Below are 284379 nucleotides of genomic sequence, written 5' to 3'. Positions count from 1 at the left end.
GCCTGGCGGCCGTAGCTCTACCCTCTGGTAGAGGGTAGACTAGGAGCCTCCTGCTACTGGAAGGGTCAGTGAGGATGCCTGGCCATTCATAACTAGGGGATGACACTCCCTGAGGCTGGTGGCTGCGGTGGCATCTGAGAGTTATACACCAGGGACTCTGCCCTCTGCACAAGGTCTCCCTGTCTCGTGGGTGGCCTGTGCCAGGAGGATATTGCCTTTTCTTTTCTTTTTTGTTCATTGTCCTCAGATCCTAGGTCATTGTCTTTTTATGTACACAAAGGGTACCTGTAACCCCTGGGTCTATGTGAGGGCCAGGCTAAGTCTCTCAGCTCCTGATTTCCAATGTAACAATGAAGGTCTCATAATTAAAGTACCTGCATAGGAAAAGGCAGAGAAAGTCCTTCTTAAGGTCTGACCATTGTTTCTTTTCTTTTCTTTTCTTTTGGTTGGTCATGGGGCTTGAACTCTGGGCCTGGGTGCTGTTCTTGAGCTCTTCAGCTCAGGATGAGCGCTCTACCACTTGAGCCACAGCCTTGTTTTCTGGTGGTTCATTGGGATTAGAGTCTCATAGACTTTGCTGCCCTGGCTGGCTTTGACCATGATCCTCAGATCTCAGCCTCCTGAGTAGCTAGGATTACAGGGGTGAGCCACGGGTGCCCGGCTATCTGACCAAATATTTCAGGGTGAACTCAAGGGACATTTGGGATCATCACCTAAGCAGGACTAACATCAATGTCAGGAACATGTTTCCTACCAACCAACATGTTTCAGACCAGCCACAGAGAATATACCACAACCCTGGGCTAGAGTCTCCTTCATACAGTGGCTGTCAATTACAAGTTCACCCCTGCTGTGTGTGCCAGAGCTGGCATGTGCCTTTTTGGAGCCAATGGAGTGCATTTGTATGGAGGGACTGTAGATTTAAGATGACAGTTGCTCTTTGCTCAAACAGTAGCATAGTCTAGCTGTGTAATTTGGTGACAGATGTTGGACTCATTGAGGAAGGGCAATTGGATCATACCCATGTGTCACCCCAGTGTAGTAAATCCTGTGTCTGAGCCCTGCATCCAAGTGGACAGGAAAACTGGAGCTCTGAAGATCTGCACTGACAGATAGGTAGAAGGCAGAGGTAGGAGGGTCTTGGTCTGGGCAAAAGCACAAGAAAAAGAACTAATGCAAAAAGAAGGGGCTGGAGGCATGTTTCAAGTGATAGAGCACCTGCTTAGTAAGCATGAGTCTTGAATTCAAAAGCAACTACCTCAAGAAGAAGGAGGAGCTGGGCACTGGTGGCTCATACCTGTACTACTAGCTACTCAGCATGCTGAGATCTGAGGATCACAGTTCAAAGTCAGCCCAGGCAGGAAAGTCTGTGAGATTCTTATCTCCAATTAACCACCAGAAAACCAGAAGTGGTGTTATGGCTCAATGTGGTAGAGTGCTAGCCTTGAGCAAAAAGAGCCCAGGGATAGTGGCCAGGCCCCAAGTTCAAGCCCCACAATGAACAGAAAATTAAAAAAAGGAGAGAAAGAGGGAGAAGGAGATGGAGAAAGAGAAGAAGAAGGAGGAGGAAGAAGGAATTATCCATACCACCTCTCCAGAACTCCATGGACTCCCAGCAAATCATGATAGCTACTGATTGTAAAGCTTTGTTATTAAGATGTGAGCTGGGAAAAGCTTTCCTGTTCACTGAAACAAGACATTAGTAACTCAGGAAAGGCAGGGGGCTGGAAGGGAGGGGGAAATGAGCAGAACAATCCCCAATCCACTTCCCAAAAACCTTCACCTGCTTCCTTTTGGAGGAAAAGCCGGTGGGAGTGGACATGTTCTCCTGAGCAACTCCTTCTAAGGATGAATACTGGCCCAAAATAGAATCTCATGTAGGAAACGATCTGGCTTCGCAGTTATCCCTCGCCACCCCGCCCCCCTACAAATTAACATACAGAAGCCATTTAGAGCAGAGAAAATATTTGTATGTACAAGGAAATACTTTCCGTAGGAGTGAAATGCTAGATGATTCTGGGTCTCAGTGGGGAGTAATGGGGCATGATGACGCCCGATTTTATATGCATGTAATATCAGCCCACGCCTTACAAAGCTTTTAAATCACGGCCACTCCGTTAGAGACCAGCGTACAAAAGAAACCTCCCACTTGGTTTGGGGGAGAGACAGTGCCCGCCTGCCCGCCCGCCCGCCTGCCCCAAGTCCTTGCTCTAGATTGGCAGCTCTGTAAATTCACATGGTGTTGATTTGATGGAGCTAAATTAATAAGACTTGTGCTTTGTGGCAAAATAACGATTACAGTATGTGGTGGGAGGTACTGCCGATCAGGAAATTGCTGCTTTAACAATCCCACTGAAGTTTCATGGAGGATTTCAAAACCGATTTTAATTAAAACAAAAGCCGATGCGTGGCAATAATGTGGGTGTTAAGGAGAGAAAAGGCAAAATGTCTTTTTAAATCCATGTTACTATGTCTTAAGGACTGGATGATGAATGTGCCATGGTTGGTGGCTGCCATCCAAGCTGGGAGCCTGCCTGGGCACCTTGCTTAGGTGGTTTGGGCACCTGGGGCCACCCCGTGCCCACCCAGTGTGCTTCAGGGCTGGGTTGTCTCTAAGCTGGGGTTCAGGTGAAGCACCCCTTCGCTTCTCATGGGCCATCTCTGTCCTAGTGACTTCTTGGGAAGCTAGGCCTGTTTCTCTTGGCCACTTGGGATAGGGTATATTCAGACAGGCCCTAGTGCCCTCTCCTCCACCCCCAGCTAGAAGACCCTCTCTGGCCCCTCAAGGTAGGTCTGGAACACCCCCTCCCACTGTGGGATTTGTACTTGGAAGCACTAATGAGTATGAATCAAAACCGCAAAGACCATGGACCTTTTTTTCCTTTAAGTTGTCGATCTCAGGTATTGTGTTACCGCACCGGAACGCTGACACTTTGGATCTATTCTAAGATATGGAAGTTGGTCATGTAAATAGCACTGGTATTTTGAGACCTTGGGATGTCCCAGTGCTGTCTAAAGGACTTGATCCAAGCTCTGGGCTTTGAGGGGAAGAAGCTGTGGTGCCATAGATATCATAAGGGCTGGGACTGGGCACAGAGGCCTGGTGACTCCCCAACTCTACTCTTCTCCCCCTAAGCAGTGGACTATACACTTCAGTGAAGCTGACGCAGGGTTAAAACACCACCACCACCACCAACAACAAACTTAAGCCAGGCGCCAGTGGCTCATGCCTGTAATCCTAGCTACTCAGGAGGCTGAGGTCTGGGGATGGAGGTTCAAAGCCAACCTAGGCAGGAAAATCATGAGACTCTTATCTCCAGTAAACTACTCAGAAAAAGCTGGAAGTGGTGCTGTGGCTCAAGTGGTAGAGCACTAGCCTTGAGCAAAAGAAGCTTAGAGACAGCACTTAGGCCCAAAGTTCAAGCCTCAGGACCAGCAAAAACAATAACAGTAGCAGCAACAAAAACCCCTTGTTCTGCAAGCCAAGTGTACACACACATATGCATACACACAATGCACACGTACATATGCACAGACATCATGTGTGGACATGATCCTCCCTAAGACTCACTCACATGCACACACATACATATTTTTATGTATGCACGTGCACAGACTCATTCACACATGCACAAATACACACGTGCACATAGCATGCAGCACACACAATAGATGTTGCTATGCATGTGCATAACAAAGATTCATACACATGCACACACATGTGCACACACATAACACAGACAGCCACTCACCTACATGCATGCACACACATGAATACATACTCTCACATGAAACTTAGAGCTAACATAGGAATTCCCCAAAGAATATCTTTATTGGCCTGTAGGTGTAGTTCAAGAGTTAGAGCACCAGGTGTGAGCCAGAATGACAGTATTACAGAGCCCTTATAATATCTTCACTTGATCCCATTTCCTATTGGAAAGAAATGATTTAGTCTCCTCTAAGTTGTAGCTCATAGTTTTTGTGTGTGTGCCAGCACTGGGGCTTGAAAACACGGCCTGGGTGCTGTCCCTGAGATTTTTTTGCTCAAGGCTGGCATCCTACCACTTGAGCCACAGCTCCACTTCTGGTTTTGCTGATTAATTGGAGATATGAGTCGCATAGACTTTCCTGCTTGGGCTGGCTTTGAACTTTGGTCCTCAGATCTCAGCCTCCTGAGTAGGTAGGATTACAGGTGTAAGCCACCTGTGCTTGGTTTTATGATTGATTCTAAATACACAAGTTGCAATGTCTAGGTTAACCATAAAAACAGTAAAAACAGAGACTATAGCTTTCAAACTACTTGAAGGCTCAACTTTGAATGGTCCGAATATTCCACCAGTTTTTTTTTTAAAGGCAAGAAATCAGGATAAGTGGCGTGTGTAGAACATACAAAGTAATGTAGGAAGCTGGGCGCAGGTGGCTCACGCCTGTAATCCTAGCCACTCAGGAGGCTGAGATCTGAGGATCATGGTTCAAAGCCAGCCTGGGCAGGAAAGTCTGTGAGACTCTTATCTCCAACAAACCAGTAGAAAACCAGAAGTGGTGCTGTGGCTCAAGCAGTAGAGCGCTCACCTTGAGCTGAAGAGCTCAGGGACAGCGCCCAGGCCCAGAGTTCAAGCCCCACGACCGACCAAAAAAAAAAAAAAAAAGTAATGTAGGAGAAATACATGTAAAAATTGAGGAGCTACTAAATATACATGGAATAAAGACTCTAATTAAAAAGCTTAAATTGCTGGGTGCTGGTGGCTCATTTCTGTAATCCTAGCTATTCAGGAGACTGAGATTGGAGGATTGTGGTTAGAAGCCAGCTTGGGCAGAAAAGTTTGTGAGATTTTGATTTCCAATTAACTACCAAAAAGCTGGAAGTGGAGTTGTGGCTCAAATGATAGAGTGCTAGCTTTGAGCAAAAAAAAAAGCTCAGGGACAGTGCCCAGGCCCTGAGTTCAAGCCCCAGGATCAGCACACACACACACACACACACACACACACACACACGAATTTGAAGTAACAGAGTGCCTGTCTCACAAGCATGAGGGGATGGGTTCAATACCTACTACTGTTAAAAAAAATTAAAATCAAAACCTCCAACAACCCTTAAGATCAGCAGACTGGAATTCAAACAGCTAGAAAAGCTAGAAAAAGTTGGGCGCGTGTGGCTCACACCTGTAATTCCAGCTACTTGGAGGCTGAGACCTTGAGGATCATAGTTTGAAACTGGATGGGGGGGGGGCAGAGTCTGGGAGATTCTAACTCCAATTAACCATAACCCCCACCCCCTACTCCCCCAAAATGAACTGGAGGCTCATGGCTCACCAGCCATGAGCAATCAAGCTAAGCAAGAGCTCAAGGCCCTGAGTTCAAGCCCTGGTACTAGCATACATGTGGGTGTTTGAAAAAAAAAGTTAAAAAACGTTAGAAAAATAAAATAAGGGCTAGGAAGGTGGCTTGGTGATAGAGTGCTTGCCTAGCATGCATGAAGTCCACAGGTCGATTCCTCAGTACCACATAAACAGAAAAAGCCAGAAGTGGTGCTGTGGTTCAAGTGGTAGAGTGCTAGCCTTGAGCAAAAGAAGCTCAGAGACAATGCTCAGGCCCTGAGTTCAAGCCCCAGGACTGGCAAAAAAGAAAAAAAAAAAGCAAAAAGAAAAAAGGTAGAGCACAAGATACATCCAAATAATTGAGAGAAAGCTAATGTCACTATATTCATATTAAGGGTACTACTCTTCAAGGTAATTAGACTTGTTAGAGAGGGTTACTATAAAATCATGAACAAGAATGACATATAGCCGCATGAAAACCCAGGATGCTGGGTGAGGAACAGGATGCCACTTATGTGATGTACAAAAAGTGGGCAGCCAGGCACTGGTACACACCTGTAATCCCAGCTACTCAGGAAGCTGAGGTCTGGGGATTGTGGTTCAAGGCCAGCTCAGGCAGGAAAGTCCTTGAGACTCTTATCTCTAATTAACCAGCAAAAAGCCAAAAGTGGAGGTGTGGTTCAAGACAGCTATCCTTGAGCGAAAAAGCTAAAGGATAGCACCCAGGCCCTGAGTTCCAAGTCTGAGTACCAGCACACATCACATGTATGTGTACATGCACACACATACACACACACACACACACACACACACAAAGCCCCCCAAAAACCCCAAACAGGAAAACAACTATATTCATTTATTCATTCAACTATTAATTTATATGATTACATATAAATATATCTTCACATATATACTATGTCATTTATATTTAGGTGCTCATTCAACTATATTCATAGTTCTTATGAAGAAAGGCCAGGAACTAGCCCTCACAGAGGTCATGGTGATGTGAAGATGGAGGCTTGGCTCCGTTGGTAGTGTGCTTGGCAATGAGCATAAGTGTCAGGTACTGAGTTTGTGTCCTAGTCTCAGACCAAAAAGGAAGCAAAGACGTCTTGGTGCTGGCTATACCTTGGGTGGGGGGCAGGGGAGGGGGGGCACACAGAAGCGTGTCCAGAGTCCATGTCTGTGAATCTGGTAGTAGTGGCTTGGGCATTCAGGATATGACTGTGCTATTTACACAGTCATCCCTCCCTATCTATGAGGGGAGGTTGGTTCCAGAACCTTCTGCAGACAAGAAAATCCACCAATGTTCAAGTCCCCTAGATGAAATGGTAAAGTATTTGCACGTGGCCCCTCTAATAGCCTTCTTTAACTTTTATTTTCATTTAAGTTTTTGGAAATACTTGAGTATTTATTATGTGTTGGTACTGGGGCTTGAACTCAGGGCCTGGGTGCTGTCACTGGGCTTTCTTGCTCATCTAGACCTCTACCCCTTGAGCCACAACTCCACAATTGGCTTCTTCCTGTTTAGTTGGAGTTAAGAGTCTCACAGACTTTCCTGCCCAGGCTGACTTTGAACCCTGATCCTCAGATCTCAGCCTCCTGAATACCTAAGATGACAGGTATGAGCCATCAGCACCTACTCCCCCCCCCCCCCCCTTTCCTTACCCCTGGTTCTTTCAGACTTGCCAGCCAGAGAATCTTCCTGGGTCTCACTATAACAAACACCTCTGCACACCAGCATTCTCCAAGGCCCAAGAGACCCTCCAAGGGGGTGGGGAGGGGGCCAGGCAGCCAATGAGCCTCTGGCTTCCCTCCTGCAGAGCGCCGCCAGCCCCAGCCCAGCATGGGCCCAAGCTACTGTAGCAATGTACATTCACACAGGTATTGAATTATGAATGGATATTACCCAGAAATAATTGCATACATTATTACCCCCTCCACATGGGTGTCCTCTGTGGGGGCTGCAGCGATAGATTTTGTTGCTTTAACACCACAGGGTCATTATAAATTAGAGTCATCAGACCAACAGCAGGCCAGTGGGTGTGGGGGACGGGAATTCCCATTTGAAAGCTCTGGGAAGGATGAACCCCTCAACTGCCCATGCTGATTCCCCTCAACTTTTCCTTTTGTGTGATCTAATCCACCCATCCCTATTAAATAACTAATTATTTAACATCTTTTAAAGCTTTGTTATATATTAGAACAGGCAGGACACAAATGAGTGCTTTTAATAATATAAAAGCCCATTAGCTTCATTTACTGTTAATGTTAAAATAAACATGAGGCAATTTAGATATACTATTCCAATTTCACGGAAACTTTGATGTTTGTTGTTTTTTTTTTTTTCTTTTCCGGTCACATAATTAAGGGAAAAAACTACTAATGATATTAAGTTTGTACAGTGTTAATGACAGAAACAGGCACAAGCAGAAATTGCAGCCATTAATATGAAAAAAATAAAATATTTAGCAGGAGAGATAGATGAGTGCAATTTTAATAAACCAAAATGAAGAAAATTAATTTTAGAAAGTTCTCCAGTCGTTCACAATGTTACACCATTAACATGAGCTGTCTCATGCATTACTTTTGTGGTCTGGGTTATTTATTGATGGTCTGTAGGAATACCCTGGTTTTTGTGCATTGTTCTGTGGATGGTGAACATTTTCCTTTGATTTGTTTAATTCTTTTCCTGTTCCTTTCCTTCCTGATTGAGAGAGAGAGAGAGAGAGAGAGAGAGAGAGAGAGAGTGTGTGTGTGTGTGTGTGTATGTGTGTGTATGGGCGTGTGCACGCATGTGCATACCAGCCATTATTAAAGCTTGAACTCAGGGTCTCACACTCTTGCTTAGCTTTTTTCACTCAAAGCTAGTGCTCTGCCATTTGAGCCGCACTTCTACTTGCAGCTTTTTTGCTGGTTAATTGGAGATAAGGGTCTTTCAGATTTGCCTGGGCTGGGTTTGAATCACAAGCCTCGGATCTCAGACTCCTAAGTAGCATGGATTACAGGTCACTGATGCCTGGCTGAAATGGATTTATTGACAGGGGACCCTTATGAATGGCTCATAGGTAAAGGAAAGAGTTGAGGATGGGGACTTCCTCAGTGGTCCAGCAATCATGACTGGACACCAGAGTGAGGTGATCCCAGAGGCTGGGAGGTTGGGGTGGCTGCAGAGGTGACAGTTGGCTCCAGAAGGATCTCCTGTGCCTGGTGGTTATTCCTTGCCTTCCCCCATGTAGTCCAGGGGTTTCCCTGGAGGGAAGGTCCTGCTTTCTGGACTGTCTCTTGCAGCACAGGGTCTTTGCAGATGTAATGAAAGGTTTAGACATTATCATACTGGCTGATGATGGGCCCTGATTCCAATCACAGTGAGCTTAAAAGGAGACAGAACATACACGCAGAGAAACTGACACTGCAGCTCAGGCCTATAATCCCAACTCCTCAGGAGCCCGAAATCTGAAGATTGCTTCTCAAAGCTCCCTTTCCTCCCCCCCACCTCAGGCAGGAAAGTTCATGAGACTTTTAACTCCAATGAAATCAGCAAAAAGCTGGAAGTGGAGGCCTGGTTCAAGTGCTAGAGTACCATCATTGAGCAAAAATGTCAAGCAAGAGTGGAAGGCCCTGAGTTCAAATCTCAGTACCAGTACACACACACACACACACACACACACACACACACACACACACACACACACACCTCAAAAATACAGAGAAAAGGATATGAGCAGATTCAGGGAAGATGCTGTCAGGAGCTAAGGAACCCACTCGAAGTCAGTAGAAGCAGGATGAGGCAGGAAAGACCTTTTCCCTTGAGCCATCAATAGTAATGTAGGCCAATCAGCACCTTGATTTCAGATGCTAGCAATGTAAGAGAATACATTTCCATGGTCTCAGCTACCAAGTCTATGCTGATTGGCTATGGAGGCCACACAGGAAGACAGCAAGAAATCGTGAAGAGACAGGTTGAAGAAGCAGAACTAGGCTAGGGAGGAAGGAGATGATGTCCAAGACAGGGTACCTATGGCACATATGGCTATATCCCAGAGCTGTGTAAGAGAAGATTGTTCCAGAAACAAGACAAGATCAACCCATCCAGAGACACAGGAACCCAGTACAAGGCAGGTACTGGCTGGAGATCGGAGCCTGGGCAGGTCAGGCCTGGTGTCTGGCTCTACCTGGGAAGTTCAGGGTGGAACTGGTTATTTTGGGTCTGGGAGGGACTCTGCTCATCACATAACACACAGGCTGATGTGCAATACTAGTAGCTAGAAGAAGAGTGCTTCCTTCACATGAAGCAGGCCCAGAACTCCCCCTCCCCCCATTTTGTAGCTGCAGACGTAGAAACTAAGAGAGTTGTGAGTCTGACAACAGGCTGAACTGGCACATCACTCAAACCTAACATCTAAGAGGGGGTCCCGGCTGTTCACTGCCACGTTGAGCTTACTTTTTTTTTTTTTTGCTTATGTGGTGCTGGGGAATTGAACCCAGGGCCTCATGCATGCAAGGCAAGCGCTCTACCACTGAGCTACCTTCCCAGCCCTCACTGCCACGTTGGCTCCAAGGATTTTGGTCAACTTGATTGATGTATCCATGAGGCAGCCCTGTGCTGGTCCTGGGGGAAAAGATGTGGAGCACATCAGTTATAGATACCGAGTTAGACCGAGACAAGCTAACCTCTAGTGGCTCACAGGTTGGACGCAGCTACTTTTGGAGGCAAGGCAGGCAGTATGGTGGCTTTTAGTCATGCGTAATGATGTCATCTAGGTCCGGACCCACCCCCTCTGTGTAGGTTTGAGGCTGTCTCGGCAGTTCTAAGGCTTCTCTGCTCTGCCGGGTGCTCACCTTATGCACAAACCAAGAGCTCCATTTTGCTCTCTGTTATGCTCTGCCAACAGGGGGCACTGGATCCCTCCAGCAGGATGTGTGGCAGGAGAGGCATTTCCGGTTTCTGGTGTCCTGTTGGCATCCTGCAATATTGCTTGTCCCAGACAGAGGCAGCTCCTCCCTAAGGCCAGGCAAAGAAACCCGTTTGTGGGCAGGGAAGAGTGGTAGAGTGCTTGCCTAGCAAGCATGAAGCCCTGGGTTCAATTCCTCAGTACCACATACACTGAGAAAACTGGAAGTGGCACTGTGGCTCAAGTTGGTAGAGTGCTAGCCTTGAGGAAAACAAGCTCAGGGACATGCCCAGGTCCTGAGTTCAAGCCCTAAGACTGGCAAAAAGGAAGGAAGGAAGGAAGGAAAGAGGGAAGAAAGGAAGGAAGGAAGGAATCCAGTTTGCTTCTTCAGGAATTTTCTGTCATGGTTGACGTAAGCATGGCTATTTTAAAGGTAGCTGCCATCTTACAAAGAGCTCTTTCAGTTACAGCCCTTATTTTCCTAACTAAGTTCCCCCATTGGCCAAGGCGTCTTTGGTTTTTTTTGATAGTTCAGATGGACTTTTAACCCCTTCCAAACGAGCTGGTCGCTCAAGATTGTGCACCTAACTTCTGACCCGTCGGCATGAAGGCAGTAATGTGTTAAGGATGAGACCGTGGCTTTGTTCTAAAAGCCAGCTCCTCTCCAGCTGGCTTGTCTTGCCTTGGACATGTGATGCCCTCTGCCAGTGTATAATGCAAGGCCCTCACCAGATGTGGGTTCTTAGCCTTCCCAACTTTCAGAATCAAGAGCTAAATACGTCTCTACTCTTTATAAACTACTCTGTCTCAAGCATTTTGCTCTAGCAACAGTGACTGTTGGGTTCATCCTTTAAGCTCACACAGCCCAGGATTAAAGAGCTCTGCATTTCTGCTCCACAGCTCCACCTCTCTGTAAGTGGTAATAATTGCAGCTTCCTGTCTTTCCCAGACCTGACATCCATGTCTGCTTTCTTTCTTTTTTATTGGTTATGGGGCTTGAACTCAGGGCCTGGGCACTGTTTCTGAGCTCTTTTGCTCAAGGCTAGCACTCTACCACTTTGGACCACAGCTCCAGTTCTGGTGTGTGAGTAGTTAATTGGAGATAGGAGTCTCAGTAGCTAGGACTACAGGCGTGAGTCACCAGGGCTCGGCATTCCATGTCTGATTTCTGCTTTTGTTGCCTGCTTTGTGTACTTCCAGTGACCTGGTGAACATTCCTGCTGCTTGGCCAACAGTGAATCACACCTCTCCTTGTTAGCATAACCGAATGGCTCCTAATGCTGCCTGCACCCTGCCCTCTTCAAGGTAGCTATGGTAATCCCAACGGACAAAACTGGTGTCCACACCCAGAGACAAGAAGGGACTTCCTTTCCTCTCATTCCTTACTGTTTTAAGCACAAAGGAAACAATCCCATAAGTTCCCTGGACAGATTTCCTTCCCTCCCTCCCTCCCTCCCTCCCTCCCTCCCTCCCTCCCTCCCTTCCTTCCTTCCTTCCTTCCTTCCTTCCTTCTTTCCTCCCTCCCTCCCTCCCTCCCTTCCTTCCTTCCTTCCTTCCTTCCTTCCTTCCTTCCTTCCTTCCTTCCTTCCTTCCTTCCTTCCTTCCTTCCTTCTTTCCTCCCTCCCTCCCTCCCTTCCTTCCTTTTTTGTTCTTTTTTTCTTTTGTCAGTCCTAGGGCTTGAACTCCAGGCCTGAGTGCTGTTTCTGGACTCATTTTGCTCCACACTAGTGTTCTACCACATTGAGCCACAGATCCACCTCTGATTTTCTGATGATTAATCAGAGATAAGCACGGCACAGATTTACCTGCCTGGGCTGGCTTTGAACTGTGATCCTCAGATCGCAGCCTCCTGAGTAGCTAGGATTGCAGGCATGAGCCACCAACACCCAGCATTCCCTTTGCCTTTCATTGGCCATAATTAGAACTCAGGCTCCTCCTCAAGTAAACTCTGGTAGAGACAACTGTACCTGGGACTGGCTCAGACTAATCAGACCCCATCTTCTGTGGCTGGGGCTTTGGTGAACTCTGTGGCCAGGCACTGAGAGCATCAGCTGAACAAAAGTTGGACTCGGAAGAAGAAGGGAAAGGAAATAGGAAGGGTGGGATCAGTGGTGGCCATCTGCCACCCTTCCCTCTAGTGGTAGATGCTGATAACTGCAGGTGTGACAGGCAGATGCTGGGGACTGAGCCCACAGAGCAGGCTTGAAGAATGGGTGGGGCTATTCTAGGATATTTAGTTGGTAAGGCAGGACTGTTCAGACAAAGCTGTGGCCTGGTCTTAAGCCAGGGTTTCCATGGTGCTCACTGCGCTCTGAGACTCATCACTGGCCACCAGAGAGGAAGTCACTTCCTTCATGTATCTTTTGTGCAAATTCTGCCCAATAGCAGTTGCTCAAACCTTCCTACTCTCGCCTCTGGGCCCTGCCTGTCAATGGGAATTCCCAAGCAGGGGTGGGCTGTGATCTCCCCCTTGTCCACCTGTTAGGAGCTCATGCACTGAGTAAATTCCTTTCATTTGTGTGAATCTGCTTGTTTTGGAGGTTGCACGAGCGTATGTGCATGAGGGTGGGCAACAGATAGAATTACCAATGGTGCCTTCCACTCTGCCGTTCATGAGTCAAGCCCAGAACTGGAGAGCAGGACTTGAACTGTAACAAGTCCCTTTGGCTTGGCGCTCTCGAGTTAAAGGGAAATGCACTCAGCAATTTAACCATCCAGAAATGTGGGTTGCTAAGGTGTCTTATTACCAGTTCATGGGCACTGGCACTTAAATGTTAAGTGCTATTAACATTTAACAAAATGATTTTTAGGTGGAAATGTCTCCATGAAATCAGGTGTGGGGAAAAGGCCCAATTTTCCTGAGTTGATTTGAATGGTGTGTGTGTGTGTGTGTGTGTGTGTGTCTGTGTGTGTCTGTGTCTGTGTGTGCTGGTATTGGGGCTTGAACTTGGCTTTGCACTCTCCCTTAACACTTCCACTCAAAGCTGGTGCTCTATGACTTGAGCCATAGCTCCGCATCTAGCTTTTTTAGTTAAATGGAGATAAGAGTCTTATGCTCAGACTTTTCTGTCTGGGCTGGCTTTGAACCTTGATCCTTGAGTAATTAGGACTAAAGGCATGAACTACCTGCACCTGGCTTGTGGTGCTAACTCTTGATGTGGCTTCTCCCTTTTCAGGACGACCCCTTGGGAGCACTATTTCTTCAGTTCTGACTGTTCCCTGATATGTTCCTTTGTTTTGGGGATCATCCTATAAACCAGAGGATTTTAAACAATATCCTTGGCCTCCAAATATCAGCCCCAAGATGTGAAAGCCAAAAATGCCTTCAAAAATGGCCAAGTGTTCCTGGGAACAAAGTTACCTCTCCCCTCATTTTTTGGCAAATGCACCTTACCCGTGTTGGAGTCTGAGAGTGTGGTCTTCTTATGATGCTTCTCATGAACTAAGAGCAAGTGCAGGCAGAGAGGAGACAGGACCAGGGGAGGCGGAGCCAGGGGAGCTGTGGGGAAGGCGGGGCCTGTGGGAGGCGGGGCCAGCGGGAAGTGGGACCTATGGGAGGTGGAGCCTGAGGGAGGCGGGGCCTGCCCCCTGCTTTGTGTTCTGAAGGTCACTGGCTAGAAACTCTTGTCAGCTATTAGCATCTTGGCCAGTGCTTAGGATGATATCTATTGCTGCCATATCTTCTTGAGAGCATTCGTGTTCTTACTCAAAATGGGAACCAACAGAGGCCATGGTGTCTCCGTGGAACTGATAAAAAATACAGTCTCAGGCCCAACACTAGTGCAAGTTGATCAGAACAGTTTTTTTTTTTGTTTTGTTTTCTTTTTCAAGATTCCTGAGGAGTGTTGTGTGTTCTAAGTTTGTGAGGTGCTGTTCTAGAAAGGAAGAGATTTGTGTTTATTCACTGACATCGTTAACATATTTCTCCCACACCAGACACTGGGTATAACCAATTGGAGAAGGAGCCATTGTCTATCTACAGTCTTATAACATTCTCCCCAGTCCACCCACCATGGGAAGGGACCATCACTCAAAGCCCTGGGCTGTCAAAACTTCATCTCCCATAACTGGTGCTGGTGGCTCACACCTGTCATTCTAGCTACTCAGGAGGCTGAGATCTGGGGATCATGGTTCAAAACCCAGGCAGAAAAGTCTGTGAGACTCTTATCTCCAGTTAACCAGCAAAAAGCCAGAAATATAGCTGTGGATCCAGTAATAGAGCACCAACTTTAGGGAGTGGGGGAAGCCAAGAAAGCACGTTAAGCCCTTAGTTCAAGCCCATGTACCAGTCTAAAACAAACAAGCAAACAAAACTTGACATCCTTTTTGGATGTTTCTTCCTGGAGTCCCCTTTGGGTACTGGGGTTCTTGCCAAACGGAACAACAGGCCATTTCCTAGCACACTGCTTGCTTTCTGGCCTCCAATTCCCTGTCCTGTGGTCCACTGTACCTGCTGAAACCTTCTAACTCATGCAACTCCTGCAGCACCCCTTCGAGACCACCTTCACTTGAGTACACATGCATCAAAAGTTTACCATCTTGCACACCTGTGCCTAGCAAGGGACAGGTGGTGGATGCATTTTGCTCGTGACTGCAATGGCCCTGTAGGATTTTTTTTTTTCCTTTGTGTTTTCTAAACCTACACTAAAAGAATTCATTAAATCATCTTGCTTGGCTGCCTCAGGATTCTGTTTCTTTTGCTGATCCTGTGCTCTTGGGTCCTGTAGCATTTCTATAATTATGTTACAAAAATAGTGCTGCACTGTAATCTGTCAGATATATGTATGGAAAGTGTAATCAGATATGTGTATGTGTGTGTGTGTGTGTGTGTGTGTGTGTGTGTGTGTGTGTATACATGCATACCGGTACTGGGTCTTAAACTCTGAACCTTAGTCTCATGCTTAGTTTTGTTGTTCTACGCTGGTGCTCTACCACTTGAGCCACAATTCCAGTTCTTGCCTTTTGGTGGTTAATTGGAGATAGAAGTCTCACAATCTTCCTTGTCTGAGCTGGCTTTGAAAGATCTGCAGAAAGCTCATGGTCTCAGAGGAGAAAGCTTGGCCACTGAGGCTTGCTCTAGAAGGGGACCTTGGACACTGGCCACTTCCGGTCCTCTCTTGGCTTCCTAGTTGCCATGAGAGGAGCATCTTCCTTTGCTATGAGCTCCTACCATGATGTACTACCTCAGCACAGACCCAAAGACAATGGGGCAGATACGCATCTGAAAGTATGACCTCAAACATTTTTTTTCTCTTTTTCAACTGATTTATATCTTGCATTTGTCACAGAGATGGAGAACTGAATGAGCCTTAGTGAGATATTTCTGTGGTGGTTACTGTTTGCACACCAGCTACCGTCAAGGAGATGGGTATGTGGGGAAGTTTGAATGGCTTCCTCCTTCAGGAAACAAGCTAGGGCTGCCAGGGGGAAAGGGTCTTCTCATCTTCAATGCTGCCTACCCCTGCTCTCCTCCCTCTATCTCTCAGCCAAACCAGCAGCAGCAATCAGGCCCACTTTAACCTAACACATTGCCAGTGAAAGCTGGGCTGTGCAGATAATCCATGCAATAGTCATTCATAAACCCTTGCCCAGGCTCCTGTGGGCTTCCCAGTTACTCACATCTACATGAGGATTTCGGGGCCTTCCCCTCTGAATGTTTCCTGTGTATGTTCACAGGTGTGAGCTTGTGAAGTTCAGTCGGTCAGCAGGGCAGGTATGATGCGGCCCCTACAAGCTCCTACCAAGAAAACAGAGGGCAGACCTGATCTCCACTCCACCCTTCACAGGGGAGAGCTGCCCAGAGACTCAGGGCCAAAGGCAGGCAGAGATGGCTAAGCCCACTAGACCTGACTTTTGAGGTAAAAGAACCACAAATGGGCTCACATGGGTAATCCTAGCCACTCAGGAGGCCGAGATCTGCCATCCTGTTTTGAAGCCAGCCTGAGCAAGAAAGTCTATGAGACTCTTCTCTCCAATGAACCATGGAAAAGCCAGAAGTAGAGCTGTGGCTCAAGTGGTAGAGTGCCAGCCTTGAGTAAAAAGCTAAGGGACAGTGCCCAGGCCTTGAGTTCAAGCTCTAGTACTGGGGTGTGCGCACACACACACACACACACACACACACACACACACACACAAGAATCAGCAAATCTGCTCAATCAGCAAGGGTAGTAGTAGCATATAGTTTATTTAAATACCTCCCTCAGGTGATTGAGGTGTCAGGCAGCTTGATTTAGAAACCATACTGCTAAAGCATCTTCTTTTTTATTGATAAAGAGGAGCAGGTGGCACAAAGTTCAAGGTCACTGGGCCTGTGACCCTTTGGATCTATCGTTATGGGGACTGACATCTTTTTAGAGGGAGGCTGCTGCAGGGGGCGGGGGGCTAGAGGGTGGGCAGCTCTCTACAGAGCTGGCTGAGAACAGCCGGGAAAGAGCTTTAACATAAGCCAGGCTGAACGGATAATTAAACAGATAGCAAAATGGAAGGCAGCACCGCCCCGCCCGCTCCGGGGAGCCGGCTGTGGGAAGAGCGAACTCTCTCCCCATCTCCTGCCATCAGGAGGAACAACTGGGCCTGGCCGTTGGCCATTGAACAATATTGCTTTTGTAAACAAGTTGAAAAATCCAATAACTGTAAAACTTATGGCATGGCCTTAAAAAGCCTGTCGCTGTTTCCCCCACAAATGGGTGAACGTTTCCAACTGAAGGTGTTCTAATTAAAACAGGCGCGTGTCCCCAGGGCAATGAGGGCATTTTTCCAGGAGGGTTCATCCCGCCGTGGTGGCCTGGGGACCAGAGCAAGTGTGGCAAGCGTGGGGTGTGGGGCAGCACCCAGACCCTGAATTTAAAGCCCAACGACTGATTAAAAAGCAAAACTAAAAGCCAAACAAACCAATTCAGGTCTGTTGCCATGCCCAGAGGAACTCACAGTCCTGATGTGGAAAAAACACATGTATGCATATTCTCTCTGTCTCTCTCTCACACACACCTGCATGCATATGTACTCATATACATGTACACACACATGGACTCATCCCAGTACCCTGAAAGGGGAAAGCAAAGCCCGGGAGTCAAGCCCCTCATAAGGGGAACAGTGAATGAGAGATGGGTAGTGTAAGGTAAATTAAAGTAGGTAGCTGCGGGGCTGGGAAGGTGGCTCAGTGGTAAAGTGCTTGTCTTGCAAGCCAGAGGCCCTGGGTTCAATTCCTCAGCACCACATAAGCAAAAAGAAAAAAGCCGGAAGTGGCACTATGGCTCAAGTGGTAGAGCGCTAGCCTTGAGCTGAAGAGCTGAGGGACAGTGCCCAGACCCAGAATTCAGGCCCCACAACTGGATCCCCCCAAAAAATAATAAAGTAGATAGCTGATAAATGAGAACACCATGTAGTATTCAGGCAGGAAGAGAAGTTTTCTTTCTTTCTTTCTTTTTTCTTCTTTCTTTCTTTCTTTCTTTCTTTCTTTCTTTCTTTCTTTCTTTCTTTCTTTCTTTCTTTCTTTCTTTCTTTCTTTCTTTCCTTTCTCTCTCTCTCTCTCTCTCTCTCTTTTTTGTCGGTTGTGGGGCCTGATCTCTGGGCTTGGGCACTGTCCCTCAGCTCTTCAGCTCAAGCCTAGCACTCTACCACTTGAGCCACAGCGTCACTTCCGGCTTTTTCTGCTTATGTGGTGCTGAGGAATTGAACCCAAGGTCTCATGCATGCGAGGCAAGCACTGTACCACTGAGCCACCTTCCTAGCCCTGAGAAGTTTTATTTCTGAACTGCTGCCCGGCCATGCATGGTAGACAGCACATGACCAAAAAGGGGCCTGCTACCCCTGGGCCAGGACTTACCTAGGCCAGAGGCTGGGGGAGCAGGAGGCGGGGGCAGAGGGGAGAAGGTGTGGCCAAGTGTGGGAAAGGTGTGGCCACATTGGATTCAGATATGACCTCACGGCCTAGGGCCCTTCCACAGTCCAATGGGAGGCATGACCAGCAGTGGCCCAGGATGTGACCTTGGAGGAGGGGGAGGTGACAGGTACTGGGTGGAAACTTAGCCAAGAGGAAGGAGGAGTCTGCCCTGCCTTCCTGGGGTGGACCTTACAGGTAGGAGCTCAGATGCTCAGAGCTCACAGGATCCCAAAGGCCATTGGTCCAAAGCCAGCTACCACTTCTGCCTCCTGACCCCTAACATCTGCTCTGAGTCTGGGCAACCTTTAGAACTGAGGGCCATCTCTACTCAGGAATCAGCAGCAAGCTCTGGAGCTCCCAGTTGGCCACCAGTTCAGGAGTTCTTAGGATCACTCAGACTTGATAATTTTCTGGAAAGATCCATTGGACTTGGACTAATGATTATGGGAGTGTGTGTGTATGTGTGTGTGTGCACGTGCATGCACGTGTGCCAGTACTCAGGGCCATGTACGTTCACTCAGCGTCTTCTCTCAAGGCTGGCGCACTACCACTTGAGCCCCAGCTCTGCTGCCTGGTTTTGCTGGTTAACTGGAGATAAGAGTCTCACAGACTATTTTGCAAAGAACAAATCTGTGATAAAAAATAGACATAGCAGGAACTTTACCCTCCTGGACACTTTTAGGTGTTAGAACAGTTGAGTAGTGTCAAGCTCACTCTCATGATGGCACTGCCAATCTCCAGAACTCTCTCCACCTCCTCACAGTGAAGCTCCATACCCACTAAGCACCATGTCTGCTTGGCCCGTCCTCAATCCCTGACAACCTCCATCTGCTTTCTGTCTGAGTACATTAGTGCCTTGAATAAATGGATCCTACTGTATTGATCATTGTTGACCTTTGCAAGTTCATGTTATGTTATTTTTGCAAATTAGCATCAAGTGGTTGTACAAGCATGGTACAATGACATGGCCATTTATGGATATAATAATGCATCTTGATCAGAGTCATCTCCTTCATCTTCTTCCCACCTCTCATTCCCAACAAGTCTCAACGAGTTTCCTTGCTCCATTTCTATATACATACATAGATTATTATGACTCTTCTTTCTCAACTTTTCTTTTCTGGTCATGGGCTTGAACTCGGGGCCTGGGTGCTATCCCTGAGCTCTTTTCTTCAAGCCTAGCGATCTACCACTTTGAGCCACAGAACCACTTGCAATTTCCTGGTGGGTAATTGGAGATAAGAGTCTCATAGACTTTCTTGCCTAGGCTGGCTTTGAACCATGATTGTCAGATTTCAGCCTTCTGAGTAGTTAGGATTACAGGCGTGAGCCACCAGCAGCTAGCTTCAACTTATTTTTAATTTTTATTTGCTGGTTATTTGGGAGATAAGGATCTCATGGACTTTTCTGCCTAGGCTGGCTTTGAACTTTGAACCTCAGATTTCAGCCTCTTGGGTGGCTAAGATATCACAAATGTGTCACCAACACCCAGCTAATTTTCATTCCTCTTTATGGCTTAGTAATATTCCGGTGTGTGTGTGTGTGTGTGTGTGTGTGTGTGTGTCATTTTCTGGCTTTTTGCTCATCCCTTCACACTGACCCATCATTCCTTAGGGGCTTCCTGGAGACCTCTGAATATCTGCCATGAAACCCGTAGGACCTGTCTCCATGCCTGGGTCTATGGCTGTGGGGAGCACTTGCCCTTTGCTGTGTTTTGCTCTGTCCGGGCAGGGATATTTATCCTGAATGAATCCCTACGTCCCCAGAGTGCCAACCAGGAAGAGGAAGCAAAGCCAACAGTACGTATGAATGAGTAAATGAATGAATGATTACCTCAGTCATACCACCTGCGCCACGAGGATTGTTACTAGCATCCAAACTTGGAGCCCTTTTCCAGCTAAGGTGAAGTGCAAAAGTACTAGGGCTTGAACTCAGGGCCTTGCATACTCACTCATTATATATCGGAGATAGAATTTTCATGGACTTTTCTGCCAGGCTGGCTTTGAATCATGATCACAGATCTCAGCCTCCCGAGTAGCTGGGATTATAGGCATGAGCTACACGAGTTGCTCTTCTTTCTCTTCCTCCTTTTCCTCCTCCTCATCTTTCTCCTCTTCCTCCTCCTTCTCTTCTTCTTCCTTCTCTTCCTCCTCCTTCTCTTCCTCTTCCTCTTCCTCCTTTGCCTCCTCTTTCTTTTTCTTCCATTTGCATTCATTAGTTTGGTGGTGTGGGTTTCATTGTGACATTTCCACATATTTACAAGGTACACAATCTCCCCCTCTCTTACCAAGGTAGTTTTCTAACAGCTTGCCTGGCCCACACATTTGTTTCTTAAAGAGCCCTTACCTACCAGAGAATAGGTGTAAAAAGCCAGTCCCATATATCCTGGCTGTCTCTGCCTCTCCGAGAGCCAAGGAACTGGGAATGAACAGAGACTTCCAAAGCCATTTGTCTACACTTGAGAGCCTGGGATCTTTGCCTCTGTAATTAAAGCTCCCGAGATCATGCCTGGAGTAAACGGAGCCTTCAATCCAATGCCAAGCTTGTGGTAACATGTTACAGCAGTGTAAGGAAATAAGTTGTAGCCTACCTTCATGCCACACCCACCCATCCACCCAGGGGACTGAAAGGGAAATTGAGGCAGGCATCCAGGAAGAGGGGCTGGTGAAAGTCAGTACAGGGAGAGCCTGTTTTCTCCCTCTTCCTGGAAGAAGAAGCCGGCCCCCTCTTCCCCCCCTCCCCCGGCCTCTTCTGCCCACCCTCCTCTATGCTCCTACACACAGCCTGTCTTCCGGCCTCTCTCACCAGAGATTGGTTAGGAGGTATGCAAATGCAATGTACAGTATGCGTTCTAGTTTCGTGGTGTGTGTGTGTTGGTACTGGGGCTTGGACTCAGGAACTCATGCGTTTTCTTGGCTTTTTCACTCCAGGCTGGCTCTCTACTACTTGAGCTACCCCTCTACTTTCACGTTTTATTTATTTATTTATCTTGGTAGTTAATTAGAGATAAGAGTCTCTTGGATTGGCTCTGAATTGTGATCTTCAGGTCGCAGCCTCCTGAGTAGCTAGGCTGACAAGCGGGAGGCATGGGTACTGGGGTTGCATTCCAACTTCTACGAAGGAGAGGAGGGAAATATAAGGGTCCGTCTCACTCTTCTCTAGACACACTGGGGTGGACAGAATTCCAGTAGCCACCTTGTGACCATGAGGGAAATAAGCTGGCTGAGAAGGGAAGAGGTGGGGAAGAGAGAAGAGTCTAGTGATGATATCTCGCTCAGATGAAGTACCCTGAACTCTGGGCATCTTTTTTTTTCTTCTTTTGCCAGTCCTAGGGCTTGAACTCAGGGCCTGGGCACTGTCTCTGAGCTGCTTTTGTTCAAGGTTAGCACTTTACCACTTGAGCCACAGCGCCACATCTGGCTTTTTCTGTTTATGTGGTACTGAGGAATCGAACCCAGGGCTTCATGCATGCGAGGCAAGGACTCTCCCACTAAGCCACATTCCCAGCCAAACCCAAGGAATCTTATAGCAATGATAATAACTTCCTTCTGCTTGGGCCTGCAGGATCATGCTGGGTCTACTTGCAGCCAAAGAAGGTGCAGCCAGTGGCTTCCAAACACGTTCACCAAACTCATAGTGAGAATATTTTGAGCCGGGCGCCAGTACTTCCCACCTGTAATCCTAGCTACTCAAGATGCCGAGATCTGAGGATCCCAGTACGGATCCAGCCCAAGCAGGAATGTCCATGAGACTCTTGTCTCCAATTAACCATCACAAAGCCAGAAGTGGAGCCCTTGCTCAAGTGGTAGAGCACCAGCCTTGAGGGAAAAAGCTAAAGGACAACACCCAAGTCCTGAGTTTAAGTCCTAGTATTGGCATAAACAAAAGTAAAAACAACTGTATTTCTGGTAGAATTCAGTATTGCATTCACATCAAAAAGTGAAATAATTCACAAGATGTTCTGTGCAACAGGCTTGGGTATTTTCTACTTCTTTCTTCCTCTTTTTCCTTCTATGCTCCTCTACCTCTTCTTCCCTTTCTCTCTCCTTCTTCTACAAACCAATAGTTTTTATTTTTTGCTAGTTCAATTTTGACCTTTTGGTGGTTTATTGGAGATAAGAGTCTCAGAACTTTCCTACCACCTCTTGAATAGCTAGGTTACAGGCATGAGCTGCTGGCACCTAGAACAATTTTTTTTCTGAGCCAGATGGGCATGGCCATGACTAAGGAGCACAGCTTCAAGGTGCTCTGAGTGACATGCTCTGCTCTGAGAAAGGCCATGTGAACTTTCATAGCTACAGAACAGAAAATGTCGTAAGTGAATACATTTACCAATTATGTTGGTAGGAGCTAATTTTATTTTTTATTCACTCACTTTAAAAAAGACTGTTGGCTGGGCATGGTGAGCAGTGCCTGTCATCCCAACTACAGCAGGAACTGAAACACTGAAGGATAATGGTCTAGATACATGCTTGGACAGGACGTGAAACCCTAACTTAAAAATAATCAAGGCCAAAAAACGGACTGGAGGCCTGGTTTAGTGGTGGAGCAACTGCCTAGTAATCTAGAGGCTTTGAGCTCAAACCACAGAACCATTAAAGGAAATGATTAGAAATAGAGGGACAAAGGGTGAACAAATGCAGCAGTGGTATTCACTAGACTGTTGAAAATGAACTCTACAACTTGTGGGTAGAGATGGGAGGGAAAAACTGAGAGAGAGCAAGGGAAGGGGTGACATTGTCCAAAAAGAAATGTATTCATTACCTGACTTACGTAACTGTAACGCCTCTGTCCATCACCTTTATAACAACGACAACAACAACAACAAAACTTGTTAGCCAGGCACTGGTGGCTCACTCCTATAATTCCAGCTACTCAGGAGGCTGAGATCTGAGGATCACACTTTGAAGTCAGCCTAAGTAGAAAATTCTGTAAGACTTTTATCTGTAATTAACTAGCAGAAATCAGGAAGTAGTTATGGCTCAAGTGGTAGAGCACCAGCCATGAGTGAAAAAAGCTAAGGAACAGCACTCAGGATTTGAGTTCAAACCCCAGTACTGACACATACACACACACACACACACACACACACACATACACACACACACACACACATACACTGTTCACACCTAATAATGACTGATTTCTTGACCTACCAGCAGTCATGGAGCACAACTTGAAAAACTATTTTAATATATATTATATCCCACATCCACAAATCAGCCAACGACAAATGCTGGAGGGGATGTGGAGAAAGAGGAACCCTATTACACTGCTGGTGGGAATTTACACTTATACAACCACTTTGGAAAGCAGTCTGGAGGGTCCTTAGAAAGCTAAAGATTGACCTCCCTTACGACCCAGTCATACCACTTCTAGGCATCTACCCTGAACAACAGGAACCAATATACAAGGACACGTGCACCTCCATGTTTATTGCAGCACTGTTCACAATAGCTAGGACATGGAAACAACCCAGATGCCCCACCTCAGATGAATGGATCCAAAAATTGTGGTATCTATACACAATGGAATATTATGCAGCCATTAGAAATGACAAAATAATGGCATTTGCAAGGAAATGGATGGAACTAGAAGGAATCATGTTGAGCGAGGTAAGCCAAGAGCGAAGAGACAAACGGTGCATGGTCTCCCTGATAAGTGGATGCTAAATCCAAAATGTTATGTGATACAACAAAATTAACAGGACTTAAGAAACAAAGAACTCCCACTCATCTGGTTGAACCACTACTAAATATCCCCATGCTGCTGATCACATGTATGGTGTATAACATGTGAACACCGTTATATGTTACAGACTGTGATAGACAATTTGCTCCAGGAAAGTTAGAATGAACTTGTGACTTTAAATGAGCATCATTATTCCACAATACTGTGAAATTCGGGAAATTATGTAATCACTTAATCACAATAAAAAAAAAAAAAGAACCTCGGGGAAGGTAGGGAGGGAAGGGATGGTAGGGGGAAAACAATGGAGGGGGGTAACAATGTTCAATAGGAAATGTACTCATTACCTCACTCATGTAACTGTAACCCTCTGTATAGTATCTTTACAATATAAAAAAATCTTTATATAAAAAAAATAAATAAAAATAAAAACATAAAAAAATATAATATAATATATATATACACAGAAAGTATTATATATAATACATCATGTATATATTATATGTATGTATATATTATATATACACAGAGAAAGTATTATATATATTATATATTATATGATACTTATATATTATATATAATATATGTAATACTTTCTCTCTGTATATATATACATACTTTCTGTATCTATCTATATCTATCTATCTATACAGAGAAAAAGTATTATATATAATATATATGAGAGAGAGAGAGAGAGAAGAAGAAGAGAAATAAATGAGAGAAAGAAGAATAATGGGAGAAGCAGGAGGAGGAGGAAGAAGAGTAATTAAAACAGTAGATCCAGAATCACACAGACCTTATTCTGGTGCCCAGCTGTTACCGAGGGCACTGATTGGTGCTGGAGAAGCAGAGTGGAGGGGGCACAGGACCAGAGAGTTGGACAAGTGAACCTCTCACAGGCAGCTGAGCGATGCAAAGAGGAGGCAGCAGAATACAGGAGGCTCAGGCACTGGGGAGGAGGGGCCAGAGATGGGGGGGGGGGCGTCACAGCAAGGTTGGAACTGCAGGAGCCAAAGACTGGGTCCCAGACAGAGCCAGACAAGAATGAGGGCCAGGCCCAAGCCAAGGCTGGGGAGCCCAGAACCCAGCTCCAGGGCCTTCTCTGTCTCTAGTGAGCTGTGTGGCTCTGGCTGAGTCGCCTCACCCTTGGTCTCTGCTTCCTCCTCAGGCCTGAGATTCTTCCTAATCATGGCCATGGTAGCCCAAGATGTCCAAGTCCTTACGGGCTCCCTTTGTGTACACCAGCTTGGCTCAAACGAATGGAGGGTCTTTAGCAGCCACCCTCACCCACCCACCAGAGCTGCTCAGCGACCCTCCCCTGCAGGCCCCTGCCCTGCTCCTCTGCCAAAGACGCCAAACCCATTCCTCCCGGGAACAGCTGGGTTTCCTCCACAAACAAATGTTGCCTTAAATGGTTCTGAGGAGGAGTGCATGGGAATGAGCAAACATCTGGCTGGGCGGGGCCAAGCCCGCCAAGTGATGGTTTCCACGGCTGGAACCACTCCCAACCAGGCCGGGGCCACCAGGCCCTCCCCAGCATTCCCCTGTGGCTTTATGCCTCATGCCTTGGCCCTCACTGACTCATCCAGCTGTAATCTCATGGGGGACACATGCCTAGGATAGCTTTCCTTCTGGGCACCCCATCTCCTAGACATACTTTCTCTCTGTAGTACATGGCTTGTTCAGCCTCTGCGAAAGGCCAGATTGTATTTGTGGTGTGACAGTGTCATAGATTGTGTGTGTGTGTGTGTGTGTGTGTGTGTGCCAGCACTGGGATTTGAACTCAGAGCCTTTTGCTCTTGCTTGCCTTTTTGTCACAAAGTTGGCACTCGACCACTTGAGTCACACCTTTCACTACTGGCTTTTTTTTTTCTTTTGTTGGCTGTGGGGCTTGAACTCAGGGGCTGGGTACTGCCCTTGAGCTCTTGTTTTGCTCAAGGCTAGCGCTCTACCAGTTTGATCCACAGTGCCACTTCTGGTTTGTGAGTGGTTAATTGGAGAGAAGAGGCTCATGGGGACTTTTCTGCTCAGGCTGGCTTCAAACTGTGATCCTCAGTTCTCAGCCTCCTGAGTAGCTAGAATTACAGGCGTGCATCACTGTTTCCTGGCAGGTGGAGCCTTCATGCATGAGGTCAGTGTCCTCATAAGAGACCTCACCTGATCTACTGTGTGAGGCCCCAGCATGGAGGCCAGGCCTGCTGATCAATGCCTCCATATTGGGTTTCCCGCCTCTAGAACTCAGAGCAAACATCCCCAGAGCCAACAGGAGCTGCCCAGTTCTGGTCCCCAGGCCTTGGTTCTGTCAGCTGAGTGGGAAGAGCCAGGACAGAGGCCCAGTGAAGGGAGGCAGCCGCATCCTGGTACTCTTCTTCTCTGGGCTCCGCTCATCTATGCTTTGGCTGCGGACCCCAAGTTAAAAGTCTCCTCTTCTGTGATGGTGGCTTGAGTTGTTCCTGCTTCTTCTAACCATGTAAGATGTCCTTTCTCTTCTCCCCCAAATTAATTTTTCACTGAACAAAAGAATGGGTTTTATGACTAACGTGTGTGTGTGTGTGTGTGTGTGTGTGTGTGTGTGTGTGTGTGTATACCAGTACTGGGCTTTGAACTCAGGGCCTTGGCATTATCCCTTAGCTTTCTTGCTCAAGGTTGGAGTTCTACCACTTGAACCATGGCTCCACTTGCAGCTTTTAGGTGGTTAATTAGAGATAAGAATCTCATGGACTTTTGTTTTTGCTCAGGCTGGTTTCAAGTCATGATCCTCAGATCTCAGCCTCCTGATTAGCTAGAATTACACATGCATATATAACATACTGTATCATTTTCACCCTCCCTTCCTCTCCCCCTTCCCACTGCTCCCTTTCTTTTTCATAGATAGTCTCCCTTTTACTAACATATCTTTAAAAATTTTTTTTTCTGGTGATAGTGGTGTTTAAACTCAAGGCATTGCACTTGCTAGTTAGGTTCTCTACCACTTGATCCATGCCTCCAGCCCTTTTGGACATTGCCATTATTCAAATAGGGTCTTGAATGCATATATAGGCTAGCCTGGACTTCCACCTACCTATTTACATTTCCCATATAGCTGGGATGATAGGCATGGGCCACTATGTCCAGCTATAGATTGAGAGAGAGTCTTAAGTTTATACTTGAGGTGGTCTTAAACTATAGTCCTCCTGATCTCTGCCTCTCAAGTAGCTAGAATCACACCATTCAGCCATATCTTCTAACTCTAGGTTCCCCATACGAGGTGATGTCCAGTTCTCTGAGTCTGGCTGATGTCACTCAACATGATGATCTCCAGCTCCATCCATTTCCTGCAAATGATATGATTTCATTCTTTTTTTTTGTCAGTTGTGGGGGCTGAACTCAGGGCCTGGGCACTGTCCCTCAGCTCTTCAGCTCAAGGCTAGTGCCTTACCATTTGAGCCACAGCGCCACTTCTGGCTTTTTTCTGCTTATGTGGTGCGGAGGAATCAAACCCAGGGCCTCATGCATGCGAGGCAAGCACTCTACCACTGAGCCATCTTCCCAGCCCAATTTCATTCTTCTTTATGGCCGAATAACAACTGTATGTATATGTATACCATATTAAAAAAAAATCGGTTTCTTGGTTTTGGGGCCCTTAGGCTGGTTCCATTTCTTGGCTATTGTAAATAGTGCTGCTACAAACACAGCTGTGCAGGTATCTCTCTTAGATCTTGATTTACATTCTTTCAGAGAAATGCCCAGGAGTGGTACAACAGAACTGTACAGTGATTTTTATCTGCCATTTTCTGGGGGGAAATCTCCATACTGTTTTCCACAGTGACTGCACTAATTTACATTCCTACCAATATCGGGTAAGAATCTGCCCACCCACTTCCCACTTCATCCTATCAGTGTTTGCTGTTGTATTTCTCTCTCTCTCTCTCTCTCTCTCTCTCTCTCTCTCTCTCTCTCTCTCTCTCTCTCTTTCTCTTTCTCTCTCTCTCTCTCTGCCAGTCCTAGAGCTTGAACTCAGGGCCTGGACACTGTCCCTGAGCTTCTTTGGCTCAAGGCTAGCACTCTACCACTCGAGCCACAGCACCACTTTTGGCTTTTTCTGTTTCTGTGGTACTGAGGAATCGACCCGTGGGCTTCATGCATGCTAGGCAAGCACTCTACCACCAAGTCCCATTCCCAGCCCTGCTGTGTCCTTGGTGATGGCTGTTCTGACTGAGGAACCTCAGTGGTTGGGATTTGTGGTCTCTCACTCCAAGAAAGGCATTGGAAACCACTTACTTGCCCTTGTGCCTGTGTGTAATGCGTTGAGTTTGGTCTGGGGTAGAGACATATGCAAATGAGGTAGGACCTGGCAGCAGACAGTGAATGGAAGCGACCATCATCCTCTTCTTCCAGCACGAAGCTCAATGAATGAACGAGGGCAGGAGGCGTGGAACAGGACGGGAGGCACCATTACTGCCACCAGCCACCACTGCTGTCACTGCAAAGGACTGAAGGGAGATGTGAGCTCAGGGCTTGGGATCAGGCCTGCGAGGACACAGCTCCTCGGGTCGCAGCTTGCCTTTGTTTGGCACTGTCCCAGCCCCAGCCCCTTGGTGGCTCTGGCTTAGGTGGCCATGGGCAGGCGGCTATGATGCACCCCACCCAGCCTGCATGAGCTCCCATGAGTCAATGCTCCCTGTGGAGCCTCAGTTCCCTCATCTGGAAAATGTGGGTGATGTCATTCCCTGTAGGGTGGCTGCAAAGGTTGAGGTGATGCCTGACACAGACAGGAAGCCAGAAGGAGGAGGAGGAGGAGGAGGAAGAGGAGGAGGAGGAGGAGGAGGAGGAGGAGGAGGAGGAGGAGGAGGAGGAGGAGGAGGAGGAGGAAAGAAGAAGAAGAAGGAGAAGAAGGAGAAGAAGGAGAAGAAGGAGAAGGAGGAGGAGGAGGAGGGTGGAGGAGGAGGGTGGAGGAGGAGGAGGAGAAGGAAGAGGAAGAGGAAGATGAAGGAAGAAGAAGAAGAAGAAGGAGAAGAAGAGGAGGAGGAGGAAGAGGGAGGAGGAGGAGGAGGAGAAGGAAGAGGAAGAGGAAGATGAAGGAAGAAGAAGAAGAAGAAGAGGAAGAGGAAGAAAAAGAAGGGGAGGAGGAGGAGGAGCAGCAGCAGCAGCAGCAGCAGCAGCAGCAGCAGCAGCAACAGCAGCTGGGAGCTGGTGGCTCACACCTGTAATCCCAGCTACTGAGGAGGCTGAGATCTGAGAATTGAAGTTTGAAGCCAGTCCAGGCAGGAAAGTCCATGAGACTCATTTCCAATTAACCATCAGAAAACCAGAAGTGGCGTTGTGGCTCAAAGTGGTAGAGCAATAGCCTTGAGTGAAAAAAGCCCAGGGATAGCACCCAGGCCCTGAGTTCAAGCCCCATGACTGACCAAAAAAAAAAAAAAAGCTAGAATGGAAAACCCAGCAGTTGAGCTGTGGCTCAAGTGGTCGAGTTCAAGTCACAGCACTAGCACAAAAACAAAACAAAACAAAACACTGATTGGCAAGCATCAACATGTACTCAGTGCTCCAGTTCAGGCCACATCCAGCTTGGTGAGAGACTATAGGGCCCAGACGTTTTGGGGGAGAAGGGTTTCAAATGTCCTTTAAGTCAGCATGGGAAGTCGGTAGCCACGCTTTGTGGAGGGAAGTTTCTTTCTCTGTGCATCACAGGCTGAGTGAGGTTTTTCTCTGTGCTGCAGACTAGCAGTGGACACCCAAAAGGACACTCAGCTCCTGAAGCAGCAGCCGACAATCTGCATGAAAACTGAAAGTGGCACTGTGGCTCAAGTGGTAGAGCGCTTGCCTTGAGCTGAAGAGCTGAGGGACAGTGCCCAGGCCCTGAGTTCAAGTCCTATGACTGACAGGAAAATAAAAGGCTCAGGGACATCACCCAGGCCCTAAGTTCAAGCCCCACACAACTGACAAACAAACAAACAAAAAAGTGAAATGAAATCCAGAGATCCAATCAGATGCAGAGAATGTGGCTAAGAAAGCACTAAAAGAAACATAGAAATAAAGGGGGCGGGGCTGGGAAGGTGGCTCAGTGGTAGAGCACTTGCCTTGCATACCTGAGGCCCTGGGTTCGATTCCCCAGCACCACATAAGCAAAAAGAACAAAGCTGGAGGTGGCGCTGTGGCTCAAGTGGTAGAGCGCTAGCCTTGAGCTGAAGAGCTGAGGGACGGCGCCCAGGCCCAGAGTTCAGGCCCCACGACCGGACCCCCCCCCCAAAAAAAAAGAAATAAAAGGGAGGGTTCTTCATTTTACTTGTATTTGCTCCATTAATTGTTCTTATCGTTGTATAACTTTTAGCTTCTCACACTTACCTTAAGAATACACCTATGTACATATGATTTCATTGTATTTCATGTTAAAGACAAGTTGTATTTAGGTATCAGTACTTTGTGTAAAAAACTTTTTTTGTGCCAGTCATGGGGCTTGAACGCAGGGCCTGGTTGTTGTCCCTGAGATTCTTTCTCTCAAGGTGAAGCACTCTACCACTTGAGCCACAGTGCCACTTCTGGCTTTTTCTGAGTAGTTTATTAGAGATGAGAGTCTCAAGGACTTTCCTGCCTGGGCTGGCTTGGACTTGTGATCCTCAGATCTCAGCCTCTTGAGTAGCTAGGATGACAGGCATGAGCTCCCAGTGCCCAGCTTGTATAAAAACTTTGTTCAATTATATGACTGATGTATTCTGGCACAATGGAAATGAAAATTGCTTTCTCAAGTCAAAGGGAAAGAAGTCCTTTAAGAAGTAGGCCCAAATGTTGTCAGATACCTTGTGTTCATATACTGTTTTGTAGAATGGGAACCTCTTTGTACAACTACCTAAAGATTTAAAAAAAAAAAAAAAAAGACGTGAGTCCACAACTGAGAGAGAGTCACGTGACCTCCCAACCAGGAGATGACTGACACTTGATGGAGTGACCAGATGATTTTTCCTGGGACACTTAGGAGGGAGGAAGAGGGTCAGTAGTAATCAAGCTGGGATGCAGGTGTGAATTGGGCTGTCCCCAGGCAGCCTTGGACGTGTGACCACTCATTAATTGGAAACTGAGATCTATTGTTTTGTTCAGTCCGGGCAGGTGTCAGGTCTGCAGGGCAGAAATGAAGAAACTGGGTTGAGAGCAGGAAGGTGATGAGCCCCCAGGTCAGCCAGAGGGTTCTGTCTTTTCCTTTCCATCTGGCTGTCTTGTGCGGCCCTGTCATTGGCCTAGTGCCTTCTTGTGTACCCTGCCTTAACTTGTCCATCAAGAATCTCTACAAGGGTTAGTCCTCAGAGCAGCTGTCAGCATCAGGGCAAAAACTGACACTTCTAGAATGGTGGAGGTAGACCTCACCCCAGTTAGAGTGGCTATAATCAAGAACTCTAACAACAACAGATGCTGGAGGGGATGTGGACAGAAGGGAACCTTACTACGTTGTTGGTGGGAGTGTAAACTTGTTCAACCACTTTGGAAAGCAGTATGGAGGTTCCTGAAAAGACTTCACATAGAGCTCCCCTATGACCCAGCAATCCCACTTTTGGGCATTTACCCAAATGTTTACAAACAAGACCACACTAAAGCTACCAGCACAACTATGTTTATTGCAGCATTATTTACCATAGCTAAGATATGGAACCAACCCAGATGCCCCTCAGTAGATGAATGGATCAAAAAAATGTGGTAAATATACACAATGGAATTCTATGCCTCCATCAGAAAGAATGACATTGCCCCATTTGTTAGGAAATGGAAAGGCTTGGAAAAAATTATATTAAGTGAAGTAAGCCAGGCCCAAAGAAACATAGGTCCCATGGTTTCCCTTATTTGCAATATCTAGTATATGTATGAGTCAAGTGGAAAAGGTCAGATAATGTGATGTCAGGAAAATGAACCCTTAGATATGTATTTTAATGTTTTTTTTCTTTCATGCATGTGTTTCTAAGGCATTTATAAGATTATCTCTTTGTAGCTTTGTATGTCCCTCCCCCACAGTATAACCCCTGCTTTCACTATATTTGATGTCAGTATAACTTGTGGAGGAGATGGGGAAAAACAAGATGTTTAAGGATACAGGTGGATCTGTTGCAACAATGAAAGTACAAGGTCATGTCGAAAACTGAGCTTTACAACGTTGGTGGGGAGAGAGGGGGGAGGATTGGGTGGGGAGGGGTAGGGGGGAGGTAGGGAAGGGATGTGAAGGGTAAAAAAAGGAGGAGGCTGCAATGCTTGGTAAGAAATGTACGCATTATCCTGCCCATGTAATTGTAACCCCTCTGTACAGTATGTTCACAAAAAAAATAAAATTTAAAAAAAAAGAAAAAAAAGAATGGTGGAGGTAGGAAATACAGGTACCTGTGTGGTGCAGGGGAAGAGAGGCAGCAGGTGGGCTGAAGTGACCTGAGGGACAAAGTAGAATTAAGACCTAGACTGCCAGGTGGCATGTACCACATTGTGCTCGGATTGCCACAAGAGGGCGCTCTGACACCAACAAAGACAGGCGCTACCTGCAAAAAGTTCTCCAAAGGGGTGCAACCTGGGGTTTGTTTGAAGGCTTAAGTCTTGAAATAGTGTCACACATACATACAAGTTGCAGATACAGCACAAAAATCACCCTCCACTCCTCAGCCCCAGATCATTAGGAGTAAGTTGGAGGAAATGCTTCTCCAAGTCCAAATTCTTCAGTGTGCATTAATGGTGCACAGGGTTACTTATCTCTGCTAGCCTCATCAAGCCATCACAGCCCACCATCCACACAGCCCGACCCACAGCCCGCTTGGGTGTGGCCGAATGTTCCTCTCTGTATCCTGTCTAGAAGTATGCCACATCACAAACACCGTGCATCTGGTCCTCAACTTTCCAGAGTTGTCTCTAGTCTAAAGAGGCCCCTGGCACTTCCTTGGCTTTTCCTCCTACCCCCCACTTTCGGGCTGGGATGTTCCCACCCACTCTGGAATGGATCTAGGTCCTCTGTTGCTGGAAGCAGCCACGGGCTACGCAGTGGTATCTGCCATCCCAGCTCCCAGAGGGTCCGGCTGCCCCTCTTGCTCTTGGCCATGTGCAGTCAAACCCTTGATAGGGCCATGTCTCTGCATGCCACCGCCCTGATTTTCCTCCACCTTCTCTGCTTTTGATGTTCTGTCTACCCAGTTCTATGCAACACCAGTTCAACACCATTTGTAACTCCGTTCTCCAGCACTTTGCCTGAGTTTTGTTTTGTGCTTTTGTTTTTGGCCTGGGACTTGAACTTAGTGCCCAGTCTTTGTCCTTCAGCTTCTTTGCTCAAGGCCAGTGTTCTACCCACTTGAACCACAGATCAACTCCTGGCTTTTTGGTGGTTTATTTAAGAGTCTCACTGGCTTTTCTGCCTCGGCTGGCTTTGAACCATGATCCTCAGATCTCAGCCTGCTAGGATGACAGGCCTGAACTAACTGGTAGTTGTAGATATTTAAGCAAGTAACTAAGAGTAGGGGACTGGGGTGAGTTCTAAGAGGTTCTAGCAGGTTCTTTCATGGTTTACCATCATTCCTGTGTTCTTCCTGGCCCCCAGCTGGATAGTTGCTGCAGATAACAGGGCTCTGGAACTGGGTAGTGAGCTTCCTTCCCCCAGCTAGACTGCCAGCTGCTGAGGCCAGGGCTGGGCTCGGCCTACCTCCCTTTACCCCCCTAACCCCCTTTCTAGGATCTGTACTTGCTCCACCACAACTCATGCCACTCAGGATATGGAGCTCAGGCCTGGGCTTCCTTGGTCTCCAAACATGTATGCGAAATATGTGTGTATGTGTGTGTGTGTGTGTGTGTGTGTGTGCATGCATGCATGTGCACGCATGTATGCATGTGCATGCGTACAGATGCCCCAGCTTCTCCTGGGGCCTCCAGACAGTTCTGACCCACAAATGTCAGAACTACAGCTTTCTCTTCCTGTTCTTTGCCACATTGCATAAGATGATCTTGCTTCTGTCACCCCCCAACCAGACTATGGAGTCTGCTCAACATGCACCCACTGAGCCCTCAGCTGAATAAATGTGCACTCATTTGCATCAAGGAGGCTCATGTCAACCTTGAGTGACCTTTGTCCTTGGTGTCTGGATGAGAACATCTATCTGAGCCACATACTCTGCTCTCTGGTCTCCTGGAGGTCACATTTCCTCCTACAGAGTACCAGACAGGCCTGGTTTACCCCTGTGTCCTAACAACTCTGGGAAGTGTATCTGTCAGCGTAGCTGGGTTCTGCTACTGTAACAAACAGTCCTCACGTTCCCCTGACCTGTACCTTCTCACATATCATTTTATTCAAGTTGGCATTCACAAACTGGCAGAGCAGCCACCATCTGAAACACCACCAATGCCCACCATGGAGAGAGGAAGGCTCTGGAAGGTCTCACATCAGTGACAACATAATCAATTCAGAAATTACACACATCATTTCTACCCCTAAGTCACTGGCCAGAACAAGTCATCTGATTCCATTCCTGGAGAAAAAGCCCCAAAGCAGGGGAGACCAGCATTAATGATCTCCATTGTACTCTTATTTATTTTTTTGGTGCCAGACCTGGCTTGAACTCAGGGCCTGGGCCTGAGCTCATTTGCTCAAGGCAAGTGCTCTACCACTTTGAGCCACAGAGCCACTTCTGGTTTTCTGGTGGTTCATTGGAGATAAGAACATCACAGACTTTCCTGATCCTCAGAGCTCAGCCTCCAGAGGAGCTAGGGTTACAGGCATTCATTGTACATTTGTGATGATGGGTAGGCAACGGGGGTCGCCAGGCTCAGAGCTGTTGCCCAGGGGCAGCTCAGGACCCAGGAGCAGCCTGGGGTCACAGGGCCCCTCTGGGGTTGGCCTTTAGGATGCAGGCCTTGGTGGGGGCCGTGCGGATGGGTGTATGCTGACTGAATGATTGACGGCCAGGTGTCACAGATTCCCCTCCCGGCCAATCCTTTGTAGAAAGGACAATCAGTCCATCAAAGGATGGACTCAGCCCCTCACAGGCATCCAGCCAGCGTCTCTGAGCCCAGCTGGAGGGCGGGATGGACTCAGATGGCAAGAAAAAGCCAATCTGACCCCAGGGCCAGATGGGGGAGGGGCTTAGGCCCGCCTCCACTTCTGCCGTCCGCAAGCTCAGCAAAACACTCAACAGTGACTTCACACACACACACACACACACACACGTGTATGCACACACACACAAACATGCACACTCACCCCTGTGACAGTGAGGAGAACAGAGGAATGGGAAGCAGCAGCTTCTGTAAAAAAAACTCAGGAACACTGATGGTTAATCTAAAGGGGGAAAGGCAAATGAGCCTGGTGTTCATGGGAGAATCTGTGTGTGTGTGTGTGTGTGTGTGTGTGTGTGTGTGTGTGTGTGTGTGTTGGTCCTGGGGCTTGAACTCAGGGCCTGGGCACTGTCCTGGAGCTTCTTTTGTTCAAGGCTAGCACTCTACCACTTGAGCCACAGCTCCACCTCTGGCTTTTTCTGTTTATGTGGTACTGAGGAATCGAACCCAGGGCTTCATGCATGCAAGGCAAGCACTCTACCACTGAGCCACATTCCCAACCCAGACACAAGCTGTTTTCTTGAAGGAAATGGCAGGCTCTACTGACAGGTGGGTACCAGCAGAGGTAGAGGGCAGGGTGCTGTGGCACAGCACCCACAGGAGACCTGAGGGGCTGGATCAGCTTGATCTGCCTGCCACCCAGCATCTGCCCCTTTTGGTCCCGCAGCCCAGCCATTAGCCACCTGATAACCCTGGGAGATTCCCATGCACAGCTCCTGCGGTGGGCCAGGCAGATGGCAGCCCAGGGGCCCCAGAGTCACCATGGCAGAACTGCCATGATCTAGGAGGTGCTTACAGTCAGCTGGGCAGACCTCCATGCCACAGAGCCCATAGCCAGGGGTGCAAGTGCCCTAGAGAGAGCTCTGAATGCAGAAAGTGTCCTGGTATCAAGCAAGGACAATTAAAAAGAATCAGGATTGGGGTGGGATTGCAAAAGAAACAAGCAAAAGCCATCACTTGTACCCTCAGAAACACTCATAAGGAAGTTAAACCAGGAAGCATCCTATTTAAAAGAAAAAAGAAAAGGGGGATGGGAAAGAGCCGGGCGCTGGTGGCTCACGCCCCGTAATCCTAGCTCCTCAGGAGGCTGAGATCTGAGGATCATGGCTTAAATCCAGCCTGGGCAGGAAAGTGCGTGAGACTCTTGTTTTCAATTAACTACTAGAGGGGCTGGGAAGGTGGCTCAGTGGTAGAGCGCTTGCCTTGCATGCCTGAGGCCCTGGGTTCCAACTCCTCAGCACCACATAAGAAAAAAGCCAGAAGTGGCTCAAGTGGTAGAGCGCTAGCCTTGAGCTGAAGAGCTGAGGGACAACACCCAGGCCCAGAGTTCAGGCCCCACGACCAGACCCCCCCCAAAAATAAAAAATAAAAATAAATAAATAATCAATTAACTACTAGAAAACTGGAAGAGGTGCTGTGGCTCAAAGCGGTAGCATGTTAGCCTTGATGGGAAAAGCTCATGGAGAGAACCCGGGTCATGAGTTCAAGCCCCATGACCGACCACCCAAAAAGGAAACAAAATTCCTCCACTTGGGAGCCTCTGGCTCACATCTGTAATCCTAGCTACTCAGGAAGCTGAGATCTGAAGATCAGAGTTTGAAGCCAGTCTCAGGCAGACAAATCTGAGAAACTCTTATCTCCAATTAACCAGCTGGAAGTGGAGGTGTGTTTTCCTATCACACCCCATGAAAATGAGGTCTCTATGGGCTCCATCTTTGTGGAGAGACCTTGTCTAGCTCTCTGGCACCCTCCACATGGGAGGAGCTTCCTCCTTTCTTCCATGACACACTGGAGTTCAGCCATCATAGGGTCCTGAGTTGGGCTGAAGTCTGGTGTCTAAGGAGTGTGACAGAAATAAGTGTGGACAAATGTGGTTGAAACCTGTAATGGTTCCTTCTGATCCTGGCAGTGGTCTTGTCTATGATTCCGTGTGCAGGGAATTTAGGGGTACATGAAGCCTTCAGTTCAGTTATGATATATATACACACACATGTATATACTCACACACACACACACATAATACGTTCCCCCAACATCGCCCTTGCACAGCCACTGGTGACTAAGCTCACCTTAGTCAACAAGCTACTTGATATGCTGGGCACATTTGGTGGGTGAAAGCTGTCAGGGGTGTTGGGGGGCTGTGTGCTTTTCCTGGCACCAAGAGCAGGATGACTAACACAAGCATGCACAGACGTGGGAGCAACCCCTCCTACTTACGCAGCTTTCAAAACACTCGAGTGCGCATGACCTTGCGGATCCTGTTGTCAGTTAGGGAGACAGAACTATTCCCTGGCATACAGAGGCCTGGGAGGCAGCACTCCAGCTACCTTTCCCTATTTGTTTGCCCTGGCAGACATCACTAATCAATCGTCTCCTTCCAGTTCAGGCCTCAGAAATCTTTCTCAAGTTAGCCCCTCTGGCAGCCACAGGGCAGACATCACTAATCAACCGTCTCCTTCCAGTTCAGGCCTCAGAAATCTTTCTCAAGTTAGCCCCTCTGGCAGCCACTACCAATCAATGGAAGAGTTCTACCCAGAGTGTAGTGAGGGTCAATTACCTAATGAATAACCTAATGAGGTTGGTGACCCAGGGGCCTGGCCTGGACCCTATCCTGCCTCTTGGAGCTGGTTCTCTCCTCCAGGAGGAGAATGATGTGAGGGAAAGGGCTCAGAACGCAGTGAACCCTCAACAAGTGGTAGCTGATGTACAGTTATCTTTTCTGAGTGTTTAGGGGTATTTGTGCATGTAGTTTGTTATTTTACTTTAGTGTGTGTGTGTGTGTGTGTGTGTGTGTGTGTTATTAGAATTTGAACTTAGGGCTTCATACTTGTTTAGGCAGATATTCCTCCTCTTGAGCCATGCCTCTGGCTCTCTTTTTCTCTCCCTCCCTCCCTCTCTCCCTTCCTTCCTTCCTTCCTTCCTTCCTTCCTTCTTCCTTCCTCCCTTCCTTCCTTCCTTCCTCCCTCCCTCCCTCCCTTCCTTCCTTCCTTCCTTCCTTCCTTCCTTCCTTCCTTCCTTCCTTCCTTCCTTCCTTCCTCCCTCCCTTCTTTCCTTCCTTCCTCCCTCCCTCCCTTCTTTCCTTCCTTCCTCCCTCCCTCCCTCCCTCCCTCCCTTCCTTCCTTCCTTCCTTCCTTCCTTCCTTCCTTCCTTCCTTCCTCCCTCCCTCCCTGCCTCCCTCCCTCCCTCCCTCCCTTCCTTCCTTCCTTCCTTCCTTCCTTCCTTCCTTCCTTCTCTCCTTCCTTCCTTCCTTCCTCCCTCCCTCCCTCCCTCCCTCCCTTCCTTCCTTCCTTCCTTCCTTCCTTTCTTCCTTCCTTCCTTCCTTCCTTCCTTCCTTCCTTCCTTCTTCCCTCCCTCCCTGCCTCCCTCCCTCCCTCCCTCCCTCCCTTCCTTCCTTCCTTCTTTCCTTCCTTCCTTCCTTCCTTCCTTCCTTCCTTCCTTCCTCCCTCCCTCCCTCCCTTCCTCCCTTCCTTCCTTCCTTCCTTCCTTCCTTCCTTCCTTCCTTCCTTCCTCCCTCCCTCCCTCCCTCCCTCCCTCCCTCCCTCCCTCCCTCCCTTCCTTCCTTCCTTCCTTCCTTCCTTCCTTCCCTCCTTCCTTCCTTCCTCCCTCCCTCCCTCCCTCCCTTCCTTCCTTCCTTCCTTCCTTCCTTCCTTCCTCCCTCCCTCCCTCCCTCCCCCTCTTTCTTTGTTTCTCTGTCTCTGTCTCTCTGTCTCTCTCTTTTCTTTTCTTTCTTTTGTGTCAGTACTGGGGCTTGAACACAGGGCCTTGCTCTCTCACTTGGCTTTTTCACTCAAGCCCGACATTGTACTACTCAAGCCACAGCTCCACCTCTGTCTTTTTGCTAGTTAAATGGAGATATGTGTTCCTTAGATTCATCCAATTTGAATTAGAATCCTCAGATCTCAGCTTCCTTAGTGGCTAGGATTACAGATGTGAGCCACCAGCACCCGGCTCCATTTTTTGTTGTTATTTATTTATTGTTGGATTGATAAATCTCATTATTTTGCCCAGACTGGCCTCACACTATGATCCTCCTACTTAGGGCCTCCCATGTAGCTAAGATCTCAGGGGAAAACCACTGCCCCCAGCTTGTAATGAGAGCGAGTCCAGCTTCCACTTCAGAGAGCTGGCATCTTTCCAGGACTCTGAGCCTTTCAAACACTCTCCCCTACCCCACGGCCACCAACACTGTGCCCTCTTGCTTCAGAGTAGACAGAGCAGAGACAAGAACGCCCAAGCCCAGATCCACAAAGGAGCCCTTACCGTGTTCTCTTGTCTTCCCTCCTTAACGCGTCCCCCACCTCAGGCCCTCAAGCCTTCACCCCTCCCCGCCACGTGGCACATGCTACCGTCAAGCTCGCTTCATTTCTCCCTCTCAACAGAATGGCCTCCAGGCTAGGACGAGCTGGGCGAAGATCAAACCTCAGCTGCTTGTCAGAAGGCGATTTGGAAGTGATAAATTCCCAGGAGTGCTATTGGCAAACACATGGCGGTCTCACCTGGCAGGGGACAGTGAGGCGGGATGGGCTGTCTGCTTCCTCCTGCTGATTCTCTGGCAGGGCCAGGACGCTGAGGCTGAGGAGCTAGGGTTCAAATGAGATCCACCGCCTGGGACCAGTCCCCATAGCCTCCCATTTACAGCAATCACACAATAGCAGATGACTATAATAACAAGAGGGAAGACCTACTGTGTGCAGAAGGAGACCTACTGTGTGCCAGCCCCAGGCCAGTTGTAGCAAGAAGACCTATTGGGTGCTGCCATCAGGATAGTTGTAATAATAAGACCTACTGTGTATGCTGTACTTCCTGTGGGTGGCAATGCTGCCCTAAGATCGTTGACAGATTTCTTTTCAGTCAATGTTTCCTTTGACTGATGAGGGTGTTAAAAATAAAACCACACACAAATTATGTTTAAGTAGTTGTACAAAGGCGTTTCAATTCAACATGTCAGTTTATGAGTACAATGCATCTTGATCACTGTCAATCCATCATCCCCACCCCCATCCCCATTATCTCAACCTTACCCATCCCTCAACTGACCTGGCTCTGTTTTCCTGTAAAGATGTCCTCTGTGTGTGCGTGCGCGCACGTGTGTGTGTGTGTGTGTGTGTGTGTGTGTGTGATTAAACTCAGGGCCTCACCTTACTTGGCTTTTTCACTGCTACCATACCTCTCCTTCTGACCTTTTGCTGATTAATTGTAGACAAGTCTCTTGGATTTGTCTGCCCAGGCTGACTTCTAACCAAGATCCTCAAATCTCAGCCTCCAAAGTGAGTAGTGAGGATTACAGGCATGAGCCACTGACAACCAGTTTTTTTTTTTCTTTCTTTCTTTCTTTCTTTTTTTTTTGTGTGTGTGAAAATACTGTACAGAGGGGTTACAATTACGTGGGCAAGATAATGAGTACATTTCTTATCAAGCATTGTAGCCTCCTCCTTTGTTTCCCCTTCCCATCCCTTCCCATTCTCCCCCCCCCCCCGTCCCCCCACCCAATCCTCCTCCCCTCCCCACCAAAGTTGTAAAGTTCGTTTTCAACATAACAACTTGTACATCTCATTGTTGCAATGGGTCCACCTGTATCCCTATTTAAACAATTTGCTTTTTCCCTTCCCCTCCACAAATTACAACAACATCAAATACAGTAAAAGCAAGGGTTATAACCTGGGGGAGGGACATACAAAGCAACAAAGAAATAATCTTATAAATGTGTTAGAAACAATTGCATGAAAGAAAAAAACATTTGAATACATATCTTAGGGTTCATTTCCTCTAACATCAACTTATCTGACCTTTTCTGCTTGACTCAGACATATACTAGTTATTGCAAATAAGGGAAACCATGGGACCTACGTTTCTTTGGGCCTGGCTTACTTCACTTAATATAATTTTTCCCAAGTTTTTCCATTTCCTAACAAATGGGGCAATGTCATTCTTTCTGATGGAGGCATAGAATTCCATTGTGTATATATACCACATTTTCTTGATCCATTCATCTACTGAGGGGCATCTGGGCTGGTTCCATATCTTAGCTATGGTAAATAAGGCTGCAATAAACATAGTCCTGCTGGTAGCTTTAGTGTGGTCTAAAAATATGGAACGCTTCACGAATTTGCGTGTCATCCTGGTGCAGGGGCCGTGCTAATCTTCTCTGTATCGTTCCAATTTTAGTATATGTGCTGCCGAAGCGAACACTTGTTTTTTGTTTTGTTTTTTGTTTGTGTTTTTTTGTGGGGCTTGGACTCATGATCTGCGTACTGTCCCTGAACTCTTTGGTCTATTACTTTGAGCTACAGCATCTCCTCTGGGTTTCTGACAGTTCATTGGAGATAAGAATGTCATGGGCTTTCCTGCCCGGGCTGGCTTTGAATTGCTATCCTCAGATCTTAGCCTCCTGAGTAACTAGGATTACAAGCACGAGCTACCAGTGCCTGGCTCAAGATGCCATTTTTATGGACATTTTTTCAGAGGACACTGAGACCCAGAGAAAAGAAGCTAAGGCCACATAGCTGAGGAGCTAGGGTCTGAGCCCACATCACAGCTCCTGTAAACAGCAGCTCTCTTCAGGCCCAGAGGGGGAGGGGGCGGGGAGATGATAACCCCTATCTCAGATGCGTGGTACACTGTGACTTCTTCTTAAAACATGGCTCCCTCTCCAGATGGACTTGGAACCTCCTCCCCCCCCCCCCCCATAGATAAGCTGGGTCTTGGGCAGGGCCAGGCTTCCTGGGGGAGGGTGAGGAAGAAGATGGTTGCTCCTCAAATAAACCATTGCTGAAGAGCTCAAAGTCCTGCTTTGATCTGGATAGAGTTGGTTCAATCCACTCAACATTTAGCCAGAGCCAGTTGTATCCAGCTGGGATCTTCTCTTCAAAAAAGAAGTCTACCTTGGTGGGATCTGGTCTGATCACGTGAGAACTATCCACATCCAGTATGCGAGTTCACTGGAAATGGCTTGGTCTGGTTAGATGTTGTTTGAGTCTGTTTTGACTAGCTGGAACCGGCCCAAACCACGATCCGGGTTTGCTTCAATGGCATGATCAGAGGTGTGTGTGGGGGGGGCAGGGGGAGGTGGGCGCCCAAAGGTGAGGTGGTTCGAGCCAGGCTCTGCCCTGCTTCGGGAGGACTTCAAAGGTGAAATACAAGGGGTGCCATGACCACTCGAACCTGCCAGAGCTCTGCACACACATGCTGGAAAGCAGCCTCTGGCCTAGTGATGACCTGGAGGGAAGCTTTCCTTGCTGGTTCTGGGTAAGGGCTTGTACGTGGAAGTACATCTTTGACTTTGTGAGTCCTGGCTGGAGAAAGTCCCTTGAGTCACATGAAGCTCCTCTAGTCCTTGTTCCTCTCTTGATCCCCTCTCCTCCTCCTCTTCCTCACCACCCAGCTTGTGCTCTCCCCCTGGAGCAGGAAGGAAGTGGGGGGCCACTGACACCTTTCGCAGGACGGGAGCCAGGGCCAGCTGTGCCAGTTGTGAGGGAAGTGGGGGCCTGGACACAGAGCAGAGACCAACTTGTCTCTGCTGGGAGCAGATGTAACCCAGACAGTCCACACCAACGGGTTGAGGTCAAGAGTCAGGGAGTGGAGAAGGGCCAGACCACCCTGGGAGCTCAACTCAAGGCCATAGGGACTCTGGAGAAAAATTCATTGTTGGATCCCAGATGGCTGGAGCCCTCGGGAAGCGTCTGCAGGCAGCACAGAGTCCTGATCCTCCTTTTCCTCAGAGGCAAAGACTTGCTCTATGGTGTCTGAGCAGAAGCGGCTGTCTTCATCCAGTCCAGAGTACTGCCTTCTGCAGGAAGTGACGTCTTCTTCCGCAGGAAGTGATGTCTGTCTTCTGCAAGAAGTGATGTCTGTCTTCATGGCTTTTCTGTCACTTCTCCCTTTACCTTGAGGACCAAGCTGATGCTTTTGAAGCCCTTCCTGGAGCTTGTGGCCTTATGATTCTTTTATTTTGTTTTTCCAGCTGTGTGACCTTGAGCAGGAAGCTTCACCATTCTGATCTTCATTTTACTTTTCAGGAAAAAGAAGGGGAGGAGATACTAGAAGGTAGGAAGTTTAAATGAACTAATACGCAAAGCCTCTGGCATTTGCCTAGCCAGTCACCTAATGGTTGAATCAGGAATACTGACCGAGCTCTGTGTAGGGGCTGGAGCTTGTATCCGAGCTACTTGGGAGGTGGCGATTGGGAAGATTAAAGTTCAAGAGCCTCATATCAACCAATTAAAAAGCTGGGTGCAGCAGTGAGTTCCTGTCATCCCAGCGATGCCAGAAACATTAAACAGGAAGATCAAGATTCCAGCTGGCCAGGCAAAGAGCAAGAGCCTGTTTGAAAAATAACAAAAGCAAAAAAGGGTTGGATGTGTGGTTCAAATGGTTGAGCACCTGCTTAACAAGGGCATGGCTGTGAGTTTAGGCCTCAGAGAGGTTTGACTCAGAGGATATGCATTAGAGTCCCTGCTTAACCACGATCACTGGCTGTGTAGCCTCAGTTTCTCCATCTGTCAAGTAGGGGGACGTGGTTTTTTTGTTGTGGTTGCCTGTCCTTTCCCAGTGGGTACAAGAATCAACCAATGTGAAAGAGCATTATTCCCCTCCTCTCAACATCTGGTGGACAAAGATGACTGCCCATCTCCTCCAGTGTACTGAGGGAGTATGGGTGGTGGACAGGCAGCCTCAGCTACATAGAGCAGCCCTGCCCTAGGTCAGGCATTTGACCTTGGCCATTTGTCCTCTGGATCCAATGGATACTTGGGATACTCTGCTGGGCACTGGTCCTTCCTCCAGGCTTAGTTTGTCTTTGCCAATGCTCCTTTTTCTTGCATGTGTTACTGCTTCCCATAGATCTTGCACTCAAACTTCACCTCAGTGAAAAGCTATGTAATACAAGTGTCAACCCCAGCTCACACAGAGAATGCAGCCCTGGAGGCTAAGTTGACTGAAAGGGAGGTTGGGGGGCTTTTTCTTTCTTCTTTCTCTCTTTCCCTTCCTCTCTCCCTCCTTTCTTTCCTTCTTTCTTTCTGTACCAGGGCTTGAACTCAGGGCTTGGGGACTGTCCCTCAGCTTTCTTGTTCAAGGCTAGCACTCTAGCACTCGAGACACAGCACTACTTCTGGCTTTTTCTGTGTATGTGGTACTGAGGAATCGAACCCAGGGCCTTGAGCATGCAAGGCAAGTACTCTACCACTGAGCCACATTCCCAGCCCCTGAAACTATGTTCTTAACAGAATGATATAATGCTGTTACAGGATTCCTTCCTGCCTTTCACTCTTCCTCCCTCCTTCCACTTCTCCCTCCCTCCTTCTTTTCTCTCTCTTCTCTATTCCTTTCCCCTTCCCTACTTTCCCTCCCTCCCTCCCACTTTTCTTCCCTCCCATTTTTCCCTTCCTCCCTTCCTATTTCTCTCTCCCATCCTTCCCTCCTGTCTCTCTCCCTCCTTCCTTCTCTACTTCCATCTTTCCCTCCTGCTTCCTTTCCTTCCTTCCCTCTCCCTCCTTCCTTTCTTTCTCCCTTCATAAAAGAACAAATAAAGCATCCCTGTGGGAGCCCTCCAGCCTGGGAGCCCTGAGCCTTGCTGGGTCACACTGTGCATCCAGCCATGCCCAGGTGAGGTGGAACTCAGGTGGGCTGGCAGGCCGCTGGCCTGGCCTGTGCCAGTGGCTGGGCCCCATGGCCATGGCTGTTTCCAGGGCCTCTGGTGGCCCTGCTGGGTGTCCTTTGTGGTGTGTGTGGGCCTGGGCTGTCTGTAGCCTGGGCTGTGGGCAGAGGTGACCTCAGGTGGCCTTTGCCGGACAGTCAGAGCTGTGTGCTGGGTGAGCCCCTGGCCCTCTGCCCGTTCTTGGGGTTCCCTAGCAAGGGTCACCTGGGCCAAGGTGGGCAAACCACTTCCGCCCCCTTCTCCCCCCGCCCCCCCCAGGAGCTCCCTCTCACCATGACTCCCCAACTAATCCTCCCCCCACCCCTCCACCCCTGCCTCAGCCGCCAGGTGCCCGCCCATGTGTCCCCAGCTCTGGGGGCCGCCATTAACGACATGTTGCAGCAGTTTTATGAAGCGTGGCACCGAACAATTTTACACCTCATTTGATTTATGGTCCAGGATGCGCTCCCGTCTCCACAGCCCCCTCCCCCTGGGGAGACTGGCACTGCCACCCACAGGCTCCCCGGCTCCCCAGAGCTAGGCCTCTGCGGCAGGCAGGCCGGAGGACCAGCTTGCAGGGAGACTCAAGTCTGGGAACACGGCAGCTGTGATCTGACCAGCTCTCCAGGTGTCCCCAAACCAGAACATCCTGCCCGACGCCTCCTTAAGTGGGTCACCAGTGACCAAGAGCAGGGACAAGCTTTGGAGACTGCTTGCTAACCAATTTCCCCACTTCTCTAGTGAGGAATAGAAGGCCCTAGGCTCTTCTGAAGGTCACTTAGCTGGACTCTCCACAGCAGATGGATGCAGAGTGGACAGGTCTGCACTGAGCACTGTGGCCCATTGCAAATGATCTCCAGACAGCAGGGTCCCCTGGACTCTCCAGGGGATAGTGACCTTGCTGAGGTCAACGGAGGGGTAAAGGCCAGAGGAAGGGGGACTCCCAGAGGGGCGCTGACGTGTTTGGCTTACAGAGAGTCAGACCCCTAGCTAGAATGCTCCATCACTTTCCCCTCAGACCCCAGGCCATTTGCACTGCCAGGCCCTCTATAAGCCAGGGTGGTAAGATTGGTGCTATACCACCTGAGCCACACCTCCACTTTCAGCTTTTTACTGTTAATTGGAAATAAGAGTCTCCCAGATTTGTCTGCCCAGTTGGATTTAAACTTTGATCCTCAGATCTCAGCCTCTTGAGTAGCTAGGATTACAGGTGTAAGCTACCAGGGCTTGGCTAGATTGGATGTTTTTCTAGATAAGTAGACTTTAAGTGTCTGGTAGCTATTATTATCACTCTTTACAAACAACTGTACGTGTTCCCAAAGAGACAGTTTCATGAGTGTCCATCATGTGACTATAGCTGTGAAGAATCCCACCTAAATATCTAGTTAACCAAGTATCATCTCAAAAATTAAAATGTAGCAGTTGAATAAAATACTATGTAGCTATGACAAATATTTCAAATGAGCATGTAATGAAATGGGAAGCTTTTCATGATACAATATTGGAGAAGGGAGAAGCAAGTTATAAGATAGTATATACTGAATATTATCTTTGTGTCTTCAAAAAGACAGATAGCAAACAGAGAGCCAGTGCTTAGATTATGTACAATCTAATTATAGTTATTATTCTTTGTGGGAGATGGGAAATTTGGTGATTTTCATTTTCTCCTTTTACTTATCCATATTTCCCAAATTTACTTTTATGATTTTATTATATTTATCATGTAAAAAAAAGAATAGTGCAACCTTCTTCCCAACTCAGGGTGTGTGTGTGTGTGTGTGTGTGTGTGTGTGTGTGTGTGTGTGTACATGTTTGCTGGTACTGGGGCTTGAACTCAGGATCTTACCCTTTTTATTGCTCAAGGCTAGCACCCTACCATTTGAGCTACACTTCTGCTTGTAGCTTTTTTTTTTTTTTTTGGGTCCAGTCGTGGGGCCTGAACTCTGGGCCTGGGCGCTGTCCCTCAGCTCTTCAGCTCAAGGCTAGTGCTCTACCACTTGAGCCACAGCGCCACTTCCGGCTTTTTTCTTTTTGCTTATGTGGTGCTGAGGAATCGAACCCAGGGCCTCAGGCATGCAAGGCAGGCACTCTACCACTGAGCCACCTTCCCAGCCCCTGCTTGTAGCTTTTTGCTGCCTAACTGGAGACACGAGTCTCATGGACTTTCCTGACTGGGTTAGCTTCAAACAGGGATCGTCAGATCTTGGCCTTCTCTGAGTAGCTAGGATGAGGGCATGATCTACCAATGCTGGGCCAAACTAGGGTTTTAAAGACAGTGCAGGAGAGCCGGTGAACTCTGTGCATGCCCTGTCCCCTGGGAGGTTTGTCCAGTAGCTGACAGGAGGCTGGCTACATCATTCTTTACATCCTTTCTGTAACCACCAGGCCTCAGTTACCCCTTGGATTGACCCCCCCCCCCCACCCCCATATTGTCCCCAGGGTGCTGGTCTCATTAGAACAGGAGAGTGTACCCAGGGAGTGCTGCATGTCTGAGCCCAGGATCTCTCCAGCCAGGGCATGCATTAGGACTAGGAGTTGGGGGTGGGGGAGGGATGGAGGAGAGAGAAGTGGGCTATGACCCAACACCCAGGGCCTGTGTGTATTGGCTGAGGTTCACAAAGACGCCGGACTTTGGTCCGGCAGATGGAAAATATAATTTTTTTTTTTTAAAAAGCAGAGCCCCAGTATTTGACTGGTGAAACAATAATATTCCTTCTCTGATGTCAAACATCCGGATAAATAGAAGCTTCTTTTTTCTGCCTCCTCTTTTCCCCCAGGGGTTACAAAGGATGCTCTGACATGGGGCCTTGAACCAGGCTCACCCCACCAGGGTGAGGGCCAACTGCAGCCACAGAGAATGCTTATTTTTCAAAGGAGTGGGAAGTGTGCAGCCCCCGGCAGGCTTACTCAGAGGGCCTGGCTAACTTCGGGAAGGATGCAGGACCTGCCTCACATCTCAGACCACAAAGCCCCTGGGTGTACAGCCATGGACATTTGGGGCTTCAATGCCCAAGTCCTGCTGGCCAGGGGGCTGGGACAGGGCAGCCTGGCAGGGAGAAGCTGCCCTATCCAGGGGCTAGGGCTGTGATTGTGGCTGGAACTCAGAGGGGGTGCTGGGTCACGAATGGAGATGGAGGTGTTCATTGATGAGTTCTCAGTACTTCCATTGAGCTAGAACCCAAGGATAACCAGGCCATGGAGAGGCACGCTCACCCAGCAGCTGGGTAGATCCAGTGGATTTAGCTAAACCTAGAGATTGAAGGGAGGCATTCCCAACTCCTCCAACTCTAGGGCATGAGGTAGGACCATTGGCGAGTTTCTTGAGAAGAAGCTAGAGGAGAGAACGGGTTGGGATTTTTCTTAAGTCTCACAGTGAGCCAGGCATGGGTGGTTCATACCTGTAATCTTAGCTATGCAGGAAGCTGAGATGTGAGGATCTTGAAGCCAGCCCAGGCAGAAAGGGCTGTGAGACTGGTATCTTCAATTAGCCAGCAAAAAGCTGGAACAGGAGGCAGGATACAAGGGTAGAGTATCAGACTTGAGTGGAAAAAAAAGCCAAGAGAAAGCTAGTTCCCATCTGTAATCCCTAGCTACTCAGGAAGCTGAGATCTGAGGATTGAGGTTCAAAGCCAGCCTTGATAAGAAAGTCCATGAGACTCTTCTTTTTTTTTTGTCGGTCATGGGACTTGAACTCTGGGCCTGGGCGCTATCCCTCAGCTCTTCAGCTCAAGGCGAGCGCTCTACCACTTGAGCTACAGCGCCACTTCCGGTTTTCTGGTGGTTTATTGGAGATAGGAGTCTCACGGTCTCTCCTGCCCCGGCTGGCTTTGAACCGCGATCCTCAGATCTCAGCCTCCTGAGTAGCTAGGATTACAGGCGTGAGCCACCAGCGCCTGGCTTCCATGAGACTCTTATCTCCCATGAACCACCAAAAAGCTGGAAATGGAACAATTGCTCAGGTGATAGAGGATTAATCTTGAGCACAAAAGTTCAGGGACAGTGCCCCGGCCCAGAGTTCAAGCCCCAGGACCAGCACACACACACACACACACACACACACAGGAAAAAATTCTTTTGGTCCATGACAGGACAGATACCTATGTTTCTATAGGCTGCTCCTGACAGTCAGCCTGCATTGACAATTTTGTATGGGCATGAATAATGTGATAAATAGCCAAACGGCCATTGGTAGAAAAAAAATGTTTCCCAACCCTGTGTCTTTGCCCTCCTGGGCCAAACCACTTAGAGGCTTTCTCTGACTGCCTGGTCAGGAAAGCCCCTTGTGGCCTCTCTTATTATTATTATTATTTTTTTAGGTATGAGATGAGACTCAAACTCAGTACCTGACACTTTCATTCATTGGCTGGTGCTCTACCAATTGAGCCATGCCTCCAATCCTAGGTTATTTTTTTAGTTTTTAGGTCTAAGATCAGGTTTTGAACTCAGTATCTGATGCGTTTGCTCATTGGCTGGCATGCATACTTGTGTGAATCTAACTAACTGCTCATTTGCTTCATATCCATTTTGAGTCTTGGCCTGGGAACTCCCTATGATGAGGGAGGAGGGGGAGAGTATAGCTCAGCAGGAGGAGGCAGCAAGGATTCATTCTTTTGTTTTGGCACAGTCCCCTGACTGGCACCCTGGTCCCAGCCATGTTCTAGCTGTAACCTTGGGCAAATTCTTAGCATCACTAAGCCTCAGTTTCCTTATCTATTAAGTGATGACTATACTTCTTTCCTTACTGGGCAGTTTTGAAAATTAAAAGGAAATGTATTTAGAGAGTATGACCCAGTGGTTAGTACTAAACTGGTCTATTCATTTATCCTAAAAACACACATCATGTGTGCATACACGCATCACATGTGCACACACACGCACACACACGCACACACACACCCCTGAGCTGGGGTCTGGTGCCAGTGGGCCCTTGAGCACCAAGAAGAGGCCATGTAGAAACTCAAAATTACAGGTATTCATAGCAATAAAAATGCTGCCAATAAGCCGGGCGCTGGTGGCTCACGCCTGTAATCCTAGCTACTCAGGAGGCTGAGATCTGAGGATCGTGGTTCAAAGCCAGCCCGGGCAGGAGAGACCGTGTGACTCCTATCTCCAATAAACCACCAGAAAACCGGAAGTGGCGCTGTAGCTCAAGTGGTAGAGCGCTCGCCTTGAGCTGAAGAGCTGAGGGACAGCGCCCAGGCCCAGAGTTCAAGCCCCACTGCTGACCAAAAAAAAAAAAAAAGAAATCTCACTGGAGACAAGACACTTTCCTGTCACAGGCAGACCTAGGAAGGACTCAGGAGAGGGGCTCTGGGGAGTCAAGGACCAGGCAGGCGGAAGGACACCTGGGGGACAGGAAAGAGAATGAGTCACAATGGGAGAAATATGGACTATGGAGTGGACCACCTCTTTCAAACTCTAGTTGGAGCATGCCTTTAGAAAAGTTACAGTTTCTCTACGCCTCAGTGTTCTTACCCATAAAGTGGGAGTCAGGGGTACATTACCACAGTGCTGTTGTAATTACTTGTTTGTTTGTGTGCCAGGCCAGGACCTGGACTCAGTACCTGGGCTCTATTCCTGACATTTTTGCTCAAGGTGAGCACTCAACCACTTGAGCCAAAGCTCTACTTCCAGATTTCTGGTGGTTCACTGGAGATAAGAGTCTCCTGGCTGGTTTTGAACCACAATCCTCAGATCTCAGCCTCCTGAGTAGCTTGGATTACAGGTGTGAGCCATTGGAGCTCAACTGCAATTATCTTGTATGGTACACACAAAGACAGACACACAGAGTTTTGTTTTGTTTGTTTGTTTTAAACTGCAGGGCCATGGGGCAGAGAAATGCCTTTGATGTTTCTCAGCAAGCCTGGCGTTGCCTGTGACCAGCCCTGTCTCCAGGCCAGGAGGGTAGCTGGTTAAGGGTGGACAGGAGTATGACTGGCCGTGAGCCTTCCTGCCTGGCTCTCAGCTTCACACCCATCTTCTTTCATCCATCCCAGGAAAAAGGACACCTCCCAAAGTCCCAGAACTCTCACGCTCCCGTCAGAGGCTTCCATAACATTGATCCAGGTTAGGCACTGGATCCAGACCCCAAGAATAGATAGGAAGATATTGCCTAGTCGCTTGCCTAACCCCAGCCTCCTCTTCTGAGCACATTTGTGGGTGGCCATTTAACCAAGTTTGAATCACCAAAAAATAGTTAACAGGTAGTCTTCCCAGGCCTGACCAATTTAAGCCTTTAGTTTCCTCCCATTTCACTGAGAAATTGATTCCCAGCATGACTTTGGAAGCCATTTTTAAAGATGATGCACCCCTCAGCTGGGTGCCAGTGGCTTACGCCTGTAATCCTAGCTCCTCAGGAGGCTGAGATCTGAGGATCACGGTTCAAAACCAGCTTGGACAGGAAAGCCCGTGAGACTCTAATCTCCAATAAACCACCAGAAAACTGGAGGTGGCGCTGTGGCTCAAGCGGTAGAGCGCTAGTTTTGAGCTGAAGAGCTGAGGAACAGTGCCCAGCTCCAGAGTTCAAGCACCACGACCAAAATAAATAAATAAATAAATAAAAACATGGTGCCCCCCAACTCTGCCATACTCTTTGGATGTCTTTGTAGAAAGGATGTACCCACATTTGTCACTCTTTTTAAATTTCTTTTTGGTTAGTTGGGGGGCTTGAACTCAAGGCCTGGGGCACTGCCCCTGAGCTCTTTTTTTTTTTGCTCCAGGCTAGTGCTCTTATCACTTTGAGCCACGGCTCCACTTCTGGTTTTCTGGTGGTTAACTGGTGATAAGAGTTCCATGGGCTTTCCTGCCCCAGGCTGGCCTTAAACTGCGATCCTCAGATCTCAGCCTCCTGCATAGCTAGGATTACAGGCATGTGCCACCAGCCCCTGGCTGGCACATTTGCCACATCTAAACCCCAACTAGAACTCCCCTGCAGTATTAGATGAGGCATGAAATCAACGTGCATTGCAATCACCCATGATCTGTTTGGGGCTGTTTGTTATAGCAATAATACCTAACTAATACACCAGCGTAAGGCTCATCTACTTGGAGAGAGCCAACATCAGAAAGGCCAAGAAAAGCTATTGTAAACTGAGAGATGACAAGTGGCCATGGCTACCGTGTCTGAGTGCCAACTTTATTTATACAGGGTACAAATAGAATGGAGAGTTAGGATTCAGGCAAAGGAAGGTCAGCAGAGAAGATGAAAACCCACAGGTTGCTGGTGAAATAGTTCTGTCTGTACAGCTTGTTTCCATGGGTAGGGCCGGTTGACTGGCGGGGAGGGTTCAATACATTGATTGATTGATTGATTGCCAGCCAGGCCCTAGGTGTGGTCCCTGAGCTTTATTTTTGCTCAAGGTTAGTGTTCTCCCACTTGAGCCACAGCACCACTTCTGGCTTTTCCTGAATAGTTTATTGGAGGTAAAGAGTCTCACAGAGTTTCCTGTCTGGGTTGGCTTCAAACTGCGATCCTTAGAGCTCAGCCTCCTGAGGAGCTAGGATGACAGGCGTGAACCATCAGTGTCCGGTAGCTTAAACTCTTGTTGCTGGGTTGGTCTCCCTGTCCTGGGCTTTTACCCTCTGTACGTAGCCCCTGCTTGGTAATAGGGCCCATGCTGTTCCTCTGGGCCTTCACGGACATCCGGTATTTGGTCGGATGGCTCAACCCTGTTTTACAGATGAGGAAAGTTAGACTCAGGGGAAAAAAAAAAAAAATCAAGGGACCAATTCATAAAGCTCAAATTGATCTTTCCACCTGGTTTTGGCTGGGGTTCACAATTTCCAGCAAATTCCGCCTCTTTCATGCCCTGGCCAGAGCTTCCTCCCCCCAACCCCCCAAAGTATCTAATCCTTCCTTCATCCTCCCTCTCTCCTGGCAAGTTGGGTTTCCAAGTCTTGCTATTAAGAACTCAAAGGAGCTGGTTTCTTCTGGTCCCAAAGAAAAACAAACTGGTCAATTTTCTCTTGGTCCCAAGGCAGCTCCACAGTACCCTGGAGCCAGGCAGACACTGGTTAGTCTGTATGGAGGGCTGAGGCCAAGGCACCCTCGGAGCAGGGGTAATGACTTCTCGGAGCGAGCTGGCCTCCACTCAGGCCACTCTGGGTGGGGGGGAGAGGAAGCTGAAGACAAAGCTGTGCTTCTCAAAAGGTCTCCTTCTAAAAATACAGAGAGGGTTAGCAAGCCAGTGTCTACAGGGAGACTGGGTCTGCAAAGGAAGCCAGACTAAGGAAACCCAAGCAGAGCAAACCTCATCATGACAAGATCTTCAGTTCCACAAGACTGTAGCTCCCAACAGCTGCTCAGTCTGTTCAGATAAAGGAGGTGCTAAAGAACGAAAAGTTAGTTTCAAGCCTTCTAATCTGAACTGAACATTTCAGCAAGGTGAGCGTCAGGCAAGGCTTGATCCAGGAGCTCAAGGATGTCCCCAAGAGTCCCCAAGAGTTCTCTCTTTGCATTCTTTGGAAGCATTAAGATGTTATACTTAACAAGGGATGTGGGGGAATCGTTGCAGGATGGCTAGTTAAATTTGAATTTCAAATAAGCAATTTTTTTTTAGTGTAAGGATGTTCTATGAAGTATATGGGATGCGTTGATACCAAAAGCTTGTCATTTAGCTGAATTTCAAATTTCACAGCACAGTCTTGTCTTTTATCTGACATTTTTTTGGTGTGTGTGAAGCAGGCGAATTCTCTTTGTCCCTTGGCGCCCTTTTGTGTTTGGTAGATGAGAAGGGAATAGTTCTTACACTCCTTTGCAGCTTTTTAAAGTCAGAGATGCCTGTACTGGGTCAGTTTCTGGACCTTTTTTTTTTTGTCAGTTGTGGAGCTTGAACTCTGGGCCTGAGTGCTGTCTCTGAGCTCTTCAGCTCAAGGCAAGCACTCTACCACTTGTGAAGAGCCACTGTGCCGCTTCTGGTTTTCTGGTGGTTAAATTGGAGATAAGAGTCTCACGGACTTTCCTTTCCCAGGCTGGCTTTGAACTGTGATCCTCAGATCTCAGCCTGAGTAGCTAGGATTACAGGCATGAGCCACCACCAGTGCCCGGCTCTGGACCTTTTTGATAGTTAAGGAGATCAGGGGCATTCGGGAAAGAAAGAAGCAGGGTCAATGGGTCCCCGAGTCACCCAATAGCAGACTTGAAGCCTCCTGAGATCCGATGGGGACAGCCAGCTCCTGAAGTTCCCACTGATCTCTGTGTACCCCAACCTGTACGTTAATCTCTTCACTGTCAGTGGAAAGTTCTAACTGAACTTCTAACTGAAAGTTCTAATTTCTTCTTGCCTCTTCTGCTCTGGCTGTAGATCTAGCAAGAGGGAGCTACTGACAGAGTAATTTGTGTCCCAGGCCCAGTGAGCGGACGATGGCTGGGTTCTAGGGTATGAACTGTGGTCCTGTCCATCTCTCAGGCTGTAGGATAGTGCCTAAGCCTTTTACAGCATGGGAAGTTGGGAGTTAAGACACCTGCCCTCAGATTCACTGTGATGAGAGGACTGACAGCCTGTCAATGTCTAGTGATGTTGAACATTCTAGAATGTTCTAGAACATTCTGAGGATCCTCCACCTTCAGTTTGGTATCTCAGAAGGAAGAGAGGCTCAGATGTAGTTGGGCAATCTGAGTGGAGCCAGAGCTAGAGAAGCAAGTAACCCAGGGGGCTTTGTACCCCCAAATACTCATCACTTGGCTGCGTTCAGGTTCAGTTGTCTGCCTCTGTTGCACTTTTGGTGTGGACAAATGTTATGCAAAGTGATGGGGGTAGAACAGGAGAAAAACAAGCCTGAAACACAAAGGAAACACAAGGCCTAGAAGGAGAAACAGGTGTAAGATCCCTAAGGGCAGTAAATTGTGAAATGCACATATCAATACATATTTTGTGCCAGTAATGGGGCTTGAGCTCAGAGCCTCTTGCTTAGCTTTTTCTGCTCAAGGCTGGTACTTCACTACTTTGAGCTACACTCCTACTTCCAGATATTAGCTGGGTAACTGAGAGATGAGAGTATCTCAGACTTCTCTGCCCTGACCGGCTTTGAACCCCTGTCTTCAGATCTCAGCCTCCTGAGCAGCTGGCATTATAGATTTAAGCCACCAGCACCCAGTCTTGTCAGTTTTACATGCTCAACACACTTTCCCGAGTGCATCTCTTGTCCATCCGTCTCTACATGGGTCGTCCTTAGGATAAAGACCCAACATAGCCCATAGCTGCGCTGTATTCCCCAGGCTCCCTGGGCTCTTCGTGTCTCCTTTTGTCAATGTAGAACTCCTTGTATTTTACCAAAGGACATTTGCCTATGTGGTTCCTTCTGTCTAGAATTCTGTTCCCATCTCTCATTGGCACGGTTAGCTTCTTATCTTCCTTGAGCCCCAGAGCATTCACATTTTCATTAGGAAGCCCTTCCCTTAACCATTAGTAAATCCTCCCAGAAGCCCATGTCTACCTGTCTGTCTAGTCTGTCTGTTTGGTTGTTTGTTGTTTTTTTTTTGTTGGTTGTGGTGATTGAACTCTGGGCCTGGGCGCTGTCCCTGAGCTCTTCAGCTCAAAGCTAGCACTCAACCACTTGAGCCACAGCGCCACTTCCTGTTTTCTATTGGTTAATTGGAGATAAGAGTCTCACAAACTTTCCTGCCCAGGCTGGCTCTGAACTGTGATCCTCAAATCTCTGCCTCCTGAGTAGCTAGGATTACAGGTGTGAGCCACCAGCCCCCAGCTGTCTGTCTGTTTGATATTGGAGTTTGAACTCAATACTTTGACTTGCTAGGCTTGTACTTTACTAGTTGAGACATATTTCCAGTCCTGTTTATGGGGTGCGCCTGTGTGTGTGTGTGTGTGTGTGTGTGTGTGTGTGTGTGTTATGCACACTGGAGCTCTGAACTCAAGACCTGAGTGCTGTCCCTTAGCTTTTTTACTCCAGGCTGGGGTTCTACCACTTGAGCCACAGCTCCTCTCGTGGCTTTTTTGATGGTTAATTGGAGGTAATAGTCTCGTGGACTGTCCTATCTGAGCTTGCTTTTGAACCACAATTCTCAGCTTCTCACGCTTCTAAGAAGATAGAATCATAGGTGTGAGCCAATGGCATTTGGGGTTTTTGTTTTTTTTTCGTAATTTTTTGTTTGCTTTTTTTTTTATTGTAAAGATGATGTACAGAGGGGTTACAGTTATATAAAATAAGGTAATGAATATGTTTCTTTCTTTTTTTTGGGGGGGGGGGGTCCGGTCATGGGACCTGAACTCTGGGCCTGGGCGCTGTCCCTCAGCTCTTCAGCTCAAGGCTAGCGCTCTACCACTTGAGCCACAGTGCCACTTCCAGCTTTTTTCTTTTTGCTTATGTGTTGCTAAGGAATTGAACCCAGGGCCTCAGGCATGCAAGGCAAGCGCTCTACCACTGAGCCACCTTCCCAGCCCTGAATACGTTTCTTTTTGAACAGTGTTACCCCTCTCTTGTTTTCTCCCACTCTCCTTCCCTCAGACTCCCCTCCCCCACAAGTTGTAAAGTGAATATCACTATTGTACTGGTTCACGCTTTGTCCTCCGTCTCACCATTTTGTGATTTCCAGTGTCTTGGTTTTTTAAGAAGGGGCTCCTTATATAATCCAGGCTGGCCTCAAATTTGCAATCTTTCTATCTCAGGCTCCCAAGTGCTGGGATTAAAGGTATATACCACCATGCCTGGCTTCTAATAACAATTAAAAAAAAAACCCCAGCATATGTATGTCTAGCAGTAAGGGAAATGCTCAGAAATGGTAAATCTTCAAAGTAAATAACAGGGTCATTAAAGATAATTGTAAAGACTAAGTAGCAGTATGGGAAACAGCTTACAATATTACAATGTTTTCCAAAAGCTGAGTGCAAAATTGGATTTTTACAACTATGTAAAAAATGTTTTATGCATACAGACAAGTACCAGATGGGAACAAGGAAAAATTAAATGGGTTGATTTGTCCAAAAAGGAGCTCATGATTGAATTTTCCATTTCATTTTTATTTCTCTTAGTGTTGTTATAATATTGTTTCTGCACAAATGAACTTTAATGTAATCTATGAGTTTCATGTAGCGAGAGATTGAAGAAAGCAGCTGGGTTAAGCTCAGGACTCATCAAAAGAGCTCATTGGAACCAGGTGTTGGTGGCTCATGCCTATAAATAACCCGGGAGGCTGAGATCTAAGGATCGAGGTGCAAAGCTGGCGTGGGCAAGAAAGTCCATGAAACTCTTCTCTCCAATTGACTACAGAAGGAAAGAAATAAAGAAAATAAAGAAAGAAAAAAGGAAGGAAGGAAGGAAGGAAGGAAGGAAGGAAGGAAGGAAGGGAGGGAGGAAGGGAGGGAGGGAGGGAGGAAGAAAGAAGCTGGAAATGGTACTGTGACTCAAAATGGTAGAGTCAAAAGCTCAAGGATAGCACCTGGACTCTGAGTTCAAGTCCCAGGACTGGCAAAAAATAGAAAAAGGAAAATAGAAATAGAAAAAAGAAAAAGAACACATTCCATTTGGTCTAATATTCAGTGGGCCACAATTACCTCCTAAATAATACTAGAATGATCTAATTAACTACTTTAAAGATAGATCTTCTATGGCACACATCTGCACAACATAACAGTTTGGAGGCTGAGGTAGAAGGATTGAGAATTCAAGGCCAGGGCTGGGAAGGTGGCTCAGTGGTAGAGTGCTTGCTTTGCATGCATGAGGCCCTGGGTTTGATTCCTTGGCACCGTATAAGTAGAAAAAGCCGGAAGTGGCACTGTGGCTCAAGTGGTAGTGCGCTCGCCTTGAGCTGAAGAGCTCAGGGACAGCACTCAGGCCCAGAGTTCAGGCCCCATAACCGGCAGAAAAGAGAGAGAGAGAGACAGAGAGAGAGAGACAGAGACAGAGACAGAGAATTCAAGGCCAGATTGGGCTATCTAGCAAGACCCTGTCTCAAAAGTAAATAACTGGGTGTTGGTGGCTCATACCTGTAATCCTAGTAACTCAGGAGCCTGTGATTTGAGGATTGAAGTTGGAAGCCAGCTTGGACAGGAAAGTCTTTGAGACTTTTTATCTCCAATTAAGTGCCAAAAACCCAGAAGTGCATCTGTGGCTTAAGAGATAGAGCACCAACCTTGAATGAAAAAGCTAAAGGACAGTAGCACCCAGTACATGCCCCATGGTACAAAAAATTAATAAGGGCTGGGAATGTGGCTTAATGGTAGAGTGCTTGCATCGCATGCATGAGGCCCTGGGTTCGATTCCTCAGCACCACATAAACAGAAAAAGCCAGAAGTGGCACTGTGGCTCACGTGGTAGAGTGCTAGCCTTGAGCTGAAGAGCTCAGGGACAGCCCCTGGGCCCAGAGTTCAGGCCCCAAGACCGAGAAATAAAAAAAAATAGATGATTAGTTCAAGCAGTTGAAGGCCTTGAAGGTATTGCCAGATTAAAATAAAATACTAAATAAAGAGGAGCTAGTAGGGGCCATCCGCCCAGATGCTTATGTCTCCCAATAGCAAACATGTCAAAGTCAGAGCATTTGAGCAAACACAAACCCAGCTCCTCTAAGGAAACTGTTCTAATGCTGAACCTTGGGTGTGTGTGCTTGTGAAATCCTTAATACAACCTAAGAAAGGCTAGGTTCTGGTGGCTCATGCCTGTAACCCTAGCTACTCAGGAGGCTGAGATTAGAGGATCTCAGTTTGAAGCCAGCAGAAGAGTCTGCAAGACTTTTTGCAATTAACCAGCAAAATGCTGAACTGGAGATGTGGTTGAAATGGAAGAGCGCTTAGCCATGAGTGAGCAAGTTGATCAAGAGTAAACTGCACTGAGTTCAAGTCTGGATATACACACTTGCCAACAAGGTGGTGTCTCTAATTCCAACTCTGTGAAGATATTAAGGCTGGGACTCATGAGAAATGAGTCGGTAAATGTGACCAGATTCTGGGGCCAAATAGCTGGTTGAACAGGTAAGCATTACTAAAGAATGCCAAGAGAAGAGGGCATATGGCCAAGAACATAGACCTTGGTGCAAATCTCAGTTCTGCTGCTTACTGATGGCCACCTTGGGCAAGACCTTTCCTTTGGCTCTTGGTTCCTATAGCAACCAGATGATGATCACAAGAGTTTTCTTGTGGTGGTGTTATGAGGGTTACATGATTTGCTACATGTGGGTGCTTAAAACAATGCCTGAGAAACAGCCTGTGATAAATGAGTGGCGGCTGTGATGTGAAAAAGCCTGCATATGTTAAGTTGGATGTGGGCCTTGGCTGTCTTCATTTGAATAGCAAGAGAAATTTCAGCCCCAATCACTGACATAGACCACTGAAGCTCTCAAGACATAGCAGAGGGGCTGGGAAGATGGCTCAGTGGTAGAGCGCTTGCCTTACATGCTTGAGGTCCTGAGTTCGATTCCTCAGCACCACATAAGCAGAAAAAGCCGGAAGTGGTGCTGTGGCTCAAGTGGTAAAGTGCTAGTGTTGAGCACAAACATTCAGGGAAAACACCCAAGCCACATGCTTGTCCTTGTAGCCGTCCAGGAGTCTTATTGGGTAGTGGGGCCTTTTCACCCAGCTCCAAAAAGGCCTAGAGATGAAATAGGCCATTCTTTGAATTCCAGGTGTGTCATGCTGTTTAGACCCAGGAAAGTTTTGCTAGAGAGCATGCTCATCCCTGAGTATTCATTCCCCTAGATGGAAAGTTTTGCTCCCCCTCTTCCCTAGATAGTTTTTTTTTTTTTTTTTGGTCAGGTGTGGGGCTTGAACTCTGGGCCTGAGTGCTGTTCCTCAGCTCTTCAGCTCAAGGTTAGTGCTCTACCACTTGAGCTACAGCGCTACTTCTGGTTTTCTGATGGTTTATTGGAGATAAGAGTTTCATGGATTTTCCTGCCCGGGCTGGCTTTGAACTTCAATCCTCAGATCTCAGCCTCCTGAGTAGCTAGGATTACAGGCGTGAGCCACCATCCAAACATGTGCGTTTTTTTTTTTGTTTGTTTGTTTTGTTTTTGTTTTTTCCTTTGAAAGCTTTATGGTAACAGCACGCTGGGCTGCAGTTCTTTGGGACAGGAGTTCACCTGCAGTCACCGGCTTTCTAATAAAGACTCCTGATTTGACCTCTCAAAATGTGGCTTCTGTATATCTTGTGATTGAATTCCCATATAACAGAGACCCCAGGACTGTAAAAACAACAACAACAACAACAATAACAACAAACAATCTCAGGGACTTTCCTGCTCAGGCTGGCTTCAAATTGTCATCCTCAGATCTCAGCCTCCTGAATAGCTAGGGCATGAGCCAATGCCACTCTGCTTCTCAATTAGCATTTACAAAGCACGTAACTATGTGTTAATCACAACTCCAAGAGGACAAATGGCTTTGGGCCAATATAAAAAAAATGACAACTTTATATACATCATCTTAATAGACCACATTGATCTAATCAGGATAAACTTATGATGAATATACTCTTAATGATATTTATGGGTGAGAAGATTGAGAAGGCAGAGATTAATGACTCACCTGACTGCACACTCCCGGACCATCCAGGTCCTACAGAAGATGTCTCCTAAGAGGAGAGTCAGTGCTTGTGACCTGCTTGTGTACACAGGGGCGGGGATGGTTGAACTCAGCATGGGTTCCTTGCCTGATCCTAGAGTCTGGCATTCCTCAGAGTCTTAAACTCATGCTGGATAGCCCAGGCTTCAAGACTGACAGACAATGGACTGATCTGCATCAGTTACCGGACTGGAGACAATGTGCTTCCCCAAACACTGTGCCCTTCTCCCCACCCCCACCCAATAATAAACACCTCTGCCATGCCAAAGCCTAAATATTTGAAGTGGAGCATCCCGGCCACCAGCCACTGGCTGCCACAGTCTGGATTCCCCTGGGGAAAGATCTAAGGCAGCTCCTCTCATTCTGCACAAGCCTCTGACTTCTCTCCCCCCAAGACCCCAGCCTGAATGAAAGCTTGTTTGATGTGAGCCAGACTTGGGGATCCCTAACATTCCATTGTGATCCTCACTGTGAGCGTTTTTTCCCTAAAGCCAACCGTCTTCCATTTAAAGAATTCTATTTGTGTGATGCATGGCTTCTTTCTCTTGGCTCCCTTGCTTTTGTATTTATGGCCCTTTCCTCCTTAGCATTAGCTCTTCCTCCTCCACCTACTGTAAAACAAAACCAAAAACAAACATGTGGGCACTGGGCTTGAACTCAGGGTTGCACACTGTCCCTTAGCTTTTTCCACTCAAGGATGGCGCTGTACCACTTGAACCACTGCTCCTCTTCTGGCGTTTTGATGTTTAATTGAAGAGCAGAGTCTCACAGACTTTGCTGCCCAGGTTGGCTTCAAACCATGATCCTCAGATCTCAGCTTCCTGAGTAGTTAGGATTACAGGTGTGAGCCATCAGCACTTGGCTTCAGCTCCTGCTTTTTTGTTTGTTTGTTTCAGGTCCTGGGGCATGAATTCAGGGGTTGGGTACTGTCCCTGAGCTTTTCTGTCCAAGGCTAGTGCTCTACCACTTGAGCCATAGCTCCACTTTTGGCTTTTTTATGTTTAGTGGAGGTAAGCATCTCACCGACTTTCCTGCCTGGGCTGGCTTCTAACCATGATCCTCAGATCTCAACCTCCTGAGTAGCTAGATTACAGGTGGGAGGCCTCAGTGCCTGGCTTCAGCTATTCCTTCTAATGCATCCTCTAGACATTCTAAGAGGAGGACAGTGGCTTCTCAACGTTATCATTTGTACCGTTGGCGAAGCTAATTGCTTCCCTCCTTGATTGCGTTCTCTTCAGAGAACACAATTGACCTAATACACCTTCTTTAACCTAGACCTGGTCATCTGTTGCTGGCCAGCCAGTCAACCAGCTGCCTGTGGGCCTCATGGCTAAGATTGACCCAATCAGCTAGTAAGGCCATCTGGTCCCCCAACTGGGTACCTTTGAACAGGTGGTAAGGGCAGACGAATTCCCCTTGGAAGGGACTTAAAAGGCAGGTGCTGTGATTTAGCATTGCTGGGACCAAAGTCAAGTTCAGAGATTTTTGCATCAAAATTGCATTTATGTTTCTCAGTCCAGAGTGGGATAAGCATCATATCTTAGATCTCTTAGGACTCAGAGAGATGGTAGAGCAGCCTCTGGCCACACCCCCTGCATGGCCCTGTGCCACAGGGCTGACAGTCAAGCCCCTTCACATGGCCCCTCTCTCTTGCAGGACTCTCTCAGGCTCCAGGACCTTCTGCCCTCCCCTTCCTCACTCACTGCCTGCTGCTCAACTCTCCAGGAACTGACCAGACCCCAAGCAGAGGGTCCAGTTTCCAAGTCTTCCTGAGAGTTCCCACTCTAAGGATTTTTGTTTCTTTCCACAATACTAGGGCTTGAGCTCAAGGACTCAAGCTTGTTAGGCGAGGGGTCTTATTACTTGAGCACATTCCCAGCCCATTTTTGGTTTAACTTTTCAAGTAGGGTATCACATATTTGCCCAGTGCAGGCATTAAATGGAGACCATATTATATATATATCTGGATAATAATTATATATAACATATTATACGAATCATATAATATTAATCACACATTGCAATTATAAGAATTATATATTATACAATGTATTATATATAAATATATACTATATATTATTATATGATATATAAATATATTATATGTTATATAAAATATATTTATATAATATAAATATATATTTATATACTATCGAATGTAAAATATAATTGTATGATACATAATATATACACATATAATCTATATGATACATAGATACCACATTATATACTCAGAGATAATCTCTCCAAGTGCCAGTGACCCATATCTCTAATGCTAGCTACTCTGGAGGCTGAGATCTAAGGGATCTTGGTTCAAAGCCAGCCCAGACAGAAACGTTCATGAGAGTTTATCTCCCAAATAATCAGCAAAAAGCAGGTCTGGGGGTGTGGCTCAAAGTGGTATAACATCAGATGAGCAAGCAAGTCAAATGAGCCCAAGGTCTGGAGTTTAAAGCCCACTACTGGCAAAAAAACCCAGTACATCTCTTCTGTACTAAATTTTTTACCAAACATTAATTATATAGTAATTACATTTATGTATATAAATGTATGAAATAATTTATGTATAAATGTATTAAATCCACATATAAATATTAATAGTAAATATTTATATTTATATGTAATTTAAACATATTTTATATAACATATCAAATATATTGTAAATATAATATATTACATTTACACATAAATATTAATAGTTGATATATAAGATTTTATTCATATACAAATTATATATACATATAATTTTCTCCCCCAATTGTAGGGAAAAAAAAGGCATGAACTTTGAAGCCCCAAATACCATTTATTCAGCAAGTCTTTACTGAATGCCAGAGGTAGGAGAAAATTCGAGTTCTATTAATTATTAATGGTACACCTTGTGAAAATTGCTTAGCAATTCTGAGTTGCAGTTTCCTCCATCTATGACAGGGAGTAATAAAGTCTGTTTAATGTCATTTGCAGTGTAATGAGGTGTTATTACCCATGATGCATCAAGGAATGCCTGGCGTGCGAAGTCCCCACAGACTCTTGGCTCCTCGGGAACTTCAGCAAAGTGAGGCCCACACATGTCCTCTGCTGCCCACCATTGCCACCCTACCATGCCCTCGATACTCCAACATACACACATCAAAATAATAACATCACTAACTCATGAAAACTGTTTTTGTTTTGTTCTGTTTCATTTTTGTGAGTGTGTGTGTGTGCCAGCCCTGGAGCCTGGGTGCTATCCCTGAGTTTTTCATTCAAGGCTAGTGCAGTACCACTTGAGCTACCCCTCCAGTTCAGGCTTTTTGCTCATCTGCCTGGGTTGACTTTGAATCCTGATCCTCAGACCTCAGCCTTTTGAGTAGCTAGAATTACAAGCATGGGTCACCAGTGCCCAGCTTGAAAGTTGGGGTTGGATGCATCAGAAAATTGGTAGGTATTGCTAAAAATAAAGCCCTTATTTTTGTATTTTTTTTCTCTTGCTTTTTTTTTTTTTTTCCTGCTGATCTTTGGTGTAGCTTAGCCATCCCAGTGGGTAATTCCAGCCTGCTACTAAATCACCTCCATATCAGAAGTACCATATGATTTTGTTGCTGTTATTGTTGGTTATGAGGCTTGAATTCAGCGCCTGGGCACTATCTCTAAGATCTTTTGCTCAAGACTAATGTTCTACCACTTTGAACCACAACTCCACTTCTGGTTTTCTGGTGGTTAATTGGAGATAAGAGTCTCCTGGACTTTTCTGCCCAGGCTGGTTTTGAGCTGCGATCCTCAGATCTCAGCCTCCTGAGTAGGTAGGATGACAGGCATAAGCCACCAGAGCCTGGCTTGTTGTGCCATATTGACTGCAGATCTTTCCCTTCCTAGGTGCATTTGTATTTTAGGTTGTAAGAACCCACTCTGGTCCATGAGAGGCACTCAAGAACTAAAGAAGGAATGGATACGTGGTATCTCTGAATCGGGGATTTTCAGCTACCTTGGGAGACAGAAGGGAGGATCTCTCTAATGGAGGGACGAAGTAGCCAGCTCTCCTCCAACCCTATTGGGTAAATGCAGGGCTGAGATTTACAGTACTTAACAGGGAAATCAGCATAGGTACTGAATCATCAGAATGTGCCTAGCACTGGACTGGGGACTAAGTGTGGCCCTCTTGCTTGTGGGTGATAGATAGGAGAGATGGGGTACTGGGTCATCCATCAACTGCTTTGAAAGTATTTTGGCAATCCACCAATCAGCCTGGCCAATCAGCCTAGCCATGTCACACATGCACAATACCTTCTTCAGCTTAGGGTAAGTGGTTGTAGGGGACTAAAAGGCCTCTACTAACTTGCCTTCCAAGTCTCAGTTTCTCCTAAAACAACCAAGTGAAACTTGCTCATTTTTGGGGTCTACTCCAGCCCTAACCATTTGTAATTTTCAACTTTTTGTTGTTGTTTTTTCAGTTCTAGGAGATCCAACGTAGGGCCTTAAACATACTCAGCAAACATTCTTCCACTGAACTACATCCTCAGGCCCTGTGCATTAATATAAGACTAATAATAACTTGTCATAGTCAGTAAGGAATAGTAGATCTATTTATTAGTAGATCCAGCACAGATCTGAAGTTGGTAGATCAGTGCAAATTCTGGCTGCTACTCTGTGACTTGTGTCCCAATCAGTTAGCTTCTCAGAACTTCCAGATCTAATCAATTCAACGAAGACTTTCTCAGTCCTTTTTTGGTGTCAGGCCCTGGGACGCACTGGTGGACAGATCTAGTTTTCGCTATCATAGAACTCACTGATCTCCACAGATCTCTTTGGATGCAAGTGACAGATACTGATCCCTCTTCAGACTAGGCAAAACAAGAATGTAGGGGACTCTGGTAGGTCCCAAGTGTGGCCTTACCTAGAGTTCTAATGAAGATGGCACCAACCATTCAGCCCATGTGTACTTTATTTTTTAATTTACATTTTGTTATTTTTTATTTATTTTTATTTTATTTTATTTTTTGTAGAACAAGAACAGGTCATTCCTTTATTGACATGCATAAAATACATCACATTTTCTGTTCTGCTGATGCTATAAATTCAATGCCAATGCTCCAGCCACATCAGTTAGGAGCATAAAGTATATCATGTAACCTCAAATCTCTAACAGTGGAAGGCTTAAACAAGAATGGATGCTGCAAGAATGTCGTTTCCTTTGATGTGACAACTGAGCATCCATGTCCCTCCCTCTCAGATGGCTTCTTCAGCATGTTAGAGCAGTGAGGAATGGTTTAGTCTCATAACCGAGTTAAGAGTGAAGATATTGGCCACATAATACACATGCTCCCTTTTAAAAAAACATTTCTGAATCTTGGGCAACTGTTCTTTTGTAACGACTTTACAGTTTCTAAAAGCAGTTATTGTCGAAAGCTGGAAGAACTTAAGTCTTCTCAGATGATGTGCCAGGCGGTGGTGGCTCACGCCTGTAAACCTAGCTACTCAGGAGGCTGAGATCTGAGGATCACAGCTCAAAGCCAGCCCAGGCAAGAAAGTCTGTGAAACTCTTATCTCCAGTAAACCACCAGAAAACCGGAAGTGGCGTTGTAGCTCAAGTGGTAGAGTGATCGCCTTGAGCTGAAGAGCTGAGGGAAAGCGCTCAGGCCCAGAGCTCAAGCCCCACTACCAAAAAAAAAAAAAAAAAAGTCTTCTCAGATGAGCATGTGAATGAATGGAGGGAGGTAAACAAAAAATAAAATTAAAAAAAAAAAGATGAGGTCTGATAGGGGAGCAGCCGGATAAGAAATCAAAAAAGGAACAGTAATTTAAAGTTTATTCCAGCTATAATGCAGGTTATTCTGACTTTAAGGTAGCATCACATGGCATACTTCTGAGTCCATTCCCGAGATATTCTGTTGTGCTTATCTCTGTCTGTTTTATAGATCCGTGCAATCTCTGGCACTAGGGGGTCATCTGGGTTCGGATTACCTAGCAGTGGACAAATGGATAAAAGAACTTTAGAAATAGTTAAAGCAGGAGACCACTGTGACCTTAGAATATCAAGACAAATGCTGCCATTACTGTTCATATTTGGATGGTAAATTCTTGTTGTAAATGCAACCTTGGGTGGTTTGAAGGGGTAGTCTGTAGGAAAATGAATTGTCAAAAAGAATACACCGCCTTGAGATGGGCTGTCATTAGGTCCCATCATTGTGGCTTGCCAGTGAAACAAGTCATCCCCAACTGGACCTGCAGAGCACTGTGCTGGAGGATCACGGGCCAAATCACCAAGTTCCTTATTAATCCCTTTTAACGCCATAGTCTGTGCTTTTCGCTTGGCTCCTCATTCTATCTCGTTGTGTGCTCAAAGGGTCCGGCCAAAACTCTTGATTATCCGGGTGGCTGGGGAAGGACTGTATCTTTGTCTCACACCGGTGCTGCCAGACACAGGCGCTTGGTGTCGAGGCGAATCTCACGAGAACCTCGTGGCCAGCTCTTATTGTTTTTATTTTGTGTCATTAGTGGAGCTTGATCTGAGAGACTGGACACTGCTGTCCCTTAGTTTTTTCATTCAAGCCCGGCACTCTAGCACTTGAGCCAAAGCTCCACTTCAGGCTTTTTTGATGATTAATTAGAGACAGGAGTCTCATGGACTTTGCTTCTCCAGGCTAGCTTTGAACCGCCGTCCTCAGCATCCAGCCTCCTGAATAGCTAGGATTACAGGTAGGAGCCACTGGTGCTGGACCTACAAGTGCTTTTTTTCTGTCTCTCCCTGACTCTGATTCTCTCCAGCCCTGATGCTGATGATGGTTACAGGACTTATCAGGAAAGGGAATCTGATTGGCTCATCCTGGGTCACATGTCCACTTACCATCCAATCGTCTGTGACCAGGTGGTAGGACCATACAGTACAATATGGCCTCAGGGATTCACCCACATGGATGCAGGATGGGTCCACAGCTTTCTCCTCCAATCCCCCACAAAAAATGTAGGCTCCACAAACATAAATGAAGTCCTGTACTGTGGTGCCATGTGGACAGCTGGTGCTGGATTGAAGAGGGCCCAGCCCAATTAATAATAGTGTCTTCTGTGCATCCAGAAACTCATGTATATTTTCACAGTCACCTTGCTGAGTTGATTTATACAAGTTAGTTGAGCATAGAAGGTGCTCAGGCTAGGTGTCTCCCACATGTTTTGGTGCCTGATGTGCAGAATGAATGAATGAGTCAACGAAGGAATGAATGAATGAGATGGGGGTTGGATGCGAGACTGGAAAAGGGAGTTTTTGCAGTTTCCTATTTCCTTGTCACACAGGTCTTTGTTGACAACTTAGCAACAAAAGAACCAGGAGCTCAGGTTCTTATGAGAACTGGAGGAAGAGGATCAAGGACTGGGTTCAGGTAGTCCCACCCTGACTCTCATTAACTTACAACTCGTGTGTGTGTGTGTGTGTGTGTGTGTGTGTGTGTGTGTGGTGTGTGTGTGTGTGTGTGTGTGTGTGTGTGTATGCTGGTATTGGGACTTGAACTGAGTGTCTTTAACTTCCACACTTACTAATGTATTATTGAGGCACTGACTTTGATTGTCTGGACTCAGTTTCCCAACTAGTAAGAGGGTATGACTGAAGCAGGAAGGAAAGGGTTTTGAGAAGGCCTTGCCTTTCCCAGGTTTACAGGGGGGCCTCCTGGCAGCCCAGAGAGAAGGGAAAGAGCTCCGGTTTTCCTCTGGCTGCATTGTGGTACCCCTGGGAGCCCTGGCTGCCACCAATCCATGACCTCACCATCTGTGTGGTTGAAACCAGAGAATCTCTTGTTAGGGGCTGAGCAGGAAGTTTTTTTTTTTTTTTTTCCTTTCCTGAGGAGGGAGCTTTTGTTCTCCAAGCCTTGATGAGGAGGCAGAGGAATTTCCAGCCAGATGATGTCAGCCCTGGGGGGGAAAAGGGGGGAGCCCGGGGAACCTGCAGAGGGGCAGAAGGAGGGCTGCCCGTAGCAGTGCAGGATTTCAGGCACCAGAGGCCTGGGTCTCTTTCCCCTCCTTCCCATGACCCAGGTCAGCAGCCTGTCCATCTCAAGAGGAAACCCACAGGGAAGCTCATTTGCTTTTTAATTCTACCTGCTTCCTCACCTGACTCACCAAAATGACTTGAGCCTTACTGGGACTCAGTTTCCCCATTTATAACATGAGGCCAGAGTCCAGCTCCAGGGACCCTCACTTTACCACTACAGGGACTGACCAGGCTGTCCTTTTATTTTTATTTTAATTTTTTGGCCAGTCCCCAGGCTTGAACTCAGGACCTGGGCACTGTCCCTGAGCCTCTTTAGCTCAAGGCTAACAATCTACCACTTGAGCCACAGCTCTGCTTCTGGCTTTTTCTGTTTATATGGTACTGAGGAATGGAACCCAGGGCTTCCTGCATGTTAGACAAGCACTCTACCACTAAGCCACATTCCTAGCCCGAGTCTTTTTATTTTATTTTTATTCTTTTTTTTTGCTGGTACTGGGGCTTGAACTCAGGGCTTCAGGATTTCACTCTCTCAGTTGGCTTTTTTTGCTCCAGGCTGGCTCTCTACTACCTCAGTCATACCTTTACTTCTGGTTTTTTGGCAGTTGATTGGAGATGAGTCTCATAGATTTTTTTTGCCTGGGCTGGCTTTGAATCATGATCCTCAGATCTCAGCCTCCTGAATAGCTAGGATTACAGGTATGAGCCACAGGTGCCTGGGGCGGACCACCTTTACCAGTACACAAGCTTTCGAGATGGTTACGTGTCCTAGAGCAGCCTGTGTAACCAACAGAAATGTATTGTTTCTTGTCCTGGAAGGCAGAAGAATCTCCATTTGAGACTGTGAGAGAGGAGCTGTCCCAGGCTTCTGGCCTTGGTTTGTATCTATCACATCCTTATATCTCAGCCTCCTGAGTAGCTAAGATTACAGGCATGAGCCACCACCAGCCCCTGGCTAAGGGTATCATCTTCTGTGCATCTCTGTCCCAGTGATCCCTCCTGTAAAAGCCCTGGCCACATTGGATGTGAACGATCCCCTAATGAACCTCATTTTAACTTGCTTGCCTCTGCCAAAGTACTAGATGCCACTTGTGTCAGGTTCCAAAGTGCTGGAAATAAAGTTTAGGGAGACACAATGATCAAGGGCCATGTACAATTGAAAGGCAGCTTTAAGTCATTAGCATCAGGAGGGAAGATGAATTCAAGCAGAAGAGATAGTAGTATTGTCTTTAAAGCCCTAGAATTCCAGCCTGTTGTAGGTGGCTCACACCTGTAATCTCAAATGCTCAGGAGGCTGAGATTTGAGGCTAGTGATTCGAAGCCAGCCTAAGAAGGAAAATCTGTGAGGCTCTTATCTCCAATTAACCACCAAAAAACTGGAAGTGGAACTGTGGCTCAAATGGCAAAGCTCTAGCCTGAGTGAAAAAGCTAAAGAACAGTGTCCAGGCCCTGAGTTCAAGCCTCAGTACTGGTACAAAAACAAATACAGCATCAGATCCTAGTTAATAAAACCCTATTACCCATTTCCAATTTCACTTGCCAAAATCAAATGTGAAATCCATGAGACCTCTGTAAATGAGACAGTTTGGGGTAGGGGGCACACTGGAGGGAGATTTTGGTTTGTGCACTTGCTGAATGACCTTGGACACAAGGTCTCCTGTTCTAGGCTTCAGTCTCTTTGACTGTCAAGTGCATGTGTGCCCATGCATACAGTTATGAGCATGGTAGAGAGACAGGGTCAGGCTGTTGTTCTGTATGCTGGGCCATGAGTTAAAACCAGTGGTCTCCCTTAAGCATTAGCATCACATGAAGGTGAGCAATCTAGGATAGCATTATAAATCTGTTTGTTTATTTATTTTTGTGCCAGTCCTGGGCCTTGAACTCAGGCCCAGGTGCTGTCCCTGAGCTTTTTAGCTCAAAGCTAGCTCTCTACCACTTGAGCCACAACTCTACTTCTGGCTTTCTTTTTTTTTTTTTTCTGGTTTATTGGAGAGAAAGAATCTCACTGACTTTCTCAGATGGGTTGGCTTTGAACTATAATCCTTACATCTCAGCCACCAACAGCCCCTGGCTTAGGATATCATTTTAAAAGCCCAGAGCACACAATATAGCTCAGGGTAGAGAACAATACCTTAGAGAAACTAGAAAAACACTGGGCTTGTTGAAGATACTCTGCATTCAAACTCGGCCCCACATCCCAGATCTTGCCTCTGCGCTGATAGGGATTCTGGGAATCCTAGAAAGCTAAGAAAGCTGGAGATGCTCAGGAATAGATCTTGATCATGACATGCCTGGTTAGAGAACAGAGAACACTAGGTTTGAATCCCCCCTCCTCCTTGACACACACACACACACACACACACACACACACACACACACACACACTTGAGAATTCCAGGGCTCTTTCATTCATTGCTGCATTCGATGGCCCAACCAGGTGAGACGTTGGCCTCCAATCAGAAGAGCCAGAAGACTTGTGGGTGTGGCAGCAGAGGAAGTGGAATGAACTACTGGAGGAAGCAGTCTCTGGAAGCGGCACTCCTGTGGAAAGAAATAATTTGCGGTTTCTCTATCTTCCAGTTCCTCTGATGGTCACGATGATAGGAATTGGAAAGTGAGACCCTGTTTTTCCTCTTCCCCCACCACAGCAAGGCCTCTCAAGGTACACCCTGGCCTTTTCCTCTCTTCTCTACCTGCTGTATTTGGCTCCTGCCCACTTAACCTTGTTCACCACAAGGTCCTGATCCCACCTCTCGCTTCCCTCCTCCCTATCACTGTACCTAGCCCCTGCTTTTCTGTGCACTTTCTCCCTCTACACCTCACATGACCCCAGCTCAATCTTTCTGATGTCAGGGAAACCAGCACAGATGCCTGCTGTAGTCTCCACACCCCAAGGGCCTGACTTGCTCAGCGAGACTAAAGGGTACCCACAGCGTTTTCATTCCAAAGGATTAAGTCCAATTTAGATGATCTTGTATTTCCTGTAGATTTATAGATCAGCTTCAATTTTATTCCTTAAATAGACCCTAATTTCCCCAAGGTCAGGGTCTGTGAATTTCACTTATCAGCATCCTGCCCAGGGCCTGGCACAGCGGGACACACAGTAGACCCAAATACCTGTAGATGCTTTGATTCTTAGGGGGAGTTGAGGCCTGGATTCTTAGGGGACTTGAGGTTCTGGAGATCTGATTCTTTGAAGAGCCATCAGCTGGGGGTAGAAGGTGGGATCCAGAGGCTGGGCTGTGTGTGTGTGTGTGTGTGTGTGTGTGTGTGTGTGTGTGTGTGTGTGTCTGTCTGTCTGTCTGTCTGTCTGTCTGTCTGTCTGTCTGTCTGTGCCTGTGTGTGTTGTGCAGGTCCTGGAGCTTGAACTCAAGGCTTAGGCACTGTCCTTGAGCTTCTTTGCTCAATGCTAGCACTCTGCCATTTGAGCTACAGCTCCACTTCCAGCTATTTTGTGTGTGTGTGTGTGTGTGTATAATTTTTTAAATTTATTTATTTTTTTGAGATAAGAGTCTCACAGACTTTCCTGCCCTGACTTTGAACCACCAACCTGACATTTCAACCCCCTGAGTAGCTAGGACTCTGGGCAATTTAGCCCTCACTTTTTGACTTATGGGCTCTGACTATGCTCCATCCACAGGTCCTTCAGTTTGGAGGCAGGGAGGCCAGCAGGGCAGCAGGCCAGAGCCTGGCTAGTGCTCTTGAGATACTTCCTCAGCTATGGGCTGAGGTGGTTCAGCTTATTCCAGAGCTGGTCTGGTTCAAAGCCTCTGTGTCCATCTGGAAATAAACCACCCGGCCTCAGCAAACCCAGAAAGCAGGCCTGTGTGAGGACATGAAGGGCACCACCACCATTTGGGGGTGCAGAAGCCCAATTCTGCTTTATTCCCCAGCAAGCTTGGCAGTAGACATGGGGTGGGGGTATGGCAGTAGCTGGCACAGTGGAAGAGAACCTCGGTCTACTCTGGGGTGACCACCCAGTACTCCTAGTGGGCATCAGCTCCCTCTACAGCATCCCTGGGGGCAGGGAGGTCCCTGCCGTGAGGTTTGTGGGGAGGAGGGCAGGCTAGAGTTCTCTGAAAGTCTTTAGTTCTCTCTGGACCATCTCAATGAAAAAGAAAAAAAATTTTTAAAAGACAAAGAGAAATAGAATGAGGAAAAATAAAAAAATAATTGAGACAGAGACAGAGAGAGAGAGAGAGAGAGAGAGAGAGAGAGAGAGAGGCCAAGCCATAAAAATGGAACAAAACCACCCCCAGCAGCTGGGGTGCGGGGAGCGCAGCGCTGGTGAGTGTGGACAGTTTGGCAGCGCTGCGGAAGGTGACTCATGGCTAGGTTCTGGTTGCATAACCCCCCACCCCCACCCCCAAGCTGGCAGGAGCACGAAACTAGGAAACGCTTGCAAAATGACATTTACTAGCACAAAGAAAGCCTACACAACATTTGTGCAAGGCCATCCCCCAACACAGTGGCTCTCCAGGCCTGCCATGTGCAACTGTACCTCCCTCGGAATGCCCACCTGTGCATCCTGTGTGGCCTCTGTCCCCAGACCACCTAGACCTCAGTTCAGCTCCTTTCAAATCAGCCAGCATCCGGTGCAGGCCTACTGTGTGTCAGGCTCTGGGCTAAAGGCAGGGATAGGGGAAAGACAGGATTGGGGAAGAGGAACTTTGAGGAAAGTGCTGTGGGACTGGACCAGTAAGTATACCTGGAGCCCCACAAGGGGTGGGAGATGGGCAGGGAGTTAGATTCCAGTATGGCCCTCAGCTCTTCTGAGTCCCCACACCTCCCTCCCTCTCTCTTTCTCTTCCTCCCTTTCTTCCTTCCCCCCTCCTTCTTCTTCCTCCTCTTCTTCCTTCTCCTCTTCCTCCCTTTCCTCTTCTTCTCTCCTCCCTCCCTCCCTCCCTCCCTCCCTCCCTCCCTCCCTCCCTCCCTCCCTCCCTCCCTCCCTTCCTTCCTTCCTTCCTTCCTTCCTTCCTTCCTTCCTTCCTTCCTTCCTTCCTTCCTTCCTTCCTTCCTTCCTTCCTCTCTTTCTCTCCCCCCCTTCTTTCTTTCTGTTAGACTCTGCCAGAAAACCACACAGACATCCAGGTAGGAAGAACAAATGAAAGGTTTATTGCCAGTAAGGGGACCAGCAAGACCCCTTCTCACCAGGTGAGAGGAAGTGAGAAGTGTGGGCCATTGTCTCAGGTAACTTTTTATAAACTCTAGGATCTGGGGGATATCGCTATTTTATATGGTCATAGCTCTCCCAAAGGGGTGTTCTCTCAGGGAAAGAGGGTAGGGGCTAATCATTTGCTGCCTTTACTACATGGGCCTAGTGTTGCCTAGGGAAAGAATGTGTAAGCTATGAAGGAGGAGACTTCCGGGCTAACCCTTTCCTCTCCTCTCCTCTCCTCTCCTCTCCTCTCCTCTCCTCTGCTCCCCTCCCCTCCCCTCCCCTCCCCTTCCCTTCCCTTCCCTTTCCTTTTTTTGGGTACCAGTTCTGGGGCTTGAACTCAGGGCCTAGAAGCTGTTTCTGAGCTTTTTCTACTCAAGGCTAGCGCTCTATCACTTGAGCCATAGCTCCACTTCTGGCTTTTTGGTGGTTAATTGGAAATAAGACTTTTGGGCTGGCTTTGAACCACAGTTCTCAAATCTCAGCTGCTTGAGTAGCTAGCTCTTCCTCTTCCTCCCTCTCCTCCTCCTCCTCCTCCTCTTCCTCTTCCTCCTCGTGCTCCTCCCTCTTCCTTCTCTTCTTTTTATTCCTCCTCATTCTCCTTCTCCTTTCCCTTTTTCTCCTCCTCTTTCTCCGCCTTCTCTAAACCTGCTGTCTGTAAAGACACAGAGCCTTCTTGTCCCTTTCCTAACATCCTGCCAGCTCAAATGACACAGGCAAGTAGGTCCTGAGCCACTTCTATACAGTAGAGATGCTCACTGGAAGAGTTCTGTGTGCGTGTGTCTATGTATGTATGTGTGTGCATGTGTATGTGAGCGTGTAGGAGCTGGGGTGCGTTATATTTCCTCACCATCACCACCTTCTCCACCATTACGACTGGCACGTTCACAGAAGCGAAGGCTGAGCTGGGAGAGTTAGGATCACTGTGAGGAGTTAGGAACACCCATTTCAAGGTTGACCTTGAAGTGAGTTTTGAGGGCATGTAGGAGTTTACTGGGAGGATTTTGGGAAACAATGGTATTACGGGCAATGGACGTAGGAGATACATCATGAATATGCCGATGAAAGATGTTCAGGAAACAGGAAATGGCTCAGGCAGAGAGCCAGGCTGCGAGTGAACTGAACAGGAGGAGAGGGCAGCAAGAGGGTGCCCAACTCTCTCTTCCCTGGTTTATGGCAAATCCAGTTTGGCACATGTCCAGCAGCCAGGAAGCCCCAGGTCTGGCCCTGACCATTGGTTGTGCTGTTGAGCCATTTCTTTGCTTGGTTTCGTTCCAGAAAATGTGCAACATAGCCATACTAAGAATGCTACAATGACTAGCATCACCTTTATTGAGTATACTTTCCTTAGAGTACACAGAGCTCTTTGTATAAGGCCCCTCAAGATAAATTCATCTTAGAATCCAGCCAGGAGAAAAAAAAAAACCATAGATAAAATAATGTCTGACTTTGATCAGGAGTTACATTGTGCGAAGATGTCTGCGTGCTTTAATATGTATCCTCACATGAAGTCTCATACAAGGCCAATAAAGTAGGCTCTATTTCATTTGTCCTATCTCACAAATAAAAGAATGGAATTACAAACAAAGCACTAATTAGCCAAAGACATATAGTTATTAAGTGGCTGAGCTGGAACCCAGAGCCTTGCATGAGCTCAGAGGATATTTGTGTGTGTGTGTGTGTGTGTGTGTGTGTGTGTGTGTGTGTGTGTGTGTGTGACAGTCCTGGGGCTTGAACTCAGGGCCTGGGAGCTGTCCCTGAACTTTGGTACTCAAGGCTAGCTCTCTACCATTTGAGCCACAGCCCTACTTCTGGCTTTTATTGGTGGTTAATTAGAGATAAGAGTCTCACAGACTTTCCTGCCCCCACTAGATTTGAACTACCATCCTCAGATCTCACCCTCCTGAATAGCTAGGATTACAGGTGTGAGCCACCGATGCCCAGCTTCCATGTTGCTTTTTAAATTTGTGCTCTGCTTACTGCAAGCTCCCCACTTCTTCCAGTCTTGTTTGTAGTGCTATTTCACTATGACTTTGCCTTGCCAGCCCTTTCAATGGTATGGTCGATACCCTTTCCTCCCTTCCCTTCCCCTCCTCTCTTCTCTCCTCTCTACCTTCTCTTCTTTTACCCTTTCATTTATCCTTCTATTTTTCCTTTTAAATATCTTTTTTTTCAGTCATGGGGCTTGAACTCTGGGCCTGGGCGCTGTCCTTCAGCTCTTCAACTCAGGGCTAGCGCTCTACCACTTGAGCCACAGCGCCACTTCTGGTTTTCTAGTGGTTTATTGGAGATAAGAGTCTCACGGGGGGTGAGGGGGGGTGGGGGGAGGCTGGGAAGGGAGGTGAAGGGTAAACAAAGGAGGAGGCTGCAATGCTTGGTAAGAAATGTACGCATTATCTTGCCCATGTAATTGTAACCCCTCTGTACAGTATGTTCACAAATAAATTAAAATTAAAATTAAAAAAAAAAAAAAGAGTCTCACAGACTTTCCTACCCGGGCTGGCTTTGAGCTGCAACCTTCAGGTCTCAGCCTCTTGAGTAGCTAGGATGACAGGTGTAAGCCACCGGTGCCTGGCTATTTTTCCTTTCTCCTTCTTTTTTTCTTTCTCTTTCTTCTCCCAATCCTCTCCTCCCCTACCACCCTTCCTTTCCCCCTCCCCTTCCCTCTCTTCTCTTCCCTTCCTCTTTTCCTTCTTATGTTGTGTGACTTAGTGACATGGAAGTTTATAATTTAATGAATAGAATAAATAAGTTAAAAAAATGTGTAGCCAGGTGCCGGTGGCTCACACCTGTAATCCTATCTACTCAGGAGGCTGAGATCTGAGGATCACGGTTCAAAGCCAGCCTGGACAGGAAAGTCCGTGAGACTCTTATCTCCAATAAACCACTCAGAAAACCAGAAGTGGTGCAGTGGCTCACGTGGTAGAGTGCTAGCCTTGAGCTGAAGAGCTGAGGGACAGCATTCAGACTCAGAGTTCAAGCCCCATGACCGACAAAAAACTAAACAAAACAAAACAAAAAAAACCCCAAAAACCTCATGTGTAACAAGGGCGCTAGTGGTCCACACCTGCAATCCTAGCTACTCAAGAGGTTGAGATCTGAGGATTTAGGTTTGAAGCCAGCCTGAGCAAGAAAGTTGTTACATTCTTATCTCCAATTAACCACTAAAACAAGTTGAAGTAGAGCTATGGCTCAAGTGGTAGAGTGCTAGTGTGGAACAAAAGAGTTCAAGGACAGAGCCCAGGTCCTGAGTTTAAGCCCAGGATTGATGTGTGCAAGTGCACATGCATGCAAGCACACACACATGCACACACATGTAACCCCTCAAAAACCAAATGCCAAAAAAAGTGCAGAAATTCAGTGAGCTCCCCTATTTTGTAAATGATGTTAGAAAGGTATGTACGAAAAACCCAGACTTGTGCATGACCTAACAATATTTGTATCTGAATTGTGGCATAATAAGCCAGTTATCTTTCCCTGGATAATCTATTTCCTGAATGCTCACAGAAAACACGTCTCGGTCTAATAAACCGTGACTGCTCTAATATTAGCTCACATTAGTTATATGAGGTGAGAGAGATTTCCCTGTTACCTTTCCACACGTTACTTTTATGGCACATAATAGGTCTCATTTTAATTTTTTAGTTAAAATGTAAAGTTTGCTTTCCTACACTTTTACACATTTCCCTTTTAAACCATGGGCCTCCCAGGTGGCCAGAGGCTGAGAATACAATAAGGACAGAGAGCAAGATGGGGCTGAGAGGCGAAGGCAGAGGGCAGAGCCGTGGAGAAGACGGAGCAGGTGGTTGGACCCTTTGGAAGTAGCCATTACTTTCTAGATGTCACAGTGGCCCTTCTCTCAGACGCCCTCTCCAGACCTTGACTGTTGCAGCTTTGCTGGTCAGTTGTGGGAAGCTGGTGCCCTGTGAGCCACCCTCTGTACATGCAGCCTGGTGGCCCCTTGCTGTCTGCTTTTCCTCTTGTGGTGGGCTTCGCAGGTTCCCTTCCTGTCCACCCTAGAGCTTTTGGGTCCCCAAAGGAAAGAGGGCTGATCATAAGTAATACAACTCCTTCCAGCATTGTGTGAGCCTTACTGAGCTCCAGAACTGGCCTATTTTCTTAATAGCTGTGATTAGTCATTTTCAGGCAAGGAGTTGCGAGGCTTAGAGCTAAGAACTCGAGGCCAGGCCTCTCTGATCTTAGAACTGTTGCTTTTGAAGCCCCCTGTGGGGGATCAGGCTGGGGCATTCAGACATTGTGTTTATCAGCTTCACCCTAACACCACCCACCTGTGATTTGACCCCATAGTTGTCCCGTACTTTGTCCCATACTCCATGCCCTGGAGATACAGAAACCTTGAAGAAAAGAAGAAGAAGGAGAAGGAGAAGAAGCAGCAGCAGCCGCAGGTGCTAGTGGCTCATGTCTGTAATCCTAGACACTCAGGAGGCTGAGATGTGATTATCGCAGTTTGAAGCCAGCCCCAGCAGTAATTGGAGATTCTTATCTCCAATTAACCACTTGGAAACTGGAAGTGGCACTGTGGCTCAAGTCGTAGAGCACTAGCCTTGAGCAAAAGAGCTCAGGGGCAGCGCTCAGGCCCTGAGTTCAAGCCCTACACTGACCAAAAAAAAAAAAAAAAAAGAATAGAATGCTAAAGAAAGGGCTAAGGTGTTGCCACAGAGACAGGAGTATGCGCAGAAGTGAGGAGGTGAGGGACACAGGGCTCAGAGATAGTGGTCTGAGTAGAGATCTGGAGGTCTTAGCAGAGACCAGGGATGTCCAGGGGGCTGGATATGTGTGGCCCCAGGAGGCCTAGAAGGTTGCAAGGAGTCTCTGCTCTTTGAAGGCACTGGGACTTGGCCCTGAGCTGCTGGAGGACTCTAATGGTGGTACGCTCAGGGCAGATTCCTATGTGAGTTGAGCACTGATCCCTGCTTTTCAGAAAGCCATCTGTGACAGCAGGGACCACACACAGAGCCCTGCCGCTGAGCCCCGCCCGACCATGACCTTCAGCAAGTCACTTCCTCTCTCGGGACTCAGTTTCCTCATCCACAGACCCTGAAGAGGACACCAGATGGCCACTTGGGTCCTTGCCAGCTCTCTGAGTCTAAGGAAGAAACCATGGCCCCAGCAGAGGAAGCAGTGACCCGATCACCTGTGGCTTTCTGACTCCTTGGACAGGAGGAGGTGGACATGAGCAGCTAGCTCAGGACAGGGTGGACTGGAGAGAGAAAATGGAGAGCTTGTGGCATGACATTTAAGGGTCTACATCATCTCATACACTCTCAAGGCTGTGTGTGTGTGTGTGTGTGTGTGTGTAAACTCAGCCTGGACACTGTCCCCTTTTTTTTAATCTGCTTAAAGCTGGTGCTCTGCCATTTGAGCCATACCTCTAACTTCTGGATTTTTGCTGCTTAATGGGAAATTAGAGTCTCATGGACTTTCCTGTGTAGGCTGGCTTTGTACTGTGATGCTCAGACATCTCAGCTTCCTGAGTAGCTCGAGTTACAGGCATGAACTACCAGTGTCTGTCTCTTCATCTTTGTCTTTATCACTTCTGGATGAACATATTTACTTATTGTCTGTCTCCCCAGCTTCAGCGAAGTTCATTACCACAAAGACCTTGTACTGTGTTCACTGTTGAATTTCCAGTGCCAAGAACATTGCCTGGGTGTTGCCAGTGTCTTTCACATGAATTAAAAAAATTAAAAAGTAAACTTAAATTAAAAAAATAACTTTCAGAAGGTCTTATGTGCAGACAGTACAAGGAAGATTTGTAGACAGCTCAATCTGCCTGCTAATGAGCAAGCGGGGCTCCAGGAGCTCCAGGCCCCTCTGTCCCCTGTTTCTGTCCTTAGGGTAAAAGGGGGTGGTGGGAAGTCAGGGAGGGAGGCCTAGCGCTTCCCAGTCCCCCTTCCTTTTTCACGCTCTGTGTGTGTGTGTGTGTGTGTGTGCGTGTCTGTGTGTGTCTGTGTGCGCGATCAATTGGAGATAAGAACCTCACATACTTTCCTGCCCTGGCTGGCTTTGAATTGTGATCCTCAGTTATCAGCCTCCTGAGGAGCCGGGATTATAGGTATGAGCCATCAGACTTTGGTGCTTGGTTTTAGGGGTGTCGGTCATTGGGATCAGAGGGGTGTACTGGGGCCCTTGGGGAGACAGGGCAGGTGGTGATTTGAAGGGACATTGCGTTTTCCCTCAGGCCATGGAACTCACATACACACCTTCTTCCATTTCTCACCTGGGAAACAAATCCACGTTTGGGCCTTGGGCAGCTGACGGAAATTGGGACTCTGGTGGGTGAGTAGCCATAGCGATGGAGAAGGAAGAGCAAATTCAGGCCAGTGAAAAGAGAAGGCCTGCGAAGATGTTTTCCAAGGAGAACACACCTGTGAGAGTTTGGGGACAGTAGTGAGGGGGACGGGGTGGCAGGCAGGCTCTGCGTGGGAGGGGAATGTGCCCCGCCTGGCTGCTATCTGGGAGACCACTTTCACTGTGCTGACACCCTCCGAGCTAAGCACTGGCACCCCTTGACAATTTGAGTCTTGGCACCATAGTCTCCATGGGACACTTGCCCTGCCCTCTGCACCATGACCCTAGCCCCTTATGTGCCCTGAAGGCCTCTGCCCTGGGTGCCAGCCTGGGTTTTGTGATCCTGGCCTGTGGGTTGTTAAGATGCTACCCCCACCCCCACCCCGTAGACTCTGGGGCCCCAGGACAGGCCACATGGATGGCCTTATTGCATAGGACTGAGGCAATCTACTGAGTGGGGATCCTGAGCCCTCTGATCTGAGCGTGACTATCTCCCACCCCCACCCCGTAGACTCTGGGGCCCCAGGACAGGCCACATGGATGGCCTTATTGCATAGGACTGAGGCAATCTACTGAGTGGGGATCCTGAGCCCTCTGATCTGAGCATGACTATCTTCACTAATTGGGAGGGCAGAAGGCCTACTGTCCTGGTCCCTGAATGTGGAGCTGTGGAAAGACTAGTCAGCAAGCTCTGAAGTGGGGCCAAGCTGCCCCACCCTGTGGCTCACTTGCTGTGTGGCCTTAGACCAGTTGCTTACCATCTCAAATCCCCTCACTTGGAAGGCGGTGATGACAATAAGCTGATGTTCCTCCACACAAGGACTGCCGTTTGACTGTGTCTCATTGGAAGGCAGAGAGGACACACCCCTTAGGAATGACGGGACTGCTGCTATTTTCCTAGGCTCCTGTTGGGGGAGGGAGGATCATTGGAACCATATGTTTTGCTGTTGAACATGGGTTCAAAGTCATCAGTGGCTCCAGTGTCCTGCCACTGGGGACACAGAGTAAATGTCACACAGACGTCAGATTCATCTCTGGTCTCTGAAATCTGAAGCTCAAGGGATCAAGCCGCACCCTCTTGGACAACATTTTTCTTACTTTCCCCCAAACCTCCTTGCACCTACCTTTGAGGAAAGGGGAGAGGATGTCCCAGGGTCTTGACTGGTTCCAGACCCTTCAAGGCCCAAGGTGGGGGGGGGAGTATGGGGAGGAGGTGAGAGGTATCTGTGTGGAAGCTAGGACCAACAGGGGAGAGAGACCCCATGTCTAAAGACACCATCTGCTCCTGGCAGGATGGGTGGGGATGAACAGGTTTTCAGGGCTTCCAATGGGAAGAAACTTCTAGAAAATGCTGCAGCTGCATCTGGCATTTGTAAGTACCTCTTCGATGCCAGACACTGAGCAATGGAAGGAGGTACTCTGGAAAGCAACAAGGGTCCTACTCACAACTCCCTGAGGAGACCTAAGATGGCCTCTCAGGTTTGAGTGCAACTGCAGATCAGAGAAGTTAGTCTACCCAAAGACACACAGCTGGTGAGCAAGTCACAGGAGCCCAAGAAACGTGGGAGTCCAGAGCCCATGATTACCTGAACTGCACTGGGACAGGTCTAGGCTCTGGCAGGGGGGATGTTTGGGGCTGTTTCCCCCCCCCCCCCATCTAGCCATGGGAATCCCCACTGGGAGCCTCTAATCTGATTATGGCCACCTCAGTTTGCATCCAGAAGCTCCTGGATTGTCGAGAAATCCCACATAGAAATTTATTTCCCTCATTATGAAGGCTTGACAATTCACAAGATATTTCCAATAGTATTTAATTTCCACCCTGTCATGAGGTAACAGAAAAGCCTTGCCATGCCGGGCGCTGGTGGCTCACACCTGTAATCCTAGCTACTCAGGAGGCTGAGATCTGAGGATCATGGTTCAAAGCCAGCCTGGGCAGGAGAGACTGTGAGACTCCTATCTCCAATAACCACCAGAAAACCGGAAGTGGCGCTGTAGCTCAAGTGGTAGAGCGCTCGCCTTGAGCTGAAGAGCTGAGGGACAGCGCCCAGGCCCAGAGTTCAAGCCCCACGGCCGACCAAAAAAAAAAAGAAAAGCCTTGCCATGACCCAGCATTCCTTGCAAATCATACCCTTCCCACTCTTCTTTATGAAGGCAGATAATGAGGCTCAGAGAGGAAAGAGGCAGTGAGCAGCAGAGACAGGAAATGAACTCTCCTGGTCCCCAAACTTGTGTACTTGCTAATATACCTTTGAGCTGGGCTAGGTAGTGCATGCCTGTAATCCTAGTTACTCAGGAAGTGGAGGAAGGAGGATCTTGTGTTTAAAGGCAGCTGGGGCACAGATAATGAGACCCTGTCTCAAAAACAAAATACCGGGCTGGGAATGTGGCCTAGTGGTAGAGTGCTTGCTTAGCATGCATGAAGCCCCAGGTTCACTTCCTCAGTACCACATATACAGAAAATGCCGGAAGTGGTGCTGTGGCTCAAGTGGTAGAGCGCTAGCCTTGAGCTGAAGAGCTCAGGGACAGTGCCCAGGCCCAGAGTTCAAGCCCCATGACCGACAAAAAACACCCCCAAACCAACCAGTGGGCTAGGAACGTGGCTCAAGTGGTACAGTATTTGGCTAGAAAGCATTCAAACCCTAGTATGAAAGAGAGAGGGTGAGAAGATTAAGGGAGGGGGAGAGAGAGACAGACAGACAGACATAGAGACAGACACAGAGACAGAGAGAGAGAGGATAAAAAGCAAAATACCCAAACTATTTGACCCAGGGTGTTCTGAGCCTCAGGGTCTCTCTTGAAAGTTGCCTTGAAAGTCCCAGAAAGGATTCCTATGAACACTGTCGGTGAGACTCTAAACTAGCGCAACCACTCTGGAAGGCAGTTTGGAGATTCTGCAAAAAGACTAAACATGGAACTACCCTATGATCCATCTGTACCACCCTTGGGCATTTATCCAAGAGATTACAAATCAGGATACCATAAAGACACCTGCACACCCATGTACACTGCAGCACTATTCACAATAGAAACAACCCAAATGTCCTACAAGGTATGAGTGGATCCAGAAAATGTGATGTGTACATATATTTATAGTATGCATAATATAATATATGCATATATTGTGCATATATAATGAACATAAATGATATATAATATTGATATATATGTAATTTTACTCATTCATCAGGAAGAATATTATTCTGTCATTTGCAGAGAAATGGATGGACCTGGAAAAAATTATGTTATGTGAAGTAAATTAGGGTCAGAGAGACAAACAGTTCATGTTTTGTCTCTCTGTGCAAGTTAGATCTAAATTATAAACATGTATGAAAACATATACGGGGCCATATACATATGTACACAACCAAATTGACTGAAGTTGTAGTATATGCAGGGGAGGGTTACAATGGTGTAACTCCTTTAAACAGCTCACACTTTATCAAAACGAGTACCAGGAAGTTGAAATGTGTGTTTGTTGGAAGGGGAAGGGAGGTCAGGGGGAGGAAGAGCAGACAAATGGAGAGAGGAAGGTGGGAAAATGCAGCCATAAGATTCAATGGACATCTGTGACCGTGGAACCATGGGCCTTGAGAGGTCGGGGGGTGGGGGTGGGGGTTGAGTTGGGGTTGATGGGGGCAGCGACAGTGGTCCAGATGCTCTGTACCCATAAACTGACACATTGAATTGTAACCCTTTTGTACAACTAATAAAAGGCAGTAAACATAGGGCTGGGCTATATAGCTCAGTGGCCAAGCACTTGCCTAGCAAATGCAATGTCCTGGGCTTGATTTCTAGCATCAAAAAAGAAAAGACAAAAATCCCCCAACAAAATAAATACATAAATAATCACACAAGTCCTTTTATTTTGTTTTTTTTTTTTATTGTGATTAAGTGATTACATAATTTCCCAAATTTCACAGTATTGTGGAATAATGATGCTCATTTAAAGTCACAAGCTCATTCTAACTTTCCTGGAGTAAATTGTCTATCATGGTCTATAACATATAATGGTGTACATATATACACCATACATGTGATCAGCACCATAGGGATACTTAGTAATGGTTCGACCAGATGAGTGGAAGTTCTTTGTTTCTTAAGTTCTGTTAATATTGTCGTATCACCTAACATTTTGGATTTAACATCCACTTATCAGGGAAACCATGTACCGTTTGTCTCTTTGCTCTTGGCTTACCTCGCTCAACATGATTCCTTCTAGCTCCATCCATTTCCCTGCAAATGCCATTATGTTGTCATTTCTAATGGCTGTATAATATTCCATGGTGTATAGATACCACAATTTTTGGATCCATTCATCTGTGGTGGGGCATCTGGGTTGTTTCCATATCCTAGCTATACACAAGTCCTTTGAACATGTCTCCCAACGTTTGTCTTCAGCAGAAGGTTAGGCAAGCAAGACATGGAGCCATGGCTCTGCCTTGCTTGCTGCTAGCCTACTCCAGGGGAGGGATTGGCGAAAGGGAAGGGGATGTGGTGGCAGCTGGTTCTCTTTTCTGTGGTGCTCTGGTGGCCATGTGGTCAGCCATGGCAGACCCGTGTCCTTTTCCTTTCCTAGCTGGTTTGGCAGCCCTGTGCTTACTGCTATCTACCTGCTGTTCTGTGGTTGGCAAGGACCTTCTTCAGCAACTAAAGGCAGAAAAAGTAGACTTGGACATTGTTTTTATTAGTATTATTTTGTGCCAGTACTGGAGTTTGAACTCAAGACCTGGACTCTATCCCTTAGCTTCATTCCCTCAAGGTTGGTTCTCTACCACTCGAATCACAGCTCCACTTCCAGTTTTTTGGAGATAAGAATCTCATAAACGGGGCTGGGAAGGTGGCTCAGTGGTAGAGTGCTTGCCTTGCACACACGAGGCCCTGGGTTCGATTCCTCAGCACCACATAAGCAGAAAAAGCCAGATGTGGTGCTGTGGCTCAAGTGGTAGAGTGCTGGCCTTGAACTGAAGAGCTGAGGGACAGCGCCCAGGCTCAGAGTTCAGGCCCCATGACTGGCAGAAAACAAACAAACAAAAAATGAAGAAAAAAAAAAGACTCTCATGAACTTTCCTGCCTGGCTGACTTCAACCCTTGATCCTGAGATCTCAGTCTTCAAAGTAGCTTACGATTACAGGTATGTGAACCATCAGTGCTTGCTGACCTGGGCATTCTTAAAGCAGCTACAAAGCAGAAGGAAACAAATTGAGTTGTATCAATGCAATCTTCCATTACCCAGAAAACATTATTACCTTGAGTCCCCTGCTCCCTGAGTTTAATAGACTATTGACTGAAACACACATTTTCAAAGTCTGTTCTCAGAGTAGAAAGGGGAAAACCCCAAATAAACCCAGAAACAAAGACAACTTGCCAGAGTTTTACACCTTCTGATACGTTTTGGGGAAACAAATTACTTAAGTAAGTAACATGGCTGAGATCCATCCTGAAGCAAAAATTTTGTGGCTAGGCTATAAAAAATGTCAAGTATCCAAGGACTTCTTATGGAAAACTCCAAGAAATTTGTTAGCCAGTAACTGAAATGGGTGCTGCTCTAATTCCATGGTTTATGCCAGCCTTGGGCAGCTACTTGGTGTTGCTTCCTAGTAGGCAGTGTCCTGGCTGGCTGTTCCAATCAAGAAATTCCATTCTTTGTGCCTTCACTGGGCATTTTTGCATAAGGCTGGCTCTCTACCACTTGAACCATACCTCTGTGTCAGACATTTTTTTTTGTCAGTCGTGGGGCCTAAACTCTGAGCCTGGGCACTGTCCCTCAGCTCTTCAGCTCAAGGCTAGCACTCTACCATTTGAGCCATAGCACATCTTCCGTTTTTTTCTGCTTATATGGTGCTGAGGAATTGAACCCAGGGCCTCAAGCATGCAAGGCAAGCACTCTACAACTAAGCCACTTTCCCAGCCCTGTATCTGACTTTTTACCGGTTAATTGGAGATAAAAGTCTCTGGGGTTTGTCTGCCTGGACTGGCTTTGAATTGTGTTCCTTCTTAGCCTTCTGAGTAGCTGGGATTACAGGCATCACCCAGCTAACTTCCTGATGGTGACTAGTTGTTGAATGAATGAGTCTGCAGTTAGCCCTTCACAAATAGACAAGGCAGGAAGATAATAATTGGTTTATAAGGCCCTTGGTGTTCGACATTGAGAAAGTCCATCCCTCCTAAGGACAGGTAAATAGACAGAAGAACCAGCTTTATTAGGGCTTATCTCATCAAAGTCTGTTTATTGAACCTGGTAGAGTGACAGGCTATGCCTGGATTGTTCAAACTTTTCCACAGCCAGGTGGTCCCAGCGGATCTCTTTTCAAGAGAAAACATTTCTTTTCTTTCAGCTCACAGTATGTTTAGTCTCTCTGTTGACTAAGATGTCAAGCTGCCTTGAGTTATTTAAAAACACAGAACATGTCTTTGTTCCTGGGTGATGTTTGCCTGGATTCCTATCACCACAGCAAATAGCTCCCCCATTATAAATTTTGTTTGCTTTTTTTTTTTTTTTTTTGGTGTTGGTCCCAGGGCTTGAACTCAGGGCCTGGTTGCTGTTTCTGAGCTTGTTTTGCTCAAGGCTAGTGTTCTACCATTTGAGCCAGAGCTCTGCTTCCAGTTTTTTTTGCTAGTTAATTAGAGAAGTCTCATGGACTTTTCTGCCTAGGCTGGCTTTGAACCACAATCCTCAGATCTCAGTCTCCCAAGTGCCTGGTAAGTTTTGCTTGCTTTTGAAAGGTCATAGTCTTATGTTTCTTCATATTCTGCCTTCTGGTTGTTGTCTCTAAATTGAGTTTCTCTGGCCCCTTAAAGACACTTCTTGGGTATGGCATGTGTATAGTATTGACATGGAAAGACCCATTAGCTTCATGGCTCTGTCCTCTTGTTAAAGGGCTAGCTACTCTGTTCTTCAAACCTACCATCTCAGTCCAGAAAACTGCAATAAGGTAAATGGGGCTGAGTACCCTGGTTACCACAGAGACCAAGTGGTATTCCAGGATAATGAGGGCCACATCTGGAGTCACGGGCCTCTCCCTCCTCCCACCCCTGTGCTGTGGCTTCTTGCTTTCTATGCAAATAGGAATCTGAGCTCAGTGCCATTGGCTCACGGCTCTAATCCTAACTATTCAAGAGGCTGAGATCTGAGGATTATGGTTCAAGGCCAACCCGGGCAGACACATCTGATAGACTCTTATCTCCAGTTAATCAGCTAAAAGCCAAAAGCAGAGGTATGGCTTAAGTGGTACAACACCCAGACTTGAGTCAAAAAGCTAAAGGAGAGAGCTCTGGACCTGAATCAAAGCCTTAGCCCCAGCATTTAAGAGAAAAAAAGAAAAGAGAGAAGAATAGTTTCTGTGTTGGCTTCTGACTTTATGGAACCTCAGTGAGGTTGGGTGACAAACATGGAGAGCACTCGTGTGCGACACTAAGACACTAGGACAAGTCTGGCTTCCAGGGGAAGGTTCAGGATGCAGGCCCAGGATGCAGGCCTGACTCAGTTTGGTGACCACGAGAAATCATCTTTTCCTTTCCAGACCTCAGTTTCCCCAGCCATAAAGTGAGGGTGATTCATGAATTATTTTGGCTTGTGTTTCCCCAGGAGCTGGTCTTGAGTTAAAGATTCAAGTTGAAGTAGTTCTCTTAGAAAGTGATCTCTGGAGAGGACAAAAGCCATCACTAAGTGTGCTGCTGATCCTAAGGGAGAGCGGACGTGGGGCTCAATCCTTTCGGGGGCACTCACTTAGGTGCTGGAGTAGGGCACAGCTTGGTGTTACCCTGCCCTGGGGATTTTTCTCCCAGCATCTCAGTGCCCATTCATCCAGGGCTATTACCCAGACATGGCACCTGCCACATCCCTTGCTGGCTATATTGGGCTTACAGATTTGGGAAGATAAAAGCCCTCTGTGCAGAAGGTGAAGCGGCAGGTATGTTGAGGAGCTGCTCAGGCATCCACACATCTGCTCTAGTAGCTGAATCCTAAACCTTCTCGAGCCCCAAGGAATTGTGAATACACCATAGGGTCTTGAAATGATCCATGAACTAGCAAGACTACATCTTCTACCTCCACAATGTCCCTAAGACACTGAACCTCAAAGTGAGATAGCACTAAAACAGTGAGTGTCTTTCTAATTGTTTAGTGTGAGAAATTCACTTACCAGCCAGAGAAATTATTTATATTGATTGATTGATTGTAAGGCTCTACCTTCTGCTCCCAGCTCCACTCATCTTGATAATGATGGCCACTTCCAAATCATCTCACAATCTGGTTCGGAGACACTTCCTCAACTTCTCCGTAGATCATTCCTGGAGATAGTTCTAGAATAACTGTCACCTGGATGACCCCTGTCAGAATTCCAGACTCTTTTCAAGGCTCAAGCTACATTCATTCTCTCCAGAAAGTACCTCCAGGACATGCTCCAGGTAGAAGTTTCCCTCTTGTCTGACATCTGTTGGTGACACACGACCAGCTGAGACTGCACAGGCCTGGTCACCTCTCAAGAGTCTCCCCGCCCACTGCCAGAAGGGAACAGTTTTTCTCCCACGTGACCACCCCGGTCCTCCTCCCAGTGCAGCAGGTAACCTGGGACAGGAAAACGTTCCATAAAGATGAGCAGTTATGTCTGGGAAACAAGTATTTGTTGAGCACCTGGGTACACAGAGGCTGTCTACAGAACAGTGGGAGTCACCCAGACGTAAACCAGCCCCAGGCTAGCTGGAGAAATAATAGAAGTCAGAATTTATAAAAACAAGCCAGGGGCTGGTGGCTCACACCTGTCATCCTAGCTGATTTGGAAGCTGAGATCTGAGGATTGAGGTTCAAAGCCAGCCAGGGCAGGAAAGTCTATCTTCTCTCCAGTTAACCACACACACACACACACACACACACACACACACACACACAAAGCCAGAAATGGAGTTGTGACTAAAGTGGAAGAGCATTAAGTGGAAGAGCAAAAAAGCTAAGGAAGCCAGGCGTTGGTGAATCATGCCTGTGATCCTAGCGACTCAGGAGGCTGAGATCTGAGGATCAAAGTTTGAAGCCAGCCTCAGCAGGAATGTCCATGAGATTCTTACCTCTGCCAGAAAACCGGAAGTGGAACTGTGGCTCAAAGTGGTAGAGTGCTAGCCTTGAGTGAAAAAGCTCAGGGACAGTGCTTAGGCCCTGAATTCAAGCCCCACGCCTGGTAAAAGTACAAAACAAACAAAAAAACAAACCCAGCAACTAAGGGACACCACCCAGGCCTTGAGTTCAAGTCCGTACTTACACACACACACACACACACACACACACCACATTATTTTAAAGCTACCTTGGAGATCACAAAGTCCTTTCTCTTTCCAACGAAAAATAATTTGCTTGAGAGCACATAATGAATAGCTTTGCATCTATTTGTTCATAAAAGAGGCCCTTAGACTTTCTTCACTTGTGCAAGTGCAGAGATGATCTTCTTTCTTTCTTTTCATTTATCTCTTTTCTCGCCCTTCCTCCCCTCCCCCTTTGAAGGAAGATGGAATGGAACAGCTTCTCTTTCTGAAGAGAAGAGGCAAGGAGCAAAAAAAAATACCAGTTATGTAATCACTGTTTGCCTTAGTCATGCGCTCTGTCGGCGTGCGGCGGGAACAGAAGATGACAGAGTTAAACACTGCATATTTATTTCCTGGCGGCTGTCCTAATTGGTTCAGCCGCTGTAATTGATGTGACAGGTTATTTTTTGCTCAGAGCAAGCTGGGTTCCTCTGCTTGGCGTGTGCATTTGCTGTTGTTCCTGGAGTCTAGGCTAGCTGATCATCCCTATGCCCAGAGATGGGCTGCATGCCACTTGAGGATGAAGGTCCCCAGCCTCACCTGGGGAGCACCGATGGCAGTATGAATGAGTGGGTTGCTCCAAGAAGCTCAATGAAATGCTTTAGAGGAGGAGGAGCTAGGAAATGCTTAACATAATAGCACGAAAGGGTACTCACTGAGCCCCTCAATGAGGAGCCTCCTTGAGCACAGAGCTTACCTTTTGGACAGTGGAAGGCCGAATGGTGGCGTCCTTTGGCCTGTAAAACCTTCTGTACTTTCTATTGCAAGCAGCCACCTCTTCCCACCCCTGTAAACTGCACAAAGCACACACACAAGCAGCAGGCCCGGGAGCCTGGAAGACAAGCCACTTACACAACATCCTCTCCTTCGCTCACAGCTCAGAGCCCTGGAGCGGGGCAGCGTGGGCTGGTACACGCTCAGAAAACTGAAGAGAGGGTTCCACAAGTAGCCGGGACCCTGGAGGGGAGTCCAGGGAATAGAACCACTTCAGTGACCCCAGGTGACCTGGGATATCATCTAACCTTTGAACTTTTAAAGTTCTAAGCATCCATCGCCCCAAGCTAACCATAGTTTCTTCCTGTCCCTTCCCTAGGTTGTGACAAGAGTAATTAGAAGAAATCAGGGACACATGGCCTCTCCACAGCATGGCGCAGAGGTGTATTATTGTTCTTGCCTTCATGGAGAGGAAACCAAGATTCAGAGAAACTAATCAAACCTTTTTTTTTTTTTTTTTGGTGCTGGTCCTGGGGCTTGAACTCAGGGCCTGGGCACTGTCCCTGAGCTCTTTTTGCTCAAGGCTAGTTCTTTACCACTTGAGCCACAGTGCCACTTTAGCTTTTTTCATGGTTAGCTGGAAATAATAGTTTCACAGACTTTCCTACTTGGGGCTGGCTTTGAACTGTGATCCTAAGACCTCAGCTTCTTGAGACCTCAGCTTCCTGAGTAGCTAGGATTGCAGGTATGAACCACCCATACTAGTACCCAGTAAGTCTTTGATGGTCACGCAGCTCATCCATGATAGAAAGGAGTCAGGCCAGCCCCTGTCTTTGTTACTAACACCATCATACTCTAGTCAGCATTGTACGACAGAGAACACAATTTTTTTTTCCTTAAATTTTTGGTATCAGTCCTGGGGCTTGAATTCAGGGCCAGAGTACTGATCCTGAGCTTTTGTGCTCAAGGCTAATGTTCTACCACTTGATCCACAGCTCTACTTCTGGCTTTTTTGGGTAGTTAATTGGAGATAAGAGTCTTGCAGGCTTTTCTGCCCAGGCTGGCTTTGAACCTTGATCCTCAGATTTCAATCTCTTGTGTAGCTAAGATTCTAGACATGAGCCACTGGCTCCCAGCAAGACAAGCTCTGTGTGTGTGTGTGTGTGTGTGTGTGTGTGTGTGTGTGTGTGTGTGTGTGTGTGTGTGTGCTTGAACTCAGGACCTTGTACTTTCACTTGGCTTTTTCACTCAAGGTTGGACCCCTGCCACTTGAGCCATACCTCCACTTCCAGATTTTTGCTGGTTATTTGGATGTTAAGAGTCTCTCAGACTGGCTTCAAATCTTGATCTCAGCCTCCTAAGTAGCTAGAATTATAGGTGTGAACCACTGGCTCCTGGCCCTTTCCTCCCCCTTTCTCCCTTCCTTGATGCTAAACTTTGAGAACATCCCCTTCCCCATCTCCCAGCATGGGAAACTTCCTCTGCACCTCTAACATAAGTCAGGGTGCAGGGTTTGGTTCTGCAAAGCTAAGAACCAGCCTCTCTGAATGGTCCTTCCAGGACTTGGGCCCACGCTCTCACAGGCCCAGGCTGCTGGCTCCCCCCACCCCCAAGGACAAGCACAAGGCACACACTGGAGCAGGCAAGGAAGTAAGGTCACAGGCTCTGACACCGGGCTGGGAAGCTGGGAGGCCTGCCAAGTCCTGGACTTAGACTCCACAAAGGCTTGTGCTTCCTATGGGTGAGCTGGAATTCCAGGCAGCCTGAAGTGGGGCAAGTGTAAATTCCAGAAGCTGAAGCAATATTTTGCAGGGGTTCCCCCCCCCATCCCCCTTTCCCTGTTAGCCCCTGGCCTTCTTGGTTGGGGTGGGGAGGATGGGGTGGAGGAGGGGAGGTACTTCTCAGCTTGGAGCCAGGCCAGCCCAGCCTGGGAAGCAGCCTTTCATAAACCAGGGGAGCGAGAGTTCCATCTCTTATGGCCCCCCCTGTGACACTGAAGAAACACTGGATGGATCCTATAGCTCTCAACCTGCACGCAGTAGCCAGCTTTTCTTTTTCTGTCCTTTTAGCTTCTTCATCTTCTGCCTATCCCTAAATAAAATCTCAGGCAGATCTTACAGATTTTCTTTCCTTCTTTCTTTTTTTTTTTAAATGTGTATTATAACTAGGGCTTGAACTCAGGACCTTGTGCTCTTGCTTTGTTTTTTTCTGCTTAAGGCTAGTGCTCTACCACTTGAGCCACACCTCCACATCCAGCGTTTTGCTGGTTCATTGGAGAGAAATAGAAGTCTCTTGGAAATCCCTGCCTGGGCTGGCTTTGAACCATGATCCTCTGATCTTAGTCTTCTGAGCAGTGATTTTCGGAGCTCTTGAGTGTTCAAAGCAGTCTCACTTCAGTAAAGAGGAAGTCCAGTCTGGTTTCATATCAAAACTCCCAGCTCCTATCAAACTCAAGCTTTCCCACCTGTCGCTCAGGGTTCCTCCAGGCTGAAATATGACCCTGGAAGCTGCAGCTATGGCCTGGTCTGCTTCATTCCACCTTTCTGTCCCTGGGGCTCTTTGGTCCTTACAAGGCTAGGGCTGGAGGAGGTGAGTACAGGAGTGGTCTCTAGTAGCTAGGGTGAGGCCTTTGGGCATCACATATCTATTTTGTGCTTCTGACTATGTTCATAGCCTCTGTCTTATCTCTACATACAATCCCCTGAGCCCTGGGTTCAATTGCTCACTACTTGGGAGTTGGTTTGGGGCTCCTTCTCCCTGCTTTCGGGGGTCTTTGGCAATGGAATCTCTTTAGGAGACCCAGCCAGAATGACAATATGGTATTTCCTCCCAGAGCAACTTCATAACTCTCTTCTCCAGCCTGTCTACAGATTCTCAGACACCTGTCAGACATGCACCCTTGGTGTACCCCCCCTATCTAGCAAACTCTGAGGTCACGTGATAAGCTCTCTGAGTAACCACTTGAAGTGTTCGTTGTTCCCAGGGACCATCTGACACACTTGCAATTTATTTCTCACTGCTACCTTCTTTATATCCCATTCTTTGGGAAAATATTCCATAGCCTCTTAGTTTGTCTATTCAGATGGTCTCACTCTTGCTTTATAATGTGGGTGTGTTGGGGGGGCTCTTGGCATCTATTATGTTATTCTAGGTTTGGGGATTGCCAGCTGGGTGGGGACAGCAATCACTCTATTGTTGGCATCAAATTAGAAGAGTCCCCTAATTTAACTACAATGCTAGGCCCTCAGGTTCCTGGAGTATGGCTTCCAGAAATACATCAGCTACGATCAGGCACTTGAGATGCATGACCAGAACAATTCTTAGTTCACAAAAGGAGAAATTGGCTGGGCACTGGTGGCTCATGCCTGCAACCTAGCTACTTCGAAGGCTGAGATCTTAGGGGATCGTGGTTCAAGGCCAAACTAGGCAGGATAGTTTGTTAGACTCTTAACTCCAATTCACCACCAAAAAGCCAGTAGTGGAGTTGTAGCTCCAGTAGTAGGGTATGGCTTGAGTAAAAAGGCTAAGGGGCAGTGTCCAGACCCTGAGCTCAAGCCTCAGTAATGACATTTTTTTAAAAAGAAGAGCTAAAATAAAGGAAGTGAAATGATTATCCCCAAGGTCATCAGGCTGATTGGTGGCAGAGTTAGGATTGGACCCAAGTCCGGCATTTTCCATCAGGGCCAGCACTGGTCTTTCTCCAATGTTCCGGCCAGATGAGACCCTGTGCTGCAGCCATGCCCCTTTCTCATTACCTTCTGAGTACTCTGTCCACATTCACGCTGCCCCTGGAATGACCTCTCCTGGTCTGTGTTCCTAAGGTTCAGTTGAAAATCCACTTGCAGAAAGCAGAGCCAGGGCTGAGACTGTGGCTTAGTGGTAGAGTGCTTGCCTAGCATGCATGAAGCCTTGGGTTCAATTCTTCAGTTCCACATAAACAGAAAAAGCCAGAAGTGGTGCTGTGGCTCAAGTGGTAGGGTGCTAGCTTTGGGCACAGAATGGCTCAGGGACAATGGGACAATGCCTAAGCCCCAGGACAAGAGAGAGAGAGAGAAAGAGAGAGAGAGAGAGAGAGAGGAAGCAGAGCCAGCAGGACCATATTCAAGGCTAGCCAGGGTAAAATTTGGAGATTCTATCTAAAAAATAATCTATAAGCAAAAAGTGCTAGAATATCATGGCTCGCACCTGTATTCCTAATAACTCAGGAGGCTGAGATCTAGAAATTACAGTTCGAAGCCAGCCCAGGCAGGAAAATCTGTGAGACTCTTATATCTCTAGCCACCAAAAAGTCCTAGTGGAGCTGTGGTTCATGTGGTGGAGCACTTAGCCTTGAGTGAAAAAGCCAACGAGGGGTTGATCTTTAGTTCCAGCCCAAGCACCAGCAGTGTGTGTGCACACACACACACACACATGCATGCACCATCAAAGTTATAAAGATATTCTCCTAGGATTTATTCTAGCTTTATTATTTCCTATTCATCCGGCATAATTATGTATTACCACGCACATACCATGTCTTGTAGATTTGTAGATTTTGCACAAGTGATACAGAATACATATTTTATTACAGCTTCCTTTTTGTACTTACCTCAATGGTTCAACTTTGTTGACTTGTGGCCATCACTGCCATGAAGCAGATGCTGCCTGCCCTGGACCCACATGCTACAGGGAACTCACCTGACTCCAGCTGCACATCTGGGTCATGTCCAGCATCTATCACAGCTGATGCTTCTCAGAACACGCATGCGTGCTTCTGCTTCTGAGAACATTATGTCTGTGGTTTTGGAGCACTGGTGTGTGACCTAAGAACACAGCCTTCACCCCAGATTGTAATTAATAACTAACCCATGCCTTGTCCACTGCAGCTTACAGAGCGCTTTTCCTTACATGCCCTCTTCTAATCTCTGTAACCTTTCTGCCTGGGGAAGTTGCTGTTACCCCAGCCCACTCATGGTCGAAGAGGGGGAAGTTGGTGCTCAGAGGATCTCACTACTGAAGAATGGCAGGGTTGCAACCTATGTCCAGTCCCAGCTTCGCTGCCCTTTGTCTCCTGCTCCTTCTGAGGAATTTCTTCATGTGGTAGGACTCAGAGGTATCTGGGGTCAGGCAGGCTGGCTTTCCAGAAGCTTCCAAGTCTGCCTCTTGGGCAGGCCCAGAAACCAGAGCTGGCTCTACAGGGCTCAGCAGCCCCTCCCGTGAGGCTGAGGTTGTTTGCCTTATCTAAATAAACTCTGCACAAACATGGCTGCATTACTCATGTGTAAATAATTTTCAACAAGCACCACCCGGAGATGGGGCTATCGGTTCACCCTGAAATCATGTCTCAACGTGTAAAAAAATGAATACACAAGGGAGGTTTTTATTTTATGTATGGATTCGTTTGCGGGGCTCCTGATCAAACTCTGGGCCTCAGGACTGAGCTATGCCTCAGCCCAGGAAGTGAAGTGTGAGACGCATGATGGTCAAAATCCAAGAGGTCTTTTCTTTGGTGTCCTGGGGGAAACTTGGCCTCTGGTCACAGACCCAACAAGCCCCACAGAGGGAAAGGTAGAAGCACCTGTGACTAGGGACAGAGGGAGCCTTCCATGAGATCGCTCTCTTCCTGTGACTTTCTTGAGAATACACAAAGACACGGACAATGCAAGAAGACATGGACAACGCAAGCTCCGCTCCCATCACAAGGAGGGCCAGGAGCCCTGTGGTTTTCATTGACTTCCTTCCATTCTAAAGTGAAGACCGTCACAGGATCTTCATGGGGAGGGATCACAGAGCTCCTGTGTCAATGAGGATGTGGGTGGTTCAGCTCAGTGTCCCAGATGGGCAGCCCGAATGGATGGCAGGATACTGCTGTTGAGGAGCATTGATTGAGGTAGGGGGGAAAGAAAGGTAATGCTAAAAGAACCTGGCCTTGGTTGCTATGGGCTGCCTTCCTTGGACTCTGTGTGGAGCTCTCTTCCCTCCCCTCCCCTTTTCTCCCTTTTCCTTCTCTTCTCTCTCCTCCTCTTATCTTCCCCTCCTCCCCTCCCCTCTTCTCCTCTCCTCTTCTCTCCCTTCCTTCCTCTCCCTACTCCTCTCCTCTTTTCCTCTCCTTTCCTCTTGCTCCCCCTTCCCATGTTTGTTTGTTTGGTTTTGCCAGTCCTGGGGCTTGATCTCAGGGCCTGAGTGCTGTCTCTGAGCTTCTTTTTGCTCAAGGCTAGCACTCTACCGCTTGAGCCACAGCACCACTTCTGGTGTTTTCTGTGTATGTGGTATTGAGGAATTGAACCCAAGGCTTCATGCATGCTAGGCAAGCACTCTACCATTAAGCCACATTCCCAGTCCTGTTTGTTTTTATAACCTCATTGTGGAAGTAAGGAGCCAGCTCTCACAAATGCTCTGTGATGCACCCCCAAAACTAGAAGGAGGTCAACCACTAATCATGGAAAGTGAGATGTGTTTGAAAGGACTCAGACATAAGGCCTTGATGGAATTCCTGGAGCCCCCAAAGTACCCTTAGTCCCCGACTCCCTAGATCAGCACAAATTATTCATAAGATGTCCCACGGATTGTGCATCCCCCAGGTGCATGGTGTTACACATGGTGCCTGCCCAGGACTCTGGCACTAGATTCTCAGGACATGTGGCTACAGGCCTCCTTTTCCATTTTGTCCCCTCTTGACCCAGGGACCAGAACTTGGAGAGGCCATGCTCACTGTATCTGTGACTCATCTTTGTGCGCCATCGGACAGGCCATAGAGAGAGCCTGGGAATCCAGGCCTCCTTCAGATGAAGATTCCAGCAGGAACAATTCTAACCCTGAATAGCACCACTATCCATGTGTGCTGAACTTCTGATTGCAAAACCCAGAGTTTATGCAACAAAGCTCAATTCTATTCCCGCCCCCTCCCCCCCCCCCCCGCCGCCCCAATGTGGGCTAGAAGACAAGCAGGAGAGGCAGGGGCCTAGGTACCTTCTTGCATGCTCTCTCTCTCTCTCTCTCCTAGTCACTCAGTCTGCCTGGGGGCCTTGCACTTGATGGGTACCTATCCCATGACTGAAGGGAATTAGATGGAAGCAGTACTGTGTTGGATTATGGGTGCAGTCTGAGCCCTCTGAGCACATGAGAGAGGGAGATAGAGAGCTAGAGAGAGGGGGGAGAAGGAGAGAACGTGTGTGGGTTCAGCAACCTTTCTTAGTCCTAGTTTTGGAATAAAAATGAAAACATGCTGTTCCCGTTCATAATTAATATATGTGCTTAGACTTTCCACATCTGTCCAGGCCTCTCCCCCGCTGCTAACCAACTTTTTATGAAAAAAAGAAAAAGATTCCCACAGAAGGATCAGCATTTAACCCTGAAGCAAAGAGCTGGAGTGCTTTCCCTGGAACCTCTAACTTCACAGATGTGATTTCCCAAAGTTTTTTTTTTTTTTTTTTTAAAGATTTCCTGAGGCGGCTCCATGAAGATGAATGCATTCCTACCTAAACCTATCTTAGATCTGCTTCAAAAATATACTTAAACCATTGCAGGTGTCTCATGCTTGTAATCTTAGTTACTCAGGTGGCTGAGAACTGAGGATCGCGCTTCAAAGACAGCCTGGACAGGAAAGTCCGTGAGACTCTTATCTTCAATTAAGAAGAAGCACAAAGTAAAGCTGTAGAGCGTTAGCCTTGAGAAGTTCAGAGACAGTGCACAGGACCTAAGTTCTAGACCCAGAACTAGCACGCATGCACACACAACACACACACACACACACACACACACACACACACACACACACACATGCCCATTGTAGGTGGCTGATAACTATAATCCTAGCTACTCAGGAGGCTGAGATCTGAGGATCAAAGTTTGCAGCCAACCCAGGAAGAAAATACTGTAAGATTCTTTTTTTTCTTTTTTTTGTGAGTCGTGGGGCTTGAACTCTGGGCCTGGGTGCTTTGTCTCAGCTCTTTCACTCAAGGTGAGCACTCTACCACTTGAGCCACAGTGCCACTTACAGTTTTCTCAGTGGTTTACTGGAGACAAGAATCTCACGGACTTTCCTGCCTGGGCTGGCTTTGAACTGCAATCCTCAGAGCTCAGCCTCCTGAGTAGCTAGGATTACAGGCGTGAGCCACTGGCACCAGGCTTCCGTAAGATTCTTTCTTTTCTTTTTTCTTTTTTTTTGTCAGTCATGGGGCTTGAACTCTGGGCCTGAGCGCTGTCCCTCAGCTCTTCAGCTCAAGGCTAGCACTCTACCACTTGAACTACAATGTCCGGTTTTCTGGTGGTTTATTGAAGATAAGAGTTTCATGGACTTTCCTGCCCAGGCTGGCTTTGAACCGAGATCCTCAGATCTCAGCCTCCTGAGTAGCTAGGATTACAGGCAAGAGCCACTGGCACTGGACTCCATAAGGTTCTTATCTCTAATGAACAGCAAAAAGCTAGAAGTGGAGGTATGGCTCAAATGGTAGAGCATCAACACTAAGGAGAGTAGGAGACCTTGAATTCAGACCCAAGTACTACTATGCCCTCCTCCCACCCCCAAACACACTTAGTGAATATGTTACACACCACAAACCCATAGAAAGTGGGGTCTGAATTTGAGGAGGAGCACAGAATTGTATGTTTTGAATATTAAGTTAGGCTCACATGGCCTCATTGAGTGGGCAGAGGATCCCCTATGAGAATGGGAGTTGCATGCTGTCTGGGAGCTCAACTCTTTCAGCTGAGCTTGGAAGGGGAGGAAGTGTTCCTTTGTAGCGAGTGTGCTTTTTTTATTTTTTTTTTTTCACTCATTCATTCAAATCTTCTGAGAGGCTGTTTTGTGCCAGGTGCTGTGCTGGACACTGGCAGCACAGCCATTAGTTAGATGAATGAGCTCCTGCCCTGTTTCCTGGAGTGAGTGGAAAGAGGACAGCTGGGTTCTGGTTCCTGGATGAAGCAGCAATGCCACCTGAGGGCAGGGAGGCCCTGCTGATCTCTGATGGTGTTTCTGCCACGAAGCACCCAGCATGTGTTCACAATGGTTGCTCAGGTAATGGCCCTGTGTGTGTCAGTGTGGTAGGTGTCAGACTTCCTTTCCTCCTGTCATCTGGGCCTCCTGGGTGGTCTTGGTAGGATCGGCTCAACTGCTGATTAAAACTGACAAGGAGTTGAGGTATTCTTCTCCCACAGTCATTTGTATCTAGTTTAGGGGATTCCCAAAGACCAGAGGAATGTCTCTCTTCTCTACCCATGGAATTAGGTCAGAGCTAGAAGAATCTGGAAGGCAAACAGTTTTCAGCCAGAAGCAGGGCAGCTCCAGGATAAAGTTTAAGAAGGGGCTGGGAAGGTGGCTCAGTGGTAGAGCGCTTGCCTTGCATGCTCAAGGCCCTGGGTTCGATTCCTCAGCACCACATAAGCAAAAAAGAAAAAAGCCAGAAGTGGCGCTGTGGCTCAAGTGGTAGAGCTCTAGCCTTGAGCTGAAGAGCTGAGGGACAGCGCCCAGGCACAGAGTTCAGGCCCCACGACCGGAACCCCCCCCCCAAAAAAAAAAAGTTTAAGAAGGATTTCAAGAGCTAGTCACCAAGGGCACCTGTGGCTCACACCTGTAATTCCAGATGCTCAGGCGGCTGAAACCTGAGGTTTGAGGCTCCTGAGCCGAAATGTCTGAGACTATTATCTCTAATTAGTCACCCAAAAAAGCCAAAAATGGAGGTGTGGCTCAAGTGGTAGAGCTCTAGCCTTGAGTAGAAGAAAGCTAAAGGATAGTGCCCAGGCCCTGAGTTCAAGTCCTAGTTCTAACACGTGTGTACATGCACACGCATGCAAACACATACAGTGGTTTCAAAAGGCAAAGGGTAGCTGGGCGCCGGTGGCTCACACCTGTAATCCTAGCTACTCAGGAGGCTGAGATCTGAGGATAGCGGTTCAAAGCCAGCCCGGGCAGGAAAGTCTGTGGAACTCTTATCTCCAATAAACCACTAGAAAACCGGAAGTGGTGCTGTAGCTCAAGTGGTAGAGCGCTCGCCTTGAGCTGAAGAGCTGAGGGACAGCACTCAGGCCCAGAGTTCAAGCCCCATGACCGACAAAAAAAAAAAAAAAAGAGTCTCAGACTTTCCTTCCTGGGCTGGCTTTGAACTGTGATCCTCAGATCTCAGCCTTTTGACTAGTTAGGATTATAGGTATGAGCCACCATCACCTGGCAAAAATAGACATTCATTTTTTATAGCAATTTTTTTTATTGTGGATAAGTGATTACATAACCTTCACAAATTTCACAGAATTGTGGGATAGTGATACTGTAGACATTCTGAAAATACATGCCACTTGTTCTTCTCTTCCTGATTCTCACATGGCTGAAGAAAAACTTAAATTTACCTACACCACTCTCATTATGTTTCTCTTGGACAGCACTACTGGAAACAGTTGCAATTCACTGAAAGCATTTTTTTTTTTAATAAAAGAGAAAAGATATAAATTCGATTTGTGCTTCGAAATGCTCGCTCTGGCAGCGAGCAGAGAATGGAGGCAATTAGACAAGGGTTGTACTAATTGGTGATGAGCAGTGCTGGGAGCCTGGCTTGCATAGGTGCTGGGTGTTGGAGTGCATTCTATAGTGTTTGGGGATGGCTGGGCTGTGGGGTGGGGAGGGAGCCTGCTGGGCTGGCTGACTCCATAATGGTGATGCCTCTGGACAGAGGAGGAGGCGTCAGGAGAAAGTCCATGAGTTCAGTTCTCAATGCTGATTCTGAGATGACTGGGAGACCCCGAATAGGGAAGTCTAGGGGATAGATGAGAAACTGAGATCAGGGCTTTGGAGAGACGTTTGGGCTGAAAACTTACATTGTGAAGTCAGTTTATGAGGGTTAGACAATAATTTAGGGGTATATAAGATCACCTAGGGAAAGGAAATCAAAGAAAAGAGGCAAGAACGGCTTCTGGAGACATCTATATCTTTGGGAGCGTGGGGAAAGGACTGAAGAGTTCCACCTTAGAGGTCCTATGCTGAGAACAATCACACGAAGCCTCAGAAGGGACTCGCTCTTTTCCTGTGTTGGTATCAGTATGAAACAAAAAGTCACAGTGAGGCGCCGGTGACGCGTGCCTGTCATCCTAGCTTCTCAAAGGGCTGAGATCTGAGGCTCAAAGTTCAAAGCAAGCCTGGGCAGGAAAGCTCATGAAGCTCTTATCTCACTAATCAACCACCAAAAAGCCAGAAGTGGAGCTGTGGCTCAAGTGGTAGAGTGCCAGCCTTGAGCAAAAATGTTCGGGGATAGTGGTCAAGTGTGCGTGTGCATGCGTGCACGCGCGTGCACGCACACACACACACACACACGTGTACATGCACAGCATAGTGCCTAATTAACAGAAAGGTGTTTGTCAGGTGTTCAACAAGAAAGCAAGTGATGATGATGGTTGTTTGTCTTAACTGTGGTTAAGACAAGGACTGTCTTGTGATTTCCTGGATTGTCATCAGAGCTTGACCATTCAACTGACATCACCTGGCCTTGCCTCAGTTTCCTTTTCTGAAAAAAGGGGGTGATAGCACAGGTCATAGTTATGAAAAACTAAAAGAGAATAAACAGGGTCTAGCACTCAGAAGATCTCCATAGAGCCAGACTTTGCTAGTATTTAAAAAATCCCGTTGAAGCTGAGTGCCAGTGGCTCACGCTCGTAATCTTAACTAGTCAGGAGGCTGCGATCTGAGGATCGCAGTTCCAAGATAGCCCAGATGACAGAAAAGCCCTTGCAAGTTGTATCTCTAATTAATCACCAAAAAGACAGAAGTGGAGCTGTGGCTCAAGTGGTAGAGCACTAGCCTTGAATGAAAAAGCCAAGGGAAAGTGAGAAACCCTGAGTTCAAGCCCTGGTACCAGCACACACATACAAAGTACAATTCAGTTATGTTTAGTATATTCAGAGTTGTGAAATCACCACTGCCAATTTCCATCACCCCAGAAAAAAACTTAGTCCTCATTTTAGAAGTCATTCACCATCCTCAAACCCCCAGCCCTTGGCAACCATCCATCTGCTTTCTTTCTGTAAAGGCTGGCTTATTCAGGACATTTCATAGACATGAATCCTACAGTATGTGGTCTCCTGTGACTGGTTCTTTCACTTAGCATAGTTTCCAAGGTATGTCAGCCCTGTTCCCACCCCCTATTCTATTACAGCTACTTTTCATTACTCAAAAAAAAAAAAAAAAAGCCATCGAAGTTTTTGAACATTTCTCTACTTTTACAATAGCATCAATCAAAAACATTCACTTTAAAGCTAGTGTTTCCTTTTGGCTAGTTTGTATATCCTTTGGGAATGTCATAAGGAACAGAGATTTCTAGATGTATATGTGGTTCAGGGAATTCAGGACTCTACTCTTCCCCCCCCCCTCTTTCTCGCACACACACACATGCACACACACAAGCACACACACAGACTCAGTGTCATTTCTGATTAGAAAGCATACACATTGACTCCTCTAAATTACAATCCTCATTGCAGACTCCCAAGTCTGCTTATAATATACACACATTGTTTTCTTTTCCCTCCTTAAAATGTATTTTTTTAATTATGTTTCTTTTCTATAGTATACTGCATTCGGTGTTGGAAACTTAGTTTTTAAACAGTTGGGATCCAATACATGTAACAAAATGTACCACACTAATTTTTTTTTTTTGCCAGTCCTGGGGCTTGAACTCAGGGCCTGGGCACTGTCCCTGAGCTTTATTTGCTCAAGACTAGCAGTTGACCACTTGAGCCACAGCACCACTTCTGGCTTTCTCAGTGCATGTGGTACTGAGGAATCAAACCCAGGGCTTCATGCATGCTAGGCAAGCATTCTATCACTAAGCCACATTCCCAACCCACCACACTAATCATTTTTTAAATGCAGAGTTTGGTGGCATTAAATACTTTCATGTTTTCTGCTGTGACCACCACCACCCATTTCTAGAACTCTTTTCATCTTGGACAACTGGAATTTTGCCCCTATGAAATACTCTCAGGGTAGGGGCATTGCTTAAGTGGTAAAGCATCTGTAAACCAACTAAACAAAAACATCAATGCTTATTGTTTCCCATTCTAGTCCTCTTCTTTCCTTTCCTTTCCTTCCCTCCCTCCCTCCCTTCCCCGGCCCCCCCCCCCCATTTCTGTTCTGGCACTAGGGCTTGAACTCAGGGCCTCATACTCTGGCTTTTAAACTGAGTAACAGTTCCCCTTCTAGCTTTTTAGTGGTTAACCAGAGATAAAAGTCTTAACAGATTTTCCTGCTTGCACTAGTTCAAACTGTGACCCTTAGATCTCAGCCTCCTGAGTAGCTAGGATTACAGGTGTGTGCCACCGGTACCCAGGTATCGCTTTAATAATTTTAAATGTGCAGTTCTGTGGTACCATCCACTTCTGAAGCTTTTTCCCCTACCCACCTGAAACTCCATACCACTAAATAGTAATTCCCATTGTCCCTCATTGTAGCCCCTGGTGACTCTGTCTTTAAGAATCTGACTGCTTTGGGTACCTCTGTAAGTGGAATTATACAATACCAGCCTTTCTGTGGCTGGCTCATTTCACTTCGCTTTGTGTTCTTCAGGTTTAGCAATGTAATTGCATGAGTCAAAATTTCATTTCTTTTTTTAGGCTACATAATATTCCACTGAATGAATATATTACACTGTTTATCTACTCCTCTGTTGGTGGACATTTGAGTGATTTCCACCTGTGGCTACTAAATAATACTGCTATGAACATAGTTGTGGCAAGTATCTGGGCCCTCGCTTTCATTTCTTCTATGCAGAGAAGTAGAATTACTCAGCCCTATGCTAACTAACTCTATCTTTAATGTTCGATTTCTACAGAAGCAGTGCCATTTGCTTTCCTCCCAGCAATAGAGGAGCAATGGTTCAGTTTCTTTACATCCTTTCCAACACTTGTTATTTTCTATTAAAAAACCCACAAAACCAGCCCTTTGATGGCTGAATATGAAGTAGTTCAGTGTGTACTATTTTTATTTGTATGACTTCTTTCAAAATGTATATAGGTGTATAAAGTTTATAGTAGCTCTTTTTACTGGGAACTTTTTCTGCGTCTGTATCTCTATACTAGCTTGGCGTTAAGGTCTGGTACTTTGGCTCAGTGTCCTTGCTCATGGTTGATGCTTTACCATTTGAACCTTGCTTCCAATCTGGCATTTTGCTGGTTATCTGGAGATACAATCTCATGGACTTTCCTGCCTACACCAGTTTTGAATCTTGATTCTTCGTGTCTCAGCCTCCTGACTAGGTAGCATTACAAGAGCGCGCCAGTACTGGGGCTTGAACTCAGGGCCTTAGCTCCCTTAACTATTTTGTTCAAGGGTAAAGCTCTACCACTTGAGTTATAGTTCTACTTTCAGCTTTTTACTGGTTGAGGAGGAGTCTCAGAAATTTTTGCCCTAGATGGCTTTCAACTGTGATCCTTGGCTCTCAGCCTCCTGAGTAGCTGGAATTACAGGTGTGAGCCACAAGAGGCTGGCTGAAATTGTTTTTAAGAGCCATGTATTTGTCTTGTGTCTTTGAAACTCCCGCAGAGGACTCTGCGGATTGCATCAAGCACATCCTTATATTTGAGGACATGTTTTTGTTGTTGTTATTGTTTTTTTCTTGTTTGTTTTGTTGGTCATGGGGCTTGAACTCAGGGCCTGGGCACTAATGCTATACCACTTGGAGCCACAGCTCCACTTCCAACATTCCTGTATTTGAGAACTTACTATCCCCCACTGGGAAGCTCTCTGCATATGTTACATAATTTGAACTCACCCAGCAATTCTAAGAAGCAGGCTTATTGTCATTTTCATTTGATGGTTGAGAAAACTGACCCATAGAGAGCTAAGGATTATTCTCCCAGTGACTCACCTGGAAGTGACGAGCTCCATGTTTAAGCCCAGTCTACCTATGTAGCTACATGCAGTGCTACAAATGGCTCTTGACAGGGATCTTGGCCTTCATGTAGAGAGAGGCCATCTCTCAGGCCAGAGTCTTTCATGAGAGTTATAGTTTTGACTTAGCCACTTTTCCTGACAGGATACATCGGTGTTCTGGCTGTGTGAAATGAAGACAGAACAATTCCAGTGCCTTTTCTCCAGTTATCCCATGTTGATTTTTAGCTAGTGGAAAAAAAAAAAAAACAAACCCTCTCAGCAGTCCCTTTCCTGTCTTTGTGGGAGGTACTCTCTAAGGCTCCTCCTTTCTTCCTGATGGGGCCGCCTACTCCCAGGGAAACAGAGCTCTCCTCCGCCCCATCCTACCTCTCCTGAACTTTGTACTTCCATGATGAAAAATTAACTGAGCTAGTGTTTCCCTACCAGGGACAAATCTCATCTCTCAGAACAGGTCTGGCTGGGCCCCACAAGACCAGGTACCAGCGTGGAGCTGTAAGTATCTGGAAGCTACAACCCAATCACCACCCTAAATGGTGAGGGAACCTTCCTCAGGGGTCTAGGAGACTGGACTATGACAACTCCACTTCAAATCCCCAACTCTTCTCATGGAGAGACAGAGCCCAGAGGAGAAATATCACCCACAAACAGCACTTTTAGACCTGTGTATTAGTCCAGTATTTTATTTCCACATGCCCATGTGGTCCCTGCCACATTGATTTTGCTGGCATGGGAAGGTTTGAGAAAAGGAAAGCATGGTCAATCACTCTAACAAGATGGCTGACGAGTCATCCTGGCCTCTCAAGAAAATGAGAGGGTTGAACAAGTGCCTGTTCCAAGGAAGGCCATGATGCTAGAGGTTAAGTGGCCAGACCCCACTGAACTTTCTATTCTTTCTGGCCACTCCCTCCAAAGTATAAATTGCCTTCCTTTAGACATTTGTGTACCTATATCTGTGTGAGATAAAGGTCTTGCACTGGAGAATAATTATAATGCCTCTTTCTTTCTTTCCTTCCTTCCTTCTTTTCTTCTTCCTCCTCTTCTTCTTTTTGTGCTGTACTGGAGCTTGAACTCAGGTCATGGGCACTCTCTTTTTTTTTTTTTTTTTTTTGCCAGTTGTGGGGCATGAACTCTGGGCCTGGGTACTGTCCCTCAGCTCTTCAGCTCAAGGCTAGTGCTCTACCACTTGAGCCACAGTGCCTCTTCCAGCTTTTTCTGCTATTTGGTGCTGAGGAATTGAACCCAGGGCCTCATGCATGCAAGGCAAGCACTTTACCACTGAGCCACCTTCCCAGCCCCTGGCACTCTCTTTTTGCTTTTTTGATCAAGGCTAGCATTCTACTACTTGAGCCTCACCTCCATTTATTTATTTATTTATTTATGTACTTACTGCTGGTTAATAGGAAATAACTGTCTCTTTCCTGTGTCTGCCTAGACTGGTTTCAAACTTTGATCCTCAAATCTCATGCTCCTACGTAGCTAGAATTACAGGAGTGAGCCACTGGATTCTGGCAGTTTCTAATGCTGTTTCTGGATTTGCCACTCTGAACAAAAAGCATTATTTTGCTCCATCTTTCAACAGATAGAGCAAGATGGAGGCAGAAAGAGCCAGAGTCAAAATCAGGGATGAAGCCAGAGCCTCTTGCACTTGATCTGGCTCTCTCTTAAGAATTAGACTTGATGTTCTGGTTAAAATTCACCTTTTACTGGAAGGTCATAGAAGCGGGGGGCCTCTTCCTGTCTTTCACTGCCCTCTGGGGCTCATCCCAGCCCCCTTTCCTTGAATTTGGGCTCCTTAGGGTTAGGAATGATTACCTTTTCACTTTGGAGTTCCCAGAAATGAGGAGGGCTGCACCACAGAAGTTCTGGTAGATAGATGGCTGTCCAAGTGGGTGGAGCTCCCTTGGCCACACCCCTCTACAGGGCCTCGGCAGGGACCCACATATGGCTGGACTTCTTTCCAGCACTGGGCTATCTTCCAAGCTTTGCATAGTCCTCCAACCACCCACCCTAGGAGGCTTCGAGGAAAGCCATCTGTAGCTCCAATTCACAGGTGAGCAAACATTTGTGCAATGCCACAATAGTGCACCTGTGTAAAGAACTTTTATTTATTTATTTACAAAGAGCTCCCTCATTTAGATCATCCAGCTTTTCAGAACTCTGTAAGGTAGCTGTGTGGAAGGGGTGAGATGACCTACAAAGGCCTCAAGATCACCCAAAAGCCCTGATTCAAGTCCCAGCTCTGCCCCTAGCATGCCTGAGAAGTCCCATTATCTGTAAACCTGAGGGCTAAGGACATTTACCTTTAGGGCCGCTGTGAAGAATGCATCAGAGGAAATTTGGGATGAAGACAGCAATCAGAAGTGTCCATTCACCCCCTCCTGTCTGTCTGTCTGTCTCTCTTCTACTGGGACTTGAATTCAGAGCCTAGGTGCTGTCCTTTAGCTTTTTCGCTCAAGGGGGGTGTTCGACCACTTGAGCCACAGCTCTGCTTCCAGCTTTTTTTTTTTCTGGTTAACTGGAGATAAAGTCTCATGGACTTTCCTGCCTGGGCTGACTTCCAATCATGATCTGATCTCAGCTTCCTGAGTAGCTAAGGATTACAGGTATGAACACCAGACATCTCTTGTCTCTCTTAATCATGGCTCGCAAGGGAAAGGAAGAGGGTCTACCTGGAAGAATTGCTCAGGAATTCTCTTTTCAGAGCCTTTAGGTCAGGAAGCTACAGCCCTTGGGAGGCCCAGCTCAGTTCAGTGGCAGAGCCAGCGAGGCCCCTGCTGCTTGGGGCTCACTTTGTGTATTCACAGCCACTCACAGGTCGTTAACTCGGCACCGGCCCTTGGTTTGCAGATAACTTCTTTCTCACCATGGGGTTTTTCCTGCTGTTAAAAACAAACAAAGCCTCAGCTACTGAGTTAGCCAGATGGGGAGGGAAGGAGAGTGGCCAGGGGCTGCAGTAACTCCCCAAAGTCACCGAGGGGCCTGTGGGCAGGTGCCCCGCATTCTGCTAGCGGGGTGTGGGAGCACCAGAGCTTCTCTGAGTACCAGTGTTTCCCAGCTCTCCACCCAGGCTAACTCTGAATGTTATAAACTTCCCAGTCCCCCCCTCGCCCCCCCCCCACTCCTTCTCCAAGCTTTCACGAAGGCACCGCTTCGAAAACAAAAGATCTGGTTCCTTCTACTTGTTGGGTGTCGATGTCCGCCCCACCCCCACCCCCAGACCCTTTTCTATCAGGAGATTCGGCAACACCCGTAATGTAAGATTTTTCCAAAAGATAGAATTGTAAAGCGCCCCATTCATTCCTTCACGAACTCAACAGATGTGTCTGAGGTCTATTTTCTGCCAGGCGTTTGATTTCACTAGGCCCAAGGGACCCCAGGGCTCCAGCTTATTGTTGGGGGGGGGGTGTCACTGTGTCCCTCCCCCACCAAGTCTTCACTTTTAAGAGCTTACTTCTCCCCCTTCCCAACTCCCTCCTCCGCACGCCGTCCAAGGGCAATGGCCGGGGTGACCTCACCAAAGAGAAGTTACAAACAGCTCCTGAGTCTTTGGCTTCCAGCCAAGGCCCTGACAGGGCATCGGCTCGCCCCGACTTCCTGGGCTTCGAACCTTCCTGCACCCCCTCCTGTCTTGGCCCAGATCCCTTCGGGGGGGGGGGGTGCCCGGACGGTCCCAAGCCGTGCGCTCGACTGCGCTCCGGGTTTCAACCCTCTTCTTCCGCCCACAACTCCCACGGAGCTTCCCAAGTACGGTCTTCCGAGTGCCCCCAAACTGTGCCCTCCTTCCGGGGGGGGCTCCCCCCTTTCCCAGGACTTCCTCCCCGCGCCTAGCCGGCCCGGCCCCGCGGCTCCAGGCCGTGCGCGCGCGCGCGCGCGCGCGCGGGGCGCTTCAGCCGGGGGCAGCCGCCGGGCCGGGTCGCCCACGTGGGCGTGCGCGGCGCGGGGCGGGGATCGGGAGGCGGGCCGGGCGCCCGGGGAGAGTGGGGAGGGGAGAGGGAGGCGGCGGGGCGCAGGGGAGGAGCGGGCAGCCCCGGCGTCGAGGGGGCGGTGACAGCGATGGAAAAGAGGCTGCACGCGGATTTGCATGAAACATAGACTTCGGAGCGGGCGGGAGCGGAGCGGGAGCGCGGCGCACGCCCCGGGGCCGGCCCAGCGAGCGCGCGGGCGAGCTAACCCGAGGAGGAGGAGGAGGAGGTGGAGGAGGAGGAGGAGGAGGTGGAGGAGGAGGTGGTGAAGGGTCCCGGAGGGAGGCGAGGTCGCCGAGGCCGGACGAAGCTGCTCATCAAAGCGATCGAGACGGGCAAAGTTTGGTTGGTTGGGGGGGGGGGGGGCTGGACTTTTCCTTCCCGGAGGCGGCACCCAAAACAGCTTACCCCGTGCGGAAACCCAAACTTTTCTGTGCCACTCACTCGGAGCCTCGCGGCCGCGGCCACCGCCTCCACCCCGCGCTCGGGGCCTCGCCCGCCCCGGCGCCGCTGCCGCCCGCCGGCCGGCTCTCACCCCCCTACCCCGGGTCCTCCGGGCCCCGCGGGCCGCTCGCCCTTCTCTCGCGTGGGAGCCGCTCGGGCGCAGGGCCGCGCGCCCAGCCCCGCAGGGTTGCAGCGCCGCGGCCCGGCCGGGCGTCTCCGACAAGTTCGCCGAAGAGTTGTGGAGAAGAAGTTGGGGGCGGCGCGGGCCCCCCACCCCGAGATCCGCTCTGCGCGCCCCCTTCCTCCCCTCCCGGCCCTCCCCTCCGGGCGTCCCGCCGCGTCCAGCCCCCCTCCTCCCCTCCTCCGAGGGGGGGCGCCCCGCGCGGCCAGCCATGTCGTCCATCCTGCCCTTCACCCCGCCGATCGTGAAGCGCCTGCTGGGCTGGAAGAAGGGCGAGCAGAACGGGCAGGAGGAGAAATGGTGCGAGAAGGCGGTGAAGAGCTTGGTGAAGAAGCTCAAGAAGACCGGGCAGCTGGACGAGCTGGAGAAGGCCATCACCACGCAGAACGTCAACACCAAGTGCATCACCATCCCCAGGTGGGGGGGGGGGGAAGAACGTGTGTGCGTGTGTGCGTGAGTGTGCAAGTGTGCAGAGGGGGCCGCGGAGAGCGCGGGCCCGGGGAGGAGACCAAGGAACTCCACCCTCCACAAAACCTCCTCTGGGGTTTGCCAACATCGAGAGCCTCGGCTTTCCACGCGGCTCCTCTGGCTTTTCTAAGTCTTTGCATTCACTGCCCCCCTCCCCAGCTCCGGGAAAGGGGGTGGTGGTGGGGGTGCCGCTGAGATGGGTTCTCCCCCCCCCCCCGGCTTTCTTCCTCCCTCTCTCCCCGGAGCTGCGGGCTCCCAAGTTGAGGCCCCGCTTTGTTCGGCTGCGCGCGCCCCTCCTCCGCCCCGCGGCCCGCGCTCGTGGAGATGGCCGTGTATGTGTGTGTGTGTGTGTGTGTGTGTGTGTGTGTGTCTCCCCCTTTTCTTTTCCTTCAGCCCGGGGGTTCCTCCCCCCAACACCTCCCCAGTTCTCTCCTTGTCTACAGGAATGCAGTCGGTACAGCTGGGGCTGTGGGTGAGGAGCCCTGGGAGCCTGGGTGATTGACAGATTCCTTCTTCTTCGTTCTTTTCTTTGCCTTCGGGATTAGCATTTTTAATTTTTTTTTCTTATCGAGTATTTTTAGACTCGTGGTGCCAGCCTCCCGCCCCCCTGCGCGCGCGCGCACGCACTTAGTTACTGCGCTCCCCTGACTTTACCCCCGGGAGGGCCCAGCGGTGGACAGTAGGGTCTTCTCCTTTCCATCCCCCACCCTTGACTGATTTTTGCCCTCTTCTTCTTCTTTTTAATTCTAAAAGATTGCGGTCTGTAGAGAACACAGCGAGGCTCCAAACCCATAACAAAACACACCCCAAAGGGGCCTCTCAGGAGCCCTGCATTCCTGTAGAGCCCTCCTTCCCAAAGCGCTTGGGCCATCTGTCCTGACCTCCTTTATCCTTCTCATCGGGCTGGGCTAGGAAGGTTGGGGCGGGGGAGCTCACAGATGGCTGATGGAAGGGGTCAGTGACTCCTTTCCACTCTCAGGGCCTTCTGGTGGTACCCAGCTGGGAATTGGGGTGGAGGCAGACTTGTCCCTCTGTATTCTACTTCTCACCCCCTCCCCCTTTAAAGTCTTGATTCCAAACTAAGAAAGTACATGTTTCTTTGAGGGGGGGGACACAATGATATTCTTGGGGTCCCAGGCTGTAGAGGAATGAGTAGAAGGGTTCCTAAGATCTGAGCTGCCAGGATTGTCATGTACAATTGCAGGCCACCTGCCTGAAGCAGCTGTACAAGGCCACCAGCCGTGTCAGCAGGCACCAAGTAACATCTGCCACCTCAACCCTCTGCTGGCCTTCCCTGAAATAAATGCTACACATGCTGGGAATTGCTTACTTAAAAAGTAGTTTTTTTATTTTTAAATTGTTATTATGTAGGTGATGTCTGGAAGGGTTACTGTTACATAAGTCAGGTAAAGAGTTACCCCTTCCCTCCCTGGCTCCCAGTTTTCCCTCCCATCCCCACCCACAAGTTGTATAGTTCATTTTCAACATAGTGTCTAGTGAGTACCGCTGCTGCATTTAGTAGTTTGCTTAAAAACAAACACAAAACTGGGTGGCTCTCAGTCACTAAGGGGAGATCATTCCCAGATGACACTGGGGATCTGAGGTCCTGAGCCAAAGTAGGTAGACTTTAGGGAGGGGAAGGAGCGCAAAGTTCTAATGGACCTTTTGGTCTCAGCTGTGATTCTTAATTCATTTTACTTTTGGTAGTTTGGGGGAGGTAGGTGGGTGAGGGTCAGGGTTCTCCATCTCAGGAGTGATTTATGTAAACCGTCTTTCCAATCTGCACAGGTGCATCAAGGAGTAGTGCACTGAAATAAACTAAAAGTGATTTCAGTTATTAAAAAAAAAAAAAAACAACCTAAGCAAAACAAAAATCCAGGCAGCTGGGGAAAGTGCCTCACAGTTTACAAAGCATTTTCCTATGGTTTTATGAGGTCCTTGAAGAAAGAAGGAAAGCAGCCCCGGAAAAACAGATAAGGCAGGCCTAAGAGGGCTTTTGTGTTTCAGCTGGAAAACTCTTCAGAGGAGAAAGGCGAACAGGCTGTGTGGGGACTAGAGAGACTCGAGGCTCTGACCCTGTGTGCCCCTGCTCCTTGGGCAGATTTGGGTTGTGCACTCTGAGTGTTCTTTGTTAGTGCTAAGTACCCTCGCCAGGGGTGGGCTGTGGATCTCTGCTCTTGTAGTCCATTCTCGCCTCCTGGGAAGCATGGCTTTGGTCTTCCTTTTCGTCTTCCTTAGCCCTCCATCAGCCTGATGAGGCATGTGAACTCTGGAAATGTTTCTGATTGTTCCTGTTAGCTTGTCACCTGATCTTTTCATGACTTGAGTTAGGACAGGGCAGATTCTGCCCACCTAAAAGGGTCCTGATGCTAAAGCATAGTTGGTGTGTGTTTGTGTGTGTGTGTGTGTGTGTGCGGCACGTGCGCGCGTGTGCGTGCACACGTGCATGTATGTGTGTGTGTGGGAGGGGTGTGTGGCCAGTATTAGAGCTTCAACTCAGGGCTTCACATTGAGGCTGTTGCTCTACTGCCTGAGCCACACCTCCATTCTGTCTTTTTGTGGTTAATTGGAGATAATCTCAGGGACATCTCTGCCCAGGCTGGCTTTGAATCACTGTTCTCAGATTCCAGTCTCCTAAGTAGCTAGGATTACAAGTGTGAGCCACTAGCACCCAGTGAAGTGGAGATTTTATGTTATCATTTTGTTTTCCCATGCTGAGGATTGAACCCAGGACCTTGTCTGTGTTGGGCAAGTGCTTTACCAATTAGCCACATTTCCAGTTCTAAGCAGACAAACCCAGTAGCTTGGGTAGGTCTAAACAAAATAGATGTGTGTCTCTGGATTGTGTGCCCATGCCTTGGGGGGACACCTTGTTTCCCTTGGCAACAGTGGCTGCTGTTTTGGTTGTGGACAGAAAAGTAAAGATGGTGCATGTTTTGGGGAGGTGGCTGGTGGCCTGCTATTGATGCCCACATGTCTGTTCAGCCTTGTAGGCTGCGGTGTTGCTTGTCACACTGTCTGCTGGTTCCTGCTGCCTTTGAGAGCCTTTGCCTCCGGAGACATAGGGCAACATGTAACTTAACTTAGCCAGCCCACTGGGGGCAAGGGAGGCTGGGGTTCAGACTATTCTTGGAGATTTGGACTTTGAGGAGCCTTTAGCCCGAGGAGGTTTAACAAGAGTCCTTTGGTTCATGATCTTCATCAGCAAGTGGCAGCATTTGGCCACCAGAGTCACGTACCAGGGTCTTGCCCAAAGCAGTCTGGCTTCTTTGTGCCCTCATCTCTAGCTTGTTTCAGTGATCGGGAGAGCTGGAGTGATAACAGGTTTTACTGGTGTTGAAGAGATGTCACCCACGTGATTTGAGTTTGACTTACACCACAGAGAGGTTAGTCTTTGATACCAGCAGCCATCCTACATTGCTCACCTGCTTGAGTACCTGAGGGGAGATCAAGCCTAAGAGTGAAGTTGAAGTTGGGAATGGTGGCGCATGCCTGCCACCTCAGCTACTTGGGAGGTAGAGATGAGAAGATGGCAAGTTTGAAGATGGCCAGCATGAACGGAGCAGTGAGATCTTGTCACAAAAACAAATACAGAAACAAGACAGGTTGGAGATGTAGGTCAGTTCTTAACTAGGATGCCTGCATGAGGCCATAGGTTCAGGGGAGCCTACTTGTTCGAAGCCAGACTTACAGCTTTGTTGGAAAGAGAATTTGGGCTTTTTTTTTTCTGGAATCCAGAGGGAAAAATGGGAGACCTGAACCAGGTACAAGGTCTGACACAAATATGCTCTTCCTCTTTGTGTACCTCATTTTTTAGTATGGCCTTCTCCTGGGACATGCACGTGTGTGTGCCCGCATATGTGTGTGTGTGTGTGCATGTGCGTGCCTGTGTGTGTGTGTTTGTGTGCATGTGCACACACAGGGGCTTGATCTGATTGTTCCTTGGCTTTTTCCCTCAAGGCTGGTCCTCTACCACTTGAGCTGTACCTCTACTTCCAGCTTTTGGCTGATTAGTTGGATAAAAGTCTTACAGACTTCCCTACCTGGGCTGGCTTCCAACCTTAATTGTCAGAGTTCAATCTCCTGAATAGCTAGGGTTATAGATGCGACCCATCACACTTGTGTGTGTGTGTGTGTGTGTATGTATGTGTGTGTAGTCATGGGATTTGAACTTAGGGTCTCATTTATCCCCAACCTTCTTCCTAGGACTTTGTCAGGCTACTCTCACCTGGGGAACACAGGGAAAAGATCTTCAAAATTAACTCCCTTATAAGCTTCTGTGTCCATTGTGAGCCATCAGTAGCAAACTGCCCGGGAGACCACCCGCCGTTCGCCTCTTGTTAACCTTGGTTAGGGGTGTCCACACAGAGCCTACCTGACTGGAGTGGCTGATGCAGGCATTCCCAGGGTACTCAGAAGTTGGCTGTTGGGACAGATGCAGGTTGCTGATGGTTCATTCCTTGCAGTTCCATATCATATGTTACAGGTATAGTTTGTTGATTCACTGGTATTGTTGCACCCCTCCCTTAGCTGAGTCAGTGTTAGGGGCCCCAGGGAAGGATGAAGAGATATATTTGAGAAGGGTTCTGCCAATGGGGAACTTGCTTCAGTAAGGGAAACATTAATAGGGCATTATTTTGAGTGTCTACCTGCTGTTTCTTTTGTAGTCCTAGCAATCAGAAGAAATGTGAGTGCTAGTATGGAGGGACTCTTAGTGGAGATGGTCTATGATGCATGCATGCTTGCTTGCTTGCTTGTTTTTTTTTCTTTCTTTCCCTTCCTCCCTCCCTTCCTTTTCATGCTAGTACTGGGGCTTGAACTCAGGGCCTGGGCACTGTCCCTGTCCCTTAGGCTGGTGGTCACCACAGCCATACCTTCGTTTATGGCTTTTTTTTTGGTGGTTCATTAGAGGTAAGAGCCTCATGAGCTTTCCTGCCTGGGCTGGCTTTGAACCATGATCCTCAGATCTTAGCCTCCAGAGTAGCTTACAAAGCCTTTTTAATATGTAGACATCATTGTTGTTAAAAATTAAATAACAACAGCCACTTGTTTTCTTGGGGCGGGGTTGGGGGTGGGGGAGAAGCCCTGAATTGGAGCCCTGCCATTTTTTACTACCTGGATAGGTTTGGGAATTCACTTCCTGTCTATACCTGTGAACTCAGGATGGTTCCACAGGCCTGAGGAAGTGTTTTTGCAAATCATAAAGCTTTGAAGGAAGTGTGTTTTGACTTTTTTCCAAATCCCTCCATGATGGAACGAGAATCTGTTGGATCACACATACAGTCCCTTCCATGATGACTGAGGCAGGGTGCGTCCATGCTGTGTTTTTTCTGATCCCAGTATGCCAGGCATGAGGGGTCTGGGTCTGGAAAAACACCTTGATGCATGGGGTACTGATAATCTGTGGGAGGAGAAGGAGGAAATGAGGGAGGAGGCAAATGAACTGTGTTGGGTCACTGAGGACATTAGCTATGGTCAGAGGCAGTTTCTGGTCTGCAGGATGCTCATGGCAGCTTTCTAGTACCTGAGGAGAGTTGCCTGTAAGAAATGACACCTTTAGCTGGATACCTTTGGTGGCTTTTACCTAGCTACTCAGGAGGCTGAGATCTGAGGATTGAGGTTTGAGGCCATCCTGGGCAGAAAAGACTCTTAGCTCCAATTAATCATCAAAAGAATCAGAAGTGGAGCTGTGGCTCCAGTGGTAGAGCATGAGCCTTGAGTAAAAAAGCTAAGCAGAGTGGGAGGCCCTGAGTCCTAAGTTCAAGCCCTATTGCTGATGTATGTATGCACACACAGAGAATGACACTTTTTTTTTTTTTTTGGTCTGTTGTGGGGCTTGAACTCTGGACCTGGGCGCTGTCCCTCAGCTCTTCAGCTCAAGGTGAGCACTCTACCACTTGAGCCACAGCGCGACTTCTGGTTTTCTAGTGGTTTATTGGCGATAAAAGTCTCATGGACATTCTTGCCCAGGTTGGCTTTGAACCGTGATCTTCAGATCTCAGCCTTCTGAGTAGCTAGGATTACAGGCATGAGCCACCGGCACCTGGCTAGAGAATGACACTTTTATCTCCTGTGTTTTGCTAAACTGAGTGCTGTCCTTAATATTTTTAGCTTGTCACTTAGCTGAAGGACTGTGATGAGGTAGGTGTGGTGTCTTACTCACTGAAATACCTTCTCTGAAGTAAGAAAGATGGGTAGGGTTGGGAAAGATGGGAGAGAATTATGAAAGTGGCGATGTTGCTTAAGATGCATTATACTCATAATCTGACTTGTTGAAGCCTCTTTGTACAATGACTTGAAATGTTAAAAAGATTAAAAAAAAAACCAAAAGTAAGTAAAAAATGAAAAAGAAGGTAGCACTGTGAAGCTGGGAACTTCAGAATATGATAGATAATCAAGGAAAACAAACAACTAGCTATGGGCAGGTGGCTCAGTAGCTATCCTAGCTACTCAGGAAGCTGACATCAGGAGAATCACAGTTTGAAAGTGTACAAGACTCCATTTCCTAAGTAACAGGCAGAAAACTCAGTTGGAAGTATGGCTCAGGTGGTAGAGTACCAGTCTTGCAAGCAAGCAGATCAAGCACAAAGCCCTAGATTCAAATGCCAGTACTGCAAAAAATAAAAAAATTAAAATAAATAAATTAAAAATAAAAACAGTTGGGAAGCTTATAGGTGATTACGGACTTTGAGCATTTGGTTTGGTTCAACCTGGTCTTCCACACTTGCTGAAAGTAAATTTCATTAATCTAAGTGCCTGGATAAGCATAAGAACTTCAGTAATAATATTTTAAAGAAATCATTGCAAAGACATAAACATTTAAATGTCTACTGCTAGAACAAAGTAGGTGACTATAGTAGTCATTTAGTTTGATGAGAAATTCAAGAAATGGATGGATCTAAATTTGGTTTGAGCATATTACATCAGGGATCCAATTAAAACAAATTTTTAAAAAACATTTTGCTTTGATAATGTGAGCTTGTGATGGCTGTAATGTTAAAATGGAAATAAAATTAACACAATTTAATGGACTAAACCACCATTAATTTGTACTCATTCATTGATTAGGGGACTTTAATACTTTGGCACACACTCCAACCATTATTCTGGGTCAGTTACCTTGTGAAATAAGTCAAACTTTATCCTTGCCACCTAACATTAGGACATTAGGCTAAGATGGGAACTTTCTTTACAACGTGTGTGTGCGCGCCCGTGTGTGTGTGTGTGCGTGCGTGCACGCTCGAGTGCGTGTGCACGCACTTACACGCCAGTATTGGGGCCTGAAGTCAGGGTCTGGGCTCTGTCCTTTAGCTTTGTTGTTTAAGGCTGATGCTCCCATTTGAGCCACACCTTCACTTCTGGCTTTTTGGTGGTTAATAGAGTTAGAGTCTCATGGACTCTCCTTTCCCTAAAGCTTTGAACTTTGATCCTTAGATCTCAGCCTCCTGAATAGCTAGGATTACTGGTAGGAGCCACTGATGTCCTGTGGGATGCACCAGGACTCCTGAATAGTTCTGATGAACTTTTATCCTTGGCTCCCTCCCCCTTGTTGTATTAGTTGGTTAAAACAAAAAGGGAACCTCATTCCTTCCCAGGTCTGCATCTGATCTGCTGTATTTGCTGGTGGTGCAAGCAGTCTGCTGAGTGGTGTACTGGAGACTTAACAGCACTTCCAGGATTTTGAAGCTGCAGCTGGGTTGGACCAGATAGGTCCTGCCAAAGGTGTGGCCCCTGAAAGGTTCTTGGGCTGTAGCCTTGGCCTTCCTGTCTTCAAGACAGGTTCCTGGAATCAGTACAGAAATTAACACGATAAGAAAGAACAACCTAAAAAAATTAAGAAGTGGTGTGTGTGTGTGTGTGTGTGTGTGTGTGTGTGTGTGTGTGTGTGTGTGTGTGTGTGTGTGTGCCTTAAGGTTTAAATTCAGGCCCTAGGAGCTATCCTTGAGCAAAAAAGCTCAACCATTTAAGTCACAGCTCCACTTCCTCTCCCCTCCCTTTTTTGTAGTTTAATGGACCTAAGACTCTCACAGACTTTCATGCCTGGGTTGGCATCAAACCTCAATCTTCAGATCTCATCCTCCCGAGTAGCTAGGATTATAGGTGTGAGCCACCATTGCCTACTTCCTTCAGTGACCTGCCAGGTGCTTGCTAGGAAACAAGGATAGAATCATGACCAAGGCCCTCGGTAGCTTCGAGTCCACCAGCTTGCTGAAAACATGGGTTCTTTGGAGTTGTAGGAATGTTTTATACATTCAGGCCTTAGCCAGTTTTTAAATACTGTTTTCTCTGTGCTAAGAAACCAAATCCTCCAAGCCATAACAGTTTTATTGACTCCTGACAAAGATAACTCTGTGTGTGTGTGTGTGTGTATATGCATGCACATGTGACATTATTCGTTGTTTTGACTTCATTTAACGGTTGGAGAAATCTGTAGTCCAGGTCCCATTCTGGGCTGTTAATTATCTGAGACCCTGCTGTAAATCACAGTGCTGCTACACTGGTGTATTGCTGGGCTATGTTTTGACAAATTCAGTTTAAAATGAAAACATTGTGGAAGATTATTCATTAAGAAGTTTAGCTAGTTTGGAATTAGGTTAAAGTTTTTCTAGCAGGTCTTTTCTCCTCATAAATGTGGTCAGAAAAACAAACAAACAAACAATTAAAGAGTCTATGCCTGTAGTCTTAGCTACTCGGGAAGCTGAGATCTGAGGACCAAGGTTCGAAGGTAACATAGATAGGGAAATCATGAGACACTTTATCTCCAGTTAACCACCAAAAAGCTGGAAGTGGAGCTGTGGTTCTAATAGTAGAATGCTATTTCTTGAGCAAAAAAGCTCAGGGACAGCCCCCAGGCCTTTTAAGTCCTAGTCACACACACACACACAAATCACGAATATACAGGTCTTTTCTGAGGTGTGATCTGGGACAAGTCACTTAACTTTTCTGAATCACAGATGCTCTTATTTGGTAAACAGGCTAGATAAGCCTAGAGGACCTTCCTAATTTGGTTTTCCTTCCAGCATTTTAGAAGCTTCCCTTTGCAGACAACCAGTTGGCCAATAAATCATGAAATTTTTTTCCCTCTGACTAGGCTAGCTTCGAACTGTGATCCTTAGTCTCCTGAGTAGCTAGCATGAACCACCAGTGCCCCACTGAAGGACCTCTTTTAACTATTCATCTTCTAAGACCCTTTATCTAAGTGGAAGTAACCAAACTAATATGGCCTTTAGTTTTAATTATTTCTCTCCCTCTGCCCTCCCTACTTCTTCCTTTACCCTGTGAGTCTAAGTTAGTAAAATGTAACTAGGAAGGGACACAGAAAAACATCTAAATGCTAGAATAAAGATGTGGAGGATGTGTGTCCTGAGAGGCAGGGAGCAGTTTTTCTTTCTTTGTTGCTATTTTTGGTTATTCACAGAGCAGGAAGTTTACTTAAACTAATGACCACAGATGCCTAAAATTGGTGGGCATTCTAAGATGGTACCCACATGTAAGAGGTGGGCATTCTAGATGGTACCTGTAGAAGATATTTGGTCCTACATGAGTGTTAACCCAGGAGGTTTCCTTATTTATTTTCAAGTATCTATATAAAGACAGACTGCACCCGGATTGCGTAAGCTAGAGCCAGCCTTTTGTTAGGCAGCGTGGTGGAAGTTACAAGTTTAAACCCCAGCTAGGAAATGAAAAGCAAATTTCCTCCCCAAATACGTCTTTCTTGGCATGTCACGTGACTCTCCTCACTCACATCTGGCTAGTTCTGCTTGCTTTGCTGGGGGACTAGGGACTCACTGTATGTAGCTTTGCCTTGGAAACCTACAGAATTCTCAGTCTGATCATTTTTGTTGCTAAGCCAAGCCGCCTTGTAGCTTGGAGGTAGGGGGAGGGCACTCTCTCTATTTTTTTTTTTTTAATAGTAATGCATTTTGGGTGTGTGGTTTTTAAAAGTCTGTTTTTACGCTGTCACAGCTCAAAAATGCCAGAAGGCATATTTTCCTTAAAAAATCACCTCTGGGCTGAGCCCAAGTGTGGAGTAATGGATCTAGAAAGGACTTTTTGAGTAGCTACAAGTACCCCTGGAGCAGCGTTGAGGAGGGAAATGGCATTTTTCCTTTTGCTACAAATCCTCCTTGTTGTAAACTCTTTGAGCCTCCTCATTGGATTCAGACTCCAGGCACATTTTACTTCTCTGAGGCAGGGCAGATTCCAGTTCTTTCTTTAAAAAATTTGTTTTTGTCGGTCATGGGGCTTGAACGCTGCACCTGGGCACTATCCCTTAGCTCTTCAGCTCAAGGCTAGCACTCTACCACTTGAGCCACAGCACCACTTCCACTTTTCTGAGTGGTTTATTGGAGATAAGAGTCTCACGGACTTTCCTGCCTGGGCTGGCTTTGAACCATGATCCTCAGATCTCAGCCTCCTGAGTAGCTAGGATGACAGGCATGAGCCAACAACACCCAGCAGATTCCAGTTTGTTCTGCTGCCTCTTTAAGTCCTCATTCCCCAAAATGGTTTGTCACATCTGGATGGTGGGGGGCGGTGGGGGAGACAGGAAGTACACACTAAAGCCGAGGGGCTAGAAAGTCATTGAGTGCTTTCTGGATGTTGGCTTCAGGGTCTTTGCTTCTGCTTATTGAGCCCCAAGGTTCCCATTTGCAGAGAGGAAGAGCAAGCCCACCGCCTCACACTAACCAATTACAATGAGCTGAGATCAAGTACACTGCCCATATTAGTAGTTCTCAGCACCTAGTAGATACTCAGGAAATGTCCCTCCCCTCCCTTCCCCTCCCCTCCTCTCCCCTCCCCTCTCCTCCCCTCTCTTTCTTCCTCTCTTATTTCCACCTGGGCACTGTCCCTGAGCTTTTTTGCTCAAGGCTAGTCATCTACCACTTGGGCCACAGCTCCAACTTTGAGCTTTTTGCTGGTTAATTGAAGATTCGAGTCTCACAGCTTTTCCTGCCTGGGCTGGTTTGGAACTGTGATTCTCAGATCTCAGCTTCCTAAGTAGCTAGGATTACAGGCTTGAGCCACAAGCACCTGGCCAACTTGCACCTTTTTTTTTTTTTTTTTAACATTGTTTGGTTGAGTGAAAGCAATAGGACTAAGAACAGACTCTGCTGAATGAGTGTCCCCTGGGGGAGGGGGAGGACGGCTAAGATCCCCAAGCAGGTAGAAGTGACGCACACAGGTCCCATAGCTGCCCTTCTGTGCATGCACCTGTGTGTGGTTGAGCATTGTTCCTCATTTCTTGGATCCAAGTTGGAAGATGGTGCTAGTTCTTCTGCCATTGGCTCAGCTGTGAGAATGGTCAGCCAATAGCTTTCGGTCTGTGCATGTGGGACCTTGGACTTCTCCTTGAGCTATGGAAGATGGGGTTCTTTCTAGATAGTCTCTCTTGACCACTCTCTTGGCTGGCTCTTCATAGGGTGAGGAGCATATAGGCCAACATCGTCTTGAGCCGTATCTCCTCCTTCTAGATCATACACAGCACCCCGATCCTTTCCATTTGTCTTCTGCCCCATGGCTGTTTCCAGTCTTCCTCTGGCTTCTTTCCCAGTCTGTCTGTCTAAGGGCTGTGGATAGTGGGTACACACCTAGGGGCAGGAAGTGCAGGCAGGGAAGAATCAGCTAGAACTTGGGCTTGTGGTCTGAGGAATCTCTTTGGTATGCATGATGCTCCCCAAATTGTAGGGAGGAAGCTGAGACCCAGGGCTTCATGGGTCTCCACATTCCATTGTGAGAGTAAGGAGTCAGAGATTTTTCTACCCGGACTTGTAAATCATATCCAAGTATTTGCCAAAGGAAGATGCTAGGATATATTCTGGCTCAGTGTTTGTCCTTTTGTGCTCTTCCTTGGAAGTTCACCATGCAGTACATAGACCTGCCTGTGTGTGTTCGCTCTGAGACCTGTCCCAGGCCTTTATGGTGTGTGTGTGTGTTTGTGTGTGTGCGCAAATACTGGGCTTGAAATCAAGGCCTGGGTGCCGTCCCTTAGCTTTTATGCTCAAGGCTAGTGTAGCCACAGCTCTACTTCTGGCTTTTTGGTGGTTAATTGGAGATAGGAGTCTCACAGACTTTTCAGCCTGGGTTGGCTTTGATCTCTGATCCTCAGATCTCAGTCTGTTGAGAAGCTAAGATTATAGGCCTGGGCCCCCGGTGTCTGGCTAGAGTCAACGAAAGGACCTTAAGGAAAAGACACTACCTGTCATTGTCATCCCCAAGGTGATATGGAGACCACACCACAGAGTGGAAGCTTGTTGTTGGAGCCACTGACATTGCACTGGGTCTTATGAGACCCAGACATAAAGTCCCCTGTGAACTTCCAGAGGCAGAAGGGGACATAAAAGCCAGCACAGTTGCTAAGAGCTTCTTGGAGAAACAGCCTAGCAAAGGCCAGGCACCAATAGCTCACCCCTGTTTTGGGGGGGAGCTCAGAGGAATCACAGCCATCTTCCTGGTGTCAGAGGGGTTTCATAGGAGATGATGGCAGTGTGAGATGAATAGGAGAATAGAGCATGCGAGTGGGTAGGAGGCTGTCTAGAAGACAGGCCAGATTAAGCATGGAAAGGAAGGCCTGGTGTTTGGAACCACAGGGCAGTACCGGGCAGCCAGAGTGTGGAAGAGGCGTGGGGAAGGATGTTGCCAGACACTTTAGGACGGCCAAGCTTGGTGTCTGGCCCTTGCTGTGCAAGCCTCCAGAAGGTTTTAAAGTCGGGGAGTGGTGTCTAACACCACTGTTGCCTTGTATTTCATTTCCTCCCCTGGCCCCATGGCCAGTCACAGCAGGTTTGCTGCCCATTATCTAGGTCAGAGTCATAATCCCATGGGCCACCCTGGGGACAGCTTTAGGCTATGTCTGGAGCAGGTTGAAAATAGTGTCTTGTTGGCCTTCAGGAGTGAAGAGGAATTGTCGTTCAGCCAGGAGGCTCCGGGACAAGTCTTCAGGTGATCAGTCAGTGACTCATGTCATGAAAGCCTTGGGAAGTGAAGTAGAATGCTTCTGGGCTCCATCGGATGCCTGGCTTGCTGGGATCTGAGCTGCAGTCTGTCTCCTAGAACCTGGTACAGAGCCTTCAGAAGAACCATCTCTATTATTGCCTTACATGTTTCTTCATCGGCGATCTTTATGAATCGGGCTTTCCAGTTCCATCCTTACTGCTAATAGCGAGCATATCTAAACTCCCCGTTGCTACTCTGTTTATGTGGTATTGAGGAATCAAACCCAGGGCTTCATGCATGCTAGGCAAGCACTCTACCACTAAGCCACATTCCTAGCCTCTGTTCCTGAGCTTTTTTGTTCAAGGCTAGCTACTCTACCATTTGAGCCAGAGCTATACCTCCAGCTTTTCAGAAGTTCATTGGAAATAAGACTCTCAAAGACTTTCTTGCCTGGGCTAGCTTTGAATCTTGGTCCTCAGATGTCAGCCTCCTGAGTAACTAGGATTATAGGCCTGAGCCAGTGGGGCCCAGTATTGTAGGATATTCAAAGGTAGGTTTGCATTTGGGGATTATTCTAGGAGCTGGACCACATTTGGAAATGAGGGCAGCAGGTGGCTGCAGAGGGCTGTGAGTTCAAATTCTTGATACCTTCCACTCCCATTTATGGCATTGATGACTATGGGCAGCTAGCTCACTTAGTGACTTGCTTTCTCTGAGTCTCCCTTTCCTTATGGGTGAGATGGAGGAAATCAGACCATTCTGGAAGGACTTAGAGAACTTATCCATTTTACACAGACTCTGCATTAACAGCAACTTGCAAGGTGTCTCATCTTGGGTTATGACACCTGCTACTGCATTCTGAAGCATGACTCTGAATGCCTTCACTGGCTATGTTGAAGTGAGGCTTTTAACTCCACACCCAGTTTTCATGGAGCAAAATGACCAATGATACACAAATTCAACAGGAATCAGAACATGGGCATGCATGTTTATGGTCCCTTGTCCTGGAGCTCAGCTCAGTTGAGCTCCCAGCTTTGTCCAAGCACTGTGGGTGTGTTTGTGTGTGTGTGTGCGCGTGCACACGCGTGTGCCCCAGTACTGACTGAGGCTTGAACTCAGGGCCTGGGCACCATCCCTGAGCTTTTTGGCTCAAGGCTTGCACTCTGTCACTTGAGCCACAGTGCTACTTGGGGCTTTTTGGTGATTCATTGGAGATAAGGGTCTCATGGACTTTCCTGCCTAGGCTGGCTTCAAACCCCAATCCTCAAATCTCAGCCTTCTGATTAGGTAGGATCATAGGCATCATGAGCTACTGATGTCCAGCTCATACTTTTAAAACAGTGTCTGATAGTGAAGTTGGCATTAGAACAGTATAGCTTGGAGGTGGAGTTAGTGAACATTTGGCTATGCTGGTGGCTACTCAGAAGGGAGGGGAGACAAGGGGTAGGGGAGATGGCGTATGGGCTGTGTAGAAATGAGGTGCAGGGTATCTTTATCTTCATCAGGTCTTAGGAATCTGCCAAAGGCCCAGTGCACCCTACGTGATGTTTTTGTTTTGTTTTGGTGTGTGCGTGTGCTGGTCCTGGGGCTTAAACTCAGGGCCTGGGCACAGTCCCTGACCTTTTTTACTAAAGTTTTACAACTTGAGCCACAGCTCCACTTCCACCTTTTTGGTGATTAATTGGAGAGATGAGTCTCATGAACTTTGCTGTGTGGGATGGCTTCCAACTTTCGATCCTCAGATCTCAGCCTCCTTTGTGGCTAGGATTCCAGGCATGAGCCACCAGCACCTGGCCTTGGTGATGTTTAATGGCAGGAACAGGGATTTCTGGGACAGAGCTCCTCTGTCTCACTGCTCCATTATAGCTGAAACTTAGCTGGCAGGGGCTGATGAAAGTTGTGTGGATTATGCTTCTGCTGAAGACTTTTGGAAGACAAGGAAGGAATTAAAAATAACAACAAGCCTGCCTTCTCTTCCTTACCCCACAACTTCTCTGTGGAAGTTGCGTGGTCTGTGCCAGGTCATGGAGTAAAGCACATGGCCCCTAGTAGCCCAGAAACAATGGAGATGTCCTGGGGCTGTTCTTCATCCCAGGCTTCCTCCCTCCCCCCAAACCTTGGCCTTCTTGTCTTGAATAATTGATTGCTGGAGAGGGCCTTGAGTTCTCTCATCTCTCCAAACCAACCGTGTTTGGGCTCGGGGAACAGCAGCTGAGGTTGACGCTGAGGGCCAAGTGACAGGCTGAGTAAAGCAAGCTATTGATGCAGATTGAACTGGAACCTTCTTGGAGACCGTCATCTGATATCGCAATGCCCACCTGAGTGGCTCTACTGGATCTCACCCATTTCCGTTTAGTTCCTCCCAGGCACAGGAAGGCACGCGGGGGTGGGGGGGTGGGGGTGAGTGTGGGCACAAAGGAGCCAGCTCATTGAAAAATTGTCGTGGGAACTGAACCGTGATGTCATGGGCACAACCAGGCCATCCTGTGGGTGAGGTTGGATCCTGTTCTCATGAGATCTGAGTTCCAGGTCTCCCCACCACTGCCTCCTTCTCCTCTGAAGCTGGGATCCTTGTGCCTGGACACTGCAGTCCGCCCTAGGCCTCCCTGTCCATTGTGCATTGTGTGTGCTGGGCTAGGCTTCCCGTGTCAGGATGTGATGGGCTTTTGGTACCCTGAAACCTCCTGGAGCCCGGAGTTATTCTCTCCCCGAAGGGCAGTGATGAGGCTTCAGGCTTCAGATCTGAGGAGCCCTCATCTCTCTGTCTTGCCTTCTTTCAGCTTGGTGGCTTGTGTCTTCAAGCTTGTCCCCTGATGGTCACAGATGGTCATAAAGATTGCCCTTAGCAGCCAGCAGTACAGGGCAGAAAAGAACTGCGTCTCCATGGGGGTCTCTGTCTATTTGGGGGAGGAAACCTTTCCTGGAGTCTGCAGGTGCCATTATCCTGTGTCACTGTCACACACGGGCAATAGAAGATTTTTTTTTTTAATAGAGGAAATTATGAATTGTCACAGGCCTCTTGAGATGACGGACTGGTCCGCTCCTTTGACCCATTAGAGAACTTCATGTGTCACATTAGAGAACTTCGTGTGTTGCTGGCTATCTTATTGTGTATGTGTCTGCATGTGTATACGTGCCAATACTAAGGCCTCCCACTCTTCCTTGGCTTTTTTGTTTACTCAAGGCTGGCGTTCTGCTGTTTCGGCCACAACTCCTATTTCTGGCTTTTTGGTGTCAATTGCAGGTCAGCGTCTCATGGACTTCCCTGCCTGAGCTGGCTTTGAACCTCAGTTTTCAGATCTTAGCCTCCTGAGGTACAGGTGTAAGCTACCAGTGCTTGGCAGCCTGCCCCCCTCCTACAGCCCCCCCACCCCTGTCCCCTTGTATAAACACATAGAGGGCCAGTGGTCTCCCATGTTTACCCTTGCCTGTTGAGAAGCGGGAAGTGTGGTCATAGTCCTCTCTCTTTTGTGGGCCACATGGTCGCCTAACTGGGGTTCATGTGGGAAGTGGTTACTGGGATGGGGGGGAGGATGAAACAGCACTGTTCACAGAAGGGCTTTGTGTGTGTGTGTGTGTGTGTGTGTGTGTGTGTGTGTGTGTGCGCGCGCGCATGCGTGTGTGTATGTATGCCAGTACTGGGGTTTGAACTTAGGGCCTGGACATGTTCTCTTAGCTTTTCCTCTCAAGGCTCTACTACTTGAGCCACAGCTCCACTTCTGTCTTTTTGGTGGTTCATTGGAGCTAAGTACCTTATAGACTCTATTGCCCAGGCTGGCTCTGAACCTTGATGTCAGCCTCCTGATTAGCTGAGATTACAGGTGTGAGCCACTGTCACCCAGCAGTTTTTATTGGGCTGTTAGTAGGGCCTGAACTCATGGCCTCATGTTCTCACTTGACTGTTTTGCTCAAGGCTGGTTTTCTACCACTTGAGCCATACCTCCACTTAAAGTTCTTTTTTTTTCTGGTTAATTGGAGATAAGAGTTTCATACTTTTCTGCCCAGCCTGGCTTTGAAATAGTTCTCAGTTCTCAGCCTCCTAAGTAGCAAGGAATAGAGTTGTGATCTACCAGTGCCTGGTTTGTTGTTGTGGTTGTTGGTTTGTTTTCTTCTGATTATTTTTGAGATGAAGTCTGGATTCCTTATCAGACACAATCTACCTATATTAGTCTGCTGAGTAGCTAGGGTAACAGGTGGATAGGAATGCATTCAGATCTTCATTGACATGTCTTGCTAACTTTTCTGCCTGTGTTTGGCCTCAGACTGTGGTCCTTCTAACCTCAGACTTCCTAGTAGCTAGTGTGGCCACCAGCGTCCAGTGTATTATCATTCAATTCTTTTTTCTTTTTCGTTTTTTGGTTGTGAACCTCAAACTCTGGGCGCTGTCCCTCAGCTCTTCAGCTCAAGGCTAATGCTCTACCGCTTGAGCCACAGCACTACTTTTGGTTTTCTGGTGTTTTATTGGAGATTAGAGTCTCATGGGCTTTCCTGCCAGGGCTGGAAAATGCTTCAGTGAATTGGAAAATGCTACACACTTTGTCTTCCTGGCGTTGCCCCATGGTGAAAGGAGGCTTCACTTGAGGCTTTGTGTCAGGCCAGGGGAAACCAGCCTGAGGGTGAAGCACATTCTCATTTAGCGCCCCTCTTCCCTCCTCCCCTCCCCCCCCCCCCCCCCAGCATAGGCAGTGTGCTTCTAGCTATCAGCTTGGTTGCAACTGCAAGGTGATAAAAATACAGGAAGGAGAGGAGTGGTGTTTGCAGATTGGTTAGAGATCTCGAAAGCCACAGTGAGTTCTCACTGGGGCAGCGCCCCAGAATGCCCTTTCAAAGCAGGGTTAAACTTGCTATCGCTAATGGCTTTTCCCACCAGTTTTTTCAACTGTCTTATCAGTGGGACCAGGAATCTTTAAAGAGAAACACTGGTTTTCCTTTCAGGCTTTTTAAGGCCTCTGGGAGATGGCCTTTCAAAATAGGACAGCCTCAGCATGACCTCTGAAAGATGAGGCATAAGTCAACAACCCATGGGTTGTTTGACCCATGGGTCCTTTGACTCTGTCTGGCTTGGTCAGCAGAGGTACCCCCTGGGTGATGCAGGAGAGCCTTAGCAGCCTGGCTCTAGCTTCATGACCTTGAGTGAGTCACTTTGCTACCCCAGCCCCTGGCTTCCTCTTCTGTAACCTGAAGGCGTTGGTTTCCTAGCAGCTTAAAGTTTCTTTCACTTCATATTCAAATTCTAGCTCATGCACTCAAAGAAATAAACTCACCGTTACTCATTCTGATAGTTTCACAATCATACTACAGTCACTCAGGGACAAGAAATTGGGGCCCTCAAGTTGAGGATGGGATGGAAAGAGGTTTGGGGTTCAAAGAAAGCTGTGATGAGCAGAACTCTCACTTCCCTATCATCTACACTTGGTTGGTGGGGTCACGATGGAAGGGTCTTGACCTTGGCTGCTTATGCAAATGTGGATGCTCAGACTGCATTTCAGAATTTCTGCAGGTGGGGACTGGATTTGAATTTTCCCAAATGATTCTGGTGGGGCCATGGGACCTAGCCCCCAAGTTGTAGATGTTTAGGTAAAGCTGTGGGTCAGGGTCATAGGCAAGTCAGTGTTCTAGATGGAGAGTGACAGAGGCGTAGCTGGAAGGAAAAGCATTAGGTGCTGGCGGCTCATGGTTGCAATCCCAGCTACTCAGGAAGCTGAGATCTGAGGATCTCGGTTCAAAGACAGCCCCCCAAGAAAAGACCATGAGACTCTTATCTCCAATTAACTAGCAGAAAAAGCAGAAGTGGAGCTGTGGCTCAAGTGGTAGAGCAGAAACGCTAAGGGACAGTACCTAGTCCCCGAGTTCAAGCCGCAGTATATATCTCCCCAACCCCCCACTCACACACTTGTATCTGTACACACACACACACACACACACACACACACACACACACGTACACAGAAAGGAAAAGTCCTGAGTTCTGTATGTAGATTGTCAGCAGCTGCCACAGCTGAGCAGTTGCCCTGAGGTTTGGAGTCCCAGTTCTGTCACATCTCTGGGTCAGTGGTTTCTCAATAGCTTTGAAGTAGTGGAACCAGCTGCAGTTGGTTATTTCTGCTCAGGAAATAAGAGTACTAAGTGAGGGTGGAGCCGGGGATGGAGCTGGAGTGGATTAAACCCGCTATTACACACACCCACACTCCTCCCTCCCCTCCCCCCATGGAACTAAGAAACCCTAACCATCACTGGCATTCGCTAGTGCTAGATCCTTGGCAATGCCACTCTGGATCCTAGGGGCTGGGAAGAGGCGTGGGACTGGGTGTTGTCAGCCATGTAGCATTGAAGCTGTTCCTTGGGTGCCTGGTTCTTCCTGGCTGCCTTCAGAGAATCTTGTCTTCCAAGCTAAGAAATCTGATGAGTTTCAGAGCCGTTAGGTCTGAGATAAGCAAAAGGGTTGGCGAGCTGGAATTGCCCCTAGCTCCTGACAGAGAGGGGCAGGCCTGTTTTGGTGGGAAGGGGTGCAAAGGTGAGTTCTCAGTTGGTGTGACCTGAGCCTTCAGAGAGAAGAGAACTTGCTATGATTGACCTTGAGGGGCCTCCCACCCCTGAGGGGCGGGTGGGGGGAGGCTTTGCCAACTTGGAGAGATTGAAGGTGTACTCTGAAGACAGGTTAGGTCGCCATTCTTTAGGAGTCTGTCTTTTAAACATCTAGGAGGCTGAGCAGGGTGCATAGAGAAATGGGCAGTGTGGCCTTGCCCTTGGAGAAGTTGAGTCTCAGGGGTAGGATGGATGCATGGAGGGATGTGGATCTTGGTTAACAACAGAGACATTTTTTTGGCAGCCCCTGCTTGCAGGTTAGTTGTCTTCTCCCTCCTTGTGCCCATGCCAGGTGTCAGTCAGATTCGTGCTGTCATGAAGTCTCCTTCCTTTTAAGGAACCCTCTCCCTCTTCCCTCCTCCCTCCCCCTCCCCTCCTCCTTCCCCTCCTCCTCCTTTCCCTCTCCTCCTCCTCCCCTTTCTCCTCTTCCCTGTCCCTTCTCCCTCCCCTTTCCCCATCCTCATCTCCTCCCCTCCCCCCTTCTCCTTGAGCTGGGGATTGGACCCAGGATGCTGCACTTGCTAGGCAAGTGCTTTGCCATTGAGCTACATCCCAGCCTTTCCTCCCTTCTTCCCTCCCCCCTTTCTTTTCTTTCTTTCTTACCTGTGCTGGGGCTTGAACTCAGGGCACTGTCCTTCAGCTTTTTCACTCAAGGCTGGTGTTTGACCACTTGAGCCACACCCCATGTTCAGCTTTTTGGTGGTTAATTGCAGGTAAGAGTTTCATGGACTTTTCTACCCACGCTGGTTTGAACCACAATCCTCAGAGCTCAGCCTCCTGAGAAGCTAGAATTACAGGCGTGAACCACTAGGGTTCAGCTCATTTCTGTTTTCCTTTTATGCAGGAGACTGAATGAAATCTTTGTCAGATTCCTGTTTTGAGGATTACCGTCTGTACACCTTTATCACCTAGTAGTTTTAGTTGGAAAGTGTTTTCTGCCTGTTCCCAGAAATACCAAGTACCTAATATGTTCTTTTATGGTGGTTGCATTTTAGGTGTGAATGGGAGTAATTCTCCATCATTTAAAAATCCAGTTTGCTCACTCATATAATCCTAGCTACTCAGGAGGCTGAGATCTGAGGATCATGGTTAGAAGCCAGCAAGAAAATCTGCAAGACTCCTACCTCCAGTTTACAAAAAAAACAGTAGTAGAGCTATGATTCAAAGTGGTAGTATACCCTCATGGATCATAAAAACTAAGGGATAGCCCTAGTCCCAGTACAGAAACGAACCAACAAACTCATGTTTGTCCTGTGATCTCCATGATCACAAAGAAAATGCAGGACTGGCTTGGTTAGGCCCTGAAGTGGCCAAGGCTGTCATTTCTCCTTCGTGATTATTCTAGGTTTCCAGCCACAAGCTGAGTATGGCTTCTTATCATGGTAGATAAGAGGCCATATATATAGAGCAAAGTACATACTTTCTTAAGGCGGGCAGCAGAGGCGTTATATGTGTGTGTTTGTATGTGTTTAAAAAAAGCCCTATATTTTCTGGGCAACAGAACGAAGTTTCCAGTAAACATCTCCTCCCTTTTTACTTTACCTTTTAATTTTGTGTTTATGGTCTCTGTGATCCGAGATTGCTTTGCCGAGATGGTAGGGCCTGTCTAAAAGGGGCGAGCCTGCTACCCTTTTGCGGGCTGTGATGTACACAGGCCTTTTTTTTCCCTTAATTTACTTTATTGTTGTTTTAGAGGTGACATACAGCCAGCTTACATTTACATAGTCAGGTAATAAGTACATTTCCTTCCGAATAATGTGATCTGTTCCCCCATTCTCTCTCATTCCCTCCCGTCTCCACCCGTGAGTTGCATACTGTTCCACTGCTACACTTTTTTACCCTTTGTCCTCTGATTTTGTGCCTCTTCCCCCAGATGTGCACATGACTATACCATATATAAGATAAAAAAAAAACCCAGAGTTATCAGAAAAAGGAGAAACAATTTAAGAAAAAGGTCCTTTGTTTCCATATCTTTGTGGAGTTCTTTTCAGCATGTGTGTTATTTTATGTACCTATGAAGAGGCGCTTGGGTATTACATCTTTGTGATTTTCTCCTGAGACTGTCCTCTTTTGGTCTCTCTGTATGTGAGTATCTAGAATTTTGTGTATTTTGTCATGTCCCGTTGGCACACAGGCTTTTGGAGTTGCTGCTGTCCAGCTGATAGACAGCTCAGACCTGATCAGTCCAGCCTCATGGGAAGGAACAAAAATAGAAACGTGTGCCAGTAGCTCACGACTATAATCCTAACTACTCAGGAGGCTGAGAGCTGAGGATCAAGGTTTGAAGCTAGCCTAGGCAGGAGAGTCTGAGAGACTCTTATTTCTAGTTAACCAGCATAAAAGCTGGAAGTGGAGCTGTGGCTCAAGTGATAGAGCACTAGCCTTGAACAAAAACATCTAAGGGACAGAGCCCAGGGTCTAAGTTCAAGTCTTAGTTCTGGCACAAAAAGAAAGGAAGGAAGGAGGGAAAGAAGGAGAGAAGGAAGGAGAGAAAGAAAGATGGAGCTGGAGCTCAGGCATGTGTCAGCTGGCTGCCAAGAGGTTCCTATTGCATGAGGAGCACTAATCTGAGCTTGGATTTCCTGTTTCCCATTTGCCTAGGTTGGTGCCAGGAACCCTAAGCCTAGGGCTGATTGTTTTGGGAGCCTGTGGCTTGCAGGATGGGCACAGGGTTGTTGGCCTGTGCTAAGTGACTCTCTGATGTTCTGTGGCAAGGTGAGCTCACTGCTGCTCTTCCTTAGCTGTCTGGGCTGGATTTCAGGAGGCAGATGGGAGCTAGCCAGGCCTGGTTGAAATACACAGTAGAAATAACCAGGGTAAGCATGAGGTTGAGTCCAGGTGTGTCCAGCAAATGTGAACACAGGTAGAAGAGGGAGAGGTGGGAGTAGAGCTGGGGAGGGGTAACCAGGAAGCAGCACTTGTGGCCCAGGGCCCCAGTAGAGGGATGGAGGTATGAAGTTACTTATGGTGGCAAAGGCTATTTCAGGATGCCCCTTCCCCAGCTAAGGGAACACTTCCTGCAACTGGAAGATGGGACAGGGCTGAACTTTCTTTTCCAGAGAGCAACAAAGATCCAGGAAACCCCTAAATGAATGTTCCACAGCTGGGGATGTGGCTTAGTGGTAGAGTGCTTGCCTAGCATGCATAAAGCCCTGGGTTCCATTCCTCAGCACCACATAAACAGCAAAAGCCAGAAGCAGAGCTGTGGCTCAAGTGGTAGAGTGCTAACCTTGAGCAAAAGAGGCTTAGACATAGTGTCCAGGCCTGAGTTTGAGCCCCAGGACTGGCCCCCTCCCCCCAAAAAAATTGACAGAGAAGTACATAGCACAGAATGTAGAGTTACAACAGATGGGCCTTTTTTTGGGGGGGGTGCAAGTCTTGGGCTTGAACTCAAGGTCTGGAACTGTCTTTGAGCTCAAATCCCCCCCCCAAGGCTAGTACTCTACCACTTGAGCCATAGCTCCATTTCCAGCTTTTTTTGGGGGGGGGGGTGGTAGCTAATTAGAGATAAGAGATCCATGGATTTTCCTTGCGTGGGCTGGTTTTGAATTGAGATTCTCAGATCTCAGCCTCTTGTGTAGGTAGGATTACAGATCTTGGCCACCAATGCCTGGTGAAAGTGGGCTTTTTGAGGGGTTGTGTATAGATGCCTGGGGCTGTTCTGGAGAATCCAGGCTAGGCCACCCCCACCCCTGGGGGTGAGAGGGTCACCCTGGAAACCTAAGCTGTCCCTCTGCCTAGGTGCTGTCTCTGAGACCAATCTTGTGACCTTGTGTGTGTCTTTTTCAATCATCTGTCCTTTTTTTTTTTTTGGCGGGGGAAGGATGGGGTTTGCCAAATCTTCAGACTTGAATTTAGGACCTGTGTACTGTCCCTGATCTCTTTCCGTTCAAGACTAGGGCTTTACCACTTGAGCCAAAGCTCCACTTCTGGCTTTGTGATGGTTAATTCCAGATAAGAGTCTCAAGGGCTTTTCTGCCTGGGCTGGCTTTGAAACACACTCCTCAGATCTCAGCCTCCTGAGTAGTAGGGATTACAGGCAGGCGTGAGCCATTACCACCTGACAAAAGGCAGGATGGAGCCGGGGCTGGTGGCTAAAGTTGGTCACCTGCCCTTCCCCCGCAGCTGATACAGCAAGTAAGTCCCTCACCACAGATAACCACCTAATGCTTTCAGGGGGGAACTGCTACCTACTGTTATTGTGGCTGTGGCCGTGATTTCTACAAAATAAGGTGTTTTGAGAAACAAAAGTATAGAGGTTGGTTTTCTTAGATTTGTTGTCATGCATTCGAAGTTCCATAGCCTTCTTTCCAGGAAGACTCAACGTTTGCTTTTCTTTAAATTGGCACGGTCAGTATCTACTTCTTGAATTAATAATAACAGATAACATACCTTTCGATGTATTTTTGGGAAGTAAAGCCAACATGATTTTACCTCTTGAAATTGTGTGTGTGTGTGTGTGTGTGTGTGTATGTGCGCCAATCCTGGGCTTGAACTCAGGGCTTGGGCGCTGTCCCTGAGCCTCTTTGTGCTGAAGGCTAGTGCTCTACCACTTGAGCCACAGCAACTTCTGGCTTTTTCTGAGTAGTTTATTGGAGGTAAGAATCTCATGGACTTTTCTTGCCTGGGCTGGCTTCAAACTATGATCCTTAGATCTCAGCCTCCTGAGTAGCTAGGATTACAGGAATGAGCCACCAGTGCCCAGTTCCTCTTTTAATTCTTTATGTCACCTTCTAGAAGCGTAATGGTGTAATCAGATTGTGTCAGTTGGAGCCTGACCAGGAAACAGAGATTCACCATTCCTCAGGATTTCCCACAGAGGGAATTTAATAGCGAGAGCTTGGTTACATAGGAACTGAGAATCAACCATGGAAATATGAGGTGACCCAGCGCTCAGCAGGAGGCTACTGCCACCATTAGTCTGGAAGGACCAAGGACCAAGGGAAAGGCAATGTCTCAGCACCCAAGGTCACTGTGGGCCTTTGTGGAGCAGACTCAGCTGCTTCTAGCAGGCTCTACCACAGCAGAAAGGGAGAGGGAAGACCCACCCGGGCTTCTCCCTTTCCCTTTAGCCAAAGTCAGGGGTCAAGCCTAGTACTGTGGTTCATGTCTGTAATCCTAGCTACTCTGGAGGCTGAGATTTGAGGATCATAGTTCAAAGGCAGCCCAGGCAGGAAAGTCTATGAACCTCTGATATCCAATGAACCACCAAAAAGCCAGAAGTGGAGCCGTGGCTCAAGTGGTAGAGCACTAGCCTTGAAGGTAAAAGATAAGGGAAAGTGCCTGGGCCCTGAGTTCAAACCTCAGTACCAACACTAAAACCAACCAACCAACCAACCAAACACCAGGGAATTTAAGTCTCACAGACCTTCCTGCTTGGATCGTATGCATTGACAAGCACAATGTCCTGTATGCACTGGATGGCCAGGAGCTTTGGAGAAGGAAATGTGGCAGTATCAGCTGACCTCCGAGCTGACGGAAGCTGGGTCTCAGCTAGGGCAGGAGACCAGGGGTAGACACTTTGGATGTTGAAGCCTGCTTTGGTTCAGGCGGAATACTGGAGTGATCACACCCCGATCAGTTGTCACTAGTACTCCTAAGTGGAACTTGTGGAGAGCTCTCTCTTAATTACTCCAGCTTGGAGGGGTAGGACCTCAAGCCCCAGAACCAGGCTGCCTGACTTCCGGTGTAGGTGGGTCTTCTAAGTCTCCTTCCTTGATCTCCAGAGCCACGTGACCTTATCTGTCCAGCCTTTGTGTCATCTCCTCTCACTGGACATGGTGCACATCTGGTGGAAAGGTTACACAAAATGGCTTTCAACCTGGTAGCAGGCCTCCGTAGTGTCAGACTCACACCTCTTCCTAGGGCCTGCCTCATCCCTTCTGGAAGCCTCTGTCTCATCCATATGCACCCGGAGATCACTCTGGTTGGCCAGTGAAGGCCGCATGGCTAGTGGAGTGGCGTGCCACAGAGCCAAGGTAGGGGGACCAAGCCAGCCTCCCATCCCCTGCTCTCTTCCAAGCCCCGTTTTGGCTTGAATTCTATCAGGCAGGGATCTGATGAGAAGTAGCCCCGGCTCACTTGATTGAGGAAGAAGGATGTGAGTAAATCTGGTCCTGAGGGAGCCAAGAGAGGCTCACGTGGCGTCTCCATCTATAAAGTTGTTGCTGCTAAGAAGGGAGAGTGGTTGCTGGGTATGGTTGCTCAGGCCTGTCATCCTAGCTACTCAAGAGGCTGAGATCCTGAGGATCACAGTTCAAAGCCAACCCGGGCAAGAAAATTTGCGAGACTCTTTAGTTCCAATTCACCAGCAAAAAGTAAAGGTAGAAGTGTGGCTCAAATGACAGAGTGAAAAAGCCTTGAGTGAAAAAGTTAAGAGACAGTGCCCAGGCCCTGAATTCAAGCCCTAGTACCTGCACCAAAAACAAAACAAAACAACTTAAGTAAAGTTGGTCATATATTGGGCCTGTAAGTATGACAATCTCACTTAGAGGTTGTTCACTTTCAGAGAACCAAGGAGCTACATTGTCCTCTGGTAGCCTTTGGTCCCGACATCCACTTCTGTTTTTTCTTTTTTGGCTGGTTATGGGGCTTGAACTCTGGACCTGGGCACTGTTCCTGGACTAATTTTGCTCCAGCTAATGCTTTACTACTTTGAGCCACAGTGTCACTTCTGGTTTTCTGGTAGTTTATTGGAGGTAAGAGTCTCCAGGACTTGGATGTCTGAGCTGACTTTGAGCCCCGATCCTCAGATCTCAGCCTCTGAGTAGCTAGGATTACAGGCGTGAGCCATCAGCGCCCAGCTCTAACATCCACTTTCTTCAGTGAAGTTGACCAAGTGTTTGTGATCAGGGCTTTCCCTAGTGAATGGCTGAAAAGCCATGGGGCTCAGAGAAGGCTAGGGGTTTACGTGGGGAACTCAGGCAAGGACTCCTCAACCCTTGGTCCAAGAACTTGGTTTGCTTCCCTTCACATTCCAAGGTCTTTCCCAGCCAGCCTGTGGAGGACCTCCCTAGGTGGCCTGTGGTGGTGTGTCTTGTAGGGTTGATGGGCCCCGACTAAGCTAGCTGGAGCCATGGGCAGGCTAGAATACATTGCCATCTTCCAGATAGGGTCACTGTTTGGGTTGCAACTGGAAGTAATCCGATGGGTGGGTGGTGAAGGTTTGGGAGAGAGATTGCTTATCTCAGGGGTCAGTGGGCACGGTGTCCTCCTTCCCCCAGGGGCTCCTGTTGGGGAGGGTGAGGGTGTTTATCTGGCTGCCAGATAGACTCAGCAGGAAACCATGTCAGTGTTCATGCTCTGCTCAAAATTGCTGCCCTCAGGAGAGGTTGTGGCAGGGCGGGCCTGGCCGTGGGATGTGATAACATGAGCCCAGGCCTGCTCCAGCAGGTCCTGATGACTCTAAATAACCCACTTGGAAGCAGGGCTGGGGCCTGGAACTTAATAAATAGATATTACTGCTCACATAGCCCATGACCATCAGAGGGCCATAATTACCTGGGGTGTGCTCAGGTGCCTCCAATAGGCATCTTAAGAAACTTAACCTCCCTGAGCATTAGGGGCTCATGCCTGTAACCCTGCTCCTCAGGAGGCTGAGATGTGAGGATGAAGTACCAAGCCAGCCCAGGCAGACAAATCCCTAAGCCTCTTTTCTTGAGTTAACCACTAAAAAGCTGAAGTGGAGCTGTGGTTCATGTGGTAGAGCTCCAACCTTGAGCCAAAAAAGCCAAAAAGGAGTGTGAAGTTCTGAGTTCAAATCACAACGGTGGTACACACACACATACATGAAGCTTAAACAGTGAGTAATCATAGCTGACTTGGTGTCCTAGTGTTCTGACTTGGCCGAGTTAAGTGCACTTGTAGGGCTTGTGGGTTTCTTTTCTTTCTTTCTTTCCTTTTTTGTGCTGGTCTTGGGGCTTGAACTCAGGGCTTCAGCTTTTTTGCTTAAGGCTAGCCACAGCTCCACTTCCGGCTCTTTTGCTGGTTTATTGGAGTTAAGAATCTCATGTGCTTTCCTGCCTAGGCTGGCTTTGAACCTCAATCCTCAGATCTCTGCTTTGTGAGTAGCTGGGGTTACAGGTGTGAACCACTGGTGCCTGGCTCTGTCTCTTTTTAACTAGCTGCTTATCCTTAGGCAGGTTGGTTAAACTTCTGGATCCTTGATTTCCCCATTTTATAAAATTAGGATAATGGCGATTACCTTTGAGGATGGTCATGAGGATTGAGTGCAGGGTGAGGAGCTACACTGTGACTGGTCCATGGCATGAGATATATGTGCGTCATCGTCAGCATGGTGATGGGCAGGAAGGGGAAGGAACAACTGCTTGAGCTGAGACTAGCCACAGTAATACCATCTGAGAACTCAAGCCTTCCAGTCTAACTCCCATGAATACCATTCAGTGTTCCACTGCCTCAGACTGTCTGTCTGTCTCTCTCTGTCAGTCTGTCTTGTCTATCTTATTTATCTAAATCTATCCTGTGGTACTAGGGTTTGAATCCAAGCTGTGGGTATACACACATACGTGTTTTTCTCATTTACGGTCAAACAGGGAAAAGCAGCTCTGTCAGTGCTACTGTTGATCACTGTTAGATTAAAAACCATTGCTGGATATTTTAGAGGTGGGTTCTTGCGGACTTTTCTGCCTGGTCTGGTTTTGAACCGTGATCCTCCTCCGTCTCTTGAGTAGCTAGCATTACAGGCGTCTCCCATTGGCCCCTGGCTTTGTCCCAGATTTCTTTTCTTTTCTCTTTTCTTTTCTTTTCTTTCTCCCTCCCTCCCTCCCTCCCTTCCTTCCTTCTTTCCTTCCTTCCTTCCTTCCTTCCTTCCTTCCTTCCTTCCTTCCTTCCTTCCTTCCTTCCTTCCTTCCTTCCTTCCTTTTATTGGGTATGGGGCTTGAACTCAGGGCCTAAGTGCTGTCCCTGAGCTCTTTTTTGCTCAACGCTAGTGCTCTTCCACTTTGAACCACAGCTCTGACTTTCAGTTTTCTGGTGGTTAATTGGTGATAAGAGTCTCAGACTTTCCTGCCCAGGCTAGCTTTGAGCTGTGATCCTCAGATCTCAGCTTCTGAATAGCTAAGATTACAGGTGTGAGCCACCGGTGCCCAGCTATCCCACCTTTCTGAGCAGCTCTTCAGGCTGTACTTTACTAGAGTGAGGGCTGGGGGACATGTAGCTCAAGTGGTAGAGCACCTCCTTAGCAAGTGCAGGGCCCCGAGTTCAAACTCCAGTACTAAAAATAACAAAAGCAAGAAAACAAGAAGAGGAAATGGTACTGAAATGAAAGAAAAATGGCAGTGCTTTGAGTTTGAAGATCGGAGTCTGTTGTGTCCCCTCTGTCCTGCTCTGCCATGTGACCTTGGTCCCTTCTCACTTACCCTCAGTTGCTTTATCTGTAAAAAGGAAGGTGACGGGATGAACTTGCCTCATGGGGTATTGGTACCAGGGCTAGGGCTTGCAAAATAGGAGCCTTGTACTCCTCCTTGGCCTGTTCACTCAAGGCTGGAGCTCTACCAGTAGAGCCACACCCCTACTTGTAGCTTTTTGTTGGTTAATTGAACATATCTATTGGGTTTATCTGTTTAGGTTGGTTTGGAACCACTATCCTCAGATCTCAGCCTCCTGAGTAGCTGGAATTACAGGTATAAGCCACTAGAGTCTGGCTTGTATAGAAATCTTTGGGGGCTGGGAAGTGGCTCAGTGGTAGAATGGTTGGGCTGGGAAGGTGGCGCAGTGGTAGAGTGCTTGCCTTGCATGCATGAGGCCCTGGGTTCGATTCCTCAGCACCACATAAGCAGAAAAAGCCGGAAGTGGTGCTGTGGCTCAAGTGGTAGAGCACTAGCCTTGAGCTGAGGAGCTGAGGGACAGCAGTCAGGCCCAGAGTTCAGGCCCCACGACTGACCAAAAAAGAAATCTTTGTAAACTTCAAGACCCTTGTTTAGAAGAACTCTGGTGTTTGATTTCCTTGGAAGCAGTTAATTGTTCTGCTTGACCTCTCTCTATTCATCTTGTGTGGGATGAGATAATAAGACTTCATGCCATCTCACTGAGCAGGTAAAAGGAGAAGGAAGAAAGGAAGGAGCTAGCGGGATTTAGAATGGTCAGCTGACTGTGGCCACACGGCAGGTTTCCAGGACTGTGGCAAGTTCCCAGTGTGGGCCGTGGAGAAGGAGAAACGTACATCTATTTATTTATCTTTTGTTGGTTATAGGGCTTGAATTCAGGGCCTGGGTACTGTCTCAGAGCTCTTTTTTTTTTTTTTTTTTTTCCATCAAGCCTAGCGTTCTACCACTTTGAGCCACTTCTAGTGGTGGATAGTGTTTTTTGCTTGTTTGTTTGTTTGTTTTTGAGAGGTAATAGGAACTGAGAGTCTCATGGAGACTTTTTTGCTTGGGCTGGCTTGGAACTGGGATCTTTAGATCTCAGCCTCCTAAGTAGCTAGGCTTACAGGTGTGCGCCACCAGTGCCTAGCTGAAAAACCTGAATTTTTAAGTAGTAGGGTCTTCCTGCCCTGCCTCAGTCCCAGATCCAGGCCTGGGACTGCCTGGGGAAAGCCTGGCAGCCTAGGCGAACCACAGAGTACATTTGAGGCCCCAGCCGCTCATTTCCAGGGTGGGGCAGCGTTTTTCTCCTACCGCAGTGAGCTAATTAAGGAAAACGAGCATCAGGAGCTGAGAGAGAACTGCAGTGCAGGCCGAGGTGGATGGCCGGCACGCTAGAGGCTTCCTCATCCCTGGGAGGCAGGTGAGAGTAATCAGGGTCCCCAGAGTTCCTCAGCGGAGAGCTTCATGGGAAGCCTGGACAGGACTGTGGAGGACACAGGGAGGAAGAGGATGGACCTGGGTTGTGAATGAAGATGCTCAACCAGTCTATGCTTCTAGAATGCTTTCCAAGTGTCTGGACTCTCCCCCCCCACCTCCGCCCTCAGTTGAGGCTTATGTTTTGAGAGCCAGCTCAGTTGATGATTCCCATCTGTGGTCCTGTTCTTTTTGATTCCCACATTAGCCTTTGAGAGAGAAAGAGAGAGCACTCCCTAAGAGTAAACTGAGGCACAAAAGAAGTGAATGTTTTCATTTAAAATCACAAGATGGAACCAGGCTGAAATTATGCCTGTGGTTTTAGCTACTCAGGAGCCTGAGATCTGAGGATCAAGGTTCCAAGCCAGCCCTGGCAGACAAATCCAAGAGACTGACAAATCCAGTGAACCAGCAAAAAGCTGGATGTGACCCAAGCACTGGTGGCCCATGCCTGTAATCCTAGCTAATCAGGAGGCTGAGATCTGAGGATTCACAGCCAGCCTGTGCAGCAAAGTCGGTGAGACTCTTTATCTCCAATTAACCATAAGGAAAACTAGAAGTGAAGCTGTAGCTCAAAGTGGTGGATCGCTAGCCTCGAGTGCAAAGCTAAACAAGAGTGTGAAGCCCTGTGTTCAAGACACAATCCTGGTACCCACCGCCCTCCCCCAAATGTTTTTTTATTTTATTTTTTTATATTTTTGGGTCCAGTCGTGAGCCTGAACTCTGGGCCTGGGCACTGCCCTCAGCTCTTCAGCTCAGGGCTAGCGCTCTACCACTTGAGCCACAGCGCCACTTCCGGCTTTTTTCTTTTTGCTTATGTGGTGCTGAGGAATCGCACCCAGGGCCTCATACATGTAAGGCAAGCGCTCTACCACTGAGCCATCTTCCCAGCCTCCCCCAAATGTTTTAAGGCAGGCAAAACAGATGAGAACTGAGGACTCTCCAGATGCAGCATGGACATTGGTAGAGGGAAAGCAGAGGACACTTACTAACATCCGTGCTCAGCACAGTCCTGCAGAAGCAAAGCCTGAACATACAGCTATGTGCCATCCTGGGTAGCAGGTTTGCTACTGCAACAGGTCTAGGAAATCTGCTTCAAGGAAACCTGTTGTGAACCATTTTAAAAAGAGTTAAGCTGGGAACCAGTGGCTCACACCTGTAATCCTAGCTACTTAGGAAGCTGAGATAAGAAGATCATGGTTTGAAGTCAGACCAGGCTGGAGACTCTGGGAGATACTTACCTCCCATTAACCAGGAAAAAAATGGAAGCAGAGCTGTGGCTCCAGTGGCAGAACACCAGGCTTAAGAGAAAAAGCTAAGGGGCTACGCCCAGGCCCTGAGTTCTAGTCCTCTTACTGGTGCACATGTGTGTGCACACACCTGCATACGAATTATACCATATCTCCAACAATTTTCTATTGGTAAACATGTAGCAGTGTGGCTCAAAGAGGGGGTACTGCTGTTTTGCTGGCTTAGGCTTGTCACTGCTTAGGAGAGTTCATTCCTGGGGCATACACATCAGAGAATGGGGGGGTTGTATGGTATGTGATCAGGAATGCTTTGATCCGTTTACCCAGAAGTTGGGACCTAGATGGGGCCGTAGGCCAGTGACTGACTCTTAGGTGAGTTGTGACATCACTTGAGCCAATGCTTTGAAGGTAGGTTTTTTTTTTTTTTTGCCAGTCCTGGGGCTTCTTTTGCTCAAGGCTAACACTCTACCACTTGAGCCACAGCACCACTTCTGGCTTTTTCTGTGTATGTGGTACTGAGGAATCAAAATCAAGGCTTCATGCATGCTAGGCAAGCACTGTACCACTAAGCCACATTCCCAACCCAGTTTTTTTTTTAATAGTTATTTTGGAATAGAGCCTCACATTTATACCCTAGCTAGGCTGTATCATGATCTTCCTGTTTACTCTCTGCATAGTTGATATCACAGGGGCATGCCAACATGCTCAGCTGTTTATATTGATGGAGATGGGGGTCTAGGCTGGCCTCAAGTTGCATTGCAACCTATCTGATCTTCACCTCCTGGGTAGATAGGATTATATATGTGAGTCACCATGACCGACTGAGGTGTGTGTGTGTGTGTGTGTGTGTGTGTGTGTGTGTGTGTATGTGTGTGTGTGTGTTTGAGTCCTGGAGCTTGAACACAAGGCCTGACGTACTATCCCTGAGCTCTTTTTCTCAAGGTTCGTGCTCTAGCACTTGAACCACAACAGCTTCACTTCCAGCTTTTTCTTTTTCTTCTTTTTTTTTTTTTGGGTCGGTCGTGGGGCTTGAACTCTGGGCCTGGGCGCTGTCCCTCAGCTCTTCAGCTCAAGGCGAGTGCTCTACCACTTGAGCTACAGCGCCACTTCCACTTCTAGCTTTTTAATAGTTACTTGGAGATAAGAGTCTTAGGGATTTCCCTGCCTGGGCTGGCTTTAAACTTCAATCCTCAGATCTCAGCCTCCTGAATAGCTAGGATTACAGGCATGAGCTATTGGCACTTGGCTTGAGGGTTGTTTTTTTTGTTGTTGTTGTTGTAGTTGTTTGTTTTCTGTTTTTAATGATGATGGTAGAGGTAATGAGCCGATGCCAACTGGGCACTCACCACATTACCCTTATCTTACTCAGTTTTAACTACAAATAGTAACAGGGTTTGTGAATAATGTAGATACTAATTAATTCACATGCACATTCTCTTCTACAGTGGAGTGCTTTTCAGCCAAGACAATGGACACACACTACATTTATGGATGAGCCTTGGCTGCATGCTGAATAAAAGAAGCTGGGCACAGAAAGCTGTGTTCTGGAAGTGAAGATGTGGCTCAAGTGGTAGAGCATCAGACTTGAGTAGAAAAAGTCAAGAGAGTGTAAGGCCCTAAGGTCAAGCCCAGTACTAGGGTGCACGTGTGTGCACATACACACACGTGCACACACACACAGGAAGGAAGGAAGGAAGGAAGAAAATAAGCAAGCTAGCTGTCCTTTGCGGTTCCATGTTTTTGAACATCCAAAGTCGTCAGGGTGATGTGGGTAGAAGACAGTTGAGGGACTCAGGTGCAGAATGGCTCCTTAATGGGTACAGGGTTTCTCTTAGAGAATACTGATGAAATGTTTTAGAACAAGAATGAGCATTCTAAAACAAGACAGTAGTCTTCTAAAACAAGACAGTAGCTCTTGTAGTGTACAGCATGGTGAATGAAGTAAAACACCACTGAGTTGTACACAATGAAATGACCCAAATGAGCCAGGCTTAGTGGTGCACTTCTATAATCCCAGCACTCAGGAGCGGAAGCTGGAGGATTGTGAGTTCGAGTTTGAGATCCTGTCAGAAATGGTAAAGCCAGGAATTGCTGGCTACTCAGGAGGCTGAGATCTGGAGGAACACAGTTTGGGGAGAAACATTTGTGAGAGCCCTTGGTTTCCAGTAGCAGTCCTGCCACGAAAAATGAAAGCTTAAAATGGTAGATTTTTACATTATGTGTGCTGTATCATGCTAAAACACTTGTGCTGGTGACAGACTTGGTTCCTGATGTGAGTGTTGCATAGGAGGAAGAGGGAGAGTTTTGCACTGAGGCTTTAAGGAGTGCATCTTGCCCATTCAGATGGCATCAGGGATCAGGATTTTGATGTTAGCCAGCTTACTTTGCATTGGGAAAATCACAGTGGACAAAGTGGGCATTTAGTGTCCCTCTCTCTCTCTCTCTCTCTCTCTCTCTCTCTCTCTCTCTCTCTCTCTCTCTCTTTCTCCACCCTCACTGTCTCCCTCTTTCCCTCCCTCCCTCTCTCTCTCTGTCACTGTCTCTCTCTCTCCCTCTCTTCCTCCTCCCTTTCTCCCCCCTTCCCCCGTGCTGGCCCTGGGACTTGAACTCAGGATGTAGGCTCTTTCCTTTAGCTTTTTCACTCAAGGTTGGCCCTCTGCTTTACTTGAGCCATACCTTCACTTCCAACGTTTTCCTGGTTAGTTGGAGATCAGAGTTGCATAGGTTTTCTTCCCTGGGCTGGCTTGGAAGGTTGATCTTCAGATTTCAGCCTTCTGAGTAGCTAGGATTACAGGCGTGAGCCACCAGCACCTGGCACGTTTTAGCTATCAGGTTGCTAGGTACATCCTGCTGCAAAGGTCAGCTGTGTATTTTTTTCTCTGTGAGATGCTAGGGATAGTGTCTGGCCCATGCTATAGTGGATCAGGCCTGGGATTAATGCTACAGCCTTCAGGGCTGTTTGGCAGAAAGTAGCCAAGTCTGGACTATGTATCTTTGTGTCTAGAACAGTCAGTGGTGTGTAAATGTATACATGGGGGATATAAGGAGAACCCTTCATCTCTTCCCATTGCTTTTCTCTCTCTCTTTAAAATATTTATTATTAAAAAGGTGATATACAGTTACACAAGTCAGGTAACGACTACATTTCTTTTTTGGACAGTTTGATCCCTTCTGTACCCACGAATTGTATAGTTCATTTCAACACAGTGTCCAGTGAGTGTCTTTCGAATTGGGAATACTGGACACTATGGGAAGGCTGCCTTCCAAGACTTAATTTGTGTTCAGTCTTCTTTCAGAGCCCCCAGCCCCCAGCACTGGGTAAATTAAACCGTAGTTTATGGTAATATTTATGTATAGGAGTCAATGAGCTGTTTCAGTGCTTGGATGTCAGAAAAAGGGTTCAAATTTAGCAGGCCCCTGTGGCTCTTCGTTCTGGCCCCTAGCAGAATGACCCATGTGCGAGTGTCTCGACTGCACCTCCAGCACCCTGTTCTGGAGGATTCATTCTACCTGCATCACCTTGACACACCTGAAGGCTCAGGTGCAAGGAGCTACCACAGTGGCAAAGACAATCAATTGTGCAGGGTATGGCAGCTCACGCCTATAATCCTAGCTTGCTCAGGAGGCTGAGATCTGCGAATCAAGGTTAGAAGCCAGCCTAGGCAGGAAAGGCTATGAGACTCTCATCTGCAGTCAACAAGCAAAAAACTGGATGTTGAGAAGTGGCTCAAGGGGTAGAGCTCCAACCTTGAGCCAAAAAAAAAAAAAAAGTCAAGTGAGAATACAAGGTTCTGAGTTCAAGCTCTAGCATGGGCGCATGCAAGCACACATGAGCACGTGAAAACATGCACATGCACACATACGATGATAGTGATGGTGATAGCATTTTCGGAGACTGAATCATTGTTGAATTAAGTGTATTTAATTATGCCACATAAAATCTCGGAATTTCAGAAAGGAAGATCCAGGGATTGAGGGGTGACAATTCCCCGATTTTATGAGCCCTGTCAAGAAAGTGGCCTCTGTTTTCCAAGCTTGGCTTCCTCATGTATGTGAGTGGCATCACCAGCTGCTGCAGCCCATGAGCTGGCATGAGATGATGGACATTATTTATTAGTTTCCAGGCTCTTTTTTCTGTACCAGTACCAGAGTTTGAACTCAGGGCCTGAGTGTTTTCCCTTAGCTTTTTCCGCTCAAGACTGGTGCTCTACTTCTGGAGTCACATTTTCACTTCTAATTTTTTGCTAGTTAATTACAGATAAGAGTCTCTCAGATTTGTCTTCTCTAGCTGGCTTTGAATGGGGATCCTCAGATCTCATCCTCCTAAGTAGCTAGGATTACAGGTATGAGCCACCAAGGTCCTGATTGCTGGGGCTATTATAGAAAACCAAGGAACGGATGAGATGGCCAGGATAACGAAGACCAATTACTTCCTCTTCCTGTTTGTGTGGAAGCTGTGGATGGTGGAGTAGCATTTGCCTGTGTGTTCTGGGAACTTGGAGTCAGAACAGCTCATGTTTATTCAGCCATCAAATCAGCCGGGCTACGAGGTACCTGCTCCATTTCAGGTAGTTGGAGTAGAAACCTAGTTCTTGCCCTCCAGGAGTACATGGTGTAATTGTGTTTTCACGGGTCACCTAGAAGGTGATCACACCTCCAGTGTAGAAATTGACCTGCTGGATCCTACAGTCCCCAGGCCTTCTGGGTTTAGCTGCTGTGTGTGTGTGTGTGTGTGTGTGTGTGTGTGTGTGTGTGTATGTGTTGAGAAAAGCCACGAGAGTTGGGTGAGTCAGATTTAACCACTGTTTTTTTTCCCCTTTTTGAAACTTGTTATGTTCACACATTCAGCAGTCAGGTGCTGGCTCAGAAATGTGTGAAAACCACTTAAAATGTGCAAAATGCCGCCCTTTTCAAAGGCGATATGCCACTTTCTCTGGAGCAATGGCTGCTGTCAACAGGTGAATTCTGAAGCTGTCGGTGGTCCGCTCACTTAGGAGCAGGAAGACCTGGTGTGGGCTGGTACGAGGGCTTGAACTCAGGGCTTGGGTACTGTTGATTAGCTTTTCCACTCAAAGCCAGTATTCTACCACTTAAATCACAGCTTCACTTCTGTTTTTTTTTTTTTTGTTGTTGTTGCTTTGTTTTTGCTGGTTAATGGGAGAGGAGAGTCTCATGGATTTTCCTGCCCAGGCTGGTTTCAAACTGGGATCTTCAGATCTCAGCCTCCTAAGTGGCTAGAATTACAGGCATGAGCCACCAGCTCCGGGCAGGCTTTATCTTTCATTATAAGTCCATTTGTTCCTTCTTGAGGAGGTCGAATGGCTCCATTCCCAATGCTTTATACACACCTCTCACCACAATAGAGCTTGCCCTGCCCCTTCTGAACCGCTCTGCCTTTTAACCAGAATGGTTCCATGTCCTTTGCCTGTTCCTTCAGCCCATCTCTTCTTTTCTCTGGCTGGTGCTGAGTCACTTCCTGGCCCAGGCACACAGCTTAGGAAATGTTTTTAAAGGTGTTGCTTTGGCCATTATCCATGAAGGTAACTTTGTGGGTGTCATTCATCCACTCAACTCTTTTCCTTTACACGCTTCTGCACAAACGTGGAGGAGTAGGCAGAATTGGGAAGACTATGTACTTACTTGAGCCTGTTCCTCTGGCTTTAAACCTGCGTGCGTGCGTGTGCGCGCGCTGCGTGCGTGCGTGTGGAGGCTGAACTCAGGACCTGTGCTCTCACTTGGCATTTTTGATTGAGGCTGATGCTTTGTCACTTGAAGCACGCCCCTACTTCCTTTCAAGGACATAAGATCACAACAGAGAGACCCACCTGACTGTATCCAGGCTATGGTAATGAGGGAGAGCCTGGGATGGGTTGGTTTTGGAGATGAGCAGAATGCCTCGCAGACCTGAGCTATGAATGTTTGTGTGCAGGCTGTGGGCACCAGTGACCTAACAGTGGTGCTGGTTGTGAGTCAGAGTGAAGAGCTGGGTGTGTTATTGTTCTGGGAACCCCTGATTTCTACCTACCCTCCCCAGCTCCCACACTGGTGGGTCTGGGGTTGTCTGTGGATGGAGCCAGTATGTATACATGCTGTTTCTGGACACCTGGCTCATCAGAGATGAACCGATGAGGAGGGCTTCCTGCTTCTGTCACTACTTCCAGGGCAGTGGGGGTCACCTTGACGTCACTTTGAGTGGATCTCTTCATTGGTGCTGCACTTCCATAAACACTTAGATTGATAGGCAAGCTGTATGTAGCATACAGGGTGGTAGTATATTCACCTTCTCAGAGAAGGCTGATGTTTGCGGGGTGGGGGGTGGGGGGTGGGGGGGGGTGGGGGTGGGGGTGGGGGGGGTGGCTGGAGGCGCTTGTACAACAGGGAGACAGGAAACCTGGAGGAAGAAAGAAAAGAGCCCAAGGTTGACAAGTATGTAACAGGCCCCATTTTTCAAAGCACCCGGCCTGCTGGGTTTGTTGTGGCAGTGTTCAAAGGCAGGAAGACAGATAAGATCAGACTTCAGGATTTTTTACTCCTGCTTTCCCCACCCAGAGCTTTATCCAGGGCAGCAGGGCAGGACATGGGTAGCTTTGCAACTTCTGTAGGCTCTGCGTTTAAGATGATGCTTTGATACTTTCTCATGCTCAGAGTTTGATGAATGACTAGTGGTCCTTATTAACAGCAAGCATGAGGTAAAGACGTGCAAATCCACACGACTGATCAGAGAAGAAAGGGATGGCTGGGTGCCGTGGTTCATGCCTATAATCCTAGTCTATAATCCTGTGATCTGAGGATCACAGTTCAAAGCCAACCTGGGGCAGGCAGATCCACGAGATTAGTCACCAAGAAGCTGGAAGTGGAGGTGTGGCTTGAGTGGTAGAGTGCCAGTCTTACACAAAAGACCAAGTGAAAACTCAAGGCCCTGAGTTCCAGCCCCAGTGCCAGGCCCACCAAAAAGGAGCAAGGTGCTAGAAAGAAAAGCCTGCCCTTCAGGAACGTCAGGGTGAGAGAGGTGTGTGGATGGCAGAGAGGTACCCCTCTCCTCTGTCCCCACGAAGACGCAGCGATGCTCGGCAGTGCATTCTTCCTCCAGCTGATTTCCCACCGATCGTGCCTGTTGTGGCAGGTGGCCCAGGACAGATGACTTTGGCAAGGGGCTTGGTACAAGTGGCCAAGTTTACACTGGATGGCTGCAGGCCTGCTATCTCATTATCTTGTTTCCTTGATGGTCGTCTCAGAAGAAAGTACTTCCTCTGTGGCTCTACCACCTCCTCTGCCTTCTCAGAGGCCTTGGCCTAGATGAACTTACAGTCGGTGTCACGTGGGCTAGTGCCTTTCTCTGAAGAGCTGAGGCTTGCCACATGTCTCCCTGGGACACCTGTGAGGTTGTGGGGTCCCCCAAGAGTCTTTTGGCTTTGTCCTGGGGCCTAGTTCTGTGTGTGTGTGTGTGTGTGTGTGTGTGTGTGTGTGTGTGTGTGTGTGTGTGTGTGTGTGTGTGTGTGTGTGTGTGTGACAGAGAGAGAGAGAGAGAGAGAGAGAGATAGCCTTAGGGGGCTTGAGCCCAGGGCCTAGGCTCTGTACCTGATCATTTTTGCTCAGAGTTAGCACTGTACCACTTAAGCCACAGTAGCATTTTCAGCTTTTTTTTTGGGGGGGGGCTAGTTAATTGGTGATAAGAGTCTCATGGACTTTACTTACTCCCCCGGCTGGCTGTGAATCAGCCTCCTAAATAGCTAGGATTATAGGCATGAACTACTTACTGGCCTTGCTGGGGGCCCCAAAGGACATGTGGTCCCCTGTGCAGACTCTTCTGAGAGTTTGATCTTGAGGGCATCTTGGTAACTACTTTCCTGGTGTTTCCAAACTATCTCGCAGTCTCAAAGCTGCCCAAGCAAGAGGTTTCACTGTCAGGACGACCCATTATGATGAGCTCTTCAACCAAGGCGGCATAGAAACAGCCCTGGCCTACAGTTTTAGTCTCAGCTGTGCTGTGTGACTTTGGGCAAGACATTTGATTTTTTTGGGGGGGGGGGGCTCTATTTCTGCAAAGGATTGGACCATGTGTTCTCTGAATTGGCTGCTGTCCAGGGAAGGGTTCAGGAAGAACCTAACTTTGTTCCATGGGGTGGGGGTGGGGGAGTGTTCTCACAGGTGACAGAAAGTCTGGGACACTGAGAAGTAGCCAGGGTATGGCTGACTTGTGAGGGTAATAGAGAAGCTTATGGGTGTCACTGTGAGCAGAGCTTGTGGCCTGGGAGTGACAATGATGATAACTATTAGTCATGGTGGCATCAGAACATGCTTCCTTTGCTGAATTTCTGTCTATCTGTCTGCCTGTGTCTCTGTGCCAGTACTGGGGCTTGAACTCATGGATTTATGCTCTGGCCTTAATTTTTTTGCTCCAGGCCAGAAGTCTACCACCTGAGTCTCACTTCCATTTCGTACTGGTGGTTAAGTAGAGATAAGACTCTCTTTGAATAGCCTGCCAGGATTGTCAGATCCCAGCCTCCTGACTAGCTTTTTTTTTTTTTTTTGCTCAAGGCTGACATTCTTATCACTTGAGCCACACATCCATTTCCAGCTTTTTGGTGGTTAATTACAGATACGAGTTTCAGGGACTTTCCTGCCCAGGCTCACTTTGGACCATGATCCTCAGATCTCAACCTCTGGAGTAGCTAGGATTATAGGCCAGAGCACCCGGCTACTGTCTACCTTTTGCATCTCTTCTGTATACGCTCTTGTGCCCAGGGCCCAGGACTGAGGAGTGCAGTAAATAGTTGAGGCATGAATCATGTGTGTAGGTGCTGAGATCACTCTGGGTCCAAGTTCCTTCCGGGTCTGTCCCCTCCTCCCCAGTCTCCATTGAGTAGCCAATAAGCCCCGCCTCTTCTTGGCTCAACTCTTCTGGCATTAAGACTTAATCAGTCCCACATCTCAGTATTTGCAAGGTGACACTTGAAGTGATTACCTAATTCACACTAAGGTGTTAATGGTGCTAATGACATAGTGTTTATTACCCCAGGGGATGCAGAATGATGGTATCAGAACTATCATTCCGGGGTGGTTGAAAACTCTTCTAGAACTTCTTCCCAGTGAGTTGCAAGTAGAGTTCCCTCTCCCGGATCTCCCTGTGTGCATGACCTGGCCGCTCACTGATTCCTGCCTTAATCATCTCCTCCCTCCAGCCCAGCATGAATGTTTACTGCGTGGCTTTGAGAAAGGAAGATCCTCAGTGACTCATGAGCTAGCAAATATCTCAGGTTGGAGGGGAGGGGTTGGGGAGGTAGTTGGTGGTCAGTCTTTAGGCCTTGGGTTGCCAGAGGCATGAAGAAGGGTGGAAACCTCATGTCTAGGAGCCATGCTAGCCTGGGAGATCTCTGTCCAGCAGAAGGGCCTGGCAAGTATTTGTACTCAAGGCTAGTGCTCTACCACTTAAGCCACAGCTCCACTTTTGGCTTTTTGGTGGTTCTTTGGAGATCAGAGTCTCACAGTTTCCCGCCTGGGCTGCCTTTGAACTGTGATTGTCAGATCTTAGCCTCCTGAGTAGCTAGGATGACAGGCGTGAGCCCCCAGCCCTGGGCTAAGCCCACATCCTGATGCAGCCTGTGGCTGTGTGCAGGTAGGGGCAGGCAGACCAGCAAGTTGCTTCGAGGGGCAGCTAGCTTCTGCCTTAGCTGCCCAGGGCTTGCTGGTTGTCTAGCCCTGACCTCCACCCTCTCTGAACCCATGCCTCTTCTCTGTCCATTTTGGGAAAAAGACCATTTGGCTTCGTTTGAGAAAACTCTCCTATCTGATTTGTGTGGCATTGGGTGTGGATGGCAACAGCTTGTGGAAAACCAGTGGGTGTTTTTGGCCTAATGTATGTTTTTGGAAGGGTGCAAGGCCCCTGTGACAACCACCTTAGGCCTGGAAGGTTTCATTTTCTCACCTGGGAGGCTCAGCCTCCTTGCTCTCCAGGCCTGCTAGGTCTCCTAGACCTTGTCCCATTTCAGAGATCTGTTTTTGTAAATATTGGTGTCCATTCTGTGGGTTTGTTTTTCACTTTCTTCTTGGTGTCCCTTAAAGCCTGCTCCACTTTTTTTATTTTTTCTGAGACAGAATCTTACTATGTAGGCCAGATTAGCTTCATCAATGCTGGAATTATAGGCATATACTACCATGCTAGCTCAAAGCTAGCACACTCTTATGTAAGCCTTACCTCCATTTTTGGTGATTAATTGGAGGTAAGAGTCTCACAGACTTTCTTGTGCAGGCTGGCTTGTATATTTGGCTATTTTTATTGCTTGGTGATTTGAACACTCTTGGCTTATTAATTTGTAAAACATGATTTCCATTGTAAATTCTTTGTGTGCATGGGAATTATTTTCATGTGGGATCTTTGCCTGGAGTTTAAAAAAAATGCTGGACTGGGAATGTGGCTTAGTGGTAGAGTGCTTGCCTAGCTTGCATGAAGCTGTGGGTTTGATTCCTCAGTACCATATAAACAGAAAAAGCCAGAAGTGGTGCTGTGGCTTACGTGGTAGAGTGCTAGCCTTGAGCAAAAGAAGCTCAGGGACAGTGCCCAGGCCCTGAGTTTAAGCCCCAGGACTGGCAAAAAAAAAAAAAAAAAGGTTTACAAAAGCAGGTTTTGAAACCTAGACTCTGTGTGTGTGTGTATTCAGGGCCTGGGCTCTGTGTGTGTGTGTGTGTGTGTGTGTGTGTGTGTGTGTGTGTGTGTGTACAGGGCTTGTATTCAGGGCATGGGCTCTGCCATTACCTTTTTCTGTTCAGGTATGATACTCTACTACTTGAGCTACGCCTCTAGAATCTGGCTTTTTGCTAGTTACTTAGAGATGAGTCTCATAGACTTTCCTGCCCAGGCTGGCTTTGAATTGAGATCCTCTGATCCCAGCCTCCTAAGTAGCTGGGATTACAGGTGTGAGCCACAGATGCTTGTTAATATTTTGTTGTGATTGAAGCTGGCTGTGTGCAAGTCTCTGGGACCATTGGGCCTCATGTAGAAGTGGGTGGGAGGCAGATGGGCGTTAGTGGCTCCCAAGAGCCTGAGTGTAATCCACACACATCTTCTGGTGACTAGACACCACCCTCTCCCCTAGGAATTGGCATGAAGCTGGATCTCCATGGGGGGCCTCCCTGGTGGCTTGCAGTGGGTGGAATGCTTGCTTTCTCAGTAGCGGGAGAGATGTAAAAGTAGTGTTAGGAAAGCAAACCAAGAGCCCTGTAATGATGAATACGCACGCACACACGCATGCACAAGGGAGGAAAAGCAAGAAGGGGGGGGGGGACCCAGGCTTAATAGACAGGCGATGAGTAGAATCCACTGGGCTGAGAAAGGCCCAGAAGTGAACTTCACATGACCCCTCGTGCTGCTGGCTGTTGCGACACCCCCTGTGTCCTTGTGAGCACTGCCAGCCGTGCAGTGATGTCAGCGGGCCAGCTTCACAGGAAGCAGGCATGCCATCAGCCTGGAGCTGTCAGCCCGCCCCACCCCACCGCCCGGGCCCTGCCGCCCGGGCTCCAGGCTGCGCAAAGCCTCTTCTCAGTGCCTGGGTGGGGAGCAACTAACCAGGGCTTCTGGGAAAATACAACCCAAATCCCTGGCTGATCTGTTAGCCATGGTCCCTGTAGGGTCAAGACTGCCAAGAGGAATTGAGTGGTATCTTTCAGGGTTCTTTGCAACAGCCAAGAGCTTTCTTCTCTCCCTCCTTCCCTGCTTCCCTCCCTGCTTCCCTCCCTCCCTCCCCCCTCCCTCCCTCCTTCCCTGCTTCCCTCCCTGCTTCCCTCCCTCCCTCCCCCCTCCCTCCCTTTCTTCCTTCCTTCCTCCTTCCTTCCTTCCTTCCTTCCTTCCTTCCTTCCTTCCTTCCTTCCTTCCTTCCTCCCTCCCTTCCTTCCTTCCTTCCTTCCTTCCTTCCTCAGGGTTCTTTGCAACAGCCAAGAGCTTTCTTCTCTCCCTCCTTCCCTGCTTCCCTCCCTGCTTCCCTCCCCCTTCCCTCCCTTTCTTCCTTCCTTCCTCCTTCCTTCCTTCCTTCCTTCCTTCCTTCCTTCCTTCTTTCCTTCCTCCTTCCTTCCTTCCTTCCTTCCTTCCTTCCTTCCTTCCTTCCTTCCTTCCTCCCTTCCTTCCTTCCTTCCTTCCTTCCTTCCTCAGGGTTCTTTGCAACAGCCAAGAGCTTTCTTCTCTCCCTCCTTCCCTGCTTCCCTCCCTGCTTCCCTCCCCCTTCCCTCCCTTTCTTCCTTCCTTCCTCCTTCCTTCCTTCCTTCCTTCCTTCCTTCCTTCCTTCCTTCCTTCCTTCCTTCTTTCCTTCCTCCTTCCTTCCTTCCTTCCTTCCTTCCTTCCTTCCTTCCTTCCTTCCTTCCTTCCTTCCTTCCTTCCTTCCTTCCTCCCTTCCTCAGGGTTCTTTGCAACAGCCAAGAGCTTTCTTCCCTCCCTCCCTCCCTCCCTCCCTCCTTCCCTCCTTCCCTCCTTCCCTCCCTCCCTCCCTCCCTCTCTTCCTTCCTTCCTTCCTTCCTTCCTTCCTTCCTTCCTTCCTTCCTTCCTTCCTTCCTTCCTTCCTTCCTCAGGGTTCTTTGCAACAGCCAAGAGCTTTCTTCCCTCCCTCCCTCCCTCCTTCCCTCCCTCCCTCCCTCCCTCCCTCTCTTCCTTCCTTCCTCCTTCCTTCCTTCCTTCCTTCCTTCCTTCCTTCCTTCCTTCCTTCCTTCCTTCCTTCCTTCCTTCCTTCCTTCCTTCCTTCCTTCCGGTTCTTTGCAACAGCCAATAGCTTTCTTCCCTCCCTCCCTCCCTCCCTCCCTCCCTTCCTTCCTTCCTTCTTGGCTAGTACTAGAGCTTGAACTCAAAGGCCTGAGTGTGTTGTCTCTTTAGCTTGTTCAGTCAAAGCTAGTGCTGTACCACTGGAACCATACCTTCACTTTCAACTTTTTGCTGGTTAACTAGAAATAAGAATCTCACAAACTTCACCTGCCCTGGGCTCGTTTCTAACTTCAATTCTTAGATCTCAACCTCCTGAGTAGCGAGGATTACAACTGGATGATGAACATGCATACACACACACACACACACACACACACACACACACACACACACACACACACACACACACACACAATGTACTTGTTTAAGGTGTAAAATACTGGAGCTGTGTTAGTTGTGTAACCATTATCTACATAATTAGAATGATCCGGTTTAATCATCTTATTTATTATCTACTTTTAGAACATCTTTTCCATCACAAAAAGATATTCAAGGCTCCATCCATCCCTTTGGCCCTGTCAGTTTAATCCACTTTCTGTGGCTTTGCCTCTTTGAGATGATTCATTGAACTGGAGGCAAACAATATGTGGCCTTTTGTGGCCACCTTTGGTATAAGGTTTTTGAGATGTATTCGTGGTGTAGATCAGTACTCCATTCTTTTTCTTTTGTTTGTTTGTTTTTTGGTCTGGTCGTGGGGCCTGAACTCTGGGCCTGGGCGCTGTCCCTCAGCTCTTCAGCTCAAGGCTAGTGCTCTACCACTGGAGCCACAGCGCCACTTCCAGCTTTTTTTTTTTTTTTCTGCTTATGTGGTACTGAGGAATCAAACCCAGGGCTTCATGCATGCAAGGCAAGCGCTCTACCACTGAGCCACCTTCCCAGCCCTCCATTCTTTTTTATAGTTAAATAATATTCCACAGTATGGCTCTTGCTTCTTATTTGGCCATTCTTCAGGTTATGGACATTTTGGATTTTTTTTTTTTTTGGGTCCGGTCATGGGGCCTGAACTCTGGGCCTGGGCGCTGGCCCTCAGCTCTTCAGCTCAAGGCTAGCGCTCTACCACTTGAGCCACAGCGCCACTTCTGGCTTTTTTCTTTTTGCTTATGTGGTGCTGGGGAATTGAACCCAGGGCCTCAGGCATGCAAGGCAAGTGCTCTTACCACTGAGCCACCTACCCAGCCCCCTTTTTTTCTTTTTGTGAACAAGTACTGGAGCTTGAGTTCAGGATCTTTTGCTTGGCTTTTTCCTCTTAGGAAGGTTGGTATTCTTTTCACAACTCCACTTCCAAGATGGACATTTTAGGTTGTTTTTTTTTTTTTTTCTTTTTTGGTGTGAATATGTTGCTATGAACATTTGGCTTCTACTTTTTCTGTATAGACATATTTTCATTTATTTTGGGCACCCACCCAGGAGTAGAATTACTTGGTCATTTGGTAAATTCGCATTTAATTTTTTTTTTTTGGGGTCCGGTTGTGGGGCCTGAACTCTGGGCCTGGGCGCTGTCCCTCAGCTCTTCAGCTCAAGGCTAGCACTCTACCACTTGAGCCACAGCGCCACTTCTGGCTTTTTTTTCTTTTTGCTTATGTGGTGCTGAGGAATCGAACCCAGAGCCTCAGGCATGCAAGGCAAGTACTCTACCACTGAGCCACCTTCCCAGCCCTCACATTTAATTTTTTGAGGAGTCATCTATTTCATGTTCCTGTTAGGAATGTTGGGGTGGGGATGGGGGCTCCATTTCTCTCCAGACTTGCTACTGACAGACACTTGTTATTGTCTGCCTTTTGATTGTAGCCAACCTAGTAGGTGTGAAGAGGAGACACATGGTAGTTTTGATTTGCATATTCTTAATGGCTAATGAAATTGAGCATCATTTTGTATTTGCTTTTGGGAAATGTCTACAAATCCTTTGCCCAGTTTCCTTTGTGTCTTTCTGTTGTTGAGTTTTGAGAGTGCTTAGATACAAGGTCCTTTTTTAGATATCTGTTTTTGTAAATATCTGCATCCATTCTGTGGATTTGTTTTTCACTTTCTTCTTGGTGTCCCTTAAGACACTTTTTTTTTTTTTTTTGGAGACAGAATCTTGCTATGTAGCCCAGATTAGCTTCATAAGTGCTGGAATTACAGGAGTATACACCATGCTTGGCTGGGAAAGCATTTTTTTAAATTTTGATAAAATTTATTTTCACTTTTGTTATATCTAAGAAAACCAATACCTAGTCCAAAGTTACAGTGACCTTTTTCCTCCTCTGAGTTTTATAATTTGAGCCCTTACATTAGGTCTTTTGATTTTTTTCTTTAATTTTTATAGAATATAAAGGTAGAGGCCTAAGATCATCCTTTTACCTGTAACAAATATTCTTGATGTCTTGGTTGAAAATTAGCCTCAATGTGAGTTTATTTTCTGGACTCTCAATGCTATTTCATTGATTGTTATGTCTACACTTATGCCATTCTTTTTTTTTTTTTTTTTTGTTGGTCAGTTGTGGGGCTTGAACTCCGGGCTTGGGCGCTGTCCCTGTGCTCTTCAGCTCAAGGCGAGTGCTCTACCACTTGAGCCACAGTGCTACTTCTGGTTTTTTTCAATTGGTTTTATTGGAGATAAGAGTCTCATGGACTTTCCTGCCTGGGCTGGCTTTGAACCACGATCCTCAGATCTCAGCCTCCTGAGTAGCTAGGATTACAGGAGTGAGCCAAGGGCGCCCGGCCTACACTTCAGCCATTCTTAATTAATGTTCCAGTCCTGGGGCTTGATCTCAGTGGCTGGGTGCTGTTCCTGAACTTTTATTTTTTTCTCAAGGCTGGCACCCTACCACTTGAGCCACAGCTCCACTTCCAGCTTTTTGCTGGCTATTTGGAGAATCTCACAGACTTTCCTGCTTCGGCTGGCTGTGAAGCACAACCCTCAGATCTCAGCCTTTTGAGTAGCTAGGATTACAGGTGTGAGCCACTGGTTGTTGGCGCTGCTGTATGGTTTTTATGAGTACTGTTTCTAGCAGGTCTGTGATGTGGACCAATGAAACACAGAAGAGAGGCGCATGTACACATGTATACACACACACATACATGCATGCACAGAGGAAGAAAAATAAAAGCAAGAGGAAGAAATAAAAACCCCACACTTAATAGTCTGTTGAAGGTGTCCTGAGCAGAGGGACACCTAAAGGCAGGGAGAGGAAAGTGCTAAAACAGTAGGAGCCCTTAAGCATCAGGAAACAAAAAAGCCCTGAGTGATGGTGTCTGTACTAGGCATGCGGGACCAGTGGGGTAGATGACTTCTCAGCCCCCAGGAAGATAGCCAGCCAGCCTTCTCTTTCATGGTCATGGTTGTAAGAAAAATCTTGCGACAGGAAGTGATGGCACATCAGGTTTGGAAGTCTTAAGATCAGGAGGTGAGAAATACAGGGCTCATCTTGATAAAACTTGGAACCGGCTTGGAAAACCCCAGGCTCACTTCCTCCAGGAAGCCACTCTGGACTGCTCCACCCTCGAAGCCCAGACTGAAATGGCCGCCCCAGGACTGGCAACAAAAATAACTAAATAAAATAAAATGCACAGGATTGATAGGTGCTAGTGGCTCATACCTGTCATCCTAGCTACTCAGAAGGATGAGATCTGAGGATTGCAATTTGAAGCCAGCTCAGGCAGAAAAATTCTGTGAGATTTTTTTTTTTTATCTCCAATTAACTACCAAATAAATATGCAAGTAAATAAATAAATAAATGCCAGAAGTGGAGCTGTGGCTGAAGTGGTAGAACATTAGCCTTGAGCAATAAAGCTCAGGGATAGGGCTCAGGCCCCGAGTTCAAGCCGCAGCACTGGCATATAAACAGCACAGCCTCCTAAAAGTCTTTAATGTGGAGGTGTGGCTCAAGTGGTAGAGCACCAGCTTCTACCACAAAAAAGTTCAAGGACAGTGTCCAGGCTGTGAATTCAGGCCCCAGTACCAGTATGTGTGCGCACATACACAGCATTTATAGAGGACTCATGGAATAAGACACTGAGCAGGACATGCTCAGGTCTTCTGCACTCAAACCAGCTGTTTCCCTACCACACGGGCCTCATTTGGCCGATGATGACCCTGGAGTGGCCTGGCCCAGCATTGTTCCAGCTGCAGACTGTGAAGGCAGAAAAACCAGCAGGAACTCCAGACCTCGAAAAGTCCATTTTGCAAAGGAAGAAACCACAAGGGCACTCAAAGCAGCGCCTACTCTCTACACAGAGCAACCACTCCGTTTGCTCATTAGGAAGTCACTAGAACCCCACGTGGGGCCAGCCTGACACTCTGTGGGTGTAAAGAATGTCCCTTCCTGCCAGAACCTTCCAAGCTGGTGGGAGAGAACCATGGCTGGTCCAGCTCTTCAAACTTCCTTTAACTTCTTCATCTGTTTTTGGCTTTAAAAGCCTGAAAGCATGATTCAACAATTGCCTGTTGCTTCTGTGATAACATTAAACAAACAAACAAACAAACAAAATAATGAATAGCTGGGTGTCAGTGGCTCTTAATCCTAGCCACTCACGCAGCTGAAATCTGAGGATCCCAGTTGGACCCAGCTTAGGCAGGAAAGTTCATGAGACTCGAATTAACCAGCAAAAAACTGGAAGTGGGGCTGTGGCTCAAGCCTTGAACAGAAAAAGCTAAAGGGAGAGCATGTAGCTCAGAGTTCAAGCCCCTCAGACCAACACACACACACACACACACACACACACACACACACACACACACACACACACACACACACACACACACACACACACACACACACACACACACACACACACACACACACACACACACACACACACACACACACACACACACACACACACCCCAGCACCACATGGAGATAATCATGGAGATGATATTTATAGTCAGGACTCCCCAGTAATTGTCTTGGATCTATTCTCTTAAGTAGCTGGTGCTGGGTGCTGACCACATGCTTGACAGAACCACATGGATGGCAGAATGGTAGCACCAGCTAATTAACACATGGGCTGGAGAGGTAATGGGCACCCACTGAGAAAGCAGATGGGGAGAGAGCCCCAGTAGGGGAGAAGGCTGAGGGGCATAAATGGAACCTCTTCAGAGCATTCCATGTAGTGCCAGGTAGAGTGGGTCAGATGCCCTTTGTCTGCTAATGAGAGACCATTCTCTTTCCATTTGATTTCACCAAAAGCACTGAAAGGAGTCTATTTCAAAAGTGACTTTGTAGCCAGGAATGAATGGCTCATATTCCTAATCCTAGCTACTCAGGAGGCTGTGTGTGTGTGTGTGTGTGTGTGTGTGTGTGTGTGTGTGTGTGTGTGTGTGTGTGTGTGTGTGTGTGTGTGTGTGTGTGTGTGTGTGTGTGTGTGTTGGTGCTGGAGCCTGGGCACTGTCCCTTAAGCTTCTTTGCTCAAGGCTAGTGTTGTACCACTTGAATCACAGCTCCACTTCTGGCTTTTTGCTGGTTAATTGGAAATAAGAGGGTCTTTATAGGCTTTTCTGCCCAGGCTGGCTTTGATCTGCGATCCTCAGATCTCAGCTTCCTGAGTAGTTAGATTACAGGCATGAGCCACAAGCACTGGGTTCCCATTTTTTTTTTTTTTTTTTTGGTTGGTTGTGGGGCCTGAACTCTGGGCCTGGGCGCTGTCCCCGAACTCTTTGTCTCAAGGCTAGCACTCTACCACTTGAGCCACAGCGCTTTTTCTGCTTATTTGGTGCTGAGGAATTGAACTCAGGGCCTCATGCATGCAAGGCAAGCGCTCTACCATTGAGCTACCTTCCCAGCCCCACCGTTGGTATTCTTAAATGAAATGTCCCAGGTCAGATTTCTCTATAATTTCAAAGGATAAAGACTTTGGGTTTAATGGGCCTCTTATATCTCACTTGGAATGAATTTTGAGGACCCCTCCCCCTATTTTGTTTATTGCTTCCATGGAGTGGAGAAAAAGATCACCAGGGAGACTTGGGAACTCTTTCAGGTGACAGAGGGGACTGTCACCCTAGTGGCAGGTTTTCCTGTCCTTATAGAGTTTGGTAGGGTGTTCAGGAGAAGGTTTTCATAGCCTACCGTGTGGTGTCTGTGAAGGATCTGTGAAGGATCTGTGAAGAACTTTGAGGCCCTTTTGTGTAGCAAAGTCTTTGGAGTTGGAGGGTGTGATCTGTGTTCTGAAGACCATCTGAGGAGAGGCCTGGCCCGTGTCTGTGGTTGGGATAGTCTCTGTCCATGGGCAGAGTCAGAAGAGCCACCTGGGTCCAGAAGGGCAGTTGGACTGGCCAAGAGGAAGGGACATGTCTATTCTTGGGGGAGGGGTAGGAAGGCCCCCATTCTGTGGATGGACTTCATGTTGGAGGAGGGGACCTGGGCAGGGTTTGTTCATTTCTCCAGCTATAACCACCTCAGGACACAAGCTCCAGACCTTTCTTTGGAAGGTGTATCTTGCTGTTGCAAAAGGACCTCAGGTTTCCTTTCAGCCGCTGCACTCTGAACCCTTGACTTGGGGCAGGATGGACTGACATGTGTGGACACAATGAACTTGAGCCCCTGCCTCTCTCGGACTCTGTAGTATATGCCCTGCTTCCTGTGTTGCCCCTCATGGGCCACAGCAGTTCGCTGGCCCTGGCCAGCTGAGCTCTGACTCACAGCTCGGCCTGCAGCCCAGCGGGGATTTCCATGTGGCCCAATGCTGTCTTCTCCTGTTTCCTGCCGGCCTGTGATGCAGGCCGGCTGCCAGCCAGTGGCCCAAGTCTCTGCCAGCTTGCCCTTGGATCTCGGGGGCACCTTGGTGTCTACCCCCCATGTATTCCTGGCAAGGTGTGTATGTGGCCGGCCAGGGTAGTCAGCTCTTAGGATAGACTGCTGATGACTGGATGGTGCCCAGGAGGATTTGTGGCAGAGGAGAGTTAGCTTAGGGGCAGTGCTGGGCCTGGAGAGTTAGACAAACCCAGATGGACCTCAAGCTGTCTCTTATCTGCTGATAAAAACATCTGTGAAGCAAAACACAGCAGCTTTTAGCCATTCCATTCCCATACTTCAGGGTATCAGTAGTGTACTTGATTTTTGTAAGTCTTTCTAAAACACCTAAAACCGGGTTTTAAGCTCAAGGTCCAGGAGTCCCAAGTCAGAGCTGGTCACAAACTCTCATATGCCAAGTAAACAGACACGGTGCAGAGCGGAGAGAGGAGATTGATTACCCAGAAGCCAAGGGAAGACATCACTTCAATACATCCTCAGCCAATTTCAGGGGTTTAGGCATTGGCTTTAGGTTAAATGGTGAATTGAGGGCAGGGTTGAGGAAGGTACACAGTGTTAAAAACAAGTCTCAAATCACAGATGAAGCCTTGGCGGACCATTAGCTCAGTCTTTGTTCCTGGAGGAATTCCAGAGAAGTGATCACTTTATTACTGGAACGGACCAGGAACCAAGATGGTCTCCTGAGTTTCTGGCTGTTTCCCTCTTTAAGATGATATGAAGACAGCGCTTGTTTGAGGGGCAATTAGCCTTCCACACAAAATGGTTATCACTGCATCTCTTCTTTCCTTCTGGAAACAAGGTGATCGTAAAGGGACTCTCAGGAGAAAACAAGCTTAGATCAAAGGGCATAGATTCAGAGTTGAGGACTTTTAGTTAATTTATGGGACCCAGCAAAAGCATCTTTTAAGTTACCTCAGCCTCCAATTTTCAACAGGAGAGCGTTTTCATTAAAAGAACTTCCCCCTGCTGGGTATTGGTGGCTCATGCCTGTAATCCAAGTTACTCAGGAGCCTGAGATCTCAGGATTGTAGATTGAAGCCAGTCCAGGCAGCAAAGTCCATTCGACTCTTCTTTTCTTTTTTCTTTTTGGTTGTAGGGCTTAAACTCAGGACCTGGGAACTGTCCTGGAGCTCTTTTGTTCAAGGCTAGTGTTCTATCCCTCTGAGCCATAGCTTCCCTTCTGGTTTTTGAGTAGTTAATTGGAGATAAAAGTCTCATGGGGACTTTTCTGTGCCAGTTGGGAGAACTGTGCTCCTCAGATCTCAGCCTCCTGAGTAGCTAGGATTACAGCTGTGAGCCACCAGCACCCGGCCCATGAAACTCTTACCCTCAATAAATGACCACAGTGCCAGAAGTAGAACTGTTGCTCAAGAGGTCATGAGCAAAAAAAAGCTCGGGGACAGTACCTAGGCCCTAAGTTCATTCTCTAGGACTGTACACCCCACCCCCCCCAAAAAAAAACTCATCTCCCTCCACCCCAAGACCTCTGCCTATTCATGTAACTTCCTTCTAGAACTTTCCATGTCCTAGTACTATACCAGGCAGTCCACGAGTGTTGCCTTATTTAGTTCTTACCACTATATTTCTAGGCTGTGCTGTTTAGTATCAAGTCATTATTCCTCCCACCCCTAGTCTGGCTGTGTAAATTATAGATAATTAAATAATATGATTGTTAAATAAGAATGGTAGTTCAATAAGCTTCTTGGTTACATCAGCCAAATTTCAAGTGCTCCGGCAAGCCTGCGGCTCCCACAGTGCACAGGGCAGAGGAACACTTTGTCCGTAGCTCAGGAAATTCTATTGGCCAGCACTGGTTTGAGGTCTACATATATGTCCCAATTTTATAGATGAAGAAGCTGAGTCTCTGAAAGTTCTGTGGCTTGACCACTTCTAAGAAGGATCCAGTGAAACATATTCAGGTCATTCATCAGAAAAGTGAAGTTATTCTTGCCTTGATAGGAAAGAGAAGTTGATCTGTAGGCACCAGGAACTCTTTTGGTTGACCTGGGGTGCTATAGGTCATCGCTTTTGTTATCCTCCCAACCCCCAGATATGGCGGCTGGATCTTTTTGGTTTCTTCCTGACTTGGGGAGCAGGCAAGCTAGGACTACCTTTCCTGCAGGAATCCCTTGGCCTCTTTCCTATGTGAAGATGTGTGGCTTTTAGTGATCTCTCTCTGTCTCTCTCTGTCTCTGTCTCTCTCTGTCTGTCTCTGTCTCTGTCTCTCTCTTTTGCACCTTTGATTTAAGCCAAAAGAAGTCTCTAGTTTGGGAGCAAAAAATACCAAGGTCCAGAGAGGAGAGGGAGCTTTGAGGTTTATGCAGTTAATGAGGGGCCGAACTGGCTCTTCCGCATTGGTTTTTGGGCTAGTGTTTATCTGACAATGTTAGGGAGAGAGCAGGACTCTGGGCTTGTACACAGCAGGGTTCAGTTTCTAGCTGTGCTGCTAGGACATTAGGGGATGTAAGACAATGGCTGCAACTTTGAGTCTCTTTTGTTCTTCATCTCTAAAACAGGGATATCACATTGCATGAATTGCCTTTCAAGATTAAATTGAGAGTGTTTCTGAGATTTTTGCACAAGTACTCCTTAAGGGTAGCTATTAATATTACTGTGCTATTGTCTGTGTCTCCCAGTCTAGCCACCCAGTGCAGCTTGTGGGACCTGGTAGGTTTGCATAGAGTGCCCCAATGTAGGGGGACTGGAGAAGGATGGACATTGTTAGTGATACTGTGTTTTCACTGCAAGCCTTGGCCTTCTTTCTCAAGTGACGGACTCTAAATTTAAAGCAATGGCTCACCTGAGACAGTATCATAATTGGTACATTCTAGACTCTCCAAAAATTCAGGGAACAGAAGAAAAAAAATCATGTACCATGTTTTCCAACTTTTAGATACATTGTAGAATAAAACTGAAATGAATCACTGAAAATAGGTTCTTGTTGATTTTCCTGTCTGTCTGTCTGGTGCTGGTACAGGGGCTTGGACATAGGGCTTGAGTGCTGTCCCTTAGCTTTTCCACTCAAGGTTAGCTTGGTATCACTTGAACCACAGCTCCCCTTCATGGCTTTTTGCTGGTTAATTTGACATGAGTCTCCCTTTTCTGCTTCAAACTTTGATCCTCAGATCTCAACCTCCTGAGTAGCTAGGATTACAGACCTTAGTCTCCAAACATCTGGCATTGTTGATTTTATTAGAGGACCCGTATTTCTTTGAGAGAGGCCAGCATTGGTAACAGTCCTGGGGTGCCAGGTGACCCTGCAGCATGTGCAGAGATCTCTGCGGTGAGAATTCACTTTATACCTGGGAGCAAAAGGGTCATCAGTCTTCATGAAAGAGCCTGGTGGTTTTAGAGAATATAAACTTACTGAGGTGAGAGACTGGATAGATAATTCGTGGAAGTATTTTCAAAGAGAATAGGAAAAAGAGGAAAGGGTTTTTTGCTAGGCCTGATGCCAGGGGCTCATTCCTATAATCTTGGTTATTCAGAAGGCGCTGAGATCTAAGGATTGTGGTTTGAAGCTAGCCGGAGCAGGAAAGTTTATATGAGACTCTTATCTCTAGTTAGCCACCAAAAAGTGGAAAGTGGAGCTGTGGTTCAAGTGGTAAAGAACCAGCCTTAAGCAAAAGAGCTAAGGGAGAATGCCAAGGCCCTAAGTTTTAGCTTCAGTACTGGTATACACACAAAAATGGGTAGGATTTTGCTTATCGTGGATAAGTGAGAAATTTCATCCCAAAGACTGCTTTACTCAGTTGGACACTGGTAGCTTCCACCTATAATCCTAGCTACTCAGGTTGCTAAGATCTGAAGATCACAGTTTGAAGACAGCCCAGACAGCAAAGTTCATTAGACTCGTATCTCTAATAACCCACTATAAAGCCAGAAGTGGAGCTGTGGCTCAAGTGGTATAAAATCTAGCCATGGGCACAAAAAGCTCAGGAAGAGTACCCAAAAGGATGCCTCAGTCCCCAATAGCACAGTTGACAAGAGCCAGTCTGGTGACAGACTAGAAGTTACACAGAGCTGAAGGTAAAGTGCCCAAGTGAGAGGACATTTGGAGAGCTTGGGAGCAAAGTCTGGTGGCTTAAGGATGACTTTGACTTACAGGTGACTAACTCAGAAACTTCCTTTTGTGTGGTTGAAAGACAGGGCTGCTAGGCTTCCACTAGCAAGCAAGAAGCTGAAGCACAAAACCAATCCACCAGGCTGTTCATCGAGCAGTGTGAGGTCATGGTCATATGCCACACATGATATCTAACTCAACAGCAGGCCACACGCTCCACAATTGTCCTGTAATATAATAATGGAGCTGAAAATATTCCTATGGTCTCATGATGTCATAGACCACTGAAGGCACATTCCTATGGCCTAGTGATGTCATAGCCCACTTAGGGCAAGTTATTCTGGCCTAGTGACGTGATAGCCCACTTAGCAAGGCATGCTACCCACGTGTTTGGGATGATGGTGGTGTAAACAGACCTACTTTGCTGCCAATGGTATAAAAGTATAGCGTGTATAATTAAGTACAAAATATAATAATTATGGTAATAAGGGACTGTTAACTGGTTTATGCATTCACTGCATTGTGCTTTTTCATTGTTATTTTAGAGCTAACTCCTTAACCATTCAGAAACCTCAGCTGGGCACCAGTGGCTCACACCTGTAATCCCAGCTATTCAAGAGGTGAGATCTGAGGACCACAGTTCAAAGCCAGCCTAGGCAGACTCTTATCTTCAATTAACCATCAAAAAAAAGCTAGAAATGAAGGTATGGTTCAAGTGGTAGAGGATCAGCCTTGAATCAACAAAAAAGCTAAAGGACAGTGCCCAGGCCCTTGAGTTCAAACCAGTTCTAGCACCAACAAAAATAAAAATAGGTTAAAAATCCTATTAAACCTCATTTTGTGAAGCTCAGGATGGGTTGCTGGCTCCCACAAGGCTGCAGAAGCTGAAGCTTTAATCAGGCCACAGCCATATTCGTTGAAAAGTACCTAGACTCAAGAAGCTTGCTGTAAAACCATCTGTAGCCTCCCACTTCTGTCATTACCCACACACATTGTCCTGTCTCCGTGTGACTTGAACCACTTCTGCCTTGTTGATGGCTAACTGGAGATAAAAGTCCCTCAGATTTTTGTCTGTGAGCCTCAGTTATCCTCAGATTTCAACCTCTTTAGTAACTAGGATTACAGGGTTGAGCCACCAGCTCCCAGCTATCATTGCGTTGTTTTCTATTGAGCTTCATTTCTTCTTGTGTTAGTTTGCTCATCATGTTCCTCGAGCAATACTTAGTATCATATGTGTATGTATGTGTGTGTACCATCTAGGTGTGTATATGTGCTGTTTACACAATGAGATCACCTAACCACACAGTGTCAGAACTTATCCTCTTAAGTGCCACATTTCTATATAGCTGTGTCCCGTGGGACCCTCCTGGGAATCAGAGTCTGTGGGTAGGATAAATTGAAGCAAATGTAGAGAGTGGCTCTGTCCTGATGGTCACATGTTCCTAATGGGTATACTGAGCCCTGTTCCTGAGCTTCACCATCCCAGTTGGTGGCTGGTACTGTACCAGCTTCTGTAACTCCCTGTGCTTTAGCCTCAAAGCTTCCTCTGCCTGCCACCTAGATCTTCCTGTAGAGGTTAGTTTCTGCTTGGTTCATGTACACAGAGCATGTGTGAGGTAGTATTGGATGTCTCTGCCTAGATCTACTATGTCATATGAGGGAGATGATCCTAAAGGGAGCTTGTTTTCCCCTTCTCCGGTCCTGGTGAATGCAAACACCCGTGTTCTTGTCCCTGGGCTGTGCCAGGCCATCAGCCTACAATCTGGCCTCGCTCCTCTTCTCCTAGTTACTGCAAGATGACAGCTCGTGGACTTAAATTCCCCATTTCTCTGCCTCCTTGGGCTTTTTTTTTTCATCTGTGATGGCTTGCATCCAGAGTGTGTGGTATTTATTTTTGATTTGAAATATGAAAAGCATTTTTTTTTTCACCCAAAGACAACTGACTCTTCTGAGTCATGCCCACAGGGGGGGACAAGCGACCTGAAATGTGAGCCTGTGCTTGCAGGAGGAGGATGGCTGGAGACGCTGCAGTCCTCATCGGCTGGGCTTAGGTCACCATTCCACTCAAGTGCACTGACCAGAAGAGCAACATGTGGGCAAGAGCCGCAGCTGGGGGGAGGGGGGGGTTAATTTATTGCAGCCGCTCTCTTAACCAGGAGCCCCACACACTGGGTTCCCACAGAATGGGACGGCGGCATGGAAGCCCACACATGGGCTGCATTGAGTAATGCGCTTGAGTAAGAGTTATCTTACTTGGCAGGATGGGTATGTGTGGGTGTTCGTCACTGAGAAAGTACCTTTGATGGACAGCCCTGAGTCCCTGGGGGACTGCTCTTTTATTTTTTTTTTTCCTGCTTGTTTTCTTTGGCTAGGTCCACTCAGGCCACCTGTCTGGTGTCAGATGAGTCCTGACTCAACATTAGCCCTTACAGTCCACCTTCATGGCTACTTTTGAGGCTTTTAACCAGGTGGGCCAGGCCAGGTAGGGAGAAGGAGGCATGAGTTACAACTTTTGTCCTTTATTGCTTCCTGAGTGGCAGGTAAAGCCAAGGTTCTGTGCCCAGATTTCCAGGGCTTTGTGAATCTCTGTCTTGTAGCCCATTACCAGGGTTCCTTCCTTCCTTCCTTCCTTCCTTCCTTCCTTCCTTCCTTCCTTCCTTCCTTCCTTCCTTCCTCCTTCCTTCCTTCCTTCCTTCTTCCCTCCCTCCCTGCCTCCCTCCCTCCCTTTCTCCCTCCCTCCCTCCCTCCTTCCTTCCTTCTTTCCTTCCTTCCTTCCTTCCCTACCTTACTCCCTCCTTCCCTCCCTCCCTCCCTCCTTCCCTCCTTCCCTCCCTCCCTCCCTCCTTCCCTCCTTCCCTCCCTCCCTTCCTCCTTCCTTCCTTCCTTCCTTCTTCCCTCCCTCCCTCCCTCCTTCCTTCCTTCCTTCCTTCCCTACCTCACTCCATCCTTCCTTCCTTCCTTCCTTCCTTCCTTCCTTCCTTCCTTCCTTCCTTCCTTCCTTCCTTCCTTCCTTCCTTCCTTCCTCCTTCCTGCCTCCTTCCCTCCCTCCCCCCCTCCCTCCCTCCTTCCTTCCTTCCTTCCTTCCTTCCTTCCTTCCTTCCTTCCTTCCTTCCTTCCTTCCTTCCTTCCTTCCTTCCTTCCTTCCCTACCTCCTTCCTTCCTTCCTTCCAATTCACTCTTGTTTATTTATTTTAGTTTTTTGCTCAAGTCTGGTGCTCTAACACGTTACATCTCCACTTTTGGCTTTTTGTTGATAAATGGAGCTAAGAGTCTTTGGGGGTTGTTGGCCTGGGCTGGCTTCAAACCATGATCCTCAGATCTCAGCTTTGTGAGTAGCTGGGATTACAGATGAGAATGACCAGCACCTGGCAGCCATGCAGTCTTATCCCTACAGTATTTGTATTAGTTCTATAACTAATGAATTGCTTCAGCCTGGAGAGTTGTTCTCATTAAGCAGTTGCACTGGCAGAACAGAAAGGAAGAAAAAAGAGAAAAAGAAATGAAAAAAAAGATATGTCAATGGAATTGGGAATCGGGGGAAAACAATAGGAATATTTATAATGATAATAAACAAGCCAATATTTAAGGCACCTTTTCCAACTGCCAGGCAGAATAAGAAGCACTAAATACTGCTGATATTCCCAGTCACTCCTTTAAAAAAAAACAACAACTAGGACTTGAATTTATGACATTGTATTCTCACTTAACGTATTTTGCTCAAGTCTGGTGCTCTACCATTGAAACTATAGCTTCACTTTTAAGGAGTATCTTTGTGTGTGTGTGCGCGTGCGCGTGCGTGCGTGCGTGTGTGTGTGTGTGTGTGTGTGTGTGTGTGTGCACGCGCGCATGCGAATGCGTGTGCGCCAGTCCCTAGACCTTAAACTCAGAGCCTGGGTGCTGTTTCTAATCTTTTTTGCTCAAGGCTAGCACTCTACCACTTGAACCACAGCTTCACTGAGCGTTTTGCTGGTTAATTGGAGATAAGAGTCTCACAGACTTCGCCCTCTGGGCTGGCTTTGAACTGAGATCTTCAGATCTCAGCCTCCGGAGTAGCTGGGAATTTTAGATGTGTGCCAGCAGCGCCAGCACCAGTAGAGGGGCATCTTTTTCTTGCTTCTCTCTAGATTTCAAGTGAGCTTCTTGGTGTGCAGCCTCGGGGTGTGCATTTGAAATGTACTTTGGTGTGATCTTTCTGGATCCTCATGCTAGAGAGGTCCAGAGGCTTCCCTATCGAAAGCTCTGCATCAAACATCAAACTTGTGTCACCACCAAAAGCATTCTAATGTGGTATTGTGTGGCTAACGCCAGGTCTCTTCAAGTGGAATGCCTGTTCCCCAGGATTGTCCTTGCCACAGGTCTATGATTGCTACCCAGTGACTTGGATGGTGCCTGGCTCAAGGTCTTCAGTCAATATCTACCAAACAGAGTACATCTTTTCCTCAGGTCCATGGATATAGTGGGCGGGGCTTTACCATCATGTGGGAAGTCTGGTTTGTGTATGTGTGACTTGGTATGTTGCATGACCTTGCTGAGTCTCAGGTCCTCATCTGTGGTATAAGGAGGATTGGAGAGAGTCTCCCTCAGTGTCCTGAGCAAGGGAAGACTGAGACTTGCCCACATATACAAGCTCTAGGTAGGCACCCGAGGGCAATCCTGACTGCCACTTCCCCAAGTCTGGGTGTGACCTGCAGGGCTATGGTGGAAGTCAGTTTTTCCACTGCCATCAAGTGGGATTCATTTAGCTCTCAGACAGACAGTAGGGGACTGGTCTCTGTGCCATGGGCTCCACACCGGCCGCCTCAGGCCTCAAAATTAAGACCAGACGCCAGCGTAAACCCAGGTGGCCAAGCCAAGGACACTCCCAGAGCCAAGCTCACGAATGGATGAGTAAATATTTACCCTGTCTGAGGCTGAATGGCTGCCGTCTACCAATGCTTTGTTTTTCTGTCTCCTCCCTCTCTCCTGGCTGCCCATTTTCCCTTTTAAAATGAAAACCAAAGAGTGGGCACTGTGGTGCCTCACACCTGTAATCCTAGCTACTCAGGAGGCTGAGATCTGAGGATCAGGGTTTGAAGCCAGGTGAGGAAGAAAGTCTGTGAGACTCTTGAATGAACTCCAGTGAACTACTGACAAGCCAAAAACGGAATTGTGGTTTAAGCACTAGTCTTGAGAGAAAAAGCTAAGAGACAGTGCCCAGACCCTGAGTTCAAGTACTGGCACAAAAATAAGTAAACAAATATGCAGATAAATAAAGGGAAACCAAGAGGCTGGCAAGGTAAGTAGTTCTGAGTCTTGGCCTTCCTCAGGCATGTGAACCTCTCCAGGTGACTGGTCGCCTGGCATTGCCTTGGTGAACCACAGCCTACAGCGGAGGTCAGGAAGTCCCTCAGTCTCTGCTCACCTGGACCAATGCTCCCCATTTTATGCGTCTTTGCCAGGGTTTTCTCATGTCGATGCCCTGTGTACCTGTTTTGAGAATTCCGGAAGATGAAGGGCAGTACTCTTCTGTACCTTTAAATGGCTCCTGTAAGTCAAGGGTGCTAGTGGCTTACTCCTGTAATCCTAGCTACTCAGGAGGCTGAGATCTGAGGATTGAGGTTCAAAGCCAGCCTAAGCAGGTAAAAAAGCCAGAAGTGGAGCTGTGGCTTCAGTGATAGAGTGCCAACCTTGAGCAAAAAGCTAAGGGACAACTTCCAGGCCTGAGTTTTAGCTTTAGCTCCAGTATTTACACACACACACACACGCACGCACGCACGCACGCACACACACACACACACACACACACACGAATGCACATTAAAAGTAGTTCCTTGGTTGGTTGGTTGTGCATCTATCAACCCCTCTCTCAATCGCATATATGTACAGTCTATATAGATGTGCCAGGCTCTAGGCATTTCTCCAGAGACCACAGATGACATTCACATCCATGGTCAGAATGGACAGCTAGAGTCTAGAGAGTTGTAGATGTGGAAATGATAAGGATACTTTAATTAATTTGTTGTGTCAGTCCTGCAGCTTAAACTCAGGACCTGAGTGCTGTTCCTGAGCTATTTTGCTCAAGGCTGGCACTCTACCACTTGTGTCACATTTCTACTTTCACTTTTTGCTGGTTAATTGGAGACTTAAAGAGTCTCATGGGCTTCCCTGCCCCAGGCTGGCTCTGAACCTGGATCCCTAGATCTCAACCTACTGATTAGCTAGGATTATAGGCATGAGTCACTGGTGCCTAGCCTAGAGACACTATTTTTATCTGAGTCAGATGAACAGACCTTCTGGTAATAGCCTTGCTCATGAATTTTCTTTGGGAAAGTATCTTATCAGGCTCTTTGCTGTTCACTAGTGTCTATTTCCGGGTTCCTGGCCAAGAAGTTCAAAAGCTACCTTCTCTATCACTCCTTTGGAAAAGTGACTAAGTCTGAGTGAGCTGAGGCTTGGTCAGGCGTGGCGTGAATACAGTTCGGCATGAACTCTGTTTTGTGGTTTGTCATTCCTGACCTGCTGGGAAATCCTTTGGCTGAGTGGGGGTGGGGTGAGGAGCATCTCTAGGCTTGGCTTTTCTAGCATGTGTGTGCTTTGGAGAAGATGGGCCTGGACTTGGAGCTGCAATTGGGTTTGGATTTCAGATTTTGCTTCTCACTGCCCATAGTCACTTAGCCTTTACAAGATTGACTCACTTTCCTCTCTCTCTCTCTCTCTCTCTCTCTCTCTCTCTCCCTCTCTCCCCTCTCCTCTCTCTCTCTTTCGTACTGGTCCTGAGGCTTGAACTCAGAGCCCAGGTGCTGTCCCTGAGCATTTTTTGCTCAAGGCTAGAGCTTTACTACTTGAGCTCTATTTCCAGCTTTTTGGTGGTTAATTGGAGATGAGAATCTCGAACCATGATCCTCAGATTTCAGCCTCCTGAGTAGCTCAATTTTTGTTGTTGTTGTTGGTTGTGGGGCCTGAACTCTGGGCCTGGGCACTGTCCCTCAGCTCTTCAGCTCAAGGCTACCACCCTACCACTTGAGCCACACTGCCACTTCCAGCTTTTTCTGCTTATGTGGTGCTGAGGAATCGAACCCAGGGCCTCATGCATGCAAGGCAAGCACTCTACCATGAAGCCACTTTCCCAGCCCCTCAATTTTTTAAAAAGTACATGGAGGGCTGGGAATGTGGCTTCGTGGTAGAGTGCTCGTCTAGCATGCATGAAGCGCTGAGTTCAATTACTCTGTTATCATGTAACAGAAAGCCGGAAGTGGTGCTGTGGCTCAAGTGGTAGAGTACTAGCCTTGAGCAAAAGAAGCTCAGGGACAGTGCCCAGGCCCTGAGTTCAAGTCCCAAAGCTGGAAAGAAAGAGAGAGAGAGAGAGGAAAGAAAGAAAGAAAGAAGGAAGGAAAGAAAGAAAAGAAAGAAAGAAAGAAAGAAAGAAAGAAAGAAAGAAAGAAAGAAAGAGTACACAGAATGAAATTTTCCTTTTAGAGGAGCTCAATCATGGTTCTTGATGCATTATAAGATGCCTAGGCTGCAGGGCACTTGTGGCTCACACCTATAATCTAACTACTCAGGGGGCTAAGGGGGCTAGATCTGAGGACTGAGGTTTGAAACCAGTCTGGGCAGGAAGATCTGTGAGACTTATTGCCAACTAATCAGTAAAAAGCTGGAAGTGAGGATGTAGCTCAAGTGGCAGAGTGCCACCCTTGAGTACAAAAAGAGAGAGAGAGTGCATGAATCTCTGAGTTCAAGCCCCAATACTAGTGGGTGTACACACACACACACACACACACACACACACACATTTAAAAAAGATATCTCGGTGTATCCATGGGTACTTTCAGCACTATGTGCAGACTGCTATGGGGAAAAATAAAATAGGAGCAACCAGAGGTCTTTTCTCAAGAAGGAGTTAGTTTTCTGGGTGAGAGAATAACGCTTAAGCAATAACACAAGTTCTCCCCCCCCCAGCATTCTAGATCTATGCTGTCTAATATATAATATAATGTGAGCTATGGGTGTCATTCACAGTTGTCTTCTCACAGTGTTAAAACGTGAAAGGAAAATTAATTTGGAATAGTAGGTTTTATTTAATACACTGGATCTCAAACCAGTGTCATTGTAGTCATTATAAAAATAAACATCCCTAAGTCTGGCCACATTTGCGGTGCTGGGGGTCTGTGGAGTGCCCAGCAGGCACTCCATAGGGGTGGTGGGTACTGTGTTCAGCAGCACAACACCAGAGTGGCTTGGCCAGATCAGCTGACATTGCCTGCCTTTGGTGAGGAATCCTGGAGCTCCCAGAAGCAGTGGCTTGTTTGCAGGGAGGAGCAGAGGGCAGCCAGAGCTTGGCTTTCTTTATCCTAAGGAGGAAGAGAAACTTGCATTTACTGTCTGCTATGTCCTAGGTGCTGAGCATGTGTGGCACGTATGCGCCAATACTAGGACTTAAACTCAGGGCCTGAGTGTTGTCCCTTAGCCTTTTCTACTCTTAAGTTGCTGCTCTATCATTTGAGCTACAGCTCCACGTTCAGGCTTTTGGATGGGTAATTGGAAGAGTCGCACAGACTTTTCTGCATAGGCAGGCTTTGGAACTCAGCCTCCTGAGTAGCTAGGATGGCAGGCATAAATGGCCGTAGCCATCTGTGCAAATAGAAACAAGGCTAGAGGAGGCCTGGAGAGGTCCAGCAATATTGCCAGAGGGATAGCGGGATTTGAAACTAGAGCTGGGTTGTTTCCATTCTTGTGTTCTTTCTGTACAAAGAGTGAGAGAGAGACAGAGAAGGAAAGAGAGAGAGAGAGAGAGAGACCAATATGGAGAAAGACAGAGAGAGGGAGAGGGAGAGACAGAGAAGGTGCGGGAGAGGGGCAGAATTGATACCTAGCCACTCAGTATTCGAGAAAGCTCTGGGGCACATAGATGAGAAGCACACTGGATCCTGATCCGCAGTGAGTTAGGGGACAGTCACTTCAGGGGCTGTACCTGCTTTGATTGGGGTAGGGTGAAGCCTTCACCGAAGGGTTTGGTGTTGCTGGGGTAGTGGGAGTGGATAGGGTAGGCGGTTATAGAAATCAGATCACTGGGCTGTACTCTTTGTGCACCTAGGAATGCCGGGCACATGTGAAGGCTTCATCCAGCTTGGACTTTCTGCTTGGGGAACCCCCAAGAATGTGGGGAGGCTGAGATTGAGCAAGCGCGTGAATGCATGTGTACATTCCTGCAAGTCACTCTGCAAGTATTTATGGGTTACGTGCATCCTCCATCGCACCCGGATGGAAGCTGGGACTCAGCGTGGCGGTCACTGCAGGGGCAGAGGGTTGCCGTGCCTGGAAGAGGTGGGACATGGGGGTTGGGAGTCTGACTCATTTGGCCATCTCTGGGCCTGTGCAGCCAGCAGCCAGCAGGTAGTCACCAAGCTTTCTTTGCCAGGCATTGAGTTCCAGTCTCAGGATTTTCTGGGTTTTGTTTTTCAATGTGTTTGTTTTGTTTTACTTCCTCCCTGGGTTGGGGGACGGGAGAGGAAGTGAACTCAGCCTGGGTGTTGTCCCTTAACTTTTTCCACTCCAAGGCTGGCACTCTACCACTTGAGCCACAGCTCCACTTCAGGCTTTTTAGTGGTTAATTACACATAAGACTCTCACAGATTTTCTGGCCTGGGCTGGCTTTGAACTGCCATCCTTAGATTGCAGCCTTCTGAGTAGCTAGGATTACAGGTGTGGGCCACTAGCACCTGCTTTATTTTATTTATTTATTTATTTACTTTTTTTTGGGGGGGGGGGTCCGGTCGTGGGGCCTGAACTCTGGGCCTGGGCGCTGTCCCCCACCTCTTCAGCTCAAGGCGAGCGCTCTACCACTTCTAGCTCTAGCCACAGCTCCACTTCCAGCTTTTTTCTTTTTGCTTATGTGGTGCTGAGGAATCGAACCCAGGGCCTCAGGCATGCAAGGCAAGTGCTCTACCACTGAGCCACCTTCCCAGCCCCTATTTTTTTTTTTTTTTTTTTTTTTACTATTTTTTGGCAAGCTTCTGGACTGAGTAATGCGAACTCTGCATGGACATTTTCTCTCATCCTAATAAATCTCCCAGGGTTGAGCAGAAATTGGCCTCTTTATAACTTTGCCACCCCCTGCCCCCTTGTGCCAGTCCTGAGGCTTGACACAGGGCCTGGGTGCTGTCCCTGGGCTTTCCCCCTCACCCACCAAGGCTAGTGCTCTACCACATGAACCTTGCCTCCATTTCCTTCTCTTTAGTGGTTAATTGGAAGTAAGAGTCTCACAGACTTTGCTGCCCCAGCTGGCTCTGAGCCACGATCCTCAGAGCTCAGCCTCATGAGTTGCTAGAATTATAGGTGTGAGCCATCATCAGCTCCTTTAAAACATCCCTAAGCCTCCCTTCCTTTGGGATGTTCTGTCCTGTTCATCCAGGCTTTTCTCTGCATCAGCGTCCTCCTCCTCTGACTATGTTGTCACCTCCCCGCCTTCCCAGTCACTCCCTGTAAATGCTTGTCCAGTTTGTTTATAGCCTGGGCACAGTTATACCCAGGGCGGGATGCAGAAGCCACACCAAAGATCAGAGCCTCTGGGCTGATCATGTTGGTCTAGGGCTTTTCTTCCTGGCAGGTGGATATGATAGTGTGACTTCATTGAAGGGCAAAGTCAGTGACATGAAGCTGGGTGCTGGTGGCTCCCACCTGTAATCCTAGCTACGCAGGAGGCTGAGATCTGAGGATTGCAGTTCAAAGCCAGTCTGTGCAGGAAAGTCCGTGAGACTCTTATCTCTTAAACTACTCAGATGAAGCTGGAGGGGGTACTGTGTGACTCAAGTGGTAGAGTGCTAGCCTTGAGCACTGAGAGGCTCAGGGACAGAGCCCAGGCCTTGAGTTCAAGCCCCAGGACCAACTTAAAAACAACAGCTCAAAACACAACTCAGTGACATTTGCTGAACTCCTAGAAATGAGAAAAGCCTTCCAGACTGCTGCTCTCTCTTCTTGCCAAGGGACAGAGGCATGTCCCATTTTGCCCATTTGGGTCCCTTCCAGTTTATAGCCATAATCTTCCTCACTGTAATCTAACTTTACCCCAGATACCAATATTATATTGCTGGGTTCCCCCACCCCTGAAAAACTTAATTGGAATTTTAATGCATGTTTTAGGGGAGTGTGTTGGGACTGAGCTGTGTTTCCATTTGCCTCTAAAAACAATGAAAAGGAAAACAAAGTATAGTCTTATTGCCAAGAAACGATGGAGTCAAATCTGAAATTAATTTACGAAGTCATTAGTATTTCCATTTGTGAGCCCAACATGAATGTAAGTGCAGCTCCTTGTAATTAACTACAAATTAGAAAGATCAGGACCCGCACACCAAACTGGAGCGAAGCAGATGGGGACGAGGGGAGAGGGGGCAAGAGTTACTTTGGTTTTTTGTCACGTCTGTGGCAGGCTCAGCTATTCCCTAGAATAGACAAATGTGTTCCAATAATTTGGAATCTGGCAGGGATCACCAGAATGATCTCTGAACTCTTCACTTTCTGTGTGGGGTAACTAAGCTTCAGAGAGGACTGCAACTTGGTTAGGGTCACACAGCATACTTTTCTTGGGTCCATAGGCAGACGTGCTAGCCAGCTGCCACTATCTCCTGCCTGTGCACTTGAGATTGGCCCGGCAGATTCCAAATGCCCCTCCATCTGAAGTGGAGGCTGAGATGTGAGGATCGTAGTTCGAAGCTAGCCCAGGCAGAAAAGTCCTTAAGACTTTTATCTCCAGTTAACTAGCAAAAAATGGAAAGTGGAGGTATGGCTCAAGTGGGTAGAGTCGGGATTGGGAATGTGGCTTGGTGGTAGAGTGCTTGCCTAGCATGCATGAAGCCCTGGGTTCGATTCCTCAGTACCACATAAACAGAAAAAGCTGGAAGTGGCTCTGTGGCTCAAGTGGTGTAGAGTACTATCCTCTAGCAAAAGAAGCTCAGGGACAGTGGTCAGGCCCTGAGTTCAAGCCCCAGGACTGGCAAAAAAAAAAAGTGGGTAGAGTACCAGCCTTGTGTTGAAGAAGCTATGCAGGAGGCCCAGAATTCAAGCCTAATACTGACACAATACGAATGAATGAAAACGAATGAATGAATGAATAGCTAAATAAAATGATTCTCCCCTCAGGAGCAGAGGAAGTGCAATGATCTGGTCAATTGCCCTCTTTCTTTTTCTTTTTGCCAGTCATGGGCCTGAACTCTGGGCCTGGGCGCTGTCCCTCAGCTCTTCAGCTCAAGGCTAGCGCTCTACCACTTGAGCCACAGCGCCACTTCCAGCTTTTTTCTTTTTGCTTATGTGGTGCTGAGGAATCGAACCCAGGGCCTCAGGCATGCAAGGCAAGCGCTCTACCACTGAGCCACCTTCCAAGCCCTCTTTCTTGCATGCTGCGTTTCCGATGCACTGGTGCCCACCAAGCATCACACTGGCTCCCACAGAGCAGCGGTCTTCCCTTTCTGCAAGTAGCCTGTTTTTTCCTAGTTAGTTCCAAGGCTGTGCCTTACCTACCTCCCCAAGTAGGTCCTCCCACTGAGCAGGGGGATTGGCTGTTACATCAGTGAACTGGGCCTGGGGTTAGTAAACTTGAGAGCACATCCATGTTTGGAGATTTGGGGTCCCTACGATTCCCTCTGATCTCAGATGGTCTGGGCCTTAGATGTCCTTGAGACCATCATGGGAGGTGGGAGCAGCCTTTAGAGAGCTGTCTCCTGGCTCATTTGGGAAAAGCCTTGAAGTAATTCCTCCCGGTACTGTGCATGTGAGGCAGAGAACGACTCGGGTGGGAAGTCCCAGGCCGTTTTTTTTGCCTAATTCTGCCTTAAAGGACTCAGTGGACCTGCCTGTAAGTTCTCCAACTTTGTTCCTGGGTGAACTTGGCCATATCTCAGCTCCTATGATTCTTTTCTTTTTTTCTTTCCTTCCTTCCCTCCCTTGCTCCCTCTCTTCCTTCCTTCCTGTTTTACTTTCTTTCTTTCCCTCCCTTCATTTTGTGCGGGTGCTAGGGCTTGAACTCAGGGTCTCACACTCTTGCTTGGCTTTTGGCTCAAGTGGTAAAGCCACTTTATACTTTTTCTTTTCCTTTTATTCTTTTTATTCTTCTTCTTATTATTATGAAAATACCGTACAGAAGAGTTACAATTACATGGGCAAGATAATGAGTACATTTCTTATCAAGCATTGTTGCCTCCTCCTTTGTTTCCCCTTCCTATCCCTTCCCATTCCCCCCCTCCCCCCCCCCCCCCACACACTTTATACTTTTTCATTCTATATTTTTGGTTCTAGGGCTTTAAGGGCCTGGACACTTTCCTTGAACTTTTGTGTTCAAGAACTGGTGCTCTACCATTTGAGCCACAGCACTACTTGTGGCTTTTTTAGTGCTTAATTGGAGATAAGAGTCTCACAGCCTTTGCATCCTAGGCTGGTTTCGAACCTCCATTCTTAGATTTCAGCCTCCTGAGTAACTAGGATTACAGGCATGAGCCACCAACTCCTGGCTTGAGCCACTTTTTGAGTGGAAAAAGCTAAGGGAGAAGTGAGGCCCTGAGTTCAAGTCTCGGTACCAGAAAAAGGAGATAGTAGGGAAGGGCTGTATATAGGAAGGCTGTTTATACCAAGGGTTTAGCATTTTAGATTTGGGTACCATGAAGACTAAAAGAGGGCTTACAGGGAGAAGTAATGGCCCCCATAAAGGGAGAGAGGCCCCAACTAAGAGTCCTATCTGCCTATCCAAGAGATCCCTTGTTTGGTGGTGTGATCTTGGCCAGTGTCTTTGCTGTTGGAAATCCAGGCTGCTATCAGGGCTGAGGAGAAGAGGAAGGGAAAGGAGAAGAGAGGGGAGGGGATCATTTTAGCTTCTCTCACTGTTCGATCAGACAAGCTGATGCTAGAAACTTCTTGCAAAGTTTCTGGTATCAATTAGCTCCCCTCTAAATAATTCTTTCACTTTCCCTTCTACTTATTTATTTTCTTGAAAAATAACCCTTTCCCTTTATAATAACAAAAAACTTCAGAAGACAGAGAGACAAGTTAATACATTGCTGTATATACAGTCAACAAGCCAAGAATTTCCTGAGTGTTTACATAGCGAAGTACTTTGAACTGGTTTTCTCAGCTGCCTCTGTTGCTGGTTCCAGGGTGACTGTTGGTGTGTGTAAGTGTGAGTGAACACTCTTGTTTTCATTATGGTTGAAAACCACGGAATAATCAAGTTAGCCTTATACCTAGTTCTACCAGACTTTTTACAAATTTTGCAGAGACCTCCTGTTTTCCACCCTTGAGATTTTTCTCCTCTTTCTGACAGGTTTTTACTCCCTTGAAATTGGTGTGTTTTCCCAGCCAGGCTCTCCTAGCCTGCTGTTTTTGTAAAGTCAAGTAACTGTGGAATGTGTTTGAACCACCAGGCCAAATGGTCAGCATTGAGATTAGTAGCCTAAGTATTTTAAGAGCTGGGGGGCCACCTTACCCCCAACTTCCAGAAAAGAATTCTGTAGTTATAAGTCCTTTGACTTAAAACTTAACACTCTCCCTCCAACTTAATTGCAAGTAAATTTGAGTTTGGCCCTCTTGAGTTCCCAGGGTCCTTTGGATCTTTCATGTGTATAAATATATTCCCGAGTTCCTTATTCGTGTGTGTGTGTGTGTGTGTGTGTGTGTGTGTGTGTGTGTGTGTGTGTGTGTGTGTGTGTGTGTTTGTGCATGTGTTCCCATATTGGGGCTTGAACTCAAGGCCTGGTCACCATCCCTTAGCTTTTCTGCTCAAGGCTGGCATTCTACCACTTGGGCCACAGCTTCACTTCTAGCTTTAGGGTGGTTAATTGGCAATAAGAGTCTCGAGAACTTTCCAGCCTGGGCTGGCATCAAACTGTGATCCTTAGCTTTCAATCTCCTGAGTAAGCTAGGATTACAGTCATGGGCCACTGGTGCCTAGCTAGAGTGCCTAACTCTTAGAGCAGTTGTTTTAGTGTTTTCCTTGATTGTTTTTTTTTCCCTTTGACCACAGCTGCAATATAGGTTTATTGTAGAAACCTTAGAATAAACAGAGTAAAGATTAGAATCACTCATGGTCCTGCTAGGCCCAGTTCCTCCAGGTGGGGATGGGGAGGTTGGGCAGAGGGCATTATTGTGGTCTTTGGGTTTTCTAGCAGGCAGGCCCTACGCTGTGGGGGCCACCTCCATTCACAGTAGCAGATGTATCTCCCAGGTGGTTGCGGGGTGGGGATTAGAATGTTATCTCTTTGGGGTTTGCACAGGAGGTTTGTTGATCAGGTGTGGCCTAACTCCTGGGGGCCTGATCTGGAATTGTGCCACAAAGGTTTCTAGCTCCTTCTCCAAAGACTATAGCATAGACCAGGCTGCTCTTGTGGATTTATATGGGTTGATCTTTTCACCCTCTTTTTGAAAAAGTGTAGGAAAAGCTGGGTGCTGGTGGCTCATGCCTGTAATCTTAGCTACTCTTGGAGACAGATCTGAGGATTGTGGTTCAAGCCTAGCCAGAGCAGACAAATCTGTGAAAGTCTGTATGTCCAATTAACCAGCAAAGGTCAAAAGTGGAGCTGAAGCTCAATTGGTAGAGTCAGCCTTGAGTGGAAAAGACAAGGAGATAGCACCCTCACCATGAGTTCAAGTCCCAGTACTACCACCAGGGATGGGGTGGGGGGATGTGTAGACTATTTTCCTATTGTATTATTTTTACCCAGTAGATGTTCTTTCCTCTTCTGCATCCCCTCTCTCCCTCCCTTCCTCCCTCTCTCTCTCTTCCTTCCTTCTCTCTCTTTCTTGATATTATGCAGCCTAGGTTGACTCTGAACTCAGTGTCTCCCAGGCTGATCTTGACCTTGAGATCCTCCTGACTCAACCTCCTGATTGCTGGCATTGCAGGTGTATGCCACCACACTTGACTCTAGTAGATGTGTCTATTAGGTTCACAATGCTAACACCTTAACCAAAAGACATGGGCTCTCTAAGTTCACTCAATACTTAAGCCATGTTCTGTTCTGGAGTTTGTCTCTTCTCCCACCTCCCTCCGTGGCTTTGAACTTGCCATCTACTGGGATTTTATATATAGTTTTATATATACATATATGTATATATATAAATATATATAACATATAAAAATATAAATATATTATATGTTATATATTATATATAATATATAAGTATATATAAATATATATTACATATAGTATATATTATTACATATATTATATATAAATATATAAAAATACATAAATATATAAATGTATTTGTATCTATATTATATATAAATATATATTTATATATACATATATATTATACATATATACATATAGATGTATATATAACTATATATAAAATCCCAGTAGATGGTGAGTTCAAGGCCGTGCCACCCTCACATTCTCCTCTCTTTGCTCCTCAGGTTGCTAGCCAGAGGCTGTTTAGGTTCTTCTGGCTTTATCTTCCCCTGGGTGGGGTGGTTTGTGGGTTCCACAGGAAGCTACGCTCCTGGGGGAACCCCCTCTGTGAATTAAATTTTATTATATATATATTATTACACACACACACACACACAGTGTCCTTTTTCTCACACACACACACACACACACACACACACACACACACACACAGTGTCCTTTTTCCCTTCCAACCCCCTCTGTGAATTAAATTTTATTATATATATATTATTACACACACACACACACACAGTGTCCTTTTTCACACACACACACACACACACACACACACACACACACACACACACACACACACACACACAGTGTCCTTTTTCCCTTCCAAGTCTGAGGATCATTCTAGGCAAATACTCTACCATTGAGTCCCTTCCGTAGCTGTGGTTCTATCTTGTTTGTTTGTTTGCTCGTGTGTTGATAACTGATTTTAGCTTCTACCATTCTGGAATTTTCTCTCATGTCATTACTTCTACTGTAACTCTTTTTTTCCTGGGTAAAAAAAAAAAAAAAATCTGCATATCAGAGTGATTGGGTTCTCATTGATGTTTAGTCAGTGACTTTCATTCATCTGTAGTTTTAGCTGCTTTTTGTGTTCAGTTGTTTTTGTTCTTTTTCTGTGAGGCTTATTTTCCCCCTCTCCATGCCCCCCCTCCAACCCTCTACCTCCCACTCTGGGTCAAATGTTCAGTTTGTGAATGTTGCCAAGAAATATGCTACTTCAGTCTGTTTCGTATTTTCACCAAATGTTTTAAGAAGTGTAATTTTAGCCCTTGCCAGTTGTGTTGGAGGCTGCTGGTTTCTCTCCGGCCTGATTTCTCTTGGTGATCTGGTCAGAGCATCTGTGGGGTCAGTTGGGGTCAGGATAGGGTTAGAACTGCTTGCTTTCTTCCTTGCGTTTAGGATAAGCTTTCAAAGCATGGGGATTCTTTCCCGGGTTCTCATTTCCCTATGTTTCAAGACTTTCTTCTTAGCAGAGAAAATGGAGGCTGGCTGGCATGATCCTAGAGAAGGCTGTGCTGATTCTGTCATTGGGTTTCCTCCGTCCTGAGCCGTTCACATTCCTCCAGTCCCTGCACACACATCCAGTCCTTGTCCCGGAAGGAATCCCGGTAGATTCTCCTCTCTTTGCTCCTCAGGTTGCAGGCCAGAGGCTGCTGAGGTACTTCCTGCTTTATCTTCCCCTGGGTGGGGTGGTTTGTGGGCTCCACAGGAAGCCACGTTCCTGGGGGAACCCCCTCTGTGAAATGGCAGATGCATTGCTCATGACCCTGGGCTCAGCAGTGATTGCTGGGCTGAGCCTTGGGTGTACGGGGGTCAGCTGTGGGGGTCTGGAAAAAGTGAGAGGGACTCCCTTCATTTCTTCCTGGTCACTGCTGCCTTGGGGCTCTTGGATTGTCACACTTGGGAACTCCGTGTGTGTGTGTGTGTGTGTGTGTGTGTGTGTGTGAGAGAGAGAGAGAGAGAGAGAGACAGACAGACAGACAGACAGACAGGCAGGCAGGCAGGCAGGCAGACAGACAGACCGACCGACAGACAGAGAGGTGGGGAAGAGCGGGAGGGAAGATGAGAATAAAGTGTCTTCCTGAAGGATCAGCCCTAATCAGCCTCAGTGGGCAGATAGGTTTTGTGGGGCTGGGTGTTCTGTTTTCCAGCCTTTCCTCCACCCCAATGTGTTGTTGTTGTGCTAGTGCTGGGGCTTGAACTCAGGTCCTCCTGCTCTTGCTTAAGTGTTTCACTCAAGGCTGATGCTCTTAACCACTTGAACCCCACCTCCACTTTTGACTTTTTGCTGGGTAATTGGACATAAGAGTCTGCCTAGGCTGGCTTTGAACAGTGATCCTCAGATCTCAGCCTCCTGAGTAGCTAGGGTTACAGGCATTGGCCCACAGGTCCCTGGCTAGACGTCAGGCTTCTTGGTGAAGAGTTGATCTCTGGCTTGTCTCGGAGGCCAGGGCCCAGGTGTTCACAGGCCCCGGTGACTGCGAGCCTATGGCCTTGGAGGACGTGTGAGCCCGTGTACTTGGTAATGCTGGGGCTGGAATGTCCTCTACATTTAAAGGAGGAAAGAACTTAGAGTAAGCTTGTGACACTCCTGAAGGTTTGTCGGACCTCAGGTGGTCACCCACGTTGGTCTGGGACACATGAGCCTATCAGCACCCATACACCTGTCTAGCTCACTCCTGGATTTGAACATCCTCTTCTCTGGTGTCACTGTGCTGGATGTATTGTGCCCAGGCAGGCTGCATGTCACAGCTGGACAGGTTTCTGCCATGGGGGACTGTCTTGGGCAAGGTTGCAGCTTGGTGGACTATCTCCATTGAGGAGGGTGTGTGTGTGTGTGTGTGTGTGTGTGTGTGTGTGTGTGTGTGTGTGTGTCTGTCTGTCTGTCTGTCTGTCTGTCTGTCTGTCTGTCCTGGGGCTCGAACCCCCAGTGCTTAGGTGATATCCCTGAGCTTTTTGCTCAAGCTAGCACTCTACTGTTTGAGCCATAGCTCCACTTCTGGCTTTTGGGTGGTTAATTGGAAATAAGAATCTCATAGTCTTTCCTGCTCAGGCTGGCTTCGAACTGTGATCCTCAGATCTCAGCCTCCTGCGTTGCTGGGATTAGAGGCATGAGCCACCAGTGCCTGAGTAAACTATAACTACTCTCTTAGGAAAATCTTGCAGATACACACACACACACTTGTCACACATTTTAAAATGTATCACATACTATAAGGCCACTGGCATTCTGACAGCTTTCAGTCTTTTTCCTGCAGTGAACTAGGGAGGAAGGAGGACACCTGAGATCTCCTATTCATTGCTTTATTTCATTTAAAAGTTTCCAATTGTCTTCCCTTCAGAGTTTTGGGATTTTTTTTTTGGGGGGGGGGTCCGGTTGTGGGGCCTGAACTCTGGGTCTGGGCGCTGTTCCTCAGCTCTTCAGCTCAAGGCTAGCGCTCTACCACTTGAGCCACAGTGCCACTTCTGGCTTTTTTCTTATGTGGTGCTGAGGAATCAAACCCAGGGCCTCAGGCATGCAAGGCAAGTGCTCTACCACTGAGCCACCTTCCCAGCCCGGGATTTTTTTTTTTAAAGAAGTACTTATGTGCATCTGATCATAAAAATAGTATTTATCAAAGTGAACGCCAGGAAATGGAAACAACAATCTTTTCTTCTTTTTTTTCTGTTTCTGTTTTCTTTTATTATTTTTTTTTATTGTGAAAATACAGTATAGAGGGGTTACAGTTACATGGGCAAGATAATGAGTACATTTCTTATTAAGCATTGTTGCCTCCTCCTTTGTTTCCCCTTCCCATCTCCCCCCCCCCCCAACCCCCCTCTGCCTCCCCCACCCCAGCAAAAGTTGTAAAGTTCGTTTTTTGACATAACAACTTGTACATCTCATTGTTGCAATGGGTCCACCTGTATCCCTATTTAAACGATTTGTTTTTTCCCTTCCCCTCTACAAATTATAGCAACATCAAATACTTTAGTGAATGCAGGGGTTACACTGTGGGGGAGGGACATACAAAGCAACTAATTAATAATCTTATAAATGTGTTAGAAATAATCGCATGAAAGAAAAAAAAACATTTGAATACTTATCTTGGGATTCATTTCACCTAGCATCAACTTATCTAACCTTTTCTGCTTGTCTCGGACATACACTACTAATTGCAAATAAGGGAAACCATGGGACCTATGTTTCTTTGGGCCTGGCTTACTTCACTTAATATAATTTTTTCCAAGTCTTTCCATTTCCTAACAAATGGGGGCAACGTCATCCTTTCTGATGGAGGCATAGAATTCCATTGTGTATATATACCACATTTTCTTGATCCATTCATCTACTGAGGGGCATCTTGGTTGGTTCCATATCTTAGCTATGGTAAATAATGCTGCAATAAACATAGTCGTTCTGGTAGCTTTAGTGTGGTCTTGTTTGTGATCATTTGGGTAAATGCCGAAAAGTGGGATTGCTGGGTCATAGGGGAGCTCTATGTGGAGTCTTTTGACTTTGAACCTTCATACTACTTTCCAAAGTGGTTGAACAAGTTTACACTCCCACCAACAATGCAGTAAGGTTCCCTTCTGTCCACATCCCCTCCAGCATCTGTTGTTATTAGAGTTCTTGATTTTAGCCATTCTAACTGGGGTGAGGTAGTATCTCAATGTTGCTTTGATTTGCATTTCTTTTATGGCTAGGGAGGTTGAGCATTTCTTCATGTGTCTATTGGCCATCCTTCTTTCCTCTTCAGAGAAGTTTCTCTTTAAGTCATTAGTCCACTCATTTATTGGACAGTTGTTTCTTTGAGGATTTGTTGTTGGGGGATTTAATTTTTTGAGTTCCAGGTATATTTTAGATATGAGTCCCTTGTCTGTTGTATGGCTAGTGAAGATCTTCTCCGTGGGCTTTCTGTTGATCTTGATAGCTATGTCCTTTGTCATGCAGAAGCTCTGCAATTTCATGCAATCCCATTTGTCCAACCTTTCTTTGATTTGTTGTGTTTCTGGGTCTCTGTAAAGAAAATTTCGGCCTGTGCCGAGTCTTTGGGTTTCTCCTATTCCATCCTGTAATGTTTTCAGTGTGTCTGCTTTGACTCCGAGGTCTTTGATCCATTTGGAGTTGATTCTGGTGCAGGGTGATATATAAGGATCTAGCTTTAGTTTTCTACAAGTAGTTAACCAATAAAAATATGGAACGCTTCACAAATTTGCGTGTCATCCTTGCTCAGGGGCCATGCTAATCTTGTCTGTATTGTTCCAATTTTAGTATATGTGCTGCCGAAGCGAGCACTCTCTGTTTATGTTTTCTTCTCCTTTTATATTGTTTGCTTGTTTATCTGTCTTTGGGAGGGCAAGGAGGGACCAAGGGTGAACAAATGCAGCAGTGGTACTCACTAGACACTATGTTGGAAATGACCTATACAACTTGTTGATGGGGATGGGAGAAAAAAATGAGAAAGAGCAAGGGAAAGAAGAGGTGATATTGTCCAAAAAGAAATGTATTCTTAGGAAATTGTAACACCTATGGACATCACCTTCATAATAACAATAAAAAATGTAAAAAAGAAGCACTTATATCGAGGTATAATTAACATAGTTAACTGCACCTATTTTTGTGTGTGTGTGTGTGTGTGTGTGTGTGTGTGTGTGTTGGTGTGTGTGTTGGTACTCTGGCTTCAACTCTGAGCCCTGCACTCTTCCTTGGCTTGCTTATCCATGGCTGGCACTCTACCACATGAGCCATGCTTCCAGTCTGGCATTTTGCTGGTTTCTTGAAGTTGGAGTCATGTGGACTTTTCTGCCTGGGTTGGCCTTGTAACTTGATCCTCCATGTCTCAACCTCCTGAGTAGCTAGAATTACAAGCTTGGAGCCACCCGTGCTTGCTCACTGGACCCAATTAAAGGCTGTGATTTAATGAGTTTGACATCTTGACATCTGTGTGTTCTCCTGGAGCCATTTGGCATGCCAAGACGGTGAGCATGGCCATCACTCTGAAGTTTCCCTCTGCATTTTTCTTTTTTTTTTGGTCCAGTCATGGGGCCTGAACTCTGGGCCTGGGCGCTGTCCCTCAGCTCTTGAGCTCAAGGCTAGTGCTCTACCACTTGAGCCACAGCGCCACTTCCGGCTTTTTTCTTTTTGCTTATGTGGTGCTGAGGAATCGAACCCAGGGCCTCTGGCATGCAAGGCAAGCATTCTACCACTGAGCCACCTTCCCAGGCCCTCCCTCTGCATTTTTGTGTACCTTTCACATTTGTCTGCTGTCTCCCAGGTGGACACCTCTTTGTCACTGGGCATTAGTTTGGCAGGGGAGGAGTTCAGTGGTGTAACACCTTTGAACAACTAACTTACAGTTTAATGAAATGAATACAGGAAGCCTGAGCGTGTGTTGTCGGGAAGGGGCGGAGGTCAAGGGGAGGAAGGGCAGAATGGAGAGAGGGAGGACGGATGCAGGTCATAATATCCAATGATCTGTGAAAATAGAACCAGAGGACTTGAAGGGATGGGTCTGGGGGTTATTCGGGTCCTTTTCTCTGCCTTTTAAACAAGAAAAAGGCAGGAAAGTGTTTAAGCAGAGTAAGTTTATTTGAAGGTGAAAGCCAGGAAAGAAAGTAGGAAGAATTGGCAGACCCCTGAGTGAACAAGGGACCTCCTTCCCTGTCACCTGGTGAGGGAAAGTCTTCTTTGTCTCTTGCCACTAGATATTTGGTCCTTAGTCCCCTCCCTCTTAGGGGATGGGTCTTTGGTTTGATTTGTTAAGCAGTGGTCACTCACTGTCGAAGGCGTTTTTTTGATTGGATGTATGTGTTTGTCTCGTTAGACCCTGCCCATCCTGGACAGGTGGGAGGAGTTGACTTCTGCTTTTGCTTTAAGTCTAAGCACTGTGCAGTGCCTGGACTTGGAACCTGTTGCCCTGGGCAGAAACAAGGTGATTTATTTCCTTTCTTTGTCTCTCCTCACTATGTGGGCCTTTGTTTCAGTTGCCTTCTGTCCCTAATGGGTCAAATACCTAATCCTCAGGTGGGTTGAAGAAATGGTAGAGAATGACGGAAGGGGTGACACTGATCATGGTGCTTTGTACTCACTAACAGATGTTGAATTGAAACTTCCACCCTTTGTACAACTACTTAACGATAATGAATAAAACAAACATCAGGGCTGGCTGATCAGTGGTGTCAGTAGGCCTTATTGCGAACGGGGTGATAGTGTCACTCATGTCAGTCTGCGTAGCACTTCTCAGTGGTGAAGGGGCGTTATGTGCTCAGTCCATCTTGTGAACCCCTTGATGGTCCTTCTGAGTACCCCTTTTTTTGTTCATGAGGCAGAGTATCTCAGGGGTATAAAATACCTCATCTGTGGTCACTCAGCAATGAGAAGAGGAAGCAGATTTAGAATCCAAGCCCCAATACCCAGGTCAGTTGGCAAGGCAGTGGGGCCTGTAGACTTACAGCCTGACCCAGTAGGTGGTGTTCAGAGTTTCTGTCTTCTATCTACTTGCTATGCAACCTTTTGAAAACAATTAGCCTCTCTGAGCTGTATTTTCTTCTTTTACAAAACCCAGGTGGCTGGCTGTCTTAAAAGACAGACAGAGCCAAGTAGTAGTGGCTCATGCCCATAATCATGGCTATTCAGGAGGCTGAGATGTGAGGATCGAGGTTTGAAGCCAGCCAGGGCCAACAAATCTGAGAGACTCTTATCTCCAATTAACCAGTAAAAAGTCAGAAGTGGAGAGACATGGCTCAAGTAGTAGAACACCAGCCTTGAGTGGAAAAGCCCTAAGTTCAAGCCTCAGTCCTGACAGTTGCTTCAGCACTGTACTTTCCATTTGAGTCCTTCAGTGCTTTTGAGATCCTGGACTCCTGGAGTAGAAAGAGAGCCCACAGTTCACTCCGAAGGACCCTTGGGGAAATGTCCCTTCTGATCCCTCGTTTCCTTATGTAAAAGGGGGTGAGGGTATGAAATGTCCCCTGCATCCAAGTCTGGTGGTTCCTGAGCCAGCAGTTTCCCTCAGGGCTGGTTTGTGTGTCCAGGTTGGATCTCACCAAAGCCAACATGGCTGTGAGCACACCTGAGACCCAGCTCGTACTTTCCTGGTCTTGGTCATGAGGCTCGAGTCTCTGTACAGCCTCCTTCACCATTCCACTAAAAAGCAGGCTCCTCTCCAGGGGGTGTTTGTTTGGTATCTGGCTGAGTGCCAGGGTTTTGCTGATACTGCTGAGCTGTCAAAAGAGCCCAGGTTCTGAACTTTTCACTCTCACTGTCTGTGATTCGATTTGTTTTGCAGGGAGTCTTTTCTGGGGGTGTCCATGTTCTCGTTCCTTATCAATCTGTGAGTATCCCGTTGTGTGTAATCTTAAGGCCCTGGGTACTAGCAGGTAAAAATGGTCCAGGGAGTGTGGTCAGATGCCTATGAGATTTCTTCATACATCCTAGAAACCTGGACTGCTAGAAGGTGCTAGAAGCTGCAGATAGTAGACATCAGTTGAACCTATCACTTATATGTGTGTGTATGTATATATACATATATGTATATATGTGTATATATATGTATATATATGTGTGTGTATGTATATATATATATATGATGGCTCATGCCCATAATCCTAACTGCTCAGGAGGCTGAGATCTGAGGATTGGTATTTGAAGCTAGCCCCAGCAGGAAAGTCTGTGAGACTCTTAACTCCAATTAACCAGCAAAAAAGCCAGAAGTAGAGCTGTGGCTCAAGAAGTAAGAGTGGCTGGGCTGGGAAGGTGGCTCAGTAGTAGAGCACTTGCCTTGCATGTCTAAGGCCCTGGGTTTGATCCCTCAGCACCACATAAGCAAAAAGAAAAAAAGCCAGAAGTGGTGCTGTGGCTCAAGTGGTAGAGTGCTATCCTTGAGCTGAAGAGCTGAGGGACAGCGCCCAGGCCCAGAGTTCAGGCCCAACGACTAGACCCTCCCCCCCTCCCCCCCCCCCCCCCCAAAAAAAAGAAGTAAGAGTGGCAACCTTGAGCGGAAAAAGCTAAGGGGCAGTGCTCAGGCCCTGAGTTCAAGCGCCAGTATTGATGGAGAAAACAAAAACGAAACAAAAACATCTAGACATTTTAACTTCCTGCCCTTCCCTGCCCCTCCTTGAGCCTCTGCTGAGGTCACTCACCTACTGCTTCCGGGCAGTCTCGAGGCCAGCTAATTGTGGAAGGGGCATTCCCAGTGTCTGGCCTTTGGATGCCAGGTGTCTGTGGACCCTTTTGATACCATGCTGAACAGCCAACTGCGCCCCACCCCTATTGAGGGCTTTGTTCTCACGAGGCAAGTGTTCTACCACTTGAGCCACAGTTCCAGTTTTGTTTTTGTTTTGCGTTTAGTCACTCAGGCTGTGATCCTTCCTGTCTCTGTTTCTTGCGTAGCTGGGATTATAATTGTATGATACCATACCAGGCCAGGCTGAACTACTTGAATGGCTTCCTACTGTTGAAGGGTTTTTGTATATTTCCTGCATCTTTTGAGCTATTGTGGGGTTTAGTAAGTTGTTAAAGCACCGTCATCATCCAGCGGGACTTGCCCAGCTTCATGCTCCATCCAGAAGCACAAGCCAAATCCTGCCAGGTCTCCTTGCCCTACAGAAGCCCGTAGTCTGATTGGACAGAGAACCTGAGACACAACAGCAGTTGATTCATCCTACCAAGCCTTTGACACTAAAGGATGGGGACAGAAGGGACATTAGGACTCAGAGAGTCTCAGAGTTTCATAGATTCTGTTTGAGGGGCAGTTTGCTTCCACACAAGATGAGCCTCCCTGAGTCTTCTCTTTTGTTCCGGAAACAAGGAGATTGTAAAAGGACGGTAGGCAGAGAATAGCTAAGATCCAAAAGGCACAGATACAAAGTTGAGGACTTTTAGTTAATTGATGGGGACCCAGCAAAAAGCATCTTCTAAATTGCCTCTCACAGCCTCTCTGGCCAATGACTCATAATGAAGGAAGTAAAAACTGGGCAATTAACACAAAGCCTCCTCATTTGCTCTCTCCCTACTTCCTTCCCCCTTCCCCCAGCTGTCCCAGTCACGGATTGCTCTCCTGACATTTTCCCTAAGTCTTTGGCCAACTTTTAAGATTTTGTTTGGGTAAAGCAAGGCAGTCAGTTCCCATCCCTGCCATTGTCTCCTTACCCTGAAAGTCTGGGAGAAGGGGAGGGGGAAACAACAAAAGAAAACCCCTCCTCCAAGCGTGCAGCCTGCCCCCGGAAGTGATTCATGGGGCCCAGCAAACCTGAGGGCCAGAGGTGGGAGGCTGGGAGTGGAGCTCAGAAAAGAGGGCAGTGAGGAGAGACGCAGCCCTTATGGCTGGTGCTTTGTAGAAGAAAGTGAAAAGCAATGACTAAGTCCTGTTAAAGGATTATTTGTGTTGTGAAGTGAGCTAATAACGTTGTAGTCCCGCTGGCAGATCAAATTTGAGGAATTAACTCTTGCCACACAGGGTAAGAAAACAAAGACTCTTCTCTGCCTTAAGATGTTTATTTATTTGTGTACTGATTTATTTTTTGCTGGTGTGGAGGCATGAACTCAAGGTCTTAGGCTTTCGCTTGGCTTTTTCACTCAAGGCTGGAGCTTTTCCCTCTGGAGTCACAGCTCTCCTTGTGGCTTTTTGCTGCTTAGTAAGAGGTAAGAGCTTCACAGATTTTCTTGCCCAAGCTGGCTTTGAATTTTGGTCCTTAGATCTCAGTCTTCTGTGTAAGCAGGATTACAGGCGAGAGACACTAGTACTTGGCCATAGTTATACTTTCAAGTCTGATAAATTGCTTTTCTGCAAACACTCACTGCAGCTGGTGCTGGTGGCTCCCAGTTACAATCCTAGCTACTCAAGAGGCTGAGATCTAGGATTGTGGTTCGAAGCCAAGCCCAGGCAGGAAAGGCTGTGAGATTCTTACCTCCAATAAACTACCCCCCCCCCCCAAAAAAAGCCAAAAGTGGTGCTGTGACTCAAATAGAGAGCTAGCCTTGAGCACTAAAGCTCAGGAATAGCACCCAGCCCCAAGCCCTAGGACTGGCACAAGGAAAAGAAACAAACAAGCACCCCCTCACTGTATTTCCCTTCAAGGAACATCATACACTCATAGGAAGAAGGAATACTTGCTCCATGGGCTTCAATTTTTTTTTTTTGATCTCCATCAAGTGGATGGTATAAATCAACCATCTCAGGATAGCAGTTTAGAAGCAGAGTCTCCAAGTATTGACTTATGCAAGTTCTGCTGTCAGGAAGGAGGGCTGAATCATGAAGGGTAAGAAGAGCCATCTAAGTTCAATGACTTGGTGACTGTGTCTGACTAGACTGTATGAGTCGCTTGGGGCCTGGGGATGGATAGTATTAAAAGCCAGGGTAAAACTGGGTGCCCGTGGCTCATATCTGTAATTCTAACTACCTAGGAGGCTGAGATCTGAGGGTTGAGTTCAAAGTCAGAAGTGGATCTACGGCTCAAGTGGTAGAATGCTAGCCTTGAGCAAAAAAAGCTAAGGGACAGCATCCAGGCCATGAGATCTAGCCCTGGCACAAAAGAGAAGTCAGAGGGGGATGGGCGGTGGGAGGGAAAGAAAGTCAAAAGCTTTGAAAATAAATGACTGGTGTAATATATATTCAGTGTTAAGCCTGACTTCCTTCTCTAAATCCTCTGTCAAGTATTCTACCACCAAATTACAGCCTCAGCCCCCATTGCTTTTATTTTTGTGCAAGTATGGGGGCTTGAACCTAGGGCCTCATTGTCTTTCTTATTACCTTTTTTTGGGGGGGTAACTTTGTAGCCTAGTGTCATTATAAACTTCAAAAATTAGCAATTATCAACAAGGAGCTATGTTGTATATCCTTTATCCAGAGTTGCCAATTGCTCAGTTCCAAAAAATGAAACACCAAAAAATTAAAAAAAAAAACCCTTTTGTTCTTCTGAACAGTAAGACCTATGGACAATTTAAGATTGAGTAGGACAAACAAAAAATATGACATTGCTCTACTTAGCAGGCAGGAAAGTAGACACACATACATTTTGTAGATGTCATCAGCAGAGACATGGTGACAGGCTGGGTCCAAACCACAACCTTCAGATCGCAGCCTCCTGTGTAGCAAGCATTACAGGCATAAGACATCAGCACTTGGCCATAGTTACACTTTTGAGGCTGATAAATGCTTTCCCACAGGCATTCACTGTAGTCTCCTTGGCTACAATAAATTGCTGAGCGACCTTGAACAAGGTGTTTGCTTAATGCTGCCATCTGTGTCCTCTTGCACAAACAAGGGCTGGGGCTAGATCTGCTAAAAAGCTTCCCACATTCTCCATAATGGGTTCTCTAGCTGTCCCAATTCTCCATGGTAGGGCTGGGAAGGTGGCTCAGTGGTAGAGCGCTTGCCTTGCATGCCTGAGCCCCTGGGTTCGATTCCTCAGCACCACATAAGCAAAAAGAAAAAAGCCGGAAGTGGCGCTGTGGCTCAAGTGGTAGAGTACTAAGTAGCCTTGAGCTCAAGAGCTGAGGGACAGCGCCCAGGCCCAGAGTTCAGGCCCCATGACCGAACCCAAAAAGAAAAAAAAAAGAAACCAATTCTCCATGGTAGATTTTCAGGGGGACATAGAGTCTACTAGAGTGTCACATCACTAGAACGTGTGTGTGTGTGTGTGTGTGTGTGTGTGTGTGTGTGTATGTGTATTCTAATTCTGGGGGTTGAACTCAGGGCCTGGACTCTGTCCCTTAGCTTTTTTTGCTCAAGGCTACCACTTGAGCCACAGCTCCACTTCTGGCTTTTTGCTGGTTTATTATAGATAAGAGTCTCATAGACTTTCCTGCCTAGGCTGACTTTGAACCACAGTACTTAGATCTCAGCTTTCTGATTACCAGCACATGTTCTCTGAACATTGGATCACTGATTTGTTACCTGCAGTTCAGAATCAGCCCATCATCGCTGTCTGCCCAGATCAAAGGATGCTTTGGTGTGAGTGTGTCGCAAAGGGATTGGATGATGGTCCACATCTGTTCCCTTCAGGTTTGACACTTGGTCCTCAAATCAAGCATCCCTCTTGGTGGGTGGTATTCAAGGCTTTCATATTGGTTGCTGATCTTGTCCTAGGGCTGGCCCAAGCATTGGAAAGAGAGATACCCACTGTTCTTGGTACATTAATGAACCACAGCAGGAAAGATCCAGGAATGGAACACATGGTCTATACAAGCCTCATGGAACCAGGGCAGTAGGCCTTTTAATTCTTGCCTTTCTGGAAGGTCTGATGAGTGAGCTTTCAACCCACATGTGAAGCCACTCACACGTTGCTTTTTTTTTTTTTTTTTTGGAGCGGAAAATAAAAGGGAAAAATAAGAAAAACCACATGTAGCTGGGCACGTATGGCTCACGCCTCTAATCCTAACTACTCAGGAGGCTGAGATCTGAGGTTCTCCATTTGAAGCTAGCCAGGGTAAGAAAGTCTGTGAGACTCTAATCTTTTAGCAAAAAGCTAAAAACAGAAATGTGGCCCAAGTGGTAGGGCACTAGCCTTGAGCAAAATATCGCTCAGGGAGAGAGCCTAGGCCCTGAGTTCAAACCCCAGTACCTGCACAAGAAATAACATGAGAAGAATAATTGAGGTTCGTTGACACTTTGTGCATGTATAGAGATGGGGCTCACTGTGAGGTGAGGCCATTGTAAGTTTTAGTTAGTGTCATCTCTACTACAATCAATAAAGTCAGAAAGAAAGTTTACCTAAGATTGGAGGCAATCTCGCTGTGGTTCTGTATAGAGGGAGACAGAGTTAAAATAGACATCATTGGAAATATGTGAATGTTAATATCCTTACCTTTACTGTGCTCAGGTCACTGGCCCTGGGCTATGGTCCGTGGTCCTTAACTTAAAAGTGAGGGGAGGTAACTTTTCCTGATTGTAGACAACCAGAAATCAGACAGAGCACTACTCAGCCCACCTCCCCTACTTCTCTTTCTCTTTTCTTTCTTTCTTTCTTTCTTTCTTTCTTTCTTTCTTTCTTTCTTTCTTTCTTTCTTTCTTTCTTTCTTTCTTTCTTTCTTTCTTTCTTTCTTTCCTCCCTCCCTCCCTCCCTCCCTCCCTCCCTCCCTCCCTCCCTCCCTCTCTCCCTCTCTCCCTCTCTCCCTCTCTCCCTCTCTCTCTCCCTCTCTCTCTCTCTCTTTCTTTCTTTTCTGCTGTGGGGCTTGAACTCTGGGTGTTGTCTCTGAGCTCTTCAGCTCAAGGCATGTGCTCTACCACTTGAGCCACAGCACCACTTCCAGTTTCCTGGTGGTTAATTGGAGAAGAAAATCTCATGGAGTTTTCTTGCCCAGGCTGGCTTTGAACTGAGATCCTCAGATCTCAGCTCCTGAGTAGCTAGGATTACAGGTGTGAGCTACCAGTGCCTGGCTCTCTCTTTCTCTTTACTGGTCCTGAGGCTTAAATTCTGGACCAGGGTACTATTCCTTAGATTTATGTTGCTCAAGGTTGGCATTTGTCTTTATGGCAATTGGATATAAGAATCTCACAGACTTTTCTGCATGGGCTAGTTTCAAACTTTGATCCTCAGATCTCAGCCTCTGAGTAGCTAGGATTACAGGCGTGAGCCACCAGTGCCCAGCTCACCATCCACTTTGGACTTTAGTGTCATTTACTGTGGCTCCACCACCATTGTTATGGGACACTTTAAAGGTCCCACTTGGAGCCAATGGGAGGAAACTTAATTTCCTGTCACAGGAAATTGTTTGGCTAGTGAGGAATATAGTTAAAGATTAAAACCTTCTGTCGGAGATGTGAGAGAGTTACTGGAGAAAGAGGTTTTGAGGGTCTCCCACAAGGATGCTCCTGGGAAGGGAGAGGAGAGGACGTCTAGAGGCGGCCCCTAGGAACTCTGGCAGCAGGGCTGGCCAGAAGAAAAGGCCTTTCTCCACAGCTGAACTTGTTCTGGTAACATCAGCTCAGAATTAGGATTTAATTATTGGATTTACTTTATGGGCCCTGTGCCCTACCAGGCTTGGGGAGAGTGTGTTCTGGACACAGAACACACCCTCTGTATTCAACCCAGCAGCTGGAACTCCCAATTCACTCATCTTATTTCGGGTAACATTGCTGTGTGTTTTAGGGGAAATCGGGGAGGAGCTAGGAACAGTACCAAGGTTCTGGGCAGTCTAGGCTTCAAAGCAGATCCAGAAGATCAGCAAATGAGCTGCCTTGACCCGTCTTTTATTTTTTTTTTCCCCCCTGGTACTAGGGCTTGAACTCAAGGTACACTTCCTTAGCTTTTTTTGCTCAAGGCTGATGCTCTACCACTGAAGCCACACTTCTAGGTTTTGTCTTTTGTTTTTTGTTTTGGTAGTTAATTGGAGTTAAGAGTCTCTCAGATTTTTCTGCTCAGGCTGGTTTTGAATTGCAACTCTTAGATCTCAGCTTCCTGAGTAGCTAGGATTATAGTTGTGACCACTGGCTCCTGGCCACTTTTTTTTTCTTTAATGTAGAGCAGTACTAGGGTTTTGAACTGAGAGCCCATCCTTATTAGGCAGGTGTTCTACCACTTGAACCATGCTTCATCCTCTTTTTGGCTTATTTTTTATTTTAAAGGGGCTTGTGCTTTTTGCCTGGGCTGGCATGGACCATAGGTCTTCCTACCTACGTCCTATCATTAGTTGGACTACAGGCACATGTTACCATACCTGGCTTATTATGTTGTATTGGAGTCTCGATAACTTTTGCTTAGGCTAGCTCTGAGCAGTGATCCTCCTGATCTCTGCCTTTTGAATAGCTTGGATTACAGATGTAAGCCACTATGCTTGGCCCCAGAGTCAGTATTTAAATCCAGTTTTGAAGCTTTTACCTACCACCCACTTTTTTATTTTGGAATTTTGGCATAGTTTACAAAAAAAGCGCATATGTTTTAACTGTACAAGTTAGTGACTTTCAATGTGCATACTCTTTTTTTCTGTTGGTCATGGGCCTTGAACTCTGGGCCTGAGCGCTGTCCTTCAGCTCTTCAGCTCAAGGCTAAAGCTCTACCACTTGAGCTATAGCGCCACTTCCAGTTTTTTTTCTGGTGGTTTATTGAAGATAAGAGTTTCATGGACTTTCCTGCTGGGCTGGCTTTGAACCACTATCCTCAGATCTCAGCCTCCTGAGTAGCTAGGATTACAGGCATGAGCCACAGTGCCCAGTTTGAACATGCATATTCTTGTAAAGAGCACCACAACAATCAAGGTAGCAAACAGAGCTTTTGTTTCTCAAGAGTTTCTCTTCATGTAACTGTAACCCTTCTTTCTGTACAGTATCTTTAATATATAAATATATATAATATGTATATATATAGTTTCTCTGTGCTGCTTGGTAATCCCTCCTCCCTGACCTCCAGAGAATTAATGACCTGCTGTTTCTTTTTCTTTTTCAAATTCTTTATTGTGATTAAGTCATTACATAATCTCCCAGATTTCACAGTATTGTGGGATAATGATGCTTAATTAAAGTCACAAACACATTCTAACTTTCATGGGGGCAAATTGTCTATTGTTGACCTGCTATTTCTATTTTAAATTCCTCTCTAATTTCCATTTCTGCTTTAAATTCCTCTATAAAGGATTTTGTCTGGTTTCTTTTCATTCAGCATAATTATGTTAAAATTCCACTCACAGTGTTTTGTGCATCAACAGTACTTCTTTTTTTTTTTAATGGTTGAGTAGTATTCCTCTGTATGAATATAAATCACAGCACTGATCTGTTCACGTACAAGTCTTTGAACATATGCTTTCATTTCTCTTGGATAAAAGCTTCTTTGAAGTACAATGGGTGAAGCCAGGTGACACACATGTAATCCTAGCTACTCGGGAGACTGAGATCTGAGGATTGCAGTTCAAAGCCTATAGGAAAGTACAAAATTCTTATCTCCAATTAATTGCAAAAAACAAAACAAAACAAAAAACAAAGTGGAGCTGTGGCTCAAGTGGTAGAGCACTAGCCTTGAACACAAAAGCTCAGGGACAGCACACAGACCCAGAGTTCAAGCCCCAAGTGGCACCAAAAAAGAAAGAAAAGAAAGGAAGGAAGTGGCATTGTAGCTCAAAGAGGTAGAGCCCTAGCTATCAGTGGAAAAAGCTCAGGACCACACTGAGGCCCTGAGTTCAAGCCCACCAACTGACCAAAAAAAAAAAAAAAAAAAGTGCAATGTTGGATCAAATACTTGTCTTATGATTCTTAACTGTCCCCCCCCTCCTTTCCCTGATCCTTTAACTTTTTATCTTTTTATGTTTCATTTTAAAAAATATTTGTTTGTTTTTATTAAGTAGTTGCACAAAGGAGTTTCAACTCTTAGCTGTGACTCTTAAGTTTGAAGGAAGTCCTGAGCTGTTTTTCAGAGCAGATGGGTTAATTTGCATTTTCATTCTCAGTGTCTTGAGAGTTCTGTTGCTCCTTAACCGCGCAGCAACATGAGATGGCAGTCATCTTAATTTCGCTCTCTTCTGATTGCTGTGTGATGCTGTCTCATTGCACTTTCAACTTTTACATCTCTGAGGACTAATAAAAGAGAATGCCTTTTCATGTGGGTATTTGCCATATTTGAATCATTTTTGTATAGCACCCATTTCAATTGGTTTGTTCTGTTAATATTGAGCTTGTGTTACTCTGAGATCTAAGAATTGTGGTTCGAAGCTAGCCTGGGCAGGAAATCCGGTGAGACTCTTTTTCCAATTAGCCAGTAAAAAACCGGAAGTGGAGCCATGACCCAAGTGATAGGGTGTTGGCTTTGAGTGACAAAGCTAAGGGACAGTGTCCAGGTCCTGAATTTAAGCCCCAGAACTGGAATACACACAAAAAATGTTGAGTTTGTTTATTCTGGAAACAAGTCCTTATCAGAGAATGTGCTTTTCAGATCTTTTCTCCAGTATAGTGCCTATCTTTCTGTTCTCTTAATAGTACCATGTTTTTCAGAGATGAGAAGCTTAAGTTTTGGTGAAGTCAAATAATTGACTTTTTTCATGGGTTGTGCTTTTGATGTATCATATGGGAAATCTTTGTCCCAAGGAAGGTCATGGTGATTTTTTCCCTAAGTTCTAAGCTTTCCACTGACCCATTCCAGTTGATTAGTATAGAAGTAGAAACTCTGGTTGCAGTGGGGTTTTTTGTTTTGTTTTTTGTTGGTCGTGGGCTTGAACTCTGGGCTTGGGCGCTGTCTGTGCGCTCTTCAGCTCCAGGCGAGCGCTCTACCACTTGAGCCACAGCGCCACTTCCGGTTTTCTAGTGGTTTATTGGAGATAAGAGTCTCAGAGAGTTTCCTATCCGGTCTGGCTTTGAACCGTGATCCTCAGATCTCAGCCTCCTGAGTAGCTAGGATTACAGGTGTGAGCCACTGGCACCGGGCTTGCAGTTATTTTTTCTTATTGTAGTTTATCAGGTTGTTGTAGCATTGTATCTTGAAAAACTATTGTTACTCCACTGTTGAAAATTAGCTGTCCATATGTGTACAGCTGTTAGTGGCTTTTGTTGATTTCAATGGTCTGTTAAGTCTTGGCACCATTACTACACTGCCTTGATGACTGTAGCTTTCTCTTTTAAAATTAAAAAAAATGTGTAATTGTCTTTAGGTAGTCATGTGAAAGGGTTTCAACAAATTCGCCTATAAACACAACACATCTTTTTTTTTTTTTTTCTCCTTCTATGTGTTTTATTTTTTTTTTTTAATTTAATTTTATTTGTGAACATACTGTACAGAGGGGTTACAATTACATGGGCAGGATAATGCGTACATTTCTTACCAAGCATTGCAGCCTCCTCCTTTGGTTTACCCTTCACATCCCTTCCCAGCCTCCCCCCTCCCCCCAATCCCAATCCTTCTGCTTCCCTCCCCCCCCCCCCCCCCCCACCGACGTTGCAAAGCTCATTTTGGACATGACAACTTGTACTTCTCATTGTTGCAACAGGTCCACCTGTATCCTTAAACAACTGGTTTTTCTCCATCTCCTCCACAAGTTATACTGACATCAAATATAGTGAAATCAGGGGTTATACTGTGGGGGAGGGACATACAAAGCCACAAAGAGATAATCTTATAAACACAACACATCTTGATGTATATCACTCAGTGTTAGCAGGTGAGTGCCTGTGTTTCACACCTGTAATCCTAAATTATTCAGGAGGCTGAGCATAGGGGATCAAAGCCAGCCTGCACACAGAGAGTCTGTGAGATTCTTGTTTCTGTTATACCAGCAAAAATAAAATCGAAAGTGGAAGTATTGCTCAAGTGGTATAGTACCAGCCTTGAGTGAAAAAGCTAAGGGGTAGTGCCTAGGCCCTGAGTTCAAGCCCCAGTACCAGTATAATAAATAGATAAATAATAAACCAACTGTTTATTGCTGAACTAATTCCTATATCACTATTCCTACAGCAGAAGGGCAATTGCCTCCATTGCTTAGATGAGCTCCCTCCCAGCCTCAACTCTCATACTCTCCCCCACACACACACACACACTGCGGCCTGAGGGCCTTCCCCGGGCCTTCCCCTGCAGAGGGCTCTGGTCCCCTTTGTTGTTGGGACTTTTGTCAAACTATGCAGAGCAGATGTGGCCACTTCCCTAATCTTCGGGTGTTCAGTGGCTTTGCCAGAAAGTGAGAAGAGCTGAGTAACTCCCCCACATCACTTCCCACTCTCCCTTTCTCCCTAGATCAATCCATGCCGTGGCCAGGGCGGGGTTGGAGAGGGTAAAATGCCCATTGGCTGGGGCTTGGCCGGTGCATCTTCAAATGTTCCTCAGCTCCAGGCAGTCTAGAGCTGAGAACATCCCCATATTTCATATGAACAAACTGAGGGTCTTCGAGACCTCATGCCTTGCCAGGGTGTCCCAGCCAGCAGTGTGGGGCCGCACCTTGACCCCAGGTCTATGACTCCACATCTGGCAGGGCTCCCCACCCCCTCCCCCCCACTGGCCTTTCAGCCGAGTCCCAGGCTTTCCTCTCTTGTTCTACTTGCTAATTATTGTTTTTCAACTGTAGGGGTTCCTTGGTCCTGGGCCTCTGGGAGAGGGATAATTACATCCTTCCAGATGCCCTTAGTTAGCAGCTCCCCATTAGGCTGTATGACCAAGTCCAGCACTGACCTTCATCCGTCCTTCCCCCATTCTCAAGCGAGGGCTTGGAGGTCAGCAGGACCTGTTTTGCTCTCACTGATGCATCTGGTTGCATCTGGCCAGACTGTCCCTCACAGAGAGGGTCACTTTTGTTTATCCAGACCCATCAAGAGGGTCCTTGGTCCTAAGGGTATGGAAGGGCTAGCTTGCTAGTGTGTCTCTGCCAGCCCTACCCAGCTGTTAAGCGTGAGGTCCTAGGATAAACTTCACTTGTGGAAAAGGCGGTGTCACCTCTTCGTGTGTGTAGGTGGTAACGGGGCTTGAACTCAGGGCCCTGTACTCTCCCTTGACTTCTTTGCTCAAGGCCTTGCGCTCTACCATTTGAGCCACCACTTCCAGCTTTTTGCTGGCTAATTGGAAGCTCACGGACTTTTCTACTCAGGTTGGCTTCAAATGTTGATCTTCATATCTCCACCTCCTGAGTAGCTTGGAGCCACCAACGCCCAGCCGATGTCACCTTTGATAGGGTTTCTCTCTCAATACTCCCTCTTCACATGCTTCTCGCTCCTTCCAGGTCCCTGGACGGCCGGCTGCAGGTGTCTCATCGGAAAGGACTTCCCCATGTCATCTACTGCCGTCTGTGGCGGTGGCCGGACCTGCACAGCCACCATGAGCTGCGGGCCATGGAGCTGTGTGAGTTTGCCTTCAATATGAAGAAAGACGAGGTGTGCGTGAACCCTTACCACTACCAGAGAGTGGAGACGCCAGGTATTGTACCACCATCACTGCCTGACAGTGGGGTTTAAGGCCTTCCTGATTCCTCCTCTTCCTCTCTGGGAGGGTTTGTGGTACTCCAGGGGTGGGAAGGGGTGGGGACTTTGCAGCCAGTCTGGCCTGGGTACTGAGCACCTCTCTGTCCCCTGGGCAGTTCTACCTCCTGTGTTAGTGCCACGACACACAGAGATTCCGGCCGAGTTTCCCCCATTGGATGACTACAGCCATTCCATCCCTGAGAACACCAACTTCCCTGCTGGCATCGAGCCCCAGAGCAATATTCCAGGTAGGCTGAGGAGGAAAGCAGGAGCAGCTCCCTTAGTGTCCCCTGTCTTCCCCTCTGCACACAGCCCTGGGCTTCTGACTCAGAACTGCTTCCCTATTGGGAGATCACCCGTGGCCTTAGCTCCCCACTCATGATGCTTTTCTTGGCAAGGAGAAACAGCGTGACCCTTCCGCCCAGCCGCAGCTCAGTCATTTATTTTGGAAGCGGAAATAGCAGTACTGTGTTTCTCTCGCCGCCCTTTGGGGGCCGCAGCTGCCAGTGGTACTCTGGGGCTCAGGCAGGATCCCCATGATGGCTAAGGGGATGCGGTGGGGCCTGCAGAGCCCAGGGTGAGCCAGCCCAGGGCCAGTGAAATCCCAGGAGGGTGGGACTTGAAATAGCTCAGTCTTGCAATAGAGGAATATAAGCTCCACTGTCAAGACAATAATACAAATACTGTGTGAATCACCAAACTGCGCTCTGGGCATCCAGAGGAGCTGGGCTTGGCCACATTGGGGCCAGTCAGGGCAACTCTTGCTTGCCGGGGCAGCCATCCAGATGTGTTCCTTTTAGAGTGTTCTAACTTTGGACGTGGCTTTGGCTCTTGCGGGGTTGGCTAGTGGGCTGAGGTTAGCTGTGGCCCGTGTGTCTAGCGTTCAGAGCACTGGGAGAGACGTGTTCTTCAGCCTTTCGGATCCTTGCAGGTAATTCTGGTCTGGGGAGTCCAGAAAGCAGACTTAGGGGGGTGGGGGTGGGGGTGGGGCTAAAGCAGGGCCGGGGGCTCAGAGAAACAGATCCCACAGTTTGCTGTCACAGAATGACTCCCTTGCTAGAAGCTAAGCCACATATGTCCCCTTAGAGACCACAGAGTGTGGCAAAAGCAAGTGGATCGGCTCAGCAGGAGACACTAGGGGGGCAGAGGGGCTCCCCGCTGGAGGCCATAGCTCTTCAGAGGACAGACATGGGTGAGGCAGGGCAGGTCCAAACACCTCCTTGGAGAAAGGGCCCGACTTGGGGCACAGGGACAGTCGGCTTGGCAGCAGCCCTAGGACTGGGGAGCTAGGTGGGAAGCTGGAGGTTGGAGGTGGGCAGGCCTGAGTGCAGAGATCCTGGCAGCTGGTAGGTGCCCCTCACTTCAGCACCCCTTCAAAACCTCATACTGGAGAGAGAAGCCATGGTTGCCTTTTAATGGACCACCTACCTTTTGTTTCCCAGAGACCCCACCCCCTGGCTACCTGAGTGAAGATGGAGAAACCAGTGACCACCAGATGAACCACAGTATGGATGCAGGTCAGCTGGCCCTCCCCTCCCCTCCCCTCTCCTCTCCTCCCATCCCCTCCCCTCCCTTCCATTCCCTTCTCTTCTTCTTTTTTTTTTTTTTTTCCTTTTCCTTTCTCATGGGTGAAAGGCACTTTGTTCAGATGCCAGCCTCACAAACGATTGAGGAAGATTGATAAGTGGTTAGCCACTACAATCTCCTTTGGGCCCTGGTAGGAGATGCCCCCTGTGACTGGGCCCAGGGGATGCCGCCGATAGTGGTGTAGACTTTAATTTAATTGTGCTAGTCCTGGGCCTTGAAGTCGGCCTTGGTGCTGCCCCTGAGCTTCTTTGTGCTCCAAGCTAGCACTCTACCACTTTGAGCCCCTGCACCACTTCTGGTTTTCTGGTGATTCATTGGAGATAAGAGTCTCATGGACTTTTCTTCCCAGGCTGGCTTCAAGCTGCAATTCTTACTCTAGTATACTTTTTATAACTCAGTAAAAGACAACTCAAGCCGGGTGACTGTGGCTCAAACCTATAATCCTAGCTGCTCAGGAAGCTGAGATCTGAGGATGGAGGTTTGAAGCCAGCCCAGGCAGGAAAGTCTGTGAAACTTATCTTCAGTTAACCAGCAGAAAGCCAGAAGTGATGGTAGAGTTCAAGAGCACCAGCCTTGAGCAAAAAAATGCTAAGAGAGTATGCTCAGGCCTGAAGTCAAGGTCCTAGTACCAACACACACACACACACAGACACACACACACACACACACACACACACACACTCCAGGAACAATTTTTTTTCTGATGGCCAGCAGAGACCGTAGGAGTAACTACTTTGCTCTGGTTGCTCTGATCAGGAGAGGTCTGGCCTATTGCTCTCTTTCCACATCTCCAGATGTTTCCCACATCATTTATTATGGGATCAAATTGGCTCCAAACCAGCAGCGCCTTGAATGGAACCCCAGCTGCCACATGGAGGGAGCAGCTAGCAAGCCTGCATTGCTGCATTGTGTGTGGTTGGGTGAGGGGAGGAGGGAGCTGAGCAGATGTCCCATCTCGATGGTGGCAGGCACGCTTGCGCGCACACTGAGCTGCTAGACACGGTGGAGCCACCTGCTCTGGGTATAGCCCAGAGGAGATTGTGCAATTCCTCAAAGAACCAGAAGCTCACATATGCATTGTAAATAGAGGTGCTGGGGTCACCACACACACCCACCGCAGCTGGCAGGCATAGATGGTCTTGCTATAGTCAGTGCCAAGTAACCACTGCAGGCTTACAGATCTGAAAGGCTGGCATAAGAAGCACAGTAGCTACGCAGTGTTTCTCCAGTCCTACTGGGATTTTTGTCACACTCCTTTCTTGCTTTCGTCTTCGTTGGTCTCTGTCTCTGACATTTACTATTATGAACAAACACAACCAGAGGACATGGGAGGTATATGGGAAAGATAGCCACCTGTCTACCTCTCTGCCTCTTCTTCCTTCCACCCCTTCTTTCTCCTTCTTCTTGTCTCATTGTTTTCCTGTCCCTTCTTCTTACTATAGCATTCAGATGTGATCATTTGTGATTTCTCTAAAAGGGAGGAAGACTAGCTTTGGGGGGAGCCCAGCCAGTCTAAACATGTGTGAGTAGAGGTCTCTATTCTTGGTTCTTCCTCAGAGCTGACCATTTGCATCCCAGACCCTTTGCTCATGAGGCTTGGCTTCCTTGCTAGGTCAAGTGGACAGGTATTTTTGTCACCGTGGTCACTTTTGGGTCTTCCCCTTAGCACCATCTATGTCCTATGAGACCAGGGAGAAAGTTCTAGAGTTTTCTTGTCTTTGCAAATCCAGCCAACACAAAATAAAACACATATTTACTGATTGCCTACTGTAACTGTGTACCAGTCATGGTGTTAGTGTGTGTGTGTGTGTGTATGCACGCACACTGGGGATTGAACTCAGGGCTCTGTCATTTAAAGTCAATGCCCCAGCTCATTTTTGGTCTAGTTTATTTTTCAGATAGGGTTTTGTGCTTTAGTCTAGTCTGGTCTCAAGCCACAATCCTCCTACTCTCACACTTCCCTAGTCGCTGATATGGCAGGTGTGTGTTCCCATGCCTGGCTACATTAGCACCTTTATAGGAAAATTCTTCCTTAATTTTTGTAAGTCAAAAAAGACCACATTAGGGGCTGGGAAGGTGGCTCAGTGGTAGAGCGCTTGCCTTGCATGCCTGAGGCCCTGGGTTTGATTCCCCAGCACCACATAAGCAAAAAGAAAAAAAGCCAGAAGTGGCGCTGTGGCTCAAGTGGTAGAGCGCTAGCCTTGAGCTGAAGAGCTGAGGGACAGTGCCCAGGCCCAGAGTTCAGGCCCCACGACTGGACCCAAAAAAAAAAAAAAAAAAAAGACCACATTATCCTCATCTTATACCATTGGGGAAAATTAGGATTCAAAGGTTTAGAAGACATTTGACTATATAGCTCACATGTGGTGAGTGGTGTCTATATCCCATGACTGACTTTGGTCCTGTCTGTCCCATTGCATTCGGTGTTATGGGGAAGAAGAAACTATGGTCCATCTCTGTTGCCATGGAGATTCTAGCTGTGGATGAGACAAAAGAACCCCTAGGAAAGTACAAGATGGTGTGTGCTTGAGACCCAGAGTAGGCCCAGCTTAAGGACTGTGTTGTCTTACTTACTGTAAGTCACCACTCAGCCAGAACCACACAGGCACTTGGGCTGGAGGGTCAATAAGCAGAGGCTGCTGTATGGAAGGCAGCTGCAGAATTTCTTTGATGGCTGATGATGCTGTGCATTTTTCCTTTCTTCTGGGATTGAGGGTAGAGATAAGATGCCAGAGTGTGAACTAGGTAGAGTTGGACATTTTCCTGTATGAGCCATCTTGCCATGCACTATCTGTCTGCTGGCTGAGTGGCAGGATTCCCAGGACTGGTTTATGAATTTCCTAAAGTTGATATTTGCAGGTACTAGAGCTATTGCACCTGGTGGGCTGGACATGGCAGAATTTGTTGGGAACACCAGTGTGCCTATAGTGGCATCGCCTGTCAGAGCTGTCTGGGGTGTGTGTGTGTGTGTGAATGTGAGTGTATTCATGTGTCCTGGGGCTTGAACTCAGGGCCTGGGCACTGTGCTGGAGCTTTTTTGGCTCAAGGCTGGCACTCTTACCACTTGAGACACAGCTCTACTTACAACTTTTTGATGGTTAATTGGAGATAAGAATCTCACAGACTTTTCTGCCCAGGCTGGCTTCAAACTGCAATCCTCAGATCTTGGCCTTCTGAGTAGCTAGGGTTACAGGCACGAGCCACCAGCATCTGGCTACAGATGTCTGTTTTATTAACCTTGCCTTTCTGGCATTTGTGCATCCAGCATTGATGTCTGAACTTTGCCTGTGGAGTCATCATGTGTATGGGTTTTTTTTTTCCACTCCAAAGAATGGAAAACATTGTGTTATTTTGTAAACACTTTTCCAAATAGGCTCTTGATGGATGTCTGTGTGTTTCCAGACCTTGCCTGACAATGTGAGATAAAACTATCATTTGGAATATTGGAGATGCTTCAAGTCCCTTTAAATGAAGCCAACCCTTTAAATGAAGCCAATCAGAGCTGGGTGCCAGTGGCTCACATCTGTAATCCTAGCTACTCAGGAGGATGAGATTGGAGGATTGTGATTTGAAGCCAGAAATGGTTCTGTGACTCAAATGGCTCAAGAGCACCAGCCTTGAGAGAAAAAGCTAAGACATAGCACCCAAGCCTTGAGTTCAAGGACCAGCACATACACACAAAAAGCAATGTGTGGATGGAGTGCAGCAGAGGCTGGAAATGGCTTTTGAGCCTTGGGCCTCTTGCTACCTGGGGCTGGGCATGGCATGGCAGGGGAGAGGACTCCTGTCATCTCATTTTCCTGGATGCGGTTTGTCTTTCCTAAGGGCAGGTGTGTGTGTGCTGAACACAGCCTTGGGCTGGGGCCTTGTGTAGGATCCTAACTGCTCAGGTTGCCAGAGGACCGTAAGGCCCTCTGTTCTATCCATCCATTCCACAGAGCTCAGTGGGCCTAGGGAGGGGAAATGAGGCCAGACTTGGCTTCTCCAGGCTTGGTCCAGGCTTCTCGGCCCTGGTGATGATTAGCCACTCATCTTGATGAAGTGTTAAGTAATTCAGCTCCCTCTCCCTCCTCCCCACCTCCCCCACCAGATCACTTATAAAGTCTCACAACTGTGTTTCACCTTGCAGGTTCTCCAAACCTATCCCCGAATCCGATGTCCCCAGCACACAATAACTTGGGTGAGTAGCTCTTCTTCGGCTGTACATGTGGGATCCTCTTCTGGATGCAGACCACTGGTGGCCCTTGAGGGAGGGGGCCTTGGAGGTGAGGCTCCGACACCAGCCCAGACCCCGCCCGCTGGGTTCTGGTTATAGCCAAGCTAGGTCATGGCAGAACAGGGAAATCTGAGAGCACTGGTGGCAGCAAAGACACCATAGGCCTGGGATTGTGTTTCCTCAGTGTGGTGTTCAGACGTGAGTGAATGAAAATCCTGCAGACCTTAGACCTAGAAGATGGGGCTGTGGTCAGCCAAGCTCACTGTGTGGTTTGGGGCAAGACCACAGGCAGCTGTGCACACACCGTCTGCGGCTTCCATAGACTTACTCAAATGCACCGATTTGTCTTGAAACAAACGTGTTTGTTTTTTAAAGTGCTGGTCCTGGGGCTTGAACTCAGACCCTGCTCACTGTCTCTGGCTATTTTTGCTCAAGGATAGCATTCTACCCTTTGAGCCACAGCTCCACTTTTAGCTTTTTTGTTTTTGTTTTTTTTGTTTTTTAGTTCTTCATGGGGAGTTAAGAGTCTCATGGACTCTACTGTTCAGGCTGGCTTCAAACCATGATCCTCAGAGCTGAGCCTCCTGAGTAGCTAGGATTACAGGCGTGAGCCACCAGTGCCTGGTTTGTAACAGTTGGTTACTAAAGCAGCAACATTTAAAGAATCTGGCAGGAAAATGCTAGTGTACCCATAATGGCACCACCTGCCACAGCTGTGCGATGTCCTGTGTTTCTTCTGTTTTTTTGTTGCTTTGTTTTGTTTCCTGGCACTTGTGTGTCCAGCATTGATATCTGAGCCTTGCCTGTAGGGTCACTGTGTATATTATTTGTGTTATTTTGTAAATGTGTTTCCATATTTGGATGCCTTGGTTTTGGTTTGCTTTATCTCACGAGGTTTTAGAGTACCAGGCCCTGTTTACAAACAGTCCCCCGGTTTTGGACTGCTGGGTCAGGGTTCCCTAGAGTTGCAGGGCTAGCCAGGAAGTGTCCTTCGGCTCTTGGGCGTAGCAGCTGTGTGGAGGTTATGGTTGAAGTTTGCCTGAGGGCTGAAAACCATTGAATGTCTGGGTTGGGTTTGTTTTTGTTGGTGCTAGTACTGAGTCTTGAACTCAGAGCCTTGCATTCTTTCTTAGCTTTTGTGCTCAAGGCTGGCACTCTGCCATTTGATCTACATCTCCACTTCTGGCCTTTTGCTGGTTAACTGGAAATAAGAGTCTCATGGACTTTTCTTGCCCCTCCTCTGAGTAGCTTGGATTACAAGTGTGAGCCACCAGTGCCTGGCATGTTTATTGTTTTTATTGAGGGAACTTTTGATACTCTGGTCTTGTGGATCGTCTTGAGGTATTACAAGCTGGCCCTCACTAAATTGCCCAGGAACAGTGATCATTAATGTCAGGTGTGGGGATCCAAGTGGTTTGACTCTCATGCCAATGTGTTTCTAGAGCTTGACTGACAGTGTCAGATACAACATCATTTGGAAAATAAAGAGATGCTTGAAGGTGTATTTTTCTGGTCCTAGGGCTTGAACTCAGGGCCTGGATATTGTCCCTGTTTTGTTTTCTCGATGCTAGCACTCTACCACTTGAGTCACAACTCTACTTCTGGCTTTTTGCTGGTTTATTAGAGAAAAGAATCTCACAGGCTTTTCTGCCTGGGCTGGTTTCGAACTGTGACCCTCAGATCTTCAGCTTAAAACTCACTTTAGAATGTAGAAGTATTGGGGGCTGGGAAGGTGGTTCAGTGGTAGAGCGCTTGCCTTGCATGCCTGAGGCCCTGGGTTCGATTCCTCAGCACCACATAAGCAAAAAGAAAAAAAAAAACCCGGAAGTGGCGCTGTGGCTCAAGTGGTAGAGCGCTAGCCTTGAGCTGAAGAGCTGAGGGACAGCTCCCAGGCCCAGAGTTCAGGCCCCACAACCGGACCCAAAAAAGAATGTAGAAGTATTGTCAATTTTCACTTTACAGATTAGAAAACCAAGAATAGACTTGTGAACTCACTCAGGTTAACTTAGTTTAACTCAGGTTAAACTGCTGAACAGGGAAGCTGGCTTTGAACTCAAGACTTCTTGGGACATAGCATGTGTCCCCACTACAGCAGATCACTGCTTTGTGTTCCACTGAGACCAGGTACCCCTGCTAGTCTCACTCAGAAGGGTAGTCATTAACCAGTTTGTCCCACCTTATTCCTTTGTTACGAAGCTACCTCGGGCCCAGTCACCCTGTGCCAGTCTAGATGTGGGGGGAGGGAGGATTGGTAGATCCATCAGAGACCGGCCTGGAGATGCTCCGTGGTCTTGTTGGGTTCCTAAGAACAAAAACTAATTCTAGAACAAGAGGCTGGATAGCTGGGTGCTGGTGGTCCATGTCCATAATCCTAGCTACTCAGGAGGCTGAGATCTCAGGATCCTGGTTCCAAGACAACCAGGCAGGAAAGATCACTGGGCTCATCTCTAATTAACCAACAAAAAAAGCTGTAAGTGGAGCAGTGGTTCAAGTGATAGATCACTAGCTTGAATGAAAAAGCTAAGGAACGGTGCCCAGGTGCACATCGACACACACACACACACACACACACACACACACAATAGTGTTGTAAGCTAGGTTCTGGGGCTCAGACTTGTAACCCTAGCTACTCAGGATGCTGAGATCTGAGGATCATTGTTCAAAGCCAGTCTGGGCAGGAAAGTTCGTGAGACTCTTATCTCCAATTAACCACCAGAAAACCAGAAGTGGAGCTGTGGCTTAAAGTGGTAGAATGCTAGCCTTGAGTGAAAAAGCTCTGGGACATCACTCAGGCCCTGAGTTCAAGCCCCATGACCACCACCACCAACAACAACAAAAAGAAAGGTATGGTTGTGAGGTTATTATACAGAAGGAAACTGTGACTTCCTCTTTCATGCCCTCCCCATTTTGGTGTGGGCCCCAGGTCTGGGAAAGGTTGAGTATCCTGCCACACAGCAAAGCCACGCCCCCAAAGCATGACCAAGGCCCAGCCAGGCCTACTGCACTCGGGAGCCCTAGGACGTTTGTTTTGCAGGGGGCTGTGAGCAGGTGATGGGCTGTTACACATAGTGCTGGGTGAGTCACCTGGAATTTCCCAGGCATGTAACTCAGAAAGGTTGGAACAAATGAAGGGGAAGGAGGTGGCAGGTGGAGAGAGGAGAAAGGTAACGCGCCGGCTCCTGCCAGGTGAGTAAGTTGTTCCCTGCTTTCCTGTGAGACATTCAGGGAGTGGCTGGACTTGAGGAATAGGCCCAGGAGCACCCCAGGGGCAACAGCTGAGCTGCCATTCCAGAAGTTGATGCCTTCTCGCAGCATCCTGGCAGGATAAGCCTTGCCCTCTGGCACGAGAGCAGAAAGGGTGGATGGCAGGGCAGCTGCAAGGTAGGAGGCCCCTGGCCCTGAAGAGAAGACAGGAGCCCAGGCCACAGGCCTGACCAGGTGCCACTGTGCCCATGCTGCCACACACATACCTTTCTTTTCCCTCTTTCTCTCCCCTACTCACTCCTCTCTCCCCCACCTCCCTCCCTCCCCTCCCTCCTTCTTCCCTCCCTTCCTCCCTCCCTCCCTTCCTTCCTTCCTTCCTTCCTTCCTTCCTTCCTTCCTTCCTTCCTTCCCTCCTTCCTTCATGCCTTCTTTCCTTCCCTCCTTTCCTTCTCTCTCTCTCTCTCTCTTTTTTATTTTTTTATTTTTTTGCCAGTTCTGGGTCTTGTCCTTGAGGTTTTTGTTTTTTGTTTTTGTCAGTTGTAGGGCTTAAACTCTGGGCCTGGGCGCTGTCCCTGAGCTCTTCAGCTCAAGGTAAACGCTCTACCACTTGAACCACAGCATCATTTCTGGTTTTCTGGTGGTTAATTGGAGATAAGAGTCTCACAGACTTTCCTACACAGGCTGGTTTTGAACCTGGATCCTCAAATCTCAGCCTCCTGAGTAGCTAGGATTACAGGCATACGCCACTGGTGCCTGGCTAGTCCTTGAATTTTTATGCTCAAAGCTAGTACTCTACCACTTGAGGCACAACTCCATTTCTAGTCTTTTTGGTAGTTCATTGGCTAAAGCTGGGGGTGCCTTTGAACCATGAGCCTCAGATCTCAGCCTCGTGAGTAGCGAGGATGACACTTGTGAGCCACTGACACTAGGCACAAGGTACTTTTCTCAGGTTCTCTCTAGCATCAGTCTTCGGTAGCTTGTAAATTCACAGGCAAGGTGAAATGATGATATGATGAAAGACAGGAAGTTGGCCCTGTACTACATCCTCACCTTCCTGGGACCTGTAGACTTTGCTGTTGTTCTTGATTACATTGAACTGTTAGGCTAAAAGATCACAAGGTTGTGTGTGTGTGTGTGTCTGTCTGTCTGTCTGTCTGCCTGCCTGCCTGCCTGCCTGTCTGTTCATCCTAGGGCTTGAACTCAGGGCCTGGGCACTATCTCTCAACTTTTTTTGCTCAAGGCCAGTGCTTTACCACTTGAGCCACAGCTCCTCTTCTGGCTTTTTGGTGGTTAATTGGATGTAAGAGTCTCATGGACAGGCTGGGAAGGTGGTTCAGTGGTAGAGTGCTTGCTTTGCATGCATAAGGCCCTGGGTTCAATTCCTCAGCACCACATAAGCAGAAAAAGCTGGAAGTGGCGCTGTGGCTCATGTGGTAGGGTGCTAGCATTGAGCTGAAGAGCCGAGGGACAGCACCCAGGCCCAGAGTTCAGGCCCAACTCCGACAAAAAACAAACAAACAAGCAAAAAAACCAGAGTCTCATGGACTGCCATGCCTGGTCTGGTTTGAACAGACTCTCATGGACTTTCTTGCCCCGGCTGACTTTGAACTGTGGTCCTCAGATTCTCAGTCTCCTGAGGAGCTAGGATGACAGGCGTGAGCCACTACCATTCCATGCTTTCAATTAGAGCAGAAAGCGAATCCCTCTCACCTTTGCTGCATTCAGATCTTTTGCACATGTTACTAATAGTCGTCTCTGAACCCAAGCATTGCCTTCTGGATTTTATTGTTTTCTTTTCCTTAAACAAAACAGAAAGTCTATGCCAACTTGGAACAGGGCTCAAAACTGAAGCCGGCCAATGTGTTTGGCTGGCAGGGGGCCAGCCAAGAATTGAGCACCCATGCCACTTAAGAATGGCTGGCGAACACCATACAGGTGGGGGAGGGGCCCGTGACCACTGCAGCTGGAGGATGCTATGTGTCCCACACCACTGCTCTGGTAAAAGATTAGCACAATCCAGCAGTCTGATAGGAACAGGGCTGTGGCTTTGGCATGTGCCATTGTCTACCAGCCCAGGTATTCAGAGTCTCTGGTTTTTAAACCAGGGCCTGCTCACTAGCTTGACTGCTGAAGCCGGGAAAGGGGGAGATTCTTGCCACCTCCCCTGAAGATTGTTAAGGTTTAGTGCCAGGACAGGCTTTGTTTCCCTCAGGGATCTGTTGAGCCCTGTGCATCTGCCCATCACACTTGGATTATATTCTGTTTTTTGCTTTGTCTTCTCAGAAGCTCAGAGCCAAGTTGAGCCCTCTTTCAGTAAACACACATGGTTATCCTGTGTGATACAGCTTCTTCTTGTGTAGAATTGTGGCGTTTTGCTCTTAGTGCACTGATTGTGCTGTGGATCTTTAGTGGGAAAGAAATGGGGGTAGATGTCCAGTTTACAAATGTAGTCAGGCATGGTAGTGTACACGTATAATCCCAGCTCTGTAAATCTGAGCTCCTTGGAAGACAGAGAGGCAGGATGATTGAGAGTTGTGGTTCGCCTGGACAACGGTGACAATAGGCCCTGTCTCAGGAACAAAAACAAATAACCAAACAAAAAAGCCAAACTGGTAGAGTGCTGGCCTATCATGTGCAGAGCCCTGAATTCAAACACCAGTAATATCACAAGCTGACCACCGCGTTTGGTTTGCAGCTCATCTTGCAGAAAGGAGGGAGAGAAGCACGGTTGCCTTATCGTTGTTTGCAGTGTCTAGAAAAGTATAATGTGCTACCCAGGTCTGTCCTGCTTGTGAGCCAGGGCAGCTTATCCACACAGCACTGTGAAAACAGTGGCCTGCAGACTTAGCACTAGCATGGTGACTGTGCACCTCCAACCAGCACCTTGCTAATGATGTGTCGAGCTACATATCCAATGTTTCCATAACTCTGTGTCTGCAGTTGCGGGGTGTTTGGAGAAGGGTTTTAATCTGCTTGTCAGGGTCTCTCAGCCTAGGACCCCTTGAAGCCACCCGTCCCTAGACCATGGTTCGGGAATTCTGTGACAGTCTTTGTGGGTCGCCTGCCAGCTTTTCTTTTGTTTGGATGGGTGGTCTATCAGTGTTCCCTGGGAGCTTTGCTCACTGTATTTTTGCCTGGACTTTTATGATTTGGGGGTGAGGATTTTGTTCAGTTCTGTGCATTGCTGAGTAAATCAGGGCTGACCCAGATCAGCCCACGCTGCCTCTTCTTCAGACTAACCTGTGCCAGATGGAGTGACCTGGAAGGTTCTCTGTAGATGTCTTCCAGTGCTCTCGTTATTGTAGCAGACTCACAAGCCCTGAGTGAAAAGGGAGAGGATGTCCCCCAAAGTCAATATACAAGGTCAGCAGGCCTGCACCTGGGCATCAAAAGCCAGCAGCTTGATAACGTTGCCTGGTTATTTTGAAGGATTTTTTCCTCCTCTCTTCCTTTTTTTGTGCCAGTACTGGGGCTTGAACACAGGGTCTGGGCACTGTCCCTTAGTTTTTTTCATTCAAAGTTGGTGCTCTACCACCTGAGCCACAGCTCCACTTCTGACTTTTGGGTGGTTAATTAGCAATTTTCTTGTCTGGGCTGGCTTCAAACCAGGATCCTCAGATCTCAATCTTCAGAGTAGCTAGGATTACAAGGCATGAACCACCGGCACTCAAATCCTTTTTTTTTTTTTTTTTTTTTAATTAAAAAAAAGCACAAAAATAACTGTTTCCAAAGCAACACAGCTCGCATTTTAGTGACTGCAGTGTTTAGAATACAGCTCATCTCACTGGAATGCTGAAGCATAGCGCAAAGGCAGACATGGCTGATGTGGCCCAAGCTTAGGAGTCAGACAGAGCACAGGCCACAGCTTTGCCTGTATCCCTGGCAGCCGTGTAGATCCCTGCCAGTGGCCTCCACTGCCTTTTTCTCCACTCTGGATGACTAGGTAGGGGCCTGAGATAGTTGGGCTCTCTTCAGGTAGAGTTTGAAACAGAACCAGGACATGCTCAATATGAAGAATCATGGTTATTCTCAACACCACATCCTGAGTGCCTGGCCCCTTTGCCTTTGGTGAGCTGGTACTGCCTATATAGTACCAGTGGGAAAGAGAACTCAGCCCTCTGGTGGAGGTGAAGTGGGAGGTAAAATCTCTATGTGACTATTTCTCTATGATCTGGCTTGACATTGAGGACCATGACTTTAACCCAGGGTATTTTCCACTACTGGAACACATCTCGCCGTGGCTGGGGGCATGTACGTGTGTGTGTGTGTGTGTGTGTGTGTGTGTGTGTGTGTGTGCGTGCGTGTGCGTGTGTGTGTCCATCTTAGGGCCTGGGCACTGTTTCTGAGCTTTTTATGCTCAAGGCCAGCACTCTACCATTTGAGCCCCAGCACCACTTTGGCTTTTTGGTAGTCAACTGGAGATAAGAGTCTCACAGAAGCTTTCTGCTCAGGCTGGCTTTGAACCACGATCCTCAGATCTCAGCCTCCTGAGTAGCTAGGATTACAGGTGTGAGCCATTGGTGCTTAGTGACTTTTTTTTTTTAAAAAAAAAATTGTCACCAGTTGAGAGAGAGAGAGAGAGAGAAAGAGAGAGAGAGGGAGAGGGGTGGATGTGAGTAACATCTAGTGGGTGCTGAGATGCTGCTGAAAATATCCTGCAATGTTTGGCACCCTTTCCTCCTAAGTCCCACGTGTCAGGAGTGCTAAGGCCTCTCCCAGCAGGGGGAGAGGCATCCTCACCCACCTGCCCTGTGTGGGTGTGAGTGGTGTGGAGGAATGTCTGTGCTTCCCCTTTACCCCGGTGGCTTCTGACCTTCAGGAGGATATGAATGCGCGTCTCTGTCAGGAGACACCTCAGCCCTTTCCTGTGAGCAGCCCAGTTTCCGGTCTCATGGAGTTGGGTTCTTCCAGAGTCAATAAGCAGAGGTCCACAGCAGACCCTTGTTCCCGGAACTTGCCTGATATGTGTGTGTGTGGGGGGGAGAGGGGCAGGGTTCTCCGGTCAGCACTGAGCCCCTCCCACCCCTCTGCATCATAGCCCATGCTGCTAGCTGAAGTAGAGGGAGAGAGAGGGGGCCCTGGGACAGTATGGTGCTCTTGGACAGTCAGAACACGTAGGAATGGATACCAGCTCATACGCAGACGTATCCTAAATGACCATGTGACTTTTAAGTATATTAAAGAGTGAGTCTGAAGCTAGGTAATCCTAGCTACTCAGGACACTGAGATCTGAGGACGTGGTTTGAAGGCAGCTCAGGCACGAAAGCCCATGAGATTCATATCTCCAATTAGCTGCCAAAAAGCCAGAAGTGGAGTCATGACTCAAGTGGTAGAGCAACAGCCTTGAGTGAAAAGGCTAAGGGACAGTGCCTAGGCCCTGGGTTCAAACCCCAGTATTGGCACTCCCTTGCTCCCCTCAAAAATATGTATGCAATGAAAGCCACACAGGGAGGAGGTCATTGACACCTCAGAGAAGTGGGAAAGAATCTTCCAGGACATTCTTGGAGGTCACTGATCCCATGCACTGTGTCTCCCCAGACTTGCAGCCAGTCACCTACTGTGAGCCGGCCTTCTGGTGCTCCATCTCCTATTATGAGCTGAACCAGCGTGTCGGGGAGACATTCCACGCCTCGCAGCCGTCAATGACAGTGGACGGCTTCACCGACCCCTCCAACTCAGAGCGCTTCTGCCTGGGTCTGCTGTCCAACGTCAACAGGAACGCCGCGGTCGAACTCACACGGAGGCACATTGGTAACAGGCGGCCATGCTTCTCACCCCTGTCCCCATCCTAGCCAGGGTAGCCTGTGCACAGTGCTCTTAACAGCTGTGCCCTGCCTCCCACTGGGGCCTGAGAAAGGACTCAGCTCCCTCATCTGCTCCCAAATTCTCTATTGTCCTAGTTACTCCCAGAAAGGCACAGAAGTTCAGATTGTTTGGTCATTCCTAACCCAAAGACCAAGATAATGTCTGAAAAATCTAGAAGCTACAGAGGGGGAAACGCCTCAATTAAGGGGATAAGGAAGGGCGATCTATGGGAAAAGCAACATGCCAAATTCTTTCAACAAAAGTATGCATACAGGCCCTGGTGTGCTGTCCAATGTCTATAGTCCCAGCTACTCAGGAATCAAAAGTAAGGACTGTGCTCCGAAGCTAGTGCTGAGCAAAAGTATGAGACCCTACCTCAAGACAAACTAAAGCAAAAAGGAACTGGGGGGGGGGGGAAGGGGGGACATGGCTCAAGTAGTAGAGTACTTGAGACTCTGAGCTCAAATTCTAGAACTACCAAAAAAAACCTACAAACAAAAAACAACCCTAACATACAGATAGGTTAGTCAGGGCTAATAAACGGGCAGTTATTCTTGAAGGAGTGATCTGTTTGTGATTTCATGAGATTATTCTAGACACTTAGAGAACGTAGAAAGATAAGATGGGCCTGATACCAAAATACCAGAGCTAGTACCATGCTGTATTACTGTATCCAGATAATAAGTTCAAACATGGCTTTGGGGGTTTAGAGGAGATAAAGCCATGTCATTTAGCTTGCTTATAAAATTATTAAGCTAAGGACAGCCATGATTTGGGGATTCAGAATGACAGACTTGGAACTTAGAAGGGCTGAGGAGAAGATACAAAAATATGTCTTCAAGGGCTGGGAAGGTGGCTCAGTGGTAGAGCGCTTGCCTTGCATGCCTGAGGCCCTGGGTTCAATTCCTCAGCACCACATAAGCAAAAAGAAAAAAGCTGGAAGTAGCGTTGTGGCTCAAGTGGTAGAGCACTAGCCTTGAGCTGAAGAACTGAGGGACAGCGCCCAGGCCCAGAGTTCAGGACCCCCCCCCAAAAAATATATATCTTCAAATACCATCCTAGAACCCCATGATTGGCCAATGGGCTTTGGAGGTGGAGGGCAATCTCATGCTCTGAGCATGGTCTCATGTTCTTCATTCTTGCTGGTTTGCTTTCTAGTCTCTGACAGAAATTGGTTCAGCTAAAAATGTAGTAGTTAAGCACCAGTGGCTCATGCCTGTAATCCTAGCTACTCAGGGGGCTGAGATCTGAGGATCACAGTTTGAAGCTAGCCTGGGCAGGAAAGTCCATGAGACTCTTGTCTCCAATGAACTCCCAGAAAACCAGAAATGGTGCTGTGGCTCAAAGTGGCAGAGTGCTAGCCTCGAGCACAAAAGCTCAGAGACAGCGCCCAGTCCCTGAGTTCAATTCCCATGACCAATAACAACAAAAGAAGATTCTAGGGGCTGGGAAGGTGGCTCAGTGGTAGAGTGCTTGCCTTGCATGCATGAGGCCCTGGGTTCGATTCCTCAGCACCACATAAGCAGAAAAAGCTGGAAGTGGTGCTGTGGCTCAAGTGGTAGAGCACCAGCCTTGAGCTGAGGGACAGTGCCCAGACCCAGAGTTCAGGCACCATGACTGGCAAAAAAAAAAAAGATTCTATGGTTGTTAGAGGGAAAGTTGGGATTTTGTGAGCCCAGGGCCTGGGTTCTGTGGGTCTGGGTCTCTCTATCACCATACTTCCCCTCCATAGAGACCCAGCACTGAGTCCTATGGAGGTTCAGGAAGGAGGGATGGGAGTCGGGAAGGGGCAGAGGAAAAGGATATCAAGTCATTCATACGGGTCAGGTACCCATGTGACCCTGGAAAGATTCTGGTTTTCCTGGTTTCACACTGGGAATGGATCAGCCATGGTTCCCAGCTAGAGAAGGGACATTCCCCCACTAAGCCCAGCTCACCGAGTATTTATATAACCACTGGAATTGCTGAGTCCATTTAAAATCAATTTCTGTCCATCTGGAGTGGATTTAAGAGATGAGGGAAAAGTAAATCTGCAAATATATGGGCTAGCCCTGAGTGGCGGCGTCCTTCAGGCTGTGGGCTTTCGAAGCTCAGAGGTTGTTTCCCCCTGAACCTTGGGTAGAAAAGGACCCAGAACAGCAGGCCGGGAAAACGGGCAGTGGGAGTTGTCCCTTGGCAGCCACCATGGTCACAGCAGCTGTACTGTCCCCATCTTCTCCAGAAAGGAGCTCAGGGAGCTGGAGATTTGACTCAAGTGATAGGGCTCTGGCCTTGAGCAATCATTGCTGAGCAAGAGCTTGAAGCCCTGAGTTCAAGTCCCAGTGCTGGCATAGCAACAACAACAAAAACAGAAAAGAGGAGGGAGCTCAGGCCCAGAGGTCATCATTGAGCTGGTGTAGGTCGTTTCTTCTCTGTCATCCGCTTCCCCTTCTTTAGAAACCCACAGATCCCATACTTGGAGGTCAGGCTGGGCTCTGGGTCCTCAGAAGTGTCCTGATTTCGCTGTTCCCAAACCCCATGCAGGGAGAGGCGTCCGGCTCTACTACATTGGAGGGGAGGTGTTTGCTGAGTGCCTCAGTGACAGTGCCATCTTCGTCCAGTCTCCCAACTGTAACCAGCGCTACGGCTGGCACCCAGCCACTGTCTGCAAGATCCCCCCAGGTAAGCCCCTCCCCCAGGGGGTCTTCACCTCGGAGGATGTGGCTGAGGTGCTGAGAGAACCCCTCTCTCTGCCTTTCCACCTCACTCGTGTTGGCATTGTTAGTTGGGTTTTCTCTGTGTCCATCTACCTGAACCTTCAGGGGGAAAGGGCAGCGTCCAACAGCCTGCCTTTAACCTGGGCACCTGCCTGCTGTGCTAGGTATGTAGGCACTCAGGCTGTCGGCCTGCCTCCCTTCTTTCCTTCCTCCATCCCTTCCTTCTTCCTCTTTCCTTTCCCTCAGCTCTTCCCACAAACATACATGGCATGCAGGTCCGTGCCAGGTACTGGAGAGGTGGAGGAGGCCATGTTTCCATCGTCATGGACAATATAGACCTCTGAGATAGGGAAAAAGAAAAAGACAAGCTGGTGGCTCATGCCTGTCATTCTGACTCCTCAAGAGGCCTCTGAGGAGGCCAACTTCAGCAGGAAAGTCTGTGAGACTCTTATCTCCAATTCACTAGCAAAAAGCTGGAAGTGAAGCTGTGGCTCACATGGTAGAGCATTAGCCTTGAGTGCAAAAGCTAAGGGACAGTGCTTAAGCTCTGAGTTCAAGCCCCAGTACACACACACACACACACACACACACACACACACACACACACACACACACACACACACACACACACACACACACAAAAGGGTGAGAAGCTGAGCCAAGAGGGCACTTCTTACTGGGGATAGCCTGGGAAAGCTTCCATGAGGAGGAGTCGGAGTCAATGAAGGCATTAGACAGACACAGCATGGCAAAGGTGTGAAAAGGACAGGAGGACCTGAGAAAGTTTTGGTTTTATCTTGGTGGAACGTTATGAGTTTTCTGAGTGAGGCTAACTCAACCCACCTGGTCTCTAAGAACATATGTCAGGTGGAGCCCAATATGTAGTTGGCACATGCCTGGGCACAGTTAAGCAGGAGGCTCCTCCAGCCAGAGCCCATTGTCCTGGGGCATGCACTCCCAGAATGTAGTCTTGTAACTGGCTGACAGGTAGCATGGCCAGGCCAGGACACAGCCCACACCACACACAGGACACCTCTTCTCCTGCTCACGGAGTGGCAGGTGACTGGGCAGGGTAAACTTCAAAACACAGACAATCCCAAACCACAGCAGTGTTCCAGGCTTCTTCAATGTGTTGTAGTTTGTATTTACAAAAAGACATTTATGTCGTTGTCTCCAGCTACACTGGTTCTGAAGTAGGGACATTAAGGAAACAAATTCGGAGTGGTTAAGCTGTGTGCCCAAGGACACACAGCAAGTGGCCAGGGCAGTGAAGAGCCTAGGACTGAATGACTTGTGTAGTGCTCTTCTACTTCTTGGCTTTACAAGCGGATCTGGCAAAGTTTGGACCTGGCTTCACCACACTTCCGGGGGAAGAGAGGAGCGGAAGCATACTTGTAATCTTGGCCCTCTGCTTGCTGTTTGGTGAGGACTGAGTGGACTCTGGTGGCATTTGTCAGATCAGAGTCATGGAACTGGGATGGCCAGTCCATCTTAGAGAGACTACACAGATCCCAAAGGCAACCAGCAGCAGTACACGGCAGAGCAGAGGCCTGTGCTGGCCCGATCATTAGCATCACCTTGGCTCACCTTTGATTTTGCCCTCATGTGCTTCTGTCTTCATTTTCCTGATTGCTACATTCCTGGCACTTGGGCTGGAGGACTTCAGATGAGAGGTTTATTTTAAACTTTATTTGTGCCTGTCTCCATTCTACTGAGTTGGACATCTTCCTTCAGTAGGTTGTATGACTTCAACCCTACTTTGTACCAGGCCAAAATGTGACCCCACTCTCTTCCTTCCTGATACAGCATGAATCTGGGGCGTGTATTTCCAACATCCCTCTCTGGGCCTTCCTGTGGCCCAGTTAGGGCCCCCAGCCACCATCAGATCATCCAGGCCAAACACCAGGGCCTGGGTCCCCTATTCTTGGATCCCTGCTTGGCCCAGGGTATGTGCTCATGGCCCTCCTCAGTTTTCCATCATAGCCTTCCACAGCTGGAGTGTGTGTGTGTGTGTGTGTGGGTGATGGTCCAGTCTTCAATCTCTACCCTCACGAGCTGTGTTTCCTGGATGAGATAGGCAGATTGAAGGACAGGGACTGAGCAGGCTCGTCTTTGGCCCTGTGCTAAGTGTGGAGTTGGTGTCCGGTGTGATCCAGGGTTCGCCTTGCCGCTGCCCAGCACTCTCTGTGTTCTCTGCAGGATGCAACCTGAAGATCTTTAATAATCAGGAGTTTGCTGCCCTGCTGGCTCAGTCCGTCAACCAGGGCTTTGAGGCTGTATACCAGCTGACGCGAATGTGTACCATCCGCATGAGCTTCGTCAAAGGCTGGGGAGCAGAGTACAGGTCAGTGCCCGGCTGCCTAGAGCTGTAGGGACAAAATTCCAGGCTCTCAGAGTGGAGGCTCCATGGAGAGTCACAAACCAAGTATGGGTCGGTGGAGCAGGTCTGGGAAGCGGGGCACAAGGTGGTGGGGATAGACAGCCCCGGATGAACAGGAAGAGAACCCTGTTTGCCTGGGTGCTTGGCAGTTTCTCAGCCCTATCAACACACATCCCATGCCCTCTTCCCCACAGGTCTGAGAGGGGACCAGTGGCATCATCCATGTCCTGTGGATGAGAGAACTGGGCCCTTAGGCGGGGAAGGGACTTGCCTGAAATCACTTGGTTGGTAGAATGGCTGAGCATCAAACATGTGCCCTTCTAGTTGCTGCATCCTGTCTTTCTGGCAGATGGGATCTTATCCAGGAAGTCATCAACCTCCACACATCTCCCTAGGACTGCATTTCTAACTCAGGGATCTTGGTTAACCCCAAGCATCTAAAGACATGAAAAACAACCATCAAGGAAGGAGATGAGCTAGACCCAATGGCTTATACCCATAATCCTAGCCTATCAGGGGGCTGAGATCTGAGGATCATGGGTTGAAGCCATCCTGGGAAGGAAAGTCTGTAAGACACTTAACTCTGCTGAGCCACCACCAAAAAGTCAAATGTGGAGCTGTGGTTCAAGTGATAGAGCACTAGCTTTGAGTGAAAAAGCTAAAGGACAGTATCTAGAACCTGAGTTCAAGCCCCAGTAACAGCACCACCCCCCCAAAAAAAAGGAGGAGGAGGAGGAGGAGGAGATGGATTTGAGTGGTTATAATACAATAGTTTACTTGTACACATTTTCTTTAAAAAGTTCCAGATCCAGCTTTAAATATGGAGCTGATTGTAGTCAGATCTACCCGGTCCAGTCTGCTTGTTTGAATTGGAACTGGTCTGAACAAAAATCCAGTTCCTTTTCTTGCTGCATGCAGTCAGAAGTTGCCTGAGAGGCGGAGGCAGAGAGCTGTTTGTCCTTCCTTCACGCCTCCTCCTCAGCCCCTGCACAGACAGACAGACAGACGCAGTGGTGCCTTACACGTCGCCTGGAGCCAGCTCCTTCCAAGTTCCCTTTCTTTTCTCTTCATTTTCCCAGATGTTTGGAATCTATTTTGTTTTGCAGTCATTCTTCACCCCAGCCAAACCCATTTCAATATTGGCTCTGGACCACAGCTTATAATAAAAGCCTGATGAATATGGCTTACAGAAAGTCGGGTTCCCATCACAGGATGGTGGTGTGTACATTCTCCTCCTCCACTGACTAGTGTGTAAACTGCTTTCCTTAACCATCTGCCTCAGAGTGCCAGGGAACATTGGCACCTTGGTCTTTGAAGTCTTTTTCTGAAGCCCCAGAAGAGTGACCCAGGAAATCAAGTGGTCAGACCCCAGGAGGAACTTACAATCCTCTTGTAATGGGCTGAAGACATTAGCCTAGGCCCACAGGTCGAGCCCTGGGAGTGTCTTTGCTAGCCTTTTCGCCCTGGCTCAATTCACTTAGGGAATGAAGAGTGAAAGGTTAAAAAAATGAGTACTGGTTTTCAGTGTGGAAGGGAAATAGTTCAAAATGCCCCCCCCCCCCCCCCCCCGCCGCCAGTGGAAATGAGCCAGGCAAAAACCTATCTGCTTTTGATAATTGAGGCTGAAGTTTGAGGGGGGGCACCCCTTTATGAGGCAGAAACACTTAGGGCTTATTTCTGAACTCTCCCTCTCCTCAGGCCTACCAGGACAGCAGCCCCTGGACCTAGTGTGTCAGCAAAGTGCTGGGAAGAGGTTCTTGGGGATGTCAGAAGCCCTTTTCCTGGGGGTCCACCCAGCCAGCACACCCCGTCCTGTGCCGCTTTACTGCGTCACAGACGCCTGGCAGAGAGGCAGGGCAGCCTAACCAGCGGGTGCGGCCCCTTCCCAGAACAGTCCTGCCCTGGTCCTGTCTCCTGGGCCAAGCAGAGTAAGGTTTCAGCCCGGCACTCTGCTCTGGGAGGAGGCCAGAAATGGCGAGGCTCAGGCCTCTTACCTCCAGCTGGCACCGGGGCCTCCAGCCACAGCAGATAGCCTCTGCTCAGCCCAGGCCTCTGCAAGGCCGCCTGTGAGCTGCGTCACCCCGGGGTTGAAATGCACACAAAGTGCTTTGGGGAAAAGAAAACGTGTGGTACGCCTTTAGTGTTTTTCCAGTAATTGTTCCACGGCTAGCTGTACTCCTTCCTCGTAAGATTTTCCAAAATAAGACCGTAGATGGGAATTCTATCAGCACACTGGGAGCTGGAGGCATGTGGACTTGTTGGTGTTTCATGCACATGCCCGCCATCAGACAGACACGCGTCATCGTGGCCTGAAGGACTGCCCCCCACCTCCAGATTGGATGAGAGGTTGCAGGTGCCCATTGGCCCAGATAAGAACCAAGGAAAGCAGCTCTGCCTTTCTAAGGCAAAGGCTTGTCCCTCTTAACTGGTGGGCCTCACGGACCTGGGCTTGACTTTATATATTTAACGCTTATTGTGTGCTGGTACTAAGGCTTGAACTCAGGGTCTGGGTGCTTCCTTTAGCTTTTTCACTCAAGGCTGATGCTCCACTACTTGCCACACCTCCACTTCTGGCTTTTTAGTGGATAATTGGAAGTAAGGGTCTCACTGAGTTTCCTGCCCCTGCTGGCGTTGAACTGTGATCCTCCTATCTCAGCCTCCTGAGGAGCTAGGATTACAGGTGTGAGCCACTAGTGCACAGCTGTATTTAACTCTTTTTGTAAAGGCCCTCCTTCTTCTTCCTCCTAAGAGCCCTTGACTTGCTGAAGCTTTGGCCTGGTAATTTTAGGAATCCAAATCTGATCTCGCGTGGGGCAATGTCTAACATGGTGAGATTCTCTTTTGGCTTTGGTAAGGCACCGTATCACGAAAGCCGGAAATGGTATACTGATGTCTTAAATCCCGTCTCTTCCTGTTTATTTTTTTTTTCTTTTCAGGAGACAGACAGTGACCAGCACTCCCTGCTGGATTGAGCTACACCTGAATGGGCCTTTGCAGTGGCTTGATAAGGTCCTTACCCAGATGGGATCCCCCAGCATCCGCTGTTCGAGTGTGTCTTAGAGACCCCTGGATGTGAAGGGGAGGGAGAAAGGGCAGGCATGGGGGAAAACCGCCATGGAAGAGATGGAGAAATTCAGCACCCGTTCAACTTATTCTCATCAAGGAAGAAAATTCTCTCTCTCAACTAAGGTGGCACAGGCCTGTTCTCTAAAACACAGAAGCAAACCCAGAAATGGGCTTTCATGGACAGCTATGTGTGCTGAATACATGTGCCCTACACTCTGGTTTTGTAGGGCAAGAAATGGCTTCTGCTGACTTGAGCCAACAGGTAGCAGTTTCTCCACTGCCCCTCCCCCAGCCTTCTCTTTTAATGACAGTCGTGTGGGATGTCACCATGTCACCAGCTACCAAGCCCTGTCCTGGATTGCATGTAGAATTCAACCTTGGAGAGTTGTCCTAAACTCTTTGGCACTTCTGACAAATGTCTTCTCCACTAAGCAGGCGTGGTGCGGCCCTCCCTACCCTTGGCAGTGTTGTGCACCTGGTGAACATGGTGGTTTGGGTAAAGGAGGACTTGTCTGGCTCTCTCCCCTCAGAACAGCACAGCAAATGTGTTCAGCACAGCAAGTGTGTTCAGCAGTGTGTGCAACCGTGGTAAAAGTTGGTGACAGCCATCTCTCTTCTCAAAATGCCCTTTTCCTTTCTCGGTTGGCTTAGTGTCTAGGGTCCTAGGTTCACATTAATCTCAAGATTTGGAGGATGGTAACAGTTCACACAAAGTGTGGGCCGTGGTGGCGGGAGCCATGGGCCAGAGGCAGCAACCACCGAGGGCATCTTGGACGGTCTTCAAGCTCACACCGTATTCTCATGTATGTGGCTCTGGCGAGTTTCTGTAGCCAGCTGCCTTCATTAAATCAACTGTATCATATGCTGTTTTTTAAGTGTTTATATTATAAACAAAATAGGCACCCCTCAGCACCTTGACTGGGGAAATTAAGAGTCAGATCAGTAACTCTTGTCTTCCCAAGGTGAGGCATTTCCAGGTTCTGAAGAGAGACAGTTGGCAGCACTTTGGGAAACTGAAATTTTATTTTTTTAATTCTAATTTTATTTCTGTGCTAGTACTGGGTCTGGGCACTGTCCTTTCGTTTTTCTTGCTCAAGCCTGGCGCTCTACCACCTGAGCCACAGATCCACTTCTGGTATTCTGGTAGTTCATTGAAGACAAGAATCTTAACAGACTTTCCTGCTCGGGTTGGCTTGGAACCATGGTCCTCGGATTTCAGCCTCCTGAGTAGTTAGGATGACAGGAGTGAACCATTGGTGTCCCCAGGATGGGACTAGCAACTCTTCTCTCCCCAAGTTGAGGCTTTTCCAGGTTCTGCCAGCACTTTTGGAAGCTAAAATTTACAGAAGCAAACTCACCAGAAGGGAAAGAGCTCAGGTGAATGAAAAGGGCTATTAAAGAAAAAAACCAAAAAACACTTATTTCACCTTTGAAAACGTTGGGCATGGTACAAAAGGGACCTGTCATCTTCACCCTGGGATGTAGTTCTCTTGCTTCTGGTAGAGAATCATCAGTGACAACTATTGTTATAAGCACTGCTCCCAGTGGTAATTAAGGGAGAAAACTAGTATAAATTATTTCAACTGGAAAAACAAAAATAAAAAGGAGACCTCTCCTTTTCCTGGCCTTCAGCAGAATACAGCACACAGGATTGCTTCTTCTTTGCTGCTGTTTGTGTGAATTGAATGATTTATCCCACATTTTTTTGGAAAGGGGGGGGAGGCATGGATTTATCCCAGGAAAAAGGACTTCACAGGATTTCCTATGAAGTCCTATCTTATTCTAGGGGAAGGAAGGAATGTGTATACTTTTCAACAGGTTTGGAAACCTCCAATGTGATGACATTGCTGATGCTCTATGAAGATGCTGGGGAACATTAACTGGGGGAGATTTCTGGTTAGCAGAGCTGCTCCCCAACCCTCTGGAATAGCCAGGAAGAGAAGGAAGGAATCCCTTACCCAACTCTCCTGAGTCTCCCTGAAGGCTGCCAATACACGTTCTCTGAGAGGTCTAATGCCCCAGAGTGTGAGGTTTCAGCTTGCCTTGGAATGGTCTGTGGACTGTTTGCAGATTAGGGACCCCCCCCTGGACATTCACACCCCCCAGTCAGCTCTGAGATCTGGGGCAGAATTCCAATGGTGGCTCTGTCTCTGTTCTAAAAGCCAAGGGCAATGGTTTCTGAGTGGCTTGATTTCTGCATCTGCTACAGGGTCTTTCCCAGAAGGCTTCCGTGGCACACTTGCTATAGCCCACTGGGTGGCCCAGTGTGGCTGAATGTGGATGGTGTCTTTCCATTTTCAATGCTCAAACTGTTGGCCTGTTTCAAAGGGGCCTGAAGTTGAGGGTGCCTCAACTAGCTTCAAGGCTATTTCTTAACCATTTTTCCTTTGCAAGCTATCCAAGGAGGATGTGAAGAAATGGTAGGCAGGTTTCTCCCTTTGGCAACCCTGAAATTTAATTTGGGCATGAGGTTAGAAGGTGGTGCTATTTCTGTCATGGACCACAACATAGGTCTTTTAGGACCAAGTACTATCATTGGCCTTCTTAAGTCATAAAACCAGTTTTCTTAGTTTAAAATCCTGTATGAATGACACTTATTCATGTAAAACAAAAGGACAATTGAAAAGGAAAAGAGGAAATTGGGACAGTTTCAAACAGATCGTTCAGCAGTTTTGTTATGTGCTGGTACTAGGGCTTGAACTCAGTGTTATGCACTGTCCCTTATGTTTTTTCCTCAAGGCTGGAGCTCTACCACTTGAGCCACACCTCCGTTTCTAGCTTTTTTTGGGTGATTAATTGGAAAGTTTCAGACTTTTCTGTCTGGGTTGGCTTTAAACCTTGATCCTCAGATCTCAGCTTCCTGAATAGCTAGCTAGGTGTGAGTCACCAGCATCCAACTCAGTCATTTTAAGCATGGTGTGATCCTGTGTGCTGTCTCCTGCCCCAGGCTTCTGCCCAGTATCTTCATCTTGTGGCTTGTGCTGACACTAAACCATATCCCTAGCACTGGGCAGAGAACCTTGTTCTCAGCACCTCTCCAAGAGCCAACTGTCTCTTTCCTGTTCTCTGCCCCTTCCTTCCCAAGTTAATTTCATCACTCAAACCCGTCCAGTGTGTACGCAGGTAGCGGCCCAAGTCGGTGTGGGTTACGGGCCTGTGCTGGCACCTCACCTCAGCTGACAACCTTCCCAGCTGGGCTGCAGACAGCCTGGCATTTCCAGACAAGCCTGAAGTCAGAAGCAGGGACAGTGACCTTTATGAAGAGCCTACAAGGGTGAGACCTCTGGCAGGCTTCTCCATTGACCTGATGGTGTCTCAGGCTGTGATTCTTTTCTGAAACTGTTAATGGGCTGAAGGAAGCTATAGCATATTTTGTGTGCTTTGGTTTGTCTTCATCTCCCCCTTGGCTTCCTCATTTGGACCTATTCCAGAGATACTTTTTTTCCCCTCAGATCACAAGTTTTCTATAAGTGGTATGAGTGTGTGGCACACATGTGTGAGCTGTCTGGTTTCACACTGAGTCCTGGAGCTGCCATTCCTGAGGCTCCAGGACTGTCTCCTTAATCCTTAAAAGGAGAGACTGGCCAAGAGAACTGCAGGCTGCTATGGGCTTGTTTACCAAGGAGGCTGCTGGAGATGGCAGAGATCTAGCTCTGGCCTGTTCTGCCTGAAATTGGGTTTCTTCGCTTCTGCATGTCTCCATCCAGGAGAAAACTTAACAACAGCCAGGTTGGCGCTGTTTCTCTATGTGGCACCCTTCAAGTCATGTCTGCACAATGGACGGAGTCGCTTAAGGAGCGCCAGACACTTCCCAAATGGACAAAAGGCAAATGTCTGTTAGAGAAGTTATCTGTGATGGGAGGTGAGGTGTGGCCATCAGAGGAGATGGCAGAACACACAGACACCTCTGTTCAAACAACCTCGTAAGACTCACCTCACGTGTAAACTGGATTGACACTCAAGTGACCCTGTAATTGATCTTTTTTTTTTTAAAGTGTTGCTGTATACTCTAGCATCCTGGTGTTTTTATATATTTATGTAATAATTTCTTAAAACCATCCTGACAGATAACTATTTAATTTTTTTTAAGACAGTTGGGAAGACCTCCTAAGGGCAGTGGCTGGAAGAGCTTTGCAGAGCTGGTTCTGAGTGTTTGGTGGAGGGTGTAAAGGCACTTTTTTTTTTTTTTGGCCTAGCATCCAAAACACCAGACCAGGCTGAGCCAAGTGGCAGTGCGTAGACACGCATGGTTCTGAATGGAAGCAAAGCCCCTCTCTCCCTGGGGTCCCAACTTCACTGAAGTGGAGCTGTCTTTAGCCAAGTTGCCCTCAAATAGCCCTTCCTGTCGTCATGGTAGACAGGCTGATATAGACTCTTACGTTTTGTGTTGGGGGCAGGATGAGAATGTGGGAATTGTGGATAACCCTCACTATTCAGCCAGCTTGGCCTTTGGATACCTTTGTAAAAAGCATGTATGTATTTATAGTGTTTTAGATTTTTCTAACTTTTGTATTTTAAAAGCAGAGCACCTGTTTGTCTAAGCATCTTACCCCAACTGTTAAAGAGTTGCATCCTCTTCCCCCACCCCCACCCCCCACCTCTTCCTCTTGTAAGTGCCCTTCTAATAAACGTCATTGGAAAGCTTCTGGGTCTGGAGCTCAGCCTGTGTCTTTTTTTGGTGCTGGTACTGGGGCTTGAACTTAGGGCTTAGGCCCTGTCCCTTTTCTATTTAAGGCTAGTGATCTACCTTTTGAGCCACAGTGATACTTTCAGCCTTTGTTGCCCCGCATTGTATTTTTTACCCCTGGCTTCTTTTACTTACACTCTTCCCCCAGCCCCAGCACAAGGCTTCGTGCTTGTTTAGTTTCTTGCTCAGCTGGTGTTCTACTACTTGAGCCACACACTTCCAACCCTGCTTTTGGTTGGTTATTGGAGACGGATGGCTTGCAGACATCTCTGCCCAAGTTGGCATCAAACTATGATCCTCTACATCTCAGTCTCCTTAATTGCTAGTATAGGCTTGAGCCACTGGGGCCTGGCTCCCTTTCCATCTTTTTTTTTTGCTGAATAAATGAACCATCAATGTCTGGTCTGGTGAATTCTACCTTAGCCAATACTGTGTGTTAATTTCCACTCTGCTTGGATTTTTAAGTCCTTTTATATAATTAGAGGAATGTCATCAAAATGCAACTCCTGGTTGCCTTTTATTAGGGCTATTCCAAAATTTGAATGTGTTCCCCTTTAGTGCAGGAATAGCAAATTGTGCCCAAATTACCATAATTATCTGTATTGCTGCTTATGACAAAACTCATGAATCACAGTGATAGATCATGTCTGCCTACCTCCCCATCCAACCCTCTGAACTCAGCTACCTGATCAGGCAGACACTTGACAATGCTACCAAAACAGTGAGGCTACATGAAGTCCTCCAAAGGGGAGAAGGCCTCTGCCTGGGCCTTAGGTTGTTCAAGTTCATGTCACAAGGATGGATGGAAGGAAGGAAGGAGAGAGGGAGTGAAGGAGGGAGGGAGAAAGGGAGGGAGGGAAGGAAATGAAGAGAAGGAAGGAAATAATTTTAGGACACATCAAGACCAAGAAAGTTTAGTAAAGAAGACAGAAAAGCACAATATCTACCCAAGCACGAGTTCAGGCAAATCTGGTAACAGATGCAATCAATATTCAGATATTTATGGTGAAAAAGTGAGCTGGGGGTTTGACCGAAAGTCATGTTGGGAAAAATTAACCCCTTTATTCTTCTTTCTGTTACAGTTTTATCATTTGGTCTGTTTATCAAACTTGGGTCAATAAGACACCAGTATCTGAGCATTTCTTTAAAAAACTGGTTCTACCAGGTGCTGTCTTCAAGAGAAGTGACTATCTCGGAGACGCTTTCCTTTGTAAATATTTTTATGATCAGACTTACTTCCCAAATGGTTTTTCTCACGATGTGAGTCTTTTAAGATATTCTTGTTCATATCCCAGAATATATTATCTGGGTAAGTAGGCGAGGCCAAGGGAGAACTACTCTCTTTTGTACTATAGTTGCTGCTCGGTGAGGAAGTGTGAAGCATTAAAGCCAAGACAGCAATGTCTGACTTTTTAGTCAAGCTGTTGGGTTAACATAGTGTTTCTCTGTGAATTCCTGGCTCCTGTGTCCTTGCCTCATTTTCCCTGATCTACCCTGCCTCAAAAGCCTGCTGCTATATCTTCCCAGAATGTGATTGTGTGTGTATGGGGGTAAGGGCTGCCTTTCTGCGCAAAACCCTTTGGCTCTTCAGTCAAGCCCTTGTGGAGCAGGTGCAAACTCTACATGGTGTTTCAAGGTCTTCCTCCGATCAACCTTTCAACAATTGGAGGTCTCCTAATGTACCTACTGCTTTCTGATTGCCGTAACTGTTCATATCATGACTTTCCACTTACTCATCTGCCCAACTTTTCCCTCTATCCTTTCAGCTCCACTCAAGCATTACTTCCCCTCAGTCTCTAGTTCTGGGTTGTGTCCTTGATTCAGTATCACTTGAGTCTAGAAGTGCAAATGATCAGGCCCCGCCCCAAACTAATCAGAAACCTCTGGGTGTCTCGATATGGGTTCATTTGAGAACCACTACTCATGCTCTGTGCTCAGTACCCGATTCTTGTTATCCCATAGTCACTCTACTTTGCACATACTGCCTGGCTTCCTGTCCTGTGACCTTGGCTGGCATGTCTCCTACTCCCACCTCAGTTGGACTCTGAGCTCCCTGCAAAGAGAAACTATATGCTCAAGTCTATATCCTCTGCCATGATCACTCTGAGTCTGGCGCAAGCTTCACAGTATTGGCTGACCCCTGGTTTCTTGTTCTAAGCCATCTTACTATTACTATGACATCCTGGGAAGTTTTTAGGGAAGCACAAGTGGTACAGGCCATGACCTTGAACTTCAGATTAAAAAAAAAGAATCTTGGCCAGGTGCTGGTGGCTCATGCCTGTTATCCTAACTACTCAGGAGGCTGAGATCTGAGGATCAAGGTTTGAAGCCAGCCCACGCAGGAAAGTCCATGCAACTGCCATCTCCAATTAACCACCAGAAAACCAAAAGTGGCACTGTGACTCAAAGTGGTAGGCTACTAGCCTTGAGTAGAGACAGTTCAGACAGCACCCACGCCCTGAGTTCCAGCCCCATGATTGACAACAAAACAAAACAAAAATGCTCTTTTCCAAACACTGTTTCCTTCAAGCACCTTTCCCTGGCTCACTGAGCTTGAGTCTTTACCGCATGAAAGCCTCCTGCTTGATAACAGCAACAATCGTTAGTCATTTCATCAGACAGTAGCTGGGGCCATCCTTGCTAGAAGCTGTTTTGTGGGGTGGGGGGCTTTATATGACCTGCTGTGTTGCTCAAGTTCTTTGTTAAAGGCAGAGAGTATTTGGGCCATTAATAGGCAATACATAATTGCGGCTCAAGCCTGTAATTCCAGCACTCAGGAAGCTAAGGCAAATGGATCTCTAGTTCAAGCCCAGTCTGGCTAAATAGCGAGACTGTCTCAAAAAAAAATCCAGATACCACACAAGGGTTGTAGAAAAATGTTCTTTTCTTTTCCCCCAAGCCTGTGTTCCAAGGATGTAGTAATAACTATTATGGCCAGGCTCTGAGTCAATACTTGCCCGAAAGGAAACAAAGTAGAACTGTAAATCACTGAAGAGTTGGAATGGGGCTCAGTAATGTTCCGAGAACAGGCCCCAAATACTGCTGTTTCTGCTTCAGTTGTGGAAAAGAAAAACTATAGGGGGTGATCCTGCAAACCAGAGGAACTAAACTTAGAACCAAGCAAGATACTTGTGACACTAAAAGAACTAGCTCTGAGAAAAGTTCACAAAGAACAAGACCTGTGGTGTTTGTAAACGCCTAAGCAATGGCAAAATCTGAAACCCAGAAAACTTCTAAGTCCCTCCTGCAAGTGGAATCCAAACCCCAAACCTGAATTCTGCTCATCTGATTTAGATGTAACATACAAATTACAGGGAAAAGTTCAATAGGGTGTTATTTTCAAACCAAGCTAAGCTACTGGGTTCAGGGCACTTTTTCTACCTATAGCCAGTCCTCCAATAAGATTTGTATTTAATGATTCAATGCTGGAGTTCAACTGTCAAATATAAGGTAGAGGGTGTGAAGAATAAATCTCCCATCAGAACCTTCACTGAAGCTTATCTACATCCATTAGATGTCTGATGAATCAGAACCCTGACCACACCAGATACATGTTTGCTAAATTTAGTTTTGCATTAGCAAACACTCAAGCTCAGAATAGTCCACAGAGCTCTCATCTTACCCTTAGACAGTGGTTCTCCTAAGACTGTTTTCTACCCTGGCCAAACTGGCTAAGGCAGGGAAAAGGGTACTGCAGCTCTAAGCCATTGTTAGAGGCTGGCCCAATGCTACAGGAAGCTGACAAGCCATGCAAAAAAAAACCCAAACCAAATCAAACCATACTGAAAAACATTTATCCCCACCTCTCCACAATGGGAGCATGAAATTAGCCATGGATCCCATTTCACGTGTTAGAAGTCGTCTGCAGGAGTGGCCTGACGCCTTCCATGGTCCTTGAACCACATCCCACATTACTCAGCCAAAGTAAGTCTAGCTTCCCTGAACCTCTAGCTTCTCTCAAACCGATGTGGCCAACATCTATAAATAGAGCAAACAAACTGGTTCTGTCAATCTTCTCGTACTCTGGCAGGACAGTGTATTTTACAATTATAAAAATATGTATGTCTTCATCACTATAAAATTATTACATAACCCATGACTTTCTCTAGGGGAAGAGGTTTATTCATGTCTCTCTGTACCTTCCAATATTTGTGGATCTTCAGACTTGGTTATATTCACAAAACATGAACCATACCTTCCAAATGAACTTAAGGGAGACTATTGTGTGTCAAGCACTGTGCTAGGCACACAGAGAAATGTTTGAAAGAAAACATGCCTTCTTACCTTAAATCCAAGCTGGAAGCCAGGTGCTGGTGGCTCACACCTGAATCCTAGCTACTCAGGAGACAGATCTGAGGATTGTGTTCAAAGCCAACCCAGGCAGACAAAACCGTGAGACTGTTAACTCCAATTTACCAACAATAAAAACACAAGCAGAGGTATGGCTCAGGGCCAGCTTTGAGCAGAAAAGCTAAGGAATAACACACAGGCCCTGGTTTCAGGACCCAGTTGTGTTTGGTTTTTTTTTTAAATCCAAGCTGGATGGGTTAAATTTGTATGACGTGCACAGGTCACTTTAGAGAGGCTGCAATGGTTACTAAATCGCTCTGGCTCAAGATCACTCTTCTGAACATGGGCTATTAGCATACACTAGTGGTCTAGATTCCCTCATTCTTCCCTGAGGTGTCCCCCCAGAAAGCTGAGGTCTTGAAACTGCTTAGTAGATGCCGGGAGCCAGTGACTCACACCTGTAATCCTAGCTACTCAGGAGGCTGAGATCTGAGGATTTCAGTTCAAAGCCACCCAGGCAGGAAAGTCCATCAGACTCTTATCTCCAATTAACCACCAGAAAATGGGAAGTGGCGCTGTGGCTCATGTGGCAGAGTACTAGCCTTGAGCTGAAAAGCTCAGGGACAGCGCCCAGACTCAGAGTTCAAGACTCACAACCAACAACAACAACAATAAAAATATGAGGGGACTAGAACTAGTGAGTTTCACAATCTGGTTACCTCCACTGTATATATCTAATCCTTTGGAGGCTTCTCCCACCCCACCCTCTACCAGAAAACAACAGAAGCAAAATAATACACATCAGCAGGCTTTACAAATTAAGTCACATTTTAATTTGGCAAATCTACCAAATCAAGTTCACAGCTATTTTTTTTTTTAGGCTGTTTCTCCCAACCATGTGACCTAATACATTCTCTAAAGTCTTCCGTGTTTTAAGGAAAGCATGTTCCACCTTTCTGGTTAACCCAGAGCCAAAATTTATCAACTTAGAGAAACACAGTCATCTCTGAGATATCAATCAACTGACAGAACAATGGAGAACCTGACCAGACCTTGGTGGGGAGGGGCAAAGGCCATCCCATTGCTACCAGGCATGCTTAGCCACTGAATGGCCACCTCCATATGGCTCTGGAAGCCCCACTCCCACACACCTGTCTCAGGTGCCGCCACAGTGATTGTCATGGGGTGCCCAGAGCAGGTGTGGAGCTTACTTCTGCTCGTGGTCTATCTACCCTGGGTCTCTCCCTGCTAAGAGAATGGGTTCAGAGCCTACACAAGGCCAGAACCAGTTCTCAGCCTGTGTGCCAGCACCATCCATTTATGAAGCCGGGCCTGGTTAGAGCCAAAGCAGTAACTACCACAAAGGAGGTAACGACTTGCATTACAAGTGTCACCTGAGATGGAAACAAGGATTTTATTTGTGGCACTTTCTACTGGTCTTTAACGTTTTTCCTTTTTGAGATGAGTTTCTCTGGGGCTGACCCAAACAGGACACAGGGTAAAGAACCAAGGGGACTCCCTCGGGGGCAGCGCTGAAAGGCAGAGAGCAGCCAGCAGCCCTGGGAGTAAAATGAGGTGCTCAAGATTGTGCTGCCTAGCGTGACACGCCCCCTCCCACCGCTCTGTGCCGCTATTTTGGCAATCATCTCTGTTTGGCTTTCAGACAGGAAGAGGGGACACTTGCCTAGTGCTCAGGACTTCAAGTGTGACGGCACAGCTCTGACATCTCAAATGGTCAAGGAGAAGGCTCAGGCAGGCAAGGTCTTCACCATAATTTCACCACAAGCTCAGTAATGAGTGCTCAGTGTTTCCCCAAGGATACCCCCTGGGTCTTCTCTCTCTCACTCCCAGCCCTCCGCCCTTGCAGCAACTCAGTAGAGGGTTTGTTTTATCCCCACCACAGCAGGAAACCTTTGCCTCACTTTACAGGCTAAAAATACACAGTGGTTTTTCAATTCTTTGTAGCCTGAGCTCAGACACTTCAAAAGAAATGCCCAAAGCATTGTTTTGGTTGGAGACAAATCTGTGGGCCACTGAGTTTGGCTGCCTCACACCTCCTTTATTCCCCCCAAAGCGTCACAGCTCAAGGTGCAATCTCCGTGCATGGGAACCAAATCTCCCACCAAGGAAAAACTGCCCACAGTTGTTCGCAATTAAATGCGAATGTGGGAATGCTAAAAAAAAGCTGGCAGGAATGACTGGAATGAACTCGCAGACCTCCGAGATTCATTCTACTCCCATTCCTAAAACAAAAACAGCATTTGAGAAACTTTCACGTTATTCTCAGTTATTCTCATCGCGTATACTTCTCATTCCCTTCCGCTGAAACAGAAAAGATTTTTAATTCCCTATTCAAGGCTAAAATCAAGGGGCCCCTAAAAACTAGGCAGGCGGCCAACATGTGAGTAGAATCTTGGCCAATTATGACTGGCTTGAGTAGGGCAGAGTCCCAGGTGAAGAATGCTGAGCATCTGTTAGTCAAACCTAGCAGAGATAACTTAGTGCTCTTCATCAGAAGAAAGGCCCTCAATTTCATCTCTGTCTCCCCCGATTGCCATCCAGAATGCTTTGGCCACCTGTGGAGAGAAGTATGCAACAAGTTTTAGGCAACATCTGCTTCCTAATTTTTGGCTCATTTCATACATCACACCTTGAGCTCAATGAAGTCTAAAAGTCTCCAGTTTGCCCTCCAGCAACATGTATCAAAACCCTTAAGTACCTTTGACCCAGGATGTCCACATCTGCAGCATTACTAGAGACATGGTTAGAGTTACATACAAATAAGATGGGTAAGGACATGCATAGCTCCATTACAAAGCATCAAGAAAACACATATTATGGTCCTAAATGTCTAAAAATGAACTAGATAAATTTCAACAATCATTCACTAACAGCATAAGTTTCCTGTCAAGAATACGTGCTACTATGGTAATAATAAAACACAGCAACTAAGAGTGGTCCAGCTCAAGAGTCAGAAAGTCAGACAGCTTTCTCAATGAAGCTCTCAGTATGAGTTAACATACATTTGAGACATCTTAGTTTGATTTCCGTAACTGTATTACTGCTGTGTTTGACTAGGTCTAAGTTACTGTCCAATGAAAAGCTCATGCAAAAAGGCTTCAGAAGTACACACATGTGATAGGTAATTATATTATGAAAGCACTGGGGCTTTTGTAGATACTCAATAAATACCTGACTGATTATCTCACCTTTTCTGCATGCAACTTTCTTTGCTCATGAGGAAGCGTCGCAGCTTTGTCTAGGGGAAAAATATATCTTAAGAAATTCGTCTAATAGCAACTGAGAGTCTGGAATGTATGGATGTTCTAACACTAGAAGACGGGAGATGGGTTTCAAAGACACAGGCTTATGGCATAATCATTGCAGCTATTAAGAAGCTCAGTCTCCCAAATTTGCCAGATAGGAATGATGTGAATAAAATGGTAGGGTCTTACAGATGCTGTGTTAATGAGATGCTGAAAGAAAGAGGGAGGGGGACTCAAGAAGAAGGGAAAGGAAGAGGAGAGAGAATGAAGAAAGGGAATTTTCCCTGGGAGATTTTTTTTTTTTTTTAAACAACAGAGGATGAGACCGTCCCAAGTAGGAAAGTTTTCTAAGACATTTGAAACGAGAACTCAGAATCCAATCTAGCAGTTGCAGAATAAGATCCCACTACAGAAAATAAATGGATATCAAGATGCAAATAGGTTTGACACATGGAACTGATTACCTTTCATTTCCTTTAACTTTGAAAATAGTCTCTCAAAATTCTCCAAATCTCCCCCTCCAGTGGTAAGACTGGCTAATTCTTGAATATCCAGATCTAACATGGGATCTGAAATAACAATTTGTCACAAGTTATTTATATATGTGCATTATATACACATATACATATATGTATATCTATATACATAAACACATATATAAACACACACATATATGTTATGGCTTTTTTGGTAACTCAGTGGAGATAAAAGTCTCATGGGCCCAGTACTGGTGGCTCACACCTATAATTCTAGCTACTTAGGAGGCTGAGATCTAAGGATTATGGTTCAAAGCCAGCCAGGGCAGAAAAGTCCCTGAAACTCTTATCTTCAATAGACTAAGAAGTGGCACTGTGGCTTAAGTGGCAGAGTGCTATCCTTGAGGAGAGGAAGTTTAGGAGCAGTGCCCAAGCCATGAGTTCAAGCCCAAAGACAAGCCAAAAAAAAAAAAAAAAAGTCTCATTGACTTCCCTGCCTGGGCTGGCTCAGAACTTGGGATCCTGAGTAGCTAGGATAACAGGTATGGAGCCACTGGCTCCAGCCCAGCACCTTTGGAGTGTCCTGTCCTCCTTGACCATCCCAGGTCCCAGGCCCCCTTCCTGAGAGTACCTTCCACACTGACAGTTCATGATGGTGTCCCAGCACCTGCATAGGATCCACCTTTAACACTTCCCCACTGCTTCTGAGAACAATGAGCAATGAAAATGGGTTGAATACCTGCACCATTGACTGCTCTAACTTCATCTTTACAACGACCCAGGAGGACAGACTTGTTATCTCTCCTTTACAGAAGAGGAAACTACTAAAGGCAGCAGAATGTACTCAGGTCATATCTACTAGCAGTAGAGCCACAATTTGAGCCCATAATCTTAGTTACATCAAACTCTAGAGCTCATGACCTTGACTGCAAGTCCTCTCTTTAGACTTGGACTATGAGTTCCTAGATGACAAAGGTGATAACAATTCTTTGCATCTTACCACAATGCCATACAGATAATTTGGCATTTAACATGCATTCTGGTTAATAATGCAGAACTCAAGCTAAAATTTGTAGTAATTAAGTTGTAGCTGGTACTAGAATTTGAACTCTAGGCCTCAGCTTGCTTCCTCAGCTGCCACTTGAGCCATGCCTCCAGCTGAGATTTTCTTTTTCTGGAGGTAAGAGTCTCACAACTTTTCTGCCTAGGCTGGCCTTGAACTTCTATCTTCTGGATCTCAGCCTACTAAGATGTAAACCACTGTCACATGGCTCTTGTTCTTATTAGAGAATGTTTTTTAGAAATCAAGATCTGAGTGCTAAGCATATTCACTGCCATTGGGTACTGCTGCTACCGGATTGCTCAGTGGACAAACTGAGATATATGTGTGTGTATATACTAATACATGCACTCTCACTTTCTATATGCATGTCCCTATTGCCCTAATTATAGGGCACATTTTAAAAAAAAATTAGCAATTTTTTATTGTGATTAAGTGATTACATAAATTTCATAGTATTGTAGGGTAGCGATACTTAGTTAAAGTAACAAACGCATTCTAACCTTCATGGGGCAAATTGTCTTTATCATGGTCTATAAAGTTTATGAGTTCTATGAGCTTTGACAACACAGTTATTTCTTCCACGTCGGGTGATATGTACATTTCTTTCCTTTTGCTTAGTTCAGCTGTTCTATAGGGCATATTTTTAAGAAGAATGAATTCATACATATAGATTCCAGTATCAAAGGGTCCATTCTTGCCTTCCCCTCTTTATTAGTAATTTCTTCCTCTGAAAATAAAGAAACCTACTTCATTATCTGGAATATATTTTCTTCTTTTTTTAACACTTACTGATTAATTTATTGGCTGTGCTGGTACTGGGACTTGAACTCAGGACCAGAGCCTAGGTGATGCCATTTAGCTTTCTGGCTCAAGGCAGGCACCCTACCACTTGAACCACAGCTCCATTTCTGGTTTTTTTTTTTTGCTGGTTAATTGGATATAAGAATCTCACAGACTTTCCTGCCTAGGCTGGCTTCAAAGCACAATCCTCGGCTCTCAGCTTCTTGAGTCGCTAGGATTACAGCTGTGAGCCACCAGTGCCTGGCTCAACAAATATTTATATATACTTTCAGAACTGCTAGCTGATGTCCCTATGAGAAAGAAATTTACTAATGAGAGTTCAGGATTCCCGCTGCTCCTCTGCTTTTAGGGTTAGGGTATCGAGTCTAGGAGATGTTTCTAAAGTTGCTTGGTTTGCTCCTGTCCTCACCATGCTCTCTTCTGTGTGGTTAATGATTTGTCTTAATGGCAGAAACTTCAGCAGGTTTTAAAATCCAATATCGTGAGGACTCAACTGAGATGTAAGGTTGAATAAAGTGAAGAGAGATTATATACATACAATTATTCACCTTTTATGTTTCTATAACAATCACCTGAGCTTTCTAAATGGATTATCTTATAACTAGAAAAAAAATTTTTAAAGTTATCACTGCATTTGAGCTGTAGGCAGCATAGCAATAAGCAGAAATATCAGCAGTTTCCCAGCAAAACAACAGGAGTCCTGGCTTTTGGAAACACACTGGATTCCAGTTTCAGCTCCCCGCGCTTCCTGTCATTGGGCAGGTTATTAAATTGCTCTAGCTTTCAAGGTCATCTCTGATAGAGCTGCTCCACTAAACATCATTAGCACATGAGAAAGTGGATGCACAAGAACTTTAAAAGGATGTGAGAGGGCCGAGAAAGGTGCATTATGCTTGTCACTGCCAATACGGACTATTAAATACTATGGAAAAAACCCAGTGATTACAGATACTAAAGCTGGACCTGGTTCTGCCATGACTAAGATGATCTGAATCAAGATGTGCTGAGGAAAATCAAGGAAGAACCAGCATCCACTCTGTTATGTATTTATTATTATTCCCTTATCTGACCACCATGGGCAAGGACTCACATTCACTTGGGATACACAGTCCATTTTCTTCCCTTCTCCATGGTTAAAGCCTGCACTCTCCGAACCCTCGCCCCCCCCTCCCCCCAAATTCCTGCCTGTTATTTGTTATCTCTGTGGCCATAGAAGGAGCTTACCCACAATGCTGTCCACCTGGGCTTCTGCTGTGCTACTTGCACCCCGCTGCCCCAGGACAGAGTCTGTGCTCTCTGATGCTGGCAAATGAGGCTGCTGGAAAGGAAAAGACACAGAAGCCACACATTAATAGTGGGCTACTGCAGAGATAATACAAAAAGACTCACACTGGCTGGCTAGAGAGAAGCAGCATACAGCTAAAGACAAGAGAGGAAAAGAAGGAGCAAGATCACATTTAAACATAAAAGGCACTCAAAGCTGGTGGCTCACACCTGTCATGCTAGCTACTCAGGAGGCTGAGAGCTGAGGATTGTGGGTGAAAGCCAGCTGGAGTGACTCTTACCTCCAATTCGCTACAAGAAAACTGGAAGTGGCGGTGAGGCTCAAGTGGTAGAGTACTTGCCTTGAGTGAAAAAGCTCAAGTGCAGCACCCAGGCCCTGAGTTCAAGCCTTACAACTGACAAAAAAAAAAAAAATCACTAATTGGTGAGTATTTTCCCCAGGGGGGAAAAAGGCTAAGAAGTGTTACAATTTTGCTACAGGCCATGAAAACATGGTTTTGTGTGCATACTTTAAGATCCATAGTGAAAATGCACATCCAACACAAGCAGCTTTCATCAGACGCTGATGGTAAAGACCCTTGCAAGGAGAGCATGACACAGCATTGCTCCTGGCTCTGGCACCGCTTCCGGCCCCAGCTTGCTAAGCCAGGTGAACCTGCACCTGAGACCTGAGCACAGATGGCAAGACAGCACTGTCAGCTCATGATGGCCCAACAGTTTGGGACAAGCCTTTATACCCAAGAAGTACTCAAAGTACGGCTACCAATTTTATTTCCTACTTAAGATCTGGCGCCCAAGTTTATGCTCCCTGGAAGCCCTGCTGTATTTCAAAAAGGTATCTAAGCAAAAAACACAGGCCAGCTCCAACTGCAGATCTCTTGAAAGGGCTGACTCCTTTTGCAGGGCTAAACTAGCCTTCTCTTAACCAGAGCCAGTGGTACAGGGCTATTTTACATTCTTCTGTCATCTACTTTTAATACTGCCTGCCTCTTAAGTAGAAAAGAAAAAAAAATAGAAGAAATAGAAGAAAAGCAAAAAAAAAAAAAAAAAATAGAAGAAAGTGTAAAGATTCATAATGGCAAGGAGAAATTAAAGCTAAAGAGGAGACAAGATCCAAGAAAATCTTTACCTCTGAGCGACAGGTCTCCACTGACCCAATGCTATGGTTTGTTCCAGCCAATGAGTTGAGAAGGCTAAAGCCCTGGTTCCTATCTGAAAAGAGAAGAAAAAAAACCCAAAAATCCAAAACAAAAAAACAGTCACCAAATCTTCTATTTACATTTTGCTTTTCTTTTCCCCCCCTAAGTAGTAGGGTTTGAATCCAGGGCCTCAAGCTTGACTATGCAAGCGCCAATCACCTGAGTTATGCCCACAGCTGTCATTTACATTTTAAGTTATTAAAATTAGCCTAATTACTGTAGCCTATGCCTATAATCTTAGCTACTTAGGGGGCTGTCTGTGAAGAGAGTCTGTGAGACTCTTCAATTAATTGGCAAAAAGCTGGTCAGGAGTCATGAGTAAAGTGGTACAGTACAAAAAGCCAAACGAGACACTGAGGCCTGGAATTCAAGTCACTGTATCAGCATACACACACACACACACACACACACACACACACACACACACACACACACACACACACACACACACACACACACACACACACACACACACACACACACACACACACACACACACACTCTTACTGTGATGATGAAACAAGGACTAACTCCTCATTAACGAAGTGCTAACTACAAAAAAAGCTATTTCTGGTTATCATACTATTATTGTTTGGACCTGAAATGCACCCTTAAGGGCATGAGAACTGGTCTCTAGCCAATGGCTCTAGGAGGTAGAGAACTTTTTTAAGAGGTGGTGTTTAGTGAGATGACATTAGTTCATTTGGGGAGCGGGGGACGCTGGAAGGGGTTACTAAGACTGGAGCCACCATGAGGTGAAGAGGCCATTTCCACCATGCAGTCTCTTACCATTATGTACTCTGGCACTACAGGCTCCAAGCAACAGGGCTGAGCAACCATGGACTGAAACCTCAGAATCAAGGAGCCAAAATAAACTCTCCTCCTTATTAGGTGACTATCTCCAGTATTTGTTATAGTAATACATAGACTCTTAATTCTGAATAATAGTTTAGTCACAGAATATTAGTCTAGATCAAAAATAACCCTTGTTGCGAGGCCACCCTGGCTAGGCACTTGTCACTCATATCTGTAATCCTAGCTACTTAGGAGGCAGAGATTGGGAGGACTGAGGGTTAAAGCCATCCCAGGCACAAATACGAAACTCCTCACTCAACTGTCATCTTAGCTACATGGGAAGTATACAGAGGGGATGACAGTCTAGGCTTGTTTCTCAAAAATAAAAAAGGCAGGGGCTGGGAAGGTGGCTCAGTGGTGGAGCGCTTGCCTTGCATGCATGAGGCCCTGGGTTCGATTCCTCAGCACCACATAAGCAAAAAGAAAAAAGCTGGAAGTGGCACTGTGGCTCAAGTGGTAGAGCGCTAGCCTTGAGCTGAAAAGCTGAGGGACAGCGCCCAGGCCCAGAGTTCAGGCCCCACGACCGGACCCAAAAAAATAAAAATAAATAAAAATGGCAAAAGTGTCTGGGAGTGTGGCTCAAGAGATAGATCCCCTGCCTAGCCTTAAGACTCTGAGGTTAATCCCTATGTACCACCAAAAAGAAGAAAGAGGGGGCTAGGAAGGTGGCTCAGTGGTAGAGTGCTTGCCTCACATGCATGAGGCCCTGGGTTTGATTGCCCCACGACTGACAAAAATAAATAAATAAAATAACAGAAGAGGCATTTTGCAGTGCTACTTACAAAGATCAATAGCACTGATATTTTAAGTTACTATGAGTTACTATGTGTTTTAAATAGTCAGAAACATTTTATTTATTTTTTTATTGTGAAAATACTGTATAGAGGGGTTACAATTACATGGATAAGATAAAAGCACATTTTTTATCAAGCATTGTAGCCTCCTCCTTTGTTTCCCCTTCCCATCCCTTCCCATCTCCCCACCAAAGTTGTAAAGTTCATTTTTTGACATAACGACTTGTACATCTCTTGTTGCAATGGGTCCTCCTGTATCCCTGTTTTAAAGATTTGTTTTTTCCCTTCCCCTCCACATACACCAACATCATATATAGTGAAAGCAGGGGTTATACCATGGGGGAGGGACATACAAAGCAACAAAGACATAATCTTATAAATATGTTAGAAACAATAGCATGAAAGATCTCTCTCTCTTTTTTTTTTTTTTTTTTTTGTCAGTCATGGGGCTTGAGCTCTAGGCCTGGGAGCTGTCCCTGAGCAATTCAGCTCAAGGCTCATGCAGTCAGAAGCATTTTAAAAAGTCAACTCGAGGCATCATTATCCAGTAAAAAGAACATGCATTCTATATGAAACAAAGCTCTAATCTTGATATAATGAGCCAACCACAGTAAAGGATTCTCAGCTGCTCCTAACATAGTAGAGGACAAATCTGAGCAGAATATCTGGGACTGATGAAAGCATCAAACCTTGGTCCAGTGTGGTTCCCTAAATCACCCCAGTACTCAAGGACTCTATTTGAGAGTCAGCATCTTAGGATAGGGGCCAAGGAACCTCAGCATCCACCAAGCACTCAGGGAAAAACTCAGGATCAGAGGTTTGAGAAACAGATCACAGTACAACCCAGAAGCAAGATCCCAAGAGGCTAACAGTAATCAAATCAAAGAACTCTAAAATCAAAAACAGAAACAAAATCAACCAACTTCCTCTCCTCTCCCTGGTCCGCTCTATCCCTTTCCTACATCCTCTTTCCCTGCATGTGAGTCTTCTTGTCACTCACTCATTCAGGCAAAACAAACCTTAGCCTTTCAAACAGGGATGAAACCCAAACTGGGACTGCTGGCCTTTAGCCTGAACTTTACTTCTCTCCTGAGGTAAGAAGTCAAGGAGGGAAGATGCAGCTATCAAGCCAGGGCTGCTACTTTCCATGCCATGCATCATAGCCACAATGTGGTTGCACCTAGCTGTGCTTTGGCCAAACACAGGGCACTAAAGCTCCCCAAGCTCGGTGGCCTAGGAGACACAGACCTAGGCTGTGTCCTGCATTGACACTTTCAGAGTCCAAGGATATTTATTCAAACATGACACTGTTCCTCCTTGTGGTCAATGTGGTTTAGAAGCAGTTGTTTGCATCTATGCAAGGCTCAACACAGGGATTTCACTTGTAGGAGTTCTTTGTACAAAAGGCAACATCAGTGTGATCAACTATTGCTGTAAAGTAGCCCTTGATTCTATTATTGGAGATAACTTGGACCTTTGTCTTCTTCAAGTTCAATTCCTAAATCTCTCTGTGTTCCAAATCCTCAGCTTTTTTTTTCTTCTTCTCTCTCTCTTGGGCATTCCCTAGTGTAACAACTCAAGAATAATGTAATTCAATGTTACTTGTATGCTTTATTAGACCAAAACAGTCTATTTTAAATGCTTCATTCTGTTGTTTGTTTGGTGGTGCCAATACTAGGGCTTGAACTCAGGGCCTAGGTATTATTTCAGTTTTTGTTTTTTTGTTTTTTTCTCTCTCAAGGCTAGCACTGTATTACATGAGCCACAGCTACATTTTAGCTTTTTTTGGTGGTTAACTGGAGATAAAGAGTCTCATAAGGGGCTGGCAAGGTGGCTCAGTGGTAGAGCACTTGTCTTGCATGCCTGAGGCCCTGGGTTCGATTCCTCAGCACCACATAAGCAAAAAGAAAAAAGCCGGAACTGGCACTGTGGCTCAAGTGGTAGAGTTCTAGCCTTGAGCTGAAGAGCTGAGGGACAGCGCCCAGGCCCAGAGTTCAGGCCCCACGACCGGACCCAAAAAAAAAAAAAAGAGTCTCATAAGCTATACTGCCCTGGCTGGCTTTATACTGTCATCATCAGATCTCAGCCACCTGAGTAGCTAGGATGACAGGCATAAGTATAACTGGTATCCAATTATTCTTTTTTTTTAAGCAGACTGGACTTTGAACTCAGGGCCTCATGCTTGCTAGGTAAAAATGCTCTACCAGTTGAGCCATGCCTCCAGCTCTTTTTTGCCTAAGTTATTTTTCAGGTAGGATTTTGCATCTTTTGCCTAAAGCTAGCTTTAGACACTGATGCTCCTACCTATGGCTTCCCCCAATAGCTGGGATTACAGGTACACGCCACTGTACCTGGCTTATTGACTGAGACTGAGGTCTTACTAACTTCTTGCTGGGGCTGGCTTTGAGCTCAGATCCTCTCTCCAACATCTGCCTTTTAAGAAGCTGAGATTTTAGGTGTGAGCCTCTGCACCCAGCTAAGATGTGGCTACCTGCATGAAGGGGGCTGTGATAGTCAGGAGTTAGAAGTGGGAGCTAGGGGGCTGGGAAGGTGGCTCAGTGGTAGAGTGCCTGCCTTGCATGCATGAGGCCCTGGGTTCGATTCCTCAGCACCACATAAGCAAAAAGAAAAAAGCCAGAAGTGGCGCTGTGGCTCAAGTGGTAGAGCGCTAGCCTTGAGCTGAAGAGCTGAGGGACAGCGCCCAGGCCCAGAGTTCAGGCCCCACGACCGGACCAAAAAAAAAAAAAGAAGTGGGAGCTAGGATTGGCACTATATACACTGTTAAACTGTGTGCCTTACGATTTTTATTGCATGTCCAATGTTACCCATCTACTCAGATTTTTAAAAAAATTATTTTGGGGTGGGAATATGGCTTAGTGGTAGAGTGCTTGCCTAGCATGTATGAAGCCCTGAGTTCAATTCCTCAGTACCACATAAACAGAAAAAAATCTGGAAGTGGCACTGTGGCTCAAGTGGTAGAGTGCTGGCCTTGAGCAAAAGAACCTCAGGGACAGTGCCCAGACCCTGAGTTCAAGCCCCAGAACTGGCACAACATTTTGTATTATGCATATTTTACCAAAATAAGAAAAACAGCAGAAATATTCAATGCCCCCATTGCAACTGCATTATGAAAAGGCAGACAGAAGAGAATTGGATTAATACATTTCTTTCATGGCTCTACCTGCCTGTATGATCTTAGACAAATCAATTGATCATTACTCTACTTTTTGATCTCTAAAATGAGGTAGCTATTTAAATATGCTGTAAAGTACCTTCTATGTTAGAAATTTATGGCTTTAGAAAGAAGCATTCTATAACCTCTCTTAACAATACCTCAGAATTAGTTGGACTTAATTTTTTCCAGTTACTTAATAGAGCTAAAAAATAAGAACTTTAAATTCAGAACTTTAAAAGGTCGCAAATGGATTATGAATTTGCAGTCAGGTATTGGGCTAATTCTAATAAGCTGGAAAGATTTGTGCTTGGTGTTTTCTGATAAACAATGGAGGATTCAGTAAACTAATAAAAGAGTTCACTATGTTCTACTGCTTGTATTTTAGGGAAGTTAGCAACACTTACATAATACAATTGGGAAAAGAATTGACTTTTGTTTATCCAAAGCAGACTGCTTACACATGAATGTTGCTCAAAAGACTTGGATGATATTTTATACACTAAAGCTTTAAAGAAAATGTTACTTGATTCAATATTTTAAAAGAATTCTGCCCAATATGCACCTTTCTCCTCAGAGAAAAGAATCACGTAAATCTTTTCTTTGCTAGATTTCTGTTGCTGTTGCTGTTCCCAAGATTGAGGTCATAGAAATGTCATCTCTATTATAAAGGACTGATTCCTTTATTAGGCAGCTGCTGAAATTGGCTCAAACATATATGGTTTTATTAATGACACAAAATACTAGACTAGGAAGGAATAAATGAACCTATTTATTCAGCATATTACAGGAAAGATGTTATGTGAAATAAAGTGCTCTGGAAGGCATACCTGCAGGAGACATGTACAAGACCCTACAGCTGATTTTTACTCAGGACTGAATAAATCATAGGCCACTTCACTGTCATCCACTAACTGATGCAGCCACCAGCCCTAGAACTCCTGGAGGCAATGGTCACTTAAAACTCTATGTAGACCATAGCTTCTCAATCTCAGCCCAACTGACACCTGAAGCTGGGAAACTCTTTGGAGTGGGGTTGGGTAGTGTGGGGTGAGGCGCAGGGGAAGGTGGGAATCCTGTGCATTCTTGTCCCCCACGAGGACAAAATCATCCTACTACTAGGAAAAATCTGGTTACTATCCTTACTTGGAAAGATTTTTCAATAAAAAAAAAACAAAAGACATTTAAGATTCAATCTTCTCTTCTTGTCAGTATTAGAAATATCCACTTCCCACTCTGGGAAACTGCTCCAGATGATTTTGGCCTGCAATCCTTTCACCCAGTACTATTAGCTTTGGATATCCTTACTACTTAAAGCCCTTTGAGAACACACTAAATACTTGTCTTGGGTCTATCCTTGGAGATATGGGTGATATACCTCACTGCTCTTCTGTGCCCATAGCTCCCAGCGCATGCTATAGGTATGAGGATGGTTCTCACCTAACTGACTACCAGAGGGAGGCTGCGGCTACTAGCTACATCCATAGATAAGTTTTTACCTTACAACTATAAACACCTAAAATGTTAAAGAATTTCTATGACTACATGCCCAAAATCTCTGTTAGACCTTTTCAGTATTCACATTCTGGTTTTTATTTACTTATTTTCTTTCAGTACTGGGTACTAAATCCAGGGCCCGGTGCATGATGGGCAAATACTTATTACTTGAGCTACATCCCCAGCCATTTGATTATTTTATTTTATGCAATAATGCATAGATGAGGTCAGTTCTTTACATTTATAATGGGAACATAAAAAAATTGATAGATGGGGCTGGGAAGGTGGCTCAGTGGTAGAGTGCTTGACTTGCATGTATGAGGCCCTGGGTTCGATTCCTCAGCACCACATAAGCAGAAAAAGCCAGAAGTGGGGCTGACACTCAAGTGGTAGAGTGCTAGCCTTGAGCTGAAGAGCTGAGGGACAGCGCCCAGGTCCAGAGTTCAGGCCCCACGACCGACCCCCTCCCCCCCCAAAAAAAAATTGATAGATGAAGGAATTGTTTGTACTACTGAAATTTCCCCAATCTTCACTTCTTGAATTACGAGGGCTAAAATAATAGCAACAGATAAGCAGAAAATAAGTCCTCAGGCCTTTGGAAATTCTATCTGCACAATATTGCTTACCAATATTGTAAGCAGTATAACACTGGAGGAGTGAGAGAAGTTACAACTTCATAAATCTGTTGTCTAATCCCCCTTACTGATTAGAAAGCAAAAGATCATAGAATTTTCCCTCCTTGTCCTTCATGTTCTAGGATGGCACTTGGTAAAAGATCAACCTCTCCCTACCCAGTACCCAAGACTACCAGTACAGACCAAGTCCAGCACAGCATTTGTCAGTGCTTAGGGACGCCAGCCTAGGTAACATACAGCTGACATTGTACTGACCAAGGACAGTGTACATAATATAGTTTCCTATGTAAAACACTGACATACTCATTCCAAATAAGCAAAACAAACAAAAGGCCCATGACAGATCAAGCTGCTTCTACCAACAGTCTCCTCCTCTTTGCCCTTAAAACCAAAGTTGTTTACAAGAGCTTTACAAGTTCTAGACACTGCTTTGAGCATGACCACTAGATCATCCAATGAGAGCAAAACACTTTGCAACAGGACTTTGGCTGTGACAAAATGAAAGGTAAAAGAATCTCCTTGAAGACTAGAAAGGGGTGCGAGGAAGAACAAACTCAAAATTTGTCACATTCCGCATAGAATACAGACCCACAGTTTCTCCTGTCATGAGAATGAAAATAATGGGACATTAGTACAAGCAGGGTGGTACTGAAAGTAAACTGATATGGCTAAAAGTGTCACTCAACCATAAGGCAGTTCTAACCACGTTTTCTAGACCATTTGAGGTCAGGTCTTAATGGAAATTCTGATTGCCCTCAAAGTTTGACCTTCACAATAAATGCAGTAGTAACCAGGACAGAGCTGGAAACATACCACCAGATCCCTCAGCTTTCCTTATGGCATACCCCCAGGTATATTTTAGATATTCTTTCCTTCCAAATGTGGTTTAACTCTCCACTGAAATATTACTATACAAATAGATATTCTGTATAAATAAGTATATGTTATATGTATAGCTACACTTTATACACACAGAGAGTAAGAATTTTTTCCCCTCCCCTTCCCAAATCATATTTTGTCCCTTCAGGAGTAATATGAACTTCTTAAGAATGTATGTTTGGCCAGGTGTTGGTGGCTTGCACCTCTCATCCTGCTACTCAGAAGTCTGAGGATTGTGGTTTGAAGCCAACCCAGGCAGGACTCAGCCTGTGAAACTGTTTTCTCTAATTAATCACCAAACAAATTTTTTAAAAAATCATTAATGGAGTTGTGGCACAAGTGGTAGAGCACCAGCCTTAGTGAAAAAGCTCAGGCCCTAAGTTCAAGCCGTAGTGCAGGCATATATACACATATGAGAAAAGAGTGTATCCTTATGAAATAAGATTAAGCTGTAAGTTAATACAGAGCTTATGTGTAGCAAGAAGATCTATGAATCTTTCTAGTACAGATACCAGTGGTTGTTCTGGTCAACTATTGGTAGTATTTATGACAGTGGTCCCAAAAGATTATTATCAAGTTAAGTTCTTATTACCTAGTAGGGTCTTACCACAATGCACTGTGTATATGTTTGTAGTGATGTTGGTATAAACAAACCTACTGCACTGAGACCCAGTCAGATGACACTAGTTACAGCACACAATACTTGAAAATGATAAGTAACTATGTTTATGCATTCACTATACTGTCATTTTTACTGTCATTTTAAGATATACTTTTCCTTACATATTGAAGTTTACTATTTTCATTGCCCATGTTACTCTGGCAGTGGCACACCATGTACTTACTGTATCCTGACTCATCAAGAGATGGATCAATCAATGGATCAATCAAGTTATGATGTCTACAAAAGATCGAAATCATGTAATGATGCACTTTCCAGAATGTATCCCCTTGTTAATTATGACTATTGTAATTTGCCTACACATCATTGCTAATTGTTAAATTGTTGTACTATAATTTTAACCTCTTTGTTCTTGAATATATTAAGTAAAAAGGAGGCATTAACTCAGTAGCTACTACGTTAAAGAAATCGTAACTCTAAATAATAATCTGTCGTGATTACAAGTAAAATTATTAAAAATAAACAACTCTCTCATGTCACTCACAAGTACTTCATCCGTATTTATTACATTGGCTATCCAGAAGCTTTTTATCTGTACTTTGGATTAAGTATAGAGACAATGGGACAGTCATTATTAACACCATTCCATAGACTATGTAGAAAGATATAAAGCCAGTAAACAAAAACGTTCCCAATTTCACATGTAATCATTTCTTCCAGTCAGTTCATTAAGATCCTGCTCATGCCAGAGCACCTAGATGAGGGAGCTCTGTGGCCAGTGAACTCATAGCTCTGCTGCTGACTTCCCAGGCAAGAGAGTAAATGATTTAACTACTCTGTTCATTTCTCTGATCAGCCAATAATGCAAACTAGCACCCTTAATGGAAAAGTACACATACTCCTAAACAGGAGACCTACTATCTGGTACCGCCTCTGCAAATTACTGTGAAAATATGGACAAGTCATCTCTCCCCATCTAGAACCCCAAGGGTGTGTACAAAGAGATCCTGTATTCTAATTGCCTTGGCATGGCTACTTGGCATACACAATCACATCAAAGAAAACGTACTCTTGATCAACCTAACCACTAAAAGACTTAGTAAATTTGTTTTTTAAGTGCATGGAAAAGTATTGGGAAAAGATAGCAAAGAGGCTTCTCTATTTGAATTAGATACATCTGTATCCAAAAGAATTCTTCCTAGTCCTTTTGAACCATACCTACTGAACCATGCCTGGATCAGTAATGCTCTACTTTATTTGTAACTGGTAAACAACTGCTAGCTTTGGGGAATGCTCCAGGGTTATATAGCAATCTGTATTTGAGAAAACAATTCCTATTTGCCCAATACATATCCTGCAATGACAAATCTCTTATATATATTAGATAATCCTCACTCTACCCCCCCCCAAGCCCTTCATCATGTCAAGTTGTTCTAAGCTGAATCTTTCTCCCCTCCCCCTCCCCCTCTCAGCCTCCTAAGTGCTAGGATTACAGACAAACGCCACCCCCTACCTGGCCCCTATAAGAACATTCTTCACCTCTGAGGAAGACTAAGAACGAGTGTTCAAAATAAAAACAGTAATAGGGTAGAAGGCAAAATATATCTTTGATAGACAAGAAAGTTTTTTTTACTATTATTTTCAGGATTATGACATAAAGTAAAACAAATCTCCTTTCCCCTAATCAGCATAAAAAGTTATCTGCTGAGTGGTTTGACTTCTTTATGTAATGTGTTGTTTCTAGTACTCCTTTACAAAACACGGAGCTGTTATTTAAGTCAGTCATCCTAAAAGGGGGGATAATCATTGGGAAATCATGCCAGTATCTCCATTTCTGTACTAGATGAAACAGGTGACTGACTAGTTTTCTATTCAGCAGAGTACCTCTCCCCCCCCACCTCTCTCTCACACACACACACACACACACACACACACACACACACAGAAGTAACAGTGCTTACTAGTTAGGTGACTCTCAGTGAAGCCAGGCAAAACATCTTCAAGGGCAGGTGAATGAGTATTTGGTATGTATCCTTTCTATGTACTGGGTCCCTATTGAAAATATTTACTCCTACAATCTGTACTAAATACAAGTCTACTGATACTCTCATAGAAACTGTATTTGAAGGCAAATGTCTAAGATACTTCACCATGGTCATCTAACAGATCCTCCAGCCATTCTCCTTTTTCTTCATAATCTTAGCTAGGTAAGAAGTACATTTCTCTTTGAACAGTGTTATCACCTCCCTCATATTCTCCCACTTTTCCCCCTCCCAGCCCCTTCCATTCCCCAATTAATACAAATATAAACAATTTTTCCAGCAACCTGAGTTTTGGTTCACTGAATTCCATGTCACCAATAACTCATAACTCAACCTCAACCACATATTCCCAAGGTGATACACAAATGTATTATTACCAATAGCTATAATCCCTCCATAATCTCAATTTCACACACCATATCATTCCAGTTCCCTCACTACAGGGCCTCAAATCCAACTCTCCTTCCACTACCCCAGGACCTTGACACTACCCCTTTTCACTGATTTCCTTTTCCTCCCTAACACTTTAGACTCTGTGGTCAATCATTGTAATCTCTCATGATAAATTCCTTGCTTCTCACATGTTGTGAGAACTTGCTTGGAAAAAGTACAACTGACCACCTTGTGGCCACATTACTTAAGGAAGTTAGGGAACGTGCCTATGTATGCACACATCCCAGCTACCTAATTTCACTTCAAATTTACAATTGTCAAATATCTGGTACCAATGATTCTTTGTTTTTGGTGCTGGGACTCTACCAGTGATTCTGAACCCATAACAGATGTCCTATACGGCCACCTGGCATATGTGTGCGTGCGTGTGTGCGTGTGTGTGCATGTGTGTGCGCGCGCGTGTGTGTGTGTGTGTGTGTGTGTGTGTGCGCGCGCGTGCTGGATCTAGGGCTTGAATTCTGGGCCTTGATGCTATCCCTGAGATGTTTTGCTCAAGGCTAATGCTCTACCACTTGAGTCACAGATCCACTTTCAGCTCTTTTTTTTTGGTGGCTAACTGGAGATGAGTCTTATGGGGGCTGGGAAGGTGGCTCAGTGGTAGAGTGCTTGCCTTGCATGCATAAGGCCCTGGGTTCGATTCCTCAGCACCACATAAGCAGAAAAAGCCAGAAGTAGTGGTAGAGTGCTAGCCTTGAGCTGAAGAGCTGAGGGACAGCACCCAGGCCCAGATTTCAAGCCCCACAACTGGCAAAAAAAAGTCTTATGGACTTCCCTTCCTGGGTTGGCTTAGAACCCAAATCCTCAGATCTCACCTTCCTAAGTAGCCAGGATTACGGGCGTGAACCACCAGTGCCCAGCTCCACCTGGCTTTTGAAAACTACCCAACTGAACTCCACCACTGGACCAAGAGCTTCTTAAGGGTAGAGGGTAAATCTTAGTTTAAGGTAATTCTTATAGCCATAACAATAGTAAGCATATCATATGTAACTTCTACATTCTCACTGAATTAACTATTAAACGTATACTAAAAAATCCCTAGCAATGTTCTTTTGGCTCTTTCTTCAAATGAAGACCTGTGACATGGAACAAATCTAATGGCTTCAGATTATTTTAATGGCTCCCCCCATATCCAAATAATTGAAAAAACTTGACTACTTTTAGACTCAAGTTGCTTACCATTTTTCATCACTACATTGGACCAGACATTGGCATTCAAGGCTTGCACAATTCGCTTTACTCCTGTAGACTCAGGAAAATCATCTAAGCAGGGAAAGAAACATATGTGTTTATACTTAGGCTTACATATATCTACATACAGACTCATATATGTGTGTTTATATTTCTCTAAAGCCATATTTTCAAGTACTTCTGGCTTAATCATCTTGCTTATTCATTACTTCACACTGTAACATGTGTTTGGATGAAGATATGAGGTATATTTATCTTAAAGTCTTACAAGTGACATAATTTTTGAAAGAATGAGACTTTTGGTTGTAATATCCAGGCACCAAAAACACAGTTTGCAATGGAGAGCAAGAACTAATAACATGACATTTGACATTTAAAGGTGTCACAGATGTTTGAATATTTCATGTAAATAAGTGAAGAAAAATGGCTTGGGAACATTTTATATTTAAAAATTCTAGGAGGGTTTTCACTTTACCTAAAGATGACATATCTAAAAATCTATTTTAAGATTACACACAATTACCAGGTATAGTAGCACAAATATGTATGTAATACTAGCATTTGGGAGGCTGAGGAAGGAGACTACCAAATTTGAGGCCAGCCTGGACTACACAGAAAATTCCGGGTCAGCCTAGATTACATAGTGACATACTGTTTCAAAAACACATACTGAATTAATACAAAAATATTGTTCAAAGGGACAGAGATTGCAAAATGGTAAGAGTGGAATCCTGACACTTGAGAACAACAAAAAGAAGAGAAAATCCTAGTGCCATAAATAAGCAACTCCATAACATGCTTACATTCATAAAATCGGGCACAAGTTTTAAGAGACCTAAAAACGTGGAAGGACAAAGTGTACCTACTCATTTTCAACACTCTTGGAATAAGTACAGGAGGCCAGGCATAGTGGATTGCCCTGTCATCCCAGGGACTTGGGAGGTAGATAGCAAGAGGATCATGATTTGAGGCCGGCTCAGGTCTACCTCCCACTTCCACCCCCTAAAAGATAGGTAGCAAGATCCATCTCAAATAGTACTACCAAAAACAAACAAAATGAAGATGTGCCTTTAGGGCCTCATGCTTGCTTGCTATGCAGGTGCTCTACTACTTGAGCTCTACTCCCACTTCTTTTCCCCCCACCTTTTTTTTTTGGTCGGTTGTGGAGCCTGAACTCTGGGCCTGGGCACCGTCCCTCAGCTCTTCAGCTCAAGGCTAGTAGTGCTCTACCACTTAAGCCACAGCGCCACTTCCAGCTTTTTCTGCATATGTAGTGCTGAGGAATCGAACTCAGGTCCTCATGTATGCAAGGTAAGCACTGTACCACTGAGCCACCTTCCCAGACCCCTTTTGTTATTTCTTAAGGTAGGGTCCCATGGTTTTTGCCCAGGGCAGCTTAGACCATGGTCTTCCTATTTATACCACTCAAACAGCTGAGATTATAGATGTGTATCCCCACGCCCAGCTTTTTTGTTGAATTGGGATCTCCTAAACTTCTTGCCCAGGTTGGCCTCAAACTGTGATAATGCCAATCTCCACCTCCCAATTAACTGCAATTATAGGAGTGGAACATTACACATGACAACATTCTGCCTCATTTCATTATCATTCTTTTCCTCTGGCAGGATTCTATTCCTATAGATAATAAAATTTTTGGAAAACATACTAAGAATTCAGACTAAAAATTAAGACTAGATAATAGAAAGACATTTCTAACTATCTTTAAAAAAATATAGGTTTCATATAATGACTGTTTATGCGTTACCCTTGTGCTTGTATTCATATTGGTTGTCCTGGCCTGGAATGTCTTTTGGGACAATTGGCACCTCCACACAGTCCTCTATCTAAGTCCAGTCAATTCTTCCCCATGGGAGAGCTGACACCTGAGAGGCCAACTCAAAGTCTCTCAACAGGATCTAACATCTCCAATCTCTGAAATACCATAGTACTAAGTATTGTTTTTTTCTTATGAGAATTCAAATATTTGTATTCGGGTGCTGAATTACAAGGTTTGGCAGACCAAAATTTCTTAGCTCATAAATAGGGATGAATGGTCTGGACAGCAGTGGAGGCCAGAGGGAAATGCTGGGTGTGTTTTTGGTTTCAAGTGTCCCCAAACCACATTGGTAGGTATGAGGTACCCATGAGATTCCCAGGATTTTGGCCTTAATTTACTCTGAATTCAAAAGAAGGTATATAAATTCTATCTGTGAATATAGGACCAACCTTCCGTGTCTGGCATCAGGGAAAGAACAAGGGACTGGGGAAATGACAACAAGTTTAGATAAATTACTATCATCCATTAAAGCGAACAATAAATATTTTAAAAGTCCAAAATGGGTGATGAAACAAGTAGAGGATTATTACATTACTATAAAAGCACAGTGAATTTTTGTTCATATCTTTTCAAACGGTTGGAGAAAAACTGTTTGTTGAAACTCATTATGATTCTTTTCTGCATTAAAACAAACTACCCCATCTCAACCTAAATGCCAGGCTTCCTGTGGACATACACTTACCATCTTCTTCAGGCAATTCCTCAGGACTAAGTTCAACCAATTCAAAGCCATGTTTTATGCACCATTCTTGAGCTTTTTGTCGATTTACTCCTAAAATAATATGCAAAAAAGAAATTTTCATACGTAAAAGTAAAATACGATAAACACCCCCTGACAGATCTTAATGTTTTCCCCTTAGTTTCAATGCTATTCTCCAGGCATCTAAAATCAGTAAAGATAAAAGGAGAAAATGAGGACAAGGAAGGGGTGACATTGTCCAAACATCATTTTATTAATAACTAGATTTTTGGTACTATAGCTCCCTTGTACAACTACTTAATAATGATACTTTTTTAAAAAGAAAGAAAAAACACCCCTTCTGAAAGCAATGGAAGTATCATAAGAGTCTAAAGGGAAATACAGTCGCCAAAAATATTTTTGTAACTTAACAGAATCATCATATGACGCTGTTGAGGAAACAAAAGGCACTCAGTCTACAAGAAATGACAAACGTATCTACCATGCTGAGTATTAGTAGCTCACATCTATAATCCTAGCTACTCAAGAGGCTAAGATCTGAGGATCAAGGTTCAAAGTCAGTCTGGACAGAAACGTTTTTAAAAGTCTTATCTCCAGTTAATCAGCAAAAAGCCTGAAGTAGAGCTGTGGCTTAAGTGGGAGAGCATTTGCCTAGAGCAAAAAAAAGCTAAGGGACAGTGCTCAAGCCTTGAGTTGAAGTCTTAGTGCTGGAGCATGCATGTGTGCCCCCCCCACCCTAAAAAAAGCTACATCCCATCTGAGGGCCTTACCATCTTCACACACTCTGTCACAGACCAAAATCATCACCTCAGGTAACCACGTTTCTGTCAGTGGAAGCCATGAGGAGACACTGTCAAGACCCGATTTCTAGAAGGAGCATATAAGCAAACAAAATCAGAAAATGACCCATTAAGCACTCACAGCAAATGCCACCACCACCACTACCACCACCACCACCACCACAACAACAACAAAGAAAAGATACCAAAATTTCCTACTCAAGGCTCCCTGGAAAGCAAAGTCTTACTTGTGTGCTGTCAAAGTAAATCACAAAGGCCTGGACAGATTTTGCAATCTCTGCAGTGATGAGGAATTTGTTTGGCACGACACACAGATTGATATCCGCAGAGTAGTATTTATTATCGATGGTCCATGGGTAATATCTCACAGCATCACTGGAAGCTGGTTCCACAATAACATCTTCTGTTCCAAGGATATCTAAATAAATAACACAATATTCCCAAGGAAAGTGAAAAACCAATATAGAAAGGTCAATTCTTTTTCAGTAAGATAACTAGATTAGCTGCCTCCCTTAGCTAAGGATTCTAAAGGGTTCTTCATTCGGATATTTTCTTCTCTGACCAACTGATTACAATGGTAATGATAACTTTTTTTTTTTTTTTTGGTCAGTAGTGGGATCTGAACTCCGGGCCTGGGCGATGTCCCTGACCTCTTTAGCTCAACGCTAGCATTCTACCACTTGAACCACAGCGCCACTTCCGGCTTTTTCTGTTTATGTGGTGCTGAGGAATCGAACCCAGGGCCTCAGGCATGTAAGGCAAGCGCTCTACCACTGAGCCACCTTCCCAGTCCAAGTTATAATTTCTTATTTACTGTTAATCAACTGAAAAGCAACCAGCTACAATGTCCCTCATGGAGCATGAGAACAAGTTTGGTGGGAATTCAACAGGAGGAAAGAAAATGAGTCATGAAAATCAAGATTCTGTTTTCATGTAAAATGTCTCATTGAAAATAAACTGCTAGATCAAAGTCTACACCATATTCAAAGCTAAATTTCAAGGTTAGACACAGGCTGCTACTAACCTGGTTGTTTTTCTAAGAGGTAAATATCAAAGCCAACACACACACCATAATGTGTCAATAAGAACACATACAGAAGCACATCAACTACAACAAAGGAGAAAAGACAAAAAGCATACATCAATTGTTTTATTAAGGGGAAGGAGGAACCAACATAGGAATCCACCTTCATTCATGTGTATTTTTTAAACTAGCAAACTGGTTTTTATTTTTAAAGGAGTGAAATGCAAAGTGGAATGAATTCACTTGTTTTTAACGGGCAAAGTATAAAGACAAAGGACTAAGAATCCTACCAATGCCACAGTAGTCCTAAACTGGATGTAAAGTAAACAACTAGGACAAAAGGTTGAGTTACCTTTCTTCAAATCAGCGCCTACAACTGTGTGAAAAACAGCAATTCAAATAGCATACACTCATTAAATGCAACTTAGAGTGATCGCTTTGGTAGCACATATACTAAATTGGAATGATAAAGGGTAGATTAGCATGGCCCCTGTGCAAAGATGACACACGAATTTGTGAAGCATTCCATATTTTTTTTCTGGTCAGGGCTTGAACTCTGGGCTTGGGCGCTGTCCTTGTGCTCTTCAGCTCAAGGCCAGCGCTGTACCACTTGAGCCACATGGCCACTTCCGGTTTTCTAGTGGTTTATTAGAGATAAGAGTCTCACGGACTTTCCTGCCCATGCTGGCTTTGAACCACGATCCTCAGATCTCAGCCTCCTGAGTAGCTAGGATTACAGGCGTGAGCCACCAGTGCCTGGCTCCATTTTTTTTTAATGCAATTTAGATTATTTGGATCTATTAAGTTTAGAATATGAGAACGCTTGAATTTTCACTTTTATATTGTCTTCATGTTTGCATGTTAATGTAATAATACAAAGAATAAAGCTCTTTTCTAACAATTATACATGTTAGAATATATTTACACAGTGGAATACTATACAATTATAAAAGAGTAAAATCCTTTGTTGTCATTCACAACAAAGTAGATGAATCTGGAGAACATTATGTAAGGAAATAAAATGGGTAAAGATAAGTACTACATGATCTCACATAGATATCTGGAGTGCTGAGGACAGACAGATTATGTAGTAATATATGATTATAGTTACATATCAACCAACATATGATGACAGTTAAGATAGGAGGATTATTTTTTAAAAAACGAAAGTCCAGAATAAGCATAATCATATATAGAGACAAAGTAGATAAGTGACCGTCTATGGGGGCAGGGTGAGGGAAGGGACTAGGCGTGGGAGGGGGGATGGAAGTGGAGAATGAATAAAGAATAATTATGGAGATCCTGTTAGGGTGATGAAAAATTTCTAAAAATTACTGAACTGACAGTTTGTACAGCTTCTTGAACATATAAAGAACTGTTAGACGGGCAAATTGCGTATGTGAAGTAGGCCTCAATAAAGCTTTTAGAAATAAGTAAATAAAAGTAGGAGCAGAAAAAAAAGCTATTTCTTTTCTCCTTTCTCTAATCCAAAAGGGATGAGAGCCAGTAAATTAGAAAAATGAATCTCACATTTTTTTTTTTATAACTAAACAACATTTATTTACTTTGCACTAAGACTTTATCTGAGTACATAACTAAATTGTTTCCACCCCACCCCATCTTGAAGGGTTAGTTTGTGAATGTTATAAAGTAGATAACAGTTTGAAGGACTGGAACCAACATTAACTGACAATGAACAACTTCCATCTAAATCATCATAAAAATGTTTAAGTAAAAAAAAAAAGAAAAAGAAAAAAAAAGATACAATGAGGGCCTTCAATAGAAAGATCCTCATTTCATCTAATACATTCGCTCTTGGCTAGACTGTAACAAAATGGAAACAGCATTACTGTTAATACAAACTCCCATGATAGCACATTGTACACACCTTTGTTCCAAGCCCACCCCCTGTGCCCCAATGCTTCCAACTCAATTATTTCCCAGCCTGTTGGGCCTGCCGAGACGAAGGAGTACGTAGATCTTCTCTTTGATCCAGTCTTTGTTATAAGGCTGGTATGTCTGGGTATCAGCTCGGTAAACAAGGCAGCTGAGATCTGCCAGATCGTCGATAAAATCAAACAACTGACTGATATCATACGTAATCGAGGGGCTATTGGGATTCATTCTCTTCAGATGTTCTTCATACATTTTACAAACACCTTCCATGCATTCATTCACAGATTCATAGTCAGCGTAAGTTCTGCCTTCTGGCCTCTTGGTAGGCTGCACCAGCAAAATGGTGTGAGACATAGCGCTAAACGCTTTGCTGCTGCCGCCAACCTGAATCTCACATTTTGATGCTTTAATAACTGGGAGGGTTGGTTTTACTTTCCTCTCTGTGCTGCTTAAAACAAGGTAATAGCTCAGTTTACTTAACAGATTTATTTATTTTTGCTTTTAACATTTTACGTGTAATCACTTTCAATGAAGCTGCATATGGACCTTATTATCACATCTGTGCCATATCAGAACTAAGGAGAAGAGTAACACTGTCTCACCACCATCAATATCTAATGTAGAGTTTAATTGTAAAAATGTAAATGTATGTCTACACTAAATAGAGCTTTCCTCCCTCATCTTTCCTATTCAGTTTCATATGCTTAACAAATTTATTCTTTTGTAAATTAAAACAAAAGCTCTAAGCACTTGTGTACACGGCTTAAGAGTTTTGAGATTAGCTAAAGATTATTCACTTACTTCACAGATGAACAACAATGAGGGCCAAAAAAGACCAACTTGCTTGCTGCTTGCCTAACAAGAGCAAAGGAGCAAGTGGCTAAAACTGATGTCAGGCCTACAGCATTCCTTCCTTCCCTTCAGTGATGTAATGATGCTCACATCTGAGAGATACCACTCCAGAGCTTTTTACCTTTGCACCTCAAGTACCCTCTGTCTCCTTTCAGGAACATTAGGACATTAGGACATTTTGTACAAACCTGTAGGAAACCAATCTATAGGAAACCATTTATGAATTTGGGTATGCATACATCAAAGTTAAGTTTACAAACCTGTAAGTTTTAAAAAACCTATAGTAGGCTGGTAATGTGGCTTAGTGGCAGAGTGCTGGCCTAACATGCATGAAGCCCAGGGCTTAATTCCTCAGTACCACATACACAGAAAAACCTGGAAGTGGTGCTGTGGTTCAAGTGGTAGAGTGCTAGCCTTGAGCAAAAGATGCTCAAGGACAGTGCACAGGCCCTGAGTTCAAGCCCCAGGACTGGCAAAACAAAAAAACCCAAATCTGTAGTAATCCCCCTTCTTTGCCCTTCACTGTAGAGAATAGTGATACAGTCAAGTCTGCTATGTACAAATCAGATGCAGAGTAATTTCACTTGCCTTCTACTGGATGTCAGCTTTCTCACATTGCTAGGTCTTGCGGTACAGCTATAATGCATTAATGTGGGGGGGGGGGCAAGATGGGGGAAGGGGAGAGACAGAGACAGAGAATGCTAGTCTTGCACTCAGGGCCATAATACTGTCCCTGAGCTGTCCTTCAAGGCTAGCCACTTGAGCCACCGCTTCATTTTGGCTAACTGGAGATAAGAGTCTCATGGACTTTTCTGCACAGGCAGGCTATGAACTGTGATCCTCAGATCTCAGCCTTCAAAGTAATTAGGATCACAGGTGTGAGCCACCAGTGCCCAGCTTATAATGCATCATTTTTCTTTTTCTTTTTTTTGGGGGGGTCCAGTCATGGAGCCTGAACTCTGGGCCTGGGCGCTGTCCCTCAGCTCTTCAGCTCAAGGCTAGCGCTCTACCACTTGAGCCACAGCGCCACTTCCGGCTTTTTTTTTTTTTTCTTTTCTGCTTATGTGGTGCTGAGGAACTGAACCCAGGGCCTCATGATACAAGGCAAGCGCTCTACCACTGAGCCACCTTCCCAGCCCTGAAATTCAAGGTATCTTATCCTAACTGTATAGTCATTTTTACACACACACACACACACACACACACACACACACACACACACACACACACACACACACACTCCCTTCTCTCTTCTTTTGCCCCTCACCTGCCCACTTCAGCCAAAAGTTCATGCTAAACTAAGCAGTGATACTGTGTTTTGGACTGTTCCTATCTCTTTCCTTTAGCAGCAGCAGAGTTAGAAATTCTTTTAATTCCAATAGAATTAATGCGTTTGACTCATCATGACAGGGTTGGTGAGATGCTGTCCAGAGGGCTAAAGCCCATTCGCTGTGCCCTCAAGCTGCCACCTCAGACCAAGGTAATCCTTCTAGAAACCAGCTCCCTTCTGGGAACACAAAGTTAAATTTACTTCTTTTTCAAACAGAAACTTCCTTAACCACCAGTTAGACATCCTAATCTGCAGGTCTGTCTACCTCTCCTGAAGACCCAAAAATTCCTCCTCTTCCCTTTCCAGAATGAAAGACAGCCATTGCAGACCTGGGGTCACATATATCTGCAATGGAATGCTGGCCTTTGCAAGACCCTGGCCAAATTGACCACTCTATGACTCACTCTTGAAATAAGACCAAAACAAAACCAAACCAAACCTCTGCTGAAATGGCTTTGACTAAATGAAAATGTGTAAGCCAAGTGCCACTGCTCTGATTGCCTAAGAGTGAGGAACAAATACTCCAGGAGGAGCCTCCTCCTTTAGGTTGCTTGGGCCACTCTTTTAGCTTTGACCACTTCCTAAAGTATTCTTTTTCAAAATTGTTCCCATTGTGAAGACATGCACTGGGATAAAAGAGAAAGCAATTAGAAAAATTATAGGCAGTGACAGGGTCTGACATCAGATGAAAGAGAAAGTAGCCACTAAGAAAGAAAAAAAAAAAGAACTGAGCAAAATGGGGAAAAGTTGAAAATCCAGAGTTTTCATTAACCTAAAGTGAAGGCTTTAAAACCTGCCATGGGCTCAGTTGCCAGTGGCTCAGGCCTGTAATCCTAGCTAGTCAGGAAGCTGAGATTTGATGATCCCAGTTTGAAGCCAGCCTGGGAAGAAAAGTCTGTGAGACTTTTATCTCCAATTAAGTAACCACAGAAAGCTGAAAATGAAGACTTGGCTTAATTGGTAGAACTTTGAGCAAAAAAGAAAAAAGGTAAGGGACAGCACCCAAGCCCTGAGTTGAAGCCCCTGTACCACCACACACATGTGCCCGCGCATCACGCACACATGCACACGCACATACACACAAATTGCCATGGGTCCAGGTTGTTGCAACCATCTACAATTTCATACTCATAATTTCATGAGACTGTCACATCCTATGAACAGATACCTGTATTCAATGTAAAGGGCCTTGCATAGCCTACACCACATTAAAGGTTAAAACTGCAACACTGGTGCTGGCACTTTACACAGATAAATGTCTGGAAAATCCTATCTGGGATTTTCTCTCTCTCTCTCTCACACACACACACACACACACACACACACACACACACACACACACACACACACACAACACCTGCAGAAGTCTATCCAAACAACATCTGTTTCAGGCTGTGACCAGTCAATCACCAAAGCAGAGTGAAAGCAGCAGACACACTCTGTACTTGGTGTCCTTTACTGCCTCTCCCTGACATGCCCCTTCTCTCCTAGCCACTCTAGTCCCACATTTCCACACGCTCTTGAGCTTTTTATATCACAGTGGAAAAGTTTTAAACATTGGAGCAGAGGAAATCCAAGCCAGTCCTCCTCCTTTTCCTCAAATTTACTTTCTCCCAGTTGTCATCTGGAAGAGGTCACCACAACCTCATCTTAAAATAACCGGGTGGGTGTGTGTGTGCACAGGTCTTTAAGGAGCTCACAACACAATGAGTGCAAACATGTGAACAAGAACACAAAGCAGCCAGCAGGAAGGGAAGAGAGAATTCCGAGAAGTGTTTTGTGAGGGTCAGGCAGGGGCCACAGGCAAAATGCCTCTCTATCCCTGTGGTACAACCCATAGGCAGTTTCTACCCAGTTTTAGGGGGAGGGAACTTCTTTGAATTACATTATTACTATATATTGGAAAGTATAATTTACATATACATCTAAAGCAATGGTTCTCTATGGGAACAAGGTTTTACCCCCATAAATGTGTATGTCAATATCCAGAAACTTTTTTTTTGGTCAGTCTTGGGACCTGAATTCTAGGCCTGGGCGCTGTCCCTCAGCAATTCAGCTGAAGGCAAGCGCTCTACCACTTGAGCCACAATGCCACTTCCGGCTTTTTCTGCTTATGTGGTGCTGAGGAATCGAACCCAGGGCCTCATGCATGCAAGGCAAGCAAGCACTTACCACTGAACCACCTTCCCAGCCCCCTCTTGAAACTTTTTTGTGTACCAGTATTAGGGCTTAAACTCCAGAGCTTTGTGCTCTTGGCTTTTTCTGCTCAAGACTGGTGCTCTACTATTTGAGCCACACCTCTACTTCCAGTGTTTTGCTAGTTAGAAGTAAGAGTTTCAAAGACTTTCCTGCCTGGGCTGGCTTTGAATAGGGATCCTCAGAACTCAGCCTCCTGAGTAGCCAGGATTACAGGTGTGAGACCAGTGCCCAGTTGGACACTTTTTTGGAAGGGAGTTGTCAAAAGTAAGAGATGCTACTGGCATACTGTAGGTAGAAGCCAGGAATACTACTAAACTCCTGCAATTCACAGTACATAGAATTAGCTAGTCCAAAGGGTCAGCAAAGTCTAAGCTCAGAAATTCTGATCTAAGGGAAGGAAACCTGGACAACTGATTTAGCTATATGCATGATAAAAAATAAAAATCTGGAATACAAATTTGCTTTTATTTTTTCTCAGGGAACTAAAATTAGTCATTATAATTGATATCATAACCTCTCACCACAGATGAAAATGTCTTCCACTCATATTGACTACTAACCATGAAAATTATTTGGCCATTTATCTTAGATGCTTAGAAATAAGCTATGCATGTTAATGTTCTACAAGAAAGACTATATAAACCCCAAATGAGGTAATTATGACATTAAAATAATTTTCATATTCAAATGGAAAATTTTCATAAACAAATCATATAATAAAACCTTATGAGAAATTTCTATGACTACCTAGAATGAAACATTTGCAGTAGGTTCTAATTTACTCTGAATGAAGAAAATATGTCCATAATGACTTCACCAAAATAAAGTTAAGTTCAGAAAAAAACATTACCCTACAACCCCAGGGATTAAATATTGAAAATAAGTTTGGTCTATTGGAAAGTGTCACAAAGCTAAAAAGTCCAAATTCTCAGCAACCAAAAGGCTTTTAAGAAGGATCAAATCACTGCAGGTGTAATTCAAGTGGTAGAACACCTGCCCCACACAAGCTCAAGGCCTTGAGTTCTAGCAAAGGGGAGAGGGTAGTATAAAATCATCACTAGGCAACACAAAGTCAAAGACTCATGGAAAAGAAAAACTCTGATAAATTGGACTTCCTGCATCAGAATTTATGACTTACATATTTTTAAAAAATGTCATCTAGAATATCAAACAGAATTTTGGGGGAAAAAAAGCATACATTCATAACAAACTTACAGACTATATTTTTAAAAACTCATAATAAGATGAAAAAAGATTTGTACAGGCATTCCAAAGAAAAAGCTATGAGTGGCCTACTACACATGAAATGATTCTCAGTATTATTAGGTAACAGGGAAATGCAAATCAAAGACAGAGAAGCTAGGCCCCAGTGGCTCATGCCTGTAACCCTACCTAGAAGACTGAAATCTGATAATCATGGTTCAAAGTCAGTCCAGGCAGAAAAGTCCTTAAGACTCTTATCTCTAATTAACTACTAAAGTGGAGCTGTGGCTAAGTGGTAGAGTGCCATCTTTGGTTAAAAAAAAAAAAAAAAAAAAAGCCAAGTGTCAGAAATAAGGTCTTGAGTTCAAGCCTCAGTAATAACACAGAAACAAAACACAATACAATCAGATCTTTCACACTTGGTAAAATGCCTTTAACCGAATATAATGAAACACAAACAGTAACAGTTACTAGAAGGAATCCTCAACACACAGCTGATAGGAATATAAAATGGGGCAGCCACTACGGAAAACACTTTGGCAGTTATATTAAATATTAAGCATAAGCTTAATCATATGATCCAGTAATTCTACCCTAGGCATTCATAAAAAGGAAAAAAGAAGGAAATTGTACAAGAATGTTCATAATAGCATTATTCATAGTAAGTAGACACAACCCAAAATGTCCATCAATGGCTGAGGAGAAGAACAGCCAGAACAAGCTATCTTACCATGATATGGACCATGCTGGGTGAAAGGAGCAAGACACAGAAGAGTACATGTTATACAATTCATTTACATAAAACTGTTTAGAAAAGGCAAAACAGAAAATATCATAAAGATAGTAAGATTCGTGGTAATCTAAGCTGAAAGAATAAGGAGCCCAGCTTTCTTTCTAGAATGACAGAAATGTTCTAAAATCTCATGGTAACGTCAGTAGCACAAATTAAGTCTATCAAAAATCAGTGAAGCACTCTTAAAATGGACAGAAGCCAGGTGCCATTGCTTTCATTTTACTGATGACAGAGGTGACTGGGGCATTAGCCTTCAGCATTTAGAACAATGGATGGCACATGTAAATATTTGTGGAATGACATTAACTTGCTTAAAGTCAAATAGCTAAGGAGAGGACAGATCTCCGTGCTTAAGCCACCAATTTCTTTCCCCACAAAAACCTCAGCAGAATTCAGAACGTCAGCTCTGAGCACCATCACCATGCTGCTCGTTACCCAGTGACCACACATTTTCCTGCTTTGAGAAGATTGATGTTGATACTCGCTCTGTGGTACTTCCCTCCACCTCCGCGTGGAATGAGCTTCAGGTCTACATGGAAAAGTAAAACCTCAAATAGGTCACTTGTTGAATCTAAGCCATCATAAAGCTTTCTTCAGAGTTTCACAAGTGTCCCCGTGCGCTAACCTACGTCAATCTTGCCTTCTGGGTAAGTAATTACTAGAGATGTATTTAGTATCTGTACACAGGGCTCCAACATAAACATAATGTTACATCCAGATTATCATTCTTGCCAAATTTAGAAGAATCGCCATACTCTTAAACTTTAAAAAATTAGGGCTGGGAAGGTGGCTCAGTGGTAGAGCACTTGCCTTGCATGCATGAGGCCCTGGGTTCGATTCCTCAGCACCACATAAGCAAAAAGAAAAAAAAGCCGAAAGTGGCGCTGTGGCTCAAGTGGTAGAGCGCTAGCCTTGAGCTGAAGAGCTGAGGGACAGCGCCCAGGCCCAGAGTTCAGGACTCACAACCGGACCCAAAAAAAAAAAAAAAAAACTTTAAAAAATTATTGCATTGGGCTGGGAAGGTGGCTCAGTGGTAGAGTGCTTGCCTTGCACGCATGAGGCCCTGGGTTAGATTCCTCAGCATCACATAAGCAGAAAAAGCCAGAAGTGGCTCTGCGGCTCAAGTGGTAGAGCGCTAGCCTTGATCTGAAGAGCTGAGGAACAGCATCCAGGCCCAGAGGTCAAGCCCCACAACTGACCAAAAAAAAAAATTATATATATATATATATATATATATATATATTGCATATCAGATTTTATTATTTATTGTCAGTGTTTGATGAAGAATTATTCAGGGCAAAAGTTGTTTAAGCCAAATGACCACTGAATATTTTCTACATTTTCTTTTACCTTTCGCTGCATGAAAGCAAGCAGCCAGTGGCTTGGAAACAAAAGTCTGAGTGTGGATATGCTCAGAATCTTCCAAAATAATACTTTGGAACTGTATTATAAATGAGTGGATATAGTTCCACTGGTATTCCTCCTACTCCACCCCTCCCTACACTTTACTACAAAGATACCTTATAATTATTATTTTATCATCGACAATATTTCAAAAATTAATCTAAAACTTAAAAACAATAAAATTCTCTAAATGGAGGGAAACATGGGACACAGAAATTTTCACCATTATTTAACTTACCACATTTCATCATCAAAGGCTCCAATAACCACAAAAGACTAAACATAAACTTATTTTGCGAGCTTTAGCAGAAACTTCTATTGCAATTTCCCCTACCCTTAGTTAGCCACTCTGAATTGCCAAACTTAAACACATTGACTGAATATTGGCTCTCCAACATTTCTCAGCTTAGCAACTTTGTGAAACCATAGCTTCTCTGAACTTTAATTTTATACTCTCTCACTCTCTTTGGAACATAACATGGACATATTTTAAAGTACCTTTGGGTCTGAAAAGATAATTAGCTTGTATTTGAGTTTTCCATCCTCCTGAAACAGGTGACATAACTTCATCAGCTTAAGAAGGAGGGAAAAACCTAAAACAACAGTAAGTCTGACATTGCTCTTTTTATTGCCAGTCCCGGGGCTTGAACTCAGGGTATGGGCATAGTGCGCTACCATTTGAGACACACCTCTACTCTGGCTTCTTTTTGATACTTCATTGGAGATAAGACTTTGCTGCCAGGGCTGGCTTCAGTGATCCTCAGAGATTAGCCTCCTGAGTAGCTAGGATTACAGGCATGAGCTGCCGGCATTTGACATCTACTCTGAATAAACACAAAAATATTAAGCCCTAATGTTAACTGAAAAATTATATATTAAGAATCATAGTTAAAAACAAATTGAAGTTCCTCACTCCCTTTCACTAAATCCAGGCTTCATTTAACCATTTAATAAATCACTTAGTGATGGCAAATCTGGGCCATGAAACAGTTCCCAATAGACTGGTCTTTCTTCCATCCATCAAAGAAAATAAAGACTTGGAAATAGATAACTGCTTCAAAGGCAGACTCATCCTACCACAACAAAACAACTACGGTTAAACAAAATCTATTATTCCTAGAATAGACCAAGAAGCTCCACTCAGAAGACCTCTAATTTACAGAAAAATGCAAATTAGAAGACTCAAGCTTTAATCCCTATAGTGATGTCCAACAATGTTGACCAAGACTCTGAAATAAGTGTTCTCCTTAGTAAATTACTTTGGAACCTTCTGTAAGTATAAGAATAAGACATAACTAGAAACAAACTCTCCGTCTTGCAAAGAACATAAGTGCTGGGTGCTGGTGGCTCATACCTGTAATCCTAGCTACTCAAGAGGCTGAGATTGGATGGAGGATTGAGGGGTGAAGCCAGTTTAAGCAGGAAAGTCATGAGACTTTTATCTCTAATTAAGTACCAAAACAGCCAGAAGTTGAGCTGTGGCTCAACCAGTGGAGTGCTAACCATAAGCAAGAGTTCAAAGATAGCACCCAAGCCTAAGGACTGGCGCAAAAAAATAAATAAATAAAGTTTCCAGGGACCTGAGCAATGTTAAGATATCTACATTTTACGGGCTGGGAAGGTGGCTCAGTGGTAGAGCGCTTGCCTTGCATGCCTGAGGCCCTGGGTTCGATTCCTCAGCACCACATAAGCAAAAAGAAAAAAGCCAGAAGTGCAGCTGTGGCTCAAGTGGTAGAGCACTAGCCTTGAGCTGAAGAGCTGAGGGACAGCGCCCAGGCCCAGAGTTCAGGCCCCAGGACCGGGCCCCCCCCCCAAAAAAAAAAAATCTACATTTTATATTTTAGTATTTTTACATCCCTTTTGAGAGCAGGAACAGTATCTTAGTCATCATTTTAACTGTAATAATTGGAACAAAGGCTAATTTTATGTTTAACAATACACAATACACTTTTCCAGAATTAATGTAAAATGGTCATAAAAATTCATGTAAAGTGGAGCTAGGCACAGTGGTTCTTGACTGTAATCCCAGCTATTCCAAAGAAAGACATTGGAAGGATTGTGATTTAAGGCTAGCTCGAGCATAAAATTAGCAAGATTCCATTTTAATCAATAAAGAGCTGGGTCACACATGCCTGTCACTCCGATTAAAGTCTAGGCCAGCCCAGGCAAAAATTCAATAAACTATCAGAAAAAAAAAAAAAAGAGTAAAAAGGGATGAGGGCATGTGCCTGAATAACAAGCAGAAGACCAGAAATTTAAAACCCTAGTACCCCCCTTCCTCCCAAAATGTGTGTATTTTGTGTTTTAGAAAGAGCTCTGGAATACAGATACTTGCTCTCAAATGCTAGCACAAACTCCTCAAACATGTTGAACCTTCATTTCCATTGAAAGGCTATACTGTAAGGAAGTAATGCCTCTTCTATCTGAGGTATGACATCTAAACAGAATACTACTACAAATAAAACTTTTGAGTGATAAACAAGTTTCTCCCAAAGTCCATGCATGTACTTAATCACAGATCCCTACTGGTTCTCATTTTAAGAATTTTTCTCACAAACTTGGTTATTTGATTATGAATATTTAGCTAAAAGCAGGAAAATAAATCAGATGGTGAATAGAGGAATTGGAGAAACCTAATGTTTCCTCTTTGAGAAGCAAACTTTCCCTGAATGTAGATTAGACTCCATCCAAAACTCATCCAGGGTCTGGTAACACTGACCAGACAACAGGTATTCACTGTGGTAGCATCCATCTTTTATCCCCAAATTAAACACGATTGATCTTTAACTATGGTAAACAGTGAATGCTAAGTAAGTATAAATTCTAATGCTTTCTTTGTTGCTTTGTATGTCCCTCCCCCAAGGTATAACCCCTGCTTTCACTGTATTTGAGGTTGATATAATTTGTGGAGGGGAAGGGAAAAAACAAATCGTTTAAATAGTGATACAGGTGGATCCATTACAACAATGGGATGTACAAGACATTATGTGGAAAAACGAACTTTACAACTTTGGTGGGGGAGGGGGAGGACTGGGTGAGGGGAGGTGGGGGGAGGATGGGAAAGGATGGGAAGGGGAAACAAATGCTTGATAAGAAATGTACTCATTATCTTGCCCCTGTAATTGTAACCCCTCTGTACAGTATTTTCACAATAAAAATTAAAATTAAAAAAAATTCTAATGCTTCCACTCCAATGATAACCTCTTTTTTAAATGGTTCACATTTCCTTATTCAAATAACCAGCTCACCAACTGCTCTTACTTTTTTACTTTAAAACACTAGTAGAATCACAAAGAAAAGGTCATCTAATTTTTAACAAGAATTTGACTTACCTAAGAGACATTTTTTTTTTTTTTTTGGTCAGTCGTGGGGCCTGAACTCTGGGCCTGGCTGCTGTCCCTCAGCAATTCAGCTCAAGACTAGCACACTACCACTTGAGCCACAGTGCCACTGGCTTTTTTATTCTGCTTATGTGGTGCTGAGGAATCGAACCCAGGGCCTCATGTATGCAAGGCAAGCACTCTACCCCTGAGCCACCTTTCCAGCCCCCTAAGAGACATTTTACACACAGAAATAAAACACATTATTTTACAGGATTAATCTGTCTTCAGTAAATTTGACATGTGTTATAAAAATACAATGTTGCTATTTGTCAACTGCAGATAATCAGCAATTACAAGGCAATGACCACTTTGCCAATTTTTTTTTTTTTTTTGGTCGGTTGTGGGGCCTGAACTCTGGGCTTGGGTAATGTCCCTCAGCTCTTCAGCTTAAGGCTAGCACTCTACCACTTGAGACACAGCACCACTTCCAGCTTTTTCTGCTTATGTGGTACTGAGGATTCGAACCCAGGGCCTCATGCACACAATGCAAACACTCTATCACTGAGCCACCTTCCCAGCCCAACTTTGCCAATTCTTATCTTTAAAGCTCACATATGAAAGCCTGGCATAGTAGCTACATGGTAGCACACAATCAAGCAGTAGTCTCAACAATCAAGAGGTTGAAGCAGTCTGGGCTATTTAGCAAGATCCTGACCCTATTAAAAAAAAGAAACAGGGGAGGGGAAGGAAAAAACCAAAATGCTTAAATAGGGATACAGGTTGACCCATGTTGAAAACAAACTTTACAACTTCAGGGGTGGGGGAGGAAGAGTTAGGGAGATGGGAAGGGAAAGGATGGTAGGGGAAAAACAAAGGAGGGGGTAACAATGCTCCATAGGAAATGTACTCATTACCTTACTCATGTAACTGTAACCCCTGTGTACAGCATCTTTACAATAAATATATATACATATTTTTAAAAAGAAACAGTAAAGCACATGATGTCATCACCATTATAAAAATACTATACTCAAGCTGTTTGGGAAGGGACTTTCATGTGTCACTAATGAGAATCAAAATGCATTTAAGTCTTTCGAAAGTTAAATAAGCCAACATTTTAAGGAATCTTGAGCAAATTCTGGTATATTTATTAGACGGATATATAATGGAAACTAATGTCAAAAATATCAGGAGAGGGGATGAGGTGTGACTCAGTAGTAGAATACATACACAAGGTATTGGGTTGGATGGAAAGAAAGCACTACAAAAAGTAAAAACTATATATGAAATATAATTACAATTATTTTTTCATTAAAAGAAATGTACTGGGGGCTGGGAAGGTGGCTCAGTGGTAAGTGCTTGCCTAGCATGCATGCAGCCCAGTTCAATTCCTCAGTACCACATAAACAGAAAAAGCTGGAAGTGGCACTGTGTCTCAAGTGGTAGAGTGCTAGCCTTGAGCAGAAGAAGCTCAGACACAGTGCCCAGGCCCTGAGTTCAAGCCCCAAGACTGACAAAACAGAAAGAAAGAAAGAAAGAAAGAAAGAAAGAAAGAAGGAAAGAAAGAAAGAAAGAAAGAAAGAAAGAAAGAAAGGAAGGAAGGAAGGAAGGAAGGAAGGAAAGAAAAGAAAGAAAGAAAGAGGGAAGGGAGGAAAGGGAGGGGAGGGGAGGGAAGAAAAGAAAAGAAAGGAAAAGAAAAGCACTAGATATAGACACCAATGGATCACACTTGTAATCCTAGCTACTTAGAAGGCTGAAGATCTGAGGATTATGTTTCAAAGCCACCTGGGGAAGTAAAGTCTGTGAGACCCTTATCTACAATTAGCCCCCAAAAAGCTGGGAGTGGAGCCACGGCTTAAGTTGGTGAGCACTAACTTTGAGGGGGAAAAAAAAAAAAAGGCTATGGACAGTGTCCAGATCCTGAGTGCCCAGACCCCAGGACCAGCAGGGAAAAAAAAAATAAAGTATTGGAAAGAAACACACAGAAGAAATATTAGTAGTATTTCTTTGGATACTAAGGTTATGACTAACATTTTCTTTTGTCCATGTGCTAAATTTTACTTAATGAATATGTACTTGTTTGATGATGAAGTAATAAAGGATGGAAGAGCTTATCTCAGCCCAGTGAAGCCGAGATCTGAAGATCAGAGTTTGAAGTTGGCCCAACAGGAAAGTCTATAAGATGCTTATCTTCAAGTGGAGCTGTAGTTCAAGTGGTAGTGTACCAGCCTTGAGCAAAAAAGCTAAGGAACAGAGCCCAGGACCTGCATTCAAGCTCCACTACTGCCTAATTAAGAGCAATATCATTCAGTAGGTGTGCTAATTAAATCTTTAACCTTTCTAGTCATCATAAGTAATAAGTCAGAATATATGTGCTGAAGGGGCATCTTGCCAAATTTTTTTTTTTGGGGGGGGTCCGGTCATGGGGCCTGAACTCTGGGCCTGGGCACTGTCCCTCAGCTCTTCAGCTCAAGGCTAGCACTCTACCACTTGAGCCACAGCGCCACTTCTGGCTTTTTTTTTTTTTCTGCTTATGTGGTGCTGAGGAATCAAACCCAGGGCCTCATGCATGCAAGGCAAGCACTCTACCACTGAGCCACCTTCCCAGCCCGCATCTTGCCAAATTTTGTCACCTGACAAGTGTGTGAAAAAAGAATTATAGCCAGGTACTGGTGGCTCATGCTTGTAATCATAGCTGTTTAAGAGGCTGAGATCTGAGGACTGTGGTTCAAAGCTAGCCTGGGCAGGAAAGTCCATGAGACTCTTAACTCCAATAAACTACTCAAGGCAGCCAAAGTGGTGCTGTGGCTCAAGTGGTAGAGAGCTTGCCTTGAGCAAAAGCAGCTCAGGGACAGCAAGGCTGTCAAGCCCCAGGACTGATATAAAAATAAAAATAACAAAGAATTGTCTGGTGCTTTACACTTTACAAAGCAATCTGACAATGCCTCATTTTAAGAATCAGGAAACTGAGAGGCAGAAATAATCTGCTTTTATAATAATGCTTACTATTCATGGGGTGTTTACTATGTGCCAAGCTCTGGGTTAAGCCTAATCCTGTAAAATTTACCCCCATTTTACAGATTAAAAAAAAAAAATACCCATGAGACTTAAGTGACTTCTCCAGAATCATACCACTAAGAGACACTCATTCAAAGCCATATATTTATAATAGAAGCCTTCAGCAGTGGCTCATGCCGGTAATCCTAGCTACTCAGGGAGGCTGAGATCTGAGGATCATGGTTCAACGGCAGCCAGGGCAGAAAAGTCTATGACACTCTGATCAACTAACCAGCAAAAAGCCCTAAGTAAAATAAGTGGGCTAAAGACTTAAAGAGAAGCTTCTCTGAAGAGGAAAGAAGGATGGCCAATAGACACATGAAGAAATGCTCAACCTCCCTAGCCATAAAAGAAATGCAAAATCAAAACAACATTAAGATACCACCTCACCCCAGTTAGAATGGCTATAATCAAGAACTCTAATAACAACAGATGCTGGAGGGGATGTGGACAGAAGGGAACTCTACTGCATTGTTGGTGGGAGTGTAAACTTGCTCAACCACTTTGGAAAGTAGTATGGAGATTCCTCAAGACTCCACATAGACCTCCCCTATGACCCAGCAATTTGGGCATTTACACAAATGTTCACAAACAAGACCACACTAAAGCTACCAGCACGACTATGTTTATTGCAGTATTATTTACCATAGCTAAGATATGGATCCAACCCAGATGCCCCTCAGTAGATGAATGGATCAAGAAAATGTGGTATATATACACAATGGAATTCTATGCCTCCATCAGAAAGGATGACATTGCCCCATTTGTTAGGAAATGGAAAGACTTGGAAAAAATTACATTAAGTGAAGTTAGCCAGGCCCAAAGAAACATAAGTCCCATGGTTTCCCTTATTTGCAATAACTAGTATATGTCTGAGTCAAGCAGAAAAGGTCAGATAAGTTGATGTTAGGGAAATGAACCCTAAGATATGTATTCAAATGTTTTTTTTCTTTCATGCGATTGTTTCTAACACATTCATAATATTATGTCTTTGTTGCTTTGTATGTCCCTCCCCTGCTTTCACTGTATTTGATGTTGTTATAATTTGTAGAGGGGAGGGGGAAAAAATCGTTTAACTAGGGATACAGGTGGACCCATTGCAACAATGAGACATACAAGTCGTATGTGGAAATCGAACTTTACAACTTTGGTAGGAGGGAGGAGGAGGGTTGGGGGGGGGCAGGCGGGGGAGGAAGGGATGGGAAGGGGAAACAAAGGAGGAGGCTACAATGCTTGATAAGAAATGTACTCATCAAGCGGAAAAAGTCAGAGAATGTGATGTTAGGAAAACGAACCCTCAAATATGTATTTTAATGTTTTTGTTTCTTTCATGCATGTGTTTCTAACGCATTTATAAGATTATTTCTTGGTTGCTTTGTATGTCCCTCCCCCACAGTGTAACCCCCGCTTTCACTATATTTGATGTCAGTATAACTTGTGGAGGAGACGGGGACAAACAAGTCGTTTAAGGATTCAGGTGGACCTGTTGCAACAATGAGAAGTACAAAATGTCATGTCAAAACCAGCTTTACAATGTCGGTGGGGGGGGGGGGGGGTATGATTGGGTGGGGGGGAGGGGGGAGGCTGGGAAGGGAGGTGAAGGGTAAACAAAGGAGGAGGCTGCAATGCTTGGCAAGAAATGTATGCATTATCCTGCCCATGTAATTGTAACCCCTCTGTACAGTATGTTCTCAAATAAAATAAAATTAAATTAAAAAAAAAAAAAAGAAAGGTACTCATTATCTTGCCATGTAATTGTAACCGCTCTGTACAGTATTTCCACAAAAAAAAAAAAAAAAGCCCTAAGTAAAAGTGTGACTCAAGTGGTGGATCTCCAGCCCTGAGAAAGAAAAGCCAAGCAAGAACGCAAATCCTGAATTCAAGCTCCAGTACTGGTGTGTATGCATAAACAAAACATAAGCGTTTAGTTGTACATAATTCAACTCTGCAGGGCCCCTTAGAGAAAGAATTGGCCTTTGACCCAGTTTCTGGGCTCTTTTACACCAGTCCTTGACTTAGTGTGGGGGTTAGGAGTGGATCGTAGTAGCAGAGCCCTGGGCTTCGCAAGAGCAAGACAGCACCCCAAAAAAAAGAAAGAAAGAGGGAGGGAGAAGTGGGAGGGAAGTAGGAAGGAAGAGAGGGGGGGGGGTAGAGAAAGTTGGTCTCAATGTCACACTGTGGATCCGGCATCAAAAACCGAAGGCAATGTTTACTAAAGATCCGGTTCGCAAGTCACAGACATGGCACCTCAAATGCCCCATCTTCGCTCCCTCCAACTCGCAGAACTTGGCACCATTTTTAGGGCACCTTCGGGTTCATTCTCAAGGGATCAACTCGGGGCTGGCTGTCGGGGATTAATCCCACATCACCCACTCCCCAAGGCTCGCCGAACAGGGCCAGGGCCAGGGCCGGAAGCCTCGGGAGCCTGAGCGCCTCCGCCCGGGCTCGCGGCGGGAACCAGGCCCGGGGAGGCCGGGGAGGCCGGGGAGGCCCGGGGAGGCCGGGGTGGCCGGGGAGGCCGGGGAGGCCGGGGTGGCGGGGGAGTCCGGGGAGGCCGGGGAGGCCGGGGAGGCCGGGGTGGCCGGGGAGGCGGGGGAGGCCGGGGTGGCCGGGGAGGCGGGGGAGGCCGGGGTGGCCGGGGTGGCCGGGGAGGCGGGGGAGGCGGGGGAGGCCGGGGAGGCGGGGGAGGCGGGGGAGGCCGGGGTGGCGGGGGAGGCCGGGGAGGCGGGGGAGGCCGGGGAGGCCGGGGAGGCCGGGGAGGCGGGGGAGGCGGGGGAGGCCGGGGAGGCCGGGGAGGCCGGGGAGGCGGGGGAGGCCGGGGTGGCCGGGGAGGCCGGGGAGGCCGGGGAGGCCGGGGAGGCCGGGGAGGCGGGGGAGGCGGGGGAGGCGGGGGAGGCCGGGGAGGCGGGGGAGGCCGGGGAGGCCGGGGAGGCCGGGGAGGCGGGGGAGGCCGGGGAGGCCGGGGAGGCCGGGGAGGCCGGGGAGGCGGGGGAGGCGGGGGAGGCCGGGGAGGCCGGGGAGGCCGGGGAGGCCGGGGAGGCGGGGGAGGCCGGGGTGGCCGGGGAGGCCGGGGAGGCCGGGGTGGCCGGGGAGGCCGGGGAGGCCGGGGAGGCCGGGGAGGCCGGGGAGGCGGGGGAGGCCGGGGAGGCCGGGGTGGCCGGGGAGGCCGGGGAGGCCGGGGAGGCCGGGGAGGCGGGGGAGGCGGGGGAGGCGGGGGAGGCGGGGGAGGCCGGGGTGGCCGGGGAGGCGGGGGAGGCCGGGGTGGCCGGGGAGGCCGGGGAGGCCGGGGAGGCCGGGGAGGCCGGGGAGGCCGGGCCGCCGCCCTCCCTGCCGGAGGGGACGGGGCATCGGGAGGCCGGTCCGGGGCGCCTCGCTACTCACGCTGGACCAGACGGTCGCCGGTGAAGGCAGAGGAGCAGCTGGTGACCAGTGCACAGGGGACGCCCGCAGCCATCGCCGCGCTCGGGAGCCGGGGCCGTGCGGGCGCCGGGGCCGTGCGGGCGCCGCTTCCGCCTTGGGCTGTACCACTGGCGGCCGGCGTGCAGGGGGGGCGGGGAGGAGGAGACTCGCTTCACTCGGCCGGCTCCACAGTCAACCCTTTTCCGCTTCCGGGGTGGAGCCGGCCGGGCTGCGCCGAGCGTTACCAAGGGAACGAGTGCCCGCCCCTCGAAGGAGGCGGCTACACCGGGAGGCCGCACCTCGGCTGAGAGGCGGCCCTTTCCCTCCCGAACCATGGCGCAGGGGACTGACAGCCAGGACCCCATAGGAAGCATCTTAATTCAGGTGGGGAAACGGGCCTCCCTTGGCCCTTCATGGGAGGCCCCTCGGCGCTGGTACACACCTGGGCACCCATTTGGAGCATCGCGCCCGCCAGCCTTCCGTGCGGGGTCCCAAGATGAGGACCTTGCTCCCCCACTGCAGACTAAGCTGGGCCCTGGGCCCTACCCTGCCCCCCCCCCCCGACTCCGCCTCTCTGCTGGTCGACCTCGCTCTGAGCTCTGCCTCGCTTCAAAACAATCTTACCTCAAAACACCGCTTTAAAATCATCCAGCGTGCTGGGGATGTGGCTCGGTGGTAGAGTGCTTGCTAGCATGCATGAAGCCCTGGGTTCGATTCCTCAGTACCACACAAACAGAAAAAGCTGGAAGTGGCGCTGTGGCTCAAGTGGTAGAGTGCTAGCCTTACGCACGCCGAGGCTGGGACAGTGCCCAGGCCCTGAGTTCAAGCCCCAAGACTGGCAAATAAAAAATAAAATAATGAAAACTAAAAATACATTCAGAAGTTAGTAATCCTAGCTACTCAGGAGGCTGAGATCTGAGTATTGAGGTTCAAAGCCAGCCTGGGCAGGAAAGTCTTAAGAGACTCTTATCTCCAATTAACTACCAAAAAGCCAAAAATGGAGCTGTGGCTCCTAGTGTTAGAGTGCTATCTGTGAGCACAAAAATTCAGGGAGAGCTTCAAGGGCCTGGATTCAAGCACCAGGATACACACACACACACAAACACACACACACACACACACACACACAAATTCAGGGAGAGCTTCAAGGACCTGAATTCAAGCACCAGGATACACACACGCACACACACACACACAAATACATTTAGAAAAAGAAAGGTGTGGTGACTCATGCCTGTGTCCTGTTCAGGAGGTTGAGATCTGAGTATTGAGGTTCAGAGCCAGCCAGGGCAAGAAAGTCTGGCTGAGTCTTAGGTCCAGTTAACAATCCAAAAGCTGGAAGGAGCTGTGAGTTGAGTGGTAGAGATCTAGCCTTCAGCACAAAAGCTGAGGAGTAGTGCCTCATGGTAGGTCCTGAGTTAATACCTCCATACCACACACACAAAGTATGTATTCAGAAACTTTGGGCCAATGACTTGGGAGAGTGGAAAAGAAGCAAATCATATAGATGAGGTGATAAGTTTGGGGAAAAATGGAAATGTGTAAGTTCTTTTTTCTTAGCACCTCAGTTTTTTTAATGCTTTATTTGGGAATGCATACTGAGGAAAAATATATTAAAGATCATTTGAATTGCAAGTTAACTTTTTTTGTTGTTTCGGTCATAGGGCTTGAACTCTGAGCCTGGGTGCTATCACTGAGCTCTTCAGCTTAAGGTGAACGCTCAAGTTAACATTTTTAAATACAGAAATGTATGCTATTAAAAAACCAAAATTTTTTAGTATTAAATAATTCCTAATCCAAGGGAAAAAAAAATATAAAGTTTTGACTTCTCAGTGTAATTTGGTTTCTAAAAATTACACTCAGGGGCTGGGAAGGTGGCTCAGTGGTAGAGCACTTGCTTTGCATGCATGAGGCCCTGGGTTCGATTCCTCAGCACCACATAAGCAAAAAGAAAAAAGCCAGAAGTGGCGCTGTGGCTCAAGTGGTTGAGCGCTAGCCTTGAGGTGAAGAGCTGAGGGACAGCGCCCAGGCCCAGAGTTCAGGCCCTCCCACACACAAAAAAAAATTTACACTCAGATTTTTCTGAAGTGGTTAAAGAGCTTTAGCATCTTTCCATGTGTATCATCTTTTCTCTCCCACTTTGGTGCTTGACCTTGGCTCTTCTTGCTCTAGCCTTTTCTTTTTCTTCTACTCTCTGTGAGAGCTTTACTACTTGGCCTACACCCCTGCTTCCTGCTGATTAATAGAAGGTAAGTTTCTCAGATTTGTCTGCCTCTGCCAGCCTTGAACCTTGATCCTCAAATCTCAGCCTCCTAGGTAGCCAGAATTATAGGTATGCACCACTTTAGGTCTTGTATCTTTTAACTCTGTTATCTGGCCTCACTTGACTAGAGCTTGAAATAATTTGTGGAAGGTCTCTGTCAGGACTCTCAGTAGGTCAGAAATGGGACTCATTTTCTCAGGGATCATTTTTTTCTGTCTGGAATTTTAATCTTTTTTCCCTATCTAGGACTCTTAAATTTAACTTTCCCAAAATACAAGACCCTAAACACCATTTTCAAAGATATCCCCATCACAAATTGTATGTTAAATCTTTCACCATCCTGTTATTACAAAGTAATGAGTTGAGTCAAACTGCAAAATCAAAGATCTAACAATCCCAACGGTGCCCTCACTTAGACCCCAGCACAAATGTAGTAGTCACCAGAATTGTCCTCACTTAGAGCTGGCTACAAGTTTAGGGACCCTCAGATTTGATTAAACAACAACAATAAAAAAAAACTTACAGAACTCCAGGAGGTACCACAATTACTATTATGATTTTATCACTGTGAAAGATAACAAAGGCCAAAGGCAAACAAAGGAAGAGACGCACAGGACAGAATCAAAGAGGCATCCAAATGGTCTCCCCTATGGAGTCATGAGACATCATTACCTCTTCCTAACCACAATGCCTGACAGTACGCTCAGGGTATTGCTAGCTGTAAGGTTTTGTTGAAAGGAGACCACCACATAGTTCAGGCAGAAAAGAGTTTATTGGGGGGGAGAGCATACTGCAGGTCTGAACAAGATAGAAGCATCCAGGGGGTGCAAAGGATGCAGGAGAAGGGAAAGGAAAGGAAAATGGGGGAAACTGGCAAGGGGAAATCTGCAAGGGGGCCAGGGGCAAAACAAGGGACAGAACTAATGATGGAGACTCATAAATAGGGAGAGGGTGGGAGGAGGTGTAGCCCCAGCAAGGAAGGCATCAGAGGGGGGTGGGGGAAATCCTTCCACTGCCCCCAGGTGCACCAGTTACACTAGCTACAAAAGCTTACTTGGGCCTTTGGTGGCTAGAGTTTGGGATTCAAACTCAAAAGGTCCCTCAGGCTTCAGTTCCTCCCAGACTAATGCTTTTAAGTTTCCTGATTTGGCATGGCTCAACCCCCCCCCATCAAAAAACCATGTTAGACTAATGCTTAAAGCATCCAGACAGTTACTTCTATCAGGCAGGAACGTTCCAAGGATCTAGTCATCACTTCTCAGTAGACAAGGGCAAAGGTAAGACCTCTCTTTGGGTAAAATTAAGTTTTCACCTCACATTATCCTCTTTTTATAGATCCAAGCTATCAGAACTGTAGTGGAGACACCTCCCTAGAAACAGCCAGTCTGCCCTGTCTTTCAACATCATGTTGATTATAGGAGCAATCAAGTTTCTCTAGTTCCCCAAACCTGGACTAGAAAAAGAAACTAAAATCTTGGGAGAATTCTGATTTCCATCTGCATAATTTCTCTTGAGGTAATTCTGTTTCAATAATCTATTCCCCTTGTGGTTTGGAATCCTGTATCAAAAACCAGAATTCAGCTGGTGCTGGTGGCTCACGCCTGTAATCCTAGCTACTCAGGAGGCTGAGATCTGAGGATCACTGTTCAAGGCCAGCCCAGGCAGGAAAGTCCTTGGGACTCTTATCTCCAATAAACAATTAAAAAACTGGAAGTGGTGCTGTGGCTCAAGTGGTAGAGCGCTCGTCTTGAGCTGAAGAGCACAGGGACAGCGCCCAAGCCCAGAGTTCAAGCCCCACGACCGACAAAAATAAAAAAAATAAAAAGTTTAACTTTAGAATCCAGAGAAAGTTGCTTGACAAAATCTAGGCTACATTATAGTAAAAGATACTTGCTGATATTGAATTGTGAAAACGAGGGAGAACTAAGGATAGTCATATCTGTACTGCTCAGTATACTGCTTGTTTAAGACAGGCTAAATGGAAGGACATGTAAAAGAAGAGAGCTGACATTGCAATTTGGTTTTGAAGCTGATCTCTATGTAGGGTAAAGACTCTTCTCTATGTGGATGAAGAACTGTATGAGCTTTCCTAAGTACCAAATGAATACTAAGGGGTTTTGTTATTGTTGTTTTGTTTTGTTTTTGTGAGTCAGAGTGTTGGGAAAATGGAGGAGAATGGAAAAGGAACAAGCAGGAATCGATCACCAACAGGCAAGGACTGTTTTTTGAGAAACAGGGAGAGGCACAGGCCTTCCTTCGAGTTTAGAGGTTGTGACAGAGTGTTGGGACAGGAGCTGGGTTTCATATGAGGTCTGAACAAGGAGGCAGAGATTAATGAAAAAGCCACTAACTAGGTCAAGGGATGTGGGGACTTTTCAGTTGGACCCACAAAGGGATGTTTACAGCTGGGTTTAGGGGGATTTCCCTGGCAGTTCACACATACCTGGGATTTTGCCTGTCTATCTATATGGATCTGGGAAAATAGGGTGGGGGGGGGGGTCAATCCTTCACATAGGGCTTGAACTCAGGGCCTCGGCACTGTCCCTGAGCTTTTTCATTCAAGTCTAGCACTCTACCACTTTGAGCCATAGCATGACTTCCTGTTTTCTGGTGGTTAATAAGAGTCTCACAGACTTTCTTCCTCCTTGGGCTTGGAACCACAATCCTCAGATCTCAGCCTCTTGAGTAGCTAGGATTACAAGGCGCAAGCCACCAGTGCCCAGCAATACTGAGTATTTATATGAGTATATACCACTACTCACACATGCCAACATAGATTCCACTTCTACTTAGGGCTTTGATTAGTTCCTTCAGATGCCAACCATCAGTGTAACTAGTAGGAAAAGCTCTTGATTAGGAGAATACTGAGGGTTGACCCTGACTTTGACATTTGCACAAGTAAGTACTTGTGAGTGAGACATTTCATCTCTATAGACCTATTTCCTTTTCTCCAGACTATATTAGCTTAGAAATTAGATTTACTTCCAACTCTTAAGTTGACCCATTCCCCTCCCCCACCTTGAAACTACATTGGTTCTTCCTTACTTAAAAGTAGATTTCCTTTACTGTTAGCCAAGATAAACAGTATGTTTCTGGAATATGGGGGAGAGGGGCAGGAGAGAGATAGAGGTAGAGAGACAGACACTGTTATGATATGTTAGATTGGTGTCACAATCAGATAATGAAGCCACCCTTGGAACAAGGGTTCCCAAAGTATGGTTCCAGGACCAGCATCATCAACACCACCTGAAACTTGTGAGAAATGCAAATTCTTAGGCTGCACTCTAGATCTACTGAATTGATGAGTGGAGGATAGCAATTGGTGTTTACAAGCCCTTCAGAGAATTTTAATTCATCTTCAACTGAGAAAGCCAGTATTCGAGAATGTGTTGTAAAAGAAAAACCATACTAGTCAAAGCTAATTCGCATTTGCCAGATATCATATACCATTGTAAGTGGTTTAGATGCTTATTTAACCTTGTAACGCAGCTATCAGATTATTATGTTCATGTTATGGAAAGAAAACTGGCTGAAGATGAGCATTATGGATAGGCCCACATACCCTGACAATACAAACAGGCTTCTCAAACCTTTTCAATTTAACATTCCTGTTATAAAAGTCTCCTTCATGCCTCCTTTTATTCCTCTAGATAAATCCTATTGTACTGCATTTAGCCATTAGCTTTGTGTCTTCACAGATAGACGTTAGTATATTTGTATACCAATGATTTGTGGTTAATGATGAAGGTTTTGCAGTCAACTTGCCTGGATTTTAATAGCACCACCAAGCAATCATCTTTCAGAGAGTACTTAGTCTTTTTAAGTCTTAGATTCCCTCAAGTATAAAATGGAAGAAAAAAAAAACCTTAGCCTCTTCATAGGAATCTTGTAAAGATTAAAGTACAGGATCACACTTAAAGTATAAGAATGAATATTATTTGATCTGGTGTGCTCTCTAATCTTTTAATATTATTCAGTTTTGTGTATATTTAGGCTGCCATTCAAAGTTACTAAAAAAAGGAAAAATTAGCCTTTTTTTGCCACTCTTGGGGCTTGAACTCAAGGCCTGAACACTGTCCCTGAGCTTTCTTTCTAGCACTCTACCACTTGAGCCACAGTGCCACTTCTGGCTTTTTCTGTTTATGTGGTACTGAGGAATCGAACCCAGTGCTTCATTCATGCTAGGCAAGCACTCTACCACTAAGCCACATTCCCAGCCCCTAACCTATTTTTAAATAAAAACTACTTTCTTTCTTCCCTTCCTTCCTTCCTTCCTTCCTTCCTTCCTTCCTTCCTTCCTTCCTTCCTTCCTTCCTTCCTTCCTTCCTTCCTTCCTTCCTTCCTTCCTTTCTTTCTTCCTTCCTTTCTTCCTTTCTTCCTTTCTCCCATCTGTCCATCTGTCTGTCTCTCTTGTGCCAGTCCTGGGGCTTGAATTCAGAGTTTGGGCACTGTTCCTGAACCTTTTTTCCCTCAAGGCTAATTGAGCTACAGCTTTTTTTTCTGCTTTTTGCTGGTTAATTGAAAATAGGAGTCTCATGGACTTTCCTCTCCAGGCTGGCTGGTTTCAAACTGTGATCTTCAGATCTCAGCGTTCCAAGTAGCTAGGATCGCACTCATGAGCTACTAGCACCCAACTTTAACCTATTTTTTTTAATCGAGTCCTCCCTTCCCGTTTCCTCTCTTTCTTTCCTTCTTTCTTTCCTTCCTTCCTTCCTTCCTTCCGGTCATGGGCCTGAACTCTGGGCCTGGGCACTGTCCCTCAGCTCTTCACCTCAAGGCGAGTGCTCTACCACTTGAGCCACAGCACCACTTCCGGCTTTTTTTTTCCTGCTTATGTAGTGCTGAGGAATCGAACCCAGGGCCTCATACATGCAAGGCCAGTGCTCTACCACCTTCCCAACCCTCTTTTCTTTCTTCCATTTGCATGCCTGTATGTAGGCTTTGAACTCAGGGCCTTATGTGCTGTCTCTTA

General features: G+C 46.6%; 4 protein-coding genes and 3 non-coding genes across 9 annotated transcripts; 2 read left to right on the top strand and 5 right to left on the bottom strand.

Moving 5' to 3' along the window:
• Positions 1–40905: 40905 nt before the first annotated feature.
• On the bottom strand, positions 40906–41012 carry LOC122114711. The gene has a single exon (XR_006148604.1). It is a non-coding gene; the product is annotated as a U6 spliceosomal RNA (small nuclear RNA).
• A 24713-nt stretch (positions 41013–65725) lies between these two features.
• LOC122114499 (ubiquitin-conjugating enzyme E2 D3-like) lies at positions 65726–66398 on the bottom strand. Its single transcript, XM_042687704.1, has one exon. The coding sequence runs from the start codon at positions 66226–66228 to the stop codon at positions 65785–65787; it is 444 nt and encodes a 147-aa protein (XP_042543638.1). The 5' UTR covers positions 66229–66398; the 3' UTR covers positions 65726–65784.
• Positions 66399–108993: 42595 nt separating this feature from the next.
• Positions 108994–225204, top strand: Smad3 (SMAD family member 3). Its single transcript, XM_042688020.1, has 9 exons — positions 108994–109244; positions 200933–201126; positions 201287–201418; positions 202613–202687; positions 206887–206937; positions 215716–215928; positions 218506–218643; positions 220878–221022; positions 223995–225204. Exons 1-9 carry the CDS (start codon positions 109039–109041, stop codon positions 224116–224118), a joined length of 1278 nt encoding a protein of 425 aa, XP_042543954.1. The 5' UTR covers positions 108994–109038; the 3' UTR covers positions 224119–225204.
• On the bottom strand, positions 185499–185605 carry LOC122114712. Its single transcript, XR_006148605.1, has one exon. It is a non-coding gene; the product is annotated as a U6 spliceosomal RNA (small nuclear RNA).
• Positions 225205–233911: 8707 nt separating the features above from the next.
• On the bottom strand, positions 233912–277247 carry Aagab (alpha and gamma adaptin binding protein). 3 transcript variants are annotated; one of them, XM_042688021.1, is made up of 10 exons: positions 277127–277247; positions 256892–257082; positions 256635–256731; positions 255847–255936; positions 253316–253399; positions 241121–241203; positions 239932–240025; positions 236832–236936; positions 236311–236360; positions 233912–235677 (listed from the first exon to the last, which is right to left on the bottom strand). In XM_042688021.1, exons 1-10 carry the CDS (start codon positions 277197–277199, stop codon positions 235600–235602), a joined length of 945 nt encoding a protein of 314 aa, XP_042543955.1. In that variant the 5' UTR covers positions 277200–277247; the 3' UTR covers positions 233912–235599. The 3 variants fall into 3 exon arrangements, with proteins under 3 accessions (XP_042543955.1, XP_042543956.1, XP_042543957.1); XM_042688022.1 differs by having other exon boundaries at positions 239932–240022; XM_042688023.1 differs by lacking the exon at positions 236311–236360.
• LOC122114721 lies at positions 258118–258223 on the top strand. Its single transcript, XR_006148612.1, has one exon. It is a non-coding gene; the product is annotated as a U6 spliceosomal RNA (small nuclear RNA).
• On the bottom strand, positions 259220–259959 carry LOC122114696 (enhancer of rudimentary homolog). The gene is given in 2 exon segments (XM_042688024.1): positions 259220–259648; positions 259651–259959. Coding segments are annotated over 2 exon segments (315 nt in total). The 5' UTR covers positions 259939–259959; the 3' UTR covers positions 259220–259621.
• Positions 277248–284379: the final 7132 nt, after the last annotated feature.

Source organism: Dipodomys spectabilis, unplaced genomic scaffold (genome assembly GCF_019054845.1).
Source record: "Dipodomys spectabilis isolate Male_0828 unplaced genomic scaffold, ASM1905484v1 ptg000108l, whole genome shotgun sequence".
Taxonomy (NCBI): Eukaryota; Metazoa; Chordata; class Mammalia; order Rodentia; family Heteromyidae; genus Dipodomys; species Dipodomys spectabilis.
The sequence above is the reverse complement of the archived record's forward strand: the minus strand, read 5'-3'. Positions and strand labels throughout refer to the sequence as shown.

Coding starts and splice junctions, on each gene's coding strand:
- Smad3 (XM_042688020.1), top strand. CDS start 109,039: ATGTCGTCCATCCTGCCCTTCACCCCGCCGATCGTGAAGCGCCTGCTG. Junction 202,688..206,886: donor GAACCACAGTATGGATGCAG/GTCAGCTGGCCC, acceptor TTCACCTTGCAG/GTTCTCCAAACCTATCCCCG. Junction 215,929..218,505: donor ACTCACACGGAGGCACATTG/GTAACAGGCGGC, acceptor AACCCCATGCAG/GGAGAGGCGTCCGGCTCTAC.
- Aagab (XM_042688021.1), bottom strand. CDS start 277,199: ATGGCTGCGGGCGTCCCCTGTGCACTGGTCACCAGCTGCTCCTCTGCC. Junction 240,026..241,120: donor TGGAGACCTGTCGCTCAGAG/GTAAAGATTTTC, acceptor TTTCCTTTCCAG/CAGCCTCATTTGCCAGCATC. Junction 236,937..239,931: donor CCAGGTGGACAGCATTGTGG/GTAAGCTCCTTC, acceptor TTGTTATTTCAG/ATCCCATGTTAGATCTGGAT.
- LOC122114499 (XM_042687704.1), bottom strand. CDS start 66,228: ATGGCGTTAAAAGGGATTAATAAGGAACTTGGTGATTTGGCCCGTGAT.